At 49.4% G+C, this 254805-nt stretch overlaps 8 protein-coding genes and 1 long non-coding RNA gene across 10 annotated transcripts; 8 read left to right on the top strand and 1 right to left on the bottom strand.

Moving 5' to 3' along the window:
- The first annotated feature begins 4724 nt into the window (after window positions 1–4724).
- LOC123345282 (butyrophilin subfamily 1 member A1-like) lies at window positions 4725–59886 on the top strand. The gene is made up of 8 exons (XM_044982039.1): window positions 4725–4856; window positions 27178–27294; window positions 28772–29119; window positions 31219–31500; window positions 40601–40731; window positions 48083–48125; window positions 56271–56303; window positions 58214–59886. The coding sequence occupies exons 2-8, from the start codon at window positions 27195–27197 to the stop codon at window positions 58726–58728; spliced, it is 1452 nt and encodes a 483-aa protein (XP_044837974.1). The 5' UTR covers window positions 4725–4856; window positions 27178–27194; the 3' UTR covers window positions 58729–59886.
- LOC123345287 lies at window positions 52150–54262 on the top strand. The gene is made up of 3 exons (XR_006572764.1): window positions 52150–52629; window positions 53565–53585; window positions 54210–54262. It is a non-coding gene; the product is annotated as an uncharacterized LOC123345287 (long non-coding RNA).
- A 17090-nt stretch (window positions 59887–76976) lies between the features above and the next one.
- Window positions 76977–121618, top strand: LOC123346700 (butyrophilin subfamily 1 member A1-like). The gene is made up of 10 exons (XM_044984175.1): window positions 76977–77131; window positions 82438–82532; window positions 83663–83779; window positions 86865–87212; window positions 107708–107989; window positions 108440–108559; window positions 113282–113348; window positions 116678–116736; window positions 117136–117162; window positions 120957–121618. The coding sequence occupies exons 3-10, from the start codon at window positions 83674–83676 to the stop codon at window positions 121481–121483; spliced, it is 1536 nt and encodes a 511-aa protein (XP_044840110.1). The 5' UTR covers window positions 76977–77131; window positions 82438–82532; window positions 83663–83673; the 3' UTR covers window positions 121484–121618.
- Window positions 121619–125138: 3520 nt separating this feature from the next.
- Window positions 125139–130487, bottom strand: LOC123345270 (zinc finger protein 239-like). Of its 2 annotated transcripts, none has more exons than XM_044982025.1 (2): window positions 130332–130487; window positions 125139–128421 (listed from the first exon to the last, which is right to left on the bottom strand). In XM_044982025.1, the coding sequence occupies exon 2, from the start codon at window positions 128347–128349 to the stop codon at window positions 127351–127353; it is 999 nt and encodes a 332-aa protein (XP_044837960.1). In that variant the 5' UTR covers window positions 128350–128421; window positions 130332–130487; the 3' UTR covers window positions 125139–127350. The 2 variants fall into 2 exon arrangements, with proteins under 2 accessions (XP_044837960.1, XP_044837961.1); XM_044982026.1 differs by having other exon boundaries at window positions 125139–128418.
- A 12331-nt stretch (window positions 130488–142818) lies between these two features.
- LOC123346699 (zinc finger protein 501-like) lies at window positions 142819–145758 on the top strand. The gene is made up of 2 exons (XM_044984174.1): window positions 142819–142878; window positions 143858–145758. Exons 1-2 carry the CDS (start codon window positions 142819–142821, stop codon window positions 145370–145372), a joined length of 1575 nt encoding a protein of 524 aa, XP_044840109.1. The 3' UTR covers window positions 145373–145758.
- Window positions 145759–153800: 8042 nt separating this feature from the next.
- Window positions 153801–172939, top strand: LOC123346698 (zinc finger protein 250-like). The gene is made up of 6 exons (XM_044984172.1): window positions 153801–153852; window positions 159310–159423; window positions 159745–160943; window positions 170670–170721; window positions 171329–171442; window positions 172059–172939. The coding sequence occupies exons 1-6, from the start codon at window positions 153819–153821 to the stop codon at window positions 172937–172939; spliced, it is 2394 nt and encodes a 797-aa protein (XP_044840107.1). The 5' UTR covers window positions 153801–153818.
- Window positions 172940–184918: 11979 nt separating this feature from the next.
- Window positions 184919–198989, top strand: LOC123345279 (zinc finger protein 850-like). Its single transcript, XM_044982036.1, has 4 exons — window positions 184919–184970; window positions 185934–186047; window positions 186422–187691; window positions 197440–198989. The coding sequence occupies exons 1-4, from the start codon at window positions 184937–184939 to the stop codon at window positions 198683–198685; spliced, it is 2664 nt and encodes an 887-aa protein (XP_044837971.1). The 5' UTR covers window positions 184919–184936; the 3' UTR covers window positions 198686–198989.
- Window positions 198990–222974: 23985 nt separating this feature from the next.
- LOC123345244 (zinc finger protein 345-like) lies at window positions 222975–231396 on the top strand. Its single transcript, XM_044981978.1, has 3 exons — window positions 222975–223029; window positions 224010–224123; window positions 227432–231396. Exons 1-3 carry the CDS (start codon window positions 222996–222998, stop codon window positions 229522–229524), a joined length of 2241 nt encoding a protein of 746 aa, XP_044837913.1. The 5' UTR covers window positions 222975–222995; the 3' UTR covers window positions 229525–231396.
- Window positions 231397–245595: 14199 nt separating this feature from the next.
- Window positions 245596–252026, top strand: LOC123345243 (zinc finger protein 420-like). Its single transcript, XM_044981977.1, has 3 exons — window positions 245596–245722; window positions 246648–246761; window positions 247131–252026. Exons 1-3 carry the CDS (start codon window positions 245596–245598, stop codon window positions 249155–249157), a joined length of 2268 nt encoding a protein of 755 aa, XP_044837912.1. The 3' UTR covers window positions 249158–252026.
- The last annotated feature ends 2779 nt before the right edge of the window (window positions 252027–254805 follow it).

Here is a 254805-nt window from a genome sequence, read left to right as displayed (position 1 = left end):
CAGAGCCCTGATCCGGAAAGGGGATCTCCAAAATAAGGAGGAGTGGGGACAGGGCATGCTTGGTGGAGGAGGCAGAAAGAGGAGGGGAAAAGAAAGGGAAGGGGTGGAGTGGGGGTGAAAAGATGTGGGGACCTAGAGAAAAGGGTGGAGTGGGGGCAGGGCCGGGGGGTTGAGGGGTCCATGAAAATTTTAAAGTCAAAATGCAGGTCCTTGGGTTGCAAAAGTTTGAGACCCGCTGATTTAGAACGATAGCCCCATGGTGAGCTATGAGAGGAGATGAAAGGCATCAGTATCCCTGATGATGCCACAGCACAACTGGTTGCTGAGCTCTGTGCCTTTATCCTCACACACAACTATTTCAAATTTGATGACAATATATATCTCCAGATCAGTGGCACTGCTATGGGCACCCGCATGGCCCCACAATATGCCAATATTTTTATGGCCGACCTGGAACAACGCTTCCTCAGCTCCCGTCCACTCACGCCCCTTCTCTACCTACGCTACATTGGTGACATCTTCATCATCTGGACCCATGGGAAGGAGACTCTGGAAAAATTCCACCAAGATTTCAACAGCTTCCACCCCTCCATCAACCTCAGCTTGGACCAATCTACACGGGAGGTCCACTTCCTAGATACTACGGTGCAAATAAGTGATGGTCACATTACCACCACCCTATACCAAAAACCTACTGACCGCTATGCCTACCTTCATGCCTCCAGCTTCCATCCCAGGCACACCACACGATCCATTGTCTACAGCCAAGCACTGACGTACAACCTCATCTGCTCTAACCCCTCAGACAGAGACCAACACCTACAAAATCTCCACCAAGCATTCTCAAAACTACAGTACCCACACGAAGAAATAAGGAAACAGATCAACAGAGCCAGACATGTACCCAGAAGCATCCTACTGCAAGACAAACCCAAGAAAGAAACCAACAGGACTCCACTGGCCATCACATACAGTCCCCAGCTAAAACCCCTCCAACGCATCATCAGGGATCTACAACCCAACCTGGACAATGATCCCACACTTTCACAGGCCTTGGGTGGCAGGCCAGTCCTCGTCCACAGACAACCTGCCAACTTGAAGCATATTCTCACCAGTAACTGCACACCGCACCATAGTAACTCTAGCTCAGGAACCAATCCATGCAACAAACCTGGATGCCAACTCTGCCCACATATCTACACCAGCGACACCATCACAGGACCTAACCAGATCAGCCACACCATCACCGGTTCATTCACCTGCACGTCCACCAATGTAATATACGCCATCATATGCCAGCAATGCCCCTCTGCTATGTACATCAGCCAAACTGGACAGTCTCTACGGAAAAGGATAAATGGACACAAATCAGAGATTAGGAATGGCAATATAAAAAAACCTGTAGGAGAACACTTCAACCTCCCTGGCCACATAATAGCAGATCTTAAGGTGGCCACCCTGCAGCAAAAAAAACTTCAGGACCAGACTTCAAAGAGAAACTGCTGAGCTTCAGTTCATCTGCAAATTTGACACCATCAGCTCAGGATTAAACAAAGACTGTGAATGGCTTGCCAACTACAGAACCAGTTTCTCCTCCCTTGGTTTTCACACCTCAACTGCTAGAACAGGGCCTCATCCTCCCTGATTGAACTAACCTTGTTATCTCTAGCTTGCTTCTTGCTTGCATATATATACCTGCCCCTGGAAATTTCCACTATTTGCATCCGACGAAGTGGATATTCACCCACGAAAGCTCATGCTGCAAAACGTCTGTTAGTCTATAAGGTGCCACAGGATTCTTTGCTGCTCCTAGCAAAAAGACATTTTTCTTCTACTTTAACTATCCTTAGGGGCTATAACATTATACCAAGGCTTAACACAAAGTTTTCTATAAGTTTTTCTACATAGGGATCTGATACAAAGTTGTATGAAAATAGCTTAATGCAGGGTTATACAAAATAGCTTAATACAAAATCATATGAAAGTTATGTGAAGATGCTCAATACAGAGACTTATCTACAACAGGAGATGGCATGGCTCTTCCTGAAAAATGTCTTCTGCTACCATGGGTTAAAAATGGGCATTATATCAGACCAAGGCCCCACTGCATCTCCCTGGTGTGAATTTCTAGACTCCTTAGCATCAAATTCCTCACCTCGTCCTCCTATCTCTCCCAGACTAATGTGCCAACAGAGAGGGTCAATCAAATCTTGGTGCAGTAGTTTTGCTGCCTTTTAAGTTACCACCAGGATGAATGGCAGCCCCTGCTGTGCTATGCTGAGTTTGCCTGTGAGTTCCCCAGTATCAGCTGCTGCAGATTTAACCTCCCACCTACACTGGGTGCAGCTGAAGGAACCTTTGCAGTCCTCCAAAGATGCCTATAAACACCATTCAGACCAAGACTGTCAGGCTCTTCCTAGTCTGGCCATGGGGGACAAGATGTGGTGCTCTCTGCCCACAACCTTCAGTAGAGCTACCCATCCATCAAACTAGACTTCCAATACCTGGGCCCCTTCAAGATTACAGAATGAGTGAACCCACTGCCTTTCCGGTTACAGCTGCCTGAGTCCTTGAAGATCCACCCTGTCTTTCACATCTCACTTTGAAAGCCCCAGACCAAGAACCCAGAACCCTAACTGCTCCAACTCACCACCGCCAACCATAACAGTCCAGAGACAAAAGGAGTACTTGGTCCACTGAATCCTCAACTCTTGGCAAGTTAGGGGAAGGCTCCAATAGTCTATAGTACAGCTGTGTGGTCTTGGGATCCAGTAGAGCAGGGGTTCTCAAACTGGGAGTTGGGACCCCTCACGGGGTTGTGAGGTTATTATATCAGGGGGGGAGAGATGTCACCCTCAACCCCAGTGTGGACGCCCTGGTCTGTTAATGTGCTCTGATTGGCCTCCAGAAGTGTCCCACAATCCCTGTTCTAGTCACTCTGGTCATCACTTTGAACTCTGCTGCCCTGCCCCCAGGTGACCAACCATCAGACTGACCCTTTACATTCTCTAGGAATTTTGAAAATCCCCTTCCTGTTTGCTCAGCCAGGCGTGGAGTGCTCTCAGCAAATCTTTCCAGGTGACCATGCCTCCACGCACCAGGCGATCCCCAGTATGGAGCAATAGCGAGGTGCTGGACCTCATCAGTGGTTGTGGGAGGAAGCTGTCCATTCCCAGCTGTGCGCCAGCCATAGGAATTATGATACCTTCGGGCAGATATCAAGGGACATGATGGAAAGGGGCCATGACTGGGATGCACTGCAGTGCAGGATTAAAGTGAAGGAGCTGCAGAATGCCTACCACAAAGCCCTCCCTTGCTTCCCAGGTCACCCTCAGCAGCGAGATATCTTCCAGGATGAACCCAGCCTGTGGAGAATGTGGGGACAGTGTTCAGTATAGGGGACCCCAGCACCTGTTGGCTCTCCCCAAGCCACAGAAACTCAGAGGACAGTACGGCTGTGAAACAATCAGCCCCCTTTGCCCCTGTGCTTACTCACCATTTTGGGGCTCCTGTGGGTTATGTGCGCTCACTTTGGGACAGGCAAATTCCGCTATTGGGTAGACTGTGCTTGCCCTTAAAAACGGGGGGAATCATTGCTCTGTCGGGTGTGAACAACGCTGCCTCTGTTAAGTGTTACATTTTGCCTTTACAGATGCAACTTTGAGATCTCAGCCATCCGTTATCACCGGCCGAAAGACTGCAAAGAATTAGGAAGAGGCTGCCTAGAAGCAAAGAAGACCTGCTGCATGAAGTAATGACTAAGGGCTGCTGGGGAAGTGGCTGGGGAGATGGTGAAGGTGTGTCAGGGCTGGAAGCATCTGTGCTGAGCAGCAGGGACAGGGCACCAGATTTGGGCTCTGCTCCCCCGCCTGCTCCTGTTTTGGAAGGAGCGGGGCTGGGGGGAGGGGAACTCACGTGATTTATCAGAATCCAGCCCCAGGGCTCAGCGCCCGGGGACTTGCACTGACTCCTCCTCTCCGGGCTGCTGCTTGCAGCTCAACCCTGCGCCCCCCGGAGCTTTCACCGACACTCACACTTGGCCATTGCACTGGGGGGGGGACTTTCTCCGGGTTCTGCCCGCACCAGCCCCTGAACTGCAGCCTACAGGGGATGGGGAGACCCGGGGGAAGGGCCGGGGCCGGGCAGGAAAGTGACTCTGCACCAACGGCCCCTCCTCGCCCCAGCTCTGCTCCCAGGTGTGCTGCGAGTCCCAGAGCTGTTGCCCGCCCTGGCCCCCTCCCCTTCCCCGACTCTGTCCCCTGGAGCGCCTGCAGGAGCCGAACCAGCTACAGTCGGGCAGTGCCTGAGTCACATTCAGTCCGTTCTGAGCCGCCCCCACATTGATCAGCTGTTGCTTCCCGACCCATCCCCCACTCAGTGACTCCGGATTTCAGCCCCCCCCCCAACCTTCCTCATTATGCCTCCACCCAGGGCAGGGCGGGAGCGCGGGGGAGAGAACTGGCTGGTGCTTTTTGCTGCGTTATGTCCCCAGCCGGGGAGGTGCTGGGCAGGGGAATTACTGGGAACCCAGCGATCCCTGGGGGCAGGAACAGCAGCTGGGGGGGGGGGCACTGACACCCCTGCACTGGCTCACCTGGCAAACTCCCCCTCCCAGGCCCATCCCCCCAGCGTCGGGCCCTGTGGGTGGGGCTGGTACGTCCACAGGAATTTGCTCCGCCCGGACACGGACCGTTACTTTCACTTTCCCTACTTTGGTACTTTCACTTTTGAAGCGAGTGGCCGGGAGGGGGCTCGGCCCCGTCACTTCAGCTACAAATGTCACAATAACGATGAGTGTCGGGTCCCAAACCCTCCGGGTCCGTGACCCCGTGTGCGGCACTGGGGCTGCAGCCTCGGTAAGTGACCTGGGTGCGGGTCGGAGCAGTGTGGGTGTGGGGGAGGGAGGGTATGAGCAGCTCGGGCCAGCTGCAGGGTGGGGGGGAGGTTGATGCCAGACCTGGGTTGGGGGAGTGCAGGGCTGGGGCCAGCTCTGAGCGATGGGGGGGCTCGGGCCAGCGCCAGGAGTGTCCCGTTTCCCTTTGAGGAAATATGCAGCGCGCCCCTGGAGATGAACGGGGCCAGTTGAAAAGTGACCCTCCCCAGGCCAGTTAAAATTAGTGGGGGAGAGCAAGTGATGGAGGGGTATGGATGGAGTGAGTGGGGGAGACCTCGGAGAAGGGGTGAGGCAAGGGTGTTCGGTTTTGTTCTGTCGGAAAGTTGGCAAGAGTCCCTGTCCAAGCCGGCAGTTGGAGTCTGCCCAGGGGATGGCTTGGGGGGGAGGGGGAGTAGCAGGAGCTACTGGGGGAGGGGAGCAGCGGTAGGGACCAGAGACACAACAGAGAGACACCGGACAGGCTCCAGCCCAGTGCATAGACCCCTGAGCCTCTCTCCCAAGGGCTTGGTTGTCCCCAGAGCCCCAGTCACCAGAGGCTGGTTTCTCTGGCAATCCCTCCATGGGGAGCAGCTCAGAGCTCCCAGCACATGGGCAGACTGAACAGCCAGGGGTAGAGACACCAGCGAGGAAGAGACATTCACAGGCTCCCCTGGCAGTGCCGATCAAGCCCACCCCAGCCACCTGCCAGGCCACGGGACAAGTCACTGCCTGGGTGGGGGATGGGGAGAAGAGGCCATAGGTGCTAACTTTTGGTTTTGCCAGCAGGTGCCCTATCCTGGCCCCACCCCTTCCCTGAGACCCTGCCCCCACTCCACCTCTTCTCACTCCCACTCTGCTCGTCCCCCTAGGTCTGATCCCTTCCCCTGAGTTGAGAAGCTGCCCACCCACCCACCTGCCTCCCCCCAGCCCCAGTCTCAGCCTCCCTGCAGCTAGCCAAGCTTGGAAAGCTGTGCTTTGTCTTGTCTTGTCATCTTTTTCTTTTAAGTATCTCCATGAGGGCCAAAACACAGTGTGATCCTACAACATTTTATTAATAGATTTTGTATTTGTTTTATTGGTACATAATTTAATTACTAAGTATGGTATGAAATACTCTGAACACAAATACATACTAAAAAGCAGTATTTTAATGACGCTCAAAGATCATGCAGTGTGACAGTTTGGAGAACGTCTGTTTCTAAAAGTGACATGCTCTTTAAGCAAAGGGAGCTCTGTCATTGCCAGAACCCGAAGTCTCAGCAGAAAGAATGGAGGCAGGAGGGACCTGGCCTCCCTTAAGGACTAGAAACAAACCCAGAGACTCACAACAGGGGTGAAAGCAGTCAAGGGGGACTGTGTTCAGAAGCTTGTTTGCCTAGCTCTAACGTGTGTGTGTGTGGCTTTGCAAAGGAACTCATGTTCCTTGCTTTAATGTCAAAGAGGTAAACCATAAACCCAGAGTGCCTGTGGGGACAGACTGAGAGAGTGAATAAGCTACTGAGTTGGCTTGGGAGGTTCTGAATGGGTCTCAAGGTAGAGGGAAGTTGGGATTTTACAGTTTTCATCCCAAAGATGGATGTCAGACACTGAATCTGCTTAGCTGCCCACCTGTCTCCCTCCAGCCCCCTGCGGCCAGCTGAGAAACTGCCTGTGAACCTGTTCGCCCCAGCCCAGCTCCCTCTGCCCTGGAAAAAGACTCACCTGCCTACAGTCAGAGCCGGGCTGGGAACTGCTGCCATTACACCCTGGGAAACCAGCATGTAGTGTAGGAAACTGCTCTCTGTAGGAATTTGCTACTTGGGGGCACACTCAGCATGCTCACATGAATTGGACAGAGGGCAGGGGCGTTTGGGGGTGGTGGTTGGGATGGTCAGAGGGCGGGGAACAGGGGAGTTGAATGGGGGCAGGAGTCATGGGAGAGCAGTCAGGAAGGTGTGTGGTGGAGGTTGGATGGTGTGCCAGGGGGCAGTCAGGGGACAGGGAAGAGGGGTGGATGGGGCAGGAGTCCCGCGGGGTGGGGGCAGGCCACAACACCCTTGTGGGGTGAGGAGGCAACCAGTTGTTAAGATTTTGGCAGCTCATCACTGGTCAGAGGTGGGGGTGGCTGTTAGGAGTTAGCGGGGGGATGGTCCCCATGTACTAAGCAGAGAAGTGAACTGCACATTGTACCCCGGTCAATAGAGAGGGCTTTATAACACACTTATAGATTAAACGGTAGTAAGTTACCAGGTCCAGCTGGTGTTTCCCCCAAGATTTTTGAAGGCACTCAAATGTGAAATTAAATTCAGTGTTACTAATGGTGGTTTGTCATCTATCACTGAAACAAGCCTCTGTACCAGATGATTGGAAGATAGCTAATGTAACACCAATTTCTGAAAAAGGTTTACTGGCCAGGATCACTTCTGGAGTTTAACTTCAGCACTGGGAAAGTTGGTAGAAACCATGGTAAAGAACAGAATTATCTGACATACAGGGAAACATGATGTGTTGAGAAAGAGCCAATATGGCGTTTGTAAATAGTGAGGCATGATTGAGGGATCAGCAAGCATGTGAGTAAGGGCAAGCCAATGGATAGTGTACTTGGATTTTCAGAAAGACCAACACGGTCCCACCAATGGCTCTTAAGGGACTAAGTTGCTATGTGATAACAGGTAGGCATCCTCACAGATCAGTCACTGGTTAGATGATAGGAAGCCAAGTGTGGGAATAAATGGTCAATTTTCAAAATGGTGAGAGTTAAACAATGGGGTCCCCCAAGGATCTGTACTGGGACCTGTGGTGGTCAACATATTCATTAACGATCTGGAAAAGACATTGAGCAGTGAAATGGCAAAGTTTGCAGATGATACAATGTTATTCAAGATAGATAAATCCAAAGTAATAGGCTGGAAAAAATAATCCCAACTACATCTGTATAATGATGGGTTCTAAATTAGTTGTTACCCCTCAAGAAAGAGAGAACCATGGACAGGTCTCTGAAAACTTCAGCTCAATGCACAGCAGCAGGCAAAAGTGCTAACAATGTTAGGAATTATTAGGAAAGGAATAGAAAATAAGATTGAAAATATCAGAATCCACTATATGAATCCAAGGTGTGCCCACACCTTGAATACTATGTCCACTTCTGGTTGCCCGATCTGAAAAAGGGTATAGTGGAACTGGAAAAAGTTCAGAGAAGGGCAACAGAGATGATGAGTGCCTGGCAAAGCCTTGGGTTCTGCACCAATCCCTTCCTATCCAAAGGGCTGTGGCTCTTGCTCTCTGATGTCACAATTCTGCTAGACCCCAAGTCCTTCAGAATCCTCCAGCTCAGGATGGCTAGCCCCGTGCACCACTGGGGCTCCGTTTCTATTTTTAGCATACTTGCTTGATCAGCGCTAGCACGGGTACGTCTACACAAGCTGGAAATTACACTTCCCTTTTCCAATGTAAACATACCCCAAATCATGGAGCTACTTCCTTTCATCCACCCTCTGTATATATGGGCAGGGGAATTATTGACTTTGTGCATATGTAATGGTGTTTGGTGTTTGTAAGACAAGGTATAATAATCACACTTCCCAAATTGCAATGAACTGTGGAAAAGTTCCTGTTTGGTGTGAGAGATGTTACTTATACCTAGATGCACTCCCCTTCCCCACCCTCAGCCCTACACATGCTGGCTTGGGAATATCACTGCTGTAGACTACAGTGTCAGCTTTTAAGACACTTTTCACATGTACCACTTCTAGTATTACGGTAAGTTAAAACAAGCTACAGTATGTTGGAACATTAATACTCTATCACAGTGTTTGCATGAGCATATTAAAAGCAATAATATTTAACAGACCACTATATAGAATCATGGATAGATTATTAGAGTTGGAAGGGACCTCAGAAGATCATCTAGTCTAACCCCCTGCTCAAAGCAGGACCAATCCCCAAATGGCCCTATCAAGGATTGAACTCACAACCCTGGGTTTAGGAGGTTAATGCTCAAACCACTGAGCTATCCCTCCCCCATACCTTTTAGATGAAAGCTTAAATTCTGCAGAATGTGAATGCTAGAAAACTGCAGTTGCAACTGTCCCATTTTGCTTCTAGTGGAATTTGTTATTCGCTAAGTAAGGTTTACTGCTATTCCTGCTGTCCTAAACAAAAAACAAATTACCCCAACAGCATATAGCATATAAGTTTTAGCACCGGTTGCGCAAAAAAATAACACACATAACTATTAATACTTAATACCTAGAAGCCACAAGCAGGTTAGGACCTCAAATGTACCAGACATCATACAAACAAAAATTACACACTTCACAGTGCTTAAATTTAAAATGCCAGCTGCTACTATGAAGATTTGATTAATATTGTAGGGTCTCTCACTTAATTCTTTTGCATATCAAATACTATTAAAAGAGCACAGACAACAAAACATGTAAATTAACACTTTTCCACTTTGAGGGAAATTACTAGAACACTTGTCCCCCACCGATACATAGTAGTTGCACTGTCATCTCCTATGGCTACATATGTTGCAGCTTTTTTTGTTAAAACTAAATTGGGAAGAAAGACTAATGATTCAGAACTTGCTTCTTGCTAAAGGGTGTAGTGGGATGTAGGCTTCGAGCGAGGAAGGTTTCTATGATGTAGGTAAGATCAGGTGTTTTATCCAAAACCAGAATATGAATGGTGCCGGTCTTCTTGGTGGCTGGCTGACCTTGAATTATTGTCAAAAGTTAGAGGATGACTCTTCTCCTTCCTCACATTTTGGTTGAGGATTCCATTGATAAAGGGATTGGCCTCAAATACCTGGTTGTAGGACTCTTCCATGGTGTAGTTTTCATCTTGGGTGCCCCAGTCCTAATTATATTGAAGCATGTACTTTAGTCTTTGTAATTATCTGTTATAACTCTGTAGCTTTTTATGAAGGCAGGAGTAAAATAAAAGTAGCTGCAATAGTTCCACAGTTAACTAACACTGAAAATGTACATATTTTAAATCAGACTCCTAATCTTAATTTTTGCTTAAATAAATCCATAAGAAAATTCTGTTGGGAAACTGCTACAGTTTACTTAGAAAGTGCATTTCTCCTATATAGGTCATAAGGATCCTACCAGTCTGAATACTGGCTGCTCTTTCTTTCTTTGATCTGCAGAGTGACTGATGCTTTTCAGATATCAGTTGTGGGTACAGGAGGGTTTCATTGCATCTTCTCTCTTGGCCCCAGCTACTGTTCTCCCTTCTTGTTGCATTGACAGTGGGTGGGTGTGTCTCACCTTTTTTTTAAAATCATATATGCTAGGGACAGTCTTGTCCTCTTCTCCTCTCCTGATGTCAGTGTAGATGCAAGCAGTGCAAAATGTACTACAGTCATATAGTATCTCAAATGCAAAGCTGCATTTCTCTGATCTGAGGTTTGAAGAACAATGTGGAACTAGCTGTTTTACGGGATGTCTAGATTTCATTCCTATAGTAACAGAACTGGTGATAGGAAAGCAGGAAGAGGTTTGTTTTTTGGTGTGTGTGTGTGTGGGGGGGTGTACAGCTTAAGTTGGTTAAAAACCCTAACTTTCAGTACTCAGTGTTTCCAAAATGTTAGACTGTCAACCTGTGTTGTAGAGATGTCTTTTGTTTAAAAAAACCACCATGAATAAAACTACTTTAAGGGGAATTACTGATTTGTCCAACCCTGAAGAACTATGAGATCTTTGCTCAGCAATTCTCATAAAACTTTTATTTGTCATGGTGGCTTTAGTATTATAATCTATTATAAATAAAGTGCATTTCATTGATTGATTTTAAAATGAAATTAGCAACTGGAAAAAATGGCCAGTATTTTTTTTTAAACCCGTGACAATTATAAACTACTAATGACGTGCCCAAAACCACCCGCAACAAAATTTTTGCCCCATCAGGCACTGGGAGCTTAACCCAGAATTCCAGTGGGCAGCGGAGACTGCGGGAAGTGTGTGATGATTTAAAAATATGCGTTAAATCTAATGAAATGGTTGTGAAACATTTTTCAGTGTTTACTATGGTGACATACAGTCCTTTGCCCTAACAGTCTCACCCCTCATCGGTTCTTCCCCCTCCCCCTGTATTTTTGAACACCCCTCCACACACACACCATCTCAATGTCTGTGGAAAACACTGCAGTGAAAAAAAAATTGTGTGTGATACTTGTTTATATCACATTCTGTCAGCTGCAGGATTCAGCATCGATTATCCTCCTAATGTAAATAGCAGGGTTGGATCACAGAAACCCCTTTGGGGCTGCCACCTGATGTGCTGAGACTACCTCTGAGCCTGCTTTCCCTGGCAGCTTGGGACTTCAGAACCCTGGCTAGATGTGCCAGACACACTAGCCTGCTACAAACAGACCCAAGTCTGAACCACGTCCCCTGAGGCTTAACTGAAAACAGCTTAAAAAGTGTCCCTGTCTCCAACACTCAGGGTATGGCTACACTTACAGTTTGCAGCGCTGGTCATCCAGCTGTGTAGGAACAGCGCTGGTGTGTGGCCACACTCACATCTTCCAGCGCTGGTGTGTGGCCACATTTGCAGCATTTACAGCGCTGTTGGGAGTGATGCATTATGGGCAGCTATCCCAGCATTCAAGTGGCCGCAACGTGCTTTTCAAAAGAGGGGGGTGGAGTGGGGTCTAGTGCGACAGGGAGCGGGGGGAACGAGAGAGAGTGGATTTTTGGAGCCAACACTGTGTGTTTAGCTTCCTGCCTTGAAAAATCAGAACATTTTTCCGACCCCTTAGGGCTTGGCTACACTTACAAGTTGCAGCGCTGGTGGAGGCTTTCCAGCGCTGCAACAACACCCCGTCCACACTTGCAGGGCACAACCAGCGCTGCAACTCCCTGGTTGCAGCGCTGGCTGAAAACCCATCCCGGCAGGGGTATAAGGAGTGCAGCGCTGGTGATCCAGCGCTGCCCAGCAGGTGTGGACACTCACCAGCGCTTTACCTGTCCTCCAGGGAATAAGGAGGTATCCCAGAATTCCTGTTCAGCCACTCTGCACATCAGTTTGCACTCTACTGCTCTTGGCTCAGGTGACCCGCCCTGTAAATGCCCCGGGAAATTTAAAAATCTCCTTCCTGTTTGCTGCAGCCAGGTGTGGAGTGCAATCAGTTTTAATCAGTTACAGGTGACCATGCCTCCACGCGGCAAACGAGCCCCAGCATGGAGCACTGGTGAATTGCAGGACCTCATCAGTGTTTGGGGTGAGGCATCTGTTCAGGCACAGCTGCGCTCCGGCCGTAGGAATTACGATATCTTTGAGCAGATATCAAGGGCCATGCTGGATCGGGGCCATGATCGGGACGCAGTACAATGCAGGGTGAAAATTAAAGAGCTGCGGAGTGCCTATTACAAAGCCCGAGAGGGGAATCGACGATCCGGAGCTGCTCCCACGACCTGCCGTTTTTACAGGGAGATGGATGAGATACTTGGGGGTGACCCCACTGCCAATCCCAGGATAACGATGGACACTTCTGAGCAGGCTGGGGGACAGGAGGAGGAGGCGGCGGAGGCGGAGGCGTGGGGGGGGGAGGAAACCGCGAGTGAAGCTCCTGGCATGGGGGAAGAAACCGCAGATTCCCTGGAGGCATGCAGCCAGGAGCTCTTCTCAAGCCAGGAGGAAAGCACCCAATCGCAGCAGCCAGCAGTTGCAGAAGGACAAGCAGAGGAGCGTGTTACCGGTAAGCGGCTTTTATTTTCTGGGTGAAATGTTTCTGGAGAGGAGGGGGGGTTATGGATGCATGCATGCCAGCCTCTAGATGTGGAATAGCCCGTTGATGTGGTCTATCACGTCGCGGTAATCTGCCTCAGTTATCTCAGCAAAAGCTTCATCCAGAGCGTGGGCAATATGCCTGCGCAGGTTTATAGGCAGAGCCACTGTGTCCCTTGTCCCAGTGACGGTGACGCGTCCGCGCCACTCTTCTGCCAGTGGTGGGGGGACCATTTCTGAACACAGGCAAGCCGCATAGGGTCCCGGGCGGAATCCACATTGCTCTAAAAGAGCCCCCCGCTGTTCCCTAGTGACTCGCAGTAGGGAAACATCTTCCAGGATTAAGTCCTGTGAAAAATGTTGGGAGACTCTTTAGTGAAGAGATAGGGAGATAAGATCACCCCTGCATCTGCATTTCACTCAACCCCTCTAGCACTCCAGATTACCCGAAGCAACCAGCTCCCCTCTTACACCCAAGCCCCACTTCTCCCCATATAAGCACTGCTCACTCACCATGTCGTGGCTTCTGTAGTGTTATGCGTGTGGGTAAAAGAATGCTTAAATAAGAACTCACTCCCTCAGTGTAACAATTCATGTCTGGAGATAGTGGATACAATGCTGCCCGTGTTAAATGTTGTCATTTCTGTTTCTACAGTGACCTTGACTACTGGACTGCCCAGATGTTCAACATCACAGAGGCTTCAAAATTTGAGAAAAAATCCCCGAAAGAGCAAAGAAGACATGCTGAAAACTGTTCTTAATCAGTCTGCTCGAGAGAGTAAGGACTTGAAGGATTGGCGAGAGAAAGAAAGCAGGACACGCAAGAGAAATGCAGTGGCCAAGAGGAAAACCACGGAGCGGCTGCTAAGCATCCTGGAGCGCCAAGCGGAGTCTATAGAGTCACTCGTTGCCATGCAAGCAGAGCACTACCGTGCTACTCCCCCACCCGCCCCGTCCTTTGTGCCTTGTGCCCCAATGTCAGCTCAAACCACCTTTCCCCAGCATCCAGGTTCTTACCACCACCAGCTGCCTCCAACACCTGTATGTTCCCCAACCAGCCCTGATACCTACCACCACCCTTACCCTCTGCATTCAACCCCCATCACCATGCAGTATATGAACCCTGAAGTGCAGGATTCATTAAACAGCAATCCAGACAGGGCATATGCAAACTTGTGACTGTACAGTTCACCAACCCACACCCCTGCCCTCTTGTGTTCATGAAATGTTGTGTGTCTGTCTGTCTGTCAAGGAAGTTTTTTTCTTTTCAATAAAACAATTCTTGGCTTTGAAAACAGTCTTTATTATAGCAGATAGTGAAAGATACCTTAGCCCAGTAAAGAAAGAGGCACTACAAATCATATTATTATTATGGATAATAGAATAACAGTGTAAGCAGTGCAATTCACTCCCATGCAAGGCAGCAAACATTATTGTTGGCTTTCAGCCTCAAATTCTTCCCTCAAGGCATCCCTAATCCTTGTAGCCCTGTGCTGGGCCTCTCTATTAGCCCTGCTCTCTGGCTGTGCATATTCAGCCTCCAGGACTTGAACCTCGGTGGTCCATGCCTCACTGAATGTTTCACCCTTCCCTTCACAAATATTATGGAGGGTACAGCAAGCGCATATAACCGCGGGGATGCTGCTTTCCCCCAAGTCTAGCTTCCCATACAAGCAACGCCAGCGGGCTTTTAAACGCCCAAAAGCACACTCCACAGTCATTCTGCACCGGCTCAGCCTGTAGTTGAACCGGTCCTTGCTCCTGTCAAGCTTCCCTGTATAGGGTTTCATGAGCCAAGGCAGTAACGGGTACGCGGGGTCTCCAAGGATCACAGTGGGCATTTCGACATCCCCTACTGTGATCTTCCTGTCTGGGAAAAAAGTCCCTGCCTGCATCTTCCTGAACAGGCCACTGTTCCGAAAGATGCGTGCATCATGCACCTTTCCAGGCCAGCCTGTGTAAATGTCAATGAAACGCCCGCGGTGATCCACAAGCGCCTGGAGAACCATAGAGAAATACCCCTTCCGATTAACGTACTCTGATGCCAGGTGGGGGGGGGCCAGAATAGGAATATGCGTCCCATCTATCGCCCCTCCACAGTTAGGGAAACCCATGTGTGCAAAGCCATCCACAATGTCCTGCACGCTCCCCAGAGTCACGGTCTTTCTTAGCAGGATGCGATTAATTGCCTTGCAAACTTGCATCAAAACGATTCCCACGGTCGACTTTCCCACACCAAACTGGTTCCCGACCGACCGGTAGCTGTCTGGAGTTGCCAGCTTCCAGATTGCAATAGCCACTCGCTTTTCCACCGTCAGGGCAGCTCTCAATCTTGTGTCCTTGCGCCGCAGAGTGGGGGCGAGCTCAGCACACAGTCCCATGAAAGTGGCTTTTCTCATACGAAAGTTCTGCAGCCACTGCTCATCATCCCAGACTTCCATGACGATGTGATCCCACCACTCAGTGCTTGTTTCCCGAGCCCAAAAGCGGCGTTCAACGGTGCTGAGCATTTCCGTAAATGCCGCAAGCACTTTAGTGTCACACGCGGCAGGCAAATCCATATTGATATCATCGTCGGAATCCTCACTGTCACTTTGGAGCTGAAGGAATAGCTGGACTGCCAAACGTGTTGTGCTGGTGACACTCATCAGCAGAGTCCTCAGCAGATCGGGCTCCATTTGCCACAGAAATCGCGATTCACACAGAGAGTAACAGAAAGACACTCACAATGGCGCCAAACGCTGCTGGAAAGAGTGAATGCTGGGATGTGAAGCGATGCACCACGGGGCGCTGGCAAACAGGAAGCGGAATGACCCGCACACTTCCTTCCCCTTCCCACAATACTCAGCGCCAAAACGGCGCCAAAACGGGACGAGGTGCTCTGTGGGATAGCTGCCCACAATGCACCTCTCAATACAGCGCTGGAAAGTGCTGCAAGTGTGGCCACACTGCAGCGCTGGTAGCTGTCAGTGTGGCCACACTCCAGCGCTGGCCCTTCCACAGCTGCATGACCAGCGCTGTAACTCCCAGCGCTGCAACTTGTAAGTGTAGCCAAGCCCTTAGTCTTAACTCTTAATTGCAAACAGCCTGCAGGCAACACGACTCCCCGCTGTTTCCCTGCCTGCCTCTCATTTGATTGTTTACAGCCAGGTACAGATGATCACAGCAAACAGGAGCTCTGTTTGTTTTTTAGATAGCAGCATTGGCAACGGAGCTCCGCAGAGCTCGTTCACAACAGGGAGGAGGATCTCATTTGATTGTTCACAGATTGATCACAGCAAACAGGAGCTGATAAGCAGCTCCGGTAGAAACGGCGCTCCGGAGGTTCACAACAAAACAAAGACAGGCTGCATAACAAAACAAAGGGAGTAATTTAGTTAAAAGCATTCTGGGATACACCCTTATACCCTGGAGGCCAATAACAGCGCTGGTGTGTGGCCACACTTGATGACCAGCGCTGCAATCCTTATTCCCCATGCTGAGTGAGGTGTACGGCCAGCGCTGCAGCCAGGGAGTTGCAGCGCTGGAAGTGCCCTGCAGGTGTGGCCACTTACTAATTGCAGCGCTGGAAAGCCACCACCAGTGCTGCAACTCGCAAGTGTAGCCATACCCTCAGGTACCCAGCTCCCAATGGGATCCAAACCCCAAATAAATCCATTTTATCCTGTGTAAAGTTTATACAAGATAAACTCATAAATTGTTCACCTTCTATAACACTGATAGAGAGATATGCACAGTTGTTTGCCCCCACCCCCAGGTATTAATACATACTCTGGGCTAATTAATAAGTAAAAAGTGATTTTATTAAATACAAAATGTAGGAGTTAAGTGGTTCCAAGTAATAACAGACAGAACAAAGTGAATTACCAAGCAAAATAAAATAAAACACGCAAGTCTAAGCCTAATACAGTAAGAGAGTGATTACAGATGAAATCTCACCCTCAGAGATGTTCCAGTAAACTTTTTTTACAGACTAGCCTTCTTCTAGTCTGGGTCCAGCAAGTACTCACACCCTTGTGCTTACTGTCCTTTGTTCCAGTTTCTTTCTTTCTTCCTTCCTTTGGGGGTGGAGAGGCTGTCTCTTGAGCCAGCTGAAGACAAAATGGAGGGGTTTCCAGGGGCTTAGATAGACTTTCTCTTATGGGTGGAAACCTCTTCCTCTCTCCTATGGAGAATCCAGCTGCAAGATGGAGTTCTGAAGTCACATGGGCAAGTCACATGTCCATGCATGACTTAGAACTTGACTGGCCGAGCCACATTTCCAGGAAAGCTCAGATGTGGATTGGCATCTCCCAAAGACCCTTGTCAGTTTAAGTGTTTCTTGACTGGGCACTTACTGAGCCTAGTCCTTTCTCAAGAAGCTGACCAAATGCTTCACTGAGGCAACTGAGAATCAAACAAGTACATAGCCAATATTCATAACTTTGAATACAAAAATGATACACACATGCAGACAGCATAATCATAACCAGAAAACTACAACCTTCCCATAGATGCCACACTTGGCCTCCACTGTACCAGACTTGGTGCAACCATAGGACCCTGGTTGCAACAATGATCTATATGGTCACAGTTTATGTCAATAATGTCACACTGCTATGATAGGTTTCCCTTCTAGTGAGAGAATGGTATGGTAGATCTCAAATCAATGAAGGCTACACTCTGAAAGACCTCAAAACTTCTGGAATATGCTGCTCAAATAGTTTCACTTTTGTTTCTACTGCCTGTCCCTCCCTTCTCACATTTATCTCCAGACTTCTCCTGCTTGTCCAGATCTATTCAACCCCCAACAATCTTCTATTCATTGAACTTTCTGAAACTTTGCAGTTTTAGAGAGAGGTAAGGGATTGACTCTGTGCGCACTAATTTGCAAAGGGACAATAGGGTGATGTCTGTTATTTCTCACGTCTATATATTATTTATTTATTTTTAAACAGTTTTGCTGTTAACAAGCATGTTATCTCTGGAAACACAAATCCACAGTTTGAGAAGTGCAAAACTAAGCATCTCTGATGGCATCCTCTAGACTGAGCACTGAGTCCCACTGGGGAGATAGAAAGATTAACCTAAATAGTCTGTACAGAAGCCCCTGGAACTCCATAAGTTTGGGTCCTTAATCCATGGACCATTGGAACTCATTTACAAAACTTTTCTTAAACATTACACGATTATATTCTCATACTATAGAATTAAAATTTATAATCCCTATTCCATGATGAGATATCTTTGAGCTACAATGTATTTTAACTAAAACTATCTTTAGGTAGGTTTTTTTCCTTAAAAAGCATTTTATCAAAAAAATCTGATTTAAATACAAAAAAATCAATTTTTATTTATTTTTTAAAATCATTGATTTTTATCCTCCCTGCATCAGATAGCAGTTTTTTACAATAGCAGTTTCTTACAATCCATTACATATCAGTAACTGCTACAGGTAGCACATTCCTACACATAGCAGTTTCACACAAATTATAGGACCAGTATTTGAAGAGAGAGCCCACGGAGATGCACAGAATGTACCAGGCCTGGAGCCCATTGCATCATGAGTTGTTGCAGGAAGTGGGTTGTAACTTGGAAATTCGCACCTAGAGGCCCCAATCAGAGCTGGCCAGTGATTATGGGGAGGGTCAGTGAGAGGATCATTAGACAAACTTTACTGATGTGTTTTCCCTGTGTGTAGCTTTGTCCCTATCCTCCTTTCCCAGGCTCATAATGCTGAGAAAAAGTTTGGTCTGGTGGTTTAGCTGTTCACTTGGAAGGCTCATATTCAGTTCCCTGCTCTGTGACCATCTTCCTGTGTGATGTTAGGCAAGTCACTTATCCGCTCTGTGCCAGATCCTCTCTCTGAAATGGGGTAACAGCACTTCCCCACCTCCCAGGCATGTTGTGAGACTAAACCTGTAGCACTGGGAGTGGGGGCAGATAAGAACCTTCAATAGTCAGAAATGCAGCCGTTTCCTTTCCATGGTAAATCACACTGGGGTTGTCACAATCTCTCCTGATTTCAGTTTGAGTCTGTCAGTGCCTGGTGCATTTCTTAAAGCCCCAATTCTTGGAGTCCTGTGATGTGAGAATCTCAGCTCTCATTTCCGTACCATGAGAAGCTTCTTGCTTTCCTGAGAACGTGAGCAGAGCGAAACCTTGTCACTCAGAGACAAACAAACAAAAAGTCCAATCTCATGATTTTTGAACACTTGGTGTTGGGCTGGCAGTTACTGCCTTGGCATGGATCAGTTGATGTTTCTGGCCTGAGTTCTCCAGCTAAGACCCTAAATAGAAAACACGAAGATTCACCTTTATTTTTTTTCATGCGCAGCCAGTGAACCCTGGGCTTGGGAAGGCTAGCCCCTGCCTCAGCCCATCCCTTCTTCCTGAGGCCTCACCCCTCATGCCAAAGCCCAGAGCCTCCCCGCCCATGTGGCAGCTAGCCTCCCCCCTCCCCAGTTGCCCCAGCACCCCCAGCCCCAGAGCACCAGGTGGGCGCGTGGCTGGCACAGGCCACCCTAGAACGCGGGGTGGGTGGGCGGTGCACCTCCTCCAGCCCTGGTGTGCCCCCTGAGTCCTGGGTGGGAGGACAGGTGGCACAGACTCTCCACCAAGCTGGAGCTCCAGCCACGGGGGGAAGAACCCCCAAAAGCACAGCCTGGGAAAACAGGAAGAGGCCTGGGGTTGGAGCATAGGCGGGGCCATGCAAGGCTGTTTGGGAAGGCACAGCATCCCCGTGCCTTTGATACCCGCTGCCCATGGTCTTTTTAGTTCATCCCCAGTTCAGCAGGTTTATGCTCATTTGCTGCTTGGGGCCCACATCCCAGCTCTGTGCGCATGCCCTTACCTTCCTCTCTATCAGGGCTGGCTCCAGGCCCCAGTACGCCAAGAGCATGCTTGGGGCGGCATGCCGCAGGGGGCGCCCTGCTGGTCGCCAGGAGGGCAGCAGGGGGCTCCGGCGGACCTCCAGCTGGTCCTGCGGCTTCGGTGGAGCATCCGCAGGCGTGCCTGCAAGAGGTCCACCGGAGCTGCGGGACCAGCGGACCCTCCGCAGACACATCTGCGGGAGGTCCACCGGAGCCACGGGACCGGCGACCGGCAGAGCGCCCCCCCCCCGCGGCGTGCCACCGTGCTTGGGGCGGCGAAATCGCTAGAGCCGCCCCTGCTCTCTATTTTCCTTTCTGTAGACTGGGCTGTTTTAGACAATGACAATGCTCGTTTAGGGGGCTTACCATGGGGAACTGATAGAGAGTTAAGGCCTGAATTCTCACTGACTGCTGGAATCCCCTTTTCCCCTCAGCCAGAGCAGCCCTCGGGTAAATGAGAATCAGGCTTCTGAAACATTGATTCTGCCTTAACCAAGTTTTTAGCCTGTAAATTTAACATCCCTCCTTAGGCCACAGCCCCTGCTCCCACAGGCTCAGCATCACAGGGGGACACTGATGCCCCTGTGAAGCCACACTGACCCTCCTCACTAGCACAGGGGGTGATTGCAGGACCAGGGTCTTAGTGGCACATTTTTCACTAAAGCCTCCAGGGCTGAAATTCATAGTCAGCTTGTTCCCACTCAGCAAACAGCACAACTCAGTTTCAGGAAGGGAAATACTTCCTTGCTGCTGCAGGTGGGACATAGGGTATGTCTACACTACGAAATTAGGTCGAATTTATAGAAGTTGGTTCTTTAGAAATCGTTTTATACAGTCGATTGTGTATGTCCCCACACAAAATGCTCTAAGTGCATTAAGTCGGCGGACTGCATCCACAGTACCGAGGCTAGCGTCGACTTCCGGAGCATTGCACTGTGGGTAGCTGTGAGTAGCTGTCCCACAGTTCCTGCAGCCTCCGCTGCCCATTGGGATTCTGGGCTGAGATCCCAATGCCTGATGGGGCAAAAACAGTGTCGCGGGTAGTTCTGGGTAAATGTTGTCAGGCCCTCCTCTCCCTCTCTCCCTCCCTCCCTCTGTGAAAGCAATGTCAGACAATCGTTTTGCATCTTTTTTCCTGGGTTACCTGTGCAGACACCCATACCACAGCAAGTATGGAGCCCGCACAGCTCACCGTCACCATAAGTCTCCTGGGGGCTGGCAGACATGGGACTGCATTGCTACACAGCAGCAGCTCATTGCCTTTTGGCAGCAGACAGTGTGTTATGACTGGTAGCCATTTTTGTCATATTCCTGGGTGCTCTTTTAACCGACCTTGGTGAAGTTAGTAATGGGTGCCTGGGCAGACTCCTTCTGCCGAGCACCCAGGAGACGACAATGGCTAGCAGTCATAACGCAGCATCTTTTGCCGGGCACCCAGGAGCTGACGATGGCTAGCAGTCAAACTGCACCATCTGCTGCCACCCTAAAGATGTAAAAGATAGATGGAGTGGATCAAAACAAGAAATAGACCCAATTTGTTTTGTATTCTTTTGCTTCCTCCCACCTTTCATGAAATCAACGGCCTGCTAAACCCAGGGTTTTGAGTTCGACCCTTGAGGGGGCCATTCTATGTGTGACAGTTGTTTGTGTTTCTCCTTGATGCAAAGCCACCCCCTTTGTGGACTGTAATTCCCTATAAGCCATGTCGTCAGTCGCCCCTCTCTCCGTCAGAACAGACAATCGTTTTGTGCCTTTTTTCACCCCAGATGCCATAGCACTGGGATCATGGAGCCCGCTGAGATCATCATGGCAATTACGAGCACTGTAAACACGGGCAGTATCCTGGAGTATATGCAGAACCAGAACCTGCCAAAGCAAAACCAGGCGAGGAGGCGACAGCAGCGCGGTGACGAGACTGATGAGGACATAGACATGGACATAGACTTCTTGCAAAGTATGGGCCCCGGCAATGTACACATCATAGTGTTAATGGGGAGGGTTCTAGCCATTGAACGCCGATTCTGGGCCCAAGAAACAAGCACAGACTGGTGGGACCGCATAGTGTTGCAGGTCTGGGACGATTCCCAGTGGCTGTGAAACTTTCACATGCGTAGGGGCACTTTCATGGAACTTTGTGGCTTGCTTTCCCCTGCCCTGAAGCACCAGAATTCCAGAATTCCAAGATGAGAGCAGCCCTCACAGTTGAGACGCGAGTGGTGATAGCCCTCTGGAAGCTTGCAACGCCAGACAGCTACCGGTCAGTCGGGAATCAATTTGGAGTGGGGAAATCTACTGTGGAGGCTGCTGTGATCCAAGTAGCCCACACAATAAAAGATCTGCCGATATCAAGGGTAGTGACTCTGGGAAATGTGCAGGCCATAGTGGATGGCTTTGCTGTAATGGGATTCCCTAACTGTGGTGGGGCGATAGACGGAACCCATATCCCTATCTTGGCACCTGAGCACCAAGTCAGTGAGTACATAAACCTCAAGGGGTACTTTTCAATGCTGCTGCAAGCACTGGTGGATCATAAGGGACGTTTCACCAACATCAATATGGGATGGCCGGGAAAGGTACATGACACTTCCGTCTTCAGGAACTCTGGTCTGTTTCAAAAGCTGCAGGAAGGGACTTTCTTCCCAGACCAGAAAATAACTGTTGGGGATATCCTTGGGGACCCAGTCTACCCCTTAATGCCATGGCTCATGAAGTCATACACAGGCAGCCTGGACAGTACTCAGGAGCTGTTCAACTATAGGCTGAGCAAGTGCAGAATGGTGGTAGAATGTGCATTTGGACGTTTAAAAGCGCGCTGGCGCAGTTTACTGACTCGGATAGACCTCGGCAAAACCAATATTCCCATTGTTATTACTGCTTGCTGTGTGCTCCACAATATCTGTGAGAGTAAGGGGGAGATGTTTATGGCAGAGTGGGAGGTTGATGCAAATCGCCTGACTGCTGATTACGCGCAGCCAGACACCAGGGTGGTTAGAAGAGTACAGGAGGGCACAATATGTATCAGAGAAGCTTTGAAAACCAGTTTCATGACCGGCCAGGCTACGATGTGAAAGTTCTGTTTGTTTCTCTGTGATGAACACCCCCCGCCCCCGTCACCTTGGTTCACTCTACTTCCCTGTAAGCTAAACACCCTCCCTTCCCCCCTCGATCACCGCTTGCAGAGGCAATAAAGTCATTGTTGCTTCACATTCATGCATTCTTTATTAATTCATCACACAAATAGGGGGATAACTGCCAAGGTAGCCCGGGAGGGGTGGGGGCGGAGGGAATCGCAGGGTAGGGTGGGGGAGGAGGGAGGGACAAGGCCACACCGCACTTTAAAACTTTAACTTCAAAACTTTAAAACTTACTGAAGGCCAGCCTTCTGCTGCTTGGGCAATCCTCTGGGGTGGACCAACTGGGTGGCCGGAGGCCCCCCACACCGCATTCTTGGGCATCTGGGTGAGGAGGCTATGGAACTTGGGGAGGAGGGTGGTTGGTTACACAGGGGCTGTAGCCGTGGTCTGTGGTCCTGCTGCCTGTCCTGCAACTCAACCATATGCTGGAGCATATCAGTTTGATGCTCCAGCAGCCGGAGCATCGACTCTTGCCTTCTGTCAGCAAGCTGATGCCACCTATCCTCTTAATCCTTCCACCTCTCCTCGTGTTCCTGTTGTGCTTTCCTGCACTCTGACATTGTCTGCCTCCAAGCATTCTGCTGTGCTCTGTCAGTGTGGGAGGACAGCAGTAGCTCTGAGAACATCTCATCCCAAGTGCATTTTTTTTTCTCCTTCTAATCTTTGCTAGCCTCTGCGAAGGAGAAACATTTGCAGCTGCTGGGGGAAAGGGGAGACTGGTGTTGAAAAAGACACATTTTAGAGAACAATAAGATCACTCTTTCCCGTTAAACCTTGCTGTTCACATTACACAGCATATGTGCTTTCGTTACAAGGTAACATTTTGCCTCTTATATTGAGGGCCTGCCGGTATGGTGTGAGAGATCACTCACGCAGTGCCAGGCAACAGAATTCAGCTTGCAGGCAGCCATGGTAAGCCACAGTCTTTTGGCTTCTTTAACTTTCATCACATGTGGGAATGGTTTCAAACAGTAGCACCCTCATTTCCCATACCAAGCGGCTGTTGGGTTGGCCATTTAAAATGGGTTTGCAGTTTAAAAGGAGGGGCTGCAGTTTGTGGGGTAGCGTGCAGCACAAACCCGAATAACCACCCCCCCAATGCTATTCTCTGGGATGATCACTTCACCCCCTCCCCCCACTGCGTGGCTAACAGCAGGGAACATTTCTGTTCAGCCACAGGCAAACAGCCCAGCAGGAACGGGCACCGCTGAATCTCCCTTGTAAACGTGAGGGTCCAGGGCTCAACCCTCCACGGAGAGGAGGGGAGCCACACCGGCCCGTTGTTCCCACGAGGGTTCTGCCCGGCTCCTTTAAGGCTGAGCAACACTATCAGAGTCAATCAGGGCTCAGGCCTTCTGTTGCAAGGCTGAGCAATATTACAAGAGTCTGTTAGGGCTCAGACCTTCTGCTGCAAGGCTGAGCAACAAACAGTTCAGGGAGCTCAGGCCCTTTGTGGCAGGGGCTGAGCAGCAAACAGTTCAGGGAGCTCAGGCCCTTTGTGGCAGGGGCTGAGCAGCAAACAGTTCAGGAAGCTCAGGCCCTTTGTGGCAAGGGGCTGAGCAACAAACAATTTAGGAAGGCCCAGGCCCTGAATTAGGGCGGGGCAAGAACAATTATATTCAAATTCAGCCACATTTATCTGGGATTATTGGCTCATTTTGCAGTTAATAATTCACCCCTGGCGGGGGAGGGCGCTGGGGGGGCCCCACGTTCGACTGCCCCCCTGTGCCTGACCAAGATGGGCCCAGACGACGACCCCGAGGCCTTCTTGGTCACGTTTGAGCGTGTGGCCCTCGTCGCGGGGTGGGCCCGCGACCAATGGGCCACTCTTTTGGCCCCATATTTGACGGGGACGGCCCAAGCGGCCTACCGCGGACTGGCGACAGAAGAGGCCAGAGACTATGACCGAGTAAAAGCTGCAGTCCTGGACGCTTTGGACGTCAGCCCAGAGACCTTTAGACAGTGATTCCGGCGCCAGGCCTACCCTGCGGGCACCCGTCCCCGGATGGTGGCCCAGACTCTGAAGGAGGCCTGCCGCCGGTGGCTGCAACCAGAGGTCAGGACGGCGGAGGAGGTCACCGAGCAGGTTGTCTTGGAGCAATTTGTCCATACCGGGCCTGCCCGGGGAAGGGCCTGGGTACTCCGCCACCGGCCGGCGACCCTGGCTGATGCCGTCTTGCTGATGGAAGGCTTCCTGGCTGCGGAAGCCTCCATAGGGCCCATCTTCCGGCCACCTACCTCCGGGCCTGAACGCCCCCATAATGAAAAGAAGATGACCAACCTGCCCAGCCCGCGAGGTCCGGGTCACGGGTCAGAGCCTCGGCCGGGATCCCAGACCCAGCGCTCGGACGCGGCTTCCCGGCTGGCAACCGCGGCCTTCAGTCAGGGGGCCCCGAGGGCCCGTCAGAGCCCCCCCCCGAAGTGCCCGAGCAGCCCTCCCTCGGAGCGGGCGCCCCGAGCTTGGTCCCTGCTTCGGATGCGGGAAGACGGGGCACCTACAACGGGACTGCCCCGAAATGGACTCTAGCTTTGGGCAGGTCTACGCAGGGGCCGGCTGGGCCCGATTGCCACAGGTCCCCAAACTCACGGTTCCGGTGATGTTTGGGGACCAAGCCACGCAGGCCTTGATTGACTCTGGGTGCGGCCAGATGTTGGTTCGCCAGGCTCTGGGACCCCCAGTCGACCCCCGTTTGAAGCCGATCCATCTGCAGTGCATTCATGGGGACGTCCGGCCCTACCCGAGCGCTCGAGCCCGGTTAACAGTGGGTGGTATCACCCGACAGTTAGTAGTCGGCTTGGCGCCCCGCCTGGCGTACCCCGTGATCCTGGGGCGGGACTGGCCCGCCTTCGAGGAGGTCCTCCGGTCAACGCCGGCGTTAGAGGCCGAACCCCAGGAACCTCCGCCAGAGGCGGAGAAGGACAGTGAGGAGAATGAGGCAGGAAGCCAAGACACCAGTGGACCCCTGGGGGAGGCCCTACCCAAACCCCGCTTCGACACCGACTTCTGCCGCGACCAACGTGCGGACCTTACTCTTAGCCGGGCCTACGAGCAACTCGCGGCCGTAGACGGGTCCATGGTCGATCCTCACCGGGCCACCCAGTGGCCCCATTTCGAGCTATGCCGGGACAGACTCTACCGGGTCGACCGAGACCCCCGCACACGGGAACCGCAAACACAGTTGCTGGTACCCCGCTGTCACCGGCGAGCCGTGATGAGATTGGCCCACGATGTGCCCGCCGCCGGACATCTAGGGCATGAGAAGACCCTCGCCCGAATCCTGGCGCGGTTCTTTTGGCCCGGACTCCACCAAGACGTGAAGCGGTATTGCAACTCCTGCCCGGAGTGTCAGCTGTCCGCGCCACCTCGGGTAGCCAAGGCACCCTTAGTCCCCATGCCATTGGTCGAGACCCCGTTCGAATGGGTCGCCATGGACCTAGTGGGCCCGCTCCCCAGAAGCGCGGCTGGCTTCCAATACGTCTTAGTCCTTGTGGACTACGCCTACCGCTTCCCAGAGGCTATCCCCTTGTGGAGCATCACAGCCCGGACTATTGCCGGGGAGTTGGTAAAGATTTTTGCCCGCGTAGGGTTGCCCAAGGAAATCCTAACTGACCAAGGTACTAATTTTACGTCCCGGCTACTCAAACAGGTCTGCAAGCTCCTAGGGGTGAAACAGCTCCACACCTCCGTGTACCATCCGCAAACCGATGGATTGGTGGAGCGGTTTAACCGCACCCTCAAGGACATGCTGAAGAAATTTCCCCCGGGGGAGCTCCGCCACTGGGATCAGTTCCTTCCACCCCTGTTGCTGGCTGTCCGGGAGGTCCCCCAGGCATCAACAAAGTTTTCCCCGTTTGAATTGTTATATGGACGGAGACCACGGGGCCTCCTGGATTTAATGCGGGAGAACTGGGAACAGTCGGCCTCTGGGGGACTTGCATTTGAACTATATATTCAGAATTATCTGTGATCTATTTTTCCTCTCCTTTCATTGTAATTTAACACCAAAGTAGTGTGATTATTTGATTTAAGAATTTATTTCTTAGCTCTGATATTTTATTCAAGAAAACTGGACCTGATCCTGGTCTCAATGCTTTCAAAGGGAGATTTGCTATGAATTAATTTATTGTATATTTCTGTTTTCTAAACTAAGTTACAAACTCTTGCAAATCCAAGTTTATGGGAAGCATCTTTCCCTGTTACTTAATAGATCTGTTTATGGGACTGAATCATTTTGCCTCTGATACGTTGAAAGAAAATAAATGGGTAAAAAAAACCCTCCAAGAACTTTCTCTGTCTCTCTCACACATACTGTCGCTCATTCCCTAACATTTTTTCTCCATTGATGGAATTACTACCAACTTTTACACTCATCTGACTTTTTTAAAATGTGGATTTTGCAGGACTAGGACAAAATCAGACTCATAAAGGAAACACATTTTCAACTGTAATTGAATGGCTGTTTTCACTCCATAATATGAAAGTGTTCACTTAACAATTCTTTTTTTATTTAATGTGTCTTTAATGTTTGACTTTAATGATTTATTGTTAATCAGTGTTATGCTCACTATAATAAGATTTTTCCTCCTTCTTCCTGTTGTCTAGGTCAAGTTACAGTGAAGATGAAGATTCTCTCATATTGTTACAGATCCAGAGTCAACTCCCTTCTCCCTGGTTTTATTGTTTTCTTCCTTACTTGTTATGTTGACAACATAGAATCAGGTAGGAATCCGCCCTGTGTCTGCTGTTTCTGAGAGGATTTATTCAGGCCCCGGAAGTGTCTTAACAACATGCTTCACTCGAAGTCAATGTAACTACTCACAGTGTGTAAACTTAACCACACAGCAAGATCAGCACCTTCACTAGTCATAGTTTACTCTGATAGTGTTGCTGCTTCTGGGTTATTTTATTTGCTCCTGGGATAGTGACCAGGTCTTTTTCATCACACAAGTATTTTTTAAAGATTGTCCAAGATGCCCAAAGCATTGGGTGGACACTTATTGAAGAGTTTAATCATAACAATAATAAATAATAAAATCAAACAACTTAGTGGGTTTGGAAGTTAAGTTAACTGACTGTATTATGCTTTTCCCACAATTCTGTTCACCAATATCTAATATCCCACAGCACTTTACAAATCTGAAGTTAGTGCTCACAATAGAAAATAGGAAGCTTATCAAAGCCATGAAAGGTGTGTCCCGCCACTGGTTGGGATGTACCTCTATACCCACCTGGTTTGGAATGTGGTATCCAAAACAGGGTTAAGGAAGGTATCGAACAACACGTTAAGAAACTGGTGGGTTGAATCTTAGGTGATGTATAAAGTGCTTTCTCACTTCTAGACAGCCACAGTATAAGTGGGTTTGGGGTGTATTTTTCAAGCACACCTTGTGTGTAAGGTGAGCACCCTGCAAGATAAGAATTGCTTCCCAGAAGGAGGGTATGGATGTTTCCTTTTCATAGCGCACTGTTTTGTCTTTAGGCAATAATTTTCGCTACATTTGATTATTTGGTGTCTTAAGCATGTGAAATATTGAATCTTAATTGTCCAACAATTGGCTCTAGCAATAGGGCTGTCTCATGAAAACCTTGGTGAAAGAACACCAGATATGGCCCACCCACCCTACCCTTATTCCTGGTGAGGCCCAGCAAATTTCATGGCAATGTTAGTAAGCAGGTCAGTTTGAGAGAACTTACAAAAACAGCCTAATGAATAGTAAGCTTGTCTCAGCTATACACTGAGCATGTCCATTCCCAGCTCTCTGCCTCAGTTTCTCTCATGTGTGACTGTGACATGGACTGAACACACCCCTCTTCAGCTTCCCACCCTGTGTCAGCACTGTGTGCCTGTGCCATGCACTGAACCTACCAATTCTCACCTCCCCCCTCTGTCCCATGCTCTGTGCCTGGCCGTGCACCAAACTTGTCTTTTATTAGCTCCATGCCCCATCTCAGTGCTGTGTGCCTGTGCCATACGCCGAGGATGAGTGTTCTTATAACAGAATCCCAGTCCTGCTGCCCATGAGCGCTGCTCTCTCTTAAACATTCAGGCTGAAATGTTCCATGCTGGGTGTCTGTCTCTGGCTGAACTTTTTGGAAAGTTTGTCTGAAATGGAACCTGTTGGATGTGTCCTTCATATCAAATTCCCACTTTCCTCTGAGCTGCTTTTTGTTGTTGTTGTCCTGGTGCGTTTTCCAGCAAAGTTCACAGTGATTGGACCCTCTGACCCTGTCACTGCCGTCCTGGGTCAGGAAGCTGTGTTACCCTGTCACCTGTCTCCCCGGATGAGCGCTGCAAACATGGAGGTGAGATGGTTCCGATCTCAGTTTGTATCCATTGTGCACCTGTACCGTGATGGGAAGGATCAGTATGAAAGGCAGATGCCAGAGTATCGGGGAAGGACAGAGCTTTTGAAAGCCGGACTCACAGATGGAAACGTTCCCTTGAGGATTCTCAATATTAGTCGCTCTGATGAAGGACAATACCACTGCTTTTTTCAAGACGATACTTTTTCTGAAGAAACCATATTGGAACTGCGAGTAGCAGGTCAGTAGCTTATGACAGTTTTAGCTTTGTGCAGTTTGCAGGCTTTGTTCTTTCCTATTACAACAACTGTGACTCCCTGCTTGAGATATATTTGACAATAACACAGTGTATCTAACTTTCAGCAAACAGCCACTTTCATACTAGGGAAAATATGCTGGAAACTTTCCCAGCATGTTATTAAAAACATTTTCAAGGATGGCCAAGGCACTTTCTTGCCCAATCTTAATTGACTCCAAAGCGGTCTTTAGTTAAGAGGGACAGGACTTCTGGACACATATGGCCTTCCAGCTGCTCTGGAATCATTTCTAGGCTGTGTGGCTAAGGTGGGGCTGACAGACTTTTATGGCTTTCTCATTGGTTCACTGTTGGTTCTTGCTTTGGGGTGTAGTTAAAATCAAATGCAGCATTCTTATTGCTGAGACCGTGTAATGGTGGTGGTGGGTGTGATGGGTTTTCCCTGGGTGCCACCTGGAAGTGAGGAGCAGCTGAGCCTTCAGTCTCACCAATCTGGGCTCCCTCTTGCACTGGGGCATTGTGACAAGCTGCAAAGCCCTCCACATTTGCACTCACACCAACATCCTCAGGCAGGGACCACACCCATCTCTGTGCATGATGCATCTGGCCAGACACTCATGAACCAAGAATAGTGAGGCTTCAGCCAAAACACCTCCAGTTTCCCAAGGTAGGGCCCTGGAGCTGTTCCATCCTGCCCTGTTTAAAAGTCTGACCAGTAAAGATTATTACAATTACCCAGTTTGCCACTCCCTCGATGTGGAGAGGAATATGTACAAAACTTTCGTTAACTAAGCTGAGATTTTTCCTAAACACTTCATTCAAACCATACTGCTTTAGGAAAAAAATATAAAAAATACATTTATTCTACAGGAAGACAGATTTTAAGTGATTATAAGTGATAGCAAATAGATGAAAATAGATTACTTAGCAAATAAACAAACACACAATCTAAGCATAATATACTACACAGGATTTGAATCAAACAGTGCCTCACCCTGTTAGATAGTACAAGCAATTTGTAAATGTTTCATACACAGGCAGAGTTTCCTTCTTTCCCACCTGGGACCAACACTTCCCCGGTTCAAAGTCTGTGCTCTTCCAGAGGTATATCCAGATGTTGGGTTGTGGGGAAAGTGAGGCCTGTTGGTGATGTCACTTCCCCTTTTTATAGTTTCTTCCATACGTCGGGAACCCCTTTGGGAATCTGGCTTCGAACAGCCAAGTTTGTGGAAAAATACAGGTACCAAAATGAAATTCAGTATCATGTGATCTAGTCAGATGCCCCTGCATGCTTGATGAGTCATGGCAGTCTTTATCCATAGGCTGTCTGAAGTGTCCCCTGGGGAGGACAAGACTTTTCCATGGCCCATTGTTTTTGCTCATAGGCTCATAGCTTCTTCACTGTTGTACCAGAAAGGCTAGTTGTGGGTGTTACCCAGGACAAGCACATTTGAAATACAGATGCATAGAACTCCAGATAAAAAAATGATACATGCATAGGAATAGGATAACCATAATCATCAAATCATAACTCTTCCATTGACACCTTACATGACATATCTTGTATAAAATACAACACAATTATATCTTAATCATATTACTATGGTGAATATGGAGTGCAGAGTGCCACAGTGGGGAAGGAAAATTATGTATTTACCACTCTTAGACAAGATTTAGCATTTCTCTCCTGCTGCTTTGACACTGCAACCATGAAGCCAGTTAGACTTTTTAAAAAATAAATATATCTATCCAATGCATTAATGATCAGATTTTCAAAAGTTCAGATTCTATTCAGGTATCTACATTGTCATATCTCCAAAGGTGCTCAGCACTCAGTTGCTCCTGTGTTGAGATAAAAATATCTCCCACTGACTGAGTGAAATTATTTTAAATATTTGTTTATGTTTTTGTGTCCATGAGTATTGGAATTTCAGACATTCCAGTATTCATGTATACCTTCTGCCTGACAACTCCCATGAATAAGTGCTTTCTACAATGAGTAAGGGATTCACAAACTGTCCCTCATCCCTTCTGCTTTATGAATTAATTCATGGAATTGACATCTTTATGTATTTTCCCCTTAGGTCTGGGCTCTGCTCCTCTCATCTCTGTTGAGGGTCACCAGGATGGAGGGATCCGGGTGGTTTGTCGATCAGCTGGTTGGTACCCAGAGCCTGAGGTGCTGTGGAAAGACCTCAATGGACAACATTTACCATCACTCTCTGAAACAAAATCGAGAGGGGATAACAACCTGTTTGAAACAGAAACTGTGATCATTGTAACAGAACAGTCAAACCAAAAATTGTCTTGTTGCATCAGGAACACCGTTTTCAATCAAGAAAAGGAATCAGCAGTTCATATAGCAGGTCAGTTATCATCCAGATCCCACACTGAACTTACCACCACCAGAAACAAAACAAAATATAGGAAAGGAAGAACTGAAACGTCTGCGGTGGATATTTCATAATCCACATACAAACACAGAAGATGAGAGGCTGGTATCTTTACAGGGTCACAGCTTAGGCAATTTGGTTCCCGTCATTGTGAGTATTCAGTCTATCAAAGTTTTGGGCTTCATGTAAATTTAATCTTAAATCTGACTTTCCTAATATTCCAGCATGCACACACGCATGTACAGACACAAACTTCCAACCTTTTGAGAAGAAACTTTCACAGAATCATAGAATATCAGGGTTGGAAGGGACCTCAGGAGGTCATCTAGTCCAACTCCCTGCTCAAAGCAGGACCAATTTCCAACTAAATCATCCCAGCCAGGGCTTTGTCAAGCCTGACTTTAAAAACCTCTAAGGAAGAAGATTCCACCACCTCCCTAGGTAACCCATTCCAGTGCTTCACCACTCTCTGAGTGAAAAAGTTTTTCCTAATATTCAACCTAAACCTCCCCCACTGCAACTTGAGACGATTACTCCTTGTTCTGTTATCTGCTACCACTGAGAACAGTCTAGATCCATCCTCTTTGGAACCCCCTTTCAGGTAGTTGAAAGCAGTTATCAAATCCCCTCTCATTCTTCTCTTCCGCAGACTAAACAATCCCAGTTCCCTCAGCCTCTCCTCATAAGTCATGTGCTCCAGCCCCCTAATCATTTTTGTTGCCCTCCGCTGGACTCTTTCCAATTTTTCCACATCCTTCTTGTAATGTGGGGCCCAAAACTGGACACAGTACTCCAGATGAAGCCTCACCAATGTCGAATAGAGGGGAATGATCACATCCCTCAATCTGGTTGCAATGCCCCTAATTATACAGCCCAAAATGGCGTTAGCCTTCTTGGCAACAAGGGCATACTGTTGACTCATATCCAGCTTCTTGTCCACTGTAACCCCTAGGTCCTTTTCTGCAGAACTGCTGCCTAGCCACTCGGTCCCTAGTCTGTAACAGTGAATGGGATTCTTCTGTCCTAAGTGCAGGACTCTGCACTTGTCCTTGTTGAACCTCATCATATTTCTTTTGGCCCAATCCTCTAATTTGTCTAGGTCTCTCTGTATCCTATCCCTACCCTCCAGCGTATCTACCACTCCTCCCAGTTTAGTGTCATCTGCAAACTTGCAGAGAGTGCAGTTCACGCCATCCTCCAGGTCATTAATGAAGATATTGAACAAAACCGGCCCCAGGACCGACCCTTGGGGCACTCCACTTGAAACTGGCTGCCAACTAGACATGGAGCCGCTGATCACTACTTATTGAGCCCAACGATCTAGCCAGCTTTCTATCCATCTTATAGTCCAATCATCCAGCCCATACTTCTTTAATTTGCTGGCAAGAATACTGTGGGAGACCGTATCAAAAGCTTTGCTAAAGTCAAGGAATAACACATCCACTGCTTTCCCCTCATCCACAGACCCAGTTATCTCCTCATAGAAGGCAACTAGGTTAGTCAGGCATGATTTGCCCTTGGTGAATCCATGCTGACTGTTCCTGATCACTTTCCTCTCCTCTAAGTGCTTCACAATTGATTCCTTGAGGACCTGCTGCATGATTTTTCCAGGGACTGAGGTGAGGCTGACTGACCTGTAGTTCCCCAGATCCTCCTTCTTCCCTTTTTTAAAGATGGGCACTACAGTAGCCTTTTTCCAGTCATCCGGGACCTTCCCTGTTCGCCATGAGTTTTCAAAGATAAAGGCCAATGGCTCTGCAGTCACATCCACCAACTCCTTTGCACCCTTGGATGCAGCACATCCGGCCCCATGGACTTGTGCTCATCCAGGTTTTCTAAATAGTCCTGAACCACTTCTTTCTCCACAGAGGGCTGGTCACCTTCTCCCCATACTGTGCTGCCCAGTGCATTAGTCTGGGAGCTGATCTTGTTTGTGAAGACAGAGGCAAAAAAATCATTGAGTACATTAGCTTTTTCCGCATCCTCTGTAACTAGGTTGCCTCCCTCATTTAGTAAGGGGCCCACACTTTCCTTGACTTTCTTCTTGTTGCTAACATACTTGAAGAAACCCTTCTTGTTACTCTTAACATCTCTTGCTAGCTGCAACTCCAAGTGTTATTTGGCCTTCCTGATTTCACTCCTGCATGCCTGAGCAATATTTTTATACTCCTCCCTGGTCATTTGTTCAATCTTCCACTTCTTGTAAGCTTCTTTTTTGCATTTAAGATCAGCAAGGATTTCACTGTTAAGCCAAGCTGGTCACCTGCCATATTTACTATTCTTCCTACACATCTGGATGGTTTTTTCCTGCAACCTCAATAAGGATTCTTTAAAATACAGCCAGCTCTCCTGGACTTTTCCCCCTCATGTTATTTTCCCAGGGGATCCTCCCCATCAGCTCCCTGAGGGAGTCAAAGTCTGCTTTTCTGAAGTCCAGGGTCCGTATTCTGCTGCTCTCCTTTTTTCCCTGTGTCAGGATCCTGAACTCGACCATCTCATGGTCACTGCCTCCCAGGTTCCCATCCACTTTTGCTTCCCCTACTAACTCTTCTCTGTTTAGTATCAGAGGGGTAGCCGTGTTAGTCTGGTTCTGTAGAAGCAGCAAAGAATCCTGTGGCACCTTATAGACTAACAGACGTTTTGCAGCATGAGCTTTCGTGGGTGAATACCCACTTCTTCGGATGCAAGCAGTGGAAATTTCCAGGGGCAGGTGTGTATATATAAGCAAGCAAGAAGCAAGCTAGAGATAACGAGGTTAGATCAATCAGGGAGGATGAGGCCCTGTTCCAGCAGAGGTGTGAAAACCAAGGGAGGAGAAACTGGTTCTGTAATTGGCAAGCCATTCACAGTCTTTGTTTAGTCCTAAACTGATGGTGTTAAATTTGCAGATGAACTGGAGCTCAGCAGTTTCTCTTTGAAGTCTGGTCCTAAAGTTTTTTTGCTGTAGGAAGGCCACCTTAAAATCTGCTATTGTGTGGCCAGGGAGGTTGAAGTGTTCTCCTACAGGTTTTTGTATATTGCCATTCCTAATGTCTGATTTGTGTCCATTTATCCTTTTCCTTAGAGACTGTCCAGTTTGGCCGATGTGCATAGCAGAGGGGCATTGCTGGCATATGATGGCATATATTACATTGGTGGACGTGCAGGTGAATGAACCGGTGATGGTGTGGCTGATCTGGTTAGGTCCTGTGATGGTGTTGCTGGTGTAGATATGTGGGCAGAGTTGGCATCGAGGTTTGTTGCATGGATTGGTTCCTGAGCTAGAGTTACTATGGTGCGGTGTGCAGTTGTTGGTGAGAATATGCTTCAGGTTGGCAGGTTGTCTGTGGGCGAGGACTGGCCTGCCACCCAAGGCCTGTGAAAGTGTGGGATCATTGTCCAGGTTGGGTTGTAGATCCCTGATGATGCGTTGGAGGGGTTTGAGCTGGGGACTGTATGTGATGGCCAGTGGAGTCCTGTTGGTTTCTTTCTTGGGTTTGTCTTGCAGTAGGAGGCTTCTGGGTACACATCTGGCTCTGTTGATCTGTTTCCTTATTTCCTCGTGTGGGTACTGTAGTCTTGAGAATGCTTGGTGGAGATTTTCTAGGTGTTGGTCTCTGTCTGCGGGGTTAGAGCAGATACGGTTGTACCTCAGTGCTTGGCTGTAGACAATGGATCTTGTGGTGTGCCCGGGATGGAAGCTGGAGGCATGAAGGTAGGCATAGCGGTCGGTAGGTTTTCGGTATAGGGTGGTGTTAATGTGACCACCACTTATTTGCACCGTGGTGTCTAGGAAGTGGACCTCCCATGTAGATAGGTCCAGGCTGAGGTTGATGGTGGGGTGGAAGCTGTTGAAATCATGGTGGAATTTTTCCAGAGTCTCCTTCCCATGGGTCCAGATGATGAAGATGTCATCAATGTAGCGTAGGTAGAGAAGGGGCGTGAGTGGACGGGAGCTGAGGAAGTGTTGTTCCAGGTCGTCCATAAAAATATTGGCATATTGTGGGGCCATGCGGGTGCCCATAGTGGTGCCACTGATCTGGAGATATATATTGTCATTAAATTTGAAATAGTTGTGTTTGAGTATAAAGGCACAGAGCTCAGCAACCAGTTGTGCTGTGGCATCATCAGGGATACTGTTCCTGACAGCTTGTATTCCATCAGTGTGTGGGATGTTTGTGTAGAGAGCCTCTACATCCATGGTGGCTAGGATGGTGTTTTCTGGAAGGTCACCAATGCATTGTAGTTTCCTCAGGAAATCAGTGGTGTCACGGAGATAGCTGGGAGTGCTGAGGGTCATAGGGTCTGAGTAGAGAGTCCACATATCCAGACAGTCCTTCAGTGAGAGTTCCAATGCCAGAGATGATGGGGCGTCCAGGATTTCCGGGTTTGTGGATCTTGGGTAGTAGATAGAATAACCCTGGTCGGGGTTCTAAGGGTATGTTGATTTGTTCCGGTGTTAGTGTAGGGAATGTCCTGAGTAGATGGTGCAGTTTCTTAGTGTATTCCTCAGTGGGATCTGAGGGAAGAAGCCTGTAAAATTTGGTATTGGAGAGTTGTCTGGCGGCCTCCTTTTGGTAGTCAGACCTGTTCATGACGACAACAGCACCTCCTTTATCAGCCTCTTTGATTATAATGTCAGGATGGTTTCTGAGGCTGTGGATGGCATTGTGTTCTGCACGACTTAGGTTGTGAGGCAAGCGATGTTGTTTTTCCACAATTTCTGCCTGTGCACGTCGGCGGAAGCATTCAATGTATAGGTCCAGACTGTCATTTCGACCCTCAGGAGGAGTCCATGTGGAGTTCTTCTTCTTGTGCTGTTGGTGGGAGGGTAACTGTGTATCAGTGCGCTGTTCAGTGTTGTCCTGGAAGTATTCTTTGAGTCGGAGACGGCGAAAGTAGGCTTCCAGATCGCCACAGAACTGTATCATGTTGGTGGGGGTGGCAGGGCAGAAAGAGAGTCCCCGAGATAGGACAGACTGTTCTTCTGGGCTGAGTGTGTGGCTGGATAGATTGACGATATTGCTGGGTGGGTTAGGGGTATCACGGTTGTGGCCCCATGTGGCAGGTAGGAGTTTAGACAGCTTACAGTCCTTTTTCCTTTTTAGAGAGGTGAAGTGGGTAATGTAGATCTCCTGTCTTATTTTAGTGAAGTCCGTTTGTATGGAAGTTTGGTTATTGATAAGAGTCTCTAGGTTGGAGAGCTCTTTCTTGATGTTTTCCTGTTTGCTGTATAGGATGCTGATCAGGTGGTTCCTCAGTTTCTTAGATAGAGTACGGCATAATCTCTCACTGTGGTCTGTGTAGTATGTAGATAGCAGTGGATTTTTTACCTTTAGTCCATTAGGTATGATGTCCATCCGTTTACATTTGGAAAGGAAGATGATATCCGTCTGTATTTGTGCAAGTTTCTTCATGAGGTTGATGGATTTCCACTCCATACGGCTAAATGCAGTGCCTTGCATGGTGTCAAGTATCAGAGGGGTAGCCGTGTTAGTAGCTAACAGAGAAGGGGGTAGCTTCTCTGTTTGTGAGCAGCAGGTCAAGAAGAGCTCCGTCCCTAATTGGTTCCTCCAGCACTTGGACCAGGAAATTGTCCTCTACACTTTCCAAAAACTTCCTGGATTGTCTGTGCACCGCTGTATTGCTCTCCCAGTAGATATCAGGGTGATTAAAGTCTCCCATGAGAACCAGGGCCTGCGATCTAGTAACTTCTGCTAGTTGACGGAAGAAAGCCTCGTCCACCTCATCCCCCTGGTCCGGTGGTCTATAGCAGACTCCCACCACGACATCACCGTTGTTGCTCACACTTCTAAACTTAATCCAGAGACTCTCAGGTTTTTCTGCAGCTTCATACCGGAGCTCTGAGCAGTCATATTGCTCTCTTACATACAATGCAACTTCCCCTCCTTTTCTGCCCTGCCTGTCCTTCCTGAACAGTTTATATCCATCCATGACAGTACTACAGTCATGTGAGCTATCCCTCCAAGTCTCTGTTATTCCAATCACATCATAGTTCCTTGACTGTGCCAGGACTTCCAGTTCTCCCTGCTTGTTTCCCAGGCTTTTTGCATTTGTGTATAGGCACTTAAGATAACTCGCTGATTGTCCCGCTTTCTTGGTCTGAGACAGGAGTCCTCCCCTCTTGCAGTCTCCTGCTCGTGCTTCCTCCCGGTATCCCATTTCCCCACTTACCTCAGGGCTTTGGTCTCCTTCCCCCGGTGAACCTAGTTTAAAGCCCTCCTCACTAGGTTAGCCAGCCTGCTTGTGAAGATGCTCTTCCCTCTCTTCGTTAGGTGGAGCCCATCTCTGCCTAGCACTCCTCCTTCTTGGAACACCATCCCATGGTCGAAGAATCCAAAGCCTTTTTTCCAACACCACCTGCGTAGCCATTCGTTGACTTCCACAATTCGATGATCCCTACCCAGGCCTTTTCCTTGCACGGGGAGGATGGACGAGAACACCACTTGCGCCTCAAACTCCTTTATCCTTCTTCCCAGAGCCACGTAGTCTGCAGTGATCTGCTCAAGGTCATTCTTGGCAGTATCATTGTTGCCCATGTGGAAAAGCAGGAAGGGGTAGCGATCCAAGGGCTTGATGAGTCTCGGCAGTCTCTCTGTCACATTGTGAATCCTAGCTCCTGGCAAGCAGCACACTTCTCGGTTTTCTCGGTCGGGGCGGCAGATAGATGACTCAGTCCCCCTGAGGAGGGAGTCCCCAACCACCACCCCCCTCCTCCTCCTCTTGGGAGTGGTGGTTGTGGAACCCCCATCCCTAGGACATTGCATCTCGTGCCTTCCAATCGGTGGAGTCTCCTTCTGCTGCCCTTCTCTCAGATGTATCATCTAGTCCACTCTCCGCATTCGTACCTGTGGAAAGAACATGAAAACAGTTGCTCACCTGTATCTCCATTGCTGGTACATGGACGCTCCTCTTTCTTCTGGAGGTCACATGCTGCCAAATTTCTTCACCATTCCTCTCTCCCCTCTGCACAGCCTGCTCCAATTTTTCAGGACGTTGTCCCCATAGAAGCATATCCTGTCTGTCCAGGAAATCTTCATTTTCTCTTATGCAACGCAGGGTTGATACTTGTTGCTCCAGACCTTGAACCTTCTCTTCCAATATGAAGACCAGCTTGCACTTTGTACACACAAAGTCACTTCTGTCCTGTGGAAGAAAGACAAACATGGCGCAACCTGTGCAGGTTACAACAGCTGAATGCTCACCTTCCATAATTTCTTCCTTCTAAGGGCTTCCTCAACTGTTGCAGCAACTCACAGAAGCCCAAGAGATGAAAGCCTCAGTGGGCTCTCCCCAGGCAAACTCCCTCTGTTAGCCTCTGCTGTTCGCCGCTCAGCTGGTTCGCTGCTGACTGCCTTTTTATAGCAGTCAGGCCCACTCAAGGCCCACCTGCAACAAAGCACTCCCAATTCACACTGTTCAAACAAACAATCAGACAATCAAGCACACAGTCCAACTGACAAACTGTCCTCTACAACAGACACTCAGATACTCACCAACACAGCTCCCCTAATGCAGCACTTAGCGTACCTCCTCACGGACAGATCCCAGGCAAACTCCCTCTGTTAGCCTCTGCTGTTCGCCGCTCCGCAGTATGTTCCTGCAACCTTAACTCCACCTTAATTATGTTTTTGATTGTGGTAAATTCTGTACTGTAGTTTCTTTGTGATCTTCTCACTCCTGCAACTTATTGTTCATTACTTGTGTGAAATGTTACCTCAGTCATGTGATGTTCATTCTACTGACTTCCAGTGGGACTTGTACTCCTTAAGTCACTTTGGTCTGGATTCACAAAGGGACTCATTTTACTCTTGTCTACTGTTGCACTGATTAACCATTTAGTTGAACTGATTGGGTGCAGCGGTGGCTCCAGGCACCAGCGCTCCAAGCACATGCCTTCGGAGGCATGCCTGTGAGAGGTCCGCCGGTCTTGTGGATTCAGTGGCAATTTGGCGTTGGGTACGCCGAAGCCGCAGGACCAGCGGACCTCCCGCAGGCATGCCACCGAATCCGTGGGACCGGGGACCTACGGCAGGCATGCCACCAAAGGCAGCCTGCCTGCAGTGCTTGGGGCAGCAAAATAGCTAGAGCTGCCCCTGCTTGGGTGAACACTCATTTAAGTTTCAGAGTGCCTTATATAGATATAGATCCAATCAGTTCCTTATCAACTTCAGCTAAATGGAGGTAGGGCTCTATTAAGCCGATTTATAGATTTAAGGTTTTGTGCATCAATTTATTCAAATTGGAGCAACCCTCATATGTTGTCAACTCTTGAACTAGTTTAAGAATGGCCACATAAGAGGATTGCCCCAGTTTCACTGTATCAAAGAGCACAAATGCTGTGCAGAAAAAGCTTTAGGTACATTTCAAAAATTCCATCCTGGGTGGATGTCTGAATCACTGTGAACACAAGAACAGTAAATGAAGATTAATTAGTTTGCTACAGAATTGTTTGGAGAAATTGTGATTGATTCCTTCAAATATTTGGGGGGTAATAGTGGATTTTTCAAAAATATTCTAATTAATCTGACAATTTCTGAATGTTGCTGAACACTAATGATTAAATTCTTTGCTGGTGTAACTCTATTGAAGTCAATGTGGTTTTATGAGCAGAGAATTTGCCTCTGAATTCTATGGCTGTCTGAACAGCAATGGATCAAATCAGGTCTGTTTTTTCCAGGATAAATCAGTGTTAAATCTGTGTTGATTGGAGCCATTTTAAAAATCAGTTTCTGGTACACTTCTACCCTGATATAACGCGACCCAATATAACACAAATTTGGATATTACATGGTAAAGCAGTGCTCTCGGGGGGGGCTGCGCACTTCGGCGGATCAAAGCAAGTTCGATATAACGCGGTTTCATCTATAACACGGTAAGATTTTTTGGCTCTCGAGGACAGCGTTATATCAGGGTAGAGGTGTATTTTGTGTAGTGTAGACATGGCCATTCGTTCACTCTTATCTCACAGAAATCCTGCTGGGTACTGTTTATGTATTTGTATGGAATAAAAACTTCTGATTTTCATCCCTGCTTCCAAACAAAGGCAATTTCTGGGTTTGGTTTTTTTCAGATCCATTTTTCCCGAGGGTGAATTCCTGGATGGTGGCTCTCAGTGTAATCCTGGTGATTTTGTTTGGTTTCATTGGCCTCGCTGCTTATCTCTTTAAGATGAAAGGTAAATGTGAGTGGGAGAAATATACTGTATATAAAAGTTTTAATCTAATAAACAAGAGGAATTTCTGAATTTAATATTAAAAGAACGTGGGACCTTCTGATTTTGTCCTAAATAAAGAAGAAGAATTCATGTGACTTTATTGATAGAGGGTGGGGGCAGAGGTGTGTGTGTGTGGCGGGGGGTGGGAGTATTGTTAGAGGGTGGTAGCAGAGTTGGCGGTGGGAAAATAGGAGGGAGGAGAGTCTTAGGCTATAGAACTGAACCAAACAATCAGATCATAGCAGATACGTCTGTGTTCTGCTCAGTCCTCCATCTCCCCCTCTTCCCAGTTAGGGTGACCAGATGTCCTGATTTTATAGGGACAGTCCCAATTTTTGGGTCTTTTTCTAATATAGGCTCCTATTACTCCCCACTCCGTCCCAATTTTTCACACTTGCTGTTTGGTCACCCTATTCCCAGTTCTCAGGGGGTTATCACTGTCTTTCTCTGTCCCACTTAAGAGAAGGTTCTGCAGAGCCTAGTCTGTCATATTTGTACTTCAAAGATCTTTTTTGCTAACAAAGTTTCATGCATCTAGATATTACAGTGATAGGCCCAATAGAATTGCCCCTGTGGTAAATCAATAAATAAACACATTTCTTCTTCAGTTAGGAAAAAAAGTCATATCAACTGTCACATCACTCAGACACAGCTGTCCATGCTCCGGGTTCACTTCGCCCATAAAGAATATCTTCCCAATTTCCAAATCAGTTGGAGTCATCCCTCCATGCTCCTAATGAATTTTGTACCTATAGGATGTTGTCTTTTAACTCTGTTTCATGAAGCAGGAGAGGAAAATAATTTATATTTATTTCTGTATTTTTAAGGGAAACTTACTGAAGAAGTTGAGAAGTTTCAGTTTCCCTTTTTCCACTAGTACAAATTTTCACCCGTCACACAATTGTATATAGACTTGTTGGTTTCTTTGATTTATTTTTATTTTTCTGTGTTTGTTGGGCTGGAGAGGGTTGATGTGTGTGTAATAGGCTGGACCACTTTAGGGCCCGATTAGATATTTCCAGAGAACCCTCTCCCTTTAAAAGTCCTTCCAATTAAGGGGTGAGGTTGGCCTAGCTACATGTCTGAGGAGTGTAAGTTTTCAGTGCGGACCAACTCTCAGTCTCATAGTCTTTCAGAAGAATCTATAGATGTCTGGCTTGTCAATGAAGATGTGATGAAGTGGGAATTTCCTGCAATATTTTTATGAATTCTATGTATGCCTCAGTTTCCTCTTTATGTGACATTGTTACCCAGTGGGTAGAAAAGGACTGTTTGCTCTCAGGCTGAGACATCAGTATTGGTGTTATGGGCCTTAGTCCCCATATCAATGGAGCATCTGAGAAGACAGTGGCAAATCCAGTCACCGGATATTAACACCTAGCAACCAACGACCCAGAGGGAGATGGATTCCCCCACATCTAAGCAGCGAAGCTGAGGAACATTCCCCAGCTCAAGAACCAAGGACTGGTTCCCCCTCCAGGGGAAGAGGCAGAGTGGGGGAAGGAAGGGGTGACGTACAGATGGAACCACAGTCCCTGGGTGCTGAGCCAGCCCCAGGGCCCACCCCCAAACATCTAATCGGGGTTCAGCTGATGGGTGCTGAGCACCCCCTATTGTTTTCCCATGGGTGCTTGAGCCCTGGAGCACCCACAGACTCGGCGCCTATGCACTGGTGGATTAGGTGGCCTAGTGGTTAGCACACTTAGTGCCGCCTCCCAGTGGGCAGGTCTTGCAGTCCTGGCCCTCTTTTAATCAGAGGTGCAGTGAGGTAGGCAGTGATGGGGAGCCCGGTCTCTGACCCAGAACCCTAGGATGATGAACAGTGTCTGGCCCCCAAAGATATCCTCCAAATAACCCTCCCTGGGTCACTTCCTACCAGCTGCTGGGCTTCCCCAGCTTCAAGTCCAAGATAAGGTGAAAAGAAAAAGAAAAAGCATCAAACCATCAGCCCCAACCTTCTTGGGTGGCCAGCTGACACTTGGTTGAGTTGGCCGTGAAACCTGCCTCTTTGAGAGCCCAAAATACCACTGTAATGTGCTTCATATATTCATCCCAGATCTTACCATAGAATATCAGGGTTGGAAGGGACCTCAGGAAGTCATCTAGTTCAACCCCCTGCTCAAAGCAGAATCAATCCCCAGCCAGATTTTTGCCCCAGATCCCTAAATGGCCCCCTCAGGAATTGAACTCATGACTCTGGGTTTAGCAGGCCAATGGTCAAACCACTGAGCTATCCATCCCCCCAACATTGGCATGTGTGTTTCTGCCCGGTTTCAAACCAGGGACCTTTCGCGTGTTAGGTGAATGTGATAACCACTACACTACAGAAACCCACCTACATTGATGATATTGTCAATGTAGGTGGCCACATAGGACCCATGTGACCATAGCACTCTGTCCATTCTCCACTGGAGAGTGGCCATGTCCCCATGAAGTCCAAAGGGCATGGTTTTAAACTGGTGCATTCCATCACAGGCAGATTGTCTAATTCTTGTGGAGTTGTTTCCTATTTAATTTACCCTTTTTATTTATTTATTTTTGTATTATTAAACCTGTTTTTGTTTGTTTTCTTACTTGTTTTTTATGATTATTCTCATTGGGGGGATATAACTTTATAAACTGTGGGGAAAAACTAACCTGAATAAATTTCACACAAAAAGCTAATTTGATTAATTGGTAAGAAATAGAGTAATTGGGTTTGTTTAGTCTGGAGAAGAGAAGGCTGAGGAGGGACATGATAATTTTCATGTATATGAAAGGTTGTTATAAGGAGGAGAGAGAAAAATTGTTCTCATTAAACTCTCAGGGTAGAACAAGAAGCAATGGGCTTAAATTGCAGCAAGGGTGGTTTAGGTTGGCCATTAGGAAAAAATTCCTAACAGGCAGGGTAGTTAAGCAATGAAATAAACTGCCTAGGGAGAATGTAGACTCTCCATCACTGGAAATTCTTAAGAGCAGATTAGACAAAGAGGTGATCTAGATCAGTGTTTCCCAAACTTGGGACGCCACTACTATAGGGAAAGCCCCTAGTGGGTCAGTCCGATTTCTTTACCTGCCACATCCGCAGGTCCGTCCGATCGCGGCTCCGACTGGCTGCAGTTCGCTGCTCCAGACCAATGGGAGTTGCTGGAAGCGGCGCGGGCCGAGGGACATACTGGCCGCCGCTTCCCGCAGCTCCCACTGGCCACGATTCACGATTCAGCTGGACCTGTGGACATGGCAGGTAAACAAACTGGCCCGGCCTGCCAGGGGCTTTCCCTACACAAGCAGCGTCCCAAGTTTGGGAAACACTGGTCTAGATAATACTTGGTCCTGACACAAATGCACGGGATTAGAGTTTCAATCCTATTATTGTAATAGAATCACAGAGTTTACAACCAGAAAGGATGACCAGATCATCTAGTCTGACCTCCTTAAGAGGAAACTGAATAGAGTTTCTAAGCCTTAATGATCATATTGATGATAATGAGAAATAAAACATGAGAAAAAGGAAACAACAAAAATATGTATATTTCTGTTTAATTTTTAGGCAAATGAGATATAGAAATTGCTAAGTGTCATTATACTTCCGCAGACAAAATTTCTTTTTTGTATGAAATTGAATCCTGATGTGGGAGTTTGTTCAATTCTTGTAGAGTTGTTCACTTTTCAATTTAACTTTTACAATTCTGGTGTAATATTTAACCTGTTTTTGTTTGTTTGTGTGTTTGCTTTTTTCATTATTATGTTTTTGGTTGGTGGATTACAGTAACTTGATAAAATGTGGGGAAACACTAAATTGGATAGATTTCACACCAACATTTAATTTGAAAAACTGATAAGCAATAGAGTCACAGAGCTTAAGACCAGAAGGGACCACTGGTCCCTCTCTTGTCTGATGTCCTGAAGAGGTTGATTTCTCTCAGCCTTCACTGTTGTACTGATGAAAAATAGAAATAAAACATAAGAAAATGGAAATGCCTAACAAAAATATATATTTATTTCTCTTTTACTTTTTAGATGAACGAGATAAAGAAATAAGTAAGTGTCATTGCCTTCCTGTCATAAGAAACTTTTTGTATCAATTTGGATCCTCATGTGGGAGTTTGTTTAATTGTGGTGGAGGTGTTTGTTTTCAAATGTAACTTTTAAAATTGTTGCAATATGAAATCTGTTTGGTTGCTTTTTTATTATTGCTATCATTGCTTTTGGTGTGTATAGACATTCGTTTTGTAATGTAACTTTAATAAATGTGGGGAAAGACTAAATGGGAAAACTTTCACAGCAAAAGCTAATGTGAAAAATTTATAAGCAATAGAGTCATAGAGTCACAGAGTTTAAGACCAGAAAGGATAACTGGATACTCTAGTGTGACCTCCTTAAAAGGAGAATGAATAGAAATAATAATTGCTCAGCCTTAATTTTTGTATTGATACAAACATAAGAACAGCCATAATGGGTCAGATCACAGGTCCATCTAGCCCAGTATTCTCTTATCCAACAGTGGCCAATGCCAAGTGCCCCAGAGGGAATGAACAGAATGATCCATCCCTTGTCACTCACTCCCAGCTTCCGGTAAACAGAGGCTAGAAACACCATCCCTGCCCATCCTGGCTAATAGCCATTGATGGACCTATCCTCAATGAATTTATCTAGTTCTCTTTTGAACCCTGTTATAGTCTTGGCCTGCACAACATCCTGTGGCAAAGAGTTCCACAGGTTAACTGTGTGTTGTGTGAAAAAAACTTCCTTTTGTTTGTTTTAAACCTGCTGCCCATTAATTTCCTTTGGCAACCCCTAGTTCTTGTGTTATGAGAAGGAATAAATAACACTTCCTTATTTACTTTCTCCACACCAGTCATGATTGTATAGACCTCTGCCATATCCCACCTTAGTCATCTCTTTTCCACGCTGAAAAGTCCCAGTCTTATTCATCTCTCCTCATATGGCAGCTGTTCCATACCCCTCATCATTTTTGTTGCCGTTTTCTGAACCTTTTCCAATTCCAATATTTATTTTTTTTTGAGATGGGACAACCACATCTGCACACAGTATTGAAGATGTGGGTGTACCATGGATTTATATAGATGCAGTAGGATATTTTCTGTCTTTTCTTTTCTATCCCTTTCCAAATGATTCCCAACATTCTATTTGCTTTTTTGACTGCTGCTGCACATTGAGTGGGTGTTTTCAGAGAACTATCCACAATGACTCCAAGATCTTTCTTAATTGGTAACAGCTAATTTAGACGCCGTCATTTTATATGTATACTTGGGATTATGTTTTCCAATGTGCATTACTTTGCATTTATCAACACTAAATTTCATCTGCCATTTGTTGCCCAGTCACCCAATTTTGAGAGATCCTTTTGTGCCTATTTGCAGTCTGCCTGGGAACTAACTATCTTGAGTAGTTTTGTATCATCTGCAAATTTTGCCACCTCACTGTTTACTCCTTTTTCCAAATCATTTATGAATATGTTGAATAGAACTAGTCCCAGAACAGACCCCTGGGGGACACCACTATTTACCTCTCTCCATTCTGAAAACTGACCATCTATTCCTACCCTTTGTTTCCTATCTTTTAACCAGTTACCAATCGATGAGAGGACCTTCCCTCTTATTCCATGGCAGTTTACTTTGCTTAAGAGCCTTTAGTGAGGGGCCTTCTCAAAGGCTTTCTGAAAATCTAAATATACTATATCCACTGGATCCCCCTCTTCCACATGCTTGTTGACCTCCTCAAAGAATTCTAGTAGATTGGTGAGGCATGATTTCCCTTTACAAAAATCATGTTGACTCTTCCCCAACAAATTCTGTTTATCTGTGTGTCTGACAATTTTGTTCTTTATTATAGTTTCAACCAGTTTGCCCGGTACTGAAGTCAGGCTTACTGGCCTGTAATTGTCATGGTCACCTCTGGAGCCCTTTTAAAAATTGGCGTCACATTAGCTATCCTCCAGTCATTTGGTTCAGAAGCTGATTTAAATGATAGGTTCAGATGACAGTTAGTAGTCCTGCAATTTCACATTTGAGTTCCTTCAGAATTCTTAGGTGAACACCATCTGGTCCTGGTTACTTATTGCTGTTTAGTTTATCAATTTGTTCCAAAGCCTCCTCTAATGACACCTCAATCTGGGACGGTTCCTCAGATTTGTCACCAAAAAAGAATGGCTCAAGTTTGGGAATTTCCCTCACATCCTCAGCCATGAAGACAGATGGAAAGAATTAATTTAGTTTCTCCGCAGTGGCCTTATCCTCCTTGAGTGCTCTTTTAGCATCTCAATCGTCCAGTGGCTCCACTGGTTATTTAGCAGGCTTCCTGCTTCTGATGTACTTAAAAAAATAGCTATTACTTTTTGAGTCTTTGTCTAGCTGTTCTTCAAATTTCTTTTTGGCCTTTCTACTTATATTTTTACACTTCACTTGCCTGAGTTTTTGCTCCTTTCTATTTTCCTCACTAGGATTTAATTTCCACTTTTTAGTGGATGCCTTTTTTCCTCTCACTGCTTCTCTTTGTTGTTTAGCCACTGTGGCTCTTCTTTAGTTCTCTTACTAAGTTTTTTAATTTGGGGTATATATTTAAATTGACCCTCTATTATGGTGTCTTTAAAAAGTTTCCATGCAGCTTGCAGGGATTTTACTTTTGGTGCTCTACCTCTTAATGTCTGTTTAACTAACCTCCTCATATTTATGTAGTTCCCCTTTCTGAAATTAAATGCTACAGTGCTGGGCTGCTGTGGTATTTTCCCTGTCACAGGGATCTTAAATGTAATTATATTATGGTCACTATTACCGAGCAGTCCAGCTATATTCACCTCTTGGACCAGATCTTGTGCTCCACTTAGGACTAAATCAAGAATTGCCTCTCCTCCTGTGGGTTCCAGGACCAGCTGCTCCAGGAAGCGGTCATTTAAAATGTCAAGAAACTTTATCTCTGCATCCCGTTGTGAGGTGACATGTACCCTGTCAATTTAGGGATAGTTGAAATCCCCAATTATTATTGAGTTTTTTATTTGAATATCCTCTCTAATTTCCCTGAGCATTTCACAGTCACTATCACCATCCTTGTCAGGTGGTCAGTTATATATATCCCTGTTGCTATATTCTTATTATTAGAGCGTGGAATTACTATCCATAGAGATTCTATGGTACAGTTTGGTTCATTTAAGATTTTTACTTCATTTGATTCTATGCTTTCTTTCACATATAGTGCCACTCCCCCACCAGCACGACCTGTTCTGTCCTTCCGAAATATTTTGTACCCTGATATTACTGTGTCCCACTGATTATCCTCATTCCACCAAGTTTCTGTGATGCCTGTTGTATCAATATCCTCATTTAATATGAGGCACTCTAGTTTATCCATCTTATTACAGTCGAACCCATTTATCTCGACCTCGGTTAACTTGCCAATCCTATTAACTCGAGGTTTTACAAGTGGAACCGCCAAACTCCCTCTTTATCTTATGGGTTTCTCATCCGTTATGTCGATTTGCCCAACCCTAATATCTCGAGCCCGGCTCCCCACGTCCCCAGCCGCCCGCTCCCTGGCTCTCCAGCCGCGCGGTTCCCCAGCCGCCCGCTCCCCGCGTCCCCAGCCGCCCGCCCGCCCCCGCATACCCGGTCCCTGCCCGGCCCCGCCCGCCCGGCCCCACATACCCGGTCCCTGCCCGGCCCCGCCAGCCCGGCCCCGCATACCCGGTCCCTGCCCGTCCCCGCCCGGCCCCGCATACCTGGTCCCCGCTTTGCCTGCCGCCTGCCCGCCCGGCTCCGCTTCGCCAGTCCCCGCTTTGCCGCCCGCCCCTCCGCCCGGCTTCGCTTCGCCGCCCGCCTGCCCGGCCCCACATACCCGGTCCCTGCCCGTCCCCGCCAGCCCGGCCCCGCATACCCGGTCCCTGCCCGGCCCCGCCAGCCCGGCCCCGCATACCCGGTCCCTGCCCGGCCCCGCCCGGCCCCGCATACCTGGTCCCCGCTTTGCCTGCCGCCTGCCCGCCCGGCTCCGCTTCGCCGGTCCCCCCGGTGCCGCCCCCCCCCCCCGCCCGGCTTCGCTTCGCCGCCCGCCCGGCCCCGCATACCCGGTCCCTGCCCGGCCCCGCCAGCCCGGCCCCGCATACCCGGTCCCTGCCCGGCCCCGCCAGCCCGGCCCCGCATACCCGGTCCCTGCCCGGCCCCGCCCGGCCCCGCATACCTGGTCCCCGCTTTGCCTGCCGCCTGCCCGCCCGGCTCCGCTTCGCCGGTCCCCGCTTTGCCGCCCGCCCCTCCGCCCGGCTTCGCTTCGCCGCCCGCCCGCCCGGCCCCGCATACCCGGTCCCTGCCCGGCCCCGCCAGCCCGGCCCCGCATACCTGGTCCCTGCCCGTCCCCGCCAGCCCGCCCCGCATACCCGGTCCCTGCCCGTCCCCGCCAGCCCGTCCCCGCCCGGCCCCGCTGACCTGGTCCCCGCTTCGCCTGCCGCCCGCCCGCCCGGCCCGCTTACCCGGTCCCCGCTTCGCCTGCCCCCCGCCCCGCTTACCTGGTCCCGCTTCTTTGGCTGCCTGGCTCCGGGTCCCCGTCCACGGCCGCTGCCCGGCTTCCCTGTCCCGCTTCGCCGGATCCAGCCAGCCACGTGTAGGCAGCGTGTATAAGACGGTTATCTCGATTCACTGCGCATGTGCTGAGTTCACGTAGTACGTGATCATGGTCTGTATGGTCGTTCACTCCCATGCCAGTTCACTCATTCTTGTTGATCTTGTCTGAAGGATCTGTTTATTTTTTCCCTTCTAAAAATGTCTGGAGGTGTTAAGAGAAAACTGGACAATCAGTCAATAGAGAAAAAGTATGAAATCATACTGCAGCTAGAAAAAGGAAGAAAACCGGCAGACCTTAGTCGTCAGCATGGCATTCCAGCAAACACCATTTCAGGATGGAAAAAGAAGGCCGATGTGATAAAGCAAATGTACGAGAAGCCTGTCTTTGATCCAGCAAGAAAAAAACTTAGAGTGGCTGAGCACAAAGATGTCGACGATGCACTGTTTCAATGGTTCACAAATACGCGAGCAACAAAGCTTCCCGTCAATAGTCCCTTGCTGATGGAGAAGGCGGACATCCTTGCTGCAAAGCTAGGACACCCTGACTTTAAAGCAAGTCAGGGGTGGGTGGATCGTTTCAAAAAGAGGCACAACATTGTCTTCAAAGCAATTTGTGGAGAGAGCGCTGCGGTTCAACAGGAACAAGTGGATTCATGGCTGAAGACTCAAATGCGCACAATTTTGGATACCTATGAGACTCGGAACATTTTTAATGCTGATGAAACTGGGCTGTTTTGGAAATGCCTTCCAGACAAGACTATGGCGTTTCGTGGGGAGGCTTGTCACGGTGGAAAAAAGTCGAAGGACCGACTTACAGTGCTAGTTGCTGCTAACATGGATGGAAGCCAAAAACTCCCGCTCTACGTTATAGGAAAGTCCAAGAATCCCAGATGCTTTAAGCAGACCAAAGTTCTCCAATGTGATTACGATGGCCAGCCAAGCGCGTGGATCACAGGAGATCTATTCAGTGCATGGGTGAAAAAGTGGGACAGGAAGTTCCAAGCAGAGAAAAGGAAGGTGGCACTGATCGTGGACAACTGTAGAGCTCATCCGGATGTTCCTGGTCTCAAGGCCATTAAGATCTTTTATCTCCCACCTAACACAACCAGTAAGCTCCAACCAATGGACCAGGGTATAATCCAAGTGCTTAAGGTGTACTACAGGAAAATGTTGATGCGCCAATACCTGCTCCATGATGAAAAGAAGGCACAGTACACCCCTTCCCTTCTAGATGCAATGAACTTCCTGAGATCAGCCTGGAATGACGTGAAGAAGGAAACAATCTCAAACTGCTGGATGCACTGCGTCATTCAGGATATTTCCGATGATGAGTTTCAGGCACAGTGCCGTGCAGCCGCAGAAGAACTCGCGGAAGTGGCGGGAAAATCAAGCCTTACAGATGCTATCTTGGAAGAGGAGGCACAGGAGTTAGCCATCACTGTCCAGGAATTCCGAGATTACATAGAAATCGACAAAGACATCGTTACTGATGGCGTGATCACCGATGAAGACATTGTATCAAGTGTGCAGTCAGCACAGGCAAGCACATCTGCATGCGGCAATGACAAAGAAGATGAAGAAGATGCGGACGAAGATTTGGAACCAATTCCCTCAGCTGCTGAGGTGGTAGAAATGCTACAGAAAATTCGACGGTATGGTTCTTTTGTAGGAGATGAAACTGTTTTAGACAGCATAAATAATATTGAAGCATTTGTTTTCAAGCAGACTGTTAAAGGCAAAAAGCAACAAAGCGTTTTAGACTTTGTAAAGAAACCATAGTAACTGCGTGTACGATACTTTTCAGAGCTGTGTCAGAGTGAAATGACTCGCAAATTTAATTTTGACACTGGTTAGCTTTTTGTAAAAACGAACTACACCCCGCACGTTTTTTGTGATTTTGTGATTTTGTGAGCGATCTTTGTGTTTGCAATGTTGGAGAATATAATAAAGGTTTGTATCGAGAATCGACGGTGGTTTGTATTGTATACTGGTAAACAAAAAAACTGCGCTCCAAAAAAACTGAATGCAAAGACCTACGAGAAGGTCTCCAAAGCCATGATACAGACATGTAAACTTTTATTCTTAATATACTGGTAAATCTCTGCTGTTAGTTGGTGCACATATGCCTTTTGTTGTTAGCAAACATGTATGTACATTTTTATAGCATGCCGATCGCTTCATCAAACAAATCGCGGCAACGCTGTTGTGTAAAAAAACCTCCAAAAACATGTGCATGTACATTCTCATTTATTAACGCACATCATGTACATAAAGAAATTTCAAGCACATGTTAATGTATTGCCGCCATATTGGTTTTTGTTTATCTCGATCATCGGTTATTTCGACGCTTTTTGGCAAACCCCTAGGCCAGCGACATAACAGGGTTCAACTGTATTTATCCTTTTAGCATTGGTATATAAGCACTTTAAAAACTTGTCACTTTTTAGCTGTCTCCCATTACATGATGTAATTGAATAAGACTGTTTTTCATTTGACTGTTCCTCATCAGATCCTACCTGTATTTAATCATCTTCCATCCTCTCCTCCTTACTAGGACATAGAGAATCTCCATTAGTAGTTCCTCCCCTAAGGGATGTCTCTGTCTAAACCATATGCTCCTCTGCACCTGTCAGCTTTCTCCAGCCCTTAGTTTGAAAACTGTTCTACAACCTTTTTAATTTTAAGTGCCAGCAATCTGGTTCCATTTCAGTTTAGGTGGAGCCCATCCTTCCTGTATTGGCTCCCCCATTACCCAAAGTTTCCCCAATTCCTAATAAATCTAAACCTCTCCTCCCTACACCATTGTCTCATCCACGCATGGAGACCCTGCAGTTCTGCCTGTCCAACTGGCTCTGCGCGTGGAACTGGAAGCATTTCAGAGAATGCTACCATGGAGGTCCTGGACTTCAGTCTCTTACCTAGCAGCCTAAATTTGGCCTCCAGGACATCTCTCCTTTCCCTATGTCATTAGTACCTCCATGTACCACAGTCACTAGCTCCTACCCAGCACTTCACATAAGTCTATCTAGATGTCTCGAGAGATCCGCAACCTTCACACCAGGCAGGCAACTCACCATGCGTTTCTCCCAGTCATTACAAACCCAGCTATCTAGGTCTCTAATGATCAAATTGCCCATTACTAATGCCTGTCTCTTTCTAACAACTGGAATTCCATCCCCCAGAGAGGTATCCTCAGTGCGAGACGATACCACATCATCATCTGGAAGGAGGGTCCCAACTATCATCATAAAGAGAAATAAAACATAAGAAAAGGGAAACTCCTAACAAACAATATGTGTATTTCTGTTTAATTTTCAGGCAAAAGAGATATAGAAATTGGTAAGTGTCATTATCCTTCCTCCAACAAGAAAATTTTTATACCAATTTGGATCCTCATGTGGGAGTTTGTTTAATTAGTGTGGAGTTGTGTGCTTTTAAATTTAACTTTTATAATTTTGTTGCAATTTTAAACCTCTTTTTTTTTGTTTAATTCCTGGCTTTTTATTATTATTCTGTTGTGGGGAGTATTGTACCTTAATAAAATGTAGGGAAAGACTAAACTGGATAAATTTCCCATGAAAAGCTAATTTGAGAAATTAATGATCAATAGAGTCATAGAGTCACAGAAGGGACCACAGGAGCCTCTAGTCTGACATTCTGAGGATGAGTTTGATGTGTCTCAGCCTTCACAGTCATATTGATGATAAAGAGTAATAAAAAAGAGAAACACGTAACAAAAATATGTATTTATTTCTCTTTAATTTTAAACCTACGAGATAAAGACATAAGTAAGTGTCATTATCCTTCCTCTGACAAGAAATTTTTTGTAACAAAATTGGATCCTCATGTGGCAGTTCATTTAATTCTGGTGGACATATTTGTTTTCAAATGTAACTTTTAAAGTTGTTGCAATAGAAAATCTTTCTTTGTTTTGTTTACGTGTTGCTTTATTATTATTAATTATTATTTTTATTCTCTTTTGGGAGGGTGGGAGGTTGTTTTCTAATTTAACTTTATAATATGTGGGGAAAGACCAAAGTGGATAAATTTCACACCAAAAGCTAATTTGAAAAACTGAGAAGCAATTGAGTCAGAGAGTCACAAAGTTTAAGACCAGAAAGGACGACTGGATCCTCTCACCTGACTGTCCTGAACAGGAGGTTAAATAGAAATAATCTCTCAGCCTTAAAATTAGTATTGATGATAAAGAGAAATAAAATATAAGAAAAGGGAAACTTCTAACAAACAATATGTGTATTTTGCTTAATTTTTAGACAAACGAGATATAGAAATTGGTAAGTGTCATTATCCTTCTTCTGACAATAATTTTTTGTGAACCAAATTGGATCCTCATGTGGGAGCTTGTTTAATTGTTGTGGAGTTGTTTGCTTTTAAATTTGACTTTTAGAATTCTTTGGCAATATTTAACCTGTTTTTGTGTGTTTGTGTACTTGCTTTTAGTTATTATTGTGGGTTTTTTGGTTAGGGGTTTAGTGTAACTTCATGAGGGGAACACCAAATTGGATAGATTTCACACCAAAATTTAATTTGAAAAACCGATAAGCAATAGAATTACAGACTTAAAGACCAGAAGGGACCCCTGAATCCTCTTCTCTGATGTCATGAAGAGGAGGGGGGAAGGGATAGCTCTAGTGGTTTGAGCATTGGCCTGCTAAACCCAGAGTTGTGAGTAGAGTCCTTGAGGGGGCCATTTAGGGTATTGGGGTAAAAACCTGTCTGGGGATTGGTCCTGCTTTGAGCAGGGGGTTGGACTAGATGACCTTCTGAGGTCCCTTCCAACCCTAATCTTCTATGATTCTCTCAGCCTTTGCTGTCATATGCATGAAAAATAGAAATAAAACTTAAGAAAATGGAAAGCCCTTACAAAAATATCTCTTTATTTCTCTTTTTTTTTTTAGAAAAACAAGATAAAGAAATAAGTAAGTGTCATTATCCTTCCTCTGACAAGAAACATTTAGTAGCAGTTTGGATCCTCATGTGGGAGTTTGCTTAATTGTGCTACAGTTGTTTTCTTTTTAATTTAACTTTTAAAACCTTTTTTCATTTCTTTGCTAGCACGCTTTTTTCTTATTTTTATTATAATCTTTTGGGAGGGTATATAGGTTTTTTTTTTCTTATGTAACTTTATAAAATGTGGGGAAAGACTAAAGTAGATGAATTTTCCAGCAAAAGCTAATTTGAAAAACAGATAAGCAATAGAGTCACAGAGGTTAAGACCAGACGGGATGATGAGATCCTCTAGTCCAGTGGTCCCCAAACTGTGGGGAGAGTCCCCTAGGGGTATGTGGAGGAATGTTCAGGGGTGTGCGCGCAGCAGGGCCCTGGCCAGCCCCTGCGGGGGGAAGGGAGGGAGCGCCACCCAGCCTCGCTCTGCTCCCACCCCAACTCCGGCCCCAGCAGCAGCTCCACTCCATCCTGTGCTCCTCCCACAGCCCAGCTCTGCCCTCAGGCCAGCTCCACCCCTATTCCCATCTCTTCCCTTATCCCCAGTTCTTTGCCCATCTCTGCTTTCAGCCCAAGCTCCTCTGCTGAGTCAACTGTGCAGTAATGGGGAGGAGGAGGTTGCACACTGATTCCATTACTGGTAATGGAGGGGAGGGGGCAACAGGAAAAGTTTTGGCACCACTGGTCTAGTCTGACCTCCTTAATAGGTGACTGAATAAAAATAATCTGTGTCTTAACTGTTGTAGTGATGATAAAGAGAAATAAAACATAAGAAAAGGGAAAGTCCAGTCAAACAATATTTGTATTTCTGTTTAATTTTTAGGCAAACTACATACAGAAATTGGTAAGTGCCATTATCCTTCCTCTGACAGGAAATATTTTGGGTTTCTCATGTGAGAGCTGGTTTATTTGTTGTGGAGTTGTTCACTTATAAATTGAACTATTACAATATTGCTGCAATATAACACCTCTTTTTGATTGTTTTCTTGCTGTTTATTACTATTCTTTTTTGGAGGGTTTACTGTAATTCTGTAAAATGTGGGGAAGTGCTGGACAGATTTCCCACCAAAAGCTAATTTGAAAAACTGATAAGCAATAGAGTCATGGAGTCACAGAGTTTAAGATCAGAAGTTACCACTGGATCCTCTCGTATGACGTCCTGAAGAGGAGGTTGATTTCTCTCAGCCTTCACTCTCATGTAGATAATAAAGAGAAATGAAACATAAGAAAAGGGAAATGCCTAACAAAAGATCTATTTATTTCTCTTTAATTTTTAGACAAACGCGATAACGAAATAAGTAAGTGTCATTATCCTTCCTCGGAAAAGAAACTTTTTGCACTATTTTGGAGTCTCATGTGACCGTTTGTTCAATTTTGGTGGAGTGTTTGCTTTTAAATTTAATTTTAAAAATTGTTTCAATAGGAAACTTATTTTGTGTTTATTTGCTTTTTATTATTATTATAATTTTTTGGGACGTGTGGGGGTTGTTTTTTAATGTAACTTCATAAAATGTGGGGAAAGGCTAAACTCTATGAATTTCACACCAAAAGCTAATTTGAAAAATTGATAAGCAATACAGTAGTAAAGTTGGTAGTGGGCAAGAAAATATGGCACAGTAGGATTTGTGGGAAGGCACTGGAGGACTATCAGCCCCTGAGATGATTAATTTCCCTCTACATTGCAATGTGGGCAGGTAACCAACCTGAATTAAAGTGGTACCTGGGCTACAGCCTATACCCAAAGTCTTTCCAGCCAGCCTGGGTGTAAAGCACCAACAAACTAGAGTCAGAGTTTTTGTGCTTGTGAAATAAACAGGTTGGGGCAACAGCCAGGTAAGATCCTGGACTAACTCTGCAGTGAAGATCCACCCTGGGAGACAGACACACATGCAACCCAGGGGAGGTTCTGATGAACTTAGAACGTTTTTTCCCTCGGTGTATTAGTCTGTACAATATTGAATCAGGCAATACTTGTTCAGATCAGCTCTCATATCTAATTATGTGGTTGTTTTTAGGGTGGAGAAGATCTGTGGCACCTATAGAAGACGGTAACTAAAGATCATATTTTATCAATGTCCAAATATCTGTCCCTATGAGGCAATGTGCCTCTTTTCCCTTGAACGTGGGAGTGGATGTGATAGTTCAGGTACATCCCCAGCACCCTGCATTTCATAGCACATCAAAAGGTGAGACAGGGTTTGTGCCTATGTCTTACAGGGCCGGCTCCAGACCCCAGCGCGCCAAGCAGGCGCGTGGGGCGGCCCTTTCCCGGGGGGGCGGCATTTGGCTCCGGCGGACCTTCCGCAGGCATGCCTGCGGGAGGTCCGCCGGAGCCCGGGAGGAGCGGACCTGCCTCAGGCATGACTGCGGCGGGTCCCCTCTTCTCGCGGCTCCAGTTGAGCTCCCGCAGGCATGCCTGCGGCAGCTCAAGCGGAGCCGCGCGACCACGGCACCCGCCGCGGGACCGGGGAAGGGCGGCGCAGCGCACCGCGCTGCTTGGGGCGGCCTAATTTATAGAGCCGCCCCTGATGTCTTACCACACCATACTGAACCTACATCATATTACATCTACTCTTCTTGCCCCTCCACTTCCCACATGTGCACTGCACCCTGCAGAGATCTGCGATAGCAGCTCCAGTGGGACTTGCACCTCCACAGCCACGTTTCCCTGCACTGATGGCCGATCTCCAATTTCTCTCTGTTTCTTCGTTCATCTTTTCCCCTCTGAAGAAGGCCAGGAGCTCTGCAATGACCCCATGCTGATGGGGTGAGCAGGGACTGTGCCTGTGTGTGACCCTTGCTCCAGTCTCCAGCAGGGGAACAGAGCCTTGATCACAGACAAGGGCTCTTCCGGCTCCATTATGCACATCTGGGGAGCTCCGGTGATCAGAGCTGTGAGCTTGTCTCTTTTCTCCTGTCTCCATCCACCATGATCCCAGCATTCTCCTGTCTCTCTGGTAAACAGGACGTCACTTTAGCCTCCCATCACTAGCATGACCCTCTCCCTCTTTCCACCAGCCACCTCCTCCTCCCCCTAGTGGTGGATTACCCATGGGGGGGCCATGAAAAATGGGTGTCTCCATGCCCCGACCTGGTCTGCCTGCTCGGCGCTCCTCCAGAGAGTGGGGTCAGCGTTCGGGGGCTTGCCAGACTTGCCCCACTTCACCCATTCATACACCAGTTGGTGAATGGGGTCAGGGCGTAGGGGCTTGCCCCACTCTCCAGCTGGAGTGCCAGGTGGGAGAAGCAGGACAAGCCCCCATGCCCTGACCCCATTTTCCCAGCTGAAGCGTGTGGGGGTGGAGAGAATTCAGGGAGAAGGTGTCCCCATTTGCTCTGGCCCAGGGCCCCACAAACCCTAATTTGCCCCTGCCCCCCACACTTGTAGCTTCTGCCTCATTCCACCATGAACCCCCTTCCCTTGTGTTGACCCCTCACTCCCTGCCTCATGCTAATGTGCTTTTGTGCTGTGACTCCTGCTGAGCAGTGAAATTCTGGGCATGTTCAATCCTGGTACCATGTGGCCTGTCTGAGCTGTGACATTTCAAAGCAGGCAGGGTGCAGTGGGGAGGCCCCATAACAAAGTCCAGTATGGGGCAGCTGGGACACAGTGAGATTTAAGGTGGGAGGGGGAGGGGAGCTCTGCCAATGATCACTGAGTTGTACCATCTGCTGGGGGGCCCCCAGAGTCTATAGTCCCCTCCCTGGGGAAAGGTGGGGGCAGGAGGGAAAAGATTCTGTGTCTCAGGCCTGGCCCAGCCGATACTTTCACCCGTCTCTGCCAGGGGAGTGACTCTCCCCAGCCCTGTGCTGAGATCTCAGAGCTGAGGGGTAAATCCTTGAGGAAGGAGATTCCCTGATTCACTCTCCAGCTGGGGCAGATTCTGTCACCGACTCCATCAAACCCTCCCCCAGGGCTGAGCTCTGCCCCTAACGCTCTGATTCTCTTCCTTGCCAGTGAATGTGACTCTGGATCCAGACACGGTTCATCCCGAGCTTGTCCTGTCTGAGGATCGGAAAAGTGTGAGACGGGGAGACAGACGCCAGGATCTGCCCGACAACCCTGAGAGATTTGATACTTGGGGCTGTGTGCTGGGCTGTGAGGGATTCAGCTCGGGGAGACATTCCTGGGAGGTGGAGATGGGGGATGGGCGATTCTGGGCTGTGGGGGTGGCCAGAGAATCTGTGGGGAGGAAAGGATGGGTCAACCGTAGCCCTGATGGGGGGATCTGGGCTGTGGGGCGGTGGGGGGATCAGCTCCAGGCTCTCACCTCCCCTGAGACCCTCCTGCCCCTGAGCCAGTTCCCCAGCAGGATTCGGGTTTGTCTGGACTGTGACTGGGGGCAGGTGACATTTATCGATGCTGGTGATGGGGCCCCGATCTTCACTTTCCCGCCGGGCTCCGGCCCTGGGGAGAGAATCCAACCCTGGCTCCAGGTGGGATACCAATCCCAGCTCTGCCTGTGTCCCTGAGACAGGGGGACCCTGAAATTAGCATCTCTAGTCTCACACGTCCCAGTCTCTCTGACTCTGGAGGACTCCATCTACCCAGCCCTGGCTCCTCATTTCTGTGACCCCTGGAAGCTCCTCCTCATCCCTGCAGCCCCAGGGATGGGAGGGAGAGGGGGAAGAACCCCTGGGGCTGCAGGAGGGGCAGAGGGGTCCTGAGGGGCAGAGGTGGGGGCTGGGCAGGGGGTGGCACTAACAGCCAGGCTGGGGACAGGCGGAGGTGGGGATGGCAGGGACACAGCATGAATCAATCAGGGTTTGGGGGGTTGTAGAGAAGCTGGCAGCTGTGCAGCAGCAGGAAGTATTTTGTACAGATTGGTGGGAATAGCTCTCATTGGGGTCTCCCAGCCAGAGCTCCTGCTGCAGGGCCCAAGTCACCTTCCTTTGTAACTACGGGAGAGCCGGTAACACTCTAATTGTTACACACACGCGGGATGGGCAGGGAGAGTTCAAAAATCAGAAGATGAAGCAGGATACGTTATATATTGTTTTGCGCCCTCATGTTTTGGAGGGTCAAGTTCATGATTTTTGGTTCTGACTCATGATTTTTAAGTTCTGGGGTTGGCAACACTGAGAGAGTCATGGGTTGTGGGGGAGGGGGGCGGGGGGCAGGCTGGGCTGAACCAGAGGGAACAGAGAAAACAGGAGGAAAAGATAATGTAAAACAAAATAAACAGAATCCTGGAGAAAGGGTGAAAATTAAATATAAAGACAAAGAAAGGAAAACAGTCAGAGAGGGAAAACAGCAAGAGGCAGTGCGAGGGGAAGGGATAAACTCGGGGGAAAGAATGGAGACCATGAAGGGGATGATCCATGACAGGGATCAGAGGAGAGGGGAAGACACAGAGAAATAAACAGGGATGGGAAATGAGGGCTAGAAAAATGGTGACTACAAATGAACCATATGACAGAGAAGGGAGACGAAAAGGGACAGAGATTTATAAAACATCACTGAAGGTGCGACTGTCACTCATTAATTTCATATGTTACTTCCTTGACTTTGTTTCCATTTTAGTTTCATTAAAAATAACTGTTCCCAAAACCCGTGGGTCTGTTTTCTATTGTTGTGGGTATTAAAGCTGCTTCTCAGCTCCTGTGCACTCTGACGGGTATTTATAGTAAATAAAGCATGAAATACAATTCTGGTTTGTTCCTTTTGAATTTTCCAGCTGCAGTTGTTAGGAGCGGAGTCATGGGATTTGCTTCCCTATTTGGTTGTGTCCCCGCAGCACCAACAGGGAATACACCAGCATGTCCCTCTGATATGAGCTGGGGTTTCCTGTGTTATGTTGCTATCCAGCCTGTGCTCTGTCCTTGTGCTCTCTGCAGCCATGTCAAGCAGGAATTCCTCAGCTGGGCTCTGTGGAGAGGGGGCTGAACACATGGTGCTGACTCTCCTCTTTGTTTCCAGAGGTGTTGACTTTATTCAAGGATGGCTAAAGAGATATGAACTACACTGTTCACATTTCTTCTGCCCATCAGCAATTGCTGTGGTGTCCACGGAGCAGTTCATGGGATTGGACCTGCTCTTAGAGATAGTCTCTGGAGGTTTGTGTACAATAAGGTGCAGGTTTCTCTCTCTCATTGTACAATCTGTGTGTAGACAAGGCAAGTGGTGGTTTCACCTCAGTGTAACTGGTCAAGAAGAATTCTGTGGGTTGGGGGGTGTTTAGGAGGGTTAACAATCACCTTGAGTAGCTACACTGAGGTGAATGCATCACTTGCTTCATCTCCACTGGGACTGTATAATGAGATCACTGCCTTGTGTTTGCTATTGCATTGAAAAATAACCCACCCTTCACCTTGAGCTAAAAGATGGGATCTACAGAGAGAAAAAGGAGACACCCCACCTTCATCCGGGTCTGTGTCTTTGCTTTCTGTGAGCTTCTAATGTAAATGACTAGGGGTGGGATCCATGAAGGGACTTAGGTGTTACAATGCTGAGCATCACTCGCACCTCATTTTTAGGTGCTTAGACCATCACAAGAAGAACACTGCAACACACAAAGCCTGACTTAGGTGTCTAGTCTCCTGGCACGATGAATGGAGACAGGCAGGTGCCTTACAATGCCATCCACAAGAGCCAGCACGCTAGGTGGGGAGCCATCTAAACTAGCCAATGGGAGATGCTAACAACAGGGGTGTGTCCTAAACCATGCTCCTCTCCCAAAGATAAACACCTGAGGCTGTATCCACACGACAACTGAAGTCGGCAGAATTTATGTTGCTCAGGGGTGTGAATAGACCAACCCCCTGACTGACGTAAGTTCAGGGCCAGATTAACATTTTGTTGGCCCGGCACCAATTATATTTGTGAGCCTCCCTGGGGAATGCAGGGGCCAGGGGCAAGAGCACAGGGTGGATTTGATTTAAATCATGATTTAAATCACTAGTCAGGAGGACTCAATTTAATCATGGTTTTCTACATAAAAGCGCATTCTTGTTGGGTGTAATAACCTTAATACATATTCTTCACTACTTAGAGACAGATGTAGGTTTCATTTTTAGAAGGTACACACAATAGATTTTTAAACAGTGATTTATTATGACAACTTTTCAGATGAGTTTTACAGCTATATCAGAAAATGAATGATTGTTTGGTTATTTCATTTTCCAAAGGTAATGGAAGCAGATATTTATGAAGTCATTGGGAGGTGAACAATCTCCAATTCAACAGATTAATCATTAATATTTGGAGGATTTTCTTGCCATGATGTATTAGGAGGAGAACATCACCAGACGGACATTTAAATTGTTTTATTTAACTCAAACAACAACGTTAAGTATTCTGGATTTTTTTCTTCAACAGAAAACATATAATATTTTAACAAAAAAGCATATGTCCCTCGCTTCTCACATTTATCTCCAGGCTTCTTCTCCTTGTCCAGATCTATTCTGCCCCGAACAGTCTTCTATTCATTGAATTTTTTGAAACTTTTCACTTTTTGAGAGAGGTAAGGGATTGACTCTGTACATAAATTTGCAGAGGGACAATAGAGTTGAGGTCTGTTTTTTCTTACCTCTGTATATTATTTATTTATTTAAAAACATTTTTGCTGTTAACAAGCATGTGACCTCTGGAGACACAAATCCACAGTTTGAGATCTGCAAAACTAAGCATCTCTGATGGTATCTTTTAGACTGAGCACTGAGTGTCATTAGAAAGATTAACCTAAATAATCTATACAGAAGCCTGTGGAACCCCATAAGATTGGGTCCCTGACCTCTCAGCTGAGCCTCACATGGAGGGGCATGATTAATTCAGACTTTGCTGGTTATCTTGGTGTGTAATGGAGATGCCTACACCCCGGGAACCAGGCTGAGATCCCAGTGCATTTCACACAGCCCCCTGAGCAGCTGCCCCCATGGACAGGATGTGGGTTGTTAAACTGAAACAGACCAGCCAGAAAAAGGCATCTTTATTTGATCCCAACCCCAAGGCTTTGACACTCATTTTGTTTCTCTCCAGAACAAGGAGTTTGGGATGGTATGACACTCCATACCTCAGAGTAGCACCCTGGCCAGGGCCGGCTCTAACATTTTTGCCGCCCAAGCAAAAAAAAAGAGTGCCGCCCTGCCCCTCCCTGAGCGTCGCATCGCACCGCCTAAGTCCCCACCCCCCCAACACCGCGTCGCGTCCCTCAAGTCCCCGCCCCCCGTGCTGCGTCGCGCCACCCAAGTCCCCACCCCCTCAGCGCCAGGTCGCGCCACCCAAGTCCCCACCCCCTCAGCGCCAGGTCGCGCCGCCCTAGTCTCCGCCCCCCCAGTGCCGCGTCGTACCGCCCAAGTCCCCACACCCCCAACACCACGTCGCGTCCCTCAAGTCCCAGCCCCCCGTGCTGCGTCGCGCCGCCCAAGTCCCCACCCCCTCAGCGCCAGGTCGCGCCGTCCAAGTCCCCGCCCCCAGCGCCGTGTCGCGCCGCTAATGTCCCCGCCCCCGAGCGTCGTGTGGGGCCGCCCAAGTCCCCGCCCCCCCAGCGCCGCATCGCGTCGCACTGCCCAAGTCCCCGTCCCCCCAGCGCCGCGTCACGTCACACCGCCCAAGTCCCTGCCCCCGCAGCGCCGCGTTGCACTGCCCAAGTTCCCCCCCGCACTGCGTCGTGCTGCCCAAGTCCCCGCCCCCCCAGAACCATGTCACGATGCCCAAGTCACTGCCCCCAACGCCGCGTCATGCCGCCCAAGTCCCCATCCCCCCAAGCGTCGCATGGGGCCGCCCAAGTCCCAGCCTCCCCGTGCCACATCACATCGCATCGCACCGCCCAAGTCCCCGACCCCCCAGTGCCGCGTCGCACCGCCCAAGTCCCCGCCCCCCCGAGCACCACGTCACATCGCACCTGTCAGGAGTCTACCCTCACTTGAAACTGGGCGGTTTCAAAGTGAGGACCCGCATGTCTTCCCCCCCACCCCAAAATCCTAGGGTAGGCCTCCTTCAGGCTGCCACCACTCGGTCGATTACGTGGGCCGAGACACCCCTATATTCCCCCTCCCACTCCCCTTTCCAGAGACGTTCCCTGGGGAAATACAGATCCACTCATCGGAGGGAAACCTCCCCCCCTCTCTCTCTCCTAGCCACTGGAAAGAGATACCTGATTCAACTGTTTGAATCAAACCCAGGAGGAACTATCTCCCCCCTCCCTTCTCTGCCCGGAGATAAGCCTGTCTCACCACCGAGAGAGTGTCTTCGCCCCTCCCCCTATCCACAGTAGAAGGGATTTAATCAAGTCTTTATAGAAAGAATTTATTAAAAGGAAAACAAGAAAATACAGAATCTCTATGAGCCCAAGCTGGACACTCATAGGGTATAACCTTGCTAAGTTTTGGAGAGAATCCTCTCCCTTTCTCAGTACACAAAACAGCAGAATAAGAATAATCAATAACAAACACACAGAATTGCAAGCATAGGATTATTAGGTGAGGACACAACGTATCTTTCTAATACTCACTATCTTGACTAGAAGAAATTAGTTCAGAAAGGTGGAAACTTGTAGACTTGATTAAAACATCTGGACCCTTGTAACTCCAGACGGCTAAAGACAAAGACCCCCCCAAACAGAGGGAAAAGTTCCCTCCTAGGAGTTTCAAATTCTCTTCCCTGATTGGTCCTCAGGTCAGATGCCCACCAGGTACTATGCTTTAACCCTTTACTAACTATTCATGACAGCACCGCCCAAGTCCCCACCCCACCAAGCGCCGCGCCGCATCGTCCAAGTCCTCGCCCCCCCCAGCGCCGCCCCCTCCCAAGGTGCCGCCCCAAGCATGTGCTTGGTAGGCTGGTGCCTGGAGCCGGCCCTGACCCTGGCACCTCAATATTCACCACTGTGATATAATTATGATATGTTTTGTACAAAGCATGCCTTGTGAAGTATCACTTTAAAAGTCTTGATCTGTTGAACATTAATATCCTGTTGGATTGTATGTTATTGTTGTAGGTAAAGTTATGAAGTATTGCTAGGGGTGTGTTACTGAAATATGTTGTGAGGTTGGGAATACTCACAAACAGCCTTCCAGATACAACAGTGGAGTAGCCAGATGTGCTGATGGCCCATTAAGGGCAATCCACATTCCCAATGACCATCCCAGGAACCGTATGCAATGGAGACTTTTCTCAGAGGGAGCCTGTAGACAGTGGAGGCTGCTTGACCCACGCACAGCAAAAGATCTTTCCAGTAAGCCGGAAGAAACTATAAAAGGGGGAAGTGACATCATCACTGAGCCTCACTCCTTCCACAACCCAACACCCAGGAACGTATCTGGAGGAGAAAGACTTTGAACTAGGGAGGGGATCCAGCCTGTGTATTGAGGAACTATACCATCTATTGGGTGGGACATTGCTTGATTCAAATCCTATCTAGTTTACAGAACTCAGACTGTGAATTTATTTTATATCTTAGGTAACCAACTTGATCTCTATGTTTATTACTTATAACCACTTTAAATCGATCTTTCTGTAGTTAATAAATCCGTTTTATATTTTACCTAAAACAGTGTGTTTTGCTTGAAGTGCTTGGGAATTCTCAGCTCAGATACAAAGGCTGGTGCACGTCCTCTCCACATTGAGGGAGAGGCGGACTGGGTAATAACTTACACTGGTCAGGCTTCTGACTGGGGGAAGATGGTACAGCTGTGGGGTGTAAGGCTGAGGAACTGGGGGGAATTGGCTGGAGTCTCCCTTTTATTGTTTCATAAGTGGCTGGGAGAAACATTCATGTAACTCAGCTGGATGTGTCCCTGCCTGTGGATGGTTGTGTAAGTGCAGCATCTGCCAGAGGTTTGCAGTTTGTCACAGCATCACAGTGTGACAGGGAGCCCAGGCTGGTGGGACAGAAGGCTCGGCGTTACCCCAGTTCCAGGTTGCAACCCGGGAAGCTCCGTCACAGATGGCTGAATCTTTCTCAGGTGCTTTTCCAAAGGGATCCAGAGAGCACTAGGTCAGATGTAAATCTAGCAGGGAAAGGAGGGGAGGGGAGGCCAGGAAGATGAGCCCAGGAAACTCCGGTTTACAGTTGGCCTTAACAAGTTTGTTTGGGCCTGCAGAGCTACGTCTTGCTGCCCCACGGCTGTTCACCAGAACCATTTCCCGGCCTTTCTGAGGCCATGGCTGCACTACACGGTTTTGTCCACATAAGGCAGCTTACGTTGACCTAACTATGGAACTGTACATGCTGCAATGCGCCTCCTGCCACTTCAACTCGCATGCTACGCCGGTGTAATAAATCCCCCACGATGAGAGGTGTGGAGCTTAGGGCAACGTGTTTAGAGCGACGCAGTGTCAGTGTAAACACTGCATAGCTTACGTCTCCCTAAACAGCCTCCAGCAGGTATCCCACAGTGCCCACCGTGACCGCTGTGATCACCATTTTGAATTCCGCTGTCCTGCAGCCAGGTACACGGGTGAAAGCCCCTCCCCTGTTAAAGCCCTGGGAAGCTTTGAACTTGCTCTTCCTGTGTGATTAGTGCGGAGAGCTCATATAGCAACTGCCCAGCTGAGCACGCTAGCTCCATACAGCTAAACGGGCTCCTGACTGGAGTATACGGGAGGTGGCGGATCTGTGGGGAGAGGAGGCTGTGCTGGCACAGCTCCAATCCCGCTGCAGGAACTTGCTTGGGGCACAGAGGGGAAGAGCGATGGTAGGGACACTCAGCAATGCCATATAAAACTCAAAGAGTTGCGGCAGGCAGGGCAAGGGAGGCAAACAGTTGCCCCTCGTATGGAGCCACAGACCTGCTACTTCTATAATGAGGGGGCTGGGGTCAGGATGGTGGTGAATAGCCCTCCCCTGCCCCCGAGCTCCTCTTGTAGCCTTGTGTTCATAACACACAGTACAATGCTGAAGAGCAGTGTGGGATCCTGCTTTCTGACCAGATGGCTGGCTCACAGGTTACCAGGGCAGCTGAAAAGCAGCTGGAAACCTAGTAGGATGCCCATGGAATGCTGGGACTGAGAAACCTGCATCATGTGATGTTGAACCAGCCCCCATGAGGCACTGCAAACTCTTCCCAAAACACCCTGAAGCCAGTTGCATGGTGGGATAGCTACCCAGGGTGCACTGCTCTCTGTGTTAATATCCCATTTAGCCACTGTGTTAGGGCTATTGCAGGGCCCCTCTGTGCCAATCAAAAGAAGCTGAGTCTGAGTGGCAGATGAGACTACATAAGCAGCACCCTGCTTTTTTTGAAGATCCTGGTTCATTTCATGGGCTGATCTAGAGCAGGAGAGGAGGAAGACCAGGAAAGACCCTGTCCCACCCTGCAATCTTTTGATAAGGTGCATCCATGGGGATGCCGAGGGAGGGAAAGTGATTTTGACTGGCTCAGGGAAGTTGAAGTGTTCTCCTACAGATTTTTTTATATTGCCATTCCTCATATCTGGACATACCTCCCTGGACACACAATAACAGATTTAAAGGTAGCCATCTTGCAGCAAAAAAACCTTCAGGACCAGACTTCAAAGAGAAACTGCTGAGCTCCAGTTCATCTGCAAATTTAACACCATCAACTCAGGATTAAACAAAGACTGTGAATGGCTTGCCAATTACAAAAGCAATTTCTCCTCCCTTGGTTTTCACACCTCAACTGCTATAACAGGGCCTCATCCTCCCTGATTGAACTAACCTCGTTATCTCTAGCCTGCTTCTTGCTCGCATATATATACCTGCCCCTGGAAATTTCCACTATATGCATCCAACGAAGTGGGTATTCACCCACGAAAGCTCATGCTCCAATATGTCTGTTGGTCTATAAGGTGCCACAGGACTCTTTGATGTTATAATTTAGAATTTATTTTTCTGCACTTTAAGTTTAGGAAATTTAGAAACAAGTGCCTCCAAGTCAATGCTGTGAGCAATGTCATGTTCTATTGACACGGTAGAGAGCCCAACAAGTCTTTGTTGCCACACTGATGTTCGCATATATGTTTTTATCAACTTGAGCTTCGAGAAGCTTCGCTCACCACTGGCCACAGAAACTGGGAGAGTCAAGAGGATGCGAAGAGCAAGAACTGTGTTAGGGACACTATCTGTCAGCTTATTTTCCCATATGAAGTTCAGTACATCTTGCGGCGATGAACTCCTTTGGACTCATCGTGCAATAGTTGCAATTCACTGCACAAGTCAAAGGCACCAATATCTTTGGATTCACCATGTTACAAAGCTTGCTTCAGATTCAAGCAATGTTCCATAATTTGCTTTGGTGTTGTATTTTGCAAACTGTAGACATCATATAGGAAGCCAAATACTGAACTAATTTGCTGCATCAATGTGAATCTTTCTTCAACTGAATGTACTGCTGTGTTGATGACTGCAAAGTAAAAGTTCACTTTGAATTTTTCTTTCAGATTATAAATAGATTCATCATCTGCTTCATATGTGAACTGCTTCCTCTTCTTTTTAATACAGATTGGATCTGGTTCAAAAAGTACCGGTACATCCAACTCCTCCGCAAGTTCACCTGCATCTACCAATGTTTTCTCAAAGGCTGCGTCACTGCTGCGGCCCACAAGAAACGTCTTGGTTTCTCCAAGTTGATTAATGGCATCACACATGTTGAATTCTTTTGCCTGAAGTTGTTTGCTAGTCATGTTCATCTCAAACAATATGTCATACCACAAAACAAGAGAAACAAGAAACTTGAAACTAGAAATGGCTTTTGTAAGAGCCTTTGCATCAACTCGTGACATATTGCCGGATGATCCTGTTAGAGTAGTCTTCATAGATGTCTATCAGAGCATCATAGATGTCACCAAGATGATAGCGAAGAGGTTTCAAGGCATCGATTCGACTTTCCCATCTTGTTTCACTCAATGGTTTAACTGTGAGATTAGCTACGTGGTGTATTAGAACTTCCCAGTGATGTGTAGAAGCTGAGAAATACACATACACACGTTGAACTAAAAGAAGGCGGTAACCTCCAAGCAACACGTTGCAGCATCATTAACAACCAAATTCAATGACTGTGCACTGCAAGGAACGAAAAAGGCTCGTGAATTAATATCCAAAATTCTTCGCTGGACACCATTCTCTTTCCCTTTCATATTGCTCCCATTGTCGGAGCCTTGACCATGCACGTTTTCTATAGGCAGTGACATCTCTTCTAACTGGTGAAGAATAGTTTCTGTCATACCAGCTCCAGTTGTCTCTGTAAGCGACACAAATCCCAAGAAATGTTCCTTTATGAATACTGATTCAGTCTCATTCTCGGTCTCAGAAGTAGGCCTATCCACAAACCGAATGAACATGGTCATTTGTTCAATGTGGTCTGCATCTGGTGTACAATCTAGAATGATCAAAAAGTATTTTGCAGCACGAGCAGATGCTAGGATTTTTTGTTTGATGCAGGGCCGGCTCTAGGTTTTTTGCCGCCCCAAGCAAAAAAGATTTTGGCTGCCCCCTACCTCCCCCCCCCCCGCTACCCCAACCCTTGGTTCTTTCTTCCCCCCACACACACCTGCACGCCCTGCCGCCCCAGCCCTGGGCCCCCCCCCCAAAACGTGACCTCCTCATTCACCACGGCAATCCCCGTTTACACTTGCAGTGGGGATCAAACCGTTTCTCCTATTTTTATTTCACTTTAGTATAAATCTCATCCCCTCGTCCCCTGCAACCCCATCTTTAGTGCTCCAAATGCACATGGAAGGCATAGGGACTAACCCTCATACCTTGTACCCGGAAAGGAATGCTGTCAAGGTTCCTTCCCCACTCTGAACTTTAGGGTACAGATGTGGGGGACCTGCATGAGAAGCTCTAAGCTCAATTACCAGCTTAGATCTGGTCTGGCTGCCACCATTCACAAGCACTCCCTTCCTTGGGTAGCCTTGAGAAACTACACCAATTTCCTGGTGAACACAGATCCAAACCCCTTGGATCTTAAAACAAGGAGAAATTAACCATCCCCCCTCCTTTCTCCCACCAACTCCTGGTGGATCCAGATCCAACCCACTTGGATCTAAAAACAAGGAAAAAAAGGCTTTTAAGAAAAAGGCTTTTAATTAAAGAAAAGAAAGGTAAAAGAAAACCCTCTGGGAGAGATTAGCATACCAGCTACTCTCACAGACAACAGATTCAAAACACAGAGGATGTTCCCCTGGGCAAAAACTTAGTACACCAATGAAAATACCCAAATACCCAATTTGATTCTACCTCTAATTGCACAAGACAGGTTACAAAGAAATAAACATAAACCTATTTATCCCTTTCTAAAACTTACTACTCTGATAAGAGGCTGGTTCCTTGATCTTTTTCACTCCGGCTGAAACTGAAAACTAAACAAAGGAAATTTCCCTCCTTCCTTTTGAAACATCTTGTTCCCCCATTGGTTCCTCTGGTCAGGTGTCAGCTAGGCTAGGTGAACTTCTTAACCCTTTACAGGTAAAAGAGGCATTAACCCTTAACTAGCTGTTTATGACACGCCCCCCAAATCTCAGACAGTGTTGAACCACATTGGCGGTGATTTCTTCCTAGAACTTTAGAATAAATAGATTAATAAAACACATGCACCTTTACATATACTACTAATTATGTAAAACTACAAGATTTTTCACATTCCAAGGACAATTTTAACCAGTTAACACTGGGAAACTTTCACAGGAGAGTGCATCAGCTACTTTGTTAGAAGCTCCTGAAATGTGTTGAATTTCAAAATCAAAATCTTGGAGAGCTAAACTCCATCAAAGTAGTTTTTTGTTGTTTCCCTTGGCAGTATGAAGCCACTTTAGTGCAGCATGGTTGGTTTGTAGCTGGAAACTCTGTCCCCAAACGTATGGGCATAGCTTTTCCAAGGCATACACAATGGCGTAGCATTCTTTTTCACTGATTGACCAGTGGCTTTCCCTCTCAGACAGTTTCTTGCTGAGAAACACGACAGGATGGAATTCTTGATCTGGTCCTTCCTGCATTAAAACTGCTCCTACACCACGCTCAGATGCATCTGTGGTTACTAGGAATGGTTTGTCAAAGTCTGGGGCCCTTAGCACAGGGTCAGACATGAGTGTCGCCTTAAGCTGGTTAAAGGCCTTCTGACACTCATCAGTCCACTTAACTGCATTTGGCTGTGTCTTTCTGGTCAGGTCTGTCAGTGGGTCAGCTATTTGGCTGTGGTACAAATCGCCTGTAATATCCGGCCAAGCCTAAGAAGGATTGGACCTGTTTCTTTGACTTTGGGACAGGCCACTTTTGGATAGCATCCACCTTGGCCTGTAGGGGATTTATCGTTCCTTGACCCACTTGGTGTCCAAGGTAAGTCACTCTGTTTTGGCCTATTTGACACTTTTTAGCCTTAACAGTTAGTCCTGCCTGCCTGATGCACTCGAAGCCTTTTTCCAGGTGCTCCAGGTGTTCTGCCCATGAATCAGAAAAAATGGCCACATCATCGAGGTAGGCAACTGCAGATTCTCCCAATACCGCTAGGAGACCATCTACAAGTCTTTGGAAGGTGGCAGGTGCATTTCGCAGCCCAAAAGGAAGCACATTAAATTCATACACCTCTGCATGGGTGATGAAGGCTGACCTTTCCTTGGCGGGTTCATCTAGCGGTACTTGCCAGTACCCCTTGGTTATGTCTAATGTAGAGATGAACTGAGCACATCCCAATTTCGCCAATAGCTCATCTGTGCGAGGCATTGGATAGCTGTTGGGACGAGTTACAGCATTTAGCTTACGGTAGTCCACGCACAAGCGTATTTCCCCATCTGGTTTGGGAACTAGAACCACTGGAGATGCCCATGCACTGTCAGAGGGGCGGATTATACCCATCTGTAGTATGTTTTGGATCTCCCGTTCTATAGCAGCTTGGGCATGAGGAGACACCCGGTAGGGTGGAGTTCTAATTGGGTCAGCATTATCTGTGTCAATGGAGTGGTACGCCTGTTCAGTCCATCCTGGGGTGGCTGAGAACATTGATGCGAAGCTAGTGCACAGCTCCTTGGTCTGTTGCTGCTGAAGATGTCCCAGGGTTGTGGAGAGGTTTACCTCTTCCATGCCACCGTCACTTTTTCCTTCGTAGTAGACACCTTCAGGCCACTCAGCATCATCTCCTCCCTGGGATGTAAACTGACAAACCTTTAATTCTCTGGAATAAAAGGGCTTTAGAGAGTTAACATGGTACACTTTAGGCTTTAGGGTTGAGGTGGGGAATATTATGAGATAGTTAACAGCTCCCAGGCGCTCTTGGACCATGAATGGCCCTTCCCATGACGCTTCCATTTTATGGGCCTGTAGTCTTTTTAAGACCATAACCTGGTCCCCTACTTTGAAGGAACGCTCTCTGGTATGTTTATCATACCAGGCCTTTTGCTCTTCCTGAGCATCCTTTAGGTTTTCTCTAGCAAGGGATAAAGAGTGTCGGAGGGTGCTTTGTAGGTTACTTACAAAGTCCAGAATGTTAGTTCCTGGAGAAGGCGTAAACCCCTCCCATTGCTGCTTCACCAACTGTAATGGCCCCTTAACCTCATGGACATACACACGTTCGAATGGTGAAAACCCTAAACTGGGATGTGGTACAGCCCTGTAGGCAAAAAGCAACTGCTGCAACACTAGATCCCAATCATTGGAGTGTTTATCTACGAATGTACGTATCATGGCCCCCAAAGTTCCATTAAACCTCTCCACCAGGCCATTGGTTTGATGGTGGTAAGGGGTGGCAACCAAGTGATTCACCCCATGAGCTTCCCACAGGTTTTTCATTGTCCCTGCCAGGAAATTAGTTCCCAAATCGGTAAGGATGTCAGAGGGCCAACCTACCCTGGCAAAAATGTCTGCTAATGCCTGGCACACACTTTTAGCCCTGGTGTTGCTTAGAGCTACGGCTTCCGGCCATCAGGTAGCAAAATCCATGAAAGTCAGTATGTACTGCTTTCCTTTGGGGGTCTTTTTTGGGAAAGGACCCAGAATATCCACAGCTACTCGCTGAAATGGGACCTCAATTATGGGGAGTGGCTGGACAGGGGCTTTGACCTGGTCTTGGGGCTTTCCCATTTGTTGGCACACCTCACAAGACCGGACATAATTTGCAACATCCTTGCCCATTCCCTCCCAGTGGAAAGACTTCCCCAACAGGTCCTTGGTTCTGTTCACCCCGGAATGGCCACTGGGATGATCATAGGATAAGCTCAAGAGCTTTACCCGGTACTTAGTTGGAACTACCAACTGTCTTTGAGGATGCCAGTCTTCCTGGTGTCCACTAGAAAGAGTCTCCTTGTATAAAAGTCCTTGTTCTACAACAAACCAGGATCGGTTAGAAGAGCTGAGAGGCGGTGGGGTGCTCCGTGCCGCCACCCAAGCTTTCTGAAGGCTGTCATCTGCTTCCTGCTCAGCTTGGAACTGTTCCCTTGATGCTGGAGACACTAGTTCCTCCTTAGACTGTGGACTTGGGCTTGGTCCCTCTGGAAGCGAGGTAGGTGATGGGGTTGTTTTCATTGATTGTGAACCACTCTCCGCTGGTGTACTATGTGATATTTCAGGCTCTGGCTGAGCCTCTTCAGTAGGGTTGTCTGCTTCTGCCAGTTTAGGCCTGCTGGTGCCCTCTGGCGTTGGGGATGTAGATGGGTTTGCAAGCGCTGGAGTCAGTGCTGGCAACGGTTCTGGTGCTAGTTGCTTTGCCAGTTCTGGTTCTGGGACTGGATTCACTATGGCTGTAGCATTCATGGGTAGAAGATCTGGTTCCACCACCTCTGTCTGGGTCTCTGGTAACACAGATGGGGCCCTTGTGGACGGCTCAGGAACAGGGATGGGTGTGGAAGTTTGCTTGGCCTGGCTGCGGGTGACCATTCCCACCCTCTTGGTTAGCTTCACATGGTTGGCCAAGTCTTCCCCCAGTAGCATGGGGATGGGATAATTGTCATAGACTGCAAAAGTTCACATTCCTGACCAGCCCTTGTACTGGACAGGCAACTCAGCTGTAGGCAAGTTTAAAGATTTTGACATGAATGGGTGAATTGTCACTTGGGCCTCTGGGTTGATGAATTGGGGATACACTAAGGATTGGTGGATAGCTGACACTTGTGCCCCAGTCTCCCTCCACGTGATAACCTTCTTTCCGCCCACTCTCAAGGTTTCCCTTCACTCCGAGGGTATTTGAGAGGCATCTGGGCCTGGGGATCTTTGGTGTGATTGTGGTGTAATGAACTGTACTCGGTTGGGGTTCTTGGGACAGTGGCCTTTATATGTCCCAGTTCATTACATTTAAAACATCGCCTGGCTGACTGATCACTGGGCCGAGCTGGGTTGCTGGAGACTGGTGAGATGGGACAATAAGGTGTCTGGGGCTTTCCTTGGGTTGTAGGTAGGGCCTTGGGTTGCCCCCGGTGATAGGGTTTGGTTTCGGTTTGCCCCCTCTGATATTCACTCCAATTGCTAGTAGTTTTTTTCTTTTCTGCCACTTCCACCCATTTGGCTCCAATCTCCCCCACCTCGGTTACAGTTTTGGGCTTCCCGTCTAGGATGGATCTTTCTATTTCCTCAGGAACACCCTCTAAGAACTGCTACATTTGCATTAGAAAGGACAGAGGTTCCAGAGATTCAGCACTTGCTCCTGATATCCAGGCATCTCAATTCTTTCCAATGTGGTAGGCGTGTCGGGTAAAGGACACATCTGGTTTCCACCTTAGGGCTCTGAACCACCGACGGGCATGCTCAGGTGTTAGCCCCATTCGGATTCTGGCCTTGGTTTGAAAAAGTTTATAATCGTTCATGCGTTCCTTAGGCATTTCAGCTGCCACCTCTGCTACGGGTCCACTGAGCTGAGGTCTCAGCTCTATCATGTACTGGTCTGTAGAGATGCTGTACCCAAGGCAGGCCCTTTCAAAATTTTCTAAGAAGGCCTCAGTATCATCACCTGCCTTGTAGGTGGGGAATTTTTTGGGATGGGAAGCAGTACCTGGAGAAGGGTTGTTAGGGTTGGCTGGTACATCCTGCTTAGCCTTTGCCAATTCCAGTTCATGCTTTCTCTCTCTTTCCCTCTCCTCCATCTCTTTTTGTTTCTCCTCCATAGCTCTTTTGTGGGTAGCCTCGGCCCTGGCCATCTGTCTGTCATGTTCTTTTTGGCTCTCCTCAGCCCGGAGTTTGGATAATTCCAACTGCTATTGGTTGGTTTTTTTCCTTTGCTTGACATTTTCCCCCTGGTCTACCTTAGCTGTTGGGGGGCGGGGGGGGGACAGCTTGGAATCTTTGGTTACTGTAATGTGACTCTTTAGAAAAAAAACAAGTAAAACAGGTTTTTGTGACTTGCCTTGGCAATATGTTAATGACCCTCCAGTGATCACAGCTGGAGCTTCCCTTCTAACAAAAAGCCCTCTGTAGAATCTCTTATCTATTTGCCTTCAGGGTATCTCTCCTTCACTGCTTCCCCAGCATCTCAAAGGAGGGGGAAAAAATCTGTCTTTTGGTTCTTAAAAAATCCCTCACCTCTGCTCACCATGTCAAGGTTCCTTCCCCACTCTGAACTTTAGGGTACAGATGTGGGGGACCTGCATGAGAAGCTCTAAGCTCAATTACCAGCTTAGATCTGGTCTGGCTGCCACCATTCACAAGCACTCCCTTCCTTGGGTAGCCTTGAGAAACTTCTCCAATTTCCTGGTGAACACAGATCCAAACCCCTTGGATCTTAAAACAAGGAGAAATTAACCATCCCCCTTCCTTTTTCCCACCAACTCCTGGTGGATCCAGATCCAACCCACTTGGATCTAAAAACAAGGAAAAAATCAATCAGGTATTAAGAAAAAGGCTTTTAATTAAAGAAAAGAAAGGTAAAAGAAAACCCTCTGGGAGAGATTAGCATACCAGCTACTCTCACAGACAACAGATTCAAAACACAGAGGATGTTCCCCTGGGCAAAAACTTAGTACACCAATGAAAATACCCAATTTGATTCTATCTCTAATTGCACAAGACAGGTTACAAAGAAATAAACATAAACCTATTTATCCCTTTCTAAAACTTACTACTCTGATAAGAGGCTGGTTCCTTGATCTTTTTCACTCCGGCTGAAACTGAAAACTAAACAAAGGAAACTTCCCTCCTTCCTTTTGAAACATCTTGTTCCCCCATTGGTTCCTCTGGTCAGGTGTCAGCTAGGCTAGGTGAACTTCTTAACCCTTTGCAGGTAAAAGAGGCATTAACCTTTAACCATCTGTTTATGACCGATGGGGATCTAGTAAAGAGGGTTCAGGCAGAGGAGCAGGTGTGGGGGTGCTGGGGGCTCTACACTGGCAGAGAAGCGGTGTGTGATGTACTCGCGGAGGAAGGTGGAGGAGGACAGAGGGTATCGGGAGGGCTGCAGGAGATGCAGGGGAAGGGGGAGGTGCAGGAGGAGAGGGCTGGGGGGAAGGTACAAGGGGAGAGGTGCAGGGTAAGGGAGAGTACAAGAGGAAGGGGTGCCGCGAAGGAGCGATGGGGGAGGTACAAGTGAAGAGGCTGCGAGCAGGATGGGGGGTGCAAGGGCTGAGAGGGGCAGGCGCTGACAGCTGCTTCCCCAGCCCCGTGCAGGCAGAGCCGAGAGGACGGACGCTGACCCCCAGGTGCCTGAGCCACAGGGGTCTCCCAGCAGGGCAGTATTCCCCGCTGCCCCGCTCAGAGCCTGGCTCTGCCTCTCCCCACCCAGGGCAGGCAGTGCAGGACTGAGGCGGGGGAGGTGCACAGCGGGCTGGGTCCGGGGGCAGGAGGTGGCAGCCCCCTGGCAGCTCAGGCTGCCCAGCCACTCGCCCTGTCAGCGCGAGCCGGGATCCGCACCCCCTCCCCAGCCCGGCAGCGCCCTGCACAGCCCACTTGGGTGGGGAAACACCGCGCCGCCCTGGGGAGACTCAGAGCAGAGCAGCAGCGGCAGCAGGACCCTCCCCCCTCCCTGCATCCTGGGCCCTGCTTCCCTCCCTCCCCTGCTCCTCACCCACAGGCTGGACTGCAGTTCAGGCTGCCCTGCTGCTAAGGAGCCAGAGCATCATCCCCTGGAGCTGAGCCCCTCTCGCTGCCGCAGCCGGGCTCAGCTCCAGGGATGATGCTCAGGGCAGCCTGAACTGCAGTCCAGCCTGGGCAACTCAGGCTGCCATGAGCGCCATCTAGCGACTGAATCCAGAACTGCAGCGTCAGTTCCAGCTCAGCCAGAAAGCATCAGCTGAACATCTTGGTTCAGGGCCCGCTTCTGGCTTTTTGTGCCCCAAGCAAAAAAAAAAAGAGGGGGGGGGGATAGGGGGCTGGAGTGCCGCCCCTTGGAAAGTGCTACCCCAAGCACATGCTTGGAGTGCTGGTGCCTAGAGCCGGCCCTGGGGGCGGGGCTGAGAGCAGTACAGCAGCTGGTGTGAAGAAAAACTTCCTTTCTTTGTTTTAAACCTGCTGCCTATTAATTTCATTTGGTCACCCCTAGTTCTTGTGTTCTGAGAAGGAGGAAATAACTGTGCAGGGCACTGGCTGGGATGCAAGTGAGGACAGCGACTTGAGTGAATGTTACGGAGCATGTTCCGGTCCCTGCAGCCTGCTCAGGAAACAGCGAAGTTGGGACTGGGCTGTATTGTAAGAAGAGGTGTCAAGTATCAGAGGGGTAGCCGTAGTCTGGTTCTGTAAAAGCAGCAAAGAATGAAGTGGGTATTCACCCACGAAAGCTCATGCTGCAAAACGTCTGTTAGTCTATAAGGTGCCACAGGATTCTTTGCTGCTTTTGTAAGAAGAGGGAATCTCGGAAATCATGTAACAGCACATCAACTGTTTTCTCCTCCCCTCTCATCCTCCCAACGGCAAGTAGCAGCCAGCACAGCCTCTGCTTCTTCCAGCAGCACAGGGCGTGGCAAGTGGAGGAGGGGACCACACTGCAGCACCCCCCCCCCCACACACACACACACAGGGATGGGAGAGAAGGGTGAAGAGCCCCAGGAGCTGCCGAAGGAGCAGAGGTGAGGCTGGGAGGCGGATGTGGGGGTGGAAGTGGTGTGGGGGCTGGGGGAGGGGCAGATGTGGTGGGGGATTGGTGGAGGGGGCAGATGTGGTGGGGGGATTGGTGTGGGGGGAAGTGGTGCAAATAAAATTATTTTCTTCCCCTCCCCTTCCCACATTACGTGGGGGGGGAGGGAGCTGGGAGCGGTAGGACAGACCTTGCCTGGAAGCCTACGGGGTGGGGCCGGGGGGTTCTGCTCCTTTCCCCGCTAGGAGAAGCAGCAATGCAAGGGGAAAGGAGCAGAAGGCAGGTGTAGTGTTGGAAACTGCTACCTGTAGGAATGTGCTACCTGTAGCAGTTACTGATAGTCAATGCATTGTAAGAAACTGCTATTGTAAAAAAAACTTGCTGTCTGCTGTAGCAAATGCTTACAGACAGCAGTTTGTCCCCTGCACTCTTTTGTTGTCACCTGCACTCATGGCAGGACAAACTGTTATCTAGACCATCCCTGACAGGTGTTTGTCCAACCTGCTCTTAAAAATCTCCACTGATGGAGATTCCCTAGGGGCACCATTTGTTACCCATCCTGGCTAATAGCCATTAATGGACTTAACCTCCATGCATTTATCTGTTTCCTAGAGACTGGCTCCATCGGGTCCCTCACAAACTGGAAACAGTTACTGTGGGTTTGTCTCTACTATAGCTTATGTACATACTCCACCCACTGAGCATTTGAGCTTGTTCCAGAATCTGGGATGAGCCTATGTTGTGAAAACTGAAATGCTCAAAATAACACATGCATGTGAATGGACACAAGTGCTAAAATTAAATTAACCCAGGGGTTCTCAAACTGGGGGCTGGGACCCCTCAGGGGGTCACAAGGTTATTACTGGGAGTCGTGAGCTGTCAGCCTCCACCTCAAACCCCGCTTTGCCTCCAGCATTTATAATAGTGTTAAATATATAAAAAAGTGTTTTCAATTTATGAGGTGAGGTGGGTCGCACCCAGAGGTTTGCTATGTGAAAGGGGTTTCCAGGACATAAGTTTGAGAACCACTGAATTAACCCCTCTGAAGCCTCAGGGAATGCAGGGGAGGGAGGGGGTCTCCCTTGGCAGGGTTGGGAAGGAGCTAGGTGTGTAGAATATTGCTCTTCTCATGTGATCCTTCCCCCAGTGGCTAATTTTAAATGAAGCTACCCTCCCCTGACATGAATCTCCCTATGGCACTGAAATTAAATATAGACTATAATTTGGCATTTGAGAAGTGAAAGGGATGGTAGCCCTAATCGAAAGCTAACAGCTTGGCTCTTCTGCAAGCCTCAAACTGCTGAATGAGCTTTAGAGTAGGGAAGGCTGTGCCTCCCCAACAGCCTGGCCCTGCCCCCTATCTGACCCCCACCCACTTCCTGCCCCCCAACTGCCTGCCCCCCTCAGAATGCCCGACCCATCCTGCTCCTTGCCCCCTCACCGTCCCCCAGAGACCCCACCCCTGCTCCCTGTTTCCTGACTGCCCCGAGCCCTATTCCCCCCCCCCCCCCCGCTGAGTCCTGACAGACCCCCGGAATGCCCACGATCCAACCTCCCCCTATTCCCTATCTGCTGCCCCCCCAAACCTCTGCCCCCTCCCCGTCCCCGGACTGTCCCCGGGACTCCCTGCCCCTTATCCAACCGCCCTGGCCTCTTACCCCTGGCTCCCCCCTCATCCGGAGCCTCAGCGTGTCGCATCTAGGAGCGTCCCTGAACAGCTGCAGCGTGGCTCCGGCAGGGCCTGAGCTCCGCCCCGCTCAGAGCCGTGTGGTAAGGGGGTGGGACTGCAAGCTCCAGTGGGGCCTGAGCTCCCTCCAGTCTGCGGATGCTCCTGGATGCGCTGAGGCTCCGGGAGAGGGGTGGAGTCAGGCTGGGGCAGGAGCCTCAGCGGTTCTCTTGAGGGCCCCTGCGGGGCCTGGGGCAAATTGTCCCACTTTCCCCCCGCCCCTCTGGGCGGCCCTGGCCTACAGCAGCTCTCCTCTGTCTGCAATGACAGACTGATCTTGATTCAGGGAAATATTTTACACACCTGCCATAAAAATTTTCCTGTGTGTTTCTGATGCTTCAATGAATTCCTGCTCGGTTTCCATAGGTGTCAAACTTGTGCACAGGGCCTCAGAGCAGCTCACTGGATGGCCTTATATACTGTGCTAGATTGCCTATTTCGGACTCCCTCTCCTGTCACCCACAGAAACTGCAGTTTCACTCCTTTTAATTTATTTTTTAAAAATAATCCCTCACCAAAGGCTCTTAAGCAAAGTAAGCTGTCATGGGATAAGAAGGAAGGCCCTCTCATGGATTGGTAACTGATAGGATAAGGGACAACTAGGGGGGATATGACAGAGGTCTATAAAATCATGACTGGTGTGGAGAAAGGAAGTATTTTTTCACACAACGCAGTCAGCCTGTCATAAACAGATAGTTAAGGGTTAATGCCTCTTTTACCTGTAAAGGGTTAAGAAGTTCACCTAGCCTAGCTGACACCTGACCAGAGGAACCAATGGGGGAACAAGATGTTTCAAAAGGAAGGAGGGAAGTTTTCCTTTGTTTAGTCAGTTTCAGCGGGAGTGAAAAAGATCAAGGAACCAGCCTCTTATCAGAGTAGTAAGTTTTAGAAAGGAATACATAGGTTTATGTTTATTTTCTTTGTAACTTGTCTTGGTATCATTAAGGGAATTATCAAATTTGGGTATTCTTGTGTGTATTAAGATTTTTGCCCAGCGGAACATCCTCTGTGTTTGGAATCTGTTGTCTGTGAGAGTAGCTGGTATGCTAATCTCTCCCAGAGGGTTTTCTTTTACCTTTCTTTTCTTTAATTAAAAGCCTTTTTCTTAATACCTGATTGATTTTTTCCTTGTTTTTTAGATCCAAGTGGGTTGGATCTGGATCCACCAGGAGTTGGTGGGAGAAAGGAGGGGGGATGGTTAATTTCTCCTTGTTTTAAGATCCAAGGGGTTTGGATCTGTGTTCACCAGGAAATTGGTGAAGTCTCTCAAGGCTATCCAGGGAAGAAAAGTAGTGCTTGGGGGTGGTGGAAGCGATACCAGATCTAAGCTGGTAATTAAGCTTAGAAGTAAAAGCAGCAAAGAATCCTGTGGCACCTTATAGACTAACAGACGTTTTGCAGCATGAGCTTTCGTGGGTGAATAACCACTTCGACGGATGCATCTGACGAAGTGGGTATTCACTCACGAAAGTTCATGCTGCAAAACGTCTGTTAGTCTATAAGGTGCCATAGGATTCTTTGCTGCTTTTACAGATCCAGACTAACACGGCTACCCCTCTGAAGCTTAGAAGTGTCCATGCAGGTCCTCACATCTGTACCCTAAAGTTCAGAGTGAGGAAGGAACCTTGACACAGCCTGTGGAACTGTTTTCCAGAGGATGTTGTGAAGGCCAATCCCCGGTGCCTCCGAATGGGCCAATTAAGAAGCTGCTAGAATCAATTAGGACTGGCTAGCTAATCAGGGCACCGGAGTTTAGTATAGGTGGCTCCCTGCCTAGTTTGGGGGTCTTTATGCTGCCCATTCTTAGGCACCTATCTCTCTCTTGTGTAGGGATTCTGAGCACCTAATTCAGGATTTTTGGATCCCAGTGTGGTTCCAGTGACTTTCCAGATGCTTAAAAGTCAGAGGTTGTTATGCTCAGCACCACAGTGCCTCGGTCCCTTTGTGGATCTGGCCCTTCAGCCCTGCAGGTGCTCAGCCTCACCAGAGCTCACTCAGCTCTGTTGCTGGCCTCTGAAACATCAGTGAAGGGCCAGAATCCTTCTTCAAAGTGCACATGTAATTGAGGCTGAATGGTGTGTTGCTGTGTGTCCCCGTCTATTGGTCTAGACCAGGAGTTCTCAAACTTTTTTTTTGCTTGGCTTCCCTTTGAAAATATTTCAGGTTGTGACAACCCTCCTCCCCATGATACCACACATAGCTTTCATGGCATCTGTGCAGATCCCTACAGAGCTAAGTAACCATGCTACCCTTACTTCTGCACTGCTGCTGGCGGCAACGCTGCCTTCAAAGCTGGACATCCAGCCACCAGCTGCCGCTCTCCAGCCACCCAGCTCTGAAGGCAAGAAAAAAGGATGAGCAAGGATCAAAAAAGACGTCATGTCTGGGAAAACCCAGACGCATAGTAACCCTATTTTTGTGATGTCGCAACACCCCCTGCCTCCCTGCACATAGCCTTTCGACCCCTATTTGGGTGGTGCCCCCAGTTTGAGAAATGCTGGCCTAGACCATATATAAATGTTTGAGTCTACTGCTGCATCTTAGATTATGGAACTAGTCCTTTATCTCAAGCAGAGCGTGTGCTTTTAGATCCAAATGCCCTGAAGTTCAGTCCCAAACAGGGGCATCATTACATATTGAATCCTGTTCATCCATTTTGAAATAATCTACATGAAAAATGTCATTGATTTATTTAGCCTTGATGAAGATGTGAGGCTGGAAAATTACAGCATCTTCAAGACTCATTTCCTGACATGCAGATAAATAGAATCCCTTCAAGAAACTCACCATCAAACCTACAATGAAGTAGGTGGCAAAACTCCAAAGTAGGGATAGTATTGCAAAATCCCAAGGAGGACAAGGTTTCAGGAAGGAGGGTATGATTGATGCTGTCAGAAGCAGTGGAGAAGGTGAAGACAGTGCATAAAGAGTTGAAGCAAAGCAGCTCAGAAAACTAAGATAATGGTAAATTAGAATTGAAACAACATTTACCCATGCTTTGGGGACCATAACTCAGGGAACTTTCTTTTTGTGGCCAAGTTATCCAGAAGTTAATGCTAACCTCTGATTCATTATAAAGGGGCATTCTTTGAAAGAGTGCCCCATTCATTTGATCTGGTATTTTCACTGCATGTTAGAAAACCAATTCAATAATTTCTTCCTACTCCCTTTAAGAGTGGGGCTATCCATCAAACAAAAAGTTAAGCATCATGAACATTTTTCAAAGGCAACCTGTGAACTGACAACAAAATTAGGATAGGAGCTTCCAGCACAAACTGGTTCCAGAAGTAGAAGAAAAATAATATTAAAAGTAAAAGTGTCTTTGCACTGTAGTGTGATTATCTCATACCCTAAACAACATACAATAAAAAATGAAGGTGAAACCTTTTTTTTTCACACATACACACACACCTCCCCTCCCCACAAACAGCAGATTCCTTAAAAAAATAATGTGATGACAACAACTACGGCTGGACAAATAATTGATTTGTCAGTTCACTGGGCTATAGGGTAGTCTGGTGTGGGTCTTTTGCTGACTCTCCACTTTGTATAAATAATTTAATCATCGTTAGGACAGAACGCGAGGGAGACTGGCTCCATAGCCCAGTGGTTACGCAACTCAAATGGTGAAAAGGCAGCAATTGAACCTGGGTTTGCCACATCAAAGGTGAGCATGTTAAGCATTATGCTAAAGCCCATAGCAGTTTAAGAAGTAATGGCCCCTTCTCCTTGGGCCATTTTATAAATAGCATCTCGGCCCCCTCCCCCATTTTTTTTTTTGGTGGAAACTATGGGCTGGTCTACACTGAAAACTTACATTGGTATAGCTACAGTGCTCACAGATGTGAATAATCCACAGCCCTGAGCCACGTAGCTATGCTGACCTAACCTGTGGTGTCGACAGCTCTAGATCAATGGAAGAGTTCTTCCATCAATGTAGCTACCACCTCTCAGGAAGATGGATTAACTGCAGGGATGGGAAGAACCTCTGCTTTTGCTGTAGTGAGGCCTGGTCTACACTACAGAGTTAGGTTGATGCAAGGCAGTTTACGTCTATGGAAGTGTCTAGACATAAATTTCGCACCTGCCGACGTAACTGCCCCACTATGCCGACTTAATAACTCCACTTCTATGAGCGTAGAGCATAGAGTTAAGGTCGAAGTAATGAGGTTGATGCAGTGTCAGTGTAAATGCTGCATTGCATATGTCGACTGTTACTGGCCTTCAGGAACCTTCCCACAATGCCCCACACTGACAAAACAATCAATACAAGTGCTCCTGGTGACACACCACTGACACAAGAAACAGAGTGTAAACACGCACAAGTGATGCAGTTACTCGGCACCTGTATGCAAACATATGACCAGCGTGGAGGGGCGGGGCCTTGGGCAGAAGGGGCGTAGCTGGGGGCTAGCCTCCCTGAACAGGCAGTTCATGCACTGCCCATGGGTCCCTGTGATGGCCCTAGACTCCATTATGCTAAGGGCTGTACCAATACAGAACACAAAGTTGGCCCCTACTTCAAAAAGTTTGCAACCTAAGTAAACCCAGGAGTATAAAGAGAAGCACAATCTCATTATCTCCAATTTTACGTCCCTCAGAGTGCAGGTGGTAAGATAAATATTTGGAAGCTACTTAGGAGATATTTTTTTAATGGATCACCCAGTTTTCAAACCTTCAAAGCAAATAAAATATTCAGGGTATTTTATGTAATATTCACCATATTTGCATCAAATTCCCTGGCTGACACTCACTTATTTCTGGCTTTTTTTGTTCTTGTTGGGTTTTTTTGCCCAGCACCAACTAAAATGAAGATGAGACCTTTCTCTGTTTCCAAGAGCTCAGAAGGGAGCTCCTCCCTTCTTGGTTACACCATAATCTTCATTTCTCTTCTTGTTCACAAGTTGGACTCAGGTAAGAATTCCTACTTTTCAACATATTTTCTGGCGCTCCTCTTAAATGAAATATTAATTCTATGAAAAAAAAATGAAATTCCCAAGTTGTTTTTCTTTTGAAGGGTTTGAAATGGACCAATTTTGGGGAAGAATGTTCATGACATTTTTAAACAAAAATGTGACTGATTTTTTTTTATCAAAAATGTTATTCAGATTTTTCATGTACTAAAAACTCAGGCACAAACAGGTTCAGATTCCTTCTGACAGCGCTTGAATGTCCTTCCGCTTCTCTCTTGGTCTCACATTACAGAAGGCTGGTAGCTTTAAAGGGGTAGATAGTGACAGAGGTTCTCCATTCTTGTGGGACACCCTTTCTTCCCTCCTTCTCTACCTTCATGGGGTCAGGCTGGCTGCAGCTGGGGAGCCCCTGGAAGCTTAGGAAGTTGGGGAGGAAAGTAAGGGGAACAGGAATAAGTGAAGAGGAACAGGCACTTCATGTAAAAAAAAATTGTCAACATTTTGGAAAACGGAAAACCAACCCAAAAAACTAGTTACAAATTTAAAAAAAAAAATCCAGTGACAGGGTTTTTGTTTTGTTTTATACATTATTCTAGCCGGCCTACTCCTAGGCATCTTGTCTTTACCTTTTAGCATTAGCTACTACCTGTAGGATGATAATTTGCAACTTGTCTTACCTTTAGACAGCTCCCTGTCACCCCTTTCTGCCTGTCTTGGTCATGGCAAGTTTTTATTTTCTTTCAGCCAAAATCTCTGAAAGGCACAAGCAGCCCTCCTCTGCAGGGGGGAGCATGCTCAGATACAGCTTCTTTTCTTCTACTTCCCTTCCCCAGTCAGGCCACCTATTTGCTTCCTTTTTCCAGTACCTTGGGATTGTCTTGGACCGTTGATTCACCTTCCCCATTTCATATCCCATTACCTATGAAATAGTCTGTTGGATGTAGCCACCTCTCCTCCATTTCTTTTGAAAGCCACATTCACCACCTATATTTCCTATTTTTGTTTTCTGTGTGGTATCTCCTTTACCTACGTCCTCCCCAGTGGCCCTCTGAAAAGTCACCCAGCTATAATGTTACCCCTATAGTCGCCCAGCTATAATGTTACCAGGCAAAATTTCTGGGTCTCGTAGGTTGTCCCAGCTGGGAGGAGGAATTGGTGATGGAGTCAGGTATTTTCTTTGATGCAGTTTTGTTTATTTACAAAGAATGTACGAAGTCCTGTTTCCTTGAACACAGGGGGGAACCAAAATAACAAAAGATGGTGTCCTTGATCACAGGTCCAAGATTTTTTCACACAGCACTCCTGCCTAAAGCTTCCCTCGAGGCTTCCCCCAGGGTCTCACACAAAGGCAGCGGGTATAAGAGGCCAGGGGAGGCGAAACCGCCCCAAACAGCCGGCGCTCCACCCTCAGGGCCCACTCCTGTTCGTCCTCTTCCCCCGAGGCTCCACCTCTTCCTGTTCCTGCTCTGCTCACATGGGAGCTTCGTGGGAGGGAGTCAGGAGGCGTGAGTGGCCAGCCGGCCAGTCAGCAGGCGGGTGGATGGGGGCCGGGGGCAGTGTGAGCAGTGAACAGGTGGTCGGGCTGGGAAGGCAGCAAAGAGGTGAGAGCAGCGGGTGGGGAGCGGGAGGGCCGGGGCAAAGATGCATTTGAGCGGCCAGCGGGCAGGGTGGATGGTGGCGAAGAGGTGCGAGCAGCAGGTGCCTCGGGATGGGGGCTGAGCAGGGCCACAGGTGAAGGTGGACGGGGCTTCCAAGGCAAGAGGCTGAGTGGGGGTGAGCCTTGGGGCGGGCCCACAGTCTGGGCATGCCCAACCTCCCCAAATGGAGGAGTCACATGCCGTCCATGGCCCCACACTGTGCTTCCAGGTTGCATCTGCCCACCTTTCTTCCTGCTTCTCTCTGTGTGCCAGGTCTCCTGATTTTCTAACACACCCACCCAACCCCTGACCCACCTCTCTGGTCCAACTATACTCAGCAAAGCCATCCACCTACATATTTTTAATTTGTATATGCACTTGCATACTCCTCTGCCCAATGGGGAGCTGCTATGAGGGAACCTAACTGTTTCCCATGGCCATCCAAAATGCAGCCACACCCACTTAGCCTAACCTACAACAGTAATTATTCAGCCCAACTTCTAATACATACAAGGTGGAAAGAAGGGGAAGAGAGTTGAAATCAGATGTATAATGGAAGCCCATTATAAGTCATCAAAGGGCTCGGACTTTCAAGAGGTGCCCATTAAGGCATCTAAAAACTGAAGCACCAATAAAATCACTTGACACCATTTGGCCAAAATCTTGGCCATTAGTGTATAAATGTTATTTCAGGGAAGGGAGTTTTTTAAATGAAAATTATCTATCAGGGTTGTTCACAAAGACACTGTTTGCATACGCAAATATTAGCTTTTTAATGTACATAGATTTGGACCTTCAATATTGTGGATCTAAGATTTTTGGGTGTAGAACTTTGAGTTCAAGGCTATTTTAGAAAATCTGGGTCTTAAAATTATACCGGAAAATAGTCTGGCCAAATATTGCACACAGATAATAATACTGCTTAGCTCTTTTCATCTGCATATCTCAATACCCATACAGAAGAAGGTCATTCTTACAAATGAAGAAATTGAGGCATAGACAGGGGAAGTGTTTTGCCTGAGTTGCCACAAAAGCTAGTGACAAAAAGAGGGCTAGAACCCTGCATGCCAGGGTATATGGCTAGTACCCCATTCAGTGGGCCATGCTACCTACCAACTACACAATACTCATTCAAGTCACTGAGGGTTGTATGTGTGTGCATCTGGCGGCAAAATTTGATCTGCAATATTTTTCATCCATTTTTGTAATAAATTACAATTTTAATTCTCCATTTGAATAATTTCCCATCAAATGCTAGCATTTCTCCTGAAAGCTAACAGGCAAGTGTATTAAAATTCACATATGAAGTCAGGAGCCATGAACAACCACAATGCACTGAAAAGCTGTAAGGGATATATTTTGTATATACTGTGCCTGACCAGGAAATTAAAATCCTATTCTCAGTTCTTCTCGAATTCAATTGTTTTTGTGTCCTGTTCCATTTAACAGCACACTTTTCAGTGATTGGACCCGATCACCCTATCACCGCTTCTGTAGGCGATGAAGTCACATTAGCCTGCCGCCTGTCACCCAGCATGAGTGCTGAGAACATGGAGGTGAGATGGTTCCGGGGTCAGTTTTCTTCAGTTGTGCACCTGTACCGTGAAGGGAAGGATCAGTATGCAGAGCAGATGTCAGAATATCGGGGAAGGACAGAGTTTCTGAAAGAGGGCCTGGCTGATGGAAGAGCTGCCTTGAGGATAGGCAATATCAGACTCTCTGATTCAGGGCTGTACAAGTGTTTCTTTCGATCAGAGTTCTCATATCAAGAAGCTGCATTGGAACTAGAGGTATCAGGTCAGTAAGCTTCCTTTGCTACATTGCCTTCCCTAGGTTGAGAGGACATCATTATATCTCCTTTCATAAGTGCTGGCTTTTGGTTTTGCTGGTGGGTGCCCCACACCAGCCCCACCCCCACCCCTGAAGCCCCACAGCCACTCCCACCCCCAGGGCCCTGCTCCACCCCTCTCCCAAAACCTCCTCCCTTGAGCGCCTCCTGCCTGCCACTCACTTCTTTCTGCCCCCTCCTGCCTTAAGGGAAGTGAAGGGGGGAGAGGGCAGAGAGGAGCCAGTGGCTCAACAGCTGATTGGCGGCACAGCCACTGAAGAGCTGGTTGGCAGCCAGCCCTAGGGCTGCCACAGCAGCAGCCCCGGGCAGGCCCATGGGTGCTGAGCACCCCCTATTTTTTCTCCCTGGGTGCTTGAACCCCTGAGTACCCACAGAGTCAGAGCCTATGTCTCCTTTAAATGGCAATTACAGCACTTTTCTTTCCGATGTCAGTTGTCATTTGTCAGCAGAGCTAAGTGTCTGAGATCTGAGGAGACACTTGAAAATTTTGGTCTGGTGGTGTGTGCACTGCAGTTATATTTCTAAGTGCTGATTGCCAGTCGAGATGTGTGGAAAAGCTGTTTTTTCTTCCCTCCCCTCCATATTTGTGGTTTTTGAGAAAATATTGCATATTAATTTAAGGGGATACAAAATATCTTAAACCTATCATTGCTGTCATAGGTTTCACCCCCACTCTAAACTTTAGGGTACAGATGTGGGGGCCTGCATGAGAACCCCTAAGCTTAATTACCAGCTTAGATCTGGTTGCTACCACCACCCAAATTGTTTAAAACAGCTGTTATGAGTCATTTGGGAAACTCTGTCTTCCCCCACACAATCTCTCCCTCCCAGGTTCTGTAACCCTTCCCTGGGTAACCTTGAGAGAGTTCTCCTGGTGAACACGATCCAAACCCCTTGGATCTTAAAACAAGGGAAAAATCAATAAGGTTTTTAAAAAGAAGACTTTTAATTAAGGAAAAGGGGTAAAGAAAATACCTTTGAGAGATTAGCATACAAGCTACTCTCACAGACAACAGATTCAAAACACAGAGGATGTTCCCCTGGGCAAAAACCTTAGTTACACAAAAGAAAACCCAATTTGATTATCCCTCTAATGCAAAAAGACAAAGTCACAAACGGAAATAAACATAAGCTAATTCATTCCTTCTCTAATACTCACTACCCTGGTTGATTCCTGGATCTTTTCACTCCAGCACAGAACCTAATGAACAGACAAAGGAAAAACTTCCCTCCTTCCTCTTGAAAAATCTTGTCCCCACATTGGTTCTTCTGGTCAGGTGTCAGTTAGGCTAGGTGAACATCTTAATCCTTTACTCTCTGTTTATGACAATTGCATTCAGCTTTTTAAATTGCCTGCACTACTCTGTCTGGTGAAAACTACTTTCAGCTAACATGACAGGAGAAAGATTTATAGACATTCATAGAATCATAGAATATTAGGGTTGGAAGAGACCTCAGGAGATCATCTAGTCCAACCCCCTGCTCAAAGCAGGCTGATTTTCTTTTAAATTTTGGGGCTCAGTTGTCACTCGCCCTAACTCAACCATGCAGGGGAATGGCAGAGAGTAAGTGTGGCCACGTTAGGTTTTCAGATACCCCAGCTCTAGCATGTGTGGGAGTGAAGGGACCAGATGCTCACCCACCAGAACCAAATGCGTGACGAGTAGGCAAGGAAAAGTGCATCATAAGCACAGCCATGTCTACTCTTTCTACCCCCATGTGCCCATCAACACAGCTGGCTAGGTACCCAGTGAGAGTACGCTGCACCATGAGAAGGGAATGTTTTTTCCCCTCCCGGTGCAACCCGGGATGTCTCTAAAATGCAAGGTCTTGTCCTATGGGATTATATAGAAGATAATCCAGTGGTTTTGTAACATACAGTAATACACAGAGACATGCTAGACTAGAATCAGCGTTTCTCAAATGCGGCCCCCAGGGGCTTTTCCTGTGGCCTCCTGGGCTGTGATTGGGGTGGGAGTGGGGATGCAGGGGGGAAGAGCGGCCCCTCCCCCTCCCTGGTGCTCCTGGATGCAGAGCCTTGGTGTTGGGGCTTCCAGCAGGGGCTGGTTCATGCCCCTCTCTGGAGACACCTGGGCACAATGCTGGAGGAGCAGGCAGCTGGTGAGTTCCCCACCATCTCAGGGGCGGTGGGACTCAGACTTTGGGCTTCATCCTGGGGGTGGCAGGCGCCTATGTGGCTTCAGGCTCCAGCCCCGGGCTCCGGCTGCATGGCATCGGACTCTGTCCCCTCACGGCGGGGCTTCAGGCTCCGGCCCCCTGCTGCCTCTCGCAGCCACCCACCCACATTGCCCCTAGCCCCTGCTGCCTCCCCCGACCCGCCATCCAGGGCTTAATTTGTCCCCAGACTTGCTGGGGCTGAGTAAGTCTGCAGCGAAAAGTGACACCTGTTTGTTTGTTAATATCACCTTTCACAGCAGACTTACTAGCTAGCAATACATAAATTACAATGATTTGGACGTGTCTATGTGCATATTTCTTTGTTTTTCCTAAAGCTAATTAAGTATTTTAGGGAAAAAGTGTGAGTGCGGCTACCAGCGAGAGTCGGTGGCTGCACTCCGAGGCCACGAAATAATTTCTCTTGAGAACCTCTGGACTAGATTCTGTCCTACTTTACTCCCCTCCTTGGATCTTGGGTCTGAGTATTGCAGAGCTCTTCCCACGGTCTCCACAGGGAGCCAGAGGGTGAAGAGGGGGTAGACTGAGAAAGGAAGAGAATGGGTAGATCCTTTGCTCTCCCCCCTCCCCACACCCCTGTCTTTGGCCAGAATAGCTGGCCAGGTATGAAGATGGCAGTAAGATACACCCTTCCATGGGCTGCAGCAACTTACTTCTCCCATAAGAATGGCCACAGAGTTTCAGACCAATGCTTCATATAGCCCAGTAGCCAGTCTTCTGACAGTGGCTGGTATCAGATGCTTCAGAGGGAATGAACAGAACAGGGCAATTACTGAGTGATCCATCCCCTGCTGTCCAGTCCCAGCTTTTGCCAGTAAGAGGCTTAGGAACACCCAGACCATGAGGTTACGTCTCTGACCATCTTGGCTAATAGCCATTGATGGCCCTATCTTCCATGAATTTATCCAATTCTTTTCTGAACCCAGTTATACTTTTAGCCTTCACAACATCCCCTGGCAATGAGTTCCACAAGGTTGACGGTGCATTGTGGGAAGCAGTACTTCTTTTGTTTATTTTAAATCTGCTGCCTATTAATTTAATGGGGTGACTCCTGTTTTTTGTGTTGTATGAAAGGGTAAATTTCACTTCCTTATTCACTTTCTCCACACCAGTCATGATTTTATAGATCTCTATTATATCCCCCCTTAGGCATCTCTTTTTTTAAGCTGAACAGTGCTAGTCTTTTTAATCTCTCCTCATATGGAAGCTGTTCCATACCTCTAATCATTTTTGTTGCCCTTCTCTGTACCTTTTCCAATTTTAATACATCTTCTTTTTAGATGGGGTGACCAGATCTGCACACAGTATTCAAGATAAGGTAGTATCATGGATTTATATTAGGACTGTTGATTAATTGCAGTTAACTCATGTGATTAACTCAAAAAATTAATCGCAATCAATCACAGTTTTAACACACTGTTAAACAATAGAATACCAACTGAAATTTATTAAATATTTGTGGATGTTTTTCTACATTTTCAAATATATTGATTTGAATTACAACGCAGATTACAAAGTGTACAGTGCTCACTTATATTATTATTTATTAGAAATATTTGCACTGTAAAAATAATAAAAGAAATAGTATTTTTCAATTCACCTCATACAAGTACTGTAGTACAATCACTTTATCATTAAAGTGAAACTTACAAATGTAATTTTTTTTGTTACATAACTGCTCTCAAAAACAACATTGTAAAACTTTAGAGCCTACAAGTCCACTTAGTCCTACTTTTTGTTCAACCAATTGCTAAGAAAAACAATTTTTTTTACATTTCCAGGAGATAATGCTGCCTGCTGCTTATTTACAATGTCATCTGAAAGTGGTAACAACCATTCGCATGGCACTTTTGTAGCCGGCATTGCAAGGTATTTATGTGCCAGTATGCTAAATATTCGTATATCCCTTCATGCTTCTGCCACCATTCCAGAGGACAGGCTTCCATGCTGATGACGCTCATTAAAAAAATCATGCATTAATGAAATTTGTGAATGAACTTCTTGGAGAGAATTATATGTCTCCTGCTCTGTGTTACCTGCATTCTGCCATATATTTAATGTTATAGCAGTCTCAGATGATTACCCAGCACATGTTGTTCATTTTAAGAACACTTTCACTGCAGATTTGACAAAATGCAAAGAAGGTACCAATGTGAGATTTCTAAAGATAGCTACGGCACTCGACTCAAGGTTTAAGAATTTGAAGTGCCTTCCAAAATCTGAGAGAGACGAGGTGTAGAGCATGCTTTCAGAAGTCTTAAAAGAGCAAAACTCTGATGCAGAAACTACAGACCTGAACCACCAAAAAAGAAAATCAACATTCTGCTGGTGGCATCTGACTCTGAGGATGAAATGAACATGCATCCATCTGCACTACTTTCTGTTGTTATTGAGCAGAACCTGTCATGAGAATGGATGCATGTCCCCTAGAATGGTGTTTGAAGAATGAAAGGACATATGAATCTTTAGCTCATCTGGCACGTAAATATCTTGCGACGCTGGCTACAACAGTGCCATCCAAACTCCTGTTCTCACTTTCAAGTGACATTGTAAACACAAAGCAGGCAGCATTATTTCCCATAAATGTAAACAAACTTGTTTGTCTGCGCGATTGGCTGAACAAGAAGTAGGACTGCGTGGACTTGTAGGCTCTAATGCTTTACATGGTTTTATTTTTGAGTGCGGGGGGGGGGGGTTTGTACATAATTCTATATATGTAAGTTCAACTTTCATGATAAGGAGATTGCATTACAGTATTTGTATTAGGTCAATTGAAACATACTATTTCTTTTCTTTTTTACAGTGCAAATATTTGTAATCAAAAATAAAAATAAAGTGAGCACTGTACACTTTGTATTCTGTGTTGTAACTGAAATCAATATATTTGAAAATGCAGAAAACATCCTAAATATTTAAATAAATGGTATTCTATAGTTGTTTAACAGCACGATTAATTGTGCAATTAATCATGATTAATTTTTTTAATCACTTGACAGCCCTAATTTATATAGTGGCATTATGATATTTTTTCGTCTTATTATCTGTCCTTTTCCTAATGGTTCCTACCATTCTGTTAGCTGTTATAACTGCTGCTGCACATTGAGCAGATGTTTTCAGAGAACTCTCCACAGTGACTCCAAGATCTTTCTTGAGTGGTAACAGCTAATTTAGACCCCATCATTTTGTATGTATAGTTTAGATTATGTTTTCCAATGTGCATTACATTGCATTTGTAACCCTTCTGCCCCTCTGAGTTGGTAGCAACAAGGGCCAGGTTCAGTATCCAGGGGTTCCGTTTCAATAACACAATGCAAAACCGGCTCAAGCCCCCACCCAGCGACCTGGGACAATTACATACCACCACCCCCGGGCGCCTCTAGGAGGCAATACTTCCCCACTCGCAAGCACAGAGTCCGAGTGTAACAAAAGCCTTTTAATAAAGGAGGGAAACAATGCGGCATCACCACTGGAGAAATACCACAAACCAGATTATAACACAAACCATAAGCAAAAAAAACCCAATCCACCTCCAAGTACATTTGGCACTGACCTTTCCCCCTTAGGGTCTTAAGTCCAATCACCCCAAAGTCCATCAACTCAAAAGTCTCTGTCTCTGGTCAGTGCCACCCCAGAGTTCAAAAGTTTATCTGCAGAGTTTTAACCCCCCCCCAGCCTGGGTGGAAATGGGGGGGGCGAACACACGGTGTTAAGGGGCACCTTACGTGGGCCGGGGCCAACTGCTCCGCCTCTCCGTGGAACTCTGCTGCAGCCTTCACTACAAGTGGCTCCACTCCACCAGCTGTGCCGCTCCTCCAGCCAACCCGTGAACCGCGTCAGCCGTCCCCACAAACCGCTCCACTCTGCTCACTGTTCCATGGGCTGCTCCAACATGCTGCAAACTGCTCCACTCTGCCAGCCGCTTAACAATAGATCTTCAGGCTCCCCCACTAGTTAACACAGCACTCAGTGATCTCAGCTCAGTAAGCTTAGCTCTTTTAGCGATTTCAGCTCTTAGTGATTTCAGCTTGTAGTAGGGGAGCCCGGTGCTGGTGCACCATTGGCCCAACATGAATTCAGGTCAGCAGCCTCTAGATGGACTCCTAAAGGATTCAAAATTAGCTCTGCTCTTCAACAATGGAGAGAGGAGGATGTGCAATTGGTGTTACAGGCTCTCAAAGGGGGCCCATACCATCAGGTACACACACCAGTCCCCAACCTCTCTCAATTCACTGGGTTTTGGCACCCATGTCCCTTGTCTAGCAAGTGCTACTTAATGGATAGTGAGACATCTCTGTCCTAACGCAGTCTCATAGTTCCTCATTCACATAATCAGGGTGACAACACTTTATTCCTCCAGCTCCAATAATCAAAGAAACTGGGGATCCCAGAGCTGTCAAAATAACCATCCCAGGCTGCCGTGGGCTATGCTAGGTGGGGTGGGTGTGCCAATGCAAATACCTGAAATTCCTTTCCACACTCCCCATACTTCACCACCAGATGTCAGGGTAGAGCTCATCCTGACTCTGCTTACATCCTCCCACCAGCCGAGAATTTGTCGTCCTGACAAATCACATTCCCTACTATACCAATTCACTGGTCCCCTCCAAAGGGCCTCAGATAGCCCACTTTAGCTTCCACAAACCTGTGTGCTAAATGTGTTGGCTCTTCACTAGTCACCCCAGGTGCATCATAAGTTAACCGTTTCACTGGTCTTATTACCCTGTCTTGCCTATTGAGAATCTCTGTTTCTGTGGTAGGGGGGACATCCTCTTGAGTGACAGATGGAGAGGTTTCCTGTGAGGTCCCCTTGGATACTGGCATAGGCCTCTGCATTTCTAGTTCTAACAGTGGCGGGTCGAAGGTGCTCAGGACATCCTCCATCTGTATGTCGCAACTGTCCAATAACCTGTGTATGTCATCACACGGGGGTCCTACCAGTGGCTCAGGAGTGTCAGGAATGGGCCTAAATACCTCTGCCATGGGGTTTAGTGCGGAAGAGGAGGTGCTCTCTTTTGATTCAGCTGATCGAGACTGAAATCTTGTCTTCATCCCAGGATACACCATGGTTGTGTCTTCCTCCTCAGACTCACTCTCGAATGTGCTGCATAGGGGTAGGTTAGCTGCAGGGGGCCAGCTGTCCACATAGGAGGGCGGCTTTGGTCCAGCACCTGCATTCTGCCCAGTTGCTCTGTTGTGGCCCATCTCATAAGGGCTGCCTACCAATTCCCCCACAGGGAGCAAAAGGTTTCTATGCACGGTCTTTGTCTGCCCTGGACCCTCTACAGGTTTGATCTTGTAGACCGGCAGGTCTCCTAGCTTTTCCATCACCAAGTAAGGTATTGCCTTCCATCTGTCAGCTATCTTGTGTTTGCCAGCAATACCCAAATTTCGCAGCAGGACTCTGTCCCCTGGCTGGAGCTCTTGCAGACGTACCCTAGCATCATATCGATGTTTGTTGCGGTCTGCGTTCTTCCGAGCTGCAGATGTAGCTAAGTGATAAGCATCCCACAGCTTTTCTCGTAGTTGGGATACATATTGATGATGAGTTTCATAGCTATCGCCATTCTCTGATAGATCAAAGCACAGGTCTATGGGTAATCTTGGTTCTCGCCCAAACATCAAGAGATATGGGGTGACTCCCGTAGCATCATTCTTGGTGGCGTTGTAGGCGTGCACCAGAAATGCAACATGTTGGCTCCAGGTTGCCTTCTGCTCTGGCCGCAAAGTCCCTAACATATCTAATAGGGTTCCGTTGAACCTCTCTGGCTGAGGATCACCTTGCAGATGATAAGGCGTTGTCCTCAACTTTTTAATTCCTGCTATCCTCAGCACCTCCTTCAGAAGGTGACTCTCAAAGTCTCATCCCTGATCCGAGTGTATCCGGGCTGGGAATCCATAAACTGAGAAATATTTTTCCCACAGTACTCGAGCGACAGTGGTGGCCCTCTGATCACGTGTGGGATATGCCTGCGCATATCGCGTATAATGGTCGGTCACTATTAGAATGTTCCCAATATTCCTCTTGTCTACTTCTAAAGACAAGAAATCAATGCAAACCAGCTCCAGAGGTTTGTTGCTGGTGATGTTCTTCAGATATGCAGCCCTCGTGGGCAGAGTTTTCCTTTGAACACATCGAGCGCAGGTCTCACATTTCCTGCAAACACCTTCAGCCATCCGGGTCCAATAGAACCTACTGCGAATAAGTTCCAAGGTCCCTAAATGTCCAAAGTCATCATGCAGGGCCCTCATGGCCAGGGCTCTGTACTCTTTCGGCAGCACTAGTTGATTCTGTTGCTTTTGTAGAGGGTCTGTGGTGACGCGGTGTAGCACTCCCTGAATCAGTTTTAGTTTGGTCCATTCTCTCAATAGTAGTTTACCCTCCAGGTTAGGTGGGACAACCGCAGCTGGGCCTCGCCCCTCCCTTTTGGCAAGTAGTGTATCACAAATGTCAATATCTTGCAGCTGGGCTTCCTGCCAGTCAGCCGCATTGAGAATGGGCAAGGGAAATTAGTCCAAAGCGATATAGTTCACTGAAGCAGAAGGCACGCATTCAGGGGGCAGGCCCAAAGCTTCTGCAGCACATCAATGAAGGCTCTCATGGGCCTCCAGCTCTCGGCGACTCACGCTGCAAATAGCTCTCACTCCATCCGTGGGTATCACAGCAACTCCTGGTGCCTGTGGACGCCTGGACAATGCATCTGCATCTACATTGCTTCTCCCTGATCGGTACTGAATGCTGAAGTCATAGCTAGCCAAAGCAGCCACCCATCTTTGCTCTGTAGCATCCAGTTTAGCACTTGTTAACACATAGGTCAGTGGGTTGTTGTCTGTCCACACCTGGAACTGAGCACCATACAAGTAGTCTCGAAATTTCTCAGTGATGGCCCATTTCAAGGCCCAGAACTCCAGCTTGTGGGTGGGATAGCGGGTTTCACTATCAGACAGTCCTCGGCTGGCAAAGGCCACAGGTTTATGCTTGCCTTCCACCTTCTGGTACAGTACTGCTCCCAGGCCCTCCAAACTGGCATCAGTATGCAGGATAAATGGCTTGCTTGGGTCAGCAAAGACTAGGACTGGGGCATGAGTTAGGCAAGTAATGATTTCTCGAAAAGCCCTCTCACATCTCTCATCCCACCGTGGCCCAAATGGTTCGAAGGGGCCATAGTGTCTCTGCATGGAAGACCCTTTATTCTTGGTCTTAGATTTGTTCTTGCTGGACTGATATCCCCTGGTAAGATCATTGAGAGGTTTTACAATTGTAGCATAGTTTTTCACAAATCTGCGGTAGTAGCCATTAAACCCAAGGAAGGTCTTGAGTTCTCTGTAGTTGCCTGGACATGGCCATGTAGTGAGTGCTTCTATTTTATCGGGATCAGTACTCACACCCTCTTGGGACATGATGTGACCCACATACTTCACCGAAGTCCTGCAGAACTGGCATTTGTCAATTGAAAGCTTCAAACCATAATCCTCCAACCTATCAAGCACTTTAAGAAGTCTTTCTTCATGCTCCTCCAAAGTTCTTCCAAACACAATCAGGTCATCCAAATAAACTAACACTTGCAGTAAATTCATGTCTCCCACAACTTTCTCCATAAAACGTTGAAATGTGGCAGGTGCTCCAGAAATCCCTTGGGGCATGCGTTCGAACTGATAAAACCCTAATGGGCAGATGAAGGCTTTCTTCTCCTTATCTTCTTCACCCAGAGGGATCTGGTAGTATCCACTCCAAAGATCCAACACAGAGAACCACTGGCTTCCCAGCAAACAGTCTAAGGCATCTTGGACTCAAGGCAATGTGTACTGGTCAACCACAGTATGGCGGTTTAGGGTGTGATAGTCAATACACATCCGGATTTTACCATTCTTTTTACAGACCACCACAATGAGTGAGGCATATGGGCTGCAGGACTCTAATGATGCCATTTGCAGCCAGCTCTTGAAGATGTTGTCACACATCTTCCATCTTGGAGAGAGCAAGCCTCCTAGATCTCTCTCGGAAAATTTGAGAGTCATGTAGTCTGATGTTGTGCTCTACTCCTTTTGCACATCCCACATCCACTCATGCAATGAGAATACCTTGAATCTCTCACAAAGTTTCCTCCTCAGGCGATCTTTCCACTCCTCGAACAATGGTGAATCTCCAAAGTCAAACTTTGCTGGGTCTATTGTCGGAACTTGAGTCTCGCACTGGGGTTTTACAATTGATTCAGGCTCGAAGAGGTCTGCTATCTTTTGTCCTTGCTTCACAACAACATCTCGACTTGTTTCTTTAGCAATCAGTATAGTCACCTTTTCCTGGGCTTCAGCAGGTAGGGTTATGACTCCACTGGGGACCAGTACTCCTTCCGGGAGCTCTCCTTCAACCGGCTGCTCTACCATTGCTAATGCCTCTTTACAGCCTTTCAGCTGGTACTCATGACAAGCACTTCTTGCTCCGTCCTTGCAGGCACTACTAAGGGGGTTGTGCCCATGTACTTCAGTGCCCTAATCGGTAGCTCAGATGTCTCTTTTTTAGCGCTCTCAATCTTCCTATAGGCTTCAGCACACAGCGTATGGATCATTAGGGTACTCAGGTACTGGTCCCCAGCCCGTCATCTGCAGTAATCCGCGAGCACCTTGAAGAGACTAGAGTTGGTCCCTATCAGCACAGACACATCAGAGGTCCCTTTAGGATCAGGGCATATTAAGGCAGCTGTGTCTACCTCTTCCCTTACCCCAGCAACCTCCTCTGGGAATTCCAGGTGCACTATGACATACCCTTGGTAGGGGTATTCATCCATGCTGAGGCCACACAGACCAAGGCCAGTCAGTGGCTGTACAGGCAGGTGCCTAAGCATCTGTTGGTAGAATGACTAAAATATAATAGTCACTTGAGATCCAGTGTCAAGCACGGCTTTACACTCCGTCCCTTCAATCCTCACCATGACCTCTGCTCGCAGCCCTATCAGTCCTGCAGGGATCCCAGCTGGACGGTCTTTTCTGAGGGGGATCTTCAAATCCTGCAGGCCTGGGTGGTCCCCGTCCCCAGACCTGGCAGCTACTGGATCTCTCCCAACTGATCCTCAGCTTTCCATATACTAAGGAGGGGTTCTCTTCCTTATGGCAGTTAGCAGCACTGTGCCCATCCCCACCACACCGGTAGCAAAAGAATTGTCCTTTCCCCCTTCGCCGGGGTGGGACGGTGGCTCTAGATACTGACTTCTCCATTGCCATAGTCTCAGGTTCCTTATTCCTGGAAATCTGAGCTCGGTCAATGGTGCTTTTCAGCTCCATTCTGTCAAGACCTGCATTTGTTGGACAAGTTCCTCTGTGCTGCTCACTGTTGTCAGAGCTGTACCGGTGTGGTGCTCTGCTTTCTCCTTGTTGATATCACTCGGCTGCGTGCGTGAGTTCCCTCTGTGTGCTGCCCCAGCTCTGCTGATAGCTGATTGTTAAATTAATTGTCCATATATTGTAGATAGAGGTGTAATTGACCAGTCTCTTATTTATAAAACACTTCATTTTTCTTTTCTTGATGCTTGGGGGTTTCTTCACTGTATACAGATATGAACTGGTGTCTTCAGAGTGTGATATTTTCTGGTGTCTTTGGTCTGTGGGATGCAACTTAAACAACTTTTGTTAGTTAACAGTAAAGGTTTTTGTTGTTGTTGTTGTTTTTTGTTTTCAATAACCCAAACTTAATACACAGTTTTAACTTACTTTGTTTACAATGTAATAAGAACAATGTAATAGGGACCGAGTCTTTTATAACACAAGCTATACTTTTGCAATTGTTGTATAGACATTTATTTTCATTTGAGGTGCATTACTAATATTTCATAGTAAATATAATGCTTAACAGCTAAAATAAATGCTCACAATCTTCCATAAGAAGGTGTATTGCTTTCCCTTCCTAAACACTTTGTTTCAGCAAAAGAGTTAGTAACATAATTTTAACTAGCTTTTTAGAGTTAATTTGCTTGTGATACCAACTTCACTCTTGTTAACTGTTTAGAAGCACAAACCTTAACAACCATTGCATCCCATTAACATAACATAACATCAAAGAAAAGCATATAAAATTAAACCAACTATAAAATTAAACCAAAATAAATTTTAAATACAGATACATGCAAATACTTTGAGGGTATTTGAGGGTATACTTTCATGATGCTCTGTTATGTTTGGGAGCCAAAGGTGGAAACCTGTTGAAAATGTTAAAACCTGTTAAAATTGTTTGGTTAGCTTTATGCATAAATTGTTATTTTAAAACATTTTGGTTATGACATTCTTATAACTATATTTAAAAGTGCAAACAAGTTTATAAAAAGCCCAAACAAGAAATTGACATTTTGTTAGTATTATCTTTACCTTAATGTTGAGGTTTTCCCTTACATTTTTTCTTTTCCCTTACATTTCTTTCTTTTTTCTTTTTAAAAAATTAAAAAACAAAACTGTGATTGATAAAAGAGAATTCTTTTTGTTTGCAATTGCATTATTTGTTGAGGCAGAAATATATGTATATATATTTGTAACTGAAACCTTTTTTGAACTTTGCACAAAAATTGGTGCTAATACTACTATTTTACCCCAACCATGATTTTAAAATAGTGTGGTACCACATGTTATATATATTTTTGAAAGGGTATAAAATTGACTTTTGTTGCAACAAAATAAAAATAATTAAAAAAAAAATAGTCACGTGACACACACAACATAGACACAAAACACACACATGACATACAGGACAAACTTACAATTAAAAACAAATGGCGCCAGAATTCTATTCATAACTATACAAAATAACATAACAAAAAAAAAAGGAAAAAGTTATTACCTTATTTAAAACTTGTAGCATAAATTTGATTAAAAAAAATATTAATGTTTGCCAAATGTATTGTATTAATTTGGTAACCAGGAATTTTGCATTACTTTATATTTAACATTATTTTAAAACTCTGCTATATGGATATAAGAAAAGCCCATGTTTCAAATATTAGTTAGTGGTTTGTATCAGAAGCAGAGAGTGCATTTCTGTTGCTTGGCAACCATATCTTTAAGAAAGTTAGGAATAATTCCAGCTGTTGCATTCCTGAAGGGTTAAAATAATTAATTTACTGGCTTTAAAGTTTTTACCTTGTTGATTTTTTGTTTCTTGTTTTGTTCTGTTTTCAATTGCTTTATTTTTTGGAGGTTTCTGTAAAAACTATAACTATAACTTTTAACTTTTAAAACAAAAAGAGAGAGCAGAAATGAGGAGAGGCGTGGGGAGGGGAAGAGGGGAAAGAGCAACCTAGGAAGGTAGCGAAACCTGAGCCAAGAGAGATTAACTCCATCAATGTATTTGGAAGTACAGGCAGCAGCAGCAAGTTTAGCAAACTGATAAAACATATAAAAGACAAAACTTAATTGGTATGTACAAATATTTGAGAAAGAAGGTTATACTTTCAGATATGAGCGTGGAGTGTGGTTCCATGGGTCAAAGCAATTGGGAACCTGCACAGTTGGGAATTGCACCCCTGGTTTTTATCCTGGCTGTGAGAGGAGATTGGGGGTAGTTACCTGCTCTTGTAAAACCTGAATTTGTTCCCCCAGTGTCTGTTGCTTTTGTGTGCATGCCAAATGGACAGTGGGAGTGCCCTTTTTTGCTGCAGTTAACTGTTTTTGGGCAACTCCATGTGTTAATGCATCACTTCTAGGTGTAAATCCACTTATTTTCAGTTTTTTACTTTGAAATTCGTTTTTATTCACTCCCCTGCGATCGAGTCGCAGCTCCTGTCTTCTAATGTGCTCTGTGAACTGTTCCATTTTTTCCTTCATTTGCTTTACCAATTCAGTGAGAGTATTGTTTGCTACTCTTTCCTTCTGTGCACTTACTTGTCCTGTTCTGACAGGCACCAGTCTAGGTTCCGGTTTAAGTTTAACTGGAACCTGGCTTTTATCATAAGGTGATGGTTGCAATGCAGTGGACCCTGTTTCATGTTTTAATTTTACTAGGGCCACCTTTTTCCATTTCTGTCCCCATTCTTCAGGCACAGGGTAGCTACCTGAAGCCTGCTGTTTACCACCAATATTTATAACAGGGGACGGCACATGTATTTTTTGTAGGTTCCTTACAGCTGTTTCCAGTGTTTCACTCTGTTCCTGTACTGGTTGTCTCTGGGCTGCTTGCCACCCTGCAAGGGGGGTGGGAGCATTCCAGGGCTGTGTAGCTTCTTTTGATTCTTTTAACTTTTTCTTTGTTACTGTTACTTGCTTGGCCAGCATGCCAGCATGCTGTTTAAGCCATTTCACTGCTTTTTTACTTTTATTACTATTTCTTAGAGCCTCGGTCTGTACCGTCGCTCTACATATGCCAGTCCATGTTTCCCCACTCTCTTTTTTAAATTCATAAGGACCCCCTTTACTGGCAATCCAGCGGGTCCAGGAGTTATCAAACTCCGTGGGGCTCAAAAGGGAGGGGGTCAGGGGGCTCCCTAGCACGAGGTTTGCTGCCATGTTGGATTGCGATTCTTACCACGGCAGGTTCGCTTACTCACCAGATCAGCGGTTGGGGTCACCAGTGTTGTCAGAGCTGTACCGGTGTGGTGCTCTGCTTTCTCCTTGTTGATATCACTCGGCTGCGTGCGTGAGTTCCCTCTGTGTGCTGCCCCAGCTCTGCAGATAGCTGACACAGCAGACCCGACGAGAATCCCCAATGACCACAGAGTCCAGTAAGATGCAAAGCCACGTCGGCTAGGTTTATTGCGACCTCGGACACCCGTGCAGGGTCCCCGTAGATTACTTAGTCTACCGGGCTTACTGCGAGAGAGTGCCTCTTGGCAAGGACCCAGCTTAGTGGCGGGACTTTCCACTCCCCCTACGGCCGGACAAAGGCACCTCCCCAGGGATGCATTCTTATACACAGATACAAACAAGTTACACATTACACCTGACGTATTGAGGTGCAACCTCTCTGCGTAGCAAGTTACAACCCCTCTACGTATTAAGGTACCGCCTTCTACCTTGTACATGTTGGTTCGATCAAAACAACTCTATCCATCATTTTACCCTTTTGCCCCTGTCATTGGGATGGGTCGGCCTGTCCTCCTGTTATCTATGGAATGTTTCAGTATAGTGTGTTCTAGTGCTGTGTTTATGCTAGGTGAATATATGTTTATGCAGCATCAGCCCTTTTCGTGCCAGCTTCTGTGAGCAGGGCCTACCTCTGACTCACAGCTTAACTTTGCTTTATGTTAGCAAAGTCTTGACCATTACTTTAGTTCAGGCCTCAGGCCTCATACTGGGCCTTTATCAGGGCCTGCACTTACTACACTCACCATCAGTACACTGGCCATTTGCAGTGGCGTTGTGCTGGCTGGTTCCAATGTTTGGCCTTCCCAACACTCGGTGGCAGCCTGCCTTTCTTCCTCTTCTCTGACCTCCTTTATCAGTTGGGAGTAACTTGGGGGATGTTCCTGTCGTTCTCTTAGCCAGAGATGAAGTAGAATCAGGTTCTGATACTGAGTTCCTCTTACAACTTGAGCCAGTCTGGTCTGATCCATCAGCTCAGCAGTTACTGCTCCCCTCATAACAGCTCTCTGAAGCAGCCTCTCCAGCCTCTGTATATAGGCTGAAATTTTCTCACCCCTTTGCTGTCAGGAATTAAGGAATTTACAGTAACTGTCTTCAGGGCCCTCTACGCTCCCAAAGGTATTATCAAGGGCCTCTAGGCAGTCCTTCACACTGACCCCAGGGTCAATGAGCTTCAGGGTGCGAATTACATCTAATGCTGGGCCACTAAGGCTCTCTATTAGACATCTTCGCGTTTCTACATCGGGTACGGCCCACTCCCACAGCATTTCAGTGGTTTGCTCCAACCAGGGTTCAAACTCCTCTTCCCCTTCAAATAACCTTAACTTACGACAAGAGTTTGACGTAGCATGGGCCAGCACAACCTTTTCCAATATATGCCCCAGTGCTTTTGCCCAATCATTGGCTGAGGCTGCCGCCCCTAAGCTAGAGGCTGCAGGACTGGGGACCAACAAACCCGACATGTTAGCCATTATACAAACAGTAATTTCCTCAAAATATAAACACAATTGTTTCCCAATACAGTGGAACACTTAACAGGTGCTTGCGAGGGGTATTGACCCAGGGATCCCGGACGAGCCCCCAAAAATGTAACCCTTCTGCCCCTCTGAGTTCGCAGCAACAAGGGCCGGGTTCAGTATCCAGGGGTTCCGTTTCAATAACACAATGCAAAACCGGCTCAAGCCCCGACCCAGCGACCTGGGACAATTACATACCACCACCCCCGGGCGCCTCTAGGAGGCAATACTTCCCCACTCGCAAGCACGGAGTCCGAGTGTAGCAAAATCCTTTTAATAAAGGAGGGAAACAATGCGGCATCACCATTGGAGAAATACCACAAACCGGATTATAACACAAACCGTACGCACAAAAAACCCAATCCACCTCCAAGTACGTTTGGCAATGTCCTTTCCCCCTTAGGGTCTTAAGTCCAATCACCCCAAAGTCCAACAACCCAAAAGTCTCTGTCTCTGGTCAGTGCCACCCCAGAGTTCAAAAGTTTATCTGCAGAGTTTTACGCCCCCAGCCTGGGTGGAAATGGGGGGGCGAACACACAGGGTGTTAAGGGGCACCTTACATGGTCCAGGGCCAACTGCTCCGCCTCTCCGTGGAGCTCTGCTGCAGCCTTCACCATGACTGGCTCCACTCCACCAGCTGTGCCGCTCCTCCAGCCGACCCGTGAACCGCTTCAGCCATCCCCGCAAACCGCTCCACTCTGCTCACTGTTCCATGGGCTGCTCCAATATGCTGCAAACTGCTCGGCTCTGCCAGCCGCTTAACGATAGATCTTCAGGCTCCCCCATTAGTTAACACAGCACTCAGTGATCTCAGCTCAGTAAGCTTAGCTCTTTTAGCGATTTCAGCTTGTAGTAGGGGAGCCCCAGTGCTGGTGCATCATTGGCCCAACATGAATTCAGGTCAGCAGCCTCTAGATGGACTCTTAAAGGATTCAAAATTAGCTCTGCTCTTCAACAATGGAGAGAGGAGGATGTGCAATTGGTGTCCCAGGCACTCAAAAGGGGCCCATACCAGCAGGCAGGCACACCAGTCCCCAACCTCTTTCAATTCACTGGGTTTTGGCACCCATGTCCCTTGTCTAGCAAGTGCTACTTAATGGATAGTGAGACATCGCTGTCGTAACACAGTCTCACAGTTCCTCATTCACATAATCAGGGTGACAACACTTTATTCCTCCAACTCCAATAATCAAAGAAATTGGGGATCCCAGAGCTGTCAAAATAACCATCCCAGGCTGCCGTGGGCTATACTAGGTGGGGTGGGTGTGCCAATGCAAATACCTGAAATTCCTTTCCGCACTCCCCATACTTCACCACCAGATGTCAAGGTAGAGCTCATCCTGACTCTGCTTACACATTTATCAACCCTGAATTTCACCTGCCATTTTGTTGCCCAGTCACCCAGTTTTGTGAAATCTCTTTGTAACTCTTCACAGTTTGCTTTGGACTTAATACAAAATCACTTAAGATAGTTATCTCCAAAATTTGCCATCTCACTGTTTATTCCTTTTTCCAGATCATTTATGAGTATGTTGAATAATACTGGTCTGAGTACAGATCCTTAGCAGACTCCACTATTTATCTCTCTCCCAGGGCTGATGCAAGGAAGTTTCACACCCTAGGCGAAGCTTCCACCTTGCACCACCTCCCCACCCAGCTAACCTGCCCCCCCCACGGCAGCTAACCCAGCCCCCCACCTGGGAAGCCCGCCACCACCCCCTGCCCGGGGACCCCCCCCGTGCATCAGCTAAACCCCCCCCCGCAGCTAACCCTGCCTGGGGAGACACACACACACACACACACACCCCGCGGAAGCTAACCCACCCGGAGAGACACCCCCTCCCACCCCATGGCAGCTAACCCCGCCTGGGGAGCCCGCCCCAGCTCACCTCGGCTCCGCCTCCTCTTCTGAGCACGCCAGGGCCACTCTAATTCTCCTCCCCTCCCAGGCTTGCGGCGTCGTTTGGAGGAGACTTAGAGCGGGGGGCTGTGTGCTCAGCGGAGGAGGCAAAGTGGAGGTGGTCTGGGGCGGGGAGCAGTTCTCCTGTGCGCCCCCCCCTTTACTGCAGGCAGCCCTCCCCATGCCCCCCCCCACCCCAGCTCACCTCCACTCCACCTCCTCATCTGAGCAGGCTTTTAGGCGCCCCCAACCACTAGGCACCCTAGGCGGCCACCTAGTTTGCCTAAATGGTTGCACCGGCCCTGCTCTCTCCACTGTGACAACTGACCTTTTATTTCCACCCTTTGTTTCCTATCTTTTAACCAGTTATTGATGCATGAGGAGACCTTCCCTTTTAGCCCATGATTGCCTACATTGCTTAAGAGCCTTTGGTGAGCGGCCTTGTCAAAGGCTTGCTGAAAGTCCACGTATATTATATCCACTGGATCACCCTTGTCCATGTTTGTTTATCCCTTCAAAGAATTCTAATAGATTGGTGAGGCATGATTTCTGTTTACAAAAGCCCATGTTGTGTCTTCCCCAACATATACTCATCTATCTGTCTGATAATTCTGCTCTTTACTATAGTTTCCACCAATGTGCCTAGTACTGAAGTTAGGCTTACCGGCTTGTATTTGCCAGGATCGCCTCTGGAGGCTTTTTTAAAAATAGGTGTCACATTAGCTATCCTCCAGTCATCTGGTACAGAGGCTCATTTAAGCGATAGGTTACATGCCACAGTTTGTAGTTCTGCAATTTCACATTTGAGTTCCTTCAGAACTCTGGGGTGAATCTCATCTGGTCCTGGTGACTTATTATGGTTTAATTTATCAATTTGTTCCAAAACTTTTTCTATTGATACCTCAATCTTAGACAGTTCCTCAGATTTGTCACCTAAAAAGAATGACTCTGGTGTGGGAATCTACCACACATCCTCTACAGTGAAGACCAACCCAAACAATTTATTTAGCTTCTCCGCAAGGGCCTTGTCTTCCTTGAGTACAGGTCTGTTGCATCTTAGGCGCATTTAACATGCACGATTTCAGCTTTATGTGGTCAGCAAAAACAAGAAAAAACAAAAAAACAAAAAAGAAAAAAAAGAAAAATAACAATTTAAATACTGTTTCTGTAGTGCGGGCGATTCCGCCCGCCATTACACTCAATGTAATTTTGACTATATGCGATTTTCGCTTTATGCGCTGACTGTGGAACATAACCCCAGCATAAGATGAGACAGACCTGTACTCCTTTAGCACCTTGATCATCCAGTGGCCCCATTGATTGTTTGATCGGCTTCCTGCTTTTGATGTAGTTTAAAAAAATGCTGCTCATTTTTGTGTCTTTTGCTAGATGCTCTTCAAATTCTTTTTTTTTTTTTTTTTGGCCTACCTAATTGTGCTTTTACACTTGACTTGCCAGAGTTTACGTTACTTTCTATTTTTCGCAGTAGAATTTCCAATTTTTAAAGGATGCCTTTTTGTCTCTAACTGCCTCTTTTACTCTGTTTAGCCATGGTAGCATTAGTTTGGTCCTCTTACTGTTTGTTTGATTGTTTGTTTTTTTTAAATTGGGGTCTAAATTTGAGCCTCTATTATGGTGTTTTTAGAAAGTTTCTATGCAGCTTGCAGGCATTTCACTCTTGTGACTGTTCCTTTTAATTTTTGTTTAACTAACCTCCTCATTTTTGTGTAGTTCCTCTTTTTTAATTTAAATGCAACTATGGTGGGCTTCTTTGGTATCTCCCCTCCCGCCCCCAAGGATGTTAAATTTAATTACATTATGGTTTCTATTACCGACAGTTCAGCTATATTCACCTCTTGGACCAGATCCTGTGCGCCACTTAGGATTAAATCAAGAACTGCCTCTCCCCTTGTGTGTTCTAAGATTAGCTTCTCCAAGAACAGTCACTCAGTGATGTCTAGAAATTGTATCTCTGCATGCCATCCTGAGGAGACATGTTCTCAGTCAATGTGTGGATAGTTGAAATCCCCTGTTATTATTGGGGTTTCTCTTTTTGTAGCATCTCACTTCCCTCCCCACACAAAAGAGTAGTAAAGAGGTAATGTGGCTCTGAGTCATAATTCCTTTCAAGGCTGTTCCTTGAATTGATAAATGTGTCATCCCTTACTCAAGGCTGAGCCTAAAGGATCAGTCTAACCCACAATGCTCTGTTTCCGAATATGTTAATTTTTTAACCCAGAATACACAATTAATGCAGATTTACTTCATTCTCCAGTTTCAGGTACTAATCCCCTGATCTCTATTGAGGGTTACCAGGATGGAGGTATCCGAATGGTGTGTCGATCAGGTGGATGGTATCCAGAGCCTCAGTCGCTGTGGAAGGATCTCAAAGGACAGCCTCTCCCATCATTGCCTGCAAAATACTTCCGTGATGAAAATGGCCTGTTTCAGACTGAATCTGTACTTATTGTAACAGAAAATTCCAACCAGAATCTGACCTGCACAATCAGAAACAACATCCTGAACCAAGAAGAGGTATCAAGCGTTTATATAGCAGGTCAGTTCATACATCCATTGATATGAAGTTTGGTTCGATAATCTATTTGTCCTACATCAGTGGTTTTCAATCTGTTGTCCATGGACTCCCGGGGTTCGGCAGACTGTGTCTAAGATTTCCAATAGGAGTCTGCACCTCCATTCAAAAATTTTTAGGGGTCCGCAAATGAAAAAAAGTTGAAAACCACTGGCCTACATGCATTTCAGGACTAGTCTGCATGTGTAAATAAAGTCAGTTACACTGAGAATATGCCCTGTCTTCATGTCACTGGTTTTCCTCTGCTGGAAACTGACGTGCAAGGCCCAGATATTTGCTACCACTCGACACAGGGTTGACATTAGGGTTAGAAATGAGATGCTGGTATTGGGGGGGAAAAAGAGAGACAATAACAAGGTTAATAATAAATAATAATAATTTATAATGAATTAATAATATGCATTTGTTTTTCAGATTCTTTTTTCCCAAAGGTCTCCCACGTGACGGCGATTCTCCTGTCACTAAACCTGTTGGTTTGGGGGTTTTCCATTCCTTTGCCTATTTACTATTTATGGAAGCAACACAAAGAAAAAGGTAATGCATGAAATAAAGGGAACAATACAGACAGAGCCGTCCTATGGATGGACCGGGGCAACCACTTTGGCGGGCCCTGTGCTTCGGGATGTGGAGTCCACGGTGGCCTGGGGGAGCTAGCAGGGAGCCTGGCGCCAGCAGCAGTGAGCTACCCAGCGTGCTCCACTCTGCCCTGCCCCACCCCACCTCTGGCCTCAGCCCACTCCTCTCTGCCCTGCCCCCCCCCCCGTCGCTCGGGAGGGGGAGCCAGAAAGAGGCGGGGTGGGGGTTTGGAGGAAGAGGTGGAATGGGGCGGGGCAGGGGTCTTGGGGGCAGGGGTGGAGTGGGGGGGGGTTGTCCCAGGCCCCGCACCCCCCAGGGACGGCCCTGAGTACAGATATAATCAGAGAGATATTTTTAAAATGAGAGAGGGCGTTATATAGAAGGATTAATAGAGGATTTCAATTCAATGTTCAACTTTCCTTGGGGTTCTCTTGTGCTTCCTGTGCACAGCCACATGATGACTGTGGACAACAGTTATACCGTGTAATGATGTAATTGTAGACAGGTTATTTGGAAACTCTATCCCTTTGTAAACCAAGCATGGAAGAGAGACAGAGACTTCAGATACTTGAAATCTTCACTCTGGAAGAGTAATCTTGAGACACTATGTCAGGGGAGGCCAAATTACTGACCCTCGGCGCATAGGCACTGACTCTGTGGGTCCTCCAGAGCTGGAGCACCCACAGAGAAAAATTAGTGGGTGCTTAGCACTCACCAGCAGCCAGCTCCCCACCCCCTCCAGCACCTCCCATCCACCAATGCCTCCCTCCCAGTGCCTCCCACCTTCCGCGATCAGCTGTTCCGTGGCATACAGGAGGCACTGTGGGGGCAAGGGGAGGGGGAGGAGTGGGGGCTTGAGAGAAAAGGTGGGGTGGAGCGGGGCTCAGGGCAGAGTTGGGGCAGGGGTGGGGGGTTGGAGGAAGGGGTCGGGTGGGGGTGGGGCCTGGGGTGGAACAGGGGGTTGAGAACCCCCAAGGCCCAGAGGAAGCTGGTTCCTGTGGCTGGGCGTGCCTGCCAAGGCTTGGGACTTCAGCCCTGCAGGAAGCACCTGCCGGGGCTTCTGCCCTGTGGGAGATGCCTACTGGGGCTTGGGGCTGAAGCCCTGGCAATGCCTACCAGGGCCATCCCTACCCATATGCAAAGTATGCAGCTGCGTAGGGCACGAGGAAATTTGGAACACCGTATTTCCTGGTGCCCTGCGCAGCTGCATGCTGCTCCAGCTCCCGCTCCGCTCTTCCCCATGGACCCTGCCCCTGCTCTGCCCCAGCCCCGCCTCTTCCCACCCCTGCTCTGTCCCAGCCCCAACCCCCCTCCAGCCCTTCCCTAAAGCCCCCACCCCACCCCTGCTCCACCCCCACTCCCCTGAGGACTGCTGCAGGGGTCAGGGCCTGGACTCACCACGTGGTAAGTGGAGTGATCTGGCCCCAGCAGTGCTGCCTGTGAGTGTTGGGGGGCAGTTCCCGCCCTGCCCGCCAAGTCTGGGAGCCAGGGGAGCAGAGTGGAGTGGGCTGGGGCTGAGGTGCGGTTTCCCCCCTGTCCCCCCAGCCCCTACCCTTGGAAGACTGGGTCCAGCCCCCCTCCCCCCCCCGCCGAGGCCTGGGCCCCACCCAGCCCCCCACAGGGGGGTTGCGTAGGGCACCAAAATGGCTAGGGACGGCCCTCCTCCCTGTTGTGCAGAAGCCTCTAGCCCCACCACCCTGCCGCAGGGCAGAAACCCCAAGCTCCCCTCCCAGTCTGGTAGGTGGAGAAGGGGTGGGCGTGGGGGGCTCCGCAAGTGACACTTTAACTGTAAAAGAGCCGCATGCGGCTTGTGAGCCATGGTTTGGCCACCCCTGCTGTATGTGAATGAGAACTCCTACAAATTCAGTATATTACAAAATACAATACAATTAAGACAAATTAAAATACAGTGCAATGAGGAAACGTTATGCAATTCTCTGAGTCAGAAGAAGACGTTAGAAAAAATCATTTCAGCTTAGAAGTTTCATTATGAATTGGCAATACTACAAAAATCATTTTTATACCATTAGAATGTGGTCTTTTTTTTGGATTGTAATGAGAAATGCAAGATACAGGGAAAAGATATAATTCTGCTTCTTTTGTCTATAGTGAATTGCACATAGTGAAACAGAGCTGAATGCTGTTTCTTGGTATGGAAAACAATCCAAATGTACATCTACTTACTGTGAGATTTAAAAAACCCAAAACTATTAACTTTTTTTGGTTTCTGATTAATTGTAAATTACCTTCCACATCATGTACACCTGTTTCTGTTTTGTTTTTCAGTTATCTGTTTCTATCACAATTATAGCAAAATTACAGTAAATATCAGTTGAAATGTCACCATAAAGGTGAAAGGATGATATCTAACATATCTGATCATTTCCTTCCAATAGCTTCTCTGCACTCTAAATTGAAAGTCTTTGAAGGTAAGTTTATGGGTTGTATGGAGCAAGTGAGCTATCTGATCTAAATAGTCCATGAAATAAGGTAAGCCAAGAAAACAACGTTTATTATCATGTATGTGTAGTCCCTCCCCTGAGGTGTGGCTTAAGCCTCTTCCCTTTTTTTCACTATCTGGTGCTTGCTATCGCCAATATTGAGAGTTTACATATACACAGGCATTGGCTCTGACTTTAATTTTTGCCCAGGGGTGCAAAACCTTCATTCCGCCCCGAGGCCCCACCCCCACTCTGCCTCCTCCCCCAAGGCCCTGCCCTCGCTCTGCCTCTTCCTGTCCCTGCTCTGCTCCCTCTGCTGAGGCTCCTCACAACATCTCTTCCCACCTCCTCCGCTCCCCCTCTGTTGAGGCCCTGCCCTTTCTCTGCCTCTTCCTGACCCCACTCCAACCCAGGCCCCTGCCGCTTGCTGCTTTCCCACCTCCCCCACATACCTCCTCCAGATGCCGAACAGCTGTGGCTAGTGGGTGCCTAGCACCCACTGTTTTTTTCCCATGAGTGCTCCAGGGCTGAAGCACCCATGGAGTCAGCATCTATGTACACAGGGGTGCTGTCTCTTGAGAAAATTAGTACAATTACTGATAGCTGGCAAGGAATATAAAGCCTAGTACACAGGGGACAACAAGGCAAACAAAACAAACTTAGCAACGTAATAACACACCCGAAATAAGAGCATAACAGAGGGGGAACATTATTGGGAATAGGAAAAATAGGATGTGGGGAAGGAAGGGGTTAAGTTTAACTAATACTTAATAAACATTGATAAACAAACCTTTTCCTTGCCTCTGAGCACTCACAAAGTCCTCCAAATCCCAGCTCCCACCCTGGCACCATCCCAACACTGCAGGCTGAGGTTGTGTCCCCCAAGGTGGAGCGTTGCAGGGCTGCAGTGACGTTCAGAGACACAGAGACCCCCTTGGGACTGTCACCTGATGTGCTGGAATCACCTCCTAGTCCGTTTTTCCTGCCAAAGCTTGGGTCTCCAGAATCCTGCCTTGTTGAGCCAGACACCCTAGCCTGCTGCAACATAGATCCAGGTCTGGTCCACGCCCCCAAAGCTGCAGACTTTAACCAAAAACTGCTTAGCAGGTCACCTATCTCCAGCACCCAGACACCCAGTTCCCAATGGGATCCAAATCCCAAATAAATCCGTTTTACTCTGTATAAAGCTTATACAGGGTAAACTCATAAATTGTTCACCCTCTAGATCACTGATAGAGAGATATGCACAGCTGTTTACTCCCCCAGCTATTAAGCACTTACTACGAGTTAATTAATGAACAAAATGATTTTATTAAGTATAAAAGGTAGGATTTTAAGTAGTTTCAAGTAATAACAGACAGAACAAAGTAAGTCACAAAGCAAAATAAAACAAAACATGCAAGTCTAAGCCTAATACATTAAGGAACTGATTACAAGTAAAATCTCACCCTCAGAGGCGTTCCAAACAGCTTCTTTCACAGACTAGACTCCTTCCTAGTCTGGGTTCAATCCTCTCGCTGGTACAGTGCTTGTTAGTTCCAGCAGACATCTTAGGTGGAAACTAGGGGTTTTCTCATGACTGGCAGCCCTCTTTCTTCTGTTCCACCCCCTTTTATAGCTTTGGCATAAGGCGGGAATCTTTTGTCTCTCTGGGTCCCCACCCCTCCTTCTAAATGGAAAAGTACCAGATTTAAGATGGATTTCAGTATCACGTGACATGGTCACATGTCCTGTGAGACCTCATTCTTCATTACCCATGGGCTGGCCCACACTACACAGGAAGGCTTGCAGGTAAATAAACCCATTCACAACCAATTGTCCTAGTCAGTGGGAGCCATCAAGATTCTAAGCCACCATTAATGGCTCACACTTTGCATAATTACAATAGGACCTCAGAGTTATACTTCATATTTCCAGCTTCAGATACCAGAATGATACATACATACAAATAGGAGGAATATATTCAGTAGGTTAGAACCTTTGTTATGATACCAAACAAGAGATCTTTTGCATAAAACATATTCCAGTTATATCATATTCACACTCATAAGCATATATTTATAAAGCATATGGAGTGCAACGCATATGAGGTGCAACGGGCCTCAACATGGGTTTCAGTCTCTATTGTCTACACTCCTGACTCCAAGAATGCTGGGAAGTGTGGTCAGAGGGACGTGGTAGCCATTACAGTTGTTGTCCTTTTGGTAAAGTCCCCTAGAAGCTCAATCTGCATCCCCAGGAGCTGACAAACTCCAAGCTGGGGTTTATCTGAACGATCAGATAGAAGAGACTTTACCACAGATACAGTAAAGAGGGTCCTCACACTCTCTGTTTGGAAAGAATGGCACATTCTTGACTATATCAATGCTAATAAATGCAGTGAAATCAAACAATAGTTCTTACAGCGAGGAGTTGGCCGTGGGAGATATTTTTTAATCATAGGCTGCTTCTTGCTCCAGCTGATAAGCAGCAAATTCCATGGTCATAAGAACAGCCAGACTGGGTCAGATCAAAGTCCATTTAGCCCAGTATCCTGTCTTCCGACAGTGGCCAATGCCAGGTGGCTCAGAGGGAATGAACAGAACAGGTAACCACTGTGTGATCCATCCCCTGTTGCCCATTCCCAGCTTCTGCTCTGATTCTCCAGAAAGTTACTTGGCCACACAGCCAACCATAGTTTGATCTGCAGGCTAAGATCATAGAACAGAAAAAACCCCTAGGGAGGCCAAGAGTAGGACCGGCTAGTTTCATCAATCTCTGCTGTGGGGTTTCACTGTCCTAATACACTACAAATACCAAACTAGGAGACAAAGACCACCACTCTCCCTCTGCGGCCCTCTATCACCCATTTAATTGCCAATTGATTGTCATATTTTCACAAAAAAAACATCCTCTGAACAGTAAACGTTGAAGGCTTCAGTAAATAGTATAACAAAACCTACTTATGTAAAAAACAACCCCAAACTTGTAGGGTTGGTCCATGTCTGTGATGACATGGTGGGTGAGAATCATCATAGAATCATAGAATCTCAGGGTTGGAAGGGACCTCAGGAGGTCATCTAGTCCAACCCCCTGCTCAAAGCAGGACCAAACCCAACTAAATCATCCCAGCCAGGGCTTTGTCAAGCCTGACCTTAAAAACCTCTAAGGAAGGAGATTCCACTACCTCCCTAGGTAACCCATTCCAGTTCTTCACCACCCTACTAGTGAAAAAGTTTTTCCTAATATCCAACCTAAACCTCCCCCTCTGCAACTTGAGACCATTACTCCTTGTTCTGTCATCTTCTACCACTGAGAACAGTCTAGATCCATCCTCTTTGGAACCCCCTTTCAGGTAGTTGAAAGCAGCTATCAAATCCCCCCTCATTCTTCTCTTCTGCAGACTAAACAATCCCAGTTCCCTCAGCCTCTCCTCATAAGTCATGTGCTCCAGCCCCCTAATCATTTTTGTTGCCCTCCGCTGGACTCTCTCCAATTTATCCACATCCTTCTTGTAGTGTGGGGCCCAAAACTGGACACAGTACTCCAAATGAGGCCTCACCAGTGCTGAGTAGAGGGGAATGATCACATCCCTCGATCTGCTGGAAATGCCCCTACTTATACAACCCAAAATGCCATTAGCCTTCTTGGCAACAAGGGCACACTGTTGACTCATATTCAGCTTTTCGTCCACCGTAACCCCTAGGTCCTTTTCTGCAGAACTGCTACCCAGCCATTCGGTCCCTAGTCTGTAGCAGTGCATGGGATTCTTCCGTCCTAAGTGCAGGACTCTGCACTTGTCCTTGTTGAACCTCATCATATTTCTTTTGGCCCAATCCTCTAATTTGTCTAGGTCCCTCTGTATCCTATCCCTACCCTCCAGCGTATCAACCACTCCTCCCAGTTTAGTGTCATCTGCAAACTTGCTAAGGGTGCAGTCCACACCATCCTCCAGATCGTTAATGAAGATAATAAAGAGGTAATATCTTTTATTGGACCAACCCATCATGTGAGATCAATGCTGCAAACAGCTATTAAAATGAGACTTCGTACAAATGGTGTTTATGGTCATGATTGTAGGGAAAAGATCAAAAAAGTCTATTTTAGTATGTTTTTAATTTTGATAAATTGCAATTGGGCTTCCACAGATCAACTTGTGTCTGTCCTTATTTCATAGGAAACAGGAAAATGGACATACTGGATTAGATGTGTGCCCAGCTAGTTCAATATCCCATCTTTAATAGGAGAAAGATTTTCAATCTTTCTGTCTCACATTGTCTTTTATAATTTTAGCATAATTATATGAAATAACAGAAGGAATATCACCAAAAATATGACATGAATCTCATATTTCATTCTCTTCTTCCTCTAGATAAACAACGATTTCAGGTGGAGAAAGAGAAAGGTAAATTTCATTTACGTGTGTCTCTAAAATAAAGAAAAAGTAATAAAAGTTTATCTTTGTATCTCTGGTAGAAGAGGTGTTTTTAATGTTTCCCTGATAGAGAGGAAACGTTACAGAGGAAAATTAGAGATATCAAACATTCTGATTGGAGCTGGATAAATCTATCAAATAAGCACAATTTGCAAACCCTTTTCAAGATGTTATACTGGATTAGTCAAAATTTGTGTTTTTGATGGAAAAACATCATTGTAAAATCAAAAGCTGAAAAATGTCAAACGGTTTTAAATCAAACTGTATATTTAGACTGCTGCTGCTTGATGTGCTTTCGGAAACTTCTTATTACACGTTCGCTAACACAGCTTTCTTTCCATAGCTGTACACCTAAGGAAAGAGAGACTGTGACTTTAGTTTTCACTGAAGAGCCTTTTTGTTTGTAACCCAGGACATCACCGGAGTGAATGTGATATAAACTTTTATAACTTTAAAACTACCAGAGCAACTTTTCTCAAACTCAACTCAGGCTGAGAATTCTTGAAGGCACCAGGGCATCTAGTGGTTAAGCATTGCAACAAATCTGACCATTACCTGTGCCAGTGGTATCCCCCGTTTTCAGCACAGGAAATATCACTGGAACTAGTAATACCTGTAAAACCTGAATGCACTTTTTAAATGTGTGTACTGTATCTGGGCAACTGGAAATCTTAGAAGGTGAAATTGACTTCTGTTGAGAGGGGTCACCTCACAGACCCATGCACTGCTTGAAGCACACTTAAACCTTATTCTGATTTAAGCGATGCATAATATTGGTGGCCCACGGCAGGAGGGTGAATGTATCTTTTAACCACTTATCAAGTAAAGCAGATGTTAGGTCAGGGGTCGGCAACCTTTCAGAAGTGCTGTGCCGAGTCTTCATTTATTCACTCTAATTTAAGATTTCGCATGCCAGTAATACATTTTAACATTTTTAGATCTCTTTCTAGAAATCTATAATATATAACTAAACTATTGTTGTATGTAAAGTAAATAAGGTTTTTAAAATGTTTAAGAAGCTTAATTTAAAATTAAATTAAAATGCAGAGCCCCCCGGACCAGTGGCCAGGACCCGGACAGTGTGAGTGCCACTGAAAATCAGCTCGTGTGCCACCTTCGGCACACGTGCCATAGGTTGCCTACCCCTGCGTTAGGTAATTTAACTAATTAAAAATGGCAGTAGACACCGTGCTAGAGTGTTTTTCTTTCCTTTCTTTCCAGCATTATTCATTTCTGGTCCTGTTTTTTGTTTGTTTCAGAAAAATATCTTTCAGCATTTGGTAAGTTCCATTTTCCTCTATTATTATGAAAAAGTAGACACTCCATAGTTAGTACTGAATATTCCTGACCATTATAAGCATGGTTCTCTCCCCTTTTCTAATATACCAAGTGAAAAGTATTTTAGCTTTATACTTAGGGTGCATAGTCTTTGGGCACAGGAAATATGAGTGTATTTGAGGTTATTGAGAGAAGGCATTTTTGAAATATAGTACTCAGAAAAACAGGTAGTCACCATAGTTTGAAACCACAGTGTTCTTGTAAGGATTGGAGCATTCAGATTTCTGATTTGGGTTTAATAAATATTTTTTTCCTGGCTATGAAAGTGGTACCAAGTTGTATTATATTAAGACTGGATGTATTTGGACAAGTCTTCAGCTGTTTTTGTACCTTTGTTTCAGTGCTCAGAAAAGCCCGAAGATTTGCAGGTAACTGAAATTGACATGTTACCAATGTCAAAATACCTTTCTTTCAAAGACCTCTGCTCCCTTTTCTTCTCAACATTAGCAGGATAAAAAAGTATTGGCTCTTAAGAGAGATGTAAGAGGCGATAATATAAAAATGCAAGTTACTGTTTAGCTCTTTTAGACTTGAGCGGTCAGCCAAATTTGGGGTCCTGCAGGTTGTTTGTTAGGAGGAAAAATTGATGTTGGAGTCGGCTGTTTCTTTGATGCAATCCTGTTTATTTACAAATACTGTACAAAATCCTGTATCTCTGAATACAGGAAGAGTCAAACAAGAGGAAATAGTTTCTTTTTGCACAGTCCCAGGCCTCTCTCAGCTAACATTCAGTCCACAAAAGTTTTGCTCTAGGCTTTTCCTCCGGGCCATGCTCCCAGTGTCTATTCAGGATGTGTCCTTCACTTTCTGCTTCTTATCTGTGTCTGTTACTGCTTTATTCTTCCTGCCTTTCTCTCACACGTACACCTCTACTGAAACAATACCCACGGAAACCCCTCAGCCCATATATGCCGCACTTTTTCTTGGGCCGTATCATTTGCTTGTGTTATTGATGGAAAACGCTATTGCTTCAGCTACGTGGTTACATAAAGGAGCTCAATTACTTTTCCCATTGATACAGGATAAAGAGCTCAGAGGAACAGAAGTAGGAGTCAGCAGTGTAGCACTTTTTTGCAAAAAAAGCAAACATCATGCTGGGATATATTAGCAGGAGTGTTTTAAGCAAGACACAAGAAGTAATTCTTCTGCTCTACGCCAGGCTGATTAGGCCTTAGCTGGAGCATTATGTCCAGTTCTAGGTGCCACATTTTTGGAAAGATATGGACAAATTGGAGAAAGTCCAGAGAAGAGCAACAAAAATGATTAAAGATCTAGAAAACATGACCTATGAGGGAAGTTTGAAAAAATTGGGTTTGTTTAGTCTGGAAAAGAGAAGGCTGAGGGGGGACATAAGTTTTCAAGTACATAAAAGACTGTTACAAGGAGAAGGGAGGTAAATTCTTCTTGTTAACATCTGAAGATGGGACAAGAAGCAATGGGCTTAAATTACAGCAAGGGAGGTTTAGGTTGGACATTAGGAAAAACTTCCTAATTGTCAGGGTGGTTAAGCAGTAGAATAAATTGCCTAGGGCAGCTGTGGAATCTCCATCACTGGAGGTTTTTAAAAGCAGTTTAGACAAACATCTGCCAGGGGTAGTCTAGATAATATTCTTCTTCGCCTTGCCACTAGTGCAGGGGACTGGATTAGATGACCTATTGAGGTCCCTTCCAGTCCTACACTTCTATGATTCTATTAAATCTAATGCATTGAGAGATCTGTGCCCTAATTTATTCCATCTGAGTAGAGTGAGGCCTCAGAAGGGAATATGTATCTAAATGCCTTGCTCCCATGTGGAGAATCATGCTTAAATCCATGACTTGTTAGACATAACTGTTATCCACCCACATTCAGCCCCAAAACACAAGCCAATCCAAATTTGGATGGGAGATCTCCTGTATCTGAAGTGTCCTGCCCCTGTGGTTCAAATATTGTCCCACCTCAGAACAAGACCATCTTGAAAGAATTGTTTTCTTATTCGGCTTTGAATGTTTAGCCACCTTAACATGTAGCTTAGCACTCAAACTGTAGTTCATCTAGCCAGGATGGGCAGGTATGGTGTCCCCGGAGCCAGCTCCAGGCACCAGACGAGGAAGCACGTGCCTGGGGCAGCACATTGGCCGGAATGTTGCTCCTTACAATCTTGGGGTGGCACAGTTTGGCCACCCTGCCGTGTTTTTTTGTTTTTTTTCTTGCTTCGGCAGTCCGGCTGCAATTTTTTTTTGCTTGGGAGGGGAGGGGCAAAAGAGCTAGAGCCATCCCTGGGTGTCCCTAGCCTCTGTTTGCCAGAAGCTGGGAATGGGTGACAGGGGATGGATCACTGGATGATCACCTGTTCTGTTCATTCCCTCTGGGGCACCTGGCACTGGCCGCTGTCGGGAGACAGGATACTGGGTTAGATGGACCTTTTGTTTGACCCCAGTGTGGCCATTCCTATGTTCTTAGTGTCAGTGCAATGAAAACACCCATGATTTAGATGCTTTAATAAATGCTCCTCTAGGAGCTACTGCAAATATCTACAATCACCGTTCTCAACATCTTTGATGTAAATAACATACAAAATGAGACAACTCAATATTTATGTGGGATGGAGATAAATCTGGGCCTTAAATGTTATCTCTAAATTATTTTCTTCCTATCATAGCTGGAGATAACTTTTAGTCTGGTAAACGGAGGGTGAGAGAAGAATAGGCTTTTTGAGGAGATGGATATTACACCCCGTTTTGTAGGTCCTGATATGGATAACTGAGAAGTTTGAGCAATGCTGCTATGAGCTGAGGCCAGAGAGATCTGATTGCAGGGATTCTATACAATTGGTTGGATTCTCTGAATTTCCTTTAGTGATGGTCACAAGGAGACAAGGCAGGTGATTTCTGTCTTTTAGGGCTAGATTTTCAATAGTTGGTCACATTGGCTCTGGAGCTCTGTTGAAAATTTGGCCAGCTCATTCTAGCAGATTTCTCATCCATAGCTAGGACAGGAGGGTCATTATATCCTCCTATTCCCTCTTCCACTTAACACCAGGGATATCACATTCACCTCCCTCATTACTCTCAGCCCTTCCTACATGCACAATATTAGCCATCCAAAAGAGGTAGGTCTGTTATCCCCAGCTGAATGTACCCAAATACCCCTCTTTCTCCAACTACTAGGTCTACCACAATCCCCTGTAATAGAAACCTAAAGATAAAACAAAACACAACAAAAACCAATTCCCTCCACACTGAACAAGTAGCCCCCCTTCCATCAAATGAGCAAATACCATTCCAAATGCTCTCTCCATAAATGAGCAAATGCCAAACACTCCTATCTTCTCACCATGCCCCCACCAAATACCCCACCCGCAAATAACTCCCTCCCAGAAATAGCTAATGAAAATATGCCTGATCATGTTTCCACTCCCTGTTCTTAGGAGGTGGCTGGAGGAGATGGGGGAGAAGATAGTCCTTCCTCTGGGGATACATGGATTTAAAGACCTCTTTCTCTAAATCTAGGACAACGAAACACTACTCATGAACTTCTGGTGCACAGATGCCTACTTTCAGCTTTCCCCAGGGGTGGTCCACCACTGCTCAGTCCTGCCCCTTCCCCCAAGACCCCACCCTCGCTCTGCCTCTTCCCACCCCTGCTGCTCCACCCCACCCCACCTCTTCCCAGCCCCACTCCACCCCCTCTCCCAAGCGTGCCCTGCCGTTGCTCCACTTCTTCCTCACCTCTCCTCTCCCTCCCCCCAGCACCTCCTGCATGCCACCAAACAGCTGATTGGCAGTGGGCAGGAGGTTCTGGAGGGGATGGAGAAAGAGCTGATCGGTGGGGTCTGCCAAACAGCTGATCGGCAGGTGGCCAATGGGTGCTGAGCACCCACTATTTTTTTCCCATGGGTGCTCGAGCCCCAGAGCACCCATAGAGTCAGCGCCTTTAGGCTAGTGTAAGGAAACCAATAACAATATGCTTATAAACCTGATCATTTAACTTGTAATTTTTGAAACTCTGCTACTTTTATGATGAAATGAACATGGGCTGAATAGAATGTGATGGCTTCCCAGATGTTATTAACTTGAAGGAATAATATATTTAAAATGACTAGTTGTGAATATGTAAATATTATTAAATATGTTTTTGGATTATCTATACCAAAAGGAAAACTCTCTTTCCTCCTTCCAGAGGATGTGACTCTGGATCCAGAAACAGCACATCCTGAACTCTGGGTCTCAGAGGACCTCAAAAGTGTGAACTGTGCAGTCATAACGGGAGAACAACCTAAAGATCTGGACATTGTTGATTCTTATCGCTGTGTCCTGGGCTCTGAGAGATTTAACTCTGGGAGACATTATTGGGAAGTGGAGCTTAAGAACAAGACTATGTGGCACTTGGGGGTTTGTGCTGACTCAGAAAACAGGGAGAGGTACAAAAATATAGCACCTGAAGGTGGCTACTGGGCCATAAGGTTGTGGAATGGAGAATACAAAGCCCTCTCCACTCCTCGGACAACAATCACCTTGGAAATGAAGCCCACGAGGGTTGGGATTTTTCTGGACTATGAGGCAGGAGAGCTCTCATTTTACAATTTGTGTGATGACTCCCATATCTACACTTTCAAATACAGCTTCTTCGGGACACTCCGGCCTTTCTTCAGTCCAGGTATACATGGATCTAAAGAGGATGCTCCCTTGACCATCTTCCCAGTGTGAAAGTAGGGAAAGATTAACAAGGATTTGAAGGGGATTTTAATGCATGTCAGTCAGTTAGCAAGAGTTATTACGACCTTGCAACTGATAACCAAATATGTAGACTGGTGTCTCCTAGAAGTGAGAAAAATAAGATAGCAGGATGGCTTATGTATAAACAAAATGCAGTTGTTGCTCATTATTGTCTGTATTATTGCTAGTTATTGTCTGTAACAAAGGTATAAATGCTTGCTGTAATTGTTTACCAGTTGAGAGACCTGTCCGGGACAGGGGCGACCCTGTGTCCTAGGGCACTCCCTCCCTCTATTGTAATTACTAGAGAAAGAATAAAGTATTTGATTTTGCTGCACCCAAAGAAAAAGCGAGAACTGAGTTTTTCTCCGACACCAGTTACAGACTGTCAATGAAGGACACATTGTCATTCACAACTACCATTACAATTTTCTAGCTATGTCAGATGTACATAGGAAAAAATGTTTGATAAGATGTCTGATGATGGGGAAATATCAAGTTGAGCTGGTTGAAAATTGAGAGACAAAATGTTTTTTCTTGGAAAATACCATTTCATCGATATCTGAACTTTCCATGGGAGTGTGTCAATTTCAACAAAACTTAGTTTAGAAAAAAACTTAAACAAGGCATTTCATTAATGTTTAATGCCCCTTTTGATACCTACGGAACAAAACATTTTGATTTTTTGTTTCAAAATGACCTTTGTTTAACATTTTATTGTATATAATATAATAAAAAGAATAAAGGCAAAATTTAAACAAAATCTTTTATTTAAATAGATTTCTACTAATCTTGCCAGGTCCCAGTCAAGCCATAGTTTCTCCTTCTGGGCTCTGCACATGGGACAGCACAAAGGGTCATAGTCCCCCTCTGTCCATGTGTCACAGTGCTGAGAGATGCAGCCCTGGCAGAAGTTGTGCCCACAGTCTACACTCGCCGGCTCTGTGAAATAGTTTCTGCAGATGGGACCTTTTGGAGTCCCTGTTCAGCAGTCCCTGAAGCCATGGCTGCTAGGAGCTTGGCTTCCGTTATCTCTGCCTTCTGCTCCAAATCAGAAGTGATTTTGCTGATAATGGAAGGTCCCTGCCTGACCTGCTATCAGCTGCTCTCCAGCACAGGTGCAGAAGGTGCAGAAAAAGGAAGGAGTAGAAGAAGGAATAGAGGAAAGATAAGAAAATAAGGAGGTTCGACCTACATAGGATGAGGAGGAGAAGAGGGTAGAGAAATAAAAAGGGAATGAAAAGGCAGGGGGAGGATAAAGTGGGTGATGAATACAAAAAGAAACAAATTTAGGTTGCTCTTAATCTGAAACGAGAATGTCTCAGACACATACAGATTTGCACTGAAATAACTAACGGGGTGAATTAAGACCATATAATTATGTCAGTGACAGTTGTGTGTGTCAATCTGACCTGGCTGTGCTGTGTTAGATGCTGAACAGTCTAACATTTCCTGAACTGCCGACTTACAGTCACTTCCTGGGTTAATATCAGAGGCATCTTGTGACCTGGGAACAAGTTGTGTCCTACTTGCTGCTGGCTGATTCTGACTGGGGCCGATCGGTATTTTCTCCTGTCTTCACCCAGAACATGAAGATTTCTGTACAGAGTGACCCTTGAACCGAAGGGTGATTTTTTTTTTGTGATAAGTTTTATGACTTCTCTGAGTCGACAGTTCACATCCACGCCCATTTCTAGGCTCCAGTAAAGCCTCAGGAAAAATGGATTTTGGTTATAAATTGTTCAAAACCACAAGCAGAAATGGCAAAGGAACAATTTGTGGCCCACACAGAGAAAATGTAACTAACACCACACGCAGTCAGTCAGTGTGTTTTGCCCTGACTAAGACAGAGCAGAGATGGTGACACAGCAGAGAGGAGAATGTGTTTGTTTTGGGGATGATTATTCATTTACTAATCTGACCCCATGGCTGCCCTGGGGACAAACTTGAATTCCACAGAGATGGGTAAATCTCCCGTTTTAAGTGCTGACAGGAACATGTTCGCTCCAGCAGAGATGTCCTGTGCTAATGAGCACAGTAGCATGTGATCCTGTCATGAGCGATTATATCCTAATGCCAGGACACAAGGGAAAAGAAATCACTTTGCCCACACAGCTTGATTCTGGCACTGCCTAACTGAAATTGCTTGACTTTTCAGCCTTAAGAACTTCCTTTTAAAGTAACAGGTTGAGGGTAATGTTGATATAAAGCCCTCCCAATTTTTCTGCTCTTCTATATAATTAGCTAATATGCAGCTATAATCCCCTCCGTTCTTGGCCCTTTTTCTCTCCAGCACTGAAATATGGCTGCACAATCGCTTGCTTTTCTCCCTTTTAGTCACATATTGAATTTTAATATAAAACCCCCAAAGCCATTGATAAAGTTTTCCGTTTAGGGATTACTAATATATTGTATGCATAAATATTGCTTATTTTTCCTCTAAATGCCCACTATCAATACCAAACCTTTCAGATTTTGCTTTTTTCCCTGTCTAGTTAGCCAATTTGTATAAATCTTCTGAGTTTTCCTCATATTCTCTTAATTATCAAATGCTGATATAAACTTGCCTCAACAGTCACTGGTCCTATAGCCTATCTCCCCCAAGTCACTGCAGCCCCAAACCCCATTCCCACCGATCAACTCTGTCCCCAAATTCCCCTTCCCGCTCAGCAAGCATTCGTATGTCTAATTTATTTTATTTCTAAAAAGTAGCTTGATGACACTTCCCCAAAATAACCCCCCCAATAACAACTAGGTGGGTGAAACCAGACAATCACTACGCTCGCGAACGAATTCACACAGGAAAATGCTAAAAGACAAAATAGGTGAACACTTTTCACAAAGTGATCACTCCATATCTGACCTCTCAGTCCCCATCCTCAAAGCAAACCTACCCAGCACTTTCAAAAGACAAGCCTGGGAGCTTAAATTCATAACTGCTAGACACCTAAAATCAAGGGCTGAACAGACACACTGGATTTATGGCTTATTAAGACAAGCTGTAACCCGCTACCCCTCTCTTTTTGTCCTATGACTGCAGAGGTGTTAATGGTCTGCCTTGAATGGTCACTTACAATATGTGCTAACTACTTATGCTAAACAATCTGTTCCACCTTGCACTGTGCTGTACCTTTCCCAGCCCTGCAGAAGAGCTCTGTGTGGCTCGGAAGCTTGTCTCTTTTATCAAGGGAAGTTGGTCCAATAAAATGTATTATCTCACCTGCCTTGTCCTCCGAGAGAGACAGAGTTTAGCTCTAGATTGGATACAAGCTACCACTGGCTGAAGGTTGGGTTGAACAGTGGCAACTGCACATGCCCTTGAGCTACTGAACTTCATGAGAAACGGTACACTCAAAAGCCCATTGGCTGACTTTTCTGGGCATGCTCAGTGTAATCAGTTTAACTCATGAGCGTTATGTAGGTGACTAACTTGAGACCTAGCTCCCTTTAAAAATGATGTTGGCAAGAGACAGTAGATGCCATGCCTTAGCTATGATGCATGTGCAGTGCTAGCACCAGTGCTGACTTTCATTTTTCTGAGTGGGTGCTTCCACCCCTGCTCTGCCCCAAGGCTCCGCCCCTTTCCCAAGACCCCACCCTCACTCTGCCTCTTCCCAACCTGCTCCGCCCCAGCTCTGTCCCCTCCCTGAGCACCTCCTACCCGCCACCAAACGCATCCACTATTTTTCTCCCATGGGTGCTCCAGCCCCAGAGCACCCACGGAGTCGGAGTCTATAAGTGCTAGAGATCCCTGTGCCCAGATCAGAGCCGTGGTTTGACCCTGCGACCCAAAACATCCAGGTATAGATACACACCCCTCCGCACTATTGCAAGAATCTTTGCACAAAATAGGCCTTGTGAGGTATCATTTAAAAATGAATCATTTGCTGCTCAACCAAACCATGGTGAAATGTTTACACTATACGAGTTCCCCCGTATGATGTTACTAGAACATGATCAAGACCAGACAGCCTTGCCTCAGTAAAGGTGTGACATAGCTCTGTCCTAAACAAAGGAATGCGTGTTTACCTCAATTTACCTATAAACAGGACTATCAAGACATCAGAGGGAGGAGATTGCAGGGAACAGAACAATTTGAATTTTAGCAAATATCAGCATGGGGAAAAAAAATCATCATGGAGCTTCCATCACCACATGACTCCACGTTGCCTTCCTCACATAAACTTTTCTTGGAGAAGTAACATTCAGGAGAATATGTTGCAAAGGTTTACTGGTGTATAAAGACGGAGGGGCTGAATCTCAGGTGATAAGCAATTGAATCAACTGTTTGGATACAATATTACTGTACTTATAAAAGTATATAGAGTGAAGTATTTTCTGAAAGCTAATGACACACTAGTGATTAATAGCATTGTTAAATGTCCATATTAATGCTATACGAGGAAATATGGACACCTAATGATATTATGCTTTAAAGTCTGTGGCCAGACAGGGAGAAATAGGTAGGAGAGAAGGCAACTATCTACCTGGCTGCAATGAAAGGTGAAATGCAAGTAGCGTGACCAGACAACAAATGTGAAAAATCGGGACAGGGTGGAGGGTAATAGGCACCTATATAAGACAAAGCCCCAAATATCAGGACTGTCCCTATAAAATTAGGACATCTGTTCACCCTAAATGCAAGGTTTAACCAAAAACAATGGAAGCCCCATTTACATAGAAATCAGCAGGGGGTTGGGAAGTCCACAGAAAGGGAAGTAGAGCATGAGGTCATCCTGCCTCTTAAAGCAAGGTCATTGAAATTTGGAAAACATAAGCAAGGACAGAAGCCGTCTTTGGGGTCCTTCACTAGACAGACACAAAGGAATAGATCTCTTGCAAGCTGAGAAAGATGGGACCAAGGGAGGGGTTGAAGTCTCTGGGAACTGAATATAGGTAAGAAATCCACTTAGGCAAAGGTCTTTCACCCAGCCCCTTGGGCTTCTGCAGAAGATCCCGACTGAGAGAAATTCAGCCCTGGCTGGCAAGAAGGAAGATTGCTGAGAGAAACCATCTTGAATAAAGCCTGTACCTCGCTAGATTCAGTTTTTGACTTTTAGATGCAAATTTTCACTTTCATTTGCTTGTAACCATCTCTACTTTTATTCCTTTTCTTGGCATCACTTAACCTATGACCTTTTGTTAATAAATTTGTTTGACATTGCACGTTGCAGAGCCCACAGTTTCGGGAAAATTCGGGACTGGGAGTGCGTTGGGGTCACCCTGCTGGTGGTAACCCAGGCTGGTAGAGAGCAGGGAGTGGGCCTGCTCTGTTGCTGGGGTCAGAGTGGCTGGACCAGGGTGGCAGTTATACACAGACACTCAGGCTGTGACCTGCATGCTGGTTGCTGACTGAACGTCTCAGGCAGGGAGTTACAGTAGCAAAACATTGTGAGGCTCTCAGGCTTACAGGGTCAGAGGTGATGCATCCTCGAACCCTCTGACAGATCCCCAGATCTGGGCAAAAAAACATTGGTGGAACCTCTCAACTTTGCAAAAAGCAGCTGCTGTCAGGGGGCTGTATCTCAGGAACCCCATATTCAAGTGCCCCAAATTTAGTTCACTCACCCTACCCCACGAACCCATGAGGTACACCAAATACCAAGAGCAATCCGAGTAACCATGCAGGTTTCAGAGCACTTTGAAGAGACCAGCATTAAACAGAAAGCTGGTCCTAACGACAGCAGAGGCTGGCAGCCTGCTACAATTTCTCTGCTGTGTGGAGTCTCTCAGGTCCAATATGATGTGAACTCTGTTTGAAACATTTGCCACACTATGGACATTTAGGAGGTCTCTATCCTGTATAGATTTGCAGAAGCCAGTTATGATCATTGCCCCAAGTGAAGAGTCACCCACATTCAGGTCCTCTTTGCCGTGTGGATTTTCTGATGTTTAATAAGATGTGAGCTCCGCTGGAAACTTTTCCCACAGTCCAGGCACTTATAGGGTCTCTCTCCTGTGTGGGTCCTCTGATGCGTAATAAGGTTTGAGTTGACACTAAAACTTTTCCCACAGTCCAAGCATTTATAGGGCTTCTCTCCTGTGTGGGTTCTCTGATGCACAATAAGGTGGGAACTCCGACTGAAGGTTTTCCCACAGTCCAAGCATTTAAAAGGTTTCTCTCCCGTATGGATTCTCTGATGCACAATAAGCTGTGAGCTCTGAACGAATGTTTCCCCACAGTCAGTGCACTTATAGGGCTCCTCTCCTGTGTGGATTCCCTGGTGTCTAATAAGGTGTGACTTCTGAGTGAAATTTTTCCCACAGATGAGGCACTTATGGGGTTTCTCTCCCAAATGGAGACTCTGATGTCTAATAAGGTGTGAGCTCTGAATAAAACTTTTCCCACAGTCAAGGCATTTATAGGGTCTCTCTCCTGTGTGGAGTCGTTGATGTGAAATAAGATCAGAGCTCTGAATGAAACTTTTCCCGCAGTCCAAGCATTTATAGGGTCGCTCTCCCGTGTGGTGTCGCCGGTGTGTAAGAAGGTTTGAGCTCAGGCTGAAACTTTTCCCACAGTCCAAGCATTTATAAGGTCGCTCTCCTGTGTGAGTTCTCTGGTGGGTAAGAAGGTTTGAGCTCAGATTGAAGCTTTTCCCACAGTCCAAGCACTTGAAGGGTCTTTCCCCTGTGAGCATTCTCTGCTGTCTAGGAGGGTGTGAGCTGTCATTAAAACTTTTCCCAAACTCAGTGGATGTGTTTTTTCTCTCTCCCATTTGGATTCCTTGCTGGGATATGGTTTCCTTGAGATTCCTGCAGCCTCTCCCACAACAAATAGATTTATCCACTATTTTCCTAGCTGCTTCTCTTACGACTCTGGAAGAAATTCCCTTCAGTTCTTCCTGATAACGTCCCATGCAGTTACACTTGCTGAGGATTTTCTGCTGAGGATTCTCCTCCTTTGTTCTCACTCACTGTCCTATCACCTGCTGAGAGAGAGAGACAGAGAGAAAGAGAGAGGAGTCATTCTGTGGGCCGGAAAGAAAGGAGAACAGCAAAGAGTGGAAACACAACATAATAACTGTTTAGGATATTGAGGAATTGGATTCTGCCTCCCCATCCCATCCAAACACTCAGGGGGAAACTAAGTCAGGGGGGAAACTCCTGCCAGCTGTCAGTTAGGACAGGTGGAAAGCCAGGAGTATATGATGTATGCAGTGCAGTGTAGCCGTGTCGGTCCCAGGGTATTAAAGAAACAAGGTGGGTGAGGTAACATCTTTTATTGGACCAACTTCCGCTGGGGAGAGAGACAAGTTCATGAGTGCATGATGACACCTACTGGTTCAACGCTGGTTGGACTGAGGTGAAGCAGAACTGGGGGAGTCTGTTCACAAATAGAACTGGGTTAATTTTTTTGACCAGAGTTTATTTGCTGAAGAACATAATTTCAGTCGACCTGAAACTATTTGTGAATTTGATAGAACTCACCAACTAGTTTCAGTCCCTCCACGCACCCCAAAATTGTGGAGGGACCGAGGCACCTTTCATAAAATGGCCAGAAGAGAAGATATTGGTGCCTTCTTTGTAACCTTTACCCTGGCGGCTAGGAGGCTCGCTTGGGATGTGGAGAAGGGATTTGAATGTGGGTCTCCCAACATTGCAGGAGTACTAAAGTCTTTGGCTAACAATGTAAAAAATTCAGGCCTTAGTTCTAATCAGAATTTGTCTGGCTTTAACTTCCAGCCATTAGTTTTTGTTATGCCTTTCTCCGCTAGATGAAAGAAATTTTAAGTACCTGATATTTTCTCCCTGTAATTAAGTCAATAATTCATGGCAATAATTCTGCAAAATTGAGGGAATTGTCTATTATTCAACAATTATAGGTGGTAAAACATCAGTGAATACGGAGATTTTTTTTTATCAGGATTGATAAGTGAGCGAGAAAATGAGGCAAATCTAGGAAAATGTACATATCTTCACTAATTAAACAAAAAACCCAGCAAAATCTGATCAGTTTTTATATTAATAATGCATATGTAGATGAAAACAATAAGCAATATTTACACAGATCAATAATGTATAAATACAGAGAAACGGATCAAAATCAGATAGGATTTTATATCCAAATTCAATAAGAGCAAAAATATGAAGGATGGTCCAGCAGTGTTTGATTATTGGAGAGAAAAGTGGCCAGAGAAGATACTTATAAAGAGAAGCATCAGAATTGGAGGGTTTGGGTTTTTTTTTCTATATTACCCTCAAAAACGAGATTAAGAAAATGTTATTAAGGTTGCAAAGTCCAACACTAACAGCTAGACTGTGCCAGAATAAAGGGTATTTGGGGAATATCGATTTCGTCCAGTGCATTATACTGTAATACAATCTCTAATGCTAGAATCACATACTGCACTGTTCATTAACACAGGACCTTGCCTCCTTGTAGCTGGGAGGTATTTGCTGCAGGAAATATGTCCCTGTCAGCAGCTGAATAGTGAAGAGATTTCTGAGGAATTCAAGGGGGAGGGGGAACCCCAGGGCTGGGAGGGAGGATGGCTGGGAAGTAATGGGTTTGGTTTTTAAAGGAAGAACATCCACCATTCCACAAACACACCCTCCCCATTCCCCTCACTGCTTTTCCTTCGGTTCTGCCTCCTTATTCACCCCCTTCCCTTTCTGACAAGCCAGAAACACAAAGGGGAAAACCCAGTGGGTGGGTCTCCCCTTCCCTGTTTCCCCTCCTGAATCCCCCAGTTTGCCCCCACCCCACCCCGGAGCAGATTCCCCCACAAAGGGCTGCTGCTAAGGAGAGATCAACCCCCCAGGCAACTTCACACAGCTGCCAGATCCAAGTCTCCGGGGGCCCTTTGCGCAGTCACTTTCCTGCCCGTCCCTCCATCACCTGGAGTCTCCGGCTCAGGAGCTGGTGTTGGCAGAGCTTGGGGAGGCCCCGGGGGGGCTAGATCCAAAAAGTCCCACCTTGGGCTGGGCACAGAAGGAGCTTTAATGAAGGTCTCGCCCCTGCCCAGACCCGGCTGGGGAGCAGCAGCTGCTGGTTCCTCCCCAGATGACAAGGGAGGAGACAGCAGCTTCTGACCCAGGAAGATAAACAGAGCCAGAGCAAACACAGCTTCCCCTCCCCTCCTCCCTGAGCAAGAACCAGAGCCCTCTGGATACAGCAGCTGATGACGCTTTCAGCCCCTGAACCTAGCTCAGCCCTGGCCCAGGAAAGATCTGGGGCCAGAGCCCTTCTCTCTCTGCCCTTGAACTCCAGAAACCTGCAGAGCAAATAGCAGACAGATCAGTGCCACTGAGAAACGTGTCCCCTGCAGCTCGGGGCACCGGGCAGCCTCTCTAGGGCCAGGATCCAGGGCTTAATCTGTAATGTAAGAGGGGCTGGGGGGCTCAAGCAATTTTTTTACTTTCATAACTGATGCAACAAGCCTAAAGGCTCAGCCCTGGCACAAATTAAGCACTGCCAGGGCCAGGCCCCCATTGCCCTGTGTCCCCTCTGATTTTGGAGACCCCGGGAACAATCCCCAGTCCCCATAGAAATCCCCCTTGTCTGCTCTCCCTGGGATAGTGAAGTCACCCCCTTTCCATCTCACATTGAGGTAGATGCTTCAATGCACAAGGTGGCTGCACCCAGGGGTCTGTGCAGGGGGGGCAAGCAGGGACGTGGGATCCCCCAATCTGCAGGGGCACAGAACTCCTCTGGGCCGGGGTGGGGTGATCCAGCTCCTCCTGCTGGGGGGGAGAGCAAACTCCACCAGCCCCAGAGCTGCATGCATCAGGGAGAACCAGGCCCTCCGGCCACAGGGGGTGGGGAGCAGGGGCAGCTCTAGGAATCCGGCCGCCCCAAGCATTTTGCTGGCAGGGCGGCAGACAGCTCCGGCGGACCTTCCGCAGTCATGCCTGCGGGAGGTCCACCAGAGCCGCGGGACCAGCAGACCCTCCACAGTCATGCCTGCGGGAGGTCCACCCGAGCCGCGGGACCAGAGGACCCTCCACAGTCATGCCTGCGGGAGGTCCGCTGGTCCCGCGGCTCCGGTGGAGCTTCCGCAGGCATGACTGCGGAAGGTCCGCCGGAGCTGCCTGCTGCCCTGCCAGCAAAATGCCACCCCAAGCACGCGCTTTGCACGCTGGGGTCTGGAGCCGGCCCTGGTGGGGAGAGCCAGCTTCTCCAGCCGTGGGGGACACAGAAAAGTCCCCTCCTGGGGGTGCAACCCTGCCACACACCTAAACAGACATCTGGGGCTCAGTGACCATGTTCCCTTCTGTTCAGACCCATTCAGATTCCATGTCCCCCTCCCAGCACAGTGCAGGACAAAGGCATAATCAAGGAATGTTCCTCTGACAAACTAATCAAACATGATGCATCCTGATTTCACCCCCATTCCCAAACCTGACCTGATCACCCAACTGGAACAAATCACTGGTGGTCCTCGATCTCCAGCATGCTGAGGAAAGCTAGGAGAGGCACTTGCACAGGCAAAGTATCAATGAAACCCTCTGATTAGTGCCAGATGCCTCCAGAAATGTTCATAGATCATTAGGGTTGGCAAGAACCTCAAGAGATCATCTAGTCCAACCCCCTGCTCAAAGCAGGGCCAATCCCAATTAAATCCCCAAATGGCCCCTTCAAGGATTGAACTCACAACCCTGGGTTTAGCAGGCCGATGCTCAAACCACTGAGCTATCCCTATTGAGAGTAAGGCCCTACTTCCACCTTATCTCTCCAGGTCAGGATTGTAATTAGCAGATGTCCCATCTTCATGGCAGATGTCACACACAGTTTCACACCCATCCTGGCCAACAGCTGATAGGAACTTCCCTCCCTGCCTTTGCTTCCCCTCTGCTGTCCGGATGGGACTGAAAATAGACTCCACTTTCTCCACCCAACAGTTCTGTGTTTTCCTCTCTTTAATGTTCCTCTCTTTGTCCTCTCTCCCTGGCACAGAGAATGAGTCCTGTCTGGGTTCTCACTCCCTAGCCCAACAGGTGATGAGACAGGCAGTGAGAACAAGGAAGAGATTCCCCAGCAGAATTTTAAAATATTGTGTGCAGAATTTGTAATTTTTTGGTGCAGAATTCCCACAAGAGTACCTCACACTTGTTTCTATTTGAATCTCTATTCTTAAGAAGCTTTTTTTTTTCTCTTATCATCAGACTCCAGTGCTGCATGAGACATTGGAGTGGTGGTGTATGGTGAAACTGGTAAACCAGGGAACACTGTTCCTCTGGGAACAATGGAACTGGGACGTCTGTGGCTATCCAGTGATTAAGGGCTGGATACCACAGGGGGACACTTTGAAGGGAAGCAGGAACTGGGGTGTGTCTATTGTCAACCTGGAGGGCAAAGGCGGAGCTGGTTTAGCCCAGGGGAGAGAGGTATGGTGGCTGAGAGGCTGGTTGTATTAAGGTGCTAATACCCAGCTGGCACAGGCAAGACTCCGTCATGCTGGTGACAGCAAGGTAACACCCGGCCCTAAGTAGCAGTGCCGTAACGAGGGCAAGGCGAGTGAGGCACTTGCCTTGGGCGCAGAAGGTGAGGGGCACAGAAAGTCTCTCGGTGGCAATTCGGTGGCAAGTCCTTCCCTCTGAGAGGGAATGAGGGACCCGCCACTGAATTGCCACTGGTCATCAGCAAGGGAGAGGAACCCTCTGAGAGGAACCAACCGCCGAAGAGCCAAACGTGCCGCCCCTGTCCCTTGCCTCGGGCTCAAAAATCCCTAGATATGGCTCTGCTGAGTAGCATCACAGCACCTGTGTCTGACTGTGACTGCACAGCTGGGAAGGAAGGCAGGTTCCTAAGCTCTTTCCTTGTGGGAGCAAGGAGTTAGACAGGTGCCTTGCTCCACGTAACCAGAGGAGAGGAGTGTGCATGGGGGATTCCTCCTTTAAATATTCAGCCCAGGAGTTCGAGCAGTCGCTCCGCTGTGCAAAAGCTTAGGTTCAATTCTGCCCCCCACTGCAGAAGGGATTTGCTCACAGTCTTCCACAGCTCTTAGGAGAGTGCTCTCACCACTGGGCCATGGGGTCTTCTGGTGTGGGACTCCCTGAATGTGTCCTCCCATGGCACTTTGGATGAGTCATTAAAGGAGACAGGACCCTCCCAGGCAGGTGCCCCTTGGACTACAGAGTTGTTCTCTCCCTCCCTGGCCCAGCGAAAAGCCCCGCCTCGGCTGGGCACAGCTAATAAGTCAAGTCCCCTCTCCAAAACCCCAACCCTGGAGGGATCAAGTGAGGTCAGGCCCAGCTTAAGGCACTGGCAATCTAGGCCCCAATTTGTGTGTATGTGTGTAGGCTGCCGCACACTGCAGTGGTGAGGAGGAGCAGTGCTGGCTGCCCCACTGCTCACTCAGGTGTGACCTAGGTGCTCCCCCACGAAACAGGTGGAGCACCAGGGTGACACTGAGTGAGTGGCACAGACTGAGACCCCACACACACCAGGTAACAAGCCAGCGGCTCCCCACATATGCCCCATCTTCCCCTCCCTGGAATCCTCTCCTGTCTGTCCATCCATGGGCACATTGGCTTCTATGCACGATGCTCCTTTAGTGCTGAGAGAAGCTGCCTCTGTATGGAGCCCCTGATGGCAAGTGTCTGGGGCAGGGGGCTGCAGTCGGTGGGTTTATCGCTAGGACCCAGGAGCAGCTGGGAGCGATCTCTAGGGTCAGTCCCGGCAGCAGGAAGTGACTCGCAGCCGCTGCGGTGACTCTGGCTCCCAGGCTCCTGGCGAGATCCCCGAGCCCCGGGGGGCGGCTGGTGCTGGGAGCCCGGAGCCCTGGCTGCAGCCGGGAGAGGGGAATCTCCAGCAGGGCCCTTCCCGCTGCTCCCCCCCCCCCCCCCAGGAGCCTCTCCCAGGGCAGAGCCCCCGGCCCGGCCCCTGCCCCGGGGGGCCCCGCTCGGAGGGAAGGTGAGAGAGACCCGCCCCGCCCCCCCCCGGCACCCCCGGGCTGCAGGGGGAGGTTTGGCCCCGGGCTGCTCCCAGCGGGGCTGGCTGCGATTCCCGCCCGGGGCCCGGGAAAGCTGCCGCCTGCCCCGGTGGGGGCGGGGCGGGGGGAGCCCGGCCGGACCGTGCTGGGGGTGGGACAGTGACGGGGGGTGGGGAGCCGGTACGGGGCTGAAGAGGGCCGGGGTGGGGTGAGAGTAAGGGGGGATTTTAGGGGGCAGGGTGGGATGGGGCAGGGGGCGCTGAAGGGAGGATGGGGCGATGCAGGGCAATCGGGGGAAACTTATGGGGCGGATGGGAACAAGGCTGCAATAGAAGGAAACTGAGTAGGGGGCGCTGTGAAGGAAAGTGGGGGTGTGGGGAGGGGAGGCTGGGGGGAGACTGAGAGGAAGAGCAGACTGGCTGGGGGAGGGAGGGGTTGGGGAGAAGGGGAGGGGGAGATACAAGTGCAGCTCCCCCACCCCATGGGGCAGGTGAGGGGCTGCCCCCTCCCAGCAGCCAGAGGGGAATTCCTTTAGCACAACTAGTCTGTGATGCTTTGCGGGTAGGTGGAGGCTTCCACCTAAGGGCTCAAAAGCTACTAAGCCAATATCCAGACCCCCCCTCCCCACCCACTCCCTGCTCCCAATTTATTTTATTTCATTTTTTAAAGACACGCATGATTTTGGGGTCTGTCTCATAGAATCACAGAATTATAGAAGATTAGGGTTGGAAGAGACCTCAGACACACAGGGGAGGAGCGGGGGAATAGCTCACTGGGAATCATAGAATATCAGGGTTGGAAGGGATCTCAGGAGGTCATCTAGTCCAACTGCCTGCTCAAAGCAGGACCAACACCAACTAAAAAAAAATTAATAGGAGATATACCTATCTCCTAGAACTGGAAGGGACCTTGAAAGGTCATTGAGTCCAGCCTCCTGCCTTCATTAGCAGGACCAAGTACTGATTTTTGCCCCAGATTCCTAAGTGGCCCCCTCAAGGACTGAGTTTACAATCCTGGGTTTAGCAGCTAGTGCTCAAACCACTGAGCTATCCCTCCCCCCGTCATCCCAGCCAGTGTTTTGTCAAGCCACACCTTAAAAACCTCTAAGGATGGAGATTTCACCACCTCCCTAGGTGACCCATTCCAGTTCTTCACCATCCTCCTAGTGAAATCGTGTTTCTTAATATCTAACCTAGACCTCCCCCACCGTTATTTGAGACCATTGCTCCTTGTTCTGTCATCTGCCACCACTGAGAATAGCCGAGCTCCATCCTCTTTGGAACCCCCCTTCAGGTAGCTGAAGGCTGCTATCAAATCCCCCCTCACTCTTCTCTTCTGTAGACTAAATAATCCCAGTTCCCTCAGCCTCACCTCGTAAATCATGTGCCCCAGCCCCCTAATCATTTTCGTTGCTCTCCACTGGACTCTTTCCATTTTGTCCACATCTTTTCTGTAGTGGGGGCCCCAAAACTGGATGCAATATTCCAGATATGGCCTCACCAGTGCTGAATAGAGGGGAATAGTCACTTCCCTCAGTTTGCTGTCAATGCTCCTACTAATGCAGCCCAATATGCCATTAGCCTTCTTGGCAACAAGGGCACACTGCTGACTCATATCCAGCTTTTCATCCACTGTAACCCCTAGGTCCTTTTCTGCAGAACTGCTGCTTAGCCAGTCAGTCCTCAGCCTGTAGCAGTGCATGGGATTCTTCCTCTCTAAGTGCAGGACTCTGCACTTGTCCTTGTTGAACCTCATCAGGTTTCTTTTGGCCCAATCCTCCAATTTGTCTAGGTCACTCTGGACCCTGTCCCTACCCTCCAGCATATCTACCTCACCCCCAGCTTAGTGTCATCTGAGAATTTACTCAGGTTCAATCCATCCCATCATCCAGATAATTGATAAAGCTGTTGAACAAAACCAGCCCCAGGATCGAACCCTGGGGCACTCCACTTGATACCGGCTGCCAACTAGACATCGAGCTGTTGATCTCTACCTGCTGTGCCTGACAGTCTAGACAGCTTTCTATCCACCTTATAGTCCATTCATCCAGCCCATACCTTTTTAACTTGCTGGCAAGAATACTGTGGGAGACCGTATCAAAAGCTTTGCTAAAGTCAAGATTATGAGTGTTGGGGGCTGCCCAGGGCCCTGGCCTGATTTCCTTGCAGGATTCAGATCTCAGCCACACCGGTGTTACTGCTGGCTCTGGCAGGGGGTGAGTGTAGCAAGATCAGCCTCTGTCTGCCTGTCCCTGGGGACTGCAGAGGTAGCACAGGGAGGCTCAGTCATTAGCTGCTGCCACCAGAGGGCTCTGGCTGTTGCTCAGGGAGAGGAGGAGGCTGGTGCCTGTCTCTCTCTGCTCCTGATATTAGAGCCTTTAATTCAGCTGCCTGGGTCAGGTGCTGCTGCCTCCTCTGCCTGAGAGCCCAGACTGTGAAACTGCTGCTCCCCAGCTGGGGCTGTGCCAGGGACAGACCTTCATTAAAGTCCCCATCTGTGCCCAGCCTGGGTGGACACTTTCTCTGGTGGCTGGAACCAGCCCCTGGGGCAGCCCTGGGCTCTGCCCACACCAGCCTCTGAGCTGGAGCATGTAGATGATGGAGAGACCCGGGGGAAAGGGCTGGGGCCCGGCAGGACAGTGACTCTGCACAAAGGGCCCCTTTCAGGGACCTGCTGGTGAGGGGCTCCCCCTGTGTCTGCGGGTCCCAGAGCTGCTGCCCCCAGTGACACAGACATAGCTGTTGTAGTTGCAGATCTGACTACAGGAGAGCAAACACCCGTGTAAATGGAGCAGTAACCAATTCTCCCAGGCAGAGGGAAGGGAGACAGGGAATGAGACAGAAAGGGAGAGTGGAAAGACTGAAAAGGGCAGCAGGAGCAAGAAGCCAGAAGAGAGTCTCCAAGCCTCATTCCCTGCATCCCCCGGGGCAGACTGACTCTCCTGGGAACAAGGGGAGGAGCAGAGAGAGGAGAAGCCAGGTCCTGCCCTGGCTCAGTCCCCGCGCTGCTGTGGGGATGCGCTGCCCTCGGGGCCAATGTCAAGGGGAAGCCCCCAAAGTGGCTCCTTTGATTCTGCTCTTTTCTAGCATTTGTCTTAGTGACTGTCCCTGGGGCGGGGTTTAAAAGTGTCTCAGGGGGTTCAGTGCTGGGGGGAGGGGCCGGGTCTGTGTTGTAATAAAGTGACTGAGGGTTTTCCCAGCGTGGCAGAGCCCAGAGCGTCTGTCTGCAGGGAGAGAGCCTGGGGGGAATCGGGGTGTGAAATGGACTCAAGCCCCTTCTGAAAACTCCCCCATCGCCCCTCTCGCCCCGACAGGCTGAGGAATCACGTCCACATTTTGCTCCAGATCGTCCTGTCTTCCAGGGGACAGGGAAGGGAAATGGCTGTGATGGAGCCAGCTCAGGTAGGGGATTTTCAGGGAGCTGCAGGGGAGGTTGCTGTGCCGGGAGGATGGGGGGTAGGAAACACACAGGGGGAGGCAGGGAGGGGACAGGCCACGTTCAACTTGGAGCCTGATTTTCTGAACAGGCCCATTGGCAGTGGCGGGGGAGAAACATTCCCCCATTTCTGAAACAGGAAACACCCCCCTGGGCAGGGCTGGGAAAACTGACCAGACTCCCAGGGCTGGAGCCTGACCCCACTGGCCAGAGGCTGCTGTGAAATACGCAGGGAAGCTGTCGGGATTCCTGTCCCTGTCCCCGGCTCAGAGCTCTGCTTCCCGTATCAGCCTGTGGCTGGCAGGTGTGTGGGAAATGAGAAGACCCTGCCCTGCTCTGGGTGCAAGGAGCTCTCACCTTCTCCCACCCCCTGAAGCCTCCTGGCTGCTCTGAGCAGGGTGGGGGTGGGATTCTGCTCCTCTGTCACCCCCAGAGCTTCCATTTATTTATCCTTCCTCCTGTGTGACTAGTGGGATTGTAGCTGGCACAGCAGGTGCTGAGTGGGAGACTCTTGTTGTTTCAGATGCCGGTGACCTTCGAGGAGGTGGCTGTGTATTTCACCCAGGCGCAGGGGGCTCTGCTGGACCCCTCTCAGAGAGCCCTCTACAGGGACGTCATGCAGGAGAACTACGAGATGGTGACCTCACTGGGTAAGCGATTCCTGTCCTCTCAGTTATTAGATGCCATGGGGTCTGCATGTCTGAATCTGGTCAGGTTCTTCCCTGGTCAGTTGGATTGGGGGGACTAGGGCCTAGAGTCCACAGCTGCAGCATGAGAGAGAGACTTTCATCTCCATACCCCCTCCAGTGGGATAGGGGAATCAGAAACGTAAGAGCATAACAGTTGCCGTACTGGGTCAGACTACAGTCCATCTAGCACTGTATCCTGTCTCTGACAGTGGCCGGTACCAGAGGTTCATGGGGAGTGTTCAGAACAGGGCAATTATGGAGTGACCTATGCCTGTCTTCTACTCATGGCTTCTGTTAGCCAGATGTTCGCCGTTACTCCAAGCATGGGGTTGCATCCCTGATCATCTTGGCTAATAGCCCTAGCTGGACCTATTCTCCATGAAATTTTCCAGTTTGTTTTTTAACCCAGTTATACTTTTGGCCATCACAACTTCCGTCGACAATTAGTTCCACAGGCTAACTCTGCGTTGTGTGAAAAAAGAACTTCCTCTTGTATGTATTAATCCTATTGCCAGTTATTTTAATCAGGTCTCCCCTGGTTTTGTGTTGTATGAAAGGGTAAATAACATTTCTCTATTCAGTTTTTGCACACCACTCATAATTGTATAGATCTGTGTCAGATCCCCCCCTTAGTCATCTTTTTTTGAAACTAAAGAGCCCTAATCTGTTTAGTCTCCCCTCATATGGAAGCTATTCCATACCCTTGATTATCTTTGTTGCCCTTCTCTGAACCTTTTCCAGTTCCGCGATACCCTTTTTGAGGTGGAGGGACCAGAACTGGGCACAGCATTCCAGCATTACTTTTCTAATCGTTCCTAACATACTGTTAGACTTTCTTACTGCTGCTGAAGATAGAGCAGAAGTTTTCAGAGAACTATCCACGGTGATTCCAAGATCTCTTTCTTGAGTGGGAACAGCTAATTTAGAACATACACTGGAGAAAATAATCCTAACTATACATATTCAGTGTGCACTACTTTGCACTTATGAACCTTGAATTTCATCAGCCATTTTGGTGCCCGGTCTCATGGTTCAGTGAGATCCTTCTGTAACTCCTCACAGTCTGCTTTAGACTCATCTGTCTTGAACAATTTTGTATCATCTGCAAATTTTGCCACTTCACTGTTCATCCCTTGCCCAGATCATCAATGAATATGTTGAATAACAGAGGTCCCAGTACAGATTCTTTGCAGGCCCCGCTATTCACCTCTTTCCATTGTGAAAACTGACCATTTATTCTGACCCTTTGTTTCCTATCTTTCAACAAGTGACTGATCCATGAGCAGACCTTCCCTCTTATTGCATGACTCTTAGGGTATGTCTACACTACCCCTGGATCAGCGGGTAGCGATCAATCTATTGGGGATTGATTTATCACATGTAGTGTAGACGCGATAAATTGATTCCCGATCGCTCTCCCCTTGACTGCTGAACTCCTGCATTGCGAGAGGCAGAAGCAATGTCAACGGGGGAGCCGCGGCCATTGATCCAGCGCCGCGAGGACACAAAGTAAGTAATTTTAATTCGATCTAGGATACGTCAACTTCAGCTACGCTATTCTTATAGCTGAAGTTGCGTATCTTAGATCAATTCCCCCCTACCCCTCCCCACTCAGTGTAGACCAGGCCTCAGTTTCCTTAATAGCCTTGGTAAGGAACTTTATTAAAGGGTTTCTGAAAGACCAAATACACTATGTCAACTGGATTGTCCTTGTCCACATGCTTGTTGACTCCCTTAAAGAATTGTAATAGATTAGCGAGGCATGATTTCCCTTTACAAAAGCTGTTTTGATTCTTCCCCAACATATCGTGTTCATCTACGTGTCTGATTATTCTGTTCTTTACTATGGTTTTCAATCAATTTTCCCAGTAGTGAAGTTAGACTTACCTGCCTGTAATTGCTAGGATCACCTATGGAGTCCTTGAAAATGACATTGCATAGCTTCCTTCTGGTACAGAGACTGAGGTTACATACAACAATCAGTAGCTCTGCAATTTCATATTTTAGTTCCTTCAGAACTCTTGGGTGAATACCACCTGAGCCTGGTTCTTTATTACTGTTTAATTTATCAGTTTGGTCTAAAACATCTTCTGGGATAAATATGGACTCAAAGATGTCCCCCAAAAAGAATAGCTCTGATGTGGGTGTCTCCCACACATCCTCTGCAGTGAAGACCGATGCAAAGAATGTATTTAGCTTCCCTACAATGGCCTTGTTTTCCTTGAGTCTTTGTCACCTAGTGGCCCCACTACCTGTTTGGCAATCTTCCTCCTTCAGATGTCTTTAAAAACAAAATTACTGTTAATTTTTTGCATCTTTAGCAAGTTGTTTCTCAAATTCTTTCTTGACCTGCCATATTTTACTTTTCAAATTAACTTACCAGAGTTTGCGCTCCTTCCTATTATCCTTATTAGGAGGCCCAAATTTTAAAGGATGCTTTTTTGCCTCTAATGGCCTCTGTTACTCTGCTGTTTAGCCATGGTGGCATTCTTTTGGTCCTCCCACTGTCTTTTTTGATTTGGGGTAGACACTTAGTCTGAGCCTCTGTTATGGTGATTTTAAGTAATCTCCATGTTGTCTGCAGGCATTCCCCCTGGGGACTGCTCTTTTTAATTTCTGTCTAACTAGCATCCTCATTCTTGTGTAGTTCCCCTCGTTAAAGTTAAATGTTATTATGGTGGGTCCACATGCTTGTTGACTCTCTCAAAAAATTCTAATAGATTGGTGAGGCATGATTTCCCTTTACAAAAGATGTGTTGACTCTTCCCTAATATATTGTGTTCATCTGTGGATCTGATCATTGTGTTCTTTATTGTAGTTTCAACCAGTTTGCCCGGTACTGAAGTTAGACTTTTTGGTGTTTTTACCTCCTACAAGGATATTAAATTTAATACATTACAGGTTATTTTTACTGAATGGTTCAGCCACAGTTACCACTTAGACCAGAGCCTGTCCTCCACTTAAGACTAATTCAAGAATTGCCTCTCCCCTGGTGGGTTCAAGGACTAGCTGCTCCAAGAAGCAGTAATTTATGGTGTCTAGAAATTTTATCTCTGAATCATGGTGACATTTACCCCATCAATATGAGGATAGATGAAATCACCCATTATTTTTGCATTTTCTACTGTTGTAGCCTGTCTGACCTCCCTTAGCATATCACAGTCACTGTCACTTCCTGGTCATGTGGTCAGTAGCTTATTCCTACTGCTATACTCTTAATATTCAAGCATGGAATTTCTATCCATAATTTACAGTTTGATTCATTTTAGTTTTTCACCCTATTTAACTCTGTTTTTTTAATTTATCATATAATAGCACCACTGCCCCACCAGCATGATCTACTCTATCATGGCTATATATTTTGTACCCTGGTATTACTGTGTTCCATTGATTATCCTCATTCCACCGAGATTCTGCAATGCCTGTTATAGCAATAAGCTCATTTAACCCATGCCCTCAAGTTCAGCCATCTTAGTATTTGTAGATTTCTAGTATTTGTATATAAGCACTTGTACGTTTTCTCAATAGGCTTGCCTTCACGTGTTCTGTGTCAATGGGACACTCTTTTGTGTAACTGTTCCTCTCCAGCTCCCACCTGTACTTTACCAACTCCTTCCCGAGCCTCGATACTAGGATATAGAGCTATCCCTTTAATAAATTCATCCCTAAGGGATGTCTACACCCGATCCAAGGCTCGCCCCCTGCCCTTAGTTTAAAAACCCCTCTACACATTTTTTAATTTGACATGCCAGCAGTCTGGTTTCATTTTGGTTTAGTGGGAGCCCATCCCTCCTATAGAGTCTCTTCCTGCCACTGAAAGTTCTCCGGTTCCTAATAAACCTAAATATCTCCTTCCTACACCATCATCTTGTCCATGCATTGGGACCCTGCAGTTCTGCCTGTCTTCCTGGCCTTGTGCGTGTAACTGGAAGCATTTCAGAGAACGCTACCATGGAGGTCCTGGACTTCAATCTCTTACCTAGCAGACTAACTTTGGCCTCCAGGAACACTGTCCTACCTTTCCTTGTGTCATTGATACCTACATGTACCACGACCATCAGCTCCTCCCCAGCACTACTTGTAAGTGTCGCTAGATGTCTTGTGAGAACTACTACCTTTGCATGTAGTGGGCAATGCACCATGCGGTTCTCCTAGTTGTCACAAACCCATCTATATTTCTAATATTCAAACTCCCCATTACTGTTACCTGTGTCTTCCTAATAACTGGGGTCACCCATCCATCCGTATCCTCAGGGTCTGAAGATATCATGACATCATCTGGAAGGTGGGTCCCAATTGTGAGATCGTTTCCCTCTGTTCCAGCGTGATGCTTTCAAGCCCCAAGACTTTCATCTTCCACAACAGTACAGGGCCTGTTGGACAGGAGGTGGGACCACTCTACAGTGTCCCTAAAAGTCTCCTCTTTGTACCTCTCGATCTCCCTTTGCTCCTCCAGATAAGGCGCTCTAGCCTCCACACCCTGTGCTTTGTCTCTAAGGGCAGTGAATTGCTTGTATCACACGCACATATTCACCAGCTGCCCATGAGGCAGGTAAATTACATGTTGCACTCTAATGGATGTGCTAATTCATCCCATCTCTCCAGCTTTCAAGGGGGCAGAAGCCGTGTATTGTCCTGCCTGTATTACTTCTCACTCACACACAGAATCCTGGTTCTCCTCCCTTCCTGGGACTAGCTCCATCCATGGGGAGGGCTCTGGGCTCTGCATATTTGGAAATAGGCAGAGGTTTAAAACAGCAGAGCTGTGTGCACGTCAGCAAGTCCCCTAGAGCACACAGATCCTGGAAACTCCTAGTGAGAGACAATTCCCTCCACCTCCCCACATGTCTGCCTCTCCCAAGGAGGCTCAATGACCATGTCCCCCTTTGTCCAGATTCCACATTCCCCCCCCCCCCACCTCCAGCACAGCACAGGGCCAGGTTAAAATCAGGGAATGCCCTTTGTGACAGATACTCTATCACTACTCCTTACATCCTGATCGTGTTTGATTTCACTCCCTGAGCAGGATTTCCCGTTCCCAAACCTGACCTGATCACCCGACTGGAACGAGGGGAAGAGACGTGGGTCCCAGATCTCCAGGCCGCAGAGGAAGGGGAGAGCCCGAGAGGCACCCACACAGGTGAGGAGTCAGGGAAACTGAGACAGAAACCATCCAGCGAGTGAAGGAAAAAGCTGGGACTCCCAAAATGTGCTGTGAGCGAGAGCCCTCTCTGTTCTCTCCCATCTCACCCAGGTCAGGGCTGCAGTCAGCAGGTGTCGTGTCATCAAGACATATATCAGTCACAGCTTCCAAGCCATCCTGTTAGCTGTTGGGAATTTCCTCCCTGACTCTACTTCCCTGGGAGTGTTGGGGGTGGGATGTGGAGGCAGAATCCAGTGTCTCCATCTCCCCAACAGTCACTGTGTTGTGTTTTCCCTCTGTGCGGTTCCCCTTCCTGTCCTTTCTACCAGCCCAGGCAGTGACTCCTGTCTGGATTCTCTCTTTCCCAGCAGGTGATAGGACAGTGAGTGAGAACAAGGAAGAGAATCAGCAGCAGGAAGGTCCTGAGCAAGTGAAACTGCAGGAGACGTTTTTGAGAAAAGCTGAAGGGAATTTTTCCCAATGCTTAGAACAGGGAAAAGCCTGGGGAAATCGGTGCAGGTCTGAGAGCCAGCTGAGAAACTACTTCATTTTTTGGGTGGATGAATCCATTCAATATGGGGGAGGATGCAAAGATCCCAAGGAAACCACACCCCCACAGACATATCACCAGGAAGAGAAACCCTATAAACGCCTAGAGAGTAGGAAAAGGTTCAGTGTGAGTAGAAACCTTGTTACATGTTGGAGAAACCAGTCAGGTGAGAAACCCTATAAATGCTTGGACTGTGGGAAAACCTTCAGTAAGAGCTCAGACCTTATTAAACACGGCAGGATGCACACAGGGGAACGACCTTATAAATGCCTGGACTGTGGGAAAACCTTCACTCAGAGCTCACACCTTATTACACACCAGAGGCTGCACACAGGAGAGAGACCTTATAAATGCCTTGAGTGCGGGAAAGGATTCAACGTGAGATCAAACCTTATTAAACATCAGCGAAACCACACGGGAGGGAAACCCCATATTTGCATGGATTGCGGGAAATGTTTCAATCACAGCTCCTACCTTATTACGCACCAGAGACTGCACACGGGAGAGAGACCCTATAAATGTCTTGAGTGTGGGAAAAGTTTCAATCAGAGCTCTAGTCTTATCACTCATCTGAGAACCCACACGGGAGATAAACCCTATCAGTGCCTCGACTGTGGGAAAAGCTTCAATGTGAGATCACAACTTATTATTCATCAGAGAATCCACACGGGAGAGAGACCTCATAAATGCTTGGACTGTGGCAAAAGCTTCAGTCACAGCTCACACCTTACTAAACATCGGCGAATTCACACAGGAGAGAGACCCTATAAATGTCTTGAGTGTGGGAAAACTTTCAATCAGAGCTCACACCTTATTATGCATCAGAGAACCCACACGGGAGAGAGACATTATAAGTGCCTCGAATGTGGGAAAAGTTTTGTTCGGAGATCTGCCCTTATTACGCATCAGCGAATCCATACGGGAGAGAAACCCCATACATGTTTGGATTGTGGGAAAAGTTTTAGTCAGAGATCAGCCCTTATTAGACATCAGAGAATCCATACGGGAGAGAAACCTCATACATGCCTCAACTGTGGGAAAAGATTCATTCAGAGATCACACCTTATCACACATCAGACAATCCACATGGGAGAGAAAACCCATAAATGTTTGGACTGTGGGAAAAGCTTCAATAACAGCTCCTACCTCACCAAACATCGGAGAATCCACAAGGGTGAGACACCCTAGAAACACTTCAATGGTAAAAAAAGATTCAGTGAGAGCTCTCACATTTTTATACATCAGAGAATTCCCACAAGAAAAGACTTTTAATAAAATCGGTACCTAAAACGCAGTGAAAACAAGAAAAAGAAATGACAAATTTGAGTCTGTAGAAGAGTTGAAAGTCACAGAGCAGAGAGTGGATGCGGTTCCAGGGTTCCTAGCCAATCGCTCATTAGGAGCACAATTAAAATTGCCCCCCGCTAAGATTAAAATCTCGCTTCTCCAACAGTGTGCTAAAAGAGCACCCAAGCTCTGAAAAATCCCCCACACCTGGTCTTTCCCTACAGTAGCAGCACAGACTGTCCGGGGTCCTGCTGCAGCAGGAAGAAGAACAGGAGAACTTGTGGCACCTTAGAGATTAACAAATTTATTTGAGCATAAGCTTTCATGGGCTAGAACCCACTTCATCAGATGCATGCAGTGGAAAATACAGTAGGAAGATTGTGTGTGTGTGTATATATATATATATATATATATACACACACACACACAGAGAGAATATGAAACAATGGGTGTTACCATACATGCTATAATGAGAGTGATCTGTTAAGGTGAGCTATTACCAGCAGGAGAGAGAGGAAAAAGGAAAAAAAAACACTTTTTGTAGTGGTAATCAAAATGGCCCATTTTCAGCAGTTGACAAGCAGGTGTGAGGAGCAGTAGGGGGGGAAGAATAAACATGGGGAAATAGTTTTACTTTGTGTAATGACCCATCCACTCCCAGTCTTTATTCAAGCCTAATTTAATGGTGTCCAGTTTGCAAATTAATTCCAATTCAGCAGTGTATCATTGGAGTCTCTTTCTGAAGTTTTTTTGTTGTAATATTGCGACTTTTAGGTCTGTAATCGAGTGACCAAGGAGATTGATCTGTTCTCCAACTGGCTTTTGAATGTTACAATTCTTGACGTCTGATTTGTGTCCATTTATTCTTTTGCGTAGAGACTGTCCGGTTTGGCCAATGTACATGGCACATGATGCCATATATCACATTGGTAGATGTGCAGGTGAATGAGCCTCTGATAGTGTGGCTGATATGATTAGGTCCTATGATGGTGTCCCTTGAATAGATATGTGAACAGAATTGGCAAGGGGCTTTGTTGCAAGGATAGATTCCTGGGTTAGTGTTTTTGTTGTGTGGTGTGTGGTTGCTGGTGAGTATTTGCTTCAGGTTGGGGGGCTATCTGTAAGCAAGGACTGGCCTGTCTCCAAGATCTGTGAGAGTGATGGATCACCCTTCAGGATAGGTTGTAGATCCTTGATGATGCGCTGAAGAGGTTTTAGTTGGGGGCTGAAGGTGGCAGCTAGTGGCGTTCTGTTACTTTCTTTGTTGGGCCTGTCCTGTAGTAGGTGACTTCTGGGTACTTTTCTGGCTCTTTCAGTCTGTTTCTTCATTTTAACAGGTGAATATTGGAGTTTTAAGAACACTTGATAGAGATCTTGTAGATATATATATATATATATATCTTCCTACTGTATTTTCTACTGCATGCATCTGATGAAGTGGGTTTTAGCCCACAAAAGCTTATGTTCAAATAAATGTGTTAGTCTCTAAGGTGCCACAAGTACTCCTGTTCTTTTTGCTGATACAGACTAACATGGCTACTACTCTGAAATCTGTCATTATGCTGCAGCAGGGTCCGTCTCCCAGCAGCTTACTGGGCATCTGGTAGAGTGTGCCTGATTGATTGCACTTCCTGATTGGTGAAGGGGTGGAACTAGCTACTACGTGACCCAGCAGCAGCTGGGGCTCGCTGGAAGCTCAATGCGTTCCACGCTTGCAGCTGCATTTGGTCCTGCTTCTTGCTTTCTGCTTCTCACCAATCTGCTCTTGGGCCCAGCTGCCTGCTTCAGTTCCTGTTCTTCTCCATCTTTGCAACTCCTGGCTCTGCTTCCTGAACATGCTTCCGGCTCACCCATTGACTCTGGCTTTCAGCTTTTGATCCCTGCCTTTCACCCTTGGTTCTGTGATGGTGTAGGGAACAGATATGCCTTTGAATGATGAATAGTTACTGGTTCTTTCTGGCCCTCAGAAAAATAGAAAAGGCCGCCTCTGTTTATCCCAAAATAGGATCCACCTAAGAAGTAAAGACAACAAGAAAATGGTTCATATTATATGACACACCTTGTCTAAGAACCCATAGATCAGCCAAGGTTGGGATTTCCTCTCCCCAAGAATAGAAACTAAAATGTCTAAATGAGAGTACTGTTAATCAGCTAGGCAAGAATATCTCATCATTTGCTTATGTATATACCTCTTTCTCCCTCCCAGCCTAGCTAAAAAGAATGCCAAGTTACCAAACTACGGTCACACCCTGCTTGCCTATGCAAAATGTTTTCACTCCAAAGTATAAACTATACATTGTTTCCCTTGTAAATCAAATATACTGTGAATCATCTTTCATCCCAAATTAAAATCCGCACATCTGTTTGCATTGTGATTGTGACTCAGATCTACATCCTTCTGTAGGTGGAAAATGTCTCTTGTTCTGTTGTATGTCCTAAATAAGGTGAAAGGCTTATGTACAATCAAAGAATGTATGGAGTATGTCCTCCAAATTTAGAAGAGTATAAAGGTTTTGTTGGGTTTCATTGTAAATGTTGCATTCTATGAATTGTCTGGCACAAGGAAGAAGAAATGTAAAAGATATAAACCAGGGTATCACTTTGGGGTATTAAGAGAAATTGCTTAAAAGGGGGTGTCTCAATCGATAGGAGGGGCTAATGATGAAATACAATTCTTGAAATGAATCAGATGTATAAAACCTCTGATTTAAAAAAAAAGGATTGAAGAAATTTGTGATACACTGACGCCACCCACTGGATACCAATGGAAGCAGCAAAGAAAAAACCTAAGCGCTTACTTGACCTGAGTCCAATAGGAATGTGTGTGTGGCCCTTTCCTATGAGCCCTGAAATTACGGTATATAAACTGAAGTCACCATATGCTAAAGAGAGTTGACTTAACCCAACAAGAAAGTGAAAATCCTAAGTACGACTCACTCCCAGACCAGACATGTGGAAAGAACTCTTCCCCCAGCCCAGGGTTATATGGATAAGAAGTGGTGAGATTTCATTTCAAGGACTGTATTTCCCCTTCTGGTCTTTCATATAAATTACTGTGAGTTATCTTGCTGAGTTTGTGCTCTCTAGTGAGACATCAAGTAACCATATTTTAACTTCTTTGTAAGCCCACGCAAATTGGCCTGACAGATTGAAAAGAATTGCTTTTAATACTCTAAACTTGTCTCTTTCAGACCAGTCCAGTCAAACTGTACTAACCACACTCTTCAAAGTGCCTTGCAGACAAGTGCACCCTGGGAAGTGTGATAAATGTGTTGGGAATTTAGAATTGATGGTCACAAGTCAATGTAATCAGAAACCTTGGTACTTTGTTCCTTGATAGAACTGCTGAGCCTCAACACTAGCCTGTGAGAATTGCTTGCAAGACTGTATTGTGTGTGTCGTATACGCCTAGCACATTGATTGTGTCTGCACTTTGGTGGTGAACTGTTGATTGTATATTGATGTGACTCTGGGTGAATTAATAAATTGTTGTTTGGTTGAGGAAAAGCATGTGTCCTGATGTGAGAAACACAGTTCAACTTAAAAATGGACCTGAAAAGACCCCGTTATTAAAACTAGTAAGCTAATGTTTCCTGGACTTAATACAAGGGATTATGTTGGATTCTATTATATCTAGGCCTAGTTTGTTAGATTTCAAAGCTGAAACCTATCTGGCACCCTGACAAATTCATAAATTGACTCCTTTTCATGCTTACAGCTCTGCTCTTGATGATGACCCCGGGTGCCCTGTGGTCCCGATTCTTGTTTCTAGCTTGATTCCACTCTACCCTCCCAGCCTGGCCATCCCCATGGTTCTGACCATTAGACACAACCACCCACAACCTGGTTGTGATCCTGCCAGTTTGAGCCACCCAAGAGAGAAAGATCGGAGACCTGATTGGCTGTAGGAAATTTCACGGCTTCCTGAATCAGTGCAGGCTCCTGTTCATACTACGACCCCATTCATTTCCCAGTGACCAGGCCCAAGTGGGGTTCATTATCAGCCCATTAGTCTGGGTGTTTCCCACCCTAGAACTTCCAGCCCCTTGCTAGGGCATCTTGAGGAATTCAGCAGAGATGTGGTGGCTGTCTTCAATGACCCAAATTGCACCCATTCTGCTGAGACCACACTTTGGGACTTATGCCAGGGGACTAGCCCTGTTACCAGGTGCGCTGTAGAATTCCAACCCTTAGTGGCTGGCACTAGATGGAATGAAGCAGCAGAACATTCCTATTTCCGATGCCAGGTAGAGCCCTCATCCGACCCAGTGGCTGTGACCAAGCTGTGCATCACCGTTGATCACCTGGCTGAATGCTGACTAGAAAGTCCAATTTTCAACCCACGCTGGCTGCCCAGCTTCAACCCTGTCATACTGCCATAGTAAGGAACCAGCAGTGAGCCACAGACGTATGCCTACATTGCCAGGGAACTTGGGCACTTCATCCAGAGGTATCCCAATACGATTCATGTTCTGCTCTGGTCAGGAAAGCCCCCTTCTCTCAACCAGTACCCTAGCCATGATCAGTCAGCAAGCCGCCGCTGTCCAACTTCCTCTTACTTACAACATCCTGCCATGTCTGAGCTGAGGATTCCAGGAAACTCAGGAGCCTCTGACATATTTTTGGACATAAATTTTGCTTGAGTGTACAACATTCCCACACCCAGAATGCGTCCAAGCATCAGTACTGAGGTGGCAGCCTCAGGGACCGCCCGAGAAGCAGCAGTCCTGGAAGTGGCTGGAGCAGCGGCCTAGGGGCAGCCCCAGAGACCATCGGAAGAGTGGTCTTTGGGGTCCTTTGAGCAGCAGGCCACTGGGGCCCATCAGCCCCCACTGCTGGTGTAGGGCCCCCCCAGAGTAGTGGGGCCCCAGGAACAGAGATTTAGTCATCATGGGTATTTACAGTAAAAGTCATGGACAGGTAACGGGCTTCCATGAATTTTTGTTTATTGCCCGTGACCTATCCATGACTTTTACTAAAAATACCCATGATTAAATATTACTCAAAGGAGAATGCTCTCACCACTGGGCCATGGGTTCATCCAACGTCGGGCTCCCTCAATCTCTCCTGCTGAATGTTGGGTGTCATTACAGAGTCCTTGGGAAAGGGGACGGGGCTCTCCCAGACAGGTGCCCCAACCCCTGGGCTGCTGAGTCAGTCTCTTGCTCTGGCCCAGTGAACATCTCCAGCTGAGCTGGGCAAAGAGGGGGCTTTGCTGAAGGTCTCTCCCCAGCACAGACCCTGCTTGGGGAGCAGCAGCTCTGCGGTTCGGGCTCCCAGATCCTGATGGAGGAGGCAGCAGCTTGTGACCCAGGCTGGAAAACAGAGAGAGATGGAGCGTGGCCTCCTCTCTCTGAGCAGGACCCAGACCCTCTGGCCACAACAGCTTCTGAATCAACTGCCCCCAACCCCACTCTGCCGGACCCCTAACCCTGGAGGGATCCATTGTAGCTTGGGCTGAGCACGACATGGGTGCCAGTCAGTGAGTGGTGCTGAAACCCACATCCCCCAGGAAAAATTTTGGCCCTGGAGCCAATCCTAAGTGGGCAGAGCACCAAGACGTCCTGAACCAGGCCGGCCGGAGCTTTGCCGCTGACATCCAGGCTCTGGATGGGGACCAGCACTCAGTGGCCACATGGGGGAGCCAGCTGGGTGAGGTGTAGTTGGGATTCCTGGGGGCGGGGGGCAGACATGAGCGGGGGTTGCCTAGAGCTGCAGGGATGGGTGAATCCGGGCCTACAAATCACTGAATGAACCTGTTGCTGTGGCACTGACAGCTCCAGGGCTGGTAGCCACGGATGGGGGGGGGGGGAGTGTACCAGCTTTGTACTCGAGGGACTCACACACTGAATGGGACGGTGTCACTGAGAAATGTGTCCTGGGCAGCCTCTCTAGGACCAGGACCCGAACCCATCACCCTGTGTCCATGTAGACATTGGGGACTCTCTGTCTGGAACAACGTCCAGTCTCCATAGAAACCCCCCTTCTCCCCCCTCCCCGGGATCTGCCCGGCTCCTTTCTGCCCCCACATTGATCCTGTGGTTTCTACACAGGGCACCTACATAGCGCTGGGAGAAGCTGCCCTGCCCAGAGGAGGTGGGGCCCCAGGGGGCAGGGTCTGGGGCAGGGGGTTGAATTGAGCTGAGTTGATCGCTAGGACCCAGGAGCGGCTGGGTGGGAGGATCGCTGGGCTCCGGCCCGGCCGCAGGAAGTGACTCGCAGCTGCTGCGGTGACTCTGGCTCCCAGGCTCCTGGCGAGATCCCCGAGCCCCGGGGGGCGGCTGGTGCTGGGAGCCCGGAGCCCTGGCTGCAGCCGGGAGAGGGGAATCTCCAGCAGGGCCCTTCCCGCTGCTCCCCCCCCCCCAGGAGCCTCTCCCAGGGCAGAGCCCCCAGCCCGGCCCGGCCCCTGCCCCGGGGGGCCCCGCTCGGAGGGAAGGTGAGAGAGACCCGCCCCCCCCCGGCACCCCCGGGCTGCAGGGGGAGGTTTGGCCCCAGGCTGCTCCCAGCGGGGCTGGCTGCGATTCCCGCCCGGGGCCCGGGAAAGCTGCCGCCAGCCCCGGTGGGGGCGGGGCGGGGGGTGCAGATAAGGGAGATTGAGGGGGAACAGGGATGGGATGGGGGCAGGAGGGGGTGGCTGAAGGGAGGATGGGGCGATGCAGGGGAATCTGGGGAGACTTATGGGGCAGATGGGAACAAGGCTGCAATAGAAGGAAACTCTGAGTGGGGGGCGCTGCGAGGGAAATGGGGGATGTGGGGAGGGGAGGCTGGAGGGAGACTGAGAGCAAGAACAGACAGGCTGGGGAAGGGAGGGGTTGGGGAGAGAGGGAGATACAAGAGCAGCTCTCCCACCCCATGGGGCAGCAGAGGGTGAGGGGCTGCCCCACCCAGCAGCCAGAGGGGAATTATTTTACAGCAACTAGTCAATGATGCATTGGGGTCGGTGGAGGCTTCTGCCCAAGGGCTCAGAAGCACCAAGGCAAATATCCAGCCCCCTCCCCCCTGCACACCCCGCTCCCGATGTATTATTGAGTGTTGGGGGCTTCTCAGGGTCCTGGTCTCATTTCCCTACAGGATTCAGATCTCAGCCACACCAGTGTCCGACCAGAGTCACTGCTGGCTCTGGCAAGGGGTGAGTGCAGATGGGCCAATGGGATCAGCCTCTGCCTGCCTGTCCCTGCGTTTGTGTTGTGATAAAGTGACTAAGGGTTTTCCCAGCGTGGCAGAGTCCAGAGCGTCTGTCTGCAGGGAGGGAGCCTGGGGGGAACTGGGGTGTGATGTGGACTCAGGTCCGTTCTGTAACCTGCCCCTATCGCCCTGACAGGCTGAGGAATCAGGTCCACGTTTTGCTCCAGATCGGCCCATCATCCAGGGGACAGGGAAGAGAAATGGCTGTGATGGAGCCAGCTCAGGTAGGAGATTTCCGGGGGGAGGAGGGGGGGTTGTTGTCAGGGCCGACTCCAGCTTTTTCGCCACTCCAAGCGGCGAAGGGAAAAAAAATGGAAAACCCGATTGAGCTGAAGAGGAAAGGGGAGTGAAGGACCCGCCGCCGAAGTGTCCCCGAAGATGAAGTGAGGCACTGAAGGACCTGTCGCCGAAGTGCCGCCACAGCAGACCTGGACATGCTGCCCCAACAACGAACAGAGTGCCGCCCCTTTCTATCAGCCGCCCCAGGCACCTGCTTCCTTCGCTGGTGCCTGGAGCCGGCCCTGGTTGTTGTGGAGGGGGAGGAACAAGAAACACACAGGGGAGGTGGGGTGGGGACACAGGGTGTGGTAAATCTCCTGGGACACAGTCAACTTGGACCCTGATGTTCTGAACAGGCCCCTTGGCGGGGGTGGGAGGGAAACACTCCCCCATTTCTGAACCAGGAAACACCCCCCTGGGCAGGGCTGGGAAAACTGACCAGACTCCCAGTGCTGGAGCCTGACCCCACTGGCCAGAGGCTGCTGTGAAATATGCAGGGAAGCTGTTGGGATTCCTGTCCCTGTCCCCGGCTCAGAGCTCTGCTTCCCGGATCAGCCTGTGGCTGGCAGGCGTGTGGGAAATGAGAAGACCCTGCCCTGCTCCGTGTGCTGGGGGGACAAGGAGCTCTCACCTTCTCCCCACCCCCTGAAGCCTCCTAGCTGCCCTGAGCAGGCTGGGGGTGGGATTCTGCTACTCTGGCTTTCCCAGAGTTTCCATTTTATTGACCTTTCTCCCCCATGAATTGTGGCTGGGGCAGCAGGTGCTGAGTGGGGGACTCTTGTTGTTCCAGATGCCGGTGACCTTCGAGGAGGTGGCTGTGTATTTCACCCAGGGGCAGGGGGCTCTGCTGGACCCCGCTCAGAGAGCCCTCTACAGGGACGTCATGCAGGAGAACTACGAGACGGTGACCTCGCTGGGTAAGGAATTCCTGTGTCTCAGCTATTAGAAGCCATGGGGTCTGCATGTCTGACTCTGGTCAGTTGGATTGTGGGGGAGGGTCGCGTAGTCCCCAGCTCCAGTGTGAAAGAGACTTTCATCTCCATACCCCCTCTAGTGAGATAGGGGAATCAGAAACGTCAGAGCATAACAGTTGCCTCAGTGTTCCCTCTAATTTTTCCCACTTCTGAGTGGAATGAATTTTGTTACGTGCACCAATATGGAGGTGACGTGTGACACATCTTGTGGCGGGGGTAGGGCCAAGGGGTTCAGAGTGTGGGAGGGGGCTCAGGCCTGGGGCAGAGGGTTGGGGTGCAAAGCTGTGAGGGCTCTGGCTGGGGGTGGGGTCTCTGGGGTTAGGCTGGGAATGAGGGGCTTAGGGCTAGGACAGAGGGTTGGGATGCGAGGGGGTGAGGACTCTGGCTGGAGGTGCGGGCTCCAGGGTGGGACCAGGAATTATGGAGTCACCCGCACCTGTTTTCCATTCCCAACTGCCATTAGCCGTTACTCCAAGCATGGGGTTGAGTTCCTGACCATCTTGGCTAATAGCCCTAGCTGGACCTATTCTCCGTGAAGTTTTCCAGTTCTTTTTTGAACCCAGTTATACCTTTTTTGGCCATCACAACATCCGTCAACAATGAGTTCCACAGGCTAACTGTGCGTTGTATGAAAAAATACTTCCTCTTGTGTGTATTAATCTGGTACAGAGGCTGAAGTTACAGACTACAATCAGTAGCTCTGCTATTTCATATTTGAGTTCCTTCAGAACTCTTGGGCGAATACCACCTGAGCCTGGTTCCTTATTACTGTTTAATTTATCAGTTTGGTCTAAAACGTCTTCTGTTGAAACATCAATGTGGGACAAATATGGGCTTCAAAGATGTCCCCCAAAAAGAATAGCTCTGATGTGGGTGTCTCCCTACACCTTCTGCAGTGAAGATCAATGCAAAAAATTCATTCATCTTCCCCACAGTGGCTTTGTTTTCATAGAGTCTTTGTCATCTAGTGGCCCCACTGCCTGTTCAGTAGGCTTCCTCCTTCACATATCCTTAAAAACAAAATTACTGTTAATTTTTGCATCTTTAGCAAGTTGTTTCTCTTAATCCTTTCTTGGCCTTGTACTTGCCTGAGTTTGCGCTCCTTCCTGTTATCCCTACCAGGATTCCTAAATTTGGAAGTATGGTATTTTGCCTCTAATGGCCTCTGTTTCTCTGCTGTTTAGCCATGGCAGCATTTTTTTGGTCTTCCTACTGTGTTTTTAAGTAGTCTCCATGTTGCTTGCAGGCATTTTACCTTGGGGACTGCTCTTTTTAATTTCTGTCTGTCTAGCATCCTCATTCTTGTGTAGTTTCCCTTGTTAAAGTTAAATATTACTATGGTGGGTCCAAATGCTTGTTGACTCTCTCAAAGAATTCTAATAGATTGGTGAGGCATGATTTCCCTTTACAAAAGATGTGTTGACTCTTCCCCAACATACTGTGTTCATCTACGTGTCTGTTAATTCTTTCCTTTACCATAGTTTCAACCAATTTGCCCTGTACTGATGTTAGACTTCTTGGTGTTTTCCCTCCTATAAGGATATTCAATTTAATTACATTACAGGTCACTTTTACTGAACGGTTCAGCTATAGTTACCACTTGGACCAGACCCTGTACTCCACTTAGGACTAAATCAAGAATTGCCTCTCCCCTGATGGGCTTGAGGACTAGCTGCTCCAAGAAGCAATAATTTATGGCAGTGGTTCTCAAATGTTTTTTTTCGTGGACCATTTGAAAATTGCTGAGGGTCTCGGCGGACCACGTAATGATCTTTCCAAATGTTGATTGTACCATTATCTATTGTAAAGCGCTTTGGATCAAAGCGCTATATAAAAAAACCCTTATTAATAATTAACAATCCCTCTTACATGCATATTATCTGCACACAGGGCTCAGCTTTAAGATGCTAAACAAATCTGTGAGTCAACTAGAAATAGTCATGCTCTCATTGTAAATATTACTGCAATATTTTCTGATACTGGAAAGGAGAGTAAAAGGCATTCGCTCAGGCTTATGCAATTTCTCTGAAATGTCCACTCTAAATTTGATTAATACTTCACCCACATAGAACATTAAAAATAAGTAACAACATGACACAAAGAGCAAAAAAAAATCACAAACAAAGCAGTAACAACACTGAAAATACGAAGTAAAGTAAAATATCAAGTGATGGGTATTTTAAATGATTGTTTAGGACCCACGCTGTGCAAATGCAACAGAGCCCTGTAGAAACAGGCAAAGTTCTCCTGGTTGCACAGTGTGTGCATCACCAACTCAAAAACTCACAGTGGACTCATTGAGTTTTTATAGGCCCTGGAGCACATTAACACATGGCTTGGAATTTGCAGACAGATCTCTGCTTCAAAGAGCTTGCAAATAAGGTCTTGATCTTACAAAACACCTAGCAGCACCCCCACCAAACCTACTGCTGCTTGCTACATAAGAGTCAATGGGAGTTCTCTTAGACTTAGAGCAGTGGTTCCCAAACTTTTAACAACCCACGAACCCCTTTCACTAAAATGTCAAGTCTCGCGAACCCCTCCTAAAAATGAATATTTCCAGGGATTTTCTCCCTTACCTGAGCATAAATTATAAAAGCAGTGATCTTGGAAATATAAAATTTGGTTTTATGACATGCTCATTGCACACTATTTATTATTAATTATTATTTATCATTACGATATTTTTATTACATTATGAAAATGGCAACACTCTTCCAAGATCTCACTTTTGTCGCTTGTATCACTTTGAATAAGCCTGTTATAAGACAAGGCTCCTATGTTTCATCGAGGAGTATCAGATGTGAAAGAGCATGAAGATATTTAAGAAGCCAACTCAAAGAGTTCCTCCTACACAAGCATTCAGGTCTTGAGCAGTCCAGGCAAACAATGCACATTACAACAGAGCTTAAACTCGTTCTTCATAATAATTTTAAAACAATACTATCAGCCTATTTAATTTAAAAAACAGTAAAAAAATAAAATAAAAAAAAATGTCTACCTCCCTTTCCATTTCTTATAAGGAGTCTTGAAGTTTAAATCTCAGTGTGGTGGATGTGCTTGCTTTGATCTGCATAGCTCTTGGAAGTCCTCGGGGCTCGGGCTGCTGGCTCTGTGCTGCTCGGGGTCCCTAGGGACAGCTTTGTCTGCCATTAAGGAATTTTTCCCTGAGAATCCTCTGTAACATTTTGCAATCCCCCAGGGGTTCACGAACCCCAGTTTGGGAACCACTGGCTTAGAGAGAACTATCCACGGACCACCTGAATGAACTCACAATTTGAGAACCTCTGATTTATGGTGTCTAGAAATTTTCTCTCTGAATCACCCTGAGGTGACATTTTCTCTCTGAATCACCCTGAGGTGACATTTATCCTGTCAATAGGAAGATGGATGAACTCACCCATTATTTTGCATTTTCTGACCTCCCTTAGCATATCACAGTCACTGTCACTATCCTGGTCAGGTGGTTAATAGCATATTCCTACCGTTATACTCCTATTATTCAAGCATGCAATTTCTATGCATCATTTACAGTTGGATTCATTTTAGATATTCACCCTATTTGACTCTGGTTTTTTTATTTATCATGTGATAGCACCATTGCCCCACCAGTGTGACCTACTCTATTATTCCTCTATATTTTGTACCCTTGTATTACTATGTCCCATTGATTATCCTCATTCCACTGCTTTTCCGGAACACCTGTTATATCAATAACCTCGTTTAACCCGGGCACTCTAGTTCAGCCATACTAGTATTTGTAGACTTCGAACATTTGTATGTAAGCATTTGTATGTTTTCTCAATATGCTTGCCTTCAGGTGTTATGTTTCAATAGGACATTTTTGTGCATAACTGTTCCTCTCTAGCTCCAATCGGTACTTTACCAATTCCTTCCCTAGCCTCAGTACTAGGATATAGAGTCACCCTGTCAGGGTTCCCTCCCCACTCTGAACTTTAGGGTACAGATGTGGGGACCCGCATGAAGACCCCCTAAGCTTATTTCTACCAGCATAGGTTAAAAACTACCCTATTCCTTGGATTAAGTAACGCTGCCACCACCAAGTGATTTAAACAAACATTTAGGGAGGGCCGCTTGGAGCCCTACCTTCCCCAAATATCCCCCCAAGCCCCGACACCCCCTTTCCTGGGGAGGCTTGAGAAGAATATCCTCACAAATTGGTACAGGTGAACACAGACCCAAACCCTTGGATCTTAAAACAATGAAAAATCAACCAGGTTCTTAAAAGAAGAATTTTAATTAAAGAAAAGGTAAGAGAATTACCTCTGTAAAATCAGGATGGTAAGTACTTTACAGACTAACAAAAGACTCAAGAATATAGAGGATCTTCCCTCTAGGCAAAACCTTAAAGTTACAAATCCAGGGATAAGCCTCCCTCTAGACAAAACATCCTTCTAGACCAGGAAAATCACCAGCCAAAATAAAAGTAATTCCCTTATTATTACTTACTAAATTCTAATGGAGTTGGATTGCTTGCCTTCTTGATCTGTCTCCGGCAAGCACACAGAACAGACAGACAAAGAACAGACAAAACAAAGACTTTTCCCCCTCCCCAGATCTGAAAGTGTCTCGTCCCCTTATTGGTCCTTTTGGTCAGGTGCCAGCTAGGTTACCTGAGCTTCTTAACCCTCTACAGGTAAAAGGATTTTGTGCCTCTGGCCAAGAGGGATTTTATAGTACTGTATACAGGAAGGTGGTTAGCCTTCCCTTCATATTTATGACACACCCCTTTAATAAATTCATCCTTAAGAGATGCTTCTGCCTGAACTGTTTCCTCCTCCGCACTTGTCCGCTTTTCCCCAGCCCTTAGTTTGAAAAACCCTCTACCACCATTTTAATGTGACATGCCAGCAGTCTGGTTTCATTTGGGTTTAGTGGGAGCCCATCCATCTTATAAAGTCTCTTCCTTCCCCGGTTCATAATGAAGCTAAATCTCTCCTTCCTACGCCATCATCTGTTGAGACCCTGCAGTTCTGCCTGTCTTCCTGGCCTTGCGCGTGGAACCGGAAGCATTTCAGAGAATGAATTCTAATCTCTTACCTATCGGACGACCTTTGGCCTCCATGAACCGTATCCTAACTTTCCTGTGTGTCATTGATACCTACATGTACCATGACCATCGGCTCCTCCCCAGCACTGCTTGTAAGTCTCTCTGGATGTGTTGTCCCCCAGAGCACACAGATCTTGGGACATCTCCCCACATGTCTGCCTTTCCCAAGGTTGTTGAGTGACCCTGTCCCCCCATCTGTTTGCATTCCACATCCCCACCCCTTCCAGCATAGCTCAGGGTCAGGTTAAACTCAGGGAATGCATTTTGTGACAGATACTCTACCAATGCTACATGCACCCTGATCTGGTCTGATTTCACCCTCTGTGCAGGATTCCCCATTCCCAAACCTGAACTGATCGCCCGGCTGGAACGAGGGGAAGAGCCGTGGGTCCCAGATCTCCAGGCCACGAAGGAAAGGGAGAGCCCGAGGGGCACCTGCACAGGTGAGGGGTCAGGGAAACTGAGACAGAAACATCTGGCAAGTGAAGGAAAAACTGGGACTCCCAAAATGTGCGGTGAGTGAGAGCCCTCAGTTCTGGTGTCATATCATCCCAGCAAATGTCAGTCACGGCTTCCCACCCATCCTGTTAGCTGTCGGGAATTTCCTCCCTGACTTTATTTACCTGGGAGTGTTTGGGTGGGATGTGGAGGCAGAATCCGACGTCTCCCAACAGTCACTGTGTTGTGTTTTCCCTCTTCGCTATTCCTCTTTCTGTCCTTTCTCCCCGGTACAGGCAGTAACTCCTGGGTTCTCTCTCTCCCAGCAGGTGATAGGACAGTGAGTGAGAACAAGGAGGAGAATCAGCAGCAGGAAGGTCCTGGGAAAGTGGAACCGCAGGAGACGTTTTTGAGAAGAGCTGAAGGGAATTTTTCCCAGGACTTGGAACAGGGAAAAGTCTGGGGAGATCCACACAGATCAGAGATGCAGGTGGGAAATTATCCCAGGAGGAAACTGGATGAATCCATTCAATATGGGACAACATGCAAAGATCCCAAGGAAACCACAGCCCAGCAGACATATCACAGGGAAGAGAAACCCTATAAACACCTAGAGAGTAGGAAGAGATTCAATATGAGTAGAAACCTTGTTACACTTCAGAGAAACCACTCAGGTGAGAAACCGTATAAATGCTTGGACTGTGGGAAAACCTTCAGTAAGAGCTCAGGCCTTGTTAAACATGGCAGAATGCACATGGGGGAGCGACCTTATAAATGCCTGGACTGTGGGAAAACCTTCATTCAGAGCTCAGATCTTATTATACACCAGAGGCTGCACACAGGAGAGAGACCTTATAATTGCCTCGAGTGTGGGAAAAGATTCAACGTGAGATCAAACCTTATTAAACATCAGCAAAAACACACAGGAGGGAAACCCCATATTTGCATGGATTGCGGGAAATGTTTCAGTCACAGCTCCTACCTTATTACGCATCAGAGACTGCACACGGGAGAGAGACCCTATAAATGTCTTGAGTGTGGGAAAAGCTTCAGTAACAGTGCACACCTTATTAAACATCGCCGAATTCACACAGGAGAGAGACCCTATAAATGTCTTGAGTGCAGGAAAAGTTTCAATCAGAGCTCACACCTTACTGTACATCAGAGAACACACACAGGGCAAAAACCCCATACATGTTTGGACTGTGGGAAAAGTTTTAGTCAGAGATCGGTCCTTCTTAGACATCAGCGAATCCATACAGGAGAGAAACCCTATACGTGTTTGGACTGTGGGAAAAGTTTTAGTCAGAGATCATCCCTTCTTACGCATCAGAGAATCCATACGGGAGAGAAACCCCATACTTGTTTGGACTGTGGGAAAAGATTCATTCAGAAATCACACCTTACTACACATCAGACAATCCACGTGGGAGAGAAAACCCATAAATGTTTGGACTGTGGGAAAAGCTTCAGTAACAGTTCCTACCTCACTAAACACCGGAGAATCCATAAGAGTGGGATACCCTAGAAATACGCCAGTGGTGGAAAAAGATTCAGTAGGAACTCACACATCAGAGAATTCCCACAAGGAGAGATTTTCGACTTTTTAAAAGACCTTTAATAAAATTGAATCACAAAACGCAGTGAAAACAAGAAAAAGAAATGATGGATTTGAACCCATAGAAGAGTTGATAGTCACTGAGCAGACAGTGGATGCAGTTCCAGGATTCCTAGCTAATGGCTCTTTAGGAGCACAATTAAAATTGCCCCCTGCCAACATGAAAATCTCACTTCTCCAACAATGTGCTAAAAGAGCACCCAAGCTCTGAAAAATCCCCCACACCTGGTCTTTCCCTACAGAAGCAGCAGACTGTCTGTGATCCCAGTGCAGCAGCGTCTGCCTCCCAGCAGCTCACTGGGCATCTGGTAGGGTGTGCCTGATTTGATTGTACTTCCTGATTGGTGAAGGGGTGGAGCTAGCTACTACATGACCTAGCAACAGCCTGAGCTTGCTAGAGGCTCAATGTCCCATGTCTGTAGCTGCATTTGGTCCTGCTTCTTGCTTTCTGCTTCTACTTTTCCACACTCTGCTCCTGTGCTCAGTTGCCTGCTTCAGTTAGAATCATAGAAAATTAGGGTTGGAAGAGACCTCAGGAGGCCATCCAGTCCAACCCCCCGCTCAAAGCAGGTCCAACCCCAACGAAATCATCCCAGCCAGGGCTTTGTCAAGCCAGGCCTTAAAAACCTCTAAGGATGGAGATTCCACCACCTCCCTAGGTAACCCATTCCAGTGCTTCACCGCCCTCCTAGTGAAATAGTGTTTCCTAATATCCAACCTAAACCTCCCCCACTGCAACTTGAGACCATTGCTCCCTGTTCTGTCATGTGCCACCACTGAGAACAGCCAAGCTCCATCCTCTTTGGAACCCCCCTTCTGGTACTTGAAGGTGTTACGTTGCACTCCATATTCTTTATAGAAATATGCATATGAATATGAATGTAACGTAACTGGAATAGGCTTTATGCAAAATGTGTGATGGGACGTACCATTGGAAAGGTTATAATCTGCTGAATGTGTTCATCCTCTTTGTATGCATGTATCATTCCTATATCTGAAGTTAGAAATATGAAGTAGAAATCTACAGTCCTATTGTAGTTATGCTAAGTGGGGGCCATTAATGGTACTTCAGGAACTTGATGACTCTTTAGCGAGAAACAATGGGCTGTGAATGGATTTGTTTCCCTGTAAGTCTGTTGGACGCCTGTGAGGAGGAGGGGCAATGTGAAGACGTGTCTGTGTCACGTGATGCTGGAATCCATCTAGGATTTGATATTTTTCCACAAGGCTGGGGTGGGGGGATGTTTAAACAAAGAGACAAAAGATTCCCGCCTTCGGCCAAATCTATATAAGGGTGTGAAGCAAGACAGAGAGAGGGTCGTGAGGAGACCCCTGCTTACCACCCAAAATGTCTGCTGGAACTAAGAGAGACTGAACAGGGGGAAGGATTGAGCCTGGGCTAGAAATGAGTCTAGTCTATGAAAGCAGCTTATTGGAACATCTTTGAGGGTGAGATATTACATGTAACTAGTTTCTTAGTGTATTAAGCTTAGCCTGGCGTGTTTGTTTCAATTTGCTTAGTAACCTGCATTGTTTTGTCTGTTATCTCTTTTGACCACTTAAATCAGACGTTGGCAAACTACGGCCCACGGGCCACATCCGGCCCGTGGGACTGTCCTGCTGAGCTCCTGGCCGGGGAGGCCCCTCCCCTGCTGTCCCCCCTCCCCCACAGCCTCAGCTCAGTGCATTGCCAGCGCTCTGCCCCGCTGCTCCTGCCGGGCAGTGCGGCAGCATGGTTGGCTCTGGCATGGTAAGGGGGTGGGGAGTGGGGATCGGTTGGATGGGGTGTCAGGGAATGGGGAACAGGGGGACTGGATAGGCATGGGAGTCCAGGGTGTGGGGGTGTGGATAGGAGTCAGCGCAGTCAGGGGACAGGGAGCAGAGGGGGTTGGATGGGTCAGGGGTTCTGAGGGAGGGGCAGTCAGGAGACAGGGAGCAGGGGGTGGTTGGATAGGCCTGGGAGTCCCAGGGGGCCTGTCGGGGGGTGGGAGTGTGGATAGGGGTTGGGGCAGTCAGGGAACAGGAAACGGGGGGAAGTTGGATGGGGCAGAGGTTCAGGGGGGTTGGGACGGTGAACAAGGGGGGTTGGATCGGCGTGGGAGTCCCAGGGGGCCTGTCGAGGGCATGGGTGTGGACAGGGGTCGGGGCAGTCAGGGGACAGGGAAAAGGGGATGTTGGATGGGGGGGTGAGGTCCCGGGGGAGAGTTAGGGGAGGGGGCGGTCAGGGGACAAGGAGCAAGGGGGGTTGGATCAGTCGGGGATTCTGAGGGGGGCAATCAGGGGGCAGGAAGTGGGAGGGGTGGATAGGGGACAGGGATCCCGTTTGGGGAGGCACAGCCTTCCCTACCTGGCCCTCCATATAGTTTGCAATCCCGATGTGGCCCTTGGGCCAAAAAGTTTGCCTGCCCTGACTTAAATCCTACTTTTTATACTTAATAAAATCACTTTTGTTTATTAATAAACCCAGTGTAAGTAATTGTTACCTGGGGAGTAAACAGTCTGTGCATGTCTCTCTTTACCTCGAGAAAGAGGGTGAATAATGTGAACTTATACTGTATAAAACTTCACACAGTGTAAGATGGATTTAACCGGGGTTCAGGTCCCATTGGGGCTGTGCACTGGGGCACCGAGGTATGTCCCTTTAATTGAGTCACCCCAGAGATGAGCTGATTTCAGTGTCTGTATTCTGCAGAGGGGTGTGGCTGTATCTCTGTGTCTGTGCTGGAGGGTCTGGCTCAGCAAGGCAGAGACAAGAGGTGCCCATGGTGGCAGAAGGGTTAGGCTCAGTGGTATCTCAGTGCATCAAGTGACAGTCCCAAGGGGGTCCCGATGAGAGAACCCATCACAAAAGGCAGCTATCAAATCCCCCCAACTCTTCTGTTCTGCGGACCAAATAATCCCAGTTCGGTCAGCCTCTCCTTGTAAGTCATGTGCCCCAGCCCCCTAATCATTTTCATTGTCCTCCGCTGGCTCTCTCCAATTGGTGCACATCCTTTATGGGGCGGGAGGGGGCAAACCTGAATGCAGTACTCCAGACGTGGCCTCACCAGTGCCGAATAGAGGGGAATAATCAATTCCCTCGATCTGCTGGCAATGCTCCTACTAATGCAGCCCAATATGTCATTAGCCTTCTTGGCAACAAGGGCACACTGCTGACTCATATCCAGCCTCTCATCCACTTTAATCCCCAGGTCCTTTTCTGCAGAACTGCCGCTTAGCCACTTTTCCTTGTTGAACCTCCAGTTTGTCTAGTTCATTGCAACCCCTGCCTCTGCTTCCTGACCATGCTTCCGGCTCACGCATTGACTCTGGCTTTCAGCTTTCACTCTTGGCTCTGTGATGGATGTAGGGAACAGATATGCCTTTGAATGATTAATAGCTACTCATTCTTTCTGGCTCCCCAAAATTAGAAAAATTGTCCGCCTCTGTTTATCCCAAAATAGGATCCACCCAAGAAGAAAAGACAATAAGAAAACGGTTCACGTTATATGAGACACCTTGTCTAAGAACGCAGAGATCAGCCAAGGCTGGGAGTTCCTCTCCCCAGAAATAGAAACTGAAATATCTAAAGGAGACTATTGTTAATCTCCTAGACAAGAATATTTCATAATTTCCTTCTGTATACACCTCTTTCTCCCTCCCAACCTAGCTAAAAGGAACTCCAATTTACCAAACTATGGTCACACCCTGCTTGCCTATGCAAAGTGTTTTCACCCGAAAGTATAAACTATACATCATTTTCCTAAATCAAATACACTGTGAATCATCTCTGTCCCCCCAACTTAAAATCCACACCTTTGTTTGCATTGTGATTGCAACTCAGATCTACATCCTTCCATATGTGGAAAACGTCTCTTGTTCTGTTGTATGTCCTAAATAAGGTGAAATTATTATGTACAATCAAAGAATGTATGGAGTATGTCCTCCAAATTTAGAAGAGTATAAAGGTTTTGTTGGTTTTCACGGTAAATGTTGCACTCTAGGAATCATCTGGCACAAGGAAGAAGAAATGTAAAAAGATATAAACCAGGGTATCACTTTGGCATATTAAGAGAAATTGCTTAAAAAGGGGTGTCGCAATCGATAGGAGGGGCTAATGATGAAATACAATTCCTGAAACAATCAACTGTATAAAGCTGCTGATAAAAAAGGATTGAGGAAATTCATGCTACACCAATGCCATCTCCTGGATACCAATGGAAGCAGCAAAGAAAAAACCTAAGCACTCATTTGACCTGAGTCCCGTTGGAATAAGTTTTGTGTGGCCCATTTCCCAGTGGTGCTGGAACAACTTTTAGGGTGGGGGTGCTGAGGTGTACCCCCCTTACCCCATCTGTACCCCTCACCACCCCATGCCACTGACAGCTCCCTGACCTGAGAGCCAGGGGAGCAGAGCTGGTAGCTCCGGCCCAGGGCTGGGAGCTGCGGATGGGGGTGTGGAGACAAGAGACCAGCTTGGGCAAAGGGCTCCGTGTACCAGTTTTATACCAGAACGAATCACACACGGAGACAGTGTCACTGAGCAACGTGCCTGGGCAGCCTCTCTAGGACCAGGCAGGACCCATCACTCCTGTGTCCCTGATAATATGGGGGACTCTCTGGAACAACGCCCAGTCTTCACTGAAACCCCCCTTCCCTGGGATCTGCTCCCCTCCTTTCTGTCCCCATTGACCCTTTGGCTTCTATGCAGAGCACCTACATAGCGCTGGGAGAAGCGGCCCTGCCCAGGGGCGGTGGGGCCCCAGGAGGCAGGGGCTGGGGCAGAGGCTGCATTGAGCTGAGTTGATCGCTAGGACCCAGGAGCAGCCGGGAGGCGGCTCCGGGCAGCGAGCGCTGGGCTCCGGCCCGGCCGCAGGAAGTGACTCGCAGCCGCTGCGGTGACTCTGGCTCCCAGGCTCCTGGCGAGATCCCCGAGCCCCGGGGGGCGGCTGGTGCTGGGAGCCCGGAGCCCTGGCTGCAGCCGGGAGAGGGGAATCTCCAGCAGGGCCCTTCCCGCTGCTCCCCCCCAGGAGCCTCTCCCAGGGCAGAGCCCCCAGCCCGGCCCGGCCCCTGCCCCGGTGGGCCCCGCTCGGAGGGAAGGTGAGAGAGACCCGCCCCCCCCCCGGCACCCCCGGGCTGCAGGGGGAGGTTTGGCCCCAGGCTGCTCCCCGCGGAGCTGGCTGCGATTCCCGCCCGGGCCCGGGAGCGGTGTCCGCACTGCGAGGAACTGGTGGCTGCAGCAGGAATGTTTCTGACCCCCGTTCCCAGAATCTTTAAGCCAAGTAAGCGCAGGGTGAAGGGCAGTAGCTTCAGCAGATGTTACTGAGCATGCTCAGTACACGCTAGGTAGCAAACCCCTACGGGGAGCAGTTTCTTGCGCTGCTGGCTGGAGTAGCAGGAAACTCGGGGTGGGGGGATACTGAGAAGGAAAGCGGAGGTGGGGGGGGTGTAGGGGTGCAGACGGGGGAAAAGGCAGAGCCAGGGGGCAGGGAGAAGAGAAGGGGGAGGGGAGAGACACAAGGTAACTCCCCCGCCCCATGGGGCAGGCGATGGGGAGGGGCTGCCCTGCCCAGCAGCCAGAGGGGAATTTTTCCCCCTAGAACCGGTCAAACCAGCAGTGGGGCAGGGGACTATCCCCTCAGGGTTCAGAAGCTACAAGGCAAATATCCAGCTCCCCCTCCCCCCTGCTCCCAGTGTATTATTTTCAGACACACCCGTGCTGGTGGGGTCTGTGTCTCCAGAGTGTTGGGGGCTGCCCAGGGCCCTGGTCTGATTTCTGGGCAGGATTCAGATCTCAGCCATACCAGAGTCAGACCAGAGTCACTGCTGGCTCTGGCAGGGGGTGAGTGCGGATGGGCCAATGGGATCAGCCTCTGCCTGCTCCTGGGGGCTGCAGGGGCAGGACAGGGAGGCTCAGGCATTACCTGCTGCCACCAGAGGGCTCTGGCTATTGCTCAGGGAGAGGAGGCGGCTGGTGTGTGTCTCTCTGCTCCTGATATTAGAGCCCTTGAATTGAGCTGCCTGGGTCAGATGCTGCTGCCTTCTCTGCCTGAGAGCCCAGAGTGTGACACTGCTGCTCCCCAGCTGGGGCTGTGCCAGGGACAGACCTTCATTAAAGTCCCCTCCTCTGTGCCCAGCACTGGTGGGGACTTTCACTGTTCCTGGCACCAGCCCCTGGGGCAGCCCCGGGTTCTGCCCACACCAGCCCCTGAGCCGCAGCCTGCAGGTGATGGGGAGACCCGGGGAAAAGGGCTGGGGCTGGGCAGGACAGTGACTCTGCACAAAGGGCCCTGTTCAGGGACCTGCTGGTGAGTTTGTACCAAAGCGGGAGGGGCTCCCTATGGGTCTGCGGGTCCCAGAGCTGCTGCCCTCAGTGACACAGGCAGTTAGCAGTTGCAGCAACCACATCTCTACTGGAGAGGAAACACCCATGTACGTGGGCCAGTAACCAGTTTTCCCAGGCAGAGGGGAGGGGGGAGAGGGGTGGAGACAGTGAATAAGTCAGAGTGAGGTTCCCAGGTCTGCCCAGATCCATTCCCTGCATCACCCTGTGGAGACAAGGTCGGTCAGGTAATATCGTGTATTGGAGCAACTTCTGTAGGTGAGAGAGACGTGCTTTCTAGCCATACAGCTCTTCTGCAGGGCTGGGAAAGGTACTCGGAGTGTCACAGCTAACTACAAGATGGAATAGATTGTTCACCGTAAATAGGCAACACATAGTCTAAGGCAGGGGTAGTCAGTCGGCGAACTGCGGGCCAAATCCAGACCACTGGACACTTTTGAACAGACCCTGAAATCTCTATTATTACTAGTGTTCTTGTTAGTTTTGTATTATTTCTTCTGCAATCCAGACCTTGACCAAGAAATTTGGACACTGACCAAGGGTAGTTAGTTATTTTTAGTCTAAGGGACCATTCAAGGTGAAGTGGCCTGTTAACACAGGACAAAAAAGGAGGGAATTAGTGGGTTGCAGATTATTGTAATCAGCCAATAATCCAGTGTCTTTATGAAGACTGCAAAGAGTCCTGTGGCACCTTATTGACCAACAGACGTACTGGAGCATGAGCTTTCACTTTGTCGGATGCATGTGACATGTGGGTATTCACCCATGAAAGCTCATGCTCCAATACGTCTGTTAGTCTGTAAGGTGCCACAGGACTCTTTGCTGCTTTTACAGATCCACACTAACACGGCTACCCCTCTGATACTTTATGAAGACTGATTTTTAGTATCTAGTGGAGTTATTAATTTAAGTTCCCAGGTATCTTTTGAAGATGTTGTGCAGGTTTCCGTTGAGGATGAGGGCTGAGAGGTCAGATATGGAGTGATCACTCTGTGACAAGTTTTCACCCACTGGTGATAGGGTGTTTTTGTCTTTTATCACGTTTAGTGTGAGTTCGTTTGAGAGTGTAGTGATTGTCTGGTTTCACCCACATAGTTTTTATTGGAGCATTTATGCACTGGATAAGGTGCACCCCATGTTGTGATAGGCGTATGTAGGACCCATGGATCTTGAAAGCTGTGTTGGAGGGAGATGTTGATCACTGTAGCAGCGGAGATATGGCTGCAGGTTTTGCATCTGTTGTTTTGGCAGGGTCTGCTGCTGCTTTGAATTGCTGCGATTGACTTCTCAGGGACTGTGATTAGGAGGAAAGAGAGTCAAAAACAGTTTGTGTGTCTGCTGAGTCACCAGTCTGCTGGGGGGACCCACTGCCTTGGAGATAAAATCAGTGAATCCACCAAAGTAGCTTCTCTGTTTCTGATTTTTTTTAGTGTTTGGCTCAGAGACTTTGTACAGTCAGTTGCTTGGCTGCCCTTTGGTTCATTCTGAAATCTATGCGAGAGATCAAATAACCAAGACCAGTCAGGTTGGTTGCTCTTAGCCAATGATAATATAGTACAGGGAAAAAAGGGTTCTGCACAATACCAGTCTCCGGGAAGTCGTCACATGTGTTACGTTCACCTCGCACACAAGGTGTACAAAGTGACAACTCTAATGCCATCTCTTTATACATGTGTATAGGTAAATGTACACAGTACATCAGGGGTTCTCAACCTTTCTCTTTCTGAGCCCCTCCCATGTTATAAAAACTCCATAGAATATCAGGGTTGGAAGGGACCTCAGGAGATCATCAAGTCCAACCCCCTGCTCAAAGCAGGGCCAATTCCCAGATTTTTACCCCAGTTCCCCAAATGGCCTCCTCAATGGATTGAACTCACAACCCTGGATTTAGCAGGCCAATGCTCAAACCACTGAGCTATCCCTCCCCCCACAGCCAACCTGTGCCACACTTACTGTTTTTCTACATATAAAAGCCAGGGCCGGCGCTAGTGGGTAGCAAGCCAGGAAATTACCTGGAGTCTCACACTGGAGGGGCCCCTGCAAAGTGAAGTAGTTCAGGTTTTGGCCTCAGGCCTGGAGGGCGGGTCTCGGGGCCCCAGGTTTCAGCACCATGCAGCACAGCTTTGGCTTTCTGCCCTGGGCCCCAACGAGTCCCTGCTTGTCGGCCCCCCTGAAACCTACTTGCAGACCCCTGGTTGGGAACTGCTGCTGCACGTCATCTGGTTCCGTCTCATTTCAATCAGCTTTTTACATTGTTTTTCTGGTACCGCGGTGAACTTTTTACCTCATGATTTCCAAGTACCACAGGGCGTGAAGGCATCTCCTAGGTTTGTAGGTAAAACCATTCTCTGTCTTGTCCTCTGCCCTTGAGACATTCTAGTATAGACCGGTGAGAATGACTTCCTACCTGTTGCTACTGTAAAATTTTCAAAGACCCTACTCCTGACAGTTTTCCAAATACTTCAGCTAACGCAAAGTTTTCTGCGCTACTTGACATGGGTGAACAGAATTATGGGGAGGGTGTAATAGATTCAGTGAAGATACCTTCCGGGTCTTTATTGAAATTATTCCTAGCACATATGTATTGGCTAACAACATCCACATTGCACTTCAAATTGTCTCGTATTCCCACGGGAGAGGGAAGGGAAATGGCTGTGATGGAGCCAGCTCAGGTAGGGGATTTTCAGGGAACTGCAGGGGGGTTGTTGTGGAGGGAGAGGGGCAGGAAACACACGGGGTGAGAGGCAAGGAGGGGACAGGGTGTGAAAAACCCGCTGGGACACGTTTAACTTGGAGCCTGATTTTCTGAACAGGCCCATTGGCCGGGATGTGTGGAGACGTTCCCCCGTTTCTGAACCAGGAACCCCTCCTCCCCCCTCTGCCTGGCAGGGCTGGGAAAACTGACCAAACTCCCAGTGCAGGAGCCTGACCCCACTGGCCAGAGGCTGCTGTGAAATACGCAAGGAAGCTGTTGGGATTCCTGTCCCTGTCCCCGGCTCAGAGCTCTGCTTCCCGCATCAGCCTGTGGCTGGCAGGCGTGTGGGAAATGAGAAGACCCTGCCCTGCTCCGTGTGCTGGGGAACAAGGAGCTCTCACCTTCTCCCACCCCCTGAAGCCTCCTGGCTGCTCTGAGCGGGGTGGGGGTGGGATTCTGCTTTTCTGTGCCTCCTCCTCCATGACTAGTGGGATTGTGGCTGGGGCAGCAGGTGCTGAGTGGGGAACTCTTGTTGTTTCAGATGCCAGTGACCTTCGAGGAGGTGGCTGTGTATTTCACCCAGGGGCAGGGGGCTCTGCTGGACCCCTTCCAGAGAGCCCTCTACAGGGACGTCATGCAGGAGAACTATGAGACAGTGACCTCGCTGGGTAAGGGATTCCCGTCCCCTTGGTTATTAGAAGCTGTGGGGTCTGTGTGTCTGACTCTGGTCAGGTTCTTCCCTGGTCAGTTAGATTTGAAGAGAGTGGGTTGCATAGTCCACACATCCATTCTGAAAGGGACTTCCGTCTCCATACCCCCTGCAGTCAAATCAGGGATTCATAAACGTAATGGACGTGCTAATTCATCCCCATTCCTTCTGCTTTCAAGGGAGCAGAAGCAGTGCATTTTCCTCTCTGCATTAGCTTTCCCTTACACCCTGTTCCCTTTTCTTCCTAGGACTTGGTCCATCCATGGGGAGGGCTCTGAAGGTTGAGAAATTAGCAGGAATTTAACACCAGAGCTGTTGCCGTTTTAGCAAGTCTCCCCCCATGCCCCCCCATGTCTCCTCCCCCACCAGCCCCACAGATGCTGAATGTTCCTACTGGGTTTCTGACAAATCTCTCCTACCCCAGGGGCTCAGTCACCCTGTTCCCATCTGTTCAGATTCCACATCCTCCTGCACAGCATGGGGCCATCTTAAAATCAGGGAATGTTCTTTGTGACACATCCTCTACCCATGCTCCATGATCTTGTCTGATTTCATTCGCTGAGCAGGATTTGCTGTTCCCAAACCTGACCTGATCGCCCAACTGGAACGAGGGGAAGAGCCGTGGGTCCCGGATCTCCAGGCCGCTGAGGAAAGGGAGAGCCAAAGAGGCACCCACACAGGTGAGGAGTCAGGGAAACTGACACAGAAAGTATCTGACAAATGAAGGAAAAAGCTGGGACTCCCAAAATTTTTCTGTGATGAGAACCCTCAGATCTGCCTCATCTCACCCAGGTCAGGGCTGCAGTCAGTGGGTGTCATATCATGAAGGCAAATATCAGTCACGGCTTCCTACCCACCCTGTTAGCTGTTGGGAATTTCCTCCCTGACTTTCCTTCTCTAAGGCTATGGCTACACTTGCACTTCAAAGCGCTGCCACGGCAGTGCTTTGAAGCGCTAAGTGTAGTCAAAGCGCCAGCGCTGGGAGAGAGCTCTGCCAGCGCTGTCCGTACTCCACCTCCCTGTGGGGAATAACGTACAGCGCTCCCAGCGCTGGGGCTTTGACCACACTGGCACTTTGCAACGCCGCAATTTGCAGCGCTGGAGAGGGTGTGTTTTCACACCCTGCTACAGCGCTGCAAATTTGCAAGTGTAGCCAAGGCCTAAGAGTGTTTGGGTGGGATGTGGAGACAGAATCCAATGCTCCATCTCCCCAGCAGTGATTGTGTTGTGGTTCCCAATGCTGAGGAGAAAGGGGAGCAGCGGTGACTCTTGTCTGGATTCTCTCTCTCCCGGCAGGCGATGAGACAGTGAGTGAGAATGAAGAGGAGAATCATCAATCTGAAGGTCCTGAGCAATTGGAACCCCTGGGGACCATTATTAAAACAGCTGATGGAAATTTTTCCCAGTGCTTGGAACAGGGGGAAGCCTGGGGAAATTGGCACAGGTCAGCGAAGCATCTGGGAAACCACCCAACGAAGAAAAGGAATGAATCCATTGAACGTGGGGCAGGATGCACAGATCCTAAGGAAACTACAGCCCAGCAGACAAATCCCAAGGAGGAGAAACTCTATAAATGCCTCGACTGTGGGAAAAGCTTCGGTGTGAGAACCAACCTTATTACGCATCAGAGAAACCACACGGGAGAGAAGCCCTATAAATGCTGGGAGTGTGGGAAAAGCTTCCATCAGAGCTCAAGCCTCACTAAACATCGGAGAATCCACACGGGAGAGAGACCCTATGAATGCCTCGACTGCGGGAAAAGATTCAGTGTGAGAACAAACCTTATTACGCATCAGAGACTGCACACGGGAGAGAAGCCCTATAAATGCTTGGACTGCGGGAAAAGCTTTAGTCAGAGCTCAAGCCTTACCAATCATCGGAGAATCCACACAGGAGAGACACCCTATAAATGCCTTGACTGCGGGAAAAGTTTCAAGGTGAAAACCAATCTGATTACACATCAGAGAAACCACACGGGAGAGAAACCCTACACGTGTTCGGACTGTGGGAAAAGCTTCAGCCAGAGCTCAAGCCTCACGAAACACTGGAGAGTCCACACGGGAGAGAGACCCCATACGTGCCTAGTGTGTGGGAAAAGTTTTAGCGAGAGCTCAACACTTATTAAGCATGGGAGAGTCCATACGCGGGAGAGTAACTCGAGTGTGGGAAGAGCTTGAATGAAAGATAAGCCATTGTTACGCATCGGGGAACCCACGCAGGAGAGAAACCCCATAAATGCTTGGACTGTGAGAGGCTTCAGTTGCGGATGAAACCTTACGAAACATCAGTGAATGCACAAGGGTGGGAGATCCTAGAAGTAACTTGGCTGTGGGAAAAGATTCAGAGCTCAGACATGATTACACAACAGATAATTCATGAGCGAGAGAAAGACCTTCAGTGTGGGGGAAGCTTCAACTGGTGCTCCTACAGTAGGGAGCATCATCAAATGCACACAGAGAAGAGTCCTGTTTGGAGCATTTTGAAAGCTGAAGACATCTAAGTGTAGCTAATTCCATGTTGGACATCAGAGACTCATTTGATGCTCCCGGAGTATCAGACACCCGCAAATCCATACAGGGAAGAAACCTCTGAGATGTTCTCAGTGTGGAAAATGCTCCAAGTGGCGCTAACGCCATGTTGGACGTCAGAGACTCCTCCACACAGCAGGGACATTCTCTCAGGGCCCTGACTGGGGCCGACCGTGGTGACAAACCCATTTCCTCGTTCCCACAGACATCAGGGGCATTTGGCTCCCAAGGATCGAGCTGCCCATTGCTGGGGTGAGGATCCAGCAGCAGCCGAGCATCAGCTGGTCAGTGACCCTCTGGCTCTGCCTGGTCTAAGCAAACCCCAGGCAGAGGAGGAGAAACCTCCATCAGCCCCTCCTCCCTGCTGCAGCCCTGGCTGCTGAGCTGATGGGCCACGGGCGGGGGAAGGGAGAGAGAGAAACTCCTCCAGCCGCTCCCTCTGCCTGGCTGAAGGTCCCCCACTCCCTTCCCCTCCCAGCCGGGATCCCCCTGCCATGGAGATGAGGAGAAGGACACTTGGGCCAGGCCCCACCTTCACTCTACACACCTGTCCCCATCCCCCATCTTCCACCAGCCCCTGGGCTGGGCTCCCCCACTGACCTGGAGCTGTTCCCTGCAGGGGGAGTGTCCCTGGGGGCTGGTAACTCCTCCCCTCTCCAAATCCCCCAGGGCGCTGGGCTCTGGGGGATCCACCATTAAGGGACCAGGGCGATGGGTTCTGGGGAGGAAACTGGGGATTGAATGATTGGGGCTGGAGTAGCTGGGAAGCAGGGGGAGCTGGGTGCTGGGGTATCGAGTGTTTGGGGATGATGGGATAAGAGGGGAGGGAGAGCACAGGCATAGAGAAGTGCTGCCTCTCATCACTCACCCCTTCTGCCCCTTCTCCCTGCCTCCTCTGCATTCAGACAGCACCACTGAGAGGGGCTGATTTCCACAGGGCCTTTTGTGGGAGGCCTGGAGATCCCACCTCTGCCTCTGCAGCATCAGCCTCTGAGCATCTGGCTATGGTAGGAAAAGCAGTTGGGATCAGCCAGCTCGTCTCCTCTGACCCTCCCCCACTTTTCCTAGTCTAGACTGACCTTGAGCATCTTATCACATCACCCCATTAGCAGAGTGATTGTTATAGTCACGAGTTCTCCCTTTGGGGATAAATTGTCTCAGTCCCAGATTCTCACATTGCTCCAATGTGGGTTTCCCCATGCCCCCATTTTCTCCCAGAATTACATTTATTTTAAAAAAGCTGGAGCGGGGATAGTAAAATGTGATGTTTTAGCTGCTATGTTCTTTGAGAGCAATGGGGTGAGTCTGAGGGATTCCCTCCTTCCCCCGTCACCGTCGCGCTCCATCTTTGACACAGCAAGCTCTGTCCAAGCTTCGGAGAGTTTTATTCTCTCCCTATTCTATCCCTCCACCTCCCGAAGTGTCACTTGCCGCAGTGTCCTTTGCTCTGCAGGAGTGGCACATTGATTGCTTGGATCCTAAATCAGACTCCTGAGAGGCAGAGAAAAAAGTGTTGCAGGCCTGGAGGGGGAATTCAAATGAAGCCCAAAGCGCAGCGGGAGGTTTCTGAGCTTCAATCCCTGTTTCCATCTATTGGTAAAGTGGCTTCTGGGATTTCCCAGCTAAATCCAGATCATTTGTCCATGGGAAGGTTCTCCCCTCCCCTTCCTTTCTTTTGTTAGGGTAATGCAAACACTTTTGTAAATTACACAACCAAATAAGGACTTGCTGAGTAAAGCAGGTTTAGCCAGATCAGAAGAAAATGGGTCAATTTATTTTCCTTACTTTGAATTTGAAGATTCTCTGGGATTTCACTTTATGAACGTGTGAAAGTGTTTCATGGCCCACCCTGGATTGTGGGTTTTTCTCTCCTTGGTGAAGGCTGTTTGGTCACGTACTTTGATATTAGTTTACTTTGACAGGATGTAGCTCTGATTTATTGGAGACTTCACAAAAAAATTGATGATTTGCCAGAATAGTATGTATTTTTTTCACACTTTTCTACCCTTCCCTCTAAAGATTTCAGTGTGGTTTGAAAATTGATCATTATCAATATCTATCAGCACACACACTGAGGATGAGTGCCAGATTTACACTCCGAGGGATGGAGACTGAAAGAAGAAGGAAGTTAGTGTCTGATCCCTGCAGAGATATGAGATGCAGTCAGGAGCGGGAGAGGATGGAGCTGGAAAACTGCAGGATTTGCTCTTCAGAGCCAGAGAGATGAGGCTGAGAACTGTGAACTCGCTGTACTGGGGCCAGAGAGAGAGAGGAATTGTCCTGTGAGTCCCTGAATTCTAAATGACTATGAACGATGCCCCTAGAGGAATGATCCAGAGAGGGGGGACCATCTCTTGTTTGCGGAGAGGTGGAATCTGGGCAGAGGCGAGAAGGAAGCCAGGGAAATGAACTGACCTCGCCAGCCCTGAAGCCAGACAAACCTCTGTCACCAAGAGGCAGAAGTGCATCCTGGAAGCACAGCTAGTCACTCCCTCAACATCTACGTTTCCTCTGTGCGGATGAGAGACGTTCTGTGCTCCACTCACCCCACACTGCATCCATCTTCTAACCTGAGCTCCCTGGGTTTCCTGCTCTTTTGTGACTGGGTCCCAGCATCTCTCATTAATTGTCTGCACTTTTCCACCAGCTTTAACTTGTTCCTCTTTCCCTGCTGCCTGCAGGTACTGGGAGAATCCATGTGCTGGCCTGGGGCAGAAATGCATATTTATGAGCTGGGTGCTAGGTGGGGCGAAGGGATGGTTAACTTGTATTTCTTGCTGGCTAAGAATAAAGTAGAATTTAGCTTCTCAAACTCCCTGCAGCCCTTGTCTTGAATAATGGGAAAAATGATCCCAGAAGCTGTCTCTCTGAGATGTTATTTCTCCAGCCTTCACCCCGGCAGACTGCAGACCAGAGCTGCCAACTCTTTGGATTTTCAGACTCTTCTGTGGGGAAGATCCATCATCTGCAGGGGAAACCCCCTCTGGCTGTCCTGTTCCATTCACTTTTCTCCTGTGGAAGGAGGGTCAATGAGCCTGGGGAAGGATCTTTTTCTTTTAACTTGAATTGTGGAGAGGAGCAATAATCTGTGTTGTGAAGTACTTTGAGATCTATGGATGCAAAGCACTCTAAGAGTGAGGTATGGTTTTGATTTATTCTCCCCCAAGCCACGTCAGGCCCTACACTCAGATCGATGACCTTTGCGTGTTCAGAGGTAATGCAATAACTTTCGATTGGTGCATCTGATCAAATCATGTGTTTCAGGGGATGTTGGAGGCAGCCAGCAGGAGATGGCTGGTGATATTTTGCTGAACATCAGAAAACTGCAAGCAGAAATGGGGCCTTTCTGGCATCTGGGCACTAGACCCCTCTGCTTTTTTCAACCAGGTCTGCAGTTGTCCATGGATCAAGACCTGGGTTGTGGCAGCCACTGAGGGCTGGATGGACAAAGGGATTTCCGTTTGCAATGCCTAACTTCTAGGCACCTAGAAAATCAGTCGAACAACATTAGGCTCCAGAAAGCATGAGTCGATCACATAAGAACGGCTGTACAGGGTCAGACCACAGGTCCATCTAGCCCAGTATCCTGTCTTCCAACAGTGGCCAATGCCAGGTGCCCCAGAGGGAATGGACAGAACTGGTGACCATCCAGTGATCCATCCCCTGTCGCCCATTCCCAGTGGGGGGTGGGGCCTTGGGGGAAGAGGCAGAGCAAGACCTTGGGGGTGGGGGGAGAGGTGTGGCAGGGACGGGGCTGTGGGGGAAGGGGCAGAGCTGGGGCATGGTCATGGGTTGGGCACCCATTGCCCTCCAACTTCTAGGGAGCTTCCAGCACTCCAGCTCTCACTGATGTAACTTGCCTGCTACACCAACTTAATAACTCCACCTCTGTGAGAGGCGTAGTGCTTAGGTCAACGCAGGGTCGGCGTAGACACTGCCTTGCTCACATGGATTGTTGCCGCCTTTCAGAAACCATCCCACAATGCCCCACACTGGCAGTTGGATCGGTGCAAGTGCTTCTGGTGAGGACACTCACCGCCAACACAGGGACGTAGTGTGGACGTGTAAAACCGATTCAGTTACTGCGGTGGCTGTACATTGATGTAACATAGGCCCCCTTAATTTTGTGGCGTAGAATTGCCCTGAGTATTTTAATGCTCCAGTCCCTTTGTCAATCTAGACCCTGGGCCTTTTCCGCACTGCTGAAGAAGGTGATTCCTTTTGTTTTGTTTTACATTGGAGGTAACTAAGATGTGGGAGCTATTCTGAAGCTAAAAACAGCCTGGACAGGGCACTTCAGTCTGTAGCAGTGAGGAAAAGGGCTGAGAAAATGATGTCTCCGAAATGACACATACCTGTGTCAAAGTACAGAATGTGGTGTCGACAACTTGTTCGATATGAGTTACAGTGATGGGAGGGGATTGGAGGGAGTCTGTATGAGGAACAGATAGTCCGCCCAATCATTGGTGTTTGCAAGAGATTCATAACGATTCCAAATCCTGTTCTCAAGGCTTTACACTATTTTTGGTGGGCAATAAAAGTCTGTTCACTCTAGAAACTGTACGGCCTGATCAGCGGTGGAAAGAGACTAAGAAATCCCACCACCTACATGGGGGCCAGGGATCAGTGTACACATCTCACTCCCTGTCAGTACCCAGCCCGGGACAGGGAAGCTAATGATCCAACCAACGGACCAAATTCAATGGTGAATCCTGCTCACGTGCCCATGGGCAGCAGGTATCAAAGGGCAGGCTGAGCCTCCCCTAACCCAGGCCGTAGCCCCACCCATCTTCCACCCTGAGGGCCCATCTCCCTCCCCCTCTTCCCTGAAGCTGGTGGGGGCTCAGTGCCAGCTGGCAGCCTGGAGCTCAGGCCCATCCTGGGTGCCTCAGATCGACCCAGGGGTCAGGCCAACGGCCAGGGTGGTGCAGGGGCTGGCTGGTGGCTTGAGCAGCTGGGACAGATGGGGCTCTTCTGGCCACAGGGGGGAGGCCTTGGGGCTCTGGCCATTGTGGGGTGGGGGAGATGTGGGCAGAAAGAGCGGGGCCTGTGGGTTAGCCACCTCGAAGCAGGGATTCACTCACCTCCTGTACACTAGGCACGTTGTGTGTGTGCTAAGAAGACGACCGCCTTCATGTCCGGTTTTACCTACAATAGCCCCGAGGTTTAACTCTGCAGCATGCTTCTCCAAATCAGAAAAATACCTTTCTATTTAGTGTGCCCAAATTTAACAGAGAGATTTCCGAATGGGAGCAAAACGTGACAAGCCATGGTTCCCCTCCATCCCAGCTTCCTAGCCCTGCACTAGAGGACGGGGAAAGACAGAGGCAGCAAATTGCAACAGAGCAGCAAAAGAGACCAGCTACATGTCAGGAACTGCTCTGCGCAGAAAATTGTGCCTGCAGCAGTTTGTAACGTTGCGCTGGCCCGGAGAGAGGCAGTGGGGATGCCCTGGAGGTGGGGTGGATGTGAGGGCTTTTGCCTAGTGGCCAGTGAGGGGTTAGTCTAGCCCTAAAAATAACTGAACAAACCTGGTGGCACAGCAGAGACAATCCATGACCTAGCTTGGGGAACAGACCTTTGTAGGCCATAGAACCAGCTTTAGTGTTTATTTTATTCAGCAGTAACGCAAAGAACCTCCAGGCCTGTATCCTATAAGTAGGGCCCTACCTAATTCACAGTTGTGAAAAATGCATCACAGACCATGAAATCTAGTCTCTTGCATACTTTTACCCTATACTATACAGAGTTCATGGGGGAGACCAGTGTTTCTCAAACTCGGGGTCCTGGTCCGAAAGGGAGTCATGGGGAGGGGTTGCAAGGTTATTGTAGGGGGATCATGGTATTGCCACCCGTACTTCTGTGCTGCCTTCACAGCTGGGCAGCCGGAGAGCAGCAGCTGCTGGCCAGGTGTCCAGCTCTGAAGGCAGCACCCCACCAAAAACAGCACAGACATAAGAGTGGCCATACCATACCATGCCATCCTTACTTCTGTGCTGCTGGCGGTGGCGCTGCCATTAGAGCTGGGCTCCTGGCCAGCAGCCACCACTCTCCAGCTGCCCAGCTCTGAAGGCAGTGCTGCTGCCAACAGCAGTGCAAGAGTAAGGGTGGCAATGCCATGACCCCCCTACAATAACCTTGTGACCCCCCCCCCACACACACAATTCCCTTTTGGGTCAGGACCCCTACAGTTACAACACCTGAAATTTCAGATTTAAATAGCTGAAATCATGAAATTTACAATTTTTTTTAATCCTGTGACTGTGAAATTGACCTAAATAGACCATGAATTTGGTAGGACCCTACCTCTGAGACCCTGGCTTCAGCAGTTAGCATAAGGTTTGAAGCCTATGACCTTTGGCACAGATAAATGGCCCTACAGCTACCCCTCAGTTTTGGGGAGCTGGGAAGAGGGTGTTTAAGGGGGAAGTTTGTCCATGACACTAGCCAACCACAGGAACATGAGCTAACACCAGCTTTGGGATATCTTAGGATGGGAACGTCCGCAGATGTCTGACCACCTGAGTGCCATGGCAATGAATTGACATATAGGATAATATGCTGAGATCATTAATATACTAACCTATAGGAGAAGAGCACCCCAACATTAGCAGGGTGTGGAAATACACATACGAAAGAGGGGAGAAACCCCCTATTCAATATGCATGGGACAGAGTAGCATCAGCATAACACATAAAAGTTGTATCCCAGCCCGTATGCAGGAGGATAGAGAGATGTAGCTCGTGGGAGGTGCGAGCTTGATGGCCGTGGGTGCTGATGAGGAAGGTGATGATGATGGCTAACATCTCAGGTTGTTCTGCAAGGGACGGTGTGAGTACGTGGATGGACAGTCTGTGTTATCTCTATCTACCTTACTGTTCTGGAGTGTTTGGGACTTATCTAAATGTATTAATAAACTGTTACAAATACAGAAGTGTTCCTATAGTGGGAGTGTTGCAGCCCTGCACATCGGGGTCCCCAACTGATCAAACAGTCATTTTAGTAATACTGGGCCTCATCTTGGGACAAGAACCTGTCAGACCTCAAAGTGATAACTTCAATGTTATCATCCAGCGGGTGGCTGAGCCTTGTAGCTCCAGCCCAGGCCTAGCAGCTGGGGAGCATGATATGGAGACAAGAGGCCATCACTGACCAGCTGCTCCCTGCTCCAGACTCTCACCAGAGGGAATCACACATGAGGTCAGTTTCACTGGGAAATGTGTCTTCTGCAGCTCTGGGCTGCCTCCCTAGGACCAGGAGGACCCTATCACCTAGTGCCTGGATACTCCTTATTGGGGACTCTCTCGAACAATCCACAATCTTCCTAAAAATCCCTCTTCTCCCCCCTCGCCTGGATCCTGGCCTTTCTGTCCCCCCATTGATCCTGTGGCTTCTAGGCAGGATGCCTGCATAGCGCTGGGAGAAGCTGCCCCTGCCCAGGGGAGGTGGGGCCCCAGGGGGCAGGGTCTGGGGCAGGGGCTGCAGCGCACTAGTTTGATCGCTAGGACCCAGGAGCCGCTGGCTGGGAGCAATGGCCGGGCTCGCTGCGTCCCGGCCGCAGGAAGTGACTCGCAGCCGCTGCGGTGACTCTGGCTCCCAGGCTCCTGGCGAGATCCCCGAGCCCCGGGGGGCGGCTGGTGCTGGGAGCCCGGAGCCCTGGCTGCAGCCGGGAGAGGGGAATCTCCAGCAGGGCCCTTCCCGCTGCTCCCCCCCGGGAGCCTCTTCCAGGGCAGAGCCCCAAGCCCGGCCCGGCCCCTGCCCCGGGGGGCCCCGCTCGGAGGGAAGGTGAGAGAGACCCGACCCGCCCCCGGCACCCCCGGGCTGCAGGGGGAGGTTTGGCCCCAGGCTGCTCCCAGCGGAGCTGGCTGCGATTCCCGCCCGGGAAAGCTGCCGCCAGCCCCGGTGGGGGCGGGAGGGGGCAAGAGGGGATTGAGGGGGGAACAGGGATGGGTGAGAAGAGCATAAGAAAGGGGGATGGGGGGGCAGGACGGGATGCGGGGCAGGGGCAGTGGGTGCGCTGCGTGGAGCACGAGGCGATGCAGGGGAGTCAGGGGAACAAGGCTGGACTAGAGGGAAGCTGAGTGTTGGGCTATTGCAAAGGAAAGGGGCGGGACGTGGGGAGCAAGGGGGATGGGCAGCGAATGTGAGAGGAGGAGGAGCCTGGCTGAGGAAGGGCGAGGCAGGGAGAGGGGTGGGGAGAGACACAGCGGCGGCTCCCCACGTCCTACGGATTTAGAGCTTAGCGAGTGTCAAACCCGATTCACTGTTCGCAGCCATGAGGTGTGAGTCCTGGTGGGCAGATGAGATCAGCAGCTGCCTGCCTGTCCCTGGGGGCTGCAGGCCCAGCACTGGGAGGCTTAGTCAGGCTCCGGTTATTGCTCAGGGAGAGGAGGAGGCGGGTGTGTGTCTCTCTCTGCCCCTGATAGTAGAGGCTTGGGTCAAACGCTGCTGCCTCCTGCATTTTGATGTGGGCCCAGAGTGAGCAGTTGCTGCTCCCCAGCGGGGTCTGTGCTGGGAAGAGACCTGCGTTAACCCTCCGTCTGCGCCCAGCCCAGGAGGGGACTTTCTGAAGTGGGTGGAACCAGCCCCCTGGGGCAGCCCCGGGCTCTGCCCGCACCAGCCCCTGAGCTGCAGGTGAGGAGAGACCCCCGGGAAAGGGCTGGGGCCGGAAAGTGACTCTGCCCAAAGGGCCCCGTTCAGGGACCTGCTGGTGAGTTTGTAGTAGATGTAGAGCGAGTGTCTGCAGGTTCCAGAGCTGCTGCCCTCGGTGACACCCCCAGGCTCACACTCCTGCTAGCAGAGGAAGTAGCTGATCTCTGTACTGGAGAGCAAACGTAAATGACCAGTTCTCCTAGACAGAGGGAGGGGACAGAAGGGGGAGTGGAGAGATGGAAAGGAGCAGTGAGGAGAGAGGCTCTCAGCTCCCAAACCTGCCCACTGCATCCTCCCGCTGGGCAGACTGGCTTCCCTGGGAGCAAAGTGAGATGCTGACAGAGGAAAAGCCAGTTCCTGTCTCTGCCAGGTCCCTGTGCTGCTGGGGGGATGCACCGCCCTTGAGGACAATGTCAGGCTCCTTTGGTTCTGCTCTTCCTAGTGTTTATCTTAGAGACTCTTGCGACAGACGTGACAACAACCTGGGCAAACCTTATGGAATTAAATGAATCTGTATTGAATGAAGTGTAAGTATTGGGGGAGTCCATTGTATCGAAAATGCACCTGTTAGTGTGCTGTTGCGGGATTGTGTGGGAGTTCTCTGGGTGGAAGATGGGACTGATCAATCTCTGGGAGATGTTAGGGATTTCAAAGGTCTTTGGGAACAATACTAGCACAATGGGTTTCCTAGGGAATACTTGGGGGTGAGGGAAATGCATTTGAGCAGAGACCCACTGGCTGGCGGATTGCCTGCTCAGGGTCTCTTAGAAGAGCCAGACAGGACGAATGAGTGACTCTCGGAAGTCTTGTCTACACTAGCACTTAATGCCAGCAAAACTTACGTCGCCCAGAGGATGTGAAAAAAAACACTCCCTCCAAGCGACGCAAGTTTTGCTGGCATAAGTGACAGTGTGCACGGCGTTGTGTCGGCGGGAGAGCATCTCCCACCAGTAGAGCTACCACTGCTTGCAGAGGTGACATTATGATGTCAGTGGGGGAGCGCTTGGGAAGGGGCATAGAGCAGCGACTCGAGCAAGCTTACAGTGGCGCAGCTGCATCGGTGCAGCTGTAAGCTCACTAGTGCAGGCATGGCCAGAGCCATGGGTTCTCATTCTGGGCAAAGAGTGTGATGAACCTGAAATCCCAGGGAAATGCCATGGTGGGGCTTTGAAACTTCTGAAGGCCTGTTCCTGCCCAAGCTCCTGTGGCAGAGAGGGGGTGGTCTCTGGGAAGTCATCAGCATGCATGTAGGTTCTTTTATTGTTTTGAATGGGTTTTTTTTTTCCTGTAGTGCTTTTACCATAAGAATGAAATAAGCCTAGGAAGAGCTGTGTGGAAAATTATCCCTGGGGGAATTACACTGTACCATGTCAGAGCAGAGGAGTAAAGCAGGCCTTACACACTCAGGGAACAGCCTAGAAATACCCTGGTCAGAAGGGAGAGAGACCTGGGTCTCCTTCCACAAGAGGCGATAGCTGGGGAGCTGCCCAGTGGGTGCCCTTGCTGGAGCACTGAGTGTAAATACAGGTGCAGTTGCCCTGAACTGTGACAGCTCTGTTGCTGGGAGGGTTTAGAAGTGTTAATGGGTTTAGCCTGCTGGGAGGGGCCGGGTCTGTGGTGTAAGACCTGGTCTACAGTTAACAATCAGATCCATCTACTGCATCACTCGGGGCTAGGAAGAGTTTTAAGCCCTGAGCTAGTTAGGTTGACCTGACATAAGAATGGCCCTACTGGGTCAGACCGAAGGTCCATCTAGCCCAGTATCTTCCAGGTGCCCCAGAGGGAATGAACAGAACAGTTGATCATCCAGTGATCCATCCCCTGTCGCCCATTCCCAGCTTCTGGCAAACACAGTCTAGGGCACCATTCCTGCCCATCCTGGCTAATAGCCATTGATGGACCTGTCCTCCATGAACTTATCCAGTTCTTTTTTGAACCCTGTTATGGTCTTGGCCTTCACAACATCCTCTGGCAAGGAGTTCCACAGGTTGACTGTGCATGGTGTGAATAAATACTTCCTTTTATTTGTTTTAAACCTGACCTCCATTATGGATGCAGCTTGATAGACAGATGCACCGATGCACAAACCCCTTCCATTGCTGAAGGCAGTCTCCACATTACAGAGCTATAGCAGTGTGCCTGTAGCACTTGTAGTGTGGACATAACCTGAGTGTATTCCCAGTGTCACAAAGTCTAGAGTGTCTGTCTGCAGGGAGAGAGCCTGTGGGGAATCGGGGTGTGAAATGGACTCAAGCCCTTTCTGAAACCTCCCCCATCGCCCCTCTCACCTTGACAGGCTGAGGAATCACATCCATGTTTCGCTCCAGAAGACAGGGAAGGGAAATGGCTGTGATGGAACCAGCTCAGGTAGGGGATTTTCAGGGAGCTGCTGGTGCTTTTGTTGTGGAGGGGGAGAGGACAGGGTGTGATAAAGTTGATGGGACTCATTCAGCTTGGGAGCTGATTTCAGAAACGGGAAAAAAAAACCACTCCCCCCACCCCACCCTGGCACAAGCCTGGGAATGTTTCCAGACTCCCAGGGCTGGAGCCTGACCCCACTGGCCAGAGGCTGCTGTGAAATACGCAGGGAAGCTGTTGGGATTCCTGTCCCTGTCCCCGGCTCAGAGCTCTGCTTCCCGTATTAGCCTGTGGCTGGCAGGCGTGTGGGAAATGAGAAGACCCTGCCCTGCTCCGTGTGCTGGGGGGACAAGGAGCTCTCACCTTCTCCCACCCCCTGAAGCCTCCGGGCTTCTCTCAGCAGAGTGGGGCTTAGATTGTCATACTCTGGCGCTCCCAGAGCTTTCTCTTTACTGACTTTCTCCCCTGCCCCCACCCCCACAATGAACAGTGAGATAGTGGCTGGGGCAGCAGGTGCTGAGTGAGGGACTCTTGTTGTTTCAGATGCCGGTGACCTTCGAGGAGGTGGCTGTGTATTTCACCCAGGGGCAGGGGGATCTGCTGGACCCTGCTCAGAGAGCCCTCTACAGGGACGTCATGCAGGAGAACTACGAGACGGTGACCTCGCTGGGTAAGGGAGTCCTGTGCCTCAGCTATTAGAAACTGTGGGGTCTGCGTGTCTGAATCTCATGAGTTCTTCCCTGCTCACATCAGAGGGAAATGGATCCCAGAGTCCATAGATCTAGTGTGAGAGAGACTTTCATCTCCATGCCCCCTCCAATGGGATCGGGGAGTCGTAAACCTAACGGACATGCTAATTCATCCCCATCCATCCAGCTTTCAGAGGGCCAGAAGCAGGGTATGGTCCTGTCTGTGTTATTTCTCACTTCTTTGTACTGTTGGAGTGGCCCTGCTCAACACAGGATAGATGGACACAAGGTGGGGAAGGCAGTACCTTTGATTGGCCCAAATCTGGTTGGTGAAAGAGAGAAGCTTTTGAAGCTTGTTATTTTGTTTTGGATCACTTGACGATCACCTGTTCTGTTCATTCCCTATGAAGGAGCTGGCATTGGCTGCTGTCGCAAGACAGGACACTGGGCTAGATGGACCTTTGGTCTGACCCAGTGTGGCCGTTCTTATGTTCACCCACAGGAGCTGGCCCAAGAAAAGATATTACGTCACCCACCTTGTGTCTCTTATTTTACACTCACCATCCCCTATGGTCCTCCATTGCTGGGACTGGCTCCAGCCAGAGGGCTCTGGAGGTTTAGAACTAGGCAGGGGTTTAACAGCAGAGCTGTGCCTGCATCAGCAAGTCCCCCAGAGTGCACAGACTGTGGAAACCCCCAGTGATGCTGTGACAGCTCCTCCCCAACACAGACACCTGCCTCTTCCTGGGGGCTCAGTGGCCATGTCCCAGTTTGTTAAGATTCCACATCTGGGTAATTACAGTGACCATGTTCCCACCCTTTTGGATTCCACAATCCCCCAGCTCAGCACGGGAGCAGGTTAAACTCAGGGAATGTTCTTTGTGACAAATACTCTGTCAATACTCCATGCACCTTCATCTTCCTGATTGACCCCACCCGAGCAGGATTTCCCATTCCCAAACCTGATCTGATCGCCCGGCTGGAACGAGGGGAAGAGCTGTGGCTCCTGGATCTCCAGGCCCCTGAGGAATCAGAGGTCTCAAGAGGCAGCTGCATAGGTGAGGAATCGGTGAAACTGACACACAAACCATCTGGCAAGTGAATGAAAAAGCTGAGACTCCCAAAGGTGGGCTGCTGTCAATCTCCTCGAGGTGTGTTTCACCCCACCCAACCAAGCCTGCCGGTATGGTAGCTTGCCGGTATGGTATCACCATGGCAGATATCACCCATGGCTTCTCACCCATCCTTTAGCTGTATGAAGTTTCCTCCCCGACTTTTCCTGCTTAAGAGTGTTTGGGTGGGATGTGGAGGCAGAATCCAATTTCTCCATCTCCCCAACAGTTATCGTGTTGTGTTTTCCTCTCCTTGCTGCTCCTCATTCTGTCCAACACAGGGAATGACTCCTGTCCGGATTCTCTCTCTCTCCCAACAGGTGATGAGACGATGAGTGAGAACAAGGAGAAGAATCCACAAGAGGAAGATCCCGAGCAAGTGAAACTGCAGGGGAACTTTTTGAAAGGAGCTGAAGGACATTTTTCCCAATCCTTGGAACAGGGAAAAGCTTGGAGAAGTCGGAAGAGGTCAGAGAAGCAGCTGGGACACCACCCAATGCAGAAAGAGGAGGAATCCATTGAATGTGGGGTAGGATGCAAGAATCCCAAGGAAACCACAGCACCACAGACAAATCCCAAGAAAGAAAAACCCTATAAATGTCTCAACTGTGGGAAAAGCTTCAATCAGAAATCGAACCTTATCACTCAGCAAAGAATCCACACAGGTGATAAACCCCATAAGTGCTTAGACTGTGGGAAAAGCTTCAACCAGAAATCATCCCTCATTATACATCAGAGAAAACACACAGGTGACAGACCGTATAAATGCTCTGAGTGTGGGAAAAGTTTTACCAAGAACTCATCCCTAATGAAACATGGGAGAATCCACACAGGAGAGAGACCTTATAAATGCCTTGAGTGTGGGAAAAGATTCAATTTGATATCATCCCTGACTACACATCAGAAAACCCACACTGGAGAGAAACCCCATAAATGCTTGGACTGTGGGAAAACCTTCAGTGACAGCTCACAGCTTATTAAACATGGGAGAATCCACACAGGAGAGAGACCTTATAAATGCCTCGACTGTGGGAAAAGCTTCAGTCAGAGCTCACACCTTATTACGCATCAGAGACTGCACACAGGAGAGAGACCCTATAAGTGTCTCAGCTGTGGGAACAGTTTTGCTCAGCGATCCATCCTTATCAGACATCTGAGAATCCACACTGGAGATAAACCTCACAAATGCCTCAACTGTGGGAAAAGTTTCGCTCACAGATCAACCCTTAGTTCACATGAGAAAATCCACACAGGAGAGAAACCCCACAAATGCTTGGACTGTGGGAAAAGCTTCATTCAGCGATCAGCCCTTACTACACACCAGAAAATCCACACAGGAGAGAAACTCTATAAATGCTTGGACTGTGGGAAGAGTTTCACTCAGCGATCAAACCTGATTTCACATGAGATGATCCACAAAGGAGAAAAACCCCATAAATGCTTGGAGTGCGGGAAGAGCTTCCGTCACAGCTCAGACCTTCTTAAACATCAGAGAATCCACACGGGAGAGAGAATCTACAAATGCCTCGACTGTGGGAAAAGTTTCACTCACAGATCAACCCTTACGAGACATCAGAAAATCCACACTGGAGATAAACCCCACAAATGCCTGGACAGTGGGGAAAAGTTTCCTGTGGGTTATATGAGACAATGCAGAAGAGAAAAGAAACCCATAAATGCTTGGACTGTGGAGAAAAAACTTCAAGAACAGCTCAAAGCTTGCTCCACACAGGAGACAGCTCTTAGGAATACCTTGACTTCAGGAAAAAAATTAGTCAGAGCTCACACATTATCATATATAGAAGAATCCACACAAGAGACTTTAAACGTGGGGGAAGCTTTATCTGGTGCTCCAGGAGTATAAAGCAGCAGCAAACCCACCCAGGGTAGAGACCTCTCCGGGTGTATCTGCACAGCAAAGAAAAATCTGCAGCTTGGGCTGCAGGGCTGGTTCATTGCTGTGTGAACTTCTGGGCTGGGAATCAAGCCTGGGCTCTGGGACCCTCACACCTCACAGGGTCCTAGAGACAAGTCTCCAGCATGAGCCTGGAAATCTCTACAGCAATGAAACACCTCGTGAGCCTGAGAGGGCTGGCATGGTGCAGCAGGAGCCTAGTTGCTGTGTAGACAGACCCTGAGATGCCTCCCTTTAGTGTGGAACATGCTCCAAGTGGTGCTAACACCAAGTTGGACAACAGAGACTCCTCCGCACAGCAGGGAAATTCTCTCAGGGCCCTGACTGGGGCCGGCCCTGGTGACAAACCCATTTCCTCGTTCCCACACACATCAGGGGCATTTCACTCCCAAGGTTCCAGCCGCCCATCGCAGGGGTGAGGCTCCAGCAACAGCTAGTCAGTGATCTTCTGGCTCTTCCTGGTCTAAGCAAACTCCAGGCAGAGGTGGAGAAGCCCCCATCAGCCCCTCCTCCCTGCTGCAGACCTGGCTGCTGAGCTGATGGGCCACAGGTGGGGGAAGGGAGAGAGAGAAACTCCTCCAGCTGCCCCCTCTGCCTGGCTGAAGTCCCCCCCCCTCCCTTCCCCTCCCAGCCGGGATCCCCCTGCCATGGAGATGAGGAGAAGGACACTTGGGCCAGGCCCCACCTTCACTCTACACACCTGTCCCCATCCCCCATCTTCCACCAGCCCCTGGGCTGGGCCCCCCACTGACCTGGGGCTGTTCCCTGCAGGGGGAGTTTCCCTGGGGGCTGGTAACTCCTCCCCTCCCCGAATCCCCCAGGGCGCTGGGCTCTGGGGGATCAGCCATTAAGGGACCAGGGCGATGGGTTCTGGGGAGGACACTGGGGATTGAATGGCTGGGGCAGGGGGAGCTGGGTACTGGGGTATCGAGTGTTTGGGGCTCATGGGATAAGAGGTGAGGGAGAGCACAGGGGTAGAGAGGTGCTGCCTCATCACTCACCCCTTCTGCCCCTTCTCCCTGCCTTCCCCCCCAACCCCACCCCCGCATTCAGACAGCACTATTAGCAGAGACTGATTCCCAAAGGGCCTTTTGTGTGGGGAGAAGTGGTCGGGATTCGCTAGCACAAGTCCTCTGCCCCTTCCCCACTCTTCCTGGTCAAACTGACCCTGAGCATCTTATTGATTCTGAGCCCCCGTTAGCAAAGTGATTGTCTCAGCCATTGAGTTCTCCTGTGGGGATCTTGTCCCCTTCCCAGATCCTCATCTCAATGTCCTCCAGGGTGCTTTGTGGAAGGCTGGGGCTAGCGCACCCTGGGACAGACTGAACTTTGGGTTGAGGATCTAGTTTATCAGCTAGAAAAGGGAACTTCTAGTCCAACCTTTCTGATTTTGGCTTTGCACACGACCATGTGACTCCATCCCTCCCCTCGTTTCTGTTGGGATCTCTTGTCTCTCTTCAAATAAATTTCCTTTTCTTTTGCTGTCAGCAAATTCCAGTGCTGTGTGTGATACCAAAGCAGTGGTCTCCAGTCAAACAGGTCAAGTGATGCTGTGGGGTTCAACCAGACCAGGAAGGGGTCCTGTCATCGCCTGCCCTGTAGCCCTGTTGTGCAGCCGTGGTTCAAAGCCCTCACACCAGCAGCCTGCGCACAGCACCAGCGCCTCTCCCTGGCTTCCACCAGCTTCGGTTCCTCTTTGCCAAGTCACCCCAAACTCGCCCCCCAAACCTGAGTCTCCCCAAAGCCGGCTGCCCTGTAGTGTCGATCCTCCTGAGCGTAGCACTCACAGCACTTCAGTAACTTTGCTGCTCTCTCAAAGAGACAGCGCACAGCTCCACCCTGTTAGGTTAGCTGAGAACTCGCACTTCACTGTGATCTGCAGCACCGAGATGGTTTGTTGTAAAACTAGAAATAAGTTTATTCTCCTCCACCATAGGGTTAAGGAACGTCTAGTAAGAGTGAAAGGGCCACGGAGGTTACAAACAAAACATTCTTTCTAGTGACTATATTTATGTTCAGTAAGGCCGTGTCTTGGTCTTAGCAGGTGTCTCACCTAGATTCAGTGTCTGGGGACTTTCGGCCCCCTTGGCTGGAAGGTTCCACTTTTCTCAGATGTACAGGAGCTTGGCCCTCTTGGATCTGCCCAGTACTGGATGCCAAACTGGCTTTGTGGCCTGGTTATATCTAAGGTTCCCATTTTGTCACGGCTATTTTTAGTAAAACTCATGGGCAGGTCATGGGTAATAAACAAAAAATCAGGGAAGCCTGCAACCTGTCTGTGACTTTTACTAAAAATAATGTGGGGAGGCTTACAGGGTGATGAGTGAAGCTCAAGGGTTTTTTTGGGGCTGGGGGGTACTGAGAGCCCAATCCTCCCCACTGTGGGGTGGCTGACAACTCCGGGTGCCCCGCCACCGCTGAGAGCTCTGGGGGACCCCTCCGCCTCTGAAACGGAAAATCTCATGGAGGTCTCTGAACATCATGGAATCCGTGACTTCTGTGGAATAATTTCATCCTTCCTTATAGCTTCCAGAGTTCAATGACTTCGCTTCAGGAGGCAGCTGTGGCTTCCATCTCCCACTGAGAGTGGGAAGTGGCATCTTCCACCTTGGTTTGCCCGCTGGCTTTGTCTGCCCTTCATGTAAATGTCATTTCATTGTCCTCGCCTCATTTACATTGCAGACACATACAGGCAGGGGGAAGAACCACATTCCTTTGCCTGGGGGAGAGGGGTGATGTAAGCCTTGCCTGACAACACATTCTAATAATATCTTGCAGCAGGTGTTTCTAATGCTTCATGTATTACCATCACGCCAGAATCTGGCTGATCAGTGAGTTGTTAGTTTCCACTGACACCTTTTAGATACCAATCCTGGCCCCAGTGAGTTGGGCTGGTCACGGCAGCTGAAACTCACTGCCAGCTCCCAGGGAGCCCCTGGCCCTCTGGCATTGGGATGCTCTCAGGGTTGGAGAGGTGCACTGGTCCTTGGGGATCTGGCAGATCAGGGATTTCCGTGGGTATCCGGTGATAGGGGCTGGATACCCCAGGGGCACACTTTGAAGGAACTCAGGAGCTGGGATCTGTGGTTACCCTGCAGTGCAAAGGCAGGGCTGGTGTACCCCAGGGGAGAGCGCTCCAGTGGCTGAGGGGCTGGGTGTGGTAGGGGGGCTAACACCCAGCTGGCCCAGATGAGTCCCTCGCACCAGACGCAGGTGGAAGCCAGGTGAATCCCAGAAGTGGGTGTGCTGAGCAGCCTCCCAGCACCTCTCTCTGCCTGCGAATGCACCACTGGGAACCCCTTTGCTGGAGCCAGGTGGCTTAGGTGCTTGTGCTCTTGTGAGAATGATGTCAAGTGCTACCCAGAAAAGCCAGCAGAAGGGGGTGTGGGGTGATTCCTCTGTAAACTCTTAGCCCAGGTAGGAGGTGGAGCAGCCACCCTGATGTGAGAGACCAAGGTTCAGTTCTAGCCTTTGCCTGGTGGGGAGAAAGGATTGAACAGGGGATGCCCACAGCTCTCAGGACAGTGCTGTCACCATTGGGCCCTGGGGTCTCCCAATGTCAGACTCCCCCCGTTTCCTGTTTTACTTTGGGTTTCATTGCAGAGTCCTTGGGGAAAGGGGCAGGGCCCTCCCAGGCAGGTGCTCCAAACCTGACTGCAGAGTCAGTCTCTCGCTCTGGTCTGGCCCAGTGAACATCCCACCCGGGCTGGGCACAGAGGGGGCTTTGATGAAGATCTCTCCCCAGCACAGACCCTGCTGGGGGAGCAGCAGCTGCTCAGTCCAGGCTCCCAGATCCCAATGGAGTGAAAAACAGACAGATTGAGAGCAGCCTCCTTTGTCCCTCTTTCTCACCTCTGGATACAACAGCTAGTGAATCAACTCCCCCACTCCCCTCCCCTCCAGACCCCCAACACTGGAGGAATCCAGTGCAGTGAGAGATGGATTAAGGGATAGGCCATATAGGCAGGTACCTAGGGCCCTATTCCTGGGTGTGTTGGGGGTTGCACAGGAGCCTGCTCGTTGGGGAGAAGGAGCAGTGCTGGCTGCCCCACTGACCACTCCAGAATGTCCCAGTTCCAGCCCCCATTTTCAGAAGGGGGGGCACCAGGGCAAACTCGAGTGAGTGCTGTTGACACCTGGTGGGGGCCAGGGCCAAAATGGAGTGAGTTGTGCTGTGATCCCCGTGCACCAGGGCACAAGTGGGCAGAGCACCAGTCCCTGAACCAGACCAGCTGGAGTTTGCTGGTGACATGCAGGTGTGTGAGAGGAAGCTGCAGTCAGTGCCCACATGGGGGAGTCAGCCGGGAGAGGAGCAGAAGGGATCCCTGGTCACGGGGGTGGGGTGGAGGGGCAGACATGAGGGGGGATGGGTTAATCCAGCCTTACAAATAACTCCAGGAACCTGATGGCAAAGCTCTGAAACCTCCATGACTGGAGCTGGTATCTCTGGCCCAGGGCTGGTAGCCAGTGAGTCTGGTGTGGAGACAAGAAACCAGCTCTGATCACTTGCTCCCTGTGCCCGTCTGTTAGCAGAGTGGCAGGTTTCAGCATGGTAGCCGTGTTAGTCTGTATCAGCAAAAACAACGAGGAGTCCTTGTGGCACCTTAGAGACTAACTAATTTATTGGGGCATAAGCTTTCGTGGGCTAGAACCCACTTCATTGGCTGCATGGAGTGAAAACACAGGAGCAGGTATAAATACATGAAAAGATGGGGGTTACTTTACCAAATGTGAGGTCAGTCTAATGAGATAAATCAATTAACAGCCAGGACACCAAGGAAGGGAAAATAAGTGGTAAGAGAGTGGCCCGTTACAGACAGTTGATGAGAAGGTGTAACAGTAGGGGAAATATCGGGGAAATTAGGTTTTGTAATGACCCAACCACTCCCAGTCTTCATTCAGGCCTACTCTGAGGGTGTCCAGTTTGCAAATTAATTCCAGTTCTGCAGTTTCATGTTGGAGTTTGTTTTTGAAGCTTTTTTATTGAAGAATTGCCACTTTGGGGTCTTTTACTGACACACAGAGTCAGTGTCATGGAGAAACGTGTCCCCTGCAGCTCTCGCTCTGGATTGTCTCTCCGGGACCAGGAGCCCCATCACCCCTATGTCCCTGTGGATCAGTGGTTCCCAAACTCGTTTTGCGGCTTGTTCAGGGTAAGCCCCTGGCAGGCCGGGAGAGCGAGAGGCTTTGTTTACCTGAGCGTCCCCAGGTATGGCTGCTCCCAGCTCCCAGTGGCCATTCACTGTTCCCAGCCAATGGAAGCTGCGGGAAGCGGCGCGGGCTTGGGGACTCTCTGGAACAATGCCCAGTTCCCACAGAAACACCCCCCCGCCCGGGATCTGGGTCTCCTGTCTGCCCCTACGCTGGCCTCTGTGCCCCGTGCCCCCTTGATGCGGAGAGAAGCTGCTGGAGCCAAGAGGAGGTGGGGCCCCCGAGGGGCAGAGTCTGTGGCTGGGGGGAGGCTCCAGCGCAATGGAATCCGCTTGTCGCTAGGACCCAGGGGGAGCTGCCAGCCAGGAAGTGACTCGGCTTCGGATTCCCTCGCGGCTGCGGTGACTCTGGCTCCCAGGCTCCTGGCGAGATCCCTGAGCCCCGGCGGGCGGCTGGTGCTGGGAGCCCGGAGCCCTGGCTGCAGCCGGGAGCGGGGAATCTCCAGCAGGGCCCTTCCCGCTGCTCCCCCCCCAGGAGCCTCTCCCAGGGCAGAGCCCCCAGCCCGGCCCGGCCCCTGCCCCGGGGGGCCCCGCTCGGAGGGAAGGTGAGAGAGACCCGCCCCCCCCGGGCTGCAGGGGGAGGTTTGGCCCCAGGCTGCTCCCAGCGGCGCTGGCTGCGATTCCCGCCCGGGCCCGGGAAAGCTGCCGCCAGCCCCGGGCGGGGGGGTGCCGGGGGCTGGGACGAGGGGGCAGAAGAGGGACTGGAGGTGGGAGGGCAGGAGGGGATTTGGAGGTGGGAAGGGACGTGCGAGCGGGCAGGAGGCAGGTGAAGGGGGCGGGATGGGGCAGAGGGGGCGCCGCATGGAGGATGAGGCCATGCAGGGGGATCAATGTACAAGGGAGAATTCACCCACGAAAGCTCATGCTGCAAAACGTCTGTTAGTCTATAAGGTGCCACAGGATTCTTTGCTGCTTCTACAGAACCAGACTAACACGGCTACCCCTCTGATACAAGGGAGAATTGTAGCGCTCAAGGGTTGGATTAGAGGGGAAATCTGGCTGGCGGGATCTAGTGAAGGGAGAGGGGGCTGGGGAGGCTGGAGGCGGAATGTGGGAGCAAGAGGAGGCTGGCTGGGGAAGGGAGAGAGAGGCCAGTGAAAAGGGAGAGGGTTGGCGAGAGATACAATGGCAGCTTCCCCGTGCCATGAATTCAAATCTCCCCCACACCAGTGTCAGACCGGAGTCACTGCGGGCTCTGGCAGAGGGTGAGTCCAGTTGGGCGGATGAGATCGGCTGTCCCTGGGGCCTGCAGGGGGTGTCCAGGGCAGCTCATTCCTCAGGTGTTGTCACCAGACTAGAGGGCTCTGGCTATTGCTGGGGGAGAGGAGGAGGCGGGTATGTCTCTCTGTGTCTGCTCCTGGTATTAGAGCCCTGGAGTTGAGCTTCCTGGGGCAGATGCTGCTGCCTCCTCCATTGTGATCTGGAAGTCCCGACTGAGCAGCTGCTGCTCCCCCAGCAGGATCTGTTCTGGGGAGAGACCTGCATTAACCACCCTCTGTGCCCAGCCCAGGTGGCGACTATTTGCGGTGTCTGGAACCAGCCCCAGGGGGAGTCCCAAGCTCTGCCTTCACCAAATCCTGAGCCGGAGCCTGCAGGACCAGTCTGTCCACAGGGAGAGAGCCTGTGTGGAATTGGGGTGTGAAATAGACTCAAGCCCCTTCTGAAACCTCCCCCATCGCCCCTCTTGCCCTGACAGGCTGAGGAATCACGTCCACATTTCGCTCCAGATCCTCCCGTCTTCCAGGGGACAGGGAAGGGAAATGGCTGTGATGGAGCCAGCTCAGGTAGGGGATTTTCAGGGAGCTGCAGGGGCAGTTGCTGTAGAGTGGGAGGGGCAGGAAACATACCAGGTGAGGCAGGGAGGGGCCAGCATGTGACAAACCATCTAGGACACATTCAACCTGGGCCTGATTTTCTGAACAGGCCCATTGGCAGGGGGGAACATTCCTCCATTTCTGAAACAGGAAACACCCCCCTGGGCAGGGCTGGGAAAACTGACCAGACTCCCAGTGCTGGAGCCTGAACCCAATAGCCGGAGGCTGCTGTGAAATATGAAGGGAAGCTGCTGGAATTAATGTCCCTGTCCCTGCAGAGTTCTGCTTCCCGTATCAGCCTGTGGCTGGCAGGCGTGTGGGAAATGAGAAGACCCTGCCCTGCTCTGTCTGCTGGGGGACAAGGAGCTCTCACCTTCTCCCCACCCCGGGAAGCCTCCTGGCTGTTCAGAGCAGGGTGGGGGTGGGATTCTGCTACTCTGGTCTTCCCAGAGCTTCCATTTCTTTATCCTTCCTCCAGCGTGAGTACTGGGATTGTAGCTGGGGCAGCAGGTGTTGAGTGGGGGACTCTTGTTGTTTCAGATGCCAGTGACCTTCGAGGAGGTGGCTGTGTATTTCACCCAGGGGCAGGGGGCTCTGCTGGACCCCACTCAGAGAGCCCTCTACAGGGACGTCATGCAGGAGAACTACGAGACGGTGACCTCTCTGGGTAAGGGATTCCTGAGCTCTTAATTATTACAAACTGGATGGTCTGCATGTCTGAATCTGGTGAGTTCTTCCCTGCTCAGTTAGATCAGAGGGAAATGGATCCCAGAGTCCATAGATCTAGTGTGAGAGAGACTTTCATCTCCATGCCCCCTCCAATGGGATCGGGGAGTCGTAAACCTAACGGACATGCTAATTCATCCCCATCCATCCAGCTTTCAAAGGGGCAGAAGCAGGGTCTGGTCCTGTCAGTGTTATTTCTCACTTCTTTGTACTGTTGGTGTGGCCTTGTTCAACCCAGGATAGACGGACACAAGGTGGGGAAGGCAGTACCTTTGATTGGACCAGATTTGGTTGGTGAAAGAGAGAAGATTTTGAAGCTTGTTGTTTTGTTTTGTTTTGTTTTGGATCACTTGATGATCACCTGTTCTGTTCATTCCCTCTGAAGGAGCTGGCACTGGTCACTGTCGGAAGACAGGACACTGGGCTAGATGGACCTTTGGTCTGACCCAGTGTGGCCGTCCTTATGTTCACCCACAGGAGCTGGCCCAAGAAAAGATATTACGTCACCCACCTTGTGTCTCTTATTTTACACTCACCATCCCCTATGGTCCTCCATTGCTGGGACTGGCTCCAGCCAGAGGGCTCTGGAGGTTTAGAACTAGGCAGGGGTTAAACACCAGAGCTGTCTCTGCATCAGCAAGTCCCCCACAATGCACAGATCCTTGAAGCCCTCATTGAGGCGGTGACAGCTCCTTCCGTCCCACAGACATCTGCGTCTCCCTGGGGGCTCAGTGGCCATGTTCCCATCTGTTTAGATTCTACATCTGCATAATTACCAGTGACCATGTTCCCACCCATTTGGGATTCCACAATCCCCCAGCTCAGCATGGGGCAGGTTGAACTCAGGGAATGTTCTTTGTGACAAATACTCTGTCAATACTCGAGATACACTCTCATCTTCCTGATTTCCCTCCCTGAGCAGGATTTCCTGTTCCCAAACCTGACCTGATCACCCGGTTGGAACAAGGGGAAGAGCCGTGGGTCCCGGATATTCAGACCTCTGAGGAATCGGAGATCCCAAGAGGGAGCCGCACAGGTGAGGAATCGGTGAAACTGACACACAAACCATCTGGTGAGTGAATGAAAGATCTGGGACTCCCAAAGGTGGGCTGTTAGCGAGTTCCCCGGGGTATGTTTCACCGCACCCAGTCAGGCTGTAGCCAGCCAATATGGTATCATCATGGCAGATATCACCTATGGCTTTCCACCCATCCTTTAGCTGCATGGAGTTTCCTCCCTAACCTTTCTTGCCTGGCAGCGTGTAGATGGGATGTCGAGGCAGAATCCAGTTTCTCCATCTCCCCAACAGTCACTGTGTTGTGTTTTCCCCTCTGTGCTGTTCCCCATTCTCTCCTTTCTCCCTGCACAGGGAATGACTCCTGTCCGGATTCTCTCTCTCCCCTAGCAGTTGATGAGATGATGATGAGTGAGAACAAGGAGAAGAATCCACTAGAGGAAGATCCCAAGCAAGTGGAATTACAGGGGAACTTTTTGAGAGGAGCTGAAGGGAATTTTTGCCAATCCTTGGAACCTGGAAAAGCTTGGAGGAGTCAGCAGAGATCAGAGAGGCAGCTGGGAAACCACCCAATAAAGAAAAAGGATGAATCCGTTGAAGGTGGGGCAGGATGCAAGGACCTCAGGGAAACCACAGCCATGCAGACAAATCAAAAGGAAGAGAAACCCTATAAGTGTCTCAACTGTGGGAAAAGCTTCAATCAGAAATCAAACCTTATCACTCATCAGAGAATCCACACAGGAGAGAGACCTTATAAATGCCTCGACTGTGGGAAAAGCTTCAGTCAGAGCTCACACCTTATTGCGCATCAGAGAGTACACACAGGAGAGAGACCCTATAAGTGTCTGAACTGTGGGAACAGTTTCGCTCAGAGATCCATCCTTATCAGACATCTGAGAATCCACACTGGAGATAAACCTCACAAATGCCTCGACTGTGGGAAAAGTTTCGCTCACAGATCAACCCTTAGTTCACATGAGAAAATCCACACAGGAGAGAAACCCCACAAATGCTTGGACTGTGGGAAAAGCTTCATTCAGCGATCAGCCCTTACTACACACCAGAAAATCCACACAGGAGAGAAAGTCTACAAATGTTTGGACTGTGGGGAAAGTTTCACTCAGCGATCAAACCTGATTTCACATGAGATGATCCACAAAGGAGAAAAACCCCATAAATGCTTGGAGTGTGGGAAAAGCTTCCGTGACAGCTCAGACCTTCTTAAACATCAGAGAATCCACACAGGACAGAGAATCTACAAATGCCCCGACTGTGGGAAAAGTTTCACTCAGAGGTCAACCCTTACGAGACATCAGAAAATCCACACAGGAGATAAACCCCACGAATGCCTCCACTGTGGGAAAAGCTTCATTCGGAGATCAGCCCTTACTACACACCAGAAAATCCACACGGGAGAGAAACTCTATAAATGCTTGGACTGTGGGAAGAGTTTCACTCAGCGATCAAATCTGATTTTACATGAGATTATCCACAAAAGAGAGAAACCCCATAAGTGGTTGGATTGTGGGAAAAGTTTCATTCAGAGTTCAAACCTGATTTCACGTGATACAAGCCACAAAAGAGAGAAACCCCATAAATGCTTGGATTGTGGGAAAAGCTTCCGTGACAGCTCAGACCTTCTTAAACACCAGAGAATACACACAGGAGAGAGAATCTACAAATGCCCTGACTGTGGGAAAAGTTTCACTCAGAGATCAACTCTTACCAGACATCAGAAAATCCATACCGGAGATAAACCCCACAAGTGCTTCGACTGTGGGAAAAGTTTCACTCAGAGATCAACCCATATTAGACATCAGAAAATCCATACTGGAGATAAACCTCACAAATGCCTCAACTACAGGGAAAAGTTTCATGTGGAGATCAAACCTGATTTCACGTGAGATGATCCACAAAAGGGAGGAAACCCGAAAAGGCTTGGACTGTGGAAAAAGCTTCAAGAACAGCTCACCACTCACTGAAACATCGGCGACACCACGCAGGAGACAACTCTTAGAAATACCTTGACTGTGGGAAAAGATTCAGTCAGAGCTCACCCATTATCATACATTGAAGGTGTTGTTAGAGTGCTACCGGTGTGGTGCTCTGCTTTCTCCTTGTTGATATCACTCGGCTGCGTGCGTGAGTTCCCTCTGTGCGCTGCCCCAACTCTGCAGATAGCTGACACAGCAGACCCGACGAGAACCCCCAATAACCACAGAGTCCAGTAAGATGCAAAGCCACGTCGGCTAGGTTTATTGCGACCTCGGACACCCTGGCAGGGTCCCTGTAGATTACTTAGTCTACCGGGCATACTGCGACAAAATGCCTCTTGGCAATGGACTCAGCTCAGTCAGTGGCGGGACTTTCCACTGCCCCCTCGGCTGGACAAAGACACCGCCCCAGAGGTACATTCTTATACACAGGTACAAACAAGTTACACATCACTCCTGAAGTATTGAGGTGCCACCCCTCCATGTAGCAAGGTACAACCCCTCTACGTATTAAGGTGCCGCCTTGTTCGATCAAAACAACTCTATCCATCATATTACCCTTTTGTCCCTGTCATTGGGATGGGCCAGCCTGTTCTTTGTTATCTGTGTGGAATGTACAAGTATGTGATGTTCTGATATCTAGTGTTCAGTACCTTTTAGGTACGTATCTTCTTGCAGCATCTGCCTCTGGCTCACAGCTTAACTTTGCTTTATGTTAGCAAAGTCTTGACCATTACTTTAGTTTAGGCCTCAGGCCTCATACTGGGCCTTTATCAGGGCCTGCACTTACTACAGAAGGGTCCTCACAAGAGAGAGGCTTTGAATGTGGGGGAAGCTTCATCTGGTGCTCTAGGAGTATAAAGCAGCAGCAAACCCACCCAGGGTAGAGACCTCTTAGGGCAGGGGTGGACAAACTACGGCCCGTGGGCCAGATCCAGCCCCTCAGGGCTTTGGATCCAGGCCACGGGATTGCCCCCCCCCTCCATGGCGCTGCGGACCCCGCGCCGCTCTAAGAAGTGGCTGGCACAACATCTCTGCGGCCTCCGGGTGGGGGGGCAGAGGGCTCTGTGCGTTACCCTTGCCTCCAGACACCACCCCCCGCAGCTCCCATTGGCCAGGAATGGGGAACCGCAGCCAATGGGAGCTTCGGGGGAGGTACCTGGAGGTGCATCAAGGGCAGCGCATGCGGAGCCCTCTGCCCCCCTGCTCCTCCTCCCCCCGGGGCCACAGCACTTCCTGGAGCAGCGCAGGGCCAGGGTCAGGGCAGGCAGGCAGGGAGCCTTCCCTGGCCCCAGTGTGTGCCACTGCCACCCCGAGCCACTTTAGGTACGTGGCACTGGGCCTGAGCCCGAACCCCACCTGCACCCTGCCCCCCAACTCCCTGCCCTGAGTTCCCTTGTGCACCCCTCCTGCACCTCAACCCCCTGCCCTGAGCCCCCGCCTGCATTCCACACCCCTCCTGTACCCCAACCCCTTCCCTGAGCCCCCCATACACCCCACACCTCTTCTGCCCCAATCCCTTGCCCTGAGACCCTTTGTGCACCCTGCACTCTCTCCCGCACCCCAACCCCCTGCCCCAGCCCTGCATACAATTTACCCACCCAGATGTGGCCCTCGGCCCAAAAAGTTTGCCCACCCCGCCTTAGGGTCTGTCTGCACAGCAAAGAAAAACCCGTGGCTGACCCATGACAGCTGACTCAGGCTCATGGGGCTTGGGCTGCAGGCCGGGTTCATTCCTGTATGAACTTCGGGGCATGGGCTGGAGCCTGGGCTCTGGGACCCTCGCAGGGTCCGAGAGACAAGGCTCCAGAATAAGCCTGGAAGTCTATACAGCAATGAAACACCCTGTGAGCCCGAGAGGGCTGGCATGGTGCAGCCGCAGCAGGTGCCTAGTTGCTGTGTAGCAGACCCTGAGATGCCTTTAGCATGGAAAAGTCTCCAAGTGGAGCTACCACCACCTTGGACATGAGAGATTCCTCCACGCATGGGGGAAATTCTCTCAGGGCCCTGACTAGGGCTGGCCATGGTGACAAACCCATTTCCTCGTTCCCACACACATCAGGGGCATTTGGCTCCCAAGGATCCAGCTGCCCGTCGCTGGGGGGAGGATCCAGCAGCAGCCGAGCATCAGCTGGTCAGTGACCCTCTGGCTCTGCCTGGTCTAAGCAAACCCCAGGCAGAGGAGGAGAAGCCCCCATCAGCCCCTCCTCCCTGCAGCAACCGTGGCTGCTGAGCTGATGGGCCACAGGTGGGGGAAGGGAGAGAGAGAAACTCCTCCAGCCGCTCCCTCTGCCTGGCTGAAGTTCCCCCCTCTCCCTTCCCCTGCCAGCCGGGATCCCCCTGCCATGGAGATGAGGAGAAGGACACTTGGGCCAGGCCCCACCTTCACTCTACACACCTGTCCCCATCCCCCATCTTCCACCAGCCCCTGGGCTGGGCTCCCCCACTGACCTGGGGCTGTTCCCTGCAGGGGGAGTGTCCCTGGGGGCTGGTAACTCCTCCCCTCCCCGAATCCCCCAGGGCGCTGGGCTCTGGGGGATCAACCTTTAAGGGATCAGGGCGATGGGTTGTGGGGAGGATTGAATGGTTGGGGCTGGTGGAGATGAGACACAAGGGGGAGCTGGGTGCTGGGCTAGTGAGTGTTTGGGGATGATGGGATCAGAGGCGAGGGAGAGCACAGGGGTAGAGAGATGCTGCCTCATCACTCACCCCCTCTGCCCCTTCTCCCTTCCCCCGCTGCATTCAGACAGCACCACTGAGAGGGGCTGATTCCCACAGGGCCTTTTGTGGGGGTAGAAGTGGTCGGGATTAGCTAGCACAAGTCCTCTGCCCCTCCCCCACTCTTCCTGGTCAAACTGACCCTGAGCATCTTACTGATTCTGAGCCCTCATTAGCAAAGTGATTGTCTCAGCCATTGAGTTCTCCTGCAGGGATCTTGTCCCCTTCCCAGATCCTCATCTCACTGTCCTCCAGGGTGCTTTGTGGAAGGCTGGGGCTAGCGCACCCTGGGACAGACTGAACTTTGGGTTGAGGATCTAGTTTATCAGCTAGAAAAGGGAATTTCTAGTCCAACCTTTCTGATTTTGGCTTTGCACACGACCATGTGACTCCATCCCTCCCCTCGTTTCTGTTGGGATCTCTTGTCTCTCTTCAAATAAATTTCCTTTTCTTTTGCTGTCAGCAAATTCCAGTGCCGTGTGTGATACCAAAGCAGTGATCTCCGGTCAAACAGGTCAAGTGATGCTGTGGGGTTCAACCCAGACCAGGAAGGGGTCCTGTCATCACCTGCCCTGTATCCCTGGGTGTCTCTCTATTGTGCAGCCTTGGTTCAGAGCCCTCACACCAGCAGCCTGCGCACAGCACCAGCACCTCTCCCTGGCTTCCACCAGCTTCGGTTCCTCTTTGCTGAGTCACCCCAACTCACCCCCCCAAACCTGAGTCTCCCCAAAGCCGGCTGCCCTGTAGTGTTAGATCCTCCTCAGTGTAGCACTCACAGAACTTCAGTAACTTTGCTGCTCTCTTAAAGAGACACCGCACAGCCCCACCCTGTTAGGTTAGCTGAGGACTCGCACTTCATTGTGATCTGCAGCACCGAGATGGTTTGTTGTAAAATGAAAAATAAATGTATTCCCATGGAACCTAGGATTAAGGGATGTCTAGGAAGAGTGAAAGCAATACGAAAGGTTACAGACAAAACATGCTTTGAAACATACATTTAACTGCAGCAAGTTACCGTCTTGGTCTAAGCAGGTTTCCTGCCTAGATTCAGTGTCTGGGGACTTTCAGCTCTCTTGCCTGGAAGGTTCCACTTTTCCAGAGGTGAAAGTAAGCCGGTACGGTCTGGTACGGCGTACCGGCAAGAGCCAGTACACCATGCTGGACCACATCGACTTCCACGGTGGGGATTGAAGCAGCCCAGAGCCCTTTAAATCCGGGCCGCGGCTCTGGCGGACGGGCTGGGGCCGGGATTTAAAGGGCTCAGAGCTCCCCGGCGGCTGCAGGCAGCCCAGAGCCCTTTAAATCCCGGCTGCAGCTGGGATTTAAAGGGCTCAGAGCTCCCCGCTGCTGTGGGCAGCCCAGAGCCCTTTGAATCCTGGCCACAGCTCTGGGGCTGGGCTGGGGCCAGGATTTAAAGGGCTCCGGGGTTCTCTCAGGGGCAGAAGCTCTGGGCCCTTTAAATGCCCCAGCCCCGCAAAGCTCGGGGTTCCCCCTGGCGGCCAGAGCCCCAGGCCCTTTAATGTGCCCCTGACCCCCGGGGGGCTCCCAGCCACCTCTGCAGCTGGGAGCCCCTGGTTTATTTAAAGGCTCTGGGTCTCCCAGCCTGTCATAACTATAAAGGGAAGGGAACAGCCCTCCTGTGTACAATAGTATAAAATCCCTCATGGCCAGAGACACCAAAATCCTTTTACCTGTAAAGGGTTAAGAAGCTCAGGAAACCTGGCTGACACCTGATCCAAAGGACCAATAAGGGGACAAGATACTTTCAAATCTTGGTGGGAGGAAGTTTTTTGTTTGTGCTCTTTGTTTTGGGGTTTGTTCGCTCTTGGGACTAAGAGGGACCAGACATCAGTCCAGGCTCTCCAAATCTTTCTGAACCAGTCTCTCATATTTCAAACTTGTAAGTAACAGCCAGGCAAGGCGGGTTAGTCTTATTTTTGTTTTCTCAACTTGTAAATGTTCCTTTTTGCTGAGAGGATTTTACCTCTGTTTGCTGTAACTTTGAACCTAAGGCTAGAGGGGGTTCCTCTGGGCTATATGAATCTGATTACCCTGTAAAGTATTTTCCATCCTGATTTTACAGAGATGATTTTTACCTTTCTTTCTTTAATTAAAAGCTTTCTTTTTAAGAACCTGATTGATTTTTCCTTGTGTTAAGATCCAAGGGGATTGGATCTGGACTCACCAGGAATTGGTGGGGGAAAGAGGGGGATGGTTAAATTCTTGTGTTAAGATCCAAGGGGTTGGGTCAGTGTTCACCAGGAACTTGGTGAAAAAGCCTCTCAAGGCTACCCAGGGAGGGGAAGGTTTTGGGGGGGAAAGGGGTGTTCCAGATACTGAGGAATCTGGATGGTGGCAGCGAACCCAGATCTAAGCTGGTAGTTAAGCTTAGAAGTGTCCATGCAGGTCCCCACATCTGTACCCTAAAGTTCAGAGTGGGGGAGGAACCTTGACACAGCCACAGCTGGTTACCCAGGGCCTTTAAAGCTTGAGAGGCCACGCCTCTTCTGGATGAGGCCACGCCCCCTCAGGACTCCGGCAGTACCGGTAAGTCCTGTAAATTACTTTCACCCCTGCACTTTTCACAGATATACAGGAGCTCAGCTCTATGGTATCTGTCCAGTAATGGATGCCAAGGTGACTGTGTCCTGGTTATAGTTTCTAAAGTTCAATGACCTCGCTTCAGGAGGCAGGAAGTTTTTCTGCAGCTGCTGCTTCTATATCCCATTGAGAGTGGGAAGTGGCATCCAGGGCTGGCTTTACCATGAGGTGAACTGAGGCGGACGCCTCAGGTGCCAGACTGGGGGGGGGGGGTGCCACCCCACCCAGAAGGTAGAAAATTGTGTCTGCTGCTGGTGCATATGTATTCTCTCTGCTCTAGATGCACAAAGATGGTGGAGTGCTGTGCTGGAGGAAGGAGGGCACAAGAGATATAACAGGCAGGCAGGAGAAAAGGTGAGAGGGAATAACAGAAAGCAGCAGGACCTGCAGGGGGAGAGATGAGGAGGCGAAGCCTCTTATGTACCTCTCTAGCACTCCCAGGAGCCTGGACTGATTAACACCAGCTTCTCAGGGAGCTTCCTGTTTCCTGCTGCTTCCCTGAACCCGCTTGAGGAGAACAGGCAGTCAACTGAAGTAGTAGGAGCCAGTTAGGCCCTTAAGACCCTGATATCTTCCCTCACTCAGGCCCTGCTACCAACCTGCTTATTTGTCCCCTTCAGTTGAGTGTTGAGAGCCACTCTAGCTGGCACAGAACAACAGTCATGAGTGAAAGAAGAAAACACCCCTCTGGGGCAGCATTCAGAAAAAGAAAGCAAAGGAAGCTTTTCTATCTAAGCAGGAAGGAGCTCTCCTGAGATACATAGACACAAATGTTCATGGTGAGCCTTCCGGCACCATTGAGGATGTGAGTGGTGAGGAGATGCCTGATCTTCCAGTTAGTCAGAGTGCAGGTGACCTGGCAGCTACTGCAGCATCCATATCTCCATCTCAAATGGATGTAACCAGGCACATTCCTGAAGAAAAGTGTAGATCAGAGAAGAGTGTGGTGGAGGTGCAAAAAACAGCTGCTGCTGAGTTTAGTTCCTTAAATCTAGATGATTCAGTACTGTGGACCCACTTGAGCAGTAGCCTGAGGGACTTCCTTGTACTGCATGGGCCACAGCAAGTGAAAAACTTCATGTTCCCCAAAGACAATGAAAATATAGGTTTCCACCCAACACATTACTGGCATGAAATCCCCAATGGTGACAAAGTGGAGAGGCCATGGCTTATGTACTCAAAAACCCAGAATGCTGCATGCTGTTTTTGTTGCAAACTCTTCCAGTCTAATGTTCCAGCCACATTGGGTTCTAAAGGAACAAAGGACTGGAAAAATCTGGCTAGAAATCTGGCATGCCATAAGAAGGCAGCAAATCACCAGAGAGCATTCCATAGGTGGAAAGAGCTTGAGATGAGCCTAAGGGCTTAGCTACACTTACAAGTTGCAGCGCTGGTGGAGGCTTTCCAGCGCTGCAATTACACCCCGTCCACACTTGCAGGGCACAACCAGCGCTGCAACTCCCTGGTTGCAGCGCTGGCTGAAAACCCATCCCGGCAGGGGTATAAGGAGTGCAGCGCTGGTGATCCAGCGCTGCTCAGCAGGTGTGGACACTCACCAGTGCTTTAATTGTCCTCCAGGGAATAAGGAGTTATCCCAGAATTCCTGTTCAGCCACTCTGCTCATCAGTTTGCACTCTACTGCTCTTGCCTCAGGTGACCCGCCCTTTAAATGCCCCGGGAATTTTAAAAATCTCCTTCCTGTTTGCTGCAGCCAGGTGTGGAGTGCAATCAGTTAATCTTTCCAGGTGACCATGCCTCCACGCGGCAAACGAGCCCCAGCATGGAGCAATGGCGAGCTGATGGACCTCATCAGTGTTTGGGGGGAGGAATCTGTGCAGGCACAGCTGCGCTCCAGCCGTAGGAATTACGATATCTTTGAGCAGGTATCAAGGTCCATGCTGGATAGGGGCCATGATCGGGACGCACTACAATGCAGGGTGAAAGTTAAAGAGCTGCGGAGTGCCTATTACAAAGCCCGCGAGGGGAATCGCCGATCCGGAGCTGCCCCCACGACCTGCCGTTTTTACAGGGAGATGGACGCGATACTTGGGGGTGACCCCACTGCCAATCCCAGGACAACGATGGACACTTCTGAGCAGGCTGGGGGACAGGAGGAGGAGGAGGCGGAGGCGGCGGCGGCGGCGGCGGGGGGGGGGAGGAAACCGCGAGTGAAGCTACTGGGATGGGGGAAGACACCCCAGAGTGGGCATGCAGCCAGGAGCTCTTCTCAAGCCAGGAGGAAAGTACCCAATCGCAGCAGCCAGCAGTTGCAGAAGGACAAGCAGAGGAGCGGGTTACCGGTAAGCGGCTTTTATTTTCTGGGTGGAAATGTTTCTGGAGAGGAAGGGGGGTTATGGCTGCATGCATGCCAGCCTAGATGTGGAATAGCCCATTGATGTGGTCTATCACGTCGCGGTAATCTGCTTCAGTTATCTCAGCAAAAGTTTCATCCAGAGCGTGGGCAATATGCCTGCGCAGGTTTATAGGCAGAGCCACTGTGTTCCTTGTCCCAGTCACGCTGACGCGTCCGTGCCACTGTGCTGCGAGTGGGGGGGGGACCATTTCTGAACACAGGCAAGCCGCATAGGGTCCCGGGCGGAATCCACATTGCTCTAAAAGAGCCTCCCACTGTTCCCTAGTGACTCGCAGCAGGGAGACATCTTCCAGGATTAACTCCTGTGAAAAATGTTGGGAGACTCTTTAGTGAAGAGATAGGGAGATAGTGAAGATCACCCCTGCAGCTGCATCTTCACTCAACCCCTCTAGCACTCCAGATTACCCGAAGCAACCAGCTCCCCTCTATCACTCAAGCCCCACTTCTCCCTCTATAAGCACCCCTCACTCACCATTTCGTGGCTTCTGTTGTGTTATGCGTGTGGTAAAAGAATGCTAAAGTGAGAACTCCCTCAGTGTAACAATTCATGTCTGGAGATAGTGGATACAATGCTGCCCCTGTTAAATGTTGTCATTTCTGGGTTTCTACAGTGTCCTTGACTACTGGACTGAGCAGATGTTCCACAGCACAGAGGCTTCAAAATTTGAGAAAAAATCCCCGAAAGAGCAAAGAGGACATGCTGAAAACTGTTCTTCATCACTCTGCTCGAGAGAGTAAAGAATTGAAGGAGTGGAGAGAGAAGGAAAGCATGATCCGCCAGAGACATTGGCGTAGAAACGCTGTGGCAAAGAGGAAAAGCACAAACCAGCTGCTAGACATCCTGTCACGCCAAGCGGACTCTCTCCAGGCTATCGTAGCCATGCAGGCAGAGCAGTCCCGTGCTGCCCCACAGCCCCCCCGTCCCAAAGCTTTTTGCCTTGTGCCCCAATGTCAGCTCAAACCGCCTTTCCCCAGCATTCAGGTTCTTACCACCACCAGCTGCCTCCAACACCTGTACGTTCACCAACCAACCCTGATACCTACCACCACTCTTACCCTCTGCACTCAACCCCCATCACCATGCAGTATATGCACCCTGAAGTGCAGGATTCGTTAAACAGCACTCCAGACAGGACATATGCAAACTTGTGACTGTACAGTTCACCAACCCACACCCCTGCCCTCTTGTTTTCATGAAATGTGTGTCTGTCTGTCTGTCAAGGAAGTTTTTTTCTTTTCAATAAAACAATTCTTGGCTTTGAAAACAGTCTTTATTATAGCAGATAGTTAAAGATACCTTAGCCCAGTAAAGAAAGAGGCACTGCAAATCATATTATTATTAGGGATAATAGAATAACAGTGTAAACAGTGCAATTCACTCCCATGCAAGGCAGCAAACATTACTGTTGGCTTTCAGCCTCAAATTCTTCCCTCAAGGCATCCCTAATCCTTGTAGCCCTGTGCTGGGCCTCTCTATTAGCCCTGCTCTCTGGCTGTGCATATTCAGCCTCCAGGACTTGAATCTCGGTGGTCCATGCCTGACTGAATGTTTCACCCTTCCCTTCACAAATATTATGGAGGGTACAGCAAGCGCATATAACCGCGGGGATGCTGCTTTCCCCCAAGTCTAGCTTCCCATACAGACATCTCCAGCGAGCTTTTAAACGGCCAAAAGCACACTCCACAGTCATTCTGCACCGGCTCAGCCTGTAGTTGAACCGGTCCTTGCTCCTGTCAAGCTTCCCTGTATAGGGTTTCATGAGCCAAGGCAGTAACGGGTACGCGGGGTCTCCAAGGATCACAATGGGCATTTCGACGTCCCCTACTGTGATCTTCCTGTCTGGGAAAAAAGACCCTGCCTGCATCTTCCTGAACAGGCCACTGTTCCGAAAGATGCGTGCATCATGCACCTTTCCAGGCCAGCCTGTGTAAATGTCAATGAAACGCCCGCGGTGATCCACAAGCGCCTGGAGAACCATAGAGAAATACCCCTTACGATTAACGTACTCTGATGCCAGGTGGGGGGGCCAGAATAGGAATATGCGTCCCATCTATCGCCCCTCCACAGTTAGGGAAACCCATTTGTGCAAAGCCATCCACAATGTCCTGCACGCTCCCCAGAGTCACGGTCTTTCTTAGCAGGATGCGATTAATTGCCTTGCAAACTTGCATCAAAACGATTCCAACGGTCGACTTTCCCACTCCAAACTGGTTCCCGACCGACCAGTAGCTGTCTGGAGTTGCCAGCTTCCAGATTGCAATAGCCACCCGCTTTTCCACCGTCAGGGCAGCTCTCAATCTTGTGTCCTTGCGCCGCAGAGTGGGGGCGAGCTCAGCACACAGTCCCATGAAAGTGGCTTTTCTCATACGAAAGTTCTGCAGCCACTGCTCGTCATCCCAGACTTCCATGACGATGTGATCCCACCAGTCAGTGCTTGTTTCCCGAGCCCAAAAGCGGCGTTCAACGGTGCTGAGCATTTCCGTGAATGCCACAAGCACTTTGGTGTCACACGCGGCAGGAGAATCGATATTGATATCATCGTCAGACTCCTCACTGTCACTTTGGAGCTGAAGGAATAGCTCGACTGCCAAACGTGTTGTGCTGGCGACACTCATCAGCACAGTCCTCAGCAGCTCGGGCTCCATTTGCCACAGAAATCGCGATTCACACAGAGAGTAAAACACTCACAATGGCGCCAAACGTTGCCGGAAAGAGTGAATGCTGGGATGTGAAGCGATGCACCACGGGGCGTTGGCACACAGGAAGCGGAATGACCCTCACACTTCCTTCCCCTTCCCACAATACTCAGCGCCAAAATGGGACGAGGTGCTCTGTGGGATAGCTGCCCACAATGCACCTCTCAATACAGCGCTGGAAAGTGCTGCAAGTGTGACCACACTGCAGCGCTGGTAGCTGTCAGTGTGGCCACACTCCAGCGCTGGCCCTACACAGCTGCATGACCAGCGCTGTAACTCCCAGCGCTGCAACTTGTAAGTGTAGCCAAGCCCTAAGGTTAAAGGTCACCATAGATGATCAGTATCAAGAGAAGATTGTAGCAGAATCTCTTTACTGGCAAAATGTTCTGAAAAGGCTCATTGCCATTGTGAGAATGCTTGCTACCCAAAACCTAGCAATGCATGGCACTTCATATCAGCTATATGTGCCAAACAATGGAAACTTCCTTAAAATTGTGGAGCTGATGGCTGATTTTGATGCTGTACTCCAGGAGCATCTAAGAAGAGTCACCACCCAAGAAACGTACACACACCACTACCTTGGAAAAACCATTCAAAATGAGATCATACAGTTACTGGCAACAACAGTCAAACAGAAGATTGTGAAAGATCTGGAGTCAGCAAGATATTACTCTGTTATTCTGAACTGCACATCGGCCATACGGAACAAATGACTTTAATGGTGCATTTTGTAACAACAACAGAACCTAGTGAAAATGTCCCTACAATGATGACTGTCAGAGTGCATTTTCTAGAATTTATTGACATTGATGATACTACAGGAGCTGGTATGACAAATGTGCTTCTTAAAAAGCTGGAAGATAGGGGAATTGCAATAGCTGACATGAGAGATCAGGGCTATGATAGTGGTGGCAACATGAGGAAAGAACAGAGGAGTGCAGACACAGATCTGAGAGTTTAAACCCTCAAGCTATTTTTGTCCCATGCAGTTCTCATTCATTGAACTTGGTGGTCAGTGATGCAGCATCCGCTTCTAGTGAGGCTGCTGAATTTTTTAATGTAATTCAACGCAGCTATATATTTTTCTCTGCATCAACTCATCGATGGCAAATTTTGAAGCAACATCTGGGAACAGCCTCTCTGACACTGAAACCACGGAGAGCCAGGCGATGGGAAAGTCGAGTAGAGGTGATAAAGCCTATCAAACACCAAATTGGGAAGATAGGTGATGCCATAGTCGCCATTCTGGAGGACAATGCTATGACAGGAGAGAACAGTGGTGGAGGGAAATGGAATCACCAGAAACAGACATAACTTCAAATTTCTGTGGCTTAGTGTTGTGGCATGACATACTGTTTGAAATAAATGATGTAAGCAAGAGACTCCAAGGTGTTGACCTTGATATATCTGGAGCAATGGAACAACTGGACAAAGCAAAGTCATATCTATAGTCTTACTGGTCAGATGAGGGATTTCAAAACGTTCTGAAGAATTCACAGAAGTTGGCAGAGGAATGTCACCCTCAAGCTATTTTCCCACCCATTCAAGAATACAAGAGACACCGAAGAGGCACAGGATAATCCCATTAGGGACCCCAAACAACAATTCAAAGTTGAATTCTTTAACCAGGTGCTAGATTGGCTAAATACAGTCAGTTGAAGAACGTTTCATGCAGCTCAAGGAACACAGCAGTATATTTGGAATGTTGTATGATATTCCAAAACTCCTCACTATACCTGAAGAAGACCTACACCAGCAATGCAGGGCACTAAAGACAGTGTTGACACATGATGACATGTGTGATATTGATGCGAGTGATTTAGGTGATGTATCTTGAAAGGGCTTTCAGTTCATTTCCAGGGCCGCCCAGAGGATTCAGGGGCCCCTTCCATAAAAAAAAGTTGCAATACTATAAATACTATATTCTCGTGGGGCCTCCTGTGGGGCCCGAGGCAAATTGCCCACTGCCCCCCACCCCCAGGGCAGCCCTGGGAAAAATAAACATTTGAAAACCTTCCGCATCTCAGCACAAACCCAGTTTTGAGAAAACTTCTTTTCAAGTCATCTTTACAAGGTATCACTGGTTCTCAGCATCAGCTAGTGCTAACAGGCACTAAAGCTCATTAAAAGGGTTGGACAAATATTTTCCATCAAATCCAAAAAAAGTTAAAAACTAGGGGTTTTTAAAAAGCAGGAAAAAATTACGGACGTCTGCTTTCCTTTAAAATTTGTTGTGGTTTTTTTAATTGAAAAGCTGAAATTAGTCTGCCAAAACCTGAACATGGTTTGGGGTTTCAGAAGTGTGTGGCCAAATATTTGCTGCTTGTTGTGTTTGTTTAAAGAAATAAAAAAATTCTGCTTAAAAAAAATCCGTAACTTTTGAACCACCTCAGCTTGTGACCAAACGCCTGAGCCCATCCAGTTGGAGATTTTTCCAGGTTTCTGATACTCTGCTGGCTTCCTTGACTCATACCTGTCTCCATAACTTTGGGTTCATTTAGGTTAGAACATAAGAATGGCCATACTGAGTCACACCAAAGGTCCAGCCAGCCCAGTATCCTGTCTACCGACAGTGGCCAATGCCAAGTGCCCCAGAGGGAGTGAACCTAACAGGTAATGATCAAGTGATCTCCTGCCATCCATCTCCACCCTCTGACAAACAGAGGCTAGAGACACCATTCCTTACCCATCCTGGCTAATAGCCATTAATGGACTTAACCTCCATGAATGTATCTGTTTCCTAGAGATTGGCTCCACAGGGTCCCTCACAAACTGGAGACAGTTACTGTGGGTTTGTCTTTAGTATAGCGTATGTACATACTCTACAAACTGAGCATTTGAGTTTGTTCCAGAATCTGGGATGAGCCTATGTTGTGAAAACTGAAATGCTCAAAATAGCACATGCATGTGAATGGACACAGGGTGCTAAAATTAAATTAACCCAGGCGTTCTCAAACTGGGGGTCGGGACCCCTCTGGGGGTCACAAGGTTATTATTGGGGGTCGCAAGATGTCAGCCTCCGCCTCAAACCCTGCTTTGCCTCCAGCATTTATAATAGTCTTAAATATATTTAAAAAGTGTTTTTAATTTATATGGGAGGGGGTCACACTCAGAGGTTTGCTATGTGAAAGGGGTCACCAGTACAAAAGTTTGAGAACCACTGAATTAACCCCTCTGGAACCTTGGAGGGGGGGGTCTCCCTTGGTAGGGTTGGGAAGGAGGTAGGTGGTGTAGGATATTGCTCTTCTCATGTGATCCCTCCCCCATGGAAAAGATAACAGCTTGGCTCTTTGTGTTAAATAGCTGTCTGCAAGCCTCAAATTGCTGAATGAGCTTTAGGGTAGCTTTAGGGTAGGGAAGGCTGTGCCTCCCCAAACAGCCTGGCCCTGCCCCCCCATCCGACCCCCATCCACTTCCTGCCCCCCTCAGAATCCCCGACTCATCCTGCTCCTTGTCCCCTCACTGGCCCCCCCAAGACCTCCTCCCCAACCACCACCCTGGGACCCCACCAACCTCCCCTGTTCCCTGACCCCTGACTGCCCTGACCCCTATCCACACACCCCCGCCGAGTCCTAACAGACCCCTGGAATGCCCATGATCCAACCCCCCATTCCCCATCCCCTGACCTCCCCCGCAGAACCTCTGCCCCCTCCCTGTCCCTTGACTGTCCCCGGGACTCCTTGCCCCTTATCCAACCCCCCCTCCCCGGCCCTGCAGTTTACCCCCACTTCCCCCCCTCCCGGAGCCTCAGCGTGTCGCGTCCAGGAGCGGCCCTTGACAGCGCTGCAGCGGCGTGGCCCCAGTGGTGCCTAAGCTCCCACCAGTCGGCCTGGAGCTCGCAGCCCTGCCCCCTTACCACATGGCTCCGAGTGGGGAGGAGCTCAGGCCCCACCCGAGCCACGCTGCTTTAGCTCTGTCGTGGGCTGCTCCTGCCTGTCCTCTCTCTGACAGCCTCAGTGCACCGCGTCCAGGAGCTGCCCTGTCCCCTGGACAGCCCTGCAGCGTCCTGGCTCCGGCGTGACTGGAGCTCGCAGCCCCGCCCCCTTACCATGTGGAGCTGTGGCCCCGCCCAAGCCATGCCACTTTAGCTCTATCCAGGGCAGCTCCTGGACGCAGCGCACTGAGGCGCCGGGGGATGGGGGGAAGGCGGAGGCAGGGCCGGGGCCGCAGCATTCTTGGGGGGGACCCTGCGGGGCCTGGGGCAAATTGCCCCACTTGTGCCCCACCCCCCAGGGTAGCCCTGTACGTTTCAGCAGGATCAACTCCAAAGGCTGTTCTGGAATATATGTGCACAAATAAGATGACCACCTTCTTTCCAAATGCTTTTGTTGCTCTTTGCATACTTCTAACACTTCCTGTAACAGCTGCCAGTGGAGAATGCAGCTTCTCCAAGCTGAAGTTAATAAAAACCCATCTACGCTCCACAATGACACAGGAGAGGCTGGTCGGCCTTGCAACCATCTCAATAGAGTATGAGCTGTCCCAGACTGGATTTTCCGCAGGAAGCAGTTCAAATCTTTGCCACCAAGAAGGCACGGAAAGCACCCCTTTGATAATGCAAACAGGTAAAAATGCCGGTGTTTGCTATGCACCCAAGAAAAGGTACATTTGCTGTTCGGGAGTTTGAAAGTTGTGTTACTTAAAATTTTTGAACAAGGGATTTTAAGTTGTTAGTTCTCCTTTATTGGGGTAGGTAGCAGAGCAGCACCATGAGAGGAGTAGAACAGGAAGGCAGAATTGAGACCTTTCAAAGTTTTGGCCCAAGCGAGGGGGAATGGGGGCTTCATATGAGCTCCCCGCCTGAGGTGCCAAAATGTTGTGGGCCGGCCCTAGTGGCATCTTTCACTTCCCTTCACCTGCTGGCTTTGTCTGCCCTTCATGTAAATGTCATTTCATTGTCCTAGCTCCATTTACATTGGAGACAGGTTCCAGCAAGTGGAAGAACCACATTCCTCTGTTTAGGGCAGGGATGACATAAGCCATCCTGACAAACACATTTTAAGTACATTTTCCAGCCTGTGTTTCTAATTCTTTGTGTATGGCCCATAGGTATCTCATGCAAGCATATGACTGATCCCTGGAATTGGGCCCTGCTTCTGTGCCTAAGAGGGCCCTGCACATTAAAAAAGAGCACCTAACTTATGCGCCTTTTTAATTTTTTTACTGATGCGGCGGCTGTCCAGGTCTTCGGCAGCACGTTGGCAGAGGGTCCTTCACTCGCTCCGGGTCTCCAGCAGCATTTTGGTAGCACGGGTCCTTCGGTGCTGCGGAAGACCCGGAGCAAGTGAAGGACCCACCGCCGAAGTGCCACCGAAGACCCCAAGTGCTGCTGGGTATTCAAATCGGGGCCCGCACTTCCTAAAGCCAGCCCTGCCTCTGGCACTGGAATGCTCTCAGGGTCAGAGCAGTACACTAGTCCTTGGGGAACTGCTCCTTGGGGATTTTCGTGGGTATCCAGTGATAGGTGGCACAGTGCCCACTCACAATTGTCCCAGGCCTGGCCCCCATTTCGGGAAAGGGGGCATCAGGCCAAATCTGAGTGCTGTTGACAACTGGTGGGGGCCAGGGCTAAAATGAAGTGAGTTGTGCTGTGATCCCCGTGCACCAGGGCACAAGTGGGCAGAGCACCAGTCCCTGAACCAGACTGGCTGGAGTTTGCTAGTGACATGCAGGTGTGTGAGAGGGAGCTGCAGTCAGTGCCCACATGAGGGAGCCAGGTGGGAGAATGGCAGAGGCAATCCCTGGGGGGGGGGGGGGGGGGACACGGGACACACAAGGGGGTTTGGCCTAGAACTCAGGGATGGGATAATCTGGCGCTACAAATACTTGCAGGAACCTGGTGGCAAAGCTCTGAAACCTCCATGAACCACGTAAGGGGAGCAATGCTGGGAGCTCCAGCCCAGGGCTGGTAGCCAGTGAGTGTGGGGTGCAGACAACAGACCAGTTCTGCCCAACTGCTCCCTGTGCCAATCTGCCACCAGAGCGAATCACACACAGAGGGTCCCCGACTGCCCATCACCCCGTGTGACCCTGGAGCAATCCCAAGTCTGCACAGAAACCCCCTTTCCCGGGATCTGGGCGCCTCCCGTCTGTCCTCCCACAGCTATGTTGGCCCCTGTGCACGATCATAGAATCATAGAATAGAATCATAGAATCTCAGGGTTGGAAGGGACCTCAGGAGGTCATCTAGTCCAACCCCCTGCTCAAAGCAGGACCAAACCCAACTAAATCATCCCAGCCAGGGCTTTGTCAAGCCTGACCTTAAAAACCTCTAAGGAAGGAGATTCCACCACCTCCCTAGGTAACCCATTCCAGTTCTTCACCACCCTACTAGTGAAAAAGTTTTTCCTAATATCCAACCTAAACCTCCCCCTCTGCAACTTGAGACCATTACTCCTTGTTCTGTCATCTTCTACCACTGAGAACAGTCTAGATCCATCCTCCTTGGAACCCCCTTTCAGGTAGTTGAAAGCAGCTATCAAATCCCCCCTCATTCTTCTCTTCTGCAGGCTAAACAATCCCAGTTCCCTCAGCCTCTCCTCATAAGTCATGTGCTCCAGCCCCCTAATCATTTTTGTTGCCCTCCGCTGGACTTTCTCTAATTTATCCACATCCTTCTTGTAGTGTGGGGCCCAAAACTGGACACAGTACTCCAGATGAGGTCTTACCAGTGCTGAGTAGAGGGGAATGATCACATCCCTCGATCTGATCGACGATGCCCCCCCTAATGCGGGGAGAAGCGGTCTGTGGCCAGGGGAGGTGGAGCAGCGTCCTGCAGCGCGCTGGGTTGATCGCTAGGACCCAGGAGCCGCTGGCTGGGAGCAATGGCCGGGCTCGCTGCGTCCCGGCAGCAGGAAGTGACTCGCAGCCGCTGCGGTGCCTCTGGCTCCCAGGCTCCTGGCGAGATCCCCGAGCCCCGGGGGGCGGCTGGTGCTGGGAGCCCGGAGCCCTGGCTGCAGCCGGGAGAGGGGAATCTCCAGCAGGGCCCTTCCCGCTGCTCCCCCCCCAGGAGCCTCTCCCAGGGCAGAGCCCCCAGCCCGGCCCGGCCCCTACCCCGGGGGCCCCGCTCGGAGGGAAGGTGAGAGAGACCCGCCCCCCCCCGGCACTCCCGGGCTGCAGGGGGAGGTTTGGCCCCAGGCTGCTCCCCGCGGAGCTGGCTGCGATTCCCGCCCGGGGCCCGGGAAAGCTGCCGCCAGCCCCGGTGAGGGCGGGGCGGGGGGAGCCCGGCCGGGCCGTGCTGGGGGTGGGACAGTGACACGGGAGGTGCCGCCGTCCGCTCCCCCCCACGTGCTCTGTTGCTGCCGATGTAGGTGCTCGGGTGACGGTGCCGCGCGCTGACCAGGCCGAGGGGCTCTGCTGGCCCCAGGGGTAGGAGCGGCCAGAGGGTCAAAGCGCTGGAGGCGGGGGGAGGAGATGGGGACAATCAGAGACGGGGGTAGGAACCAGGGTTAACAATGTGGCTACGGCCCGGCCAGACCGTGTCGGTGGGGAAACCGCAGGGTACAGAGCGGTTAAAGGTGACAGCGGTGGGGGTGAGCAATCTGCAGTGGTTGCAAAAAAGGATGTTGAGGGGTTAGGGGGCTCCCCCCTGGGGGATGCTACACCTCAGCTCCCAGGGCTGAGTTCTCACACAGTTGCACCCCAAGGCCCAGAGTCTTGGAGCTGCTAAAGGAGACCTGATTCTGTGCAATATTTCACATACCCCCCTCCCCTCCCAACGTTTTAGTGTTTTAAAGAATCCCTGATCAGTCGCTATCTCTTCATAATGCGTCATTGGTGCAGGAAGGCTCTTGGTCTGCCTGGGGATCCATGAATGGGAACCGTTCTGCGGGCGTCTAAGTGGGCTGGGATGTAGGAGACCCAGGTTCAAGCAGAGGAGGAAAGCGGGTTTGACCAGGGGTCTCCCACATCCCAGGTAAGTGCTGAAAGGTAGTCGCTGGGTACAGGGCCAGCTCCAGGGTTTTTGCCACTCCAAGCGACGGGGGGGATGGGGGGAAATGCCGAGATCGGCAGCAGCTCCACTGCGCCGCTTTCTTCTTTGGCGGCAATTTGGCGGCAGGTCCTTCCCTCTGAGAGGGACCGAGAGACCTACCACCAAAGAGCCCAACGTGCCGCCCCTTCCCCTTGGTCGCCCCAAGCACCTGCTTGCTGAGCTGGTGCCTGGAGCCGGCCCTGGGGGGTACCACCACCACTGCCTCCTTCTCTGGCTGTTTTGGGTGGCATTAGGCTCCTACCTACCTCAAGAAACAGCTTAGGGACCTGAGCCACCTGACTCCAGGAGCTGGGCTCCCATTCGTGGAGCGCCAGGTGCCTTCCTGCCGCTGTGAGTTAGGCGCCAAAGGCTGTGAGAGCCAAGATGGGTCTTAGGTCAGCATCTCCCAGGGGCAGACTGAGGTGGCTCCTTGCCTTTGTGGATCCCATTCTCAGGCGCCTGCCTCTCCGCATGCTCTGTAGGGAGCCTAGACACCTAACTCAGTTTTGTGGATCACAGGATTGTTCCTGTGACTTGCTAGGGACCTAAAAACTAGTCCTTGCAATGCTCAGCATCCAGATGCCTCCATCCCATCGCGAGTCCAGCTCCCCGGCCTTTTCCTCACTGCTAAAAAAGGTGGGTTAAGTTTTTATTGTTTAGGGTTTTTTTTTCTACCATGGAGTAACTAAAATACAGGATTATTCTGAGGTAAAAATAGAGTGAGGAGAGAGCACTTGATTTTTAGCAGTGAGGAAAAGGGCTGAGAAAATGTCTCTGAAATAGGATCAGAGAGCAGGGAGGTAGGTCCCCTGCATTTTCATTTTTCCCTCCTGGACCACGGTGCACTTTATTTACACCCGCCCGTGTGTGCCGAAGCACAGCCGTGCACATGTTGTGTGGGCAGCTTGTTCCGGATGCGTAACAGTGGCAATGAGGATAAGTCTGTAGAAGGGACAGTGGTAGATTTTCTGCCTAATAGCTTGCGCTTAAAAGGTGTTTGTAAGTATTTTAAATACTGTTTGTCGGGTTTGGCGGCGTACTCAGTGTGTGTGTGTGTGTGTGTGTGCAGTAAATGTTTGTTTACTATAGAAACTGTGCAGCCTGATCTACACATGGGTGGTACCTGAACCCCACATTTGGGGAGTCTAGCCCCCGGCCCTGCCCCTTCTGCCCGAGGCCATCCCCTCCTCGCCTGCCGGAGCCCTGAGCCCCCTACTGCAGCTGGAGGGGCCCTGGCCCGCCCACTCCAGCCTTGCTGAGTCATGGGCTGCCAGCTGGCCCGAATCCCAGGCTGCCGTCTGGCCCAAGCACCAGCCTGCCCGCCCCAGCAACCGGCCAGTCCGAGCCCCATCCTGCCTGCCTCAGCCGGCCTCAGTCCTGGCCGCCAGGCACCAGCCAGCCCGCCTTAGCCCCTGCTGGCTTTGGAGAAGAAGCAGAGGAAGTGGGGAGGAGGAGCAGTGTGGGTGGGGCCACGGGGGAAGTGAGGGACGTAGGAGCGGAGCCTCGGGGTGACGCATGGGCGGGGCCACGGCCTAGCTGGGGAGGCTTAGCCCCTCCGGCCTATTCTACCCACCGCCCAAGGATCTACAGTGGAAAGAAACTAATAAATAACACCACCTTCATTCCGGGTTTTACAGACGAAAGCCCAGAGGTTTAACTCTGGGCAATGCTTTTCTGGATTACTGAAACACGTTTCTTTGTGCCCAAATTTAAAATAGTGATTTCACAGTGGTAGCAAATTGTGCCCCTTCCGTTACAAGTTCTTACCTGTGGACCAGAGGCTGGGGAAAGGAAGTGCAGATTGTGACAGGCAACCTCCCCATCCACCATTCTTTGCTGTCCTGGGACCAGGAGATGCAGAAAAGTAGAGGATGCGGAAAGGTGAGCGGTAGCAGATTGTGAGGGGAATGCCCCCATCACAGCTTGCTACCCCTGGACCAGAGGTTGGGGAAAGGCAGAGGCAGCAAAACTGTGAAAGGGCAGCAAAAGAGAACAGCGAGGTGACAGTAGCTGCTACCCAGTAGCAAATTGTACCGGCGGCTGTTACACTGGCCAGGAAATGGGCGGCAGAGAGCCCTGCAGGAATGGACGTGGCCCCTCGAGTGGTTATTTTTAGGAGCAGATGAACCCACCAAGCCTGGTGGCCTGGCACAGCTCCATGACCCGAGTGAGGGGGGCAGAGCTGGGAGCTCCGGTCCAGGGCTGGTAGCCAGTGAGCGTGGGGCGCAGACAAGAGACCGTCCTTGACCAACAGTTCCCTGTGCCAATTGCTTCCCAGAGCGAATCACACCCGGAGTCAGTGTCACTGTGAAAGGCGTCCTAAAGGTAATAATTGGAGATATACCAATCTCCTAGAGCTGGAAGGGACCTTGAAAGGTCATCAAGTCCAGCCCCCTGCCTGCACTAGCAGGACCAATTTTTGCCCCAGATGCCTAAGTGGCCCCCTCAAGGATTGAACTCACAACCCTGGGTTTAGCAGGCCAATGCGCAAACCACTGAGCTATCCCTCCCCCCCTCTGCAGCTCCAGGCTCTGGGTAACCTCTCAAAGACCCCATCACCTCCCGTCTCTGTTTATATTGTGGACTCTCTGGAATAATCCTGAGTCTTGATAGAAATCCCCCGTCTCCTGCCTCCCCGGGACTGGTACATCTCCTTTCTGTCCTCCCATTGACACGGTGGCTGCTTTGTACGATGACCCCTTAATGCTGAGAGAAGCTGCCTGCGCCTAGGGGACATGGGGTCCCTGAGGGATTTATCGCTGGGACCTAGAAAAAGCTGATGTGGGTGTGATCACTGGGTCCAGGCATCGGAGTCTCTGCGGTAAGGGCTTGTCTACACTACAAAATTAGGGCGACTTAATTTAGGTCGATCTACAGTCACGCCTGTAATTGAGTGGGCTGTTGGGGTCCACACCGCCCTCCTTCTGCTGGCGGAGCACATCCTCACCAGGAGCATTTGCACTGACTGATGTGGGGCACTGATAGCTGCACAGGGCTCACCGCTGGAGCCCCCCACACCTCTGGGGTGACAGCCCAAGCTCTGTTGCCAGGGCTCAGTTTCACAGCAGAGAGCCTCCCGGGAATGAAATTGACATCCTGTCTCAGAGCAGCTGTAGGCTCCCTGCTGTGAAATTGAGCCCAGTGTGTGTGTGTGGGGGGGGCTTAACCCCCCTCCCCCTATTCAGCCTTGGGGCGCTGGCTCCAGGCTTCAGCCCTTCTACCCCAGCTTCAGCTGTGGCGCTCTGGGCTTCAGTCCTCCAGGGTGCTGGGGTTCCAGGCTTCAGCCACCGCGCACCCTCCAGGTCAAGCGATGGGGCTCCGGCTCTGGGCTTCAGCCCAGGGTGGTGGGGCTTCATCAGGACTGGCTTTACTGGCTGCTGTGGTCAAGAGGCAAGCAGTGGGGTGAGCCTGGGGTGTGAGGCTGCAGAAGGGAATTTGGGGTGGGAGGGAAGCAGTGGGGCCCAGGAGGTGATTGGGAGCCATGGAGGGTGTTGGAGGGCTGGGAGAGGTAGTGGTGGTCAGGGGAGATCCATGCACGGTAGAGGGAGGCAGTGGAGCAGCAAGGGCCAGGAGCACCAAAATACAACTGTACATTAGCAAGACATGAGACGTTATTCTCCCGCTCTGATTAAGTCTCAACTGGAATTTTGTGTTCAGTTCTGGGTGCCCCATTTCAGGAAGGATGTGGAGAAATTGGAGAACATCCAGAGAAGAGCAACAAAAAATATTAAAGGTCTGGAAACCATGATCTCTGAGGGAAGATTGAAAAAACTGGGTTTGTTTAGTCTGGAAAAGAGAAGACTGAGAGGGAACATGACAACAGATTTCAAGTGTTTAAAAGTTTGTTAGGAGGAGGAGGGGAAAAAATGTTTTTTCTTAACTGACAAGAAGCAATGGGCTCAAATTGCAGCAAGGGAGGTTTAGGTTGAACATTTTGAGAAACTTCCTAACTGTCAGGGTGGTTAAGCACTGGAATAAATTGCCAAGGGAGGTTGTGGAATCTCCTTCATTGGAGGTTTTTACGATCAGGTTAGACAAACACTGGATTAGATAATAGTCCTGCCATGCGGGGAGGGGACTGGACTAAATGACCTCTCCAGGTCCCTTCCAGTCCTATGATTATTTTTTCAATTGAATCTGGAAAAAAAAAACTAAATAAATAAATTACAAGGATTTGGACAAGGAGATGTGCATATTTATTAGGGCTGTAAAGTGATTAAAAAAATAATCACAATTAATTGCACTGTACCTTTTATTTAAATATTTGTGGATGTTTTCTACATCTTCAAATATTAATTTCAATTATAACAAAGTGTACAGTGTTCACTTTATATTCATTTTTATTACAAATATTTGCACTGTAAAATACAAAAGAAACAGTATTTTTCAGATCTAATACAAGTACTGTAGTGAAATGTCTTTATCATGAAAATTGAACTTACAACTGTAGAATTATGTACAAAAAAATAACTGCATTAAAAAATAAAACAATGCAAAATTTTAGAGCCTATAAGTCCACTCAATCCTACTTCTTGTTCTTGGACTTATAGGCTCTAAAATTTTGCATTGTTTTGTTTGAGTGCAGTTATGTCACCAAAAAAAAAAATCTACATTTTTAAGTTGTACTTTCACAATAGAGAGATTGCACTACAGTACTTGTATGAGGTGAATTGAAAGATAGTTTCTTAATCATTTTTACAGTGCAAGTATTTGTAATAAGAAATATAAAGTGAGCTGTACACTTGGTATTCTGTGTTGTAATTGAAATAAATATATTTTAAAATGTAGAACATTTCATTTGGTATTCTATTTAACAGTGCAATTAAAACGGTGATTAATCTCAATTAATTTTTTTAATAATGATTAATTATTTTGAGTTAATCACATGAGTTAACTGTGATCAATTGACAGCCTTAATAATAAACTTTAGGAAAAACAAATAAGCATTTTAGGAAAATTTGTCGGAGTGGCCACCAGCAAGATTTAGTGGCTGCACTCTGAGGCCACCGTATGATCTGTTGTGCGAACCCCCTGGTCTACCCTAGAGCATCTGTCTGCAGGGAATCAAGGTGTGAAATGGACTCAAGCCCCTTCTGTAACCTCCCCAATCGCCCAACAGGCTGAGGAATCACGTCCACGTTTCGCTCCAGATTGTCCTGTCTTCCAGGGGACAGGGAAGGGAAATGGCTGTGATGGAGCCAGCTCAGGTCAGGGATTTTCAGAGAGCTGCAGGAGAGGGTGTGGCAGAGAGGGAGGGGCAGGCAACATACAGGGGGAGGTAGGGAGGTGGACAAGGTGTGACAAACTTGGGACATGGTCAACCTGGGCCTGATTTTCTGAGCAGGCCCATTGGCAAGGCAGGGAGCTGGGGCGGGGGGGTGGACGGAGGGAGAGGAATTCCCCCATTTCTGAACTAGGAAACTTCCCCCTGGGCAGGGCTGGGAAAACTGACTGGACTCCCAGGGCTGGAGCCTGAATCCACTGGCCAGAGGCTGCTGTGAAATACAGGGATTCCTGTCTCTGTCTCAGAGCTCTGCTTTCTGCATCAGCCTGTGGCTGGCAAGTGTGTGGGAAATGAGAAGACCCTGCCCTGCTCCGTGTGCTGGGGGGACAAGAAGCTGTCACCTTCTCCCACCTCCTGAAGCCTCCTGGCTGCTCTGAGCAGGGTGCGAGTGGGATTCTGCTTTTCTGGGCCTCCTCTGCCATGACTAGTGGGATTGTGGCTGGGGCAGCAGGTGCTGAGTGGGGGACTCTTGTTGTTTCAGATGCCGGTGACCTTCGAGGAGGTGGCTGTGTATTTCACCCAGGGGCAGGGGGCTCTGCTGGACCCCACTCAGAGAGCCCTCTACAGGGATGTCATGCAGGAGAATTACGAGACGGTGACCTCGCTGGGTAAGGGATTCACGTCCCCTCAGATACTAGAAGCCGTGGGGTCTGCGTGTCTGAATCCGGTTAGTTCTTCCCTGCTCAGTTAGATTAGAGGGGAAATGGACTCCAGAGTCCACACATGTGGAGTGAGACTTTCATCTCCATGCCTCAGGGGTAGTCAATTATTTTTTGTCAAGGTCCAGATTTCTTGGTGAAAGTATAGTCAAGATTCAGACTCTAGAGAAAATATAATTATTATTAAGTAAATAAAGAGATTTTGGGGTCTATTCAAAAGTGTCTGATGGTCCAGATTTGGCCTGTGGTCCACCTGCTGACTACCCCTGCCATGCCCCCTCCAGTGGGATCGGGGAGTCATACACCTGCTGATTCATCCCCATCCCTCCAGCTTTCAAAGGGGCAGAAGCAGCGTATGGCCCTGTCTGTATTATTTCTCACTGATTTATAGTGTTGGTGTAGCCCTGTTTGTCCCAGGATGGACAGACAAGGTGGGGGAGGCAGTACCTTTGACTGGACCAACTTCAGCTGGGGAAAGAGACACACTTTTTAAGTTGCCCAGGAAAAGATATTACATCACCCACCTGGTGTCTCTTTCACTCACCATCCCCTATGATCCTCCATTCTTGGGACTGGCTCCAGCCAGAGGGCTCTGGAGGTTTAGAACTAGGCAGGGGTTCAACACCAGACCTGTGTCTGCATCAGCAAGTCCCCCAGAGTGCACAGATCCTGGAAACTCCAGTGATGCTGTGACAGCTCCTCCCCCACACAGACACCTGCCTCTCCTTGGGGGCTCAGTGGCCATGTTCCCACCTGTTCAGATTCCACATCCACATAATTACCAGTGACTATGTTCCCACCTTTTGGGATTCCACAATCCCCCAGCTCAGTATGGGGCAGGTTGAACTCAGGGAATGTTCTTTGTGACAAATACACTGTCAATACTCGAGATAGACCCTCATCTTCCTGATTTCCCCCCTTCTGAGCAGGATTCCCCATTCCCAAACCGGAGCTGATCACCCGGCTGGAACGAGGGGAAGAGCCATGGGTCCCGGATCTCCACCCCTCCAAGGAATGGGATGTCCACAGAGGCACCCGCACAGGTGAGGAATCAGTGAAACTGACAAACCATCTGGCAAGTGAATGAAAAAGCTGGGACACCCAAAGATGTGTTTTTAGCGAGTTCCCCGGGCTGTGTTTCACCCCACCCAGTCAGGCTGTCGCCCTCTGATATTGTTTCCATCATGGCAGATATCACCTATGGCTTCCCAACCATCCTTTAGTGTCACCCGCACACTCTATGGCTCCCACCTTTACCCTGTTCCTAGGACTCAAGGCATAACCATTAATGTAGGCACCCTGTCCCCCACCCTGTTCCTAAGGATCAGGGCGTAATCGTCTGTGGGCTTACAGGACGTTTTAACCAGTGAAAGAGCCTTACACATTAATATCCTTGATCTCTGTTTATTAACAGTTACCAAGACAGAACACACACGCTAAGCGTACAATGCTCACCACTCCCAATAAGGCAGATGAACTTTTCCTGGTGGCCAGTCAGGATCCGTTTGTCCAGGGACTCCAGCGTCTGCACAATATAGTCGGCAGGGGGTTGAGATCTGGCATCTCTGATCTGGGGCTGTGTCCTGGAGTTAGTTCTAAAGAATTTGCTTTTGGACCCCAGCTTATATAGTGGCATTTGAGTCCTGCTTAGCTTGACTGTAACCAATCGTTTTATTAAATTACTACAAAATAGTTCTTTGACCAAACCTAACGGATTGCAAAACAATTCTTTACTCTATCGTACCCCACCACCTGAGCTGATTTAAACCTTGCATCGTCAGTGTAGCCAGACGAAGACTCACCAGCACGGCACCTCCTGCTGGTCATTTGGGAATTAGCTCTTTTCCAGCATACAGAGCACCCTCTGCTGGCCATGCGTCTGACAAAGCGGGTATTCACCCACAAAAGCTCATGCTCCAATACCTCTGTTAGTCTATAAGGCGCCACAGGACTCTTTGTTGCTTTCTGCTGGCCAATGGCTCGCCTGCCTCAGGCCCCATGTCCCTCCCAGACCCCGGTGCCCCTTTACCTCAGGGGTTTGTCCCTGCAGTGCCCCACACACTCTGGGTCTCCCCTCCTAGGGGAAACCCCAACCCTCTAAACCCACTTTGCCTCAATAGCTTCTGCCAGTCATCATGTAACCCCCTTTCTCTGGGGCAGACTGCAGTGTGTAATGGCCACTCAGCATTGGCAGGGGGGTTGGACCCTCTGCCTCTGCCTATCCCCAGGCTGCACCTCTGCAGCCCCAGCACCTGCTTAGGCCTTTAGCAAGGCCTCAGCCTGGGGAGTTGCCAGGCTGGAGCTCCTAGGGTGACCAGATGTCCTGATTTTATAGGGACAGTCCTGATTTTTGGGTCTTTTTCTTATATAGGCTCCTATTACCCCCCACCCCCATCCTGATTTTTCACACTTGCTGTCTGGTCACCCTAGGAGCTCCCCAGCTCCTCTTGTCTTTCCCCAGCACTGCTCTGGGTACCCTGTGCTCCCAGGCAGCCAGGCCCTTCCCAACTCCTCTGTTGCCTGGCCCCACAGCCCCTTTATCAGGGCCCTGATTGGCATGGCCCCAGCTGTGACTGCTTCCCTAATCAGCCTAGCTTGGCTGCTTTTAACCCCTGTTCTCCAGGAGTGGGGCAGCCGCCCTGTTACATTCAGACAGAAACAAGCAAAGAACCAGACAGAGACGAGACAGATAAACAATAGCAAAGCAGGGACCATAAAGACAAAACAATAAAGAAGTAGAGATTTCCCAGTCACAACTGTTGATGAGTGATTCCTTGCCAGACAGATGCTGTCAAAGTACGTTTTCTTTAAACATCTTAAGACCTGGTTTCTTTATCTAGTGGTGGTGGGTGCCATTAGGACGGGATCTCCTTCTTAACAGCCCGATATTTTATTGTTTTGATATAACTTAGAGGGAATGTGACTTTCTGCTTCTTGGCTCATGGCTCCTGCTGGCCTAACGTGGCTGCAGAAAAAGGCCTCAGACCTTACAGTGAGGAATCTCCTTACAGTTAATTTAACCGTGTGCAGACTCACCCCACAGTGCCTCCTGCTGGTCTCTTCTGGGCATTAGACCTGCCAGTCTTGGAGCACCCTCTGCAGGCTGGTGTCCTGCTGCCACTTGGCCCCCATGTCCCTCCCTGGACTCCAGTGCCCCGTTATCTGGGGTGCTTCCCCCTGCCATACACCCCTAAGTCTCAGGATCTCCCCTCCCAGGGGAACCCCCCACCCCCTATCCCCACCTCACCTCAGTCGTAGGCTACTGCCAGTCACCAACTCACCCCCATGCCTGGGGGAAGACTGCAGTGTCAGCCAATCATAGGCAAGGCTGGGTCTGGACCTGCTGCCTCTCTCTGCAACCCAGTGCCTCTCTGGGGCCTTGGACAAGGCCCTGCAGCCAGGGGAGTTGCCAGCCTGGAGCTCCCCAGCCCCTCTGGCCTTTCTCCAGCCCTGCTTCACTCTAGGTACCCTCAGCTTCCCAGAAGCCAGGCCCCCCTCTCTCTGAAGGCAGAGAGAGTCTCTGTGCTCCTGCTCCTGGCTTCCCTGCCTTTGTAGGGCCAGCTAGGTCTGTTTGGGGCGTGTGGCCCCAGCAGTGGGGAGATCTGTGCCCGGAGTCCAGTTGGGTGCTGTGCTCTCGGTGGGGAGCCAGGAGGGCAGCCGGGCTGCCAGCAGGAACCATGGTTCCTGGATGGGGGGAAGAGATAGCTCAGTGGTTTGAGCATTGACCTGCTAAACCCAGGGTTGTTAGTTCAATCCTTAAGGGGGCAATTTGGGGATTTAATTGGGGCTTGGTGCTCCTTTGAGCAGGGGGGTGGACTAGATGGCTCCTGAGGTCCCTTCCAACCCTGAGATTCTATGATTGCAGGGGGTAGCAGGGCTCTTAGTGGGGAGCATAGAGAAAAGCCCAGGTGGTAGCCTGGCTTGGAGCAGAGACCTGGCAGCAGCCCAGCTTTGGAGCCAGGAGTCTGGCTTTCTTGTCAATTTCACGGCTACAGCAGAGCCGTGAAATTGACAAGATAGCCAGCAGCCCATGTAAGGAAGGCAGTGTCTACGCAGACAATGCGTCACCCTCCCTACACCGACATAAGCCCTACGCCTCTCCTGGAGGTGGAGTTATTACGGGGGTGTAGTAGGGCACTCACACTGGCAGGACAAGGCTGTAGTGTGGACGCTGACATAATTAGGTTGGTGTAAACTGCCGTACGTCCACCTAACTGTGTAGCATAGACCAGCCCTCAGTCTCCCAGCTGTTACCATGTTGTGTTTTCCCTTCTGTGCTGTTCCCTGTTCTGTCCTTTCTCCCCAGCACAGGGAATGATTCCTGTCTGGCTTTTCTCTCCCCCCCCAGCAGTTCATGAGGCAATGCTGAGTGAGAACAAAGAGAAGAATTCAAAGCAGGAAGATCCCGAGCAAGTGGAACTGCCAGGGAACTTTTGGAGAAGAGCCAAAGGGAATTTTTCCCAATCCTTAGAACAGGGCAAAGCTTGGAGAACTCTGCAGAGGCCAGAGAGGCAGTTGGGAAACCACCCAATAAAGAAAGAGGAGGAATCCATTGAATGTGGGGTAGGATGCAAGGACCCCAAGCAAACCGCAGCCCCACAGACAAATCCCAAGGAAGAAAAACCCTATAAATGTCTCAGCTGTGGGAAAAGCTTCAATCAGAAATCGAACCTTATCACTCATCAGAGAATCCACACAGGCGAAAAACCCCATAAGTGCTTAGACTGTGGGAAAAGCTTCAGCCAGAAATCATCCCTCATTATACATGGGAGAAAGCACACAGGAGAGAGGCCTTATAAATGCTTTGAGTGTGGGAAATGTTTCAATCAGATTTCAAACCTGACTACGCATCAGAGAATTCATACTGGAGAGAAACCTCATAAATGCTTGAAATGTGGCAAAAGGTTTAGTCAGAGATCAGCCCTGATTACACATCAGAGAATCCACACGGGAGAGAAACCCCATAAGTGCTTGGACTGCGGGAAAAGTTTTAGTCAGAGATCAGCCCTGATTACACATCAGAGAATCCATATGGCAGATAAAATGTACAAATGTCTCAAATGCGGGAAAAGTTTCAGTGTGAAATCAGCCCTTGTTATGCATCACACAATCCATGCAGGAAAGAAACTTCATAAATGTTTGGACTGTGGGAAGAGTTTCAGTGACAGCTCAAACCTCACTAAACATCGAAGAATCCACACGGGGGAGAGAATATATCAGTGCCTCGACTGTGGGAAAAGCTTCAATCGGAAATCGAACCTTCTTACTCATCGGAGAACCCACACAGGAGAGAAACCCCATAAATGCTGGGACTGTGGGAAAAGCTTCAGTCAGAGATCATCCCTTATGAAGCATGTGAAAATCCACACGGGAGAGCGGCCGTATAAATGTCTGGAGTGTGGGAAATGTTTCAATCAGAACATAAACCTTATTACGCATCAGAGAACCCACACGGGAGAGAGACCCTACAAGTGCCTGTACTGTGAGAAAAGTTTTACTGTGAGGTCAGCCCTGATTACACATCAGAGAATCCATACAGGGGAGAAACCCCATAAGTGCTTGGACTGTGGAAAAAGTTTTAGTCAGAGACCAGCCCTTATTACACATCAGAGAATGCACACGGGAGAGAAACCCTTTAAATGTCTCAACTGCGGGAAAAGTTTCACTGTGAGATCAACCCTTATTACGCATCAGGCAATCCACACGGGAAAGAAATCCCATAAATGTTTGGACTGTGGGAAGAGCTTCAGTCAGAGCTCATCCCTTATTAAACATGGGAGAATGCACACGGGAGAGAAACCCTACGTATGTCTGGAGTGTGGGAAAAGCTTTAGTCAGAGATCATCTCTTATTATACATGGCAGAATGCACACAGGAGAGAAACCCTATAAATGTCTTGAGTGTGGGAAATGTTTCATTCAGAGGTCAAATCTTGTTACACATCAGAGATCCCACTCGGGAGAGAGACCCCATGAGTGTCTTGACTGTGGGAAAAGTTTCAAAGTGAGATCAGCCCTTGTTACACATCAGAGAATCCATACGGGAGAAAAACCCCATAAATGCTTGGACTGCGGGAAATCTTTTAGTCGCAGATCAGCCCTTATTACACATGAGATAATCCACACTGGAGAGAAGCCCCATAAATGCTTGGACTGTGAGAAAAGCTTCAATAACAGCTCGAATCTTACTAAACACCGGAGAATTCACACAAGAGGGAGCGACTCTAGAAATACCTCAACTGCGGGAAAAGGTCCAGTCCGAGCTCACACATTATTACCCAGCAGCGAGCCACAGAAGAGAGAGAACTTGAATGTGGGGGAATCTTCAGTTGGTGCTCCCACGGAATCAAGCATTGTCAGCTCCACTCAACTTCAGGCAGCGCTAACACCACGTTGGACGTCAGAGACTCATCCACACAGCAGGAAAATTCTCTCAGGGCCCTGACTATGGCTGGCCATGGCAACAAACCCATTTCCTCATTCCCACACACATCAGGGGCGTTTGGCTCCCAAGGATCCAGCTGCCCATTGCTGGGGTGAGGATCCAGCAGCAGCCGAGCATCAGCTGGTCAGTGACCCTCTGGCTCTGCCTGGTCTAAGCAAACCCCAGGTAGAGGAGAAGCCCCCATCAGCCCCTCCTCCCAGCTGCAGCCCTGGCTGCTGAGCTGATGGGCCACAGGTGGGGGAAGGGAGAGAGAGAAACTCCTTCAGCTGCTCCCTCTGCCTGGCTGAAGTTCCCCCCTCTCCCTTCCCCTCCCAGCCGGGATCCCCCTGCCATGGAGATGAGGAGAAGGACACTTGGGCCAGGCCCCACCTTCACTCTACACACCTGTCCCCACCCCCCATCTTCCACCAGCCCCTGGGCTGGGCTCCCCCACTGACCTGGAGCTGTTCCCTGCAGGGGGAGTGTCCCTGGGGGCTGGTAACTCCTCCTCTCCCCAAATCCCCCAGGGCGCTGGGCTCTGGGGGATCCACCGTTAAGGGACGAGGGCGCTGGGCTCTGGGGGATCCACCGTTAAGGGACCAGGGCGATGGGTTCTAGGGAGGACACTGGGGGTTGAATGGCTGGGGCTGGAGTAGCTGGGAAGCAGGGGGAGCTGGGTGCTGGGGTATTGAGTGTTTGGGGATGATGGGATAAGAGGCGAGGGAGAGCACAGGGGTAGAGAGGTGCTGCCTCATCACTCACCCCCTCTGCCCCTTCTCCCTGCCCCCGCTGCATTCAGACAGCACCACTGAGAGGGGCTGATTCCCACCGACTGCAGCGGGTTCTCAACCTATTCACCATTGTGGGCTGCATTTGCGGCCCATAATGCGTAATGTGGGCTGCATCCAATACTACCTGTGTGGCCCTGAGGATGTCACATGGGCTGCAGCTGTGCGCTGATTAGGCCGATACAGCCCACGGGCCGCAGGTTGAGAACCGCTGCCACAGGGCCTTTCATGGGAGGCCTGGAGATCCCACCTCTGCGTCAGCAGCATCAGCCCCAGGGTCTGTCTGTGGTAGGAAATGTGGTCAGGATCAGCCAGCTCGTCTCCTCTGACCCTCCCCCCCCTCATCCTACCCTAGACTGAGCCTGAGCATCTAATTCATTCGGACCCCACCATTAGCAGAGTGACTGTTCGAGTCACTGAGTTCCCCCTCTGGGGACCCTGGGACAGTTTGCGTAGTGGGGGGGGGGGGGGGCTGAGAGCTACTGAACCAAACTGTAAACCCTGGATATGCTGGAAACCACTTCACGCCAGGGGGTGCAGCAGCTCCCCTCATTCTGGTACCGGTGTCGGGGGGGGTAGATTCTCTCGTTCCCAGATGGTCTCACATGACTCCAGGCCATGCTGAAAAGCATTTAGTGTTTGTACATTTTCTCCCTTACGGGGCAGAATTAACCAGAATCCCACAAAAGCGGCAGCAGGGACAGTGAAATGTGGTGTTTTAGCTTCTGTTTGATTTGCGAGCGATGGGGTAAGTCTGAGGGATTCCCTTCTTCCCCCATCACCGTCACACTCCACTGGGACACAGCAGCCTCTGTCCAAACCTTGGAGAGTTTATCCCAGGAGTGGGCAAACTATGGCCCGGGGGCTGGATCCGGCCCACCAGCCATTTTAATCCGGCCCTTGAGCTCCCACTGGGGAGCGGGGTCTGGAGCTTGCCCCCCTCCGGCACTCCAGGTGGGGAGCAGTGTTGGGGGCCACTCCACGTGGCTCCCAGAAGCAGCAGCATGGCTCCCCTACGGCTCCTACACATAGGGGCAGCCAGGGGGCTCTGCTCTGCATGCTTCCCCCTCTCTAAGCACCGCCCCTGCAGCTCCCATTGGCCAGGAACTTCAGCCAGTGGGAGCTGTGGAGGTGGTGCCTGTGGATGGGGCAGTGTGCAGAGCTGGAAAAGGGATATGCTGCTGCTTCCGGGAGCTGCTTCAGGTAAGCGACATCCAGAGCCTGCACCCCTCAGCCTCTCCCTGCACCCCAATCCCCTGTCCCAGCCCTGATCCCCCTCCCACCCTCCAAACCCCTTGATCCCATCCCAGAGAACCCTCCTGCACCCCAAAGCTCTCATCCCCAGCCCCACCCCAAAGCCTGCACCCCCAGCCAGAGCCTCCACCCCCTCTGCCCCAGCCTGGAGCCACCTTCCACGCCCGGAACTCATTTCTGGCCTCACTCCCAACCAGAGCCCTCACCCCCTCCTGAACCCCCACCCCAATTTTGTGAGCATTCATGGCTCGCCATACAATTTCTATTCCCAGATGTGGCCCTTGGGCCACAAAGTTTGCCTACCTCTGGTTTATCCTCTCCTCATTCTGCCCATCCACCTCCCAAAGTGTCACTTGCCGCAGTGTTCTTGGCTCTCCATGCTTAGGAATGACAGCTTGGTTTTCCTGGTCCTAAATCAGACCCCTGAGGGCTGGAGAAGAAAGCACAGATTGAGCTTTCTGTGTTTATTGCTGTTTCCATCTATTGGTAAAAATTCCTTCCAGGCTTTTCTAGGCTAGTCCAGATCATTTGTAGAGGGGAAGTTGGGCTTTTTCTTTCTTTTTCTTTTTCTTCCTTCATGCTAAAACTTTTGTAACTAACAACCATGAGGTGTAAACTAAAGCAGGCTTAGCCAGTTCAAAGGGAAATGGATACATTTATTTTCCTCATAAAGGGTCTTAAGATTCTCTGGGATTTCACTTTATGAATGTGAAAGTGTTTTATAGCCCACGCTGGATTGTGGGTTATTCTCTATTCCTGAAAGCTGTTTGGTCACATACATTGATATTAGTTTAGCTCAGGGATCGGCAGCCTTTCAGAAGTGCTGTGCCGAATCTTCATTTATTCACTCTAATTTAAGGTTTTACGTGCCAGTAATACATTTTAACGTTTTTAGAAGGTCTCATTCTATAAGTCTGTAATATATAACCAAACTCTTGTTGTATGTAAAGTAAATAAGGTTTTTAAAATGTTTAAGACGCTTCCTTTAAAATTAAATTAAAATGCAGAGACCTCCCAGACTGGTGGCCAGGACCCGAGCAGTGTGAGTGCCACTGAAAATCAGCTCTGGTGCCATAGGTTACCTACCTCTGGTTCAGCTTGACAAGATGTAGCTTAGATTTATTGAGGAAATCAGGAGACAAATGATTGTTTGTCAGAATAGTCCTTTGTATATTTCATTTTAACCTTGTCATGTGATTTTTCTGTGGTTTGATCAATGACAATGAGCAATATCTATCCCACAGACACTGAGCGCTATATTTCAACTGAGAGGCAGAGACTGAAATGGGGAAAGAATGTACTGCCTGATCCCTGCAGCGATGTGAGATACAGTCAGTACGGGGAGAGGATGGGAGATGCTGAGTTTGCTCTTGAGATCCAGACAGCTGAGGCTGAGAACTCTATACTCACTACACCAGTGCCAGAGAGAGACAGGAATTGTCCTACCAGTGCTGGGCAAAGCGGTCCCTGAAGTCTAAAGGGCTACAGATGACACCCCAAGAGGAGTGATGGGAAAGGGGCAGGGTCTCCTGCTTACTGAGAGGATGAGGCTGGGCAGAAGGGAGAAGGAAACCAGGGAAATGAACAGGTCTGGCCAGCCCTAAATCCAGACCAACCCACAGAAAGCCTGTTGGCCCTGCTGGTCTTCTCCTCACCTACTGCCGTCTCCCGCGTGTGGGTTATAGACACACTCTGGGCTCCCCTCACCCCACACGGCTTCCCTCAAACCTGAACTCCCCGTGTTTCCTGCTTTGGAACGTCTGCTTTGTGACCAGGTTCCGGCGTTTCTCACAGACTGTCTGTGCTTTTCTACCAGCTTTAACTCATTCCTCTCTCCCTGGTGCGCATGGGAGCTGGGAGCAGCGCTGGGCCGGGCCGGGCCAAGCATTGGGAGGGCTGGGGAAGGTTAACTTTTCTTTCTTGCTTTTAAATAATAAAATAGAAATTAGCTTCTCAAATTCCCAGTGTCCTTTGTCTCGACTAAAGGATCCCAGCGGCCGCCTGGGAAGCCTCTAGCCCCAGCCATCACCACCGCAGACTACAGATGCCAGGACTGCCAACCCGTCAGGTTTTCTGACTCGTCTGTGGGTCAGTGGGGAAAACCCATCATCTGCAGGGGCAGTCCCCTCTGGCCGACATTTCCCATTCGCCCACCTCCGGCAGGAGGGGAGTTAACCAGTGGGGAGGTGTTTTTAATCTCGAGCTGCTATCGAAAGTGCTGTCTGAGAGCTAGGTATGTTTTCATGTAGTTGTAGCCGAGCAAAGGGAGGCCGTACACCCAACTCAATGGTGTTTGTCTCTTGGATGCGATGTCATGGGGGGCGGGTACCAAAGCCCGGGGCAGGCTAAGCCTCCCCTAATCCAAGCTGTGGCCCCACCCATGTTCCACCCCAAGGCCCCGCCTCTCTCCCCTCTTCCCTGAAGCCGGGGTGAGGCTCAGCTCCAGCCAGTGGCCTGGAGTTCGGGCCTGCCAGCTGCCAGGAGCTGGGGCCACCCTGGGCAGCTTGGGCCAGCCTGGGTTGGGGGTTGGTCCAGTGGCTTGGCTTGGCTCTGGGCAGCCTGGGCTTGCCAGCCGGTAGCTTAGGGCTCCTCCGGCGGCAAGGGGGCTTGGAGCTCCACCTTGTGGAGGCGCCACTGGCGGAAGGGATTGGGCTGGTGGATTCGTGTCCCCGAAGGGGGTATTCTCCCGCCACCTATGTGTGATGTAATGATTTTACTGCAACTGATTTTAAAAAAAAAGGCAGGGACTGTTCTAGGTGCCCCTCAGGAGAAGGCTGGTGATTTCAGTGAACATCAGAAAACCGTAAAGGGACATGGGATGGTAGCTGGTAACTAGAGCCACCTGCTTCAGCCTGGTCTGCAATTGTCTAGAGACCAAAGACCCAGCTGCTGCCAGCTACTAAGACAGGGGTGAGCAAACTTTTTGGCCTGAGGGCCACATGGGGGTTGCAAAACTATATGGAGGGCTGGGTAGGGAAGGCTGTGCCTCCCCAAACAGCCTGGCCCCTGCCCCCTATCCACCCCCTCACACTTCCCACCCCGTGACTGCCCCTCAGAACCCCTGACTCATCCAACTCCGCCCCCGCTCCTTGTCCCCTGACTGCCCCCCCGGCACCCCATCCCCATCCAATCCCCCCTGTCCCCTGACTCCCCTGACTCCTATCCAACCCTCCATGTTCCCAGTCCCCTAACCGCCCCCCAAAACCCTGTCATGCCTGCCACCCGCCCCATCCAACCGCCCCTGCTACCTGTCTCCTAACTTCCCCCCATGACTCCCTGCCCCTTATCCAACCCCCACCCCACCCCCTTACCATGCCGCTTAGAGCAGCAGAAGCTCGCAGCCCCGCCGCCCACGCGGCAGTGTTCCTGTAGGGGGGACAGGACATCAGGGGAGGGGCTGGAGACAGCCTCCCTGGATGGGAGCTCAGGGACCGGGCAGGAGAGTCCTGTGGGCCGGATGTGGCCCACGGGCCATAGTTTGCCCACCTCTGGACTAAGGCCTGAGTCCACAAAGAGACTAGAAAATTCAATCAATGTGATCCAGAAAGCCTGACTCAGTCACCCAGGCTCCCTATATAAAGCACAGGGAGAGAGAGGGGCCTATGAATGGGATCCACAAAAGCCGCCGTGCTAGGCAGGGGGCTGCCTAAGACAGCCAACGGGAGATGCTGAGGAGAGGGTACGACTTAATCCTCGCTCCTCTAATGGAGATAAACCTCTCCCTGCAGCCCGGATTTCAGGGCCTCGTAACACAAAGGCCCATGGGCAGAAGGCTCACTGTTCAATACAAGCAACTCCCGTCTCAGACCTGACAAACTCACTGCACGGAATGCACTGTTTTCCTGGTATTGATCCTTAAGGGGCAGCATGTGAGATCTCTACTGAAAGCTTATAACGTGTTGATACTCATAACTATTGCGAGTGCATGTATGAGACATATTTAAGTAATAATGTAACTATATTGAAAGTTATCCCCTTATGGTGATGGAGTGAAAGGGAGTCACCAGGGACTCACAGGTCTTGGTGACGGGGGTGCTCTGCCGGTCGCCGGGAGGGTGGCAGGCAGGCAGCCTTCGGCGGCATGCCTGTGGAGGGTCCGCTGGTCCCGCAGCTCTGGTGGACCTCCTACAGGCATGCCTGTGGAGGGTCCGCTGGTCCTACGGCTTCGGTGGAGCCGAAATGTCTAGAGCCACCCCTGGTGACAGCCCATTTTCATTGGAGGCAGTTTTCCCTGGCTAGCCCATTATGCAATGGGTTGCTCAGCTGTCCACCATTGCGCCTATTCAGAAAACAAATGGGAACCCATCAACGCTGAACTATAAACACTGAAAGCTGGTGGCAGTGAGGAGGAGGAGCTGAGGGCGAGGGGATTGCTCTGGCTGGGAATAAAGACAAAAGACTGATTCAGTGGGTCACAAGGTGGAGAAAGACGCTCTGGATCCAGTCACTGAAGCGGGATACTTCCTGGAAGACTGGGGGCTGGCTCCTTGGGGCCAGCAAACGCTGCGAAAGACTTGACCTTTCGGGTGAGGATCTGTTTTGTCAGGTAGAAAATGTAACTTCTAGTGAGTGTTGGCCCTTGTCCCAGTTTTCTGAAATTTTTTGTTTCCGTCCCTCCCCCTTGTTTCTATTTGAAGCTCTCTCGTCTCTCTCAAAATAAACTTCCTTTTGTTTTACTATCAGCAAATTCAAGCTTGATGCCGGAGGGGTAGTGTCTGGTGAAATGCTCTAGTGCCATTAAAACAACAAGGAGTCCGGTGGCATCTTAAAGACTAACAGATTTATTTGGGTATAAGCTTTTGTGGGTAAAAAACCCACTTCTTCAGATCCATTGTGATGCTGTGGGGTTCAGCCCAGACCAGTGAGGGGTTGTCACCACCTGTGTAGGGTCAGATCCTCCTCAGTGTAGCACTCACAGAACTTTAGTAATTTTGTTGCTCTCTTAAAGGGACAGCGCATAGCCCCACCCTGTTAGGTTAGGTGAGGACTCACACGTAATTGAGATGGTTGTTGTAAAAGTAAAAATAAGTTTATTTCCATGGAACATAGGATTAAGGGATGTCCAGTAAGTGTGAAAGAGCCAGGAGTGGTTACAAACAAAATGTGCTTTCTAGTGACTACATTTATCTTCAGTGAATCTGAGCCTTGTATCTCAGCAGGTTTCTCGCCTAGATTCAGTATCTGGAGACCTTCAGACCCCTTGGCTGGAAGGTTCCACTTTTCACAGGTGTGCAGGAGCTCGGCCTTCTTGGCTCTGCTCAGTAATGTGTGCCAAGCCGGCTTTGTGGCCTGTTCCAGAGTTCAATGACCGCGCTTCAGGAGGCAGGAAGGTTTCTTGGAGCTGTGGATTCCATCTCCCATTGAGAGTGGGAAGTGGCATCTTCCACATTGGTTGACTTTGTCTGCCCTTGGTGGAAATGTAATTTCATTGCCCTCGCTCCATTTACATTGCAGACAGGTTCAGGCAGGCGGAAGAACCACATTCCTTTGTCTGGGGCAGAGTGACTTAAGCCTGACAGCCAGGTTTTTAAGAACATATTCCTGCTCATATATAGTTACAATTCTTCATGTGTCGCCCACACGCACCTCCTCATACAAGAATATCACTGAGCAGTGAGTTTGTAGTTTTCCAATGCTATAGGACATGGCACCTTTTAGATCCACATTATGGCAACAGTGAGATGGGCTGGTTAAGCCAGCTGAAACTACTAAATCCCACGGAGCCCCTTGGCCTCTGGCACTGGGATGCTCTCAGGGTCACAGTGGTCCTCGGGGAACTGCAGATCAGGGATTTCTGTGGGTATCCCATGATAGGGGGCTGGGTACCAAAAGGGCTTGGGGGCTGGAGTGGGTCTATTGTTAGCTTGCAGGGCTGGCGTAGCCCAGGGGAGAGCGCTCCAGTGCCTGAGAGGCTGGTTGTGGAATGCACCACTGGGAACTCTGCTGGAGCCAGGTGGCTTAGGTCCCTGCCTGTGAGAATGAGTTAGGCAGATGTCAAGCTGCACAAAACAGCCAGAGAAGGGGAGTGCAGGATGCTCTCTCCCTTAAGCATGTAGCCCAGGGGTTAGAGTAATCACCCAGATGTGGGAGGCCCAGGTTCAATTCCCTCCTCTGCCTGATGGGGAGAAAGGATTTGAAGAGGGGGCTCCCAGTGCGCTCACCCCTGGGCCATGGGATCTTCTGATGCGGGGGTCCCTTAATCTCTCCTGCTGAACCTGTGACACTTTGGATGAGTCATTACAGAGTCCTTGGAAAAGAGGACTGGACCCCCCCCCCCCGTGGGTGCCCCACCACTGGCCTGCAGAGCTGTTCTCTCCCCAGCACAGACCCTGCTGGGGGAGCAGCAGCTGCTCCGTTCAGGCTCCCAGATCTCAAGGGAGGAGGCAGTGGCATGAGACAGATCCTGCCATGGATCTACCAATGCAGTGCTCTGGAACAGTCCCCAGCAGGACCTCTGCAGTGTGCCAGCCCCGCTCTGCGGGTCTCACTCTTTCCTGACCACAAGCCACTTAGCTTCACCAAACCTTGGAGCCCTCAGCTGCCTTCCCACCCAACGAGTCCACCTGAGCTGGACATCCGAGAGAGACTTGTACACCCAAAGGGAGCAATGCACCCCCACCTTCAGCATCTGCCAGGACTGTCAGTCAGTGTCATGAAAGCAGGAGGGGTTATTAGATTTCTGGAAGACACAGAGCATCCGTGGTTAGCACAGAGATCAGAAAGTTACAGCATGGTCCATCTTGGTCAGCCTAGAGCACAGAGTCCTCCAGCCTCTCTTTTGTCTCAGTTCCAGAAAGTCTTAAGCCTTCAACCGCCCACATTTAATAGCCCCTGACCTGGCCTCTCCTCAATCCTTTGTTCTTGTCCCTGGGCAGACCTTGTCCACTGGTCCTCCTCCTCCTCAGCCCTTTGTTCTCCAGCTGGTCAAACAGGGCTGGCTTACTGCCCAGGGGAGGAGGGCCATCCAGGGTTGTTGGCTAGGTGCCAAATGTCTGGGCAATTCAAATGGCCATTGTGTTCTCAGACTCTCCATAGACATGGAGCCCAGACATCTAGGCATCAGTCACAGCTGGATCTCTGCAGAGAGTAAACAACCTGTTCTGGACACCTAGTTAATAATGCCACATATAGGGGAAACTGAGGCACACACACTATTCATACAAAAATATTACAGAAAATTCCCCGTGTGTCACACCTCTTCTGCCTCCGAGGCTGAACTGAGCAGGGATCACTTTAGCTGGTAAGCGGGGGGAGAACAGGTTCCCCTTTCTGGGACAAAGCAGCCACTCTACAAGCACAGCCTCCTCTCTTTCAGCCGGGACCAGACCCCTCTGGACACAACAGCAACTCAACAACTCCCCTGCAGGCCCCAGATCAAGTGCAGTTAGGGCTGAATTAAGGCAAAGGCAACCTAAGGCTATGCCAGGGCCCAAAGCCTGCACCCCATTTTTGTGAGGGGGGGCACATGAGGCCAAAAGTGAGCGAGTGGCAATGTGACCTCCCGTGCACCAGGGCACAACACAGCTCATGCCATTTTGTCCCCCCTGCCATGCCCTTGTCATTGTGGGGGGTGGGGTCAGTGGGGATAAACCTGAGTGGGCAGAGCACCAGCCCCTGAACCACATTGGCTAGAGCTTCACTGCTGATTTGCAGGTGCCTGACGGGGAGCTGCAGTCTGTGCCCACACGGGGGGGCCGGCCGGGAGAGGGGATCCCTGGTGTGGGGCGGGGCGGGGAGACATGAAGGGATTTTGCCTAGAGCCCAGGGATGGGTTAATCTGGCCCCACAAATAACTCCAGGAAACCTGGTGGCAAAGCTCTGACAGCTCCGTGGAGCGAGGGGAGCAGAGCTGGTAGCCAGTGAGTGTGGGGTGCAGAGCCCAGCTCTCCCCAACTGCTCCCTGTGCCAGTCTGTTACCAGAGCGAATCACACACAGAGCGTCCCTGGCCCTGCACCCCATCATCTGTGTCCCTGATGATATTGGGGACTCTCTGGAACAATCCCCAGTCTCCATAGAAACACCCCTTGTCCCGCACCCCCAGGATCTGGAAGTCTCCTTTCTCTCCTCCCATTGATCCCATCCTGCGGCTTTTCTGCACGATGCCCCCAGCCGTGTCCAGGGGTGGTGGGGCCCCAGGAGGCAGGGGCTGCATTGTCACGAGTTGATCGCTAGGACCCAGGAGCCGCTGGCTGGGAGCAATGGCCGGGCTCGCTGCGTCCCGGCCGCAGGAAGTGACTCGCAGCCGCTGCGGTGACTCTGGCTCCCAGGCTCCTGGCGAGATCCCCGAGCCCCGGGGGGCGGCTGGTGCTGGGAGCCCGGAGCCCTGGCTGCAGCCGGGAGAGGGGAATCTCCAGCAGGGCCCTTCCCGCTGCTCCCCCCCAGGAGCCTCTCCCAGGGCAGAGCCCCCAGCCCGGCCCCTGCCCCGGGGGGCCCCGCTCGGAGGGAAGGTGAGAGAGACCCGCCCCCCCCCGGCACCCCCGGGCTGCAGGGGGAGGAGGATAAAGAGGTGCGGGGTGGGCAGGGAGAAGGGGCGATGCAGGGGAATCAGGCTGCAGGGGGAGAATTATGGGGCTGAGGGGAAAGAGGCTGGAACAGAGGAAAACCGAGTGGGGGGGCATGTGGGGAGAGGCGCTATCTGACATCATTTGCTACCAGTAGCAGTCACTGATAGGTAAGGTTCTTGTTGGTTGATTAATCCTAATTTGCTCCCCCTCACCTTTAGTGCCCCTGGTCCGGGTACCTCTGTCACAAGTTGTTACTGAATCAAGTCTTCTGTAGGTTACATCAGACAGAGAAAAAAGAACAGGAGTCTGTGTGGCATCTTAGGCCTGGTCTACACTACGGGGGGGGAGGGGTGTCGAACTAAGGTACGTGACTTCAGCTGTTGAACTACCTTAGTTCGAATTTCCTACCTGTCCAGACGCCGCGGGATCGAACTCCGCGGCTCCCCCGTCGACTCCGCCACCGCCGTTCGCAGTGATGGAGTTCTGGAGTCGACGGGAGCGCGTTCGGAGTTCGATATATCGCGTCTAGATTAGACGCGATAGTTCAAACTCCGAGAAGTCGAACTCTCCGCGTCGACCCGGCAAGTAAGTATGGACCTACCCTGAGGGTACGTCTACACTTACCTGCCGGTTCGACGCGGAGAGTTCGACTTTTTGGAGTTCGAACTATCGCGTCTGATCTAGACGCGATAGTTCGAACTCCGGAAGCGCCGCGGTCGACTCCGGTACTCCACCTCGGCAGAAGGAGTTGGCGGAGTCGACGGGGGAGCCGCGGAGTTCGACCCCGCCGCGTGTGGACGGGTGAGTTGTTCGAATTAGGGTACTTCGAATTCAGCTACGCTATTCACGTAGCTGAATTTGCGTACCCTAATTCGAACCCCCTTCTTAGTGTAGACCAGGCCTTAGAGACTAACACATTTATTTGGGCATAAGCTTTCCTGGGCTAAAACCCACTTCATCGGATGCATGCAGTGGAAAATGCACTAGGAAGATATATATACACAGGGAACATGAAAAAATGGGTGTTGCTGTACCAGCTATAATGAGACTAATCAATTAAGATGAGCTGTTATCAGCAGGAGAAAAAAATATTGTAGCGATAATCAGGATGGCCCATTTCCAACAGTTGACAAGAAGGTGTGAGTAGCAGTAGGGGAAAAATTAGTATGGGAAAATAAAAGCAGCAAAGAATCCTGTGGCACCTTATAGACTAACATGTTTTGCAGCATGAGCTTTCGTGGGTGAATACCCACTTCATCAGATGCAAGTAGTGGAAATTTCCAGGGGCAGGTATATATATGCAAGCAAGAAGCAAGCTAGAGATAACGAGGTTAGATCAATCAGAGAGGATGAGGCCCTGTTCTAGCAGTTGAGGTGTGAAAACCAAGGGAGGAGAAACTGGTTCTGTAGTTGGCAAGCCATTCACAGTCTTTGTTTAATCCTGACCTGATGGTGTCAAATTTGCAGATGAACTGGAAAATAGTTATTAGTTTGTGTAAGGACCCATCCACTCCCACTCTTTATTCAAACTTAATTTTAATGGTGTCCAGTGTGCAAATTAATTCCAATTCAGCAGTTTCTCGTTGGAGTCTGTTTTTGAAGGTTTTTTTTTAATTGGAGTATTGCGACTTTTAGGTCTGTGATTGAGTGACCAGGGAGGTTGAAGTGCTTTCCTACTGGTTTTTGAATATCATAATTCTAGATGTCAGATTTGTGTTCATTTATTCTTTTGAATAGAGACTGTCCGGTTTGGCCAAAGTACATGGCAGAGGGGCATTGCTGGCACATGATGGCATATATCACATTGGTAGATGTGCAGGTGAACGAGCCCCTGATGGTGTGGTTGATGTGATTAGGTCCTATGATGGTGTCCCCTGAATAGATATTTGGACAGAGCTGGCAACGGGGTTTGTTGCAGGGATTGGTTCCTGGGTTAGTGGTTTTGTTGTGTGGTGTGTTTATGCCCAAATAAGTTTGTTAGTCTCTAAGGTGCCACAAGGACTCCTTGTTCTTCTTGCTGATACAGACTAACACGGCTACCACTCTGAAATCTATCACACAAACGAGCAGCGGTGACTAGGCGTTCGGATGCCTGTGCCTTTAAGAACTCAGCCCTGGGAAGCCCATGCTGAGAGGTGCTGTCTGTGAGAGAGGAAATAAAAAAGCCCCTTTGCTCCCCACTCTCCCCAAACACGGGTGTCCACCGGGGTAACTGTTACCCCCTCTGCCCTGCCTGTGCCGGGGTTTTGCCCTCTCTCACCCTCTGGCAGTGCTTAACCCCGGCTTAACCCCCGATTTTACCCTTCAGCTCCTATCCTAAACCTCTCCCTAGCTGCTTGACCCCCTCGACCAGTCAATTTTTGCCCCCTGCTCAGACCCTGGCCACCCTCCCCCTCCAATTTTCCCCCTTTGCCCCTTTTTAACCCCTGTAAAAAGCCACAAGCAGAATCTTATGCCCAGTAAGGGCCGAGTGAAGGGCAGTGACTTCAGCAGATGTTACTGAGCATGCTCAGTGCCCCCCAAATAGCAAATTCCTAGAAATAGCAGTTTCTTGCACTACACCAGAAGGGGGCTGAAGAGGGGCAGGGAGTGTAGACGAGGGGATTGAGGGGGGAACAGGGATGTTTGAGGAGCAGGAGTGGGATGAAGGGGGATGAAGGGGGCAGGATGGGATGGGGGCAGGGGATGTGCTGAGGGAGGATGTGGCAATGCAGGGGAATCAGGGGAGACTTATGGGGCGGATGGGAACAGAGCTGCAATAGAAGGAAACTCTGAGGGGGGGCCGCTGTGAGGGAAAGGAGGGATGTGGGGAGGGGAGGCTGCAGGGAGACTGTGAGAGCAAGAGCAGACTGGCTGGGGAAGGGAGAAAAACAGGGTAGAAATTTGGGAGAAGGAGAGGGAGAGATACAAGGGCAGCTCCCCCACCCCATGGGGCAGGAGAGGGTGAGGGGCTGCCCCACCCAGCAGCCAGAGGGGAATTCCTTTAGCACAACTAGTCAGTGATTCTTTGGGGGTAGATGGAGCCTTCCGCCTAAGGGCTCAGAAGCTACAAGGCAAATATCCGCCCCCCCCCCCCCCGGGCCGGCTCCAGGCACCAGCTTAACAAGCAGGTGCTTGGGGCGGCCACTCCGGAGAGGGGCGGCAGGTCCAGCTATTCGGCGGCAATTCGGCGGAGGGTCCCTCACTCTTGCTCAGAGTGAAGGACCTCTGCTGAACTGCAGCAGATTGCGATCACAGCTTTTTTTCTTGGTTCTCCCCTCCCCCCCCCCCACACACACCTCTGTCACGGAGTCACTGGGGCAGTGCTCTTGAACTACTCCATACGAAGCCAGTCAGGACTCTGGGGGAGCCTCCTCTTTGGGCACAGACTATCTCCAGGGCAAGAAGCTTATGCAGCCTCGACCTTCCTGGGTCTGACCTCGGCGCATTCAGCATCCCCTTCCTCACTGTGTGCTTCCCACAGCCGGCCTGCGCAGGCGAGGCTCCTGGGGAAACCAGTGGGCCCTGCACCCCAACTCCGCAGTCAGACGTGACTCTCAGCCAGCCGGTAAAACAGAAGGTTTATTAGACGACAGGGACACGGTCTAAAACAGAGCTTGTAGGTACAGAAAACAGGACCCCTAAGTTATCTTGGGGCCAGGGAGGCCAGAGCCCCATCTGGCCCCCCTCCATTTCCCCAGCCAGCTCCAAACTGAAACTCTCCAGCCCCTCCTCTGGCCTTTGTCTCTTTCCTGGGCCAGGAGGACACCCGATCTCTTTGTTCTCCAACAGCTTCAGTTGGCACCTTTGCAGGGGAGGGGTCCAGGCCATCAGTTGCCCGGAGACAGGGTTTCGGCCATTCTCTGTGCAGACAGCATCACACTGGCCCTCTAAGGCTCTACAACAATCACACCCCCTTATCCCACCACCTAGATCCTTAAGAACTGCACAGGGGAAACGGAGGCCCCCACAGTACTCAGAGAAAACATTAAGAACTTTCCCACTTTGCCACAACACCCTACTCCCAATTTATGATTTTCGGACCCACTCATGGTTTTGGGGTTTGTCTCCTGAGCGTTGGGGCTGCCCAGGGCCCTGGCCTGATTTCCGGGCAGGATTCAGATCTCAGCCACACCGGTGTCAGACCAGAGTCACTGCTGGCTCTGGCAGGGGGTGCGTGTGGATGGGCCAATGGGATCAGCAGAGGTAGCACAGGGAGGCTCAGTCATTACCTGCTGCCACCAGAGGGCTCTGGCTATTGCTCAGGGAGAGGAGGCGGCTGGTGTGTGTCTGTCTCTGCTCCTGATATTAGAGCCCTTGAGTTGAGCTGCCTGGGGCAGATGCTGCTGCCTCCTCTGCCTGAGAGCCCAGAGTGTGACACTGCTGCTCCCCCCTGTGCCTGCCTCCCTGAAGTGCTGCCTCCAGTGACACAGCCAGGCTCACTCTGGAGAGCCAACGCCCTGGGAACGGGACAGTCCCCAGTTCTCCCAGGCAGAGCGGGAGGGAAGGAGACAGGAAGGGGAGGGGTGAGACCAAAAGGGGCAGCAGGAGCAAGAAGTGGGGAGGGAGGTTCCCAGCTCCCAGCCCTGCCCGGATCCATTCCCTGCACCCCCTGGGCCGACTGACTCTCCTGGGCACAAGGGAAGTTGCTGACAGGAAGAGCCAGTCCCAGCAGTGCCCTGCCCTCATGGCCAATGTCAGGGGGAATCCCCCAAATTGGTTCATTTCATTCTGCTCTTTTCTAGTATTTGTCTTTTAAACCTGGGGCGGTTTAAAAGTGTCTCAGTGCTGGTGGGAGGGACCAGGTCTGTGTTGTAATAAAGTGACTGAGGGTTTTCCCAGCATGGCAGAGTCCAGAGTGTCTGTCTGCAGGGAGAGAGCCTGGGGGGAATCGGGGTGTGAAATGGACTCAAGCCCCTTCTGAAACCTCCCCCATCGCCCCGACAGGCTGAGAAATCACGTCCACGTTTCGCTCCAAATCCTCCCGTCTTCCAGGGGACAGGGAAGGGAAATGGCTGTGATGGTGCCAGCTCAGGTAGGGGATTTTCATGGAGCTGCAGGAGGGATTTGCTGGGGGTGGGGGTGTCAGGAAACATACAGGGTGAGGCAGGGAGGGGACAGGATGTGATAAATCTTCTCGGACACAATCAGTTTGGAGCCTGATTTGGGCCTGTTCAGAACATTCCCCTATTTTTGAACCAAAAAACACCCCCTCTGGGCAGGGCTGGGGAAACTGACCAGACTCCCAGGGCTGGAGCCTGACCCCACTGGCCAGAGGCTGCTGTGAAATACGCAGGGAAGCTGTTGGGATTCCTGTCCCCGTCCCCGGCTCAGAGCTCTGCTTCCCGCATCAGCCTTTGGCTGGCAGGCATGTGGGAAATGAGAAGACCCTGCCCTGCTCCGTGTGCTGGGGGGACAAGGAGCTCTCACCTTCTCCCACCCACTGAAGCCTCCTGGCTGCTCTGAGGAGGGTGCAGGATTCTGCTTTTCTGGGCCTCCTCCCCCATGAATATTGGAATTGTGGCTGGGGCAGCAGGTGCTGAGTGGGGGACTCTTGTTGTTTCAGATGCCGGTGACCTTCGAGGAGGTGGCTGTGTATTTCACCCAGGGGCAGGGGGCTCTGCTGGACCCCGCTCAGAGAGCCCTCTACAGGGACGTCATGCAGGAGAACTACGAGACGGTGACCTCGCTGGGTAAGGGCGTCCTGTGTTCTTAGCTATTAGAAGCTGTGGGTCTGCGTGTCTGAATCTGGTCAGGTTCTCCCCTGGTCCGTTGCATTAGTGGGGAGGGTGGTATAGTCCACAGCTCCAGTGTGAGAGACACTCCACACCCCATTCAATGGAACAGGGGAGTCAGAAACCTAATGGACAGGCTAATTCATCTCCATCTCTCCAGCTGTCAAGGGACCAGAAGCAGGGGATTGCCTTGCCTGTATTATTTCTCCTTCATACATCGTTCACCTTGCTCCATCCGTGGGGAGGCTCTAGGTTCTGCAGCTTTGGAAATAGGCAGGAGTTTAACACCCAAGCTGTGTGTGTGTCAGCAAGTCCCCCAGAGCATACCTACCCGGAGACCTCCTAGTGAGGGCGTGACAACACCCCTCCCCTCCGATGTCGTCAGCTCCTAACGGGTCTGAGTTACCACAATCCCATGTAGGGTCAGGTTAAACTCAGGGAACGTTCCTTGTGGAAAATACTCTATCAAGACTCCATGCACCCTGACTTTGCGTGATTTACCAAATGCAATTAATAGGCAGCAGGTTTAAAACAAACAAAATGAAGTGTTTCTTCACACAAGGCACAGTCAACCTGTGGAACTCTTTGCCAGAGGATGTTGTGAAGGCCAAGACTATAACAGGGTTCAAATAGAACTAGATAAGTTCATGGAGGACAGGTCCATCAATGGCTATTAGCCAGGATGGGCAGGGATAGTGTCCCTAGCCTCTTTTTGCCAAAAGCTGGGAACGGGTAACAGGGCATGGATCACTTGATAATTGCCCGTTATGTTTATTCTGTGTGGGGCACCTGCCATTGGCCACTGTTGGAAGACAGGACACTGGGCTAGATGGACCTTTGGTGTAACCCAGTATGGCTGTTCTTATGTTCACCCCCTGAGCAGGATTCCCCATTCCCAAACCTGACCTGATCGCCCGGCTGGAACGAGGGGAAGAGCCGTGGATCCCAGATCTCCAGGCCTGGGAGGAAAGAGAGAGCCTGAGAGGCACCTGCACAGGTGAGGAGTCAGGGAAACTGAGACAGAAACATCTGGTGAGTAAAGGGAAAAGCTGGGACTCCCAAAATGTGCTGTGAGTGAGAGGCCTCAGTTCTGCCCCATCTCACCCAGGTCAGGGCTGCAGTCAGCAGGTGTCGTATCATCAAGGCAAATATCAGTCACGGCTTCCCACCCATCCTGTTAACTGTCTGGAATTTCCTCCTTGACTTGCCCTCCCTGGGAGTGTTGGGGTGGGATGTGGAGGCAGAATCCAATGTCTCCATCTCCCCAACAGTCACTGTGTTGTGTTTTCCCTCTGTGCTGTTCCCCTTCCTGTCCTTTCCCCCCAGCACAGGCAGTGACTCCTGTCTGGCTTCTCTCTCCCAGCAGGTGATAGGACAGTGAGTGAGAACAAGGAGGAGAATCAGCAGCAGGAAGGTCCTGAGAAAGTGGAACCACAGGAGATGTTTTTGAGAAGAGCTGAAGGGAATTTTTCCCAGTGCTTGGAACAGGGAGAAGCCTGGGGAGAACAACACAGAACAGAGATGCAGCTGGGAAACTATCCCAGGAACAAGCTGTATGAATCCATTCTCTGTGGCGGAGGATGGAAGGATCCCAGGGAAACCACAATCCCGCAGACAAGTCACAATGAAGAGAAACCCTACAAATGCCTTGAGTGTGAGAAAAGATTCCGTTTCAGTGCAACCCTTCTTACACATTGGAGAACCCACATAGGAGAGAAGTCCTATGAATACTTGGACTGTGGGAAAAGCTTCAGTAAGAAGTCATTTCTTATTATACAGCAGGGACTGCACATGGAAGAGAAATCCTATAAATGCCTTGAGTGTGCAAAAGTTTTCAGTGTGCAGTCGGCCCTTATTAGACATGGGAGAACTCACATGGGAGAGAAACCCTATAAATGCATGGACTGTGGGAAAACTTTTGGTCGGAGCTCAGACCTTATTAAACATAGGAGAATCCACACAGGAGAGAGACCATATAAATGCCTTGAGTGTGGGAAAAATTTCATTCGCCTCTCACACCTTATTAAGCATCAGAGAGTCCACGCAGGTGACAAACCGTATAAATGCCTCAACTGTGGGAAGAGTTTTGTTGACAGAACAAAACTTACTAGACATCAGGCAATCCACACAGGAGAGAGACCCCATAAATGCTTGGACTGTGGGAAAAGCTTCATTCAGAAGTCACAATTTATTATACACCAGAGAGTGCACACAGGAGAGAGACCCTTTCTATGCTGTGAGTGTGGGAAAAGTTTTATTCAGAAATCACAGCTTATTACCCATCAACGAACCCACACAGGAGAGAAACCTTATAAATGCCTTGAGTGTGGGAAAAGTTTTATGCAAAGTTCATCTCTTATTCAACATAGAAGAATCCACAAAGGAGAAAGACCCTATAAATGCCTTGAGTGTGGGAAAAATTTTATGGAACGTTCATCCCTTATTAAACATAGGAGAATTCACACAGGAGAAAGACCCTATAAATGCCTCGAGTGTGGGAAAAGTTTTATGGAAAGTTCATCCCTTACTAAACATAGGAGAATCCACACAGGAGAAAGACCCTATAAATGCCTCGAGTGTGGGAAAGATTTCAGTCATCGCTCACACCTTATTAAGCATCAGAGAACACACAGAGGCGACAAACCCTATAAATGCCTTGATTGTGGGAAAAGCTTAGTTGACAGAACAAACCTTACTAGACATCAGGCAATTCACACTGGAGAGAAACCCCATATATGCTTGGACTGTGGGAAAAGCTTCATTCAGAAGTCACAACTTACTCTACACCAGAGAGTGCACACAGGAGAGAGACCCTTTCAATGCTGTGAGTGTGGGAAAAGTTTTAGTGAGAGCTCAAAGCTTACTAGACATCAGAGAACCCACACAAGAGAGAGACCCTATGGGTGCCTGGAGTGTGGGAAAAGATTTATGCAAAGTTCATCCCTTATCAATCATGGGCGAATCCACACAGGAGAAAGACCCTATAAATGCCTCGACTGTGGGAAAGGTTTTATCGCAAGTTCAGCCCTTACTAAACATAGGAGAATCCACACAGGAGAAAAACCCTATAAATGCCTTGAGTGTGGGAAAACTTTCAGTCAGCGCTCACATCTTACTCAGCATGGGAGAACGCACACAGGAGAGAGACCCTACAAATGCCCTGAGTGTGGAAAAAGTTTCAGTTTCAAATCAGGCCTTAATATGCATCAGAAAACCCACACAGGAGAGAAATCCCATAAATGCTTGGACTGTGGGAAAACTTTCAGTCAGCACTCATACCTTACTAAACATAGGAGAATCCACATAGGAGAGAGACCTTATAAATGCCTTGACTGTGGGAAAAGCTTCAGTAAGAGCTCAGCGCTGACCAAACATCAGAAACCACAAGGATGAGAGACCCTAGGAATAGCTTGACTGCAAGAAAAGATTCAATTTGACTTCACACATCAGTGACCCACACAACAGAGAGACCTTGAATGTGGGGGAAGCTTCATTTGATGCTCCCGGAGTATCAGACACCCGCAAATCCATACAGGGAAGAAACCTCTGAGATGTTCTCAGTGTGGAAAATGCTCCAAGTGGCGCTAACGCCATGTTGGACATCAGAGACTCCTCCCTGCAGCAGGGAAATTCTCTCAGGGACCTGACTGGGGCCAGCCATGGTGACAAACCCATTTCCTCGTTCCCACACACATCAGGGTGTTTGGCTCCCAAGGATCCAGCTGCCCGTTGCTGGAGGGAGGATCCTGCAGCAGCCGAGCATCAGCTGGTCAGTGACCCTCTGGCTCTGCCTGGTCTAAGCAAACCCCAGGCAGAGGTGGAGAAACCCCCATCAGCCCCTCCTCCCTGCTGCAGCCCTGGCTGCTGAGCCTCAGGTGGAGGAAGGGAGAGAGAGAAAATCCTCCAGCTGCCCCCTCTGCCTGGCTGAAGTTCCCCATCTCCATGGACAGTGGAGTGCCCTTGGGGGGGAAGACTAGCCCATCCCCCTCTGCCTGAGGCCCTGCCCCTTCTGCTCCAGGAGGGGGCCTGGTGGAGTGTGGGCGGGGCCATGCTAGAGTGTTTCGGGAGGCATGGCCTCCCCCGGCCCACTGTACCTGCTGCCCATGCCCCTCTCTCTTCCCCTCCCAGGCGGGATCCCCCTGCCATGGAGATGAGGAGAAGGACACTTGGGCCAGGCTCCATCTTCAGTCTACACACCTGTCCCCACCCCCCATCTTCCACGAGCCCCGGGGCTGGGCTCCCCTACTCACCTGGAGCTGTTCCCTGCAGGGGGAGTGTCTCTGGGGGCTGGTAACTCCTCCCCTCCCCAAATCCCCCAGGGCGCTGGGTTCTGGGGGATCCACCATTAAGGGACCAGGGCGATGGGCTATGGTGAGGAAACTGGGGATTGAATGGTTGGGGCTGGAGTAGCTGGGAAGCAGGGGGAGCTGGGTGCTGGGCTATCGAGTGTTTGGGGCTCATGGGATCAGAGGCGAGAGGGAGCACAGAGGCAGAGAGGTGCTGCCTCATCACTCACCCCCTCTGCTCCTTCTCCCTGCCCCCGCTGCATTCAGACAGCACCATTAGCAGAGACTGATTCCCACAGGGCCTTTAGTTGGCAGTCTGGATTTCCCACCTCTGCTACAGCAGCATCAGCCTGTGAGAGGGAAGCAGCGTTACCTAGTGGGTAGATCACTGGCCTGGGACTCAGGAGACATAAGCTCTGTTCCCAAAGCTGCCAGCAGCTTGCGGGATGACCTGAGACAAATCTGTGCCTTCCAGAGAGGGAATAAATGGGGAGTGATAATATCAGCCTCCGAGCGTCTGTCTAGGGCAGGAGAAGTGGTTGGGATTAGCTGGTGCGTCTCCTTTGTTCCTCCGCCCCTTTTTCTAGTCTAGACTGACCCTGAGCAGTTCATTCCAATCCCCCATTAGCAAAGTGATTGTTGGAGTCACTAAGTCCCCCCTTCGCAGTGAGATTGTCTCATTCCCAGACAGCCTCACATTGCTCCAGGTTCTGCTGAAAAGCATTTAACTGGTTGTGCTGTTTCTCCCTTATCCGCCAGCATTCAATAGAGTCTAAAAGAGCTGGAGCAGGAATAGCAAAATAATGTGGTGTTTTCGCTTCTGTTTTATTGGAGGGGACGGGGAGACTCCGGGGGATTCCCTCCCGCCCCCATCAAGCTCACACATCTTCTCTCACAGAGCAGCCTCTGTCCAAGCCGTGCAGAGTTTATCCTTTTCCCTTTCTACCCCTCCTGTGTGTCATTTACCACAGTGTCCTTTCCCACCATGCTTAGGAACCAGGCTTTGATTTCTTTGATCCTCAATCAGGCCCTGAGGGCTGGAGAAGAAAATGTCCCATTCCTGAAGGGGGAATTGAAATGAACCCAAAGCACAGTTTGAGCTTCAAGCGCAGCCTCCAGCTATTGGTAAAGTGGCATCTGGAGTTTTTCCCGCCAAATCCAGATCATTTGTAGATAGGAAATTTTTGGCTGTTTGTCTTTTTGTTTCCTCTTTCTTTTGTGACGATGATGATAAAGCTTTTGTCAGTAACCAGCCAAATAATGCGGCGGTGCTGAGGAAAGGAGCTTTAGCCTGTTCAGCAGGAAACGGGCAAATTTGTTCCCAAGATTTGAGTTTTAAAATTTTCTGGGATTTCACTTCATGAACGGGAAAGTGATTTGTAGCCTACCCTGGAGTGTGGGTTTTTCTCTTTTAGGTGAAGTCTGTTCTGTCACGTATTTTGATAATAAATAAGTTTTAAAGGACCTAGTTCAGATTTCTTGGGGACTTCAAAAGACAAATGATAATTTGCCACAATAGTCCTCACTGATTTTCTTTTCACATCAGATTTGCTGCTTCTTTGAACAATGAAAGTAACCAGTGTCTGTCAGCAAAGCACTGAGGGTGAGTGCTGGATACGCACTCCAGGAGTCAGGGACTGAAATGGGGAAGGAAGTGACTGCCTGATCCCTGCAGAGATGTGAGATACAGTCAGGAGGGGGAGAGGGTGGGTGGGTCGGTGTCCTGGGCCTTGAAAGGGCCCTGTTTGCTCTTGCGAGCCAGAGAGCTGAGTCTGAGAACTGTGAACTCACTGTACATGTCCCAGAGGGAGAGGAAATGTCCTACAAGTTCTGGGTGAAGTCATCCTTGAACTCTGAAGAGCTACAGATGAAGCCCCAAGAGGACTGATGTGGAGAGAGGTCGGCGACTCCCCATTGCTGAGAGGAGGAGGCCAGGCGAATGCCTCTCTCATGGATTGTTAGCGCTTTTCTACCAGCTTTAATGTGTTCCTAGTTCCCTGGGGTGCGTGTGTGGCTGGAGCAGCAATGCGCCGGGCTGGGCATTGGATGGGGAGGGAGGGGGGGAAATGCTGGTATCATTCTGGGGTGTAGTAACGTGAGTGTTGTAGGAGGTCGCTGTCCCGCTCTGCTCGGCCCTGGGGAGGCCTCAGCTGGAGTCTTATGTCCAGTTCTGGGCACCGCACACTTTAGGAAAGATGAGGACAAATTGGATTGAGTCTCGAGGAGAGCAACAGAAAATGATCAAAGATTTAGAAAACCCGACCTGTGGAGGAAGGCTAAAAGAAGTGGGTCTATTAGTCATGAGAAAAGCAGACTGGGGATGGTCTGCAGCCATGCTAAGGGCTGTTATACAGAGACTGGGGAGCAGTTGTGCTCCATGGCCACTGAAGGGGGGACCCTAAAGTGTTAAGCTGCAGGGAGGGAGATTTAGGGTAGAGATTAGGAAAATGTATTAACCAGGAGGGTATTTGAGCTCTGGAATAGCTTCCAAGGGAGCTTGTGGAATCCCCACCTTTGGAGTTGGGTTTTCTTGTTTGTTTTTGTTTTTTTAAGCCCCTTGGAGCTGTTATTTCACCATCCCCGAGCTCCACACACTGCAGGTTCTGGCTGTGGCATTTTCTCAGGGTGCCCTGGACTGTGAATCTCCTTGTTACCCCCCTGCCTCAGTGCGAGGGGGACGTGTTGCTGCTGAACTGGGTGTCAGTTCCCTGTCACCTCCAGCCTTCAGCTCCCCACACAAACTCCCCAGGGCTCTGCCAGGCCTTACTCTGCCTTGCAGGTTAACACTAGGCACAACCTCTTCCTTGAGTTCATCTGAGGTGTCCTTGGGATTGGGTGCACCAGCCCCACGCTGAGCAACAAGGGCTTAAGGGCTCATTTTGGGCTTAGCCAGCTCTGCCCCACCACACTTGCAGCAAATGCTCCATCTGCTGGAGGAATTAAAAGACAGCAAATTAGTTCAGTTGGGAGCAGTGCTGAAGATGAGCAGACCTGCAGTCCACATCTCCAGTAGAACAGAGCACTGTGAAACCTAAACGCTCTGATACAGCTGCCTAAAGGGGCCCTCCGTGAGAAAAGGGAGGACCCTCCGCATAGACAAGCAGAGAGGGAAGTATTCTGTGGCCCGGGACAGGGGTGAGTCCCTCTTGCTTCCTTGGGATTTGGATTTTCCCATGAGGCGACGGCTTTGGACTGAGGTGACCCCAGGCTGGGAGATGAGCGGAAGAGGCCCAGGGAGGACAGACTTAAGTAGTCTTGGTTGCCAGGTTACTTGTAGGTAAAAGGGTCCTGGGTCGGAGCCCAGTAGAGTGGGAGGGCCCGGGATTCCCTCCCCAAGACCCCCTTGGCAATCCAGTGTTGTGGCCATGACCACTTCCTCACCCTCATGTCCTGCCCGGATACCAGGTGGCCAGACTTTCTACCACCTGTAGAAGGTTAGGAACCCCAGTGAGCCAGTCTATAGTCCAGCCTGGTTCCATGACCCGCCATGAATATCAGTTGGAGGCTCCATGGAGCTGTGAGCACGGGGTGTGTACCTGGTACGGTTCACCTCCATTCCCAACACCTGTCCCCATTGCGGCGTGAGGGAGAACCTGGCGCAGGCCTATCTAGAATGTGCCAGATTCCAGCCCCTATTCCGGCTCCTCCAGAACCTCCTCTTGAGGTTCTGGCTGCACTTTACCCCACAGCTCTTTATATATTCACACCCTGTCCATGGCCCCACGAAGTCACAAGACCCCATCAATGTCCTCCTGGCCCTGACCAAAGTGGCCATTTACAATCCCAGGGGGAAGATGCTGGACGAGGGGGCGCTCTGCGACTGTGGGGCCTATTTCAGTTCCTCCCTTGTCTCACGCATCCGTGCAGAGTTCCTCTGGGCATCACCTGCTGGCTCCCTAGACAGCTTTGAGGAGCAGCGGGTGCTGTCTGGGATTCTCCCAGTGTCCCCCTCTGGATCCCTAGTTCTGAACTTGTGACCCCCCCACTCCCCTCCCTGTTGTCCCCTGAATTCAGGGTCCAGTGGTTCCTCCTGCAAGGCTGGGAAAGGCACCCGCCCGCCTCCTGGAATTTCCAGTAAGAGCAGCCCGAGCCAGCCGAGCTGCCTGCCCAGGAGGTCCAGAGGAGGAACACAGTGGAAAGAGACAGAGCGTAGGCAGGACCACCACAACCTGGGCCTCCCCGGACTATTATACCTTCTGCCCATGCCCAGAGCAGAGCTTCTGGGGAGACTTATTTTTATTTTTGAGTTTTTCTCAATAACATAACTTGCAGCCACAGCCTCCTGCGCTGTGATGGGGGTGGGAATAGGGGCAGCAGCAGCTCCGGGCACCAGCGCTCCAAGCATGTGCCTGGGGCAGCAAGCTGCAGGGGGTGCGAGGGCAGCAGTCAGGCAGCCTTCAGCGGCACGCCTGCGGGAGGTCTGCCAGTCCCACAGATTCAGCGGCAATTCAGCAGCGGGTACGCCGAAGCCACGAGACCGGAAGACCTCCTGAAGGCAAGCTGCTGAATACATGGAACTGGGGACCTCCCGTAGGCGTGCCACTGAAAGCAGAGCCGCCCCTGAATAGGGGACTATCCTGAATGGGCAGAGCACCAGTCCCTGACCCAGAGCAACAGGAGCTTTGCTGCTGACACCCAGGTGCCCAACGGGGAGCTGCAGTCAGTGCCCACACGGGGGAGGCAGCCAGGAGAGGGGCAGAGGGGATCCTGGGAGGGGGACAGACATGAAGGGGGTTTAAATAGAGCCCAGGGATG

Source organism: Mauremys mutica, chromosome 12, assembly GCF_020497125.1.
Source record: "Mauremys mutica isolate MM-2020 ecotype Southern chromosome 12, ASM2049712v1, whole genome shotgun sequence".
NCBI classification, from domain to species: Eukaryota; Metazoa; Chordata; order Testudines; family Geoemydidae; genus Mauremys; species Mauremys mutica.
Note: the sequence above shows the minus strand (reverse complement) of the source record. Positions and strands in the feature narration are given on the sequence as shown.

Coding starts and splice junctions, on each gene's coding strand:
- LOC123345282 (XM_044982039.1), top strand. CDS start 27,195: ATGAAGATTCTCTCATATTGTTACAGATCCAGAGTCAACTCCCTTCTC. Junction 40,732..48,082: donor GTGAGTGGGAGAAATATACT/GTATATAAAAGT, acceptor GAGGCACTCTAG/TTTATCCATCTTATTACAGT. Junction 56,304..58,213: donor TGTGGCACCTATAGAAGACG/GTAACTAAAGAT, acceptor CTTCCTTGCCAG/TGAATGTGACTCTGGATCCA.
- LOC123346700 (XM_044984175.1), top strand. CDS start 83,674: ATGAAGATGAGACCTTTCTCTGTTTCCAAGAGCTCAGAAGGGAGCTCC. Junction 107,990..108,439: donor ATCAAGCGTTTATATAGCAG/GTCAGTTCATAC, acceptor TTTGTTTTTCAG/ATTCTTTTTTCCCAAAGGTC. Junction 116,737..117,135: donor AAAATATCTTTCAGCATTTG/GTAAGTTCCATT, acceptor CCTTTGTTTCAG/TGCTCAGAAAAGCCCGAAGA.
- LOC123345270 (XM_044982025.1), bottom strand. CDS start 128,349: ATGGGACGTTATCAGGAAGAACTGAAGGGAATTTCTTCCAGAGTCGTA.
- LOC123346699 (XM_044984174.1), top strand. CDS start 142,819: ATGCTTTCAAGCCCCAAGACTTTCATCTTCCACAACAGTACAGGGCCT. Junction 142,879..143,857: donor CAGGGCCTGTTGGACAGGAG/GTGGGACCACTC, acceptor CTTCCCTGGGAG/TGTTGGGGGTGGGATGTGGA.
- LOC123346698 (XM_044984172.1), top strand. CDS start 153,819: ATGCAGGAGAACTACGAGACGGTGACCTCGCTGG. Junction 159,424..159,744: donor CCCGAGGGGCACCTGCACAG/GTGAGGGGTCAG, acceptor TCTCTCTCCCAG/CAGGTGATAGGACAGTGAGT. Junction 171,443..172,058: donor CCAAAGAGGCACCCACACAG/GTGAGGAGTCAG, acceptor CTCTCCCGGCAG/GCGATGAGACAGTGAGTGAG.
- LOC123345279 (XM_044982036.1), top strand. CDS start 184,937: ATGCAGGAGAACTACGAGACGGTGACCTCGCTGG. Junction 186,048..186,421: donor CTCAAGAGGCAGCTGCATAG/GTGAGGAATCGG, acceptor CTCTCCCAACAG/GTGATGAGACGATGAGTGAG. Junction 187,692..197,439: donor CATCAGAAAATCCACACTGG/AGATAAACCCCA, acceptor AAATCAAAAGGA/AGAGAAACCCTATAAGTGTC.
- LOC123345244 (XM_044981978.1), top strand. CDS start 222,996: ATGCAGGAGAATTACGAGACGGTGACCTCGCTGG. Junction 223,030..224,009: donor CGAGACGGTGACCTCGCTGG/GTAAGGGATTCA, acceptor CCTTCTGAGCAG/GATTCCCCATTCCCAAACCG. Junction 224,124..227,431: donor CCACAGAGGCACCCGCACAG/GTGAGGAATCAG, acceptor CCCCCCCAGCAG/TTCATGAGGCAATGCTGAGT.
- LOC123345243 (XM_044981977.1), top strand. CDS start 245,596: ATGCCGGTGACCTTCGAGGAGGTGGCTGTGTATTTCACCCAGGGGCAG. Junction 245,723..246,647: donor CGAGACGGTGACCTCGCTGG/GTAAGGGCGTCC, acceptor CCCCCTGAGCAG/GATTCCCCATTCCCAAACCT. Junction 246,762..247,130: donor CCTGAGAGGCACCTGCACAG/GTGAGGAGTCAG, acceptor CTCTCCCAGCAG/GTGATAGGACAGTGAGTGAG.